At 46.4% G+C, this 247,429-nt stretch overlaps 2 protein-coding genes and 1 pseudogene across 5 annotated transcripts; 2 read left to right on the plus strand and 1 right to left on the minus strand.

Moving 5' to 3' along the window:
• Positions 1–18,634: 18,634 nt before the first annotated feature.
• Positions 18,635–201,750, minus strand: WWP2 (WW domain containing E3 ubiquitin protein ligase 2). 3 transcript variants are annotated; one of them, XM_030816471.1, is made up of 24 exons: positions 201,643–201,750; positions 172,766–172,850; positions 161,028–161,175; positions 160,562–160,683; positions 119,947–120,084; positions 118,097–118,193; positions 88,290–88,417; positions 71,744–71,831; positions 51,302–51,391; positions 42,396–42,570; positions 34,710–34,764; positions 30,691–30,772; positions 29,968–30,096; positions 28,991–29,066; positions 28,640–28,711; positions 28,330–28,418; positions 26,089–26,248; positions 24,259–24,392; positions 23,793–23,933; positions 23,005–23,125; positions 22,681–22,785; positions 21,241–21,337; positions 20,951–21,023; positions 18,635–20,524 (listed from the first exon to the last, which is right to left on the minus strand). In XM_030816471.1, the coding sequence occupies exons 2-24, from the start codon at positions 172,833–172,835 to the stop codon at positions 20,425–20,427; spliced, it is 2,490 nt and encodes an 829-aa protein (XP_030672331.1). In that variant the 5' UTR covers positions 172,836–172,850; positions 201,643–201,750; the 3' UTR covers positions 18,635–20,424.
• Positions 201,751–214,895: 13,145 nt separating this feature from the next.
• Positions 214,896–216,446, plus strand: LOC100604645 (annotated as a pseudogene). Its single transcript, XR_177873.3, has one exon. The product of XR_177873.3 is annotated as a non-POU domain-containing octamer-binding protein pseudogene (transcript).
• A 1,859-nt stretch (positions 216,447–218,305) lies between these two features.
• Positions 218,306–231,238, plus strand: NOB1 (NIN1 (RPN12) binding protein 1 homolog). The gene is made up of 9 exons (XM_003262952.4): positions 218,306–218,426; positions 218,548–218,680; positions 220,863–220,993; positions 223,671–223,742; positions 223,960–224,085; positions 224,180–224,380; positions 224,954–225,051; positions 228,136–228,280; positions 230,524–231,238. The coding sequence occupies exons 1-9, from the start codon at positions 218,364–218,366 to the stop codon at positions 230,791–230,793; spliced, it is 1,239 nt and encodes a 412-aa protein (XP_003263000.2). The 5' UTR covers positions 218,306–218,363; the 3' UTR covers positions 230,794–231,238.
• Positions 231,239–247,429: the final 16,191 nt, after the last annotated feature.

Genomic DNA, 247,429 nt, shown 5'->3' on the forward strand with positions numbered 1-247,429 from the left:
ATTACAGACGTGACCCACCGCGCCCGGCCCAATTTAATTTTTAACAATGGTTTTGTTTAGCCTCCAGCTCACAAAATTTCTGAAAATTTAACAATTGGCTTTTGCAAACCTGTGCAACCTGGCTCCAAGCCCACCCTTTCCAGTCCTATTTAAATGATCACTGCCTTCATGACTGTTATTTAATCCCCAGTTGTTTTCATTTTGTACCTGTTTCTGTTTTTCTCAAGAAAACTTACCAAGACTTGGGTTCATTTAAAGTAGCCCTCTTCACACAGTGGCAGATAGTTGTAGGTGACAAATCTTTGTCAAATGCCTGGGACTTTTCCCGAAGGGGGTGGTGCTGATTGGTTGGTTGATTGATTCGTTCTCACTTATTAGGACCTCAGCTGGCCATTCTCTGGCAGTTACTCAAAACACAGAACCAATGACAGAAGAATTCACTATGATGCTTGTTAAAAATTCAGGTTTCTGGCCAGGTGCGGTGGCTCACGCCTGTAATCCCAGCTCTTTGGGAGGCCGAGGCGGGCAGATCACTTGAGGCCAGGAGTTCAAAACCAGCCTGGCCAACACAGTGAAAGCCAATATCTACCAAAAAATACAAAATTTTGCCGGGTGTGGTGGCACACGCCTGTAGTCCCAGCTACTCGGGAGGCTGAGGCCAGGAGAATCTATTGAACCCAGGAGGCAGAGGTTGCAGTGAGCTGAGATTGTACCACTGCACTCCAGCCTGGGCGACAGAGACCCTGTCTCAAAAAATAATAAAAATTCAGGTTTCTGGGCCTAACCCCAGACCTACTGTGTTATAATCTCTGGGGATCTGTGTTTTTAAGATGGTCTCCATATGGTTCCTGCCCACATGAAAGAGAACATTTATTTTGATGTAGAACAATCTTCTCAATTGTTTTTTTTAACAGTCCAGGGGTCTGGTTTGTTTTTTGTGCTGTTTTAAAATTATTTATGTTTTTCATAAAGATGAGTCTCCCTATGTTGCCCAGGCTGGTCTTGAACTCCTGGGCTCAAGCGATCCTCCTGCTTTGGCCTCCCAAAATGCTGGGATTACAGGTGTGCGCCACCACGCTTGACCTTTTTTTTTTTTTTTTCTACACCTATGAAGCCATTAATTCAAGAGGATTGGGTTCCAGCAGCTTGGGTTCCTTTTCCCTGTTCTCACAAGTTGTGCTTCTCTGGCTGGAGCAGGCTGGTGCTTCAGTTGAACCCAGGTACTCTCTGGCTTCCTTCTCTCTCTTTTTTTTTTTTTTTTTTTGAGATGGAGTCTCCCTCCATTGCCCAGGCTGGAGTGCAGTGGTGCAATCTTGGCTCACTGCAACCTTCGCCTCCCAGGTTCTAGAGATTCTCCTGCCTTAGCCTCCCAAGTAGCTGGGACTACAGGCATGCACCACCACGCCCGGCTAAGTTTTATATTTTTAGTAGAGATGAGGTTTCACCATTTGGGCCAGGCTGGTCTCGAACTCCTGACCTCAGGTGATCTGCCTGCCTTGGCCTCCCAAAGTGCTGGGAATACAGGCGTGAGCCACTGCACCTGGCCGTTTCCTTCTCTTTTGATCATTTTCCCTTGCGTGTTTCCGAAGGCCATCCCAGCTCTTGGAGCGCTTGTATGGATGCTCCATACACACACATTAATTCTCTTGGCAAGTTTCATGCCCTTGTTTGTTCCCAACCATGCCAACAGCATGCTAGATACATGTAGTCTCTTCCTCTTTTGCCTTGGTAACATCCGTGGGGCATTCCTTTTGAACAATGCCCATTCCCTTGATGTCTGTAACATCACCTTTCTTGTAGGTTTGTGTGGATGTGGCCAGAGGAACAACTCCATGTGTTCTCAAAGGCCTGAGAATATACAGCAGGTATCTCTCCTCTTTCCCCATGTTCATCATTGTGGTGACGGCAGTTCTGGTTCAAAGGACTCTCTCGGTAGATTTTGGTGCAGACAAATCTGTTACGTTTTTGCCTTATGGCCAGTACTTTCTGGATCATATTTAAGAAGTCTTTTCCCAGCTCAAAACCTCCAATATATTCTCATCCTAGTGTCTTCCTTCTCTGCAGCTCTCGTGCTAAAGTCTGATCAGTGTTAACATCATTTGAGTCATCTTTTAATCAAAATAACCAGCTAGGATCCTTGGTTCATGTAGAGCTCCTCTCTTTTTCATTTTCTTTATTTTCATTTTTTTTTAGACCGAGTCTTGCTCTGTCACCCAGGCTGGAGTGCAGTGGTGTGATCTTGGCTCACTAAAACCTCTGCCTCCTAGGTTCCAGCGATTCTCCTGCCTCAGCCTCTCAAGTAGCTGGGATTACAGGCGCCTGCCACCACGCCCAGCTAATTTTTGTATTTTTAGTAGAGACAAGGCTTCACCATGTTGGCCAGGCTGGTCTCGAACTCCTGACCTCAAGTGATCTGCCTGCCTCGGCCTCCCAAAGTGCTGAGATTACAGGTGTGAGCCACTGTGTCTGGTCTCTTCCTCATTTTCTTTTCTTTTCTTTTTTTTTTTTTTTGAGATGGAGTCTCGCTCTGTCACCCAGGCTGGAGTGCAATGGCGTGATCTTGGAACCTCCGCCTCCCAGGTTCAAGCAATTCTCCTGCCTCAGCCTCCAGAGTAGCTGGGATTATAGGCCTGTGCCACCACACCTGGCTAATTTTTGTATTTTTAGTAGAGATGGGGTTTCACCATGTTGGTCAGGCTGGTCTCGAACTCCTGACCTCGTCATCTGCCCGCCTCGTCCTCCCAAAGTGCTGAGATTACAGGCGTGAGCTACTGCACCCAGCCTCCCTTCCTCATTTTCAATCCTGACTCCATCCCCACCTTTTACCCCTCGGCATATAAACCCTCAGCTCCCTCCCATATTACACACGCACACTTGCACTCTGCAGCCCCCGCTGTAGCCTTCCTCCATCCTTCTTTTCCCAGTTAACCTTCAGCAAATGGCTAATCTATGTCTGTTGCCTTCTCTTCCTTGTCTTCCAGGTATTTCCTTAATCATCTGCAATCTGGCTTTTGCCCCCCACCATTCCACTAAAGTAGCTCTCACTAAAGTCACAAATGGCTTCTTTGCCCATCCAGTTGGCCCTTCTGAGCCCTTATGTATTAGTCTGTTTTCACACTGCTGATAAAGACACTCCCAAGACTGGGTAATTTATAAAGAAAAAGAGGATTAATGGACTCACAGTTTAAGTGCCTGGGGAGGCCTCACAATCATGGCAGAAGGCACGTCTTACATGGCGGAAGATAGGAGAGAACTTGTGCGTGGGAACTCTTCTTTATAAAACCATCAGATCCTGTGAGACTTATTCACTATCATGAGAACAGCATGGAAAAGACCCGCCCCCATGATTCAGTTGCCTCCCACTGGGTCCCTCCAATGACATGTAGGAATTGCGGGAGCTACAATTCAAGATGAGATTTGGATGGGGACACAGCCAAACCGTATTACCTTACCTCCCTGACTTGATCCCTGGCACTTCTATCATGGTACTCTTGCCTGCTTCTTGGACCCTCCTGAGCCCCTTTGGCTACAATTTCTCTAGACTGTCATTTGACTCGACCTATATCTTATATTTTAAAGAATCCTGCATCGTTATCTGATGCCTCTGATTCCAGTACTCATATTCTTCCAGACCCTGGCTGGTCACGCCACTACATGCCACCAGAACACAGGAGCCATACTGGTCGCCCTGCTCAGCCTCAGCCTCAGCATTCAGCCACCTGGTCCTGTGGGTCCTACCACGTGGACCCTCTCTGACACCTGCCCCTCTGCATTCCTGCTGCCCCTGCCTATGTGCAAACATTCATCTCTTTTCTGTTTTATTGCTACAGTTGCCCAACAGCTCTTTCGCCTACTTTCTCACCTTCCCCCTTCTCCTTATTCTACTCGTGCCAGAGTTACATGGCTGGAGGAAGAACCTCAAATGTAGAGAGTGGCATGAATCTCACTCCTCAGTTCATGACTGCCATCATCATCATCACCATCATCATCAAACATGTCCTTTCTTTGATTTTTTTTACCTGATTTCCTCTATCATTCTAACCACCCATCCTTCCCACACACATAAGCTATAGCCACTTCAATGTGTTTAATAAATATCCTTAGATATGGATGGATCCGCGAAGAACATACAGCATAATGTCCTTGAACTCCTGACCTCAGGTGATCCACCCACCTTGGCCTCCCAAAGTGCTGGGATTACAGGCGTGAGCCACCACACCCAGCCCATGCAGCGTAATGTTCTATGTGCATGTGTTTTAATTTCTATAAGTTTCCCTTTAATCTCATTCTTTCCTTTTTTTAAAACTCAAAACTGTTTTAAAGACATGTCTTCATGGCTGTATGTATAGATTCATTCAGTTCATAGCTTGTAACTGCTGGTGGCAGCAACAATACTATGTGTTCCGAAATCCTGTTCCACATTCCTCTTCCCTAGACATACTGCAGACTACACTTGCCACCCCTTTGCTCCAGAGAAGGCCACGAGATGAGTCCTGGACAATGAAAAAATATAAGCAGGCCGGGTACAGTGCCTCACACCTGTAATCCCAGCACTCTGGGAGGCAAGGGTGGGTGGATCACAAGATCAGGAGATCGAGACCATCCAGGCCAACATGGTGAAACCCCGTCTCTACTAAAAATACAAAAATTAGCTGGGAGTGGTGGCACATGCCTGGAATCCCAGCTACTTGGGAGGCTGGGGCAGGAGAATTGCTTGAACCAGAGAGTCAGAGGTTGCAGTGAGCCGAGATCGTGCCACTGCACTCCAGCCTGATGAGAGAGTGAGACTGAGACAGTGAAAAGCCTCTCCTGTCTCTGTCGCTCCCTGCCTGGGCGATAGAGGAGGGACATGTTGAGATGGCAAGTCACACAGGGTGCAGCCTGACTGCTGAGTCCCTTTACAGAGAAGAGGTGTCCTAGAGAAACACTTGCCTTGCATTCGATTTGATGTTAGCTGGAATAAAACTTGGGTTCAGCCATTGAGATTTCAGGGCTGTTTGTCCTCACGACGTAACTTTGCCTACCCTGCTAGTCCACTAAGGTGGGGATCCATTGTAATCATCCGCCATGGTTTACTTACCTACCTCCTAGTGATGGACACTTGGGTTACTTCCAGCTCTCCACCACCACAAACAAAGCTACCACATGTCCTCATAAGGACCCAAGCAAGTTTCTATGGAGTCCATGTCCAGGAGTTTGCAGGAACATAGAATATAGGCATAGTTCATGGCTCTAAGTACAGCCAGATTGCACGCTAGAGTGGCTGCAGTCCTTTATGCTCCTGCTCACAGTTCATGAGGTTACCATTTCTGAAACCACCGTATATTTTAGCAGCTTAAAGCATGGACTCAAGTCAGATTGCTTGACTTGGAATCCAAGATGTATAAACTACTAGCTGTTAAGGCTACTTGGCCGGACACAGTGGCTCACACCTGTAATCCCAGCACTTGGGGAGGCCGAGGCGGGGGGATCACCTGAGGTTAGGAGTTCGAGACCAGACTGGCCAACATGGTGAAACCCCATCTCTATTAAAAATACAAAAAATTAGCCAGGATGCATGCTTGTAATCCCAGCTACTTGGAAGGCTGAGGCAAGAGAATCGCTTGAACCCAGGAGGCAGAGGTTGCAGTGAGCTGATATCGCACTATAGCACACCAGCCTGGGCGACAGAGCGAAAAAGACAAATCTCTATCTCCATTTTCTCATCTGCAAAATGGGAATAATAAAACTACCTGCGTCATAGATGTGTCAGGAAAATTACACAAAATATTACATATAAGGGGCTTGGAGCAGAGCCTGAGCACATTATATCCTGTGTAAGTATGATTCTGATGGTCCTTATAACATGCTTGCTAACCTAACACTGCGTATTACCCAACATCCGAATTTTTATAGATCTTAGGGGTGGAATAGTATTCTGAAGTTATTTTGATAGAGCTTTCTTCCCATGGCCATGTTGATTGTCCCTTCTGTGAATTGCTACTTCTATCTTTTACTCATCTTTTTTTCTACTGAGGTTCTTTTCTTTTTCTTGTTGATTTGCAGACATCCCTTGAATATTCAGGAAACAACTCCTGTTTCGGTTTTGTGTGGCAACTCTCTTCAGTCCGTCCCATCTGTCTGTTACTTTATCGTTGGGGAGCTTCATGGAACAGAAATCCTCTATTTTGATGTAGACGAATCTATCAATTCTCCCCTATGATTAGTGCTTTGTGAATCATATTTAAGAAGTCCTTCCCCAGCTTAAAGTCCCAAATCTATTCTCATACTTACACATCATTAGCTTTATATTTTCACCTTTCGTATTAGATCTTTTCATCCACTTCAAGTTTCTTTTTTATTTTTATTTGAGAGACAGGGTCTCACACTGTCACCCAGGCTGAGGGTGCAGTGGTACAATCATAGGTCCCTGCAGCTTGACCTCCCAGGCTCAAGCGATCCTCCCACCTCAGCCTCTCAAGTAGATGGAACTACAGACATGTGCCACCACGCCTGGCTAATTTTTTGTAGAGACAAGTGTCTTGCTATGTTGCCCAGGCTGGTCTCCCCACCTTAGACTCCCAAGTGCTAGGATTACAGGTGTGAGCCACCACACAGCCTCCACTTCAAGTTTCAAGACTTCTATCTATCTGCCGATTTTCAGCTCTGCACCTCCCTAGCCTTCTGTTGTCCCTCAAGTCCCCAAGCCTTGGGCCTGAATACACTTCTGGTCTGCAGCAGTCGGAGAATGGGCAGCAGCTGAGTTGCATGGGGTCTGGGAGGGGAGGTGGGTGTCCAACTCCTCTGTATACGGTTGCTTAACTACTCCACTTGTTTTTGTTTGTTTTGAGATGGCGTCTCACTCTGTTGCCGAGGCTGGAGTACAGTGGCACCATCTCTGCTCATTGCAACCTCCCCCTCCCAGGTTCAAGTGATTCTCCTGCCTCAGCCTCCTGAGTGGCTTGGACTACAGGTGCACACCACCATGCCCGGCTAATTATTTTTAGTAGAGATGGGGTTTCACCGTGTTGGCCAGGCTGGTCTCAAACTCCTGACTTCATGATCTGCCCACCTCAGCCTCCAAAAGTGTTAGGATTACAGGTGTGAGCCACTGCGCCCAGCCTACTCCACCTGCTTTTAGACCCTAGTATTGCCCTTGCCTTCTTGCTGCCCCCAAACCCTGAGTCTCTCAAGTGGTCTGCTAGACAGAGTGGCTCATTTCTCATCGGCCTCCCCTGCAGTGCAGCTTCCTGCTCTGCTCGATCCATTACAATCCTCCACCTGCTGTCTGCCTTGTAAAACTATGTTGGCCATCCTCGTCTGCCACTGAGTCCTCTTATGTTCTCTTTGCCCTTGTAGGTTAAGACCTTTATAAAACTTTCACCTTGTTTGCGGTAAGAGATAGGAATTCACCTTTGTTTCCTCCAGAGAGTATTCGTCTCCAGCCCCTGCAGCTCCCGTGCTCCAGTCTTTTGCATCAGATTAAATGGTACCATCCCCTTCCCAGTTTCTCAAGCCAAAAATGAAGACGTCATCCTTGACTTTGCTCTGTCTCACGCACCATTTCCAATCCACTGGCAAAATCATGTCAATTGTACCCCAAAGACAGCACGAGTCTTTCCATTTTCCACTGCATATGAAGTCAACACCTAACCCAAAGCCATTGCCTCTCCTGGATGACCACGGTGCCTCCTAACCACCCTCCCTGCATCTCCTCCAGCTCCACGGGACCCACGCTCCATGCTGCCTTTGGGGTGATCTTTCTTAGGTGTACCTCGGGTCACACCTCTTCTGTGCCTGAGCCTCCAGGGGCTTCCCACTGCTCTTAGAATGAAAACCCAAGCTCTTCATCAGGGCTCACGGGTCCCTGCATGACCTGGACCTGCACCAACCTATGGATCTCCTCTCATGCTGCCCCTGCTCAGCCACCCCAGCCTCAACCCACTCTCAGAACAGGCCAGCCTCCTTCCCACTCAGATGGCTGCACCGGATGCTTCTAACCCTGGACATTCCTCTTCCAGCTCTTTACTTGGCTGGCTGATTCTTTCTTTCTTTCTTTCTTTCTTTCTTTCTTTCTTTCTTTCTTTCTTTCTTTCTTCTTTCTTTCCTTTCTTTCCTTCTTCTTTCTTCTCTTTCTCCTCCTTCTCCTTCTTCTTTCTTCTTCTTCTCCTTCTCCTTCTTCCCCCTTTCTTCTTCCTCCTTTCTCCTTCTTTTTTTTTTTTTTTGAGACCCTGTCGCCCAGGCTAGAGTGCAGTGGTGCAATCTCGGCTCACTGCAACCTCCACCTCCCAGGTTCAAGTGATTCTCCTGCCTCAGCCTCCCGAGTAGCTGGGATTACAGGCACCCACCACCACACCTGGCTAATTTTTGTATTTTTAGTAGAGACGGAGTTTCACCATGTTGGCCAGGCTGGTCTCAAACTCCTGACCTCAGGTGATCCACCCGCCTCAGCCTCCCAAAGTGCTGGGATGATAGGCATGAGCCACTGCACCCGGCCTTCTGGCTCCTTCTTACCTTTCAGGTCATTAGGCTGAAACACCTCTTTTGAGTTGCTTTCCCTAAAATCCTATCCAAAGTAGATCCTTTCTCCTGCATTCTTCTCTGCCATATAATACTCATCAAGAGGTGTCCTGTGCCCCTCGGCAGAAAGCTGATGCTTCGGGGTGAGTACCACGTATGGAGTGCAGGGACAGGGTAACAGTCAACACTTACCATTCAGGCTACTTCTCATGTACCCCACACACAGACATTCCAGATTTTAACCAGTGTGGACCAATTACAGAGAGTTGGCAGACCTTGACTATAAAATCCAAATGTTCAGATCAGGCACAGTGGCTCACACCTGTAATCCCAGCATTTTGGAAGGCCAAGGCGGGAGGATCCCTTGAGGCCAGGAGTTTGAGACCAACCTGGGCAACATAGTGAGACCCTGTCTCTACAAAAAAAAAATTTTTTTTTAATTAGCCATGTACACTACAGCCTGAGTGACAAAGTGAGACCCTATCTCAAAAAGTAAACAAGACAAAATTCTCCAGGCATGGTGGCATGTGCCTATAGTCCCAGCTACTCAAGAGGCTGAGGTGGGAGGATCGCTTGAGCCCAGGAGTTTGAGGCTGCAGTGAGCCTAGATCGCACCACTGCACTCCAGCCTGGGCAACAGAGCAAGACCCTGTCTCAAAAATAAATAACACAAAATAAAATCCAAAGGTTTGGGGGTGAAATGGATACCCTCCCAGAAGAAACAATGCTTCTGCACCCACAGCCCACCAGGCCCCAGATACTCATGGCGAAGCCGTCACAGAGGCGAGAGCTGTGCCCTAAGCCAGCCTCCGTGGAAGTCCTAAAGCTGCAGAGGCCGCCCTTCAGGCTAATTTGCTGCTGTAATAGCACCATCTACCCTACTGCTCACCCTATAATTACACAGGAAACGGCCCCAAAATTGTCCTTGAGAGACTGGACATGACTCTTGCCAACTATGTTTGGCTGAAGGCCCAGACAAGAACTAATGACATCTCAAGGCAGAGAGCCGCAGTCGCAGACTGGGCCAGACCTGAGGGCCCGGGACCACTGGCGCTGCCGGGCAAATGATGTCAGGCTGGAAACTGGGGTCTTGGGGAGGGATTAAAATTACTCCCACTTCCCAGTATTCTCTTTCCCCGAGAAGAGGAAGAAGGGCAATCGGCCTGTGTTCCTGGTTAGTATGATTTTATTGATCTACAGATAATCTCCCTGCCATGGCTCTTTCATGTATGAAAAATCATGGCCACATTCAGGAACCAGGGAATGGAAGGGATGCTAATCTGAGGACATTTAATTTGACCTAGCATGGTGTGCTGGTTACCTATGGCTGCCTAGAAAATTACCATAACAGTTAGCTGCTTACAACAAGCATTTGTTATCTCACAGTTTCCTTGGCTCAGGGGTCCAGGCACGGCTCATCTGGGTCTCTGCTTTGAGTTGCTCACCAGCTGCAGGTGGGGTGTCCGCTGGGCTGTAGTCACCCCCAGCTCAGCAACAGAAGGATCTGGCTCCAAGCTCACATGGCTGTTGGCAGGATTCAGTTCCTCATGGGCTGTGGGCCTAAGGGCCTCAGTTCCTTGCTAGCTATTGACATAAGGCTGCCTTCAGTCCCTTGCCACGTGGGCCTAACACAGCAGCTTGCTCCATCAGAGCACACATGCCAGCAGGCAAGGGGGACAGTCAGTGAGACAGACTGCAACTGAATCACAGAAGTGACATCCCATCACCTGGGCCATGTGCCACTGGGTAGAAGCAAGTCACTAGGGCAGCTCACTCTCAAGGGGAGGGGTTTACACCATGAAGGTGGGAACACCAGGAGGGGAGCACTGGAGGCCACCTAAAAAGTCCACCTACCAGGCCAGGCGCGGTGGCTCGCAGCTGTAATCCCAGCACTTTGGGAGGCCGAGGCAGGTGGATCACCAGAGGTCAGGAGTTCGAGACCAGCCTGGCCAACATGGTGAGACCCTGTCTCTACTAAAAATACAAAAATCAGCTGGGCATGGTGGCGGGTGCCTGTAATCCCAGCTACTTGGGAGGCTCACGCAGGAGAACCACTTGAACCCAGGAGGTGGAGGTTGCAGTGAGCCAAGATCATGCCACTGCACTCTAGCTTGGGCAACAAGAGCAAAACTCTGTCTCAAAAAAAAAAAAAGTCCACCTACTGTCAGAGGCATGCGAACCAGAGTGACTCCATCTTGAACAGGGGCTGGATAAAAATAGGATGAGATCTGCTGAGCTGCATTCCCAGGAGGTTAGGCATTCTCAGTCACAGGACAGAGGTTGGCAAGACTGGTATCACAAAATACAGGTCATAAAGACCCTGCTGATAAAACAGGTTGTGGTAAAGAAGCCAGCCAAAGCCCACAAAAACCAAGATGGCGACCAAAGCAACCTCTGATCATCCACACTGCTCATTACACGCCAATTGTTTACATTCACATACTAAAAGACACTTCTACCAGCATGTGACAGCTTACAAAGGCCATAACAATGTCCAGAAGTGACCTTACATGATAGAAAAGAAGGGAAATCCCCACCCCTTTCCTGGAAAACTCATGAATAATCCACCCCATATTTAGCATTTAATCAAGAAATAACCCTAAAAATAGCCAACCAGCAGCGCTCAGTGCTGCTCTGTCTATGGAATAGCCATTCTTTTGTTTCTTTACTTCTCTCATAAACCTGCTTTCACTTTACTCTGTGGACTCACCCTGAATTCTTTCTCGCATGAGATTCGAGAACCCTCTCTTGGAGTCTGGATCAGAACACCCTTTCCGGTAAACGCTAACACAGATAGGAACAAGAACTCACTAGAGTAATCAAGAATAGGATGCAGTGGGGTTTTCTTTCTTAATTTGGTGCCTAATTAATGTCTTAGAATGAGAATAGTGTTAGTGGAAAATGCAGAAGTAAAATATCTCTCTTGTTTGTTTTTTTTGACAGGATCTCACTCTGCCACCCAGGCTGGAGTGCAGTGGTGCAATCTTGGCTCACTGCAACCTCTGCCTCCTAGGTAGCTGGGACTACAGGTGCCCGCCACCATGCCTAGCTATTTTTTATATTTTTAGTAGAGACGGGGTTTCACCATGTTGGCCAGGCTGGTCTCAAACTCCTGACCTCAGGTGATCCACCTGCCTCTGCCTCCCAAAGTGCTGGGATTACAGGCATGAGCCACCATGCCTGGCCACCCTCTTGTTTATAAACAGAACTACCTATTGCCACCATTGGCTTTGGAGATAAGAAAGCAAAGCTAACCCATCCCACCTATTCCCCTTCCACCGCCCCACTCCATCCACCTACCCCCATCCCATGCCCCTCACCCTCCACCCTCTCCCAGCATTAGGAAGCCAGTCAGTGCTCTTAGGGAAGTGGGCGCAATGAGGTTCATCTTGGCTAATGAGCTGGGTGCGGTGGCTCACACCTGTAATCCCAGCACTTTGGGAGGCCAAGGCAGGCTGATCACCTGAGGTCAGGAGTTCAAGACCAGCCTGGCCACAATAGTGAAACCCCATCTTTACTAAAAATACAAAAATTAGCCGGGCATGGTGGCCTGCGCCTGTAGTCACTTCCACTCGGCTGAGGCAGGAGGATCGCTTGAACCCAGGAGGCGGAGGTTGCAGTGAGCTGAGATTGCACCACTGCACTCCAGCCTGGGCAACAGAGTGAGACCTTATCTCAAAAAAACAAAAACAAGAACATCTTAGCTAATGAGCAAGAACTCCATTCTGAAATGTGTTTCTATCTTCTTCCTCCCAAGACTCCATCAGAATGGCAGTGAAGGAATATTAAAATTTTTCCATTTTGCTCTACCCAGTTGGCCCAATCTGAAGGGTAGCACTGAGAGGTGGACCAGAGAGTTCATCACATTTCTAGGAGGTGTCAGGCAGGTGGAGTGGCCAGGCAGAGGGAGCCCTGGCCAAGAATTCAGGCAGAAAGAGCTTAGCCAAGGAGGGCTCTGGTGAGCCCTGCAGAACCCAGAAAGGCTCAGAACTGAGAAAGGCAGAGGCAGCAGCAGTCAGGTTAGTTGAAAGTCAGTATAATAAAAACAGACAAGCCCCTTCAGGGCCTCTATGCACAGGCTGCTATCTGCAGGCTGTCCCTCTTCTGCCCCCAGGTGCATCTATCAAAGGAGAGGAAGTTAACAGAGAGCAGATCAACCATCTCTTCTTACTAGAGCCCCAAAATTATTTATTTATTTATTTTTGAGACAGAGTCTTGCTCTGTCACCCAGGCTGGAGTGCAGTGGCATAATCTTGCCTCACTGCAACCTCCACCTCCTGAGTTCAAGCAATTCTCCTGCCTCAGCCTCCTGAGTAGCTGGGATTATAGGCACCTGCCACCACGCCCAGCTATTTTTTGTATTTTTAGTAGAGACACGGTTTCACCATGTTGGCCAAGCTGGTCTCGAACTCCTGACCTCGTGATCCGCCTGCCTCAGCCTCCCAAAGTGCTGGGATTACAGGCATGAGCCACTGCACCCAGCCCAAAATTATTTTTAAAAAAACAACCAAACAGGCCAGGCGCGGTGGCTCATGCCTGCAATCCCAGTACTTTGGGAGGCTGAGGCAGGAAGATCACTTGAGACCAGGAGTTTGAGAGCAGCCTGGGCAACATAGTGAGACCCCGTCTCTACAAAAAAATACAAAAAATAGCCAGGCATGGCACGGTGGGGTGTGCCTGTGGTCCCACCTACTCAGGAGGCTGAGGCAGGAAGGTCGCTTGAGCCCAGGAGGTCAAGGCTGCGGTGAGCTGTGATGGCACCACCACTGCACTCAGCCTGGGCAAATGAGGGAGACCCTGTCTCAAAGAAAGGTGTGGTGTGGTGTCTCGCACCTGTAATACCAGAACTTTGGGAGGCCAACTCAGGAGCATCGCTTGAGCTCAGGAGTTTGAGACCAGCCTGGGGAACATGGCAAAAACCCATCTCTACAAAAAAATATTAACTGGGTAATCCCAGCCACTCGGTAGGTTGAGATGGGAGGATCACCTGAGCCTGGAATGTCGAGGCTGCAGAGAGCCATGATCGTGCCACTGCACTCCAGCCTGGATGACAGAGTGATACCCTGTCTCAAAAAAAAAAAAAAAAAAAAAAAAAAAAAAAAAAAAAAAACGAAAGAAAGAAAGAAATGAGCCCCACAGAGCTCACAGGAGACTGAGTACTTGGGGACAGCAGGAAGCAGGAGTGAGGCAGAGAGCTGAAAACTGGGTTAGCTACAAGTTTCTCTACAGAAGGGTGGGACACCCAGGTCCTCTCCAAGCCCCACACAGCCTGGCTACCTGCCCGCTCCCAGCTGCAGGAGATGTGAGATGGAGTCAAGCTGCAGGACTGAGGACCTGAGTCAAAGCTGCAGGCTGGGAGAAGGAACAGGGCAGGAAAGCAGGAGAATAGGTAAGGCTGGGGGCCTGGGCTCTGAAAGCTCGGTTCCTTCCTGCTGTCTGTTCCCAGGAAATCTACATGCAGGCTTACCCTGGCTCAGGCACATCCTCCTCCCCTGGCAGGAGACTGGAGGGGTCATCTCTAGAGAAACCAGCCACCCTGGAATAGACAGCCCCAAACAGTAACATCTGGGGCCTCAGTGAAGAGGCTCACTTGCCACCCGATCCCTTTACAGCAAAGGCCAGCAGGTGAGAGACCCACCCCTGTGGTGTCCTCCATGGAAATAGGAGGAGGCAAAGACGTTGCCTAACGAGCTGCTCTTTCACCGGCTCTCCTGTGCTCCTGTGCTCTTTGCTGCCTAATGCTTCTGCAGCTACCCGCTCCTGTCCACCTGAGCATCCACACTCCTAGGGTCTGATCTTCGAATGGCAGTTTGGGACCCTGGCCTGGGTGACTTAGGAAGATCACACAGGCCCTGTTCAGAACCCATGAAGTGGGTTTGGCTTGGTGAGTTTCCATCTCCTTAGTCGTTTGTTCTGAAAGCCATAGCCCAGGTGCACAGCAGCGGCAGTTTGCCTTTGTCTCTGTTTGCCGGTTTGCATGAAACGGGAGGAGGCAGCGAGCTGGTCCTGTCCCCTCTATGCTGGAGTTTATTCAGACCCCTTCAGCCCACAGCAGCTGAACTCTCAGCCCCATTGCCAGGCCCCACAAGCAACAAGCCCACAGCTTCATTCTCGTCCCACGTTTTGCGCTTTTGCTCTGTTCCTGGCGTGTGGAATTCTTTATCTTGTTTTTGAACCAGTTATTTTGTTTTTTTCTCTTTTTGTAGTTTCTTTCTTTATTTGGAGCAAAGACGTGATCAATTCATGAATTCACTGTGCTATTTTGACAGAACCCCATGTTTTGAATTCAAATCATTTTTTTACACCAAAAGAACAAACGCAGCTAGTAGAGTAGTTAATTCTATGTTTTGGGCAAGAGAACTAAAGTTGGGAATAGAGTATCTTGTAAGCCAGTGGTCCCCAACCTTTTTGGCACCAGGGACCGGTTGGTTTCATGGAAGACAATTTTTCTGCAGACTGGGATGGGGTATGGTTTCAGGATGAAACTGTTCCACCTCAGATCATCAGGCATTACATTCTTATAAGGGGTGTGCAACCTAGATCCCACGCACGCGCAATTCACAATTAGGTCCATGCTCCCGTATGAGAATCGAACGAGGCTGCTAATCTGACAGGAGGCGGAGCTCAGGTGGTAATGTGAGGAACGGGGAGCAGCTGTAAACACAGATGGAGTTTTGCTCACTCAACTGCTGCTCACCTCCTGCTGTGCAGGCCAGTTCCTAACAGGCCACGGACCCACACTGGTCTGTGGCTCAGGGGTTGGGGACCCCTGTGGTAGACCATCAAATATACTGAGGAAGATAGCACCAGAGTCCAACTAAAGAGACCAAACTTATAGCAAGCATCAAAAAGAAAACCATGATCGCAAAGGACTTGAATAGACAATTCTCCAAAGAAGATAAACATTTGACCAATGAGTACATGGAAAGATGCCCAACGTCGCTAGACAAATGCAAGTCAAAACTATAATGAGATATCATCTCACACCCATTAGGAGAGCTCCTATTAAAAATAAAAACAAGAAGAGAGCAAATGTTGGTGAGGATGTGGAGAAATTGAAATCCTTGTGCATTGTTGGTGAGAATATAAAATGGTACCGCTACTGTAGAAAACACTATGGAAGTTCCTCAAAAAATGACAAATAGAATGACGCTGGGTGTGGTGGCTCACACCTGTAATCCCAACACTTTGAGAGGCTGAGGCAGGAGGATCGCCTGAAGCCAGGAGTTCGAGACCAGTCTAGGCAACATAGCAAGAACCCATCTCTACAAAAAATAGAAAGTCAGGCATGGTAGCATCACATCTGTAGTCCCAGCTACTCAGGAGGCTGAGGCAGGAGGATCACTTGAGCCCAGGAGTTCAAGGCTGCAGTGACTTATGATCATGCCACTGCACTCCAGCCTGAGTGACAGTGTGAAACTGTTTCTAAAAAATAAACATAAAAAATAGAATTATCAGCCGGGCCTGGTGGCTCACGCCTGTAATCCCAGCACTTCGGGAGGCTGAGGTGGGTGGATCACAAGGTCAAGAGATCGAGACCATCTGGGCCAACATGGTGAAACCCCATCTGTACTAAAAATACAAAAATTAGCTGGGTGTGGTGGTGTGCACCTATAGTCCCAGCAATCGGGAGGCTGAGGCAGGAGAATTGCTTGAACCCAGGAGGCAGAGGTTGCAGTGAGCCAATATTGCGCCACCGCAGTCCAGCCTGGTGACAGTGAGACTCCATCTAAAAAAAAAAAAAAAAAATAGAATAACCATATGATCCAGAAATTTTTTTTTTTTTTTGAGACAGAGTTTCACTCTTGTTGCTCAGGCTGGAGTGCATTGGCATGATCTTAGCTCCTCTGCCTTCCGGGTTCAAAGTGATTCTCCTGCCTCAGCCTCCTGAGTAGCTGGGATTACAAACATCTGCCATCACACCCGGCTAATTTTTGTATGTTTAGTAGAGATGGGGTTTCGCCATGTTGGCCAGGCTGGCCTCAGGTATCCACCCGCCTCGGCCTCCTAAAGTGGTGGGATTAGAGGCGTGAGCCAATGCACCCAGCCCAGAAATTTCACTTCTGAGCATATCCCCAAAGAGCCAATGCACCCAGCCCAGAAATTTCACTTCTGAGCATATCCCCAAAAGAACTGAAAGCAAGGTCTCAGGGGTATTTGTCCATCTGTGTTCACAGCAGCACTATCCACAATGGCTCAAACATGGAAGTAACACAAGTGTCCACTGAGGGATGAATGGAGAAGAAAAAAAAGATACAATGGAATATTTTTCAGCCTTAAAAAGGAAATTCTGACCCATGGATGAACCTTGAGGACATTACGTTAAGTGAAATAAGCCAGTCACGAAAAGACAAGTACTATATGATTCCACTCGTAAGGAGGTAGTTAAGAGGAGTCACAATCAAAGGGACAGAAAGGAGAATGATGGTTGCCAGGGGCTGCAGGGAAGAGGAATGGGGGGGGAAGAGGAATGGGGGGCCAGAGTTTCCATTTTGCAAGATGAAAAGAGTTCTGGAGATGGATGGTGGTGATGGATACACAACATTATGAATGTATTTAACGCCACTGAATTGTGCACTTAAAAATGATTAAGATAGTAATTGGTGTATTATGTGTATTTTACCACAATAAAAAACAAAACAAAAACAGCCAGGTGCGCGGTGGCTCATGCCTGTAATCCCAGCACTTTGGGAAGCCGAGGTGGGAGGATCACCTGAGGTCAGTAGTTTGAGACCAGCCTGGCCAACATGGCAAAACCCTATGTCTACTAAAAATCCCCAAAGTGCTGGGATTACAGATGTGAGCCACCATACCTGGCCCCGCTGGGATTTTTAAAGTATATCTGGAAAGATCCAAAAGAAGCCAGCAGCGATGGTTGCCTCCAGAAAGGCATCAGGGTGGCCGAGGAACAGAAGAGTAAGGGAGGCCCTAAAGCAGCTCCTTTGCATCTTTCAACTGAACCTTCACCAAATTTTTAAGTAAAAATAAAGGTGCATGATCAACAATCAACCTTCTAGGACCGTCCCCTAGTGGAAGAGCAGCAGCAGCAACAGCAGCACAGACCTGCCCAAGGGCATTTCTGGAAGCTCCGCAGCCACCAGCAAACTGTGGGACACAACTGCCACCCCCTTTAGGAAGGAGATGAGCACATTACAGAACTGCAGTCATACAGAATGTCACACAGTGGCTAAAGAATTACGCAGTGTCTACTTCGACGAACATGGAAAGGGGTCCACAACATCTCGTTTAATGAAAAAAGTGAGTTGCGCAGTGTGTACAATATTCCATTTTTGGTATATTTAAAAATCGTTATGTGTAAACGATTTGCCCACCCACACAGAAGCGTCTGGAAATACCACCGCCAACTGTGAACAGTAGCTCCCTCTGGGGACAAGGGTTGGGGGAACGATTTCCACTGGGGCATGTCTTATTGAATTTATCATGAGACATCTGGACCTTTTCCAGTAATTTTGTCCAAGTACAGCCTTGGTCTGTTGCCTGAAAATAAGGTTTTGGAGCTGGAGGCAGTGAGTCCAGCTGACAAGCCCAGGAGGGAGCTCGCTCTGAACACCTCTGCCCCGCTGAGCATCGGAGGCACAGTCGGGGCCCTGCTTGGTCCGTGACAAAGTCACTTCCTTGTCAAATGCATCAAGACCCCTCAGCATGGTGATCTGTCAAAAACAAAAAAAAGTGGGTGGCAAGCCCTTACGTGACCCTGAGGTCAAGATCACAGAGTTCCTCGACCATTGTGAAACCTGAGTATTTCCCAAATGAATGACTGCCTAGAACAATCTCCCTGCAAGCCAGTTGCAGAAGCCCACCCAACCTGTAGCTGTTATTGTTCTGCACCCCACAGCAACTGCTCGGAGACCGCCGGGTCCAGCAGGCGGAGGCAGAGGGTGCCGAAAGGGTACAGTGAGGCAGCCGACCAAGGGCTGATGCCAGTGATCCCTGGGCCAGGACTCAGCTGCCCAGCCCAGAAGTGGGGGGCTGCCTCAGTCCATGACACACATGCTTCTCAAAACCAGCGAGGTCAGGGAATTTCCACCCCTATCCAGGCCTGGAGGGTCTGTGAGGCCTGGAGTCCTCTTGACTGGAGGACTGTAGGTTTGTAAGCATCCACACCAACAGCACCCACAGCTGCTGATTGTTTATTGCACAAGAAACTGGCAATATCAAGGCAAGGGGCGGGCATTACAAAACAATCTGGTGAGCAGCCCGTGGCTAGCAAAGGGCATTCCGTACAGACACTTCAGTTATATACACGTACGCACACACACGCACGAACACACATGAACACCCGTGAGCCTGAGGCTTCCAAACCTCACCAGCAGCCTGCACCCTGACCCACCCTGGAGCGGCTTCCGTGGTAACGTGCCGCAGGAAGTACAGCAAACGACTGAAAGGGATAGAAGAGGTTGCACTGTGGCAAGCTGAGCCACGCAAATCAGCACACACACACGACAGAGGCAGACGCAGGCTGCACCTCCCAGGCCGGGGGAAGGTCGAGAATCTGGGAGCGTGGAGACTGTGCTTGGAAGGCACCCGGGACCAGTCCAAGGGGCTGCCTGGGGTCCTAGAATCCTGGGGGCCCGGGCCGGGAGTCTGCCACGACTACTGCCCCAGCATCCCGGTGGGGCATGGTCACCTTGAAGATTTCAATATGACCTATGAAGATTCCAATTATGGCAGAGTCCCCGTGTTGGAGGCTGGTGGGGACTGCAGAAATCAGATTGGGCCATGCAGCAGCTCAGGGCCTTTCTGCTGGTTTTCATGTCCTGTGTGCAGATAAAGCCTCACGCCTATGCAGAATGAACACTTTCCGCTGGCTGGGCTGCACTCCATTCTGATCAGGGGACCAACAGGCCCGCCTGGAGCTCCAGGGGCTGGCAGGGGAGCTCCACAGCCGGACCCCTGTGTCCCACCACTGGGACTGCCTGGGGGACCCTATCTAGCAAAGGGATTTCTTCTCTACTGAAGGCGGCAAGTCGCGACCTCAACCCCTCCCACTCTGCCGGGCTTGGGGACAAGGTCCCTGCCAGGCTGCGCCGCCAGGTCAGGCCCGCCTGAGCTCACAGAACTGCCAGGCGGGTTCCTGAGAGGCGTGGCTGTTTGGGAAACTCTTGGACCCAAAGGCCTGGGTCCCTCAAGGTCTCAGAACACCTGGGGTGCCAGCTCCTGGGCAGAAAGTGACAGCAGCGTAACAAAACTGCAATCCTACAACACAACCGCTTCAAGTTTATAAATGGACAAAGAAAGTCTGAGGGAGTTTGCTGTTTTTGTCCCATGGATACCCAGGCAGCTTAGACAAACCTTCATTTGCTGAGAATGAATTAACTGGCCGGCATGTGTCCTGCGACTCAGCCTCCACTGCTGGCGCCTGCTAGGGAGGCAGGCAGAGATGGCCTCGCCCCAGGGCCCTCTCCCTCAGACCTTCACTTCATCTCGATCATCAGAGAGGCTCAATTACAGGCAGAACCTCCTTTGCTGGCAAAGACCCTTGGCTCTCTCAGTCCAGAACAGCCACCCCCAGTGGCCAGTCTCCTCACCGAACTAGTCCGGGAGGTCTCCAGCCTCTGCGGCAGCCCCTGGGGATGCAACACCTTCCCTTGCACACTCACACACACCCAGGGTGGGGTCTAGGGGACAGGGGAGAGTTTTGCAGAGAGGGTCAGCCCTCTGGAACTTTGCAAAGGTGGGGCCAAAGGCAACCAGGGGGCTTTATTCCAGACTGCCATCCGCGGGTGGGGGGAACTGCAGGGCCTGCTGGGATCAGGCTCTTCTGCCAGCAGCGAGATGACAGTGTGGTCCCACACAGGGCCACATCCACAAGGGCCTCCCAAGGGCTGCGGGGCCAGTGGCCTCTCAGGCAGGGAGGACTCAGGACTACGTGTGCGCTGAGGGGCGTGGGAGGGGCGGCCTCGGTTACTCCTGTCCAAAGCCCTCGGTCTCCTCAATGGCATACAGCAGCTTCTCTCTCAGCTGTTCGTAGCTCTTGTAGGGTGGAAGATCCAGACGGTTGAAGCTATTGAGAGCGGGGAAGCATGACAGTCAGCCCCAGGAGGCTAGGGCTCTGATAGCCCCACCATGCCTGCCTGCAGCGGGGCCACAGGGCTTTCACCACACTGGCTAGGGCTCAGGGGCTGCCAGTCAGGCCTTCACATTGCAGGTGCCTGGACCATGGGGTGTTAAGGGAGGGGCCAGGACAGCTGGAAATTGGTTGGGGGGGACACTTAGGGCAATAGCTCTTGGACTACTGGAACAGAAGTGCTTCATATGTAAAACCCAATAGATCAGATGCCCATCACAGCCCCATCTCTCCAACCCAACACCCCAGGGCCAGGCAAAAGCTGCCAGACTCGAGGCTATGAAGCTGCTACACCCACTGGGCTGTCCCAGGAGCTCTTCGGGTCTGAGGCCCCCGACCTCTCATTAAAACCAGCAAGCTCACCAGGTGTGGCTTCTGGGCAGCCAGGTTTCCTTGCCAACTTTGTCAATGCAAAACTTCTGTGGTCCGTTGCTACCTGTGATCCAAGGTAAAACACACTGATGTCAACAGAGACGTCCCTTCCCAAAGCAGGACCCTCCGGCTCCACCCACAGATGGGCTCGGCCCCAGGACGCAGAGGCCACAGCTTTTCTCCATCCCACTGACGTGCTTCCACGAAGAGACTAGGTTTCCCCCTCCCTCTGAGCTGTCCTCACTGCCAGCCAGGATGCCAGAGGGCGAGAGAAAACGTACCGATGAGTTCGGCAAATCCCCCGACGGGCAGGCGGCAGGTACCAGTGACAAACTGCAGCAGCCGGATCCTCTTCTCGTTGTCCATCTCCTTCACCACCTGGAAGTCCGCAAGTCAAGGCACAGTCAGGCAACCCACGGGGCCCAGTACTTTGCCCGAACATGGAGCTCTCCAGCTCAGCGGGGCCCCTCTTTGGGGCTGAGAACACAAAGCCAGGTTGGCCAGGGGATGACAGCCTCCAACCTGAGAAACCCCGGAAGTGCTTTCGCTAAGAGGCTGTGTTTGTATAAGATTCCCACCAGTCCATGGGACATCTCTGGGTCTCAGGGACACCTCGGGCTGGGTATTCTCTTCCCATCCACGTTCTGCTTTTAGAGATGACTAAATACGGGAGTGACTGCTTAATGGGTATAAGGTTTTTGGGGAGATGAAACGTTCCAGAATTAGATAGTGGTGCCAGGTGCACAACACTGTGAATGTACTGGAAGCCACTGCTCTGTCGCCCAGGCTGGAGTGCAGCGGCACGGTCTCGGCTCACTGCAGTCTCCACCTCCCAGGTTCAAGTGATTCTCATGCATCAGCTTCCCGAGTAGCTGGGATTACAGGTGTCTGCCACCACGCCTGGCTAATTTTTTATATTTTTAGTAGAAAGAGGGTTTCACTATGTTGGCCAGGCTGGTCTTGAACTCCCGACCTCAAGTGATCCACCCACCTCGGCCTGGGTAGGAAGCCAAGGAACCCAAAGTGGAAAGCCATTGAATTGTGTATCTTAAAAAACTTAAATGGGTTGGTCACAGTGGCTCATGCCTGTAATCCCAGCACTTTGGGAGGGTGAGATGGAAGGACTGCTTGAGCCCAGGAGTTCAAGACCAGGCTGGGCACCATAGCAAGACCCTGTTTCTATTGGAAAAAAAAAAAAACAAAAACATTTAATAGTTAATTGTACGTTATACAAATTTCACCTCCACAAAAAATTTGTATACATACATATGCACACAGATATGTACTAAGAATGTCTGTAATCATTATTTTTTTTGGATACTATACTTCATAATGACAACAACAAAATCCATACATATAAAAGAATCAACACATTAATTATACATAGGATGACAGCTCTTTCTGTTTTCTGGAGCCAAGCCCTTGCCTTCCTGTCCCATCTGGCTGGCAGGGGACCTCTCAACCAGTGGCAGCTGCTGTCTGCCTGCAGGTCTGTCCCTGCACACCAGCTGGGCCCAAGGCTGACCACTGACGACCTCCTGTCACATCCACTGGCCACCACTCAGCTGGAACTGTCCCTGTTCATCCCAAGGCTGGTCTATCGTCTCCTTTTGCAAGTTGTGGGAGGCAAGGACAGGGTCAAAGCTGAAGGTCCTTGCATGTGAGGTCTCCTCAGGACCCCTTTCCTTTGGTTGATGCCAAGGCCTGGGCCCGGGACCCACCTGCCAGAACCACTGGATCTGCTTGCTGTTCTTGGTGTAGTGCCGGTAGATGGTGCTCTTCTGCCAGTCGCTCATGTCTATCTCCTGCATGCCACACAGCATCAGCTGGGGAGAGGCAGCAGTCAGCATCCCCGGCAGGCCCCTCCCCGCGCATCGTCCACTTGCTAGCACTTGACATTGCCCCAAACATGTTCAACTAGCTATTTTTGGGGTCAGCGTTAGGAGTTGTATTGCTGAGTGTCTGTGGGTACACAGTGAGCATGTCACAGAGCGGGATCGCCCCAGAGGCAGGGGCTCAGGGTCCCAGCAACCTCAGACACTCACCTCCAGCTCTTTCTCGTCAAAGTAGCGCAGCCACTCCAGCGGAGCCACCTCATTGAAGCCATCCAGGAAGGCTTTGGTCTGCTCTTCCACGCCTCGGGTGAAACGCCAGTCGGTCAGCAGCCTGAGACCAAAGACCAGCCATGGGTGGAGCCTGAGACCCACTGCTCAGGGGCGGCTCCCGGCCAGGCCGCGTGGCCATTACCACGCAGGACCACCAGATCAGCAGAGCCCACTTCGCACACCCAGACCCAGCCTGCTGGAGGACCTAGAGTGCGGCCCTGAAAACCTCACAGTGACCTGCAGACACTGGAGTCTTTGAAACCATCCTCACCACCACCTCCTCCTGCTCCTGCCCCCAGTGCCGACTGAACCTCAGAAGTATGGAAGCGTGGAGATAAAAAGACTAAACCAAGAGGCCTGAGGAACAGGCACGGAGAACGGGCACACGTGAGATGGTGGGTCTAGGCACACAGGCCACAGAGATCCTTTCGGCCCAGAGAAAGATGCAGATGTCTAAGCTTGATGCCACTTCAAAGAAATTCCACGCTGCAGGCTTGAAGTCTCCCACATGGCGAAAAAGTGCAGCTGGGAGTTGGTAACTAAGGACCTCGACTCTGGTTCCCCCAGCTCGCGCCATCACATGACCGCCCACCAGCAGCCACCATCAAGGCAGATGCAAATGGCATCCACAGTGACCCATGGGCCACAGGTGGGGACCCATCTTTCTCTGCAACCCACTAGATCTCCACGCCACCCCTGGAGCGGAGCCCCTGGCGCCTGAGACTCACATGATGTACTCTTCCTTGTTCTCCTCCGTGACCCGGATGCTCTCGCCGCCCTCCTTCAGCTCGTGGGTTGTCACCTTGCCCAGGATCTCCATGTCCTGGATGAAGTACAGCTCCAGGCCACATTCTTCCAGGTTGTTCTCTCTGGGGGCACAGGAGACCAAGTGGGGAGATGTCTACCGTGGCAGGGTCTTTCCTGGATCCTGCTCTGTTGCCCGTGGGACACTAAGGGCCCACAGGTAGCCTAGAATCCTGAACAGTGACAGAGCACAGCTCCTTGACTCAAGGAGAAGGTTCTAGAACTGTCCCCAGGGGACCCAGAGGACATTCCTCTCCACAAGCTCTTGTAGAGGCTGGACAAGAGCTCAGGGGCCACACTGGCAGACAAAATAAAGGCCATCAGTACCTGCTCCATGCCCAGAGACGTCCCTCCTATCAGCGAGGTGGGGCGAGGTGGGAGGGAACTCACTTGATCCAGACAATGGAGTTGTAGAACTCGGGGTCAATGGACTCCAGGTCTTTCAGGGTTGGTCTCTTGTTGAGCATCCGCTTGTAGAAAGGCAGGGTGAAGCCCGTGTCGATGAACTTTCCGTGGTACAGCGCCTGGGAAGGAAGAGGCACAGCACAGAGGTTTGGCCTTCCCTGGGCACTGCCAAGACCAGCTCTCGGATGCTCGGTATCAAACTCTGCTACCGCTACCCGCCTTCCTGCCCTGACAGAACTGCAGCAGCAGCTGCCTCGGATGCAGCGGGAGGGCCTCGGGAGTAAACAACGCCTTTGTCCTGACTTGTACCTACAGAGGGACTCCCATCCTGCCCTGCAGACTGCAGGGACTGGGCAGAGCCAGCCAGTGCGGGAACCCACGTCTGGGCCCGCATCTGCCCCGCACACTGGCCGGCTGGCTCCTGGCCTAGCAAAGGTCTGCCCCGCGCTCACAGAAAAGGCTTGCTCAGAACAGCTCCAGGTGGCAGCCCTGACTCACTGGCGCTCAGGGTGGGTGGCAAAGGCAGCCAAAAATAATGCAGACACCGCTGACAGCGAGAGCTGGCGGCCAATGGTGAGTAATAGTCTAGGGTTTTACCGGTCTGTCCTGTTGGCTGCTGGGCCAGGCGGGTCTCTAGACCTGGGAAGAATGTGCCTATTTCCAGAGCCCAGCACCTTGGCCAAGAACTCCCCGACGACGGGAAGGGCCATATTTAGTCACAGGCTCCTGGGGCGCTTGGGTCCTCCTAAGAGGGGAGCTGGGTGGGACACTCAGGAAGGCAGGGGAAGAAGCGAAGGAAAGTGACGACTGAAACATCTCCAGCTATGAATGTGGCTCCTGCGCTGTGCCTCCCACGGGCTCCACTTCCCATTCCGAGTTCTCCACGCTCCCAGGACCCTCAACAGGGTGGGAGGACCTCCCTTTCCGTATTCACACTGTGTCCCTCTTTCCGGTTAAATACAGACGCTGGGACGCCCCTCCCCAGAACTGGCTCCCTTTCTGACAGATGTCCCTACACCCTGCACCAGCCAGTCTACTGTTCACCAGGAGGCAGCGTGGCATGAACAGCAGCCCCCGTGGACTGGCTCACCCTCTCTGGGCTCTACCCTTCGCCCCCATAAAGCTCGTAACCTAAAAATGCAAAAAACTAGAGATAGTTCTGGAGAAACCAGAGCTTTCTCAGTGGCTGCCCTGTAGGTAATGAAGAGTTTCCATGTTGCTTTGTATAGGACTTGTCAAGAGGGAGCCCAGGGTCTCTGGGCCACAGACTTTAGGGTTTTGTTCTAAGCTAGTGTTGACTCCAAATGCCCTTCCAGAAGGCTTAGTGTCTCAGTGGGACATTCCCAAATGCTATGACAGTGTCACCTCCCAGAGACAGGCAGCAGGTGGGCAGCTATGGTTTCACCTGGCCCTGTCATCCCAAGGCCCTCAACAGAGCACATATTTAATGTTCAGTAAAGTCTGTGGCCCAGAGACCCTGGGCTCCCTCTTGACAAGTCCTATACAAAGCAACGTGGAAACTCTCCACTACTTACAGGGCAGCCACTGAGAAAGCTCTGGTTTCTCCAGAACTCTCTCTAGCTTTATGCATTTTTAGGTTATGAGCTCTATGGGGGCGAAGGGTGCAGCCCCGAGAGGGTGAGCCAGTCCACGGGGGCTGCTGGTGAACAGGCCCAGGGCCTCCTCCAATGCTGCCCCTTCCCGGAGGTCTCAGAGAAAGAGCAGATTCCCCTGGTGCCCCTGGCACACTTCACCAGGAGAGGGAAGAGGAGGGAGAGGAGGAGGGAACTAGGCAGACCCCTGGGGCCCCCTTACCATGGCGATGAATCTGCCTATAAAGCGAAAGTAGGTGAGGTGGTCCGGGTTGATGGAGGAGGCGGGGTTGATCTGCAGGCAGTAATTGTTCTTTCCGGCATATTCAAATAAACAATACATAGGGTTGAGCACCTCGTGAGACAGGAGGAAAAACCACTCTCTGTGAGGGAAGAGAAAGAAAAGACAAGAATAACGGGTCCCTTCGTGCACATCTGCACAGGAGCTGTCACTCTTCACCACTGTGTCTCAGGTTAGTATGGGGACACGTGTCCCAGGGAGTCGAGCCCCATGGCAAGCACCCGGGCTAACCTATATGAACAGCTGGTCAGTGAACAGGGCAGGCTCAGACCTACAGTGAACCAGGGCGGCAACTGCACTTGAGGATGATATTTGGGAAAACGTGTGATTGTCGGCTCCCAGGTGATGCGTTCCAAGACTTTACATCACAATATCCAGAGCTTCTAATGGTAAAGGGGGTCCTTGGACCCTGGGTCACCATGCTCAGTTGCATAGGCTGTGTACTGCACAAGGGCACGATGCATGTTTATTACAATAATTCTTCTGCAAAGGTTCTGTTTGAATAGCAACTACCCTGTTTCCACTCTACCTGGGTGGGCAACATAACGTAAATACATAGCAACACATTTCCAACCCCGATCCATGAAAATGTAATCCACGCTGCCTTCAGATTAGAAACCTCACGCCCACCAGCTATGCCACACTCTTGCACTTTGCCCTCCCTTCGTCCCCAGACCCCAACACCATCCCCATTCCCACACTTCCACGCATTCATCTGAACCAACACCCGTGCCCTGGGTGCGAGCCTCAGGCATGAATTCAGAGTCCTTTTGGGCTTGAGCTAAACCAGCAAGGGGATGTCCCAAGGGGGCCAGTCCCCAGCTGCTGGGCTGTTTGTGGCTGGGCAGACGAGGAGTCCTTCAACGCAGAGGGTGCCCCGGTATCCTGTCCGTGGTTCTACCCTGTGGTAGAACAGCATGACGTAACCTACCATAGGGTAAAACCACTGGCAGGACACAGAGAGAGACACACACAGGGCGCGGCCACACCAGAAGCCCACCAAGCAGAGCCTGGAGAGGAGGTCACCACGGAAAAAAGGAACATCCATCCACGGGGCCAGCGCAGAAGGCAACGCCACCACCGAACAGAGGACCAGAAGCAAGTTAACCCAACACCAAGCGGGAAGACATGCCCACACCGGGAGAGGTCTCAAGCGGAGAGGTCGCTGCGGGCCACGGCGCTCCCTGTCTCTGCCGGGGCCCTTCTGCCCTGCTGTCCAAGGCAGCATTTCCCAGAGGGCCTGTTAACTTTTATGGGTGGACCAGGGTGAAGGCAAGACAATGCTTTGGACTCTTTTTAGGGTGACATAAGCCATTACAGTTTTACTGACCCCAGGCACGTGACATGCAGCTGAGCCCTGCTCAAGGCCCTGTGGATCGTGACACAGCTTATCCACACGGGGACACCTGACTTCACCTGCCCTGGCTGCCTTAAGAGGAGGGGACCCCAGGGTCGACTCTAATGGATGGCCACACGGCTCCTATATTCAACTGCCCAGATGCTGCTGGCCTGGTTGTTAAAGTACAGAAACATGACACATTGGTAGATAACAGAGCCATCGTACTGAGCTCTCACCCCTCCCAGGAGTCCTCTGTCGCCTCATGACCCAGTAACTAAAGGCTTAACACCCAGCCCAGCGGGGCACCCCAGGCCCCTGTTCCAGGCCCAATGGACTGGCCACATGGGTTCACGTATTTTGGTTTTTTTGTTTGTTTTGTTTTTGAGACGGAGTTTCGCTCTTGTTGCCCAGGATGGAGCGCAATGGCACGATCTCGGCTTACTGCAACCTCCTGCCTCCCAGATTCAAGCGATTCTCCCGCCTCAGCCTCCCCTGGGAGCTGGGATTACAGGCATGCACCACCATGCCCAGCTAATTGTGTATTTTTAGTAGAGACGGGGTTTCTCCATGTTGGTCAGGCTGGTCTCGAACTCCCAACCTCAGGTGATCCGCGTGCCTTGGCCTCCCAAAGTGCTGGGATTACAGGCGTGAGCCACCGCGCCTGGCAGATTCATGTATTTTGAATGCCACACTGTGCCCACTCCTGAAGATGCATGAGAGCTTTGGGAGGGAATGTGAGCAGGGGGCAGGCAGCTTTCTGGCCATGGATGCTATAGCCTGGGGAAGCGGGGTACAGGGCAGCCTTCTGGGGCACTCAAGCTCACCTGGCAATGCCCCCATAGTCCAGGCCCTCCTCGCCACGCATGATGATGTAGAGCCGGCGGCGCAGGTCATAGGGTTTCATGTTCATGATCTGGGAAGACAGAGCATCGGGCCGGCCTGCCACTCTCCCTTCCATAGCAGGCAGGGGCGGGAGGGACAGGGGACTCTAAGGCCTACTATCCAGCAGACACAGTCACCAAGACCCATGCCCTGGAAAGTCTGCAGTGTGGGTTTGACAGGCCACGCGATAGGAGATGGGGTGCTGGGAGGAGCGCGTCGGCCTGCCACTGGTTTCGGGCACCATGATCTAACCTGTTGGAAGGAATCTTCGAAAAGCGTCTGCCTGGAAACGCTGATCTTCACGTGGCTCGGTAGGGCATTTGACTGAAAAAAAAAAGAAAATAACTGTAAATTGAGCCTCAAGTGGTCATCTGTTCTCCTGTCTGTATGAACAGGTATTCCCCGGCCTGCTGGGCCAGAAGGCAACAGCATGTCCCCTAGGAATGAAAACTCGCTTCCTAGAGACAGCCAGCTCCGGGTTAGACAAGTGTCTGGCCCCCACCTAAGACACAAACATCCCGATACCTGCTGCTGTGCCGGGAACTCACACTGAAATTACTCAATAACCCCAACTGCCACGGGAGCCCCAGTAGCAGAACTCACATGGCAGAGGAAACGGAACTGGTGATACTTCCACCGAAAACTGCGGTCATAAGCACCAGGGGAACCTTGCTTCGTCCTGGGAAGAGCAAAGATGTTCAGGGGTTCATTTGATTTCTCGGAAAATGAACAACTTGTCTTTGTCAGCCCTAAGAAAAGCTGGTGCTATGTTAATTTAAAGATGAGTAATGTAAGGTGAGGAAGTGACTGTCATTAAGATCCTTGAAGAATAAAAAAGAAAATCTAGAAATAAAGCCAGACTTCTTGCTTTTAGAGAAATAACTCTAGTGCCACTCAGAATAAACAGGATAGTCCCTTCCTCCCCATCCTATCTTATTTATTTGTTTGTTCATTTTCTAGAGACAGGGTCTTGCTCTGTCACCCAGGCTGCAGTGCAGTGGTGTGATCATGGCTCACTGCAGCCTCGAATTCCTGATCTTAAGCGATCCTCCCGCCTCAGCCTTCCAAGTAGCTAGGACTACAGGAGTGTGCTACCACACCGAGCTAATTTTAAATGTATTATTATTTTTTAGAAACAGGGTCTCACTCTGTCACCTGAGCTGGAGTGCAGTGGTGCCATCATAGCTCACTGCAAGCCTCAAACTCCTGAGCTCAAGGGATCCTCCCACCTCAGCCTCCCACGTAGCTGGGACTACAGGCATGCACCACCACATCCAACTAATTTTAAAATTTTTTTTGCAGAGATGGGGTCTTGCCATCTTTCTCAGCCTGGTTAATCTTTTTTACTCTTGTGGAGACAGGGTCTTGCTATGTTGTCCAGGCTGGTCTCAAACTCCTGGGCTCAAGCTATCCTCCCATCCCCTTTAATATGACATCAACGTATTAAACTGCCACTAGAGGGCAGTAAGGGCAGTAGAATGCACCCACAGGGGCCACCGAAAGTGGGCCTCCCAGAGCCAGAACAAGGACAGCCTGGGCCTCGGCTCCTGACGCTGCTGCTACCTGCACAAAGTCCTTACCCCGACTCAAACCCCGGGCGAGGATCCTTAAAGGTGGTGGTGCGGGTATTGTGGTCCACAAAGTATCGCACCCCCTCGCTGGTGTATTTCATCTCCCATCCTGGGGGCAGAGCTGGTTCCTGGATCATCCTGGAAACACGGGAAGAAAAGGGTGAAGGGCTGGCCCCACCTTCTGGACCTTGGTGGTTGGAGGCTGGGTCCTCAAAGTGTGGCTTTGTCTCTGCAGAGCCCATGAGGGACCTTGAGGACATGCACCCAAGAAGCATGACCCAAGTCGTGAGGACAGTTCTGCAGCACAGAGAGGTCATTTATTATCTCATGGCTAAAATCCCAGCCCTGCATGGATGGCATTGGACTGAGCGGCCACCAGCAATCCTGAGGCACCCCACGCCCCAGCACAGCTTCACTTGGGGGTGTTGGGAGACCAGGATGCCCTCAACCTTTTTGCAATCCAATTATCAGCAGCCTGCACAATCAGTATGGAGACCAGCAACACCTGCCAGCCGGGCCACCCTCCATCCACCAGGAACTTAAGAAACCCCTTTTAAACTCTCATCAGGCCAACAGTGTATCTGTACCGTGAGAGTCTCAAGACACTTGTGTGTGGCTAAAGGTCCCTGACATCAGCTCTCTGGGACGATGCAGTCCAAAGCCACCTGCCCAATGCTGGAGCTGCACAGAGACCCAGCCCAGCCCGGCGCCCCTCTCAGCCCAAGTCCTTACCCTTGGGTCCGGGGATCCTCCCACTGGGTCGTGCGAGTGTTATGGTTCACGTAATACACCCGTCCATTGTCCTGTCTCTTCTCTGCCACATGAGAAGAAAGAAAGAACCATCAGATTCAAACACGGAGAGCCGGTGTCCTTTCCCTGAGGTTCCCACCTCCTGGGTGCTGGGTCTGAGTTTATCTCCCTGTTGTCAGCCTGTTAGAGAAGAACCAGCCAAAGCCAAGCTCACTCACACTTGTCACTGGGAAAGGGACAAAGAGGGTCCTTCCTTGTTGGTGGTGGTGGGGGGTGACACACTTCCAACTCGAGATGAAGCACTTCTTTGGTTGGTTGGTCGGAGGGAGGGGGTGGTGTGGCCTCCCGGAGGGAGCAGCACAGCTCAAACCAGAGGCATAATTGCTCCCAGCTGTGTGCAGCACGGAAGCCAGGCAGTCCCCAACCCGCCAGGCCCCCAATCCAAGTCCCTCACAGCTGATCCCTCGTCCTGGGACCCTCTGCACTGCATGCAGCTGACCTGGGCGCCTCTGTCCCACAGGGCACGGTCCTTATGGGGTGGCTGCATTGCCCTCGCACCTCTCTGATCAGTGCTCTGCACCCTGCGGCCCTGTACCCTCCAAGTTCTCCCTCTTCTCCCACTTACAGGCTAAGTCTTGTTCTAAAACTCTCATACCCTGGCACACCTCTTTCTTGCTTATGAGCAAATAAATGATATCTGGGCTGAGGACACTTACACTGCCCAGCCTCTTCTTAGACATGTATCTTTATTTTTATATATAAAGACAGGGTCTCGCTATGTTGTCCTGGCTGGTCTCGAACTCCTGGCCTCAAGTGATCCTCCTGCCTCAGCCTCCCAAAGTACTGGGATTACAGGCAATAAGCCACCGTGCCTGGCCTGCCTATCAAGTATGTGCTTTGAGACAGGGGAATGTTCATGGAGTGGGGCTGGGGAACAAATATACTTTTCCTCTGCTCTGAACAATCTCTGTTCTCTTGCCCTTTACTGATATACTGATAAGGGCTCTGGGGTCCCCAAGGGAGGACTCTGGGCTCCCGGGGCAGACCCAACCCTAGCTGGTGATTCTGGACCTTGAGAGGGACCGGAAGGGGTAACCTCTCAGCTCCAGGTAGACAGGAGAAAAAAAAAAAAAAAAAAAAAACAACTAGGGGGTAAAGCTCTTGGCTCAGAAGAGGTCACCTTTCCCAGGAGGTTCCTGAGCCTTCAGATCTCCTGAAAACAAATGATGCTAATGGCTCTCCTTTTATAAGACAGGGCAACATTAAAGAAACAAAAACAATCAGTTCCAGAAGCTACAGGGAACCAGAAAGCTGAAAAAGGAGCAGAACAGGGAAGTGCAACAACCCCCTCCTGACTCCCTACCAAGACTCAAGCTGCAGTGCTCCCAACACCAGCCCAAGGCCTCAGTCTCCCTCCCACTCTCTGCCTTACCTGGTATCTATGACTCGACTGAAATTTTACAGAAAGACATTATTTGTCAATCATACCTCAATAAAGCTGGAAAAACAAATAAACTAAAATAAAAATAAAGACAGGCTGGGCACAGTGGATAACACCTGGAATCCCAGGCTGAGGCAGGAGGATCGCTTGAGCCCAGGAGTTCGAGACCAGCCTGGGCAACATGGCGAGACTTCATCTCTATTTTATAAATAAAAAATAAATAAAAGAAAGCCAAAGGAAAGAAAGAACAGGAGGTGCCCAGAGCTGTTACAGAGCTACCACCACCTCAGAACACACAGAAGGAAGGCTTCCCAAGAGGTTTCCAGGGGAAGGGGCTGCTCCCAGCCCCGAAGCTACTGCTTTGAACTAGATCCTCCACGTCTGCCCTGTTAAGAGCCAAAGCCAAGGCTAACCACGGGGCCAGGGGGATCTGTCCAGCGGGCCTGAGGCCTGTGTCGTCATTTCTGGCACTGCTGCTGTGTGGAGGCCTCCCAAGGCCGGCTGGCTGCCTTGCAGCATTCAGTTTCAGTTGGGGGCTGGGAAAGACCCCAGGAACACCTGGCTCGACCTCACTTTAGGAGCAAATGGACTCAGACGTATTCAGCCATAGGCCCAGGGTCAGGGCTGCCGAGGGCAGATGTGGATCTGAACCTGAGGTGTCCTGAGTCCCACAGCAGTGTGTGGGGAAGATGCGGGGTCTCTCCTGGGGCAGCAGAGAGGGACACCAGCAGGCTTGGTTAGCAAGCTGCCGATCAGTCTCACTTGGTCTGGCTGTTCTTTCTGTTCATTCTCGGTGAACCCTGGGGAGACGGCCCCAGCCACAGCCCTGGGGCAGCCAACACAGATCCCCAAGGATCTGAGATTCAGAAGGAGCCGTGGCCTTTAGCCTGAATGTTCTTCCTCTTAATTCTGGACTATGACAGTTTTGTGGGTTTTTTTCTGATCGTTCATTAACAGCATCGACTCTGACCACGGCTCCTCCATTTCTATCTCAAATATTTCCACACTTAGCATTCGAGAGCTGTTTTCAAGTCTCCATCAGCTGTGCTTACCTGGTGACCATCACTCAGCAGAACTGGCATGAAAACCCACTTGACTGGGCTATACCACCTGCCTCTACAGAGCCTGAAACACATAGAAGTCCCCGGCTTCTATGCCACTGGCTACTAAACAGCAGTATGGATTCTTGTTTAATCTGACGCATTTTCCCCTGCCTACTGACGACGCAGGGTCTTCAGAGTTTTACTCTCTCACATTGGAGTTGCTGCCAATCTCTGAGATACTAATGACCTTTCTTTGGTCCAGGGAGCCATGTGGGGCAGCTATCTGCGTAAGGGATCCCCGAGCTGAAAGTCAACAAATGTGTGGAAGCTTCACTAAATGATCTCTCCAATCAGAAGGACCAGAAGGCCCTTCTGGCACACTGGACTGCAGTGCTCACTGACTAAGTGGCACCCTGCAGGTATAACAGGGTTGACACAACCTCTTAAATGACTACCGGAGAGCAGAAGTGTCTGCACCGAGAAGATCCAGCTCCAAAGCTGCACGTTTCCAGGCATCAGATGCCCATCCTATCATTGCCAACTTCCCAGGATGCACCTCTCCATCTTTGTTGTCGAGCACACCACCTCCCAGTTTCACACCATCTGTCAACACCACCAAACCAACGTTTACCGTCTTCTGCTGGCCTAACCAATAAATGAAACCCAACACATGCTGCTTCCCGCAAAAACTGCCTTCTTCTGCTCCCAGTGACTCTCACAAGATTAAATAAAACTCTGCCCCAGCTCTATCAAATGCGCTAAGTCTCATCATCTCTAATGATCCTTTTTGCATGGCTACTCCTTCCTAGAATAGCCATGAAGCCTATAATCATTCCTAAGTCATGGATGTCCATCCCTTAACTCACTGTTAGCAAATCACATCAAGGACTTGGGATAGGTAAGAGGCGGCTACCAAGGGCGAGGAGAAATCTACACGGCGATAATAACTAGCAGCGATGCATTTCCAGAGTCACCACCTGGCATTCAACTCTCGTATCTGCTTCCCTCTGGTCTCTTTCACAGCTATGTCAGAAATAAAAAGGTGGCTTCTATTAGTCAAAATTAGACCAAAGTCCTCCAACATCTCAGCTGCAAAGAAAGATTTGTTAAGGTGGATCATTCCAAACATATGGTCGCAGATCTGAAACAAATCCATTTGGGAGTTAGGCAGTGTCAAAATATCTTAGTGGTAGCATGGACTCTTGAGTAGACACCTTGAAACTCAAGACCAAAACCCAGTAACCCCCCAGATGCTCAGGGACATCTTTCTTAGGGTCACACTCCTTTAGCAATGGTGGGTGGATGCTACAGTGGTTCGGTGGAGCTTGGTTACTTTCCCAGCCGCCCAGCTCCATCACCTGTAATTCCTCTGGTAGGGCACGCCCAGGGAGTGTGCTGGAGAGGGGAGAGATGGAAAACAGGGGGACAGGAACAGGGAAGGAAGACACGCGGGAGGAGAGGACAGAGCACCGTGGCTGATGGAAGGCCGAGGGCCGGGAAGAGAACTCAGTACTTACCCCAGCCAGGAGGGAGGGGGCCCAGGGGATCATGGTCAGTCGAAGCACTCGAAGACTAAACACAAGAAACACAGCGAACACAGAGGTTACAAAAAGCCACTGGTGAAAAAATAAATCAATCGATAAAAAATAAAAATGCCAATGACTCGCTTCCACATTTGAGCGCTTTGCAGGGAATGCAGTAGGACTTTGGGTGGCATCTGCTCCTCTCAAAAGTCTCTGTTTTTTGTTTTGATTTTTACAGAAAAACCAAAAAAGAACCCTGCACATGGAGGGCCCAAGTGAGTTTTGGAAAAGGTAGAGCGACGGGGAGGAGGAGGTACGCGGGTGAAGGTGTGCCAGGGTGGCGGAGGCAGGGAGCAGCCCTGGCGGGGTAGGAAGGCCCGGGAAGCAGGCTCGGCCCAGTGCCTCCGCTCGGCTCTGGCTCGAGGCGGCCAAGGCGACTGAAATCACCACCACCTCCAACTTTCTCCAAGAACCACACGCAGGAGGGGAAAAAATATCGCAGGCCTTTCCAATGAAATCATTCCCACAAGCCCTGCCCACGCCCAGAGCTTCCTGGCTGGGGCCCGGCCCTCCTCCCTCCACCTCGGCATCCCCCACAACCTCCCATCTGGGTGTGCAGCGTCCACCCAGACTGAGGGCACATTCATGCCCCAAGCCCTCACCTCCCCCAGGAATGTTTTCCTTCCCCTTCACAAAGCACCTTTATTCCTCCCCTGCCTGAACCTGAAGTTGCTCAGTGTTCTGTGTTTGTCTGGGGGGGGGGGTTGGGGCTGGGGGCGGGGCAGCAAGACAGAAGGGGAGACAGGGGAAAGAAGGGGGAACCGGCTCCAGGACTTCAGGGTCACTGTTTACATTAGAATCCCCCCCACACCCCCTCCAGCCAAATTCTGCTTCGAGGTCCCTGGGGATGGACTGCAGTGGACCAGGCATTCTCATATCCTGCGGGGAAGGGGGGTGCTGTCAAAAAGTTCTGGTCGTTAAATAAAACAAGTATTGTTCCGCTCTTTCTTCCTTTCTTTTTTTTCTTTCTGAAGCATTTTTATTTTACTTACTAAAATTTAATCGTTGTAAGAGGGGATCAAGTTCTAAATGTGGACTTCAGGCTGCTGGGCTGGCCCCGTCTGGGGGTGCCAGAGCCACACACGGGCAGGAGGATGAATGGGGCTCAGTCTCGGCTTGAGAAAACATTGGTGGAACTCAACTGCCAGCAAGCCCCCTTCCACAGCCCTCCCTCCACCCCCAGCTGAAAGGACAGAGAAACTTTCTTTCCAAGGTGGCAACACAGGCCCCTCTTCCAAGCAAGTTCCAACAAAGACGTTTAAGTCTTGAAACCATAGGCTCCTTGATAGGACGGAGCCCCCTTTCAGGGCAGCGCCTCCTGCCCACACAGAATGCAAGTGCACGGAGGTGGGGGAAGCTCACCTTGATTTAGGGCCCCTTATCATTGATCTCGAGCTGTGCCTAAAATTCTCCATCGCAAATCACGTTGAATCACTACTGAAAAAAAATCTCCCGAATTCCAAGTCATGTGGGCATGTGTCTGTGTGTTGGGGGATTAGGGGAGATAGGGTACAGCATCTCATAAAATCCAAGTTCCTCCAACTCTGTTTTGTAGTTAACACATTAAAAACATTCGGCAACAGAGGCAAAGGAACAGATGCGAAAACACGTATTCTACATCACGGAGCCAGAGGCACTTGGTAAGTGCTGAGCTACAGCAATGACCTTGCAAAAGGGAAGGACTATAGAAAAGGTTATTTTAAGACATTAAAAGAAGACGCATTTGGTGTAAAAGTGTTTGCTGCTTCAGGTCTTGTTTTGGAGTCAGTAGATCATCCGTAAAGGGCTCTCATGGGAAATCGGCTACCAGCTGGTACCAACCCAGCTTCCACGGGGGCATGGTCATCTTTTGCTTAACTCTACAAATCAACAGACCAAAAAGGTCTTTACTGACAGTCTCCCTGACCAGTACTGAACTAGGATCAGAAAATACTGATCAGCCCCTTTCTGAATCCTTGCCTTTTAAAAAAAATCTCAGCCTTCGTGCAATGTTGGCTCTCTTTCATTAAGGTGTTTTTTTAAAAATTTCCTTGGTATCCTCTGATTGTTATTCTATCAGAATGCCCCTGCCCCCCAACCCCCCCAACACACACACCTATAAGAAGCGAGGAGAAAAGGAGGCAGATAGGAAAGGGAGAAACATCAGAGACTGATAAACACAAACAACGTGTATTAGGTTGGTGAAAAAGTAATTGTGGAGTCATGGCGGCCAAGTGCCGTGGCTCAGGCCGGTGATCCCAGCACTTTGGGAGTCTGAGGCGGATGGATCACTTGAGGTCAGGAGTTCGAGACCAGCCTGGCCAACATGGGGAAACCCTGTCTCTACTGAAAATACAAAAATTAGGCAGGTGTAATGGCGGGCACCTATAATCCCAGCTACTCAGGAGGCTGAGGCAGGATAATCGCTTGAACCCAGGAGGCAGAGACTGCAGTGAGCTGAGACTGTGCCACTGCACTCTAACCTGGACGACAGAGAGAGCCTCCATCTCAAAAAAAAAAGAGTCGTGGCAAAAACCACAATTACTTTTGCACCAACCTAATAAAATCAGAATCAATGGGAGCTGATCCTCACAACAATTTTACTTTTTATTGTTAAATAGAAGCACTTGACGATTTTGGATACTTCTTCCCTAAGGTACACAGTACAACTTGAAAAATAAAGAAAGCCAGAAGGAAGGAACAGGAAGAAATGAAAAATAAAAACTATGCATCATGGCCAGAAAACCAAAAGCCAAAAACCCCACATCTCCAATGAGCCAACCGGCTGCCCCTCCTCTTCTACCACATTCCCCTAAAATGAGAGATGTCAAGGTGTTAAGTGGAGCACAAAAGGATGTAGATGGGGGAAAGCAGGACTCTGCAGCCAGAAGGGAGATCCTGGATGTTCTCTATCACTAGGAACAGAAAAGAACACTGTGGAATCCTCCTCCCGGGTAATGGTCCTTGGGTTGGGAGATCTGGGGTACAGGCCATGAGCCAGAGAGCTCATGAGAGTTCAAGTCCCTTGGGAACTAAGCACAAAGTTCCAGTAATATTTTAAGATACAAACTCAGAAATAAAGAATGTCTAGCAAATACAGCTGAGGGTAAGAAAGGTCTGGGAAGGGCATAAAGGTTGCAGCGTGGAAGGCAGGCATTTTTTTTTTTTTTTTTTTTTTTTTTTTTTTTAAGGATGCACCAGACGGATACAGAACAAAATCCAGGTACTTGAGAATTCAATGCAAGGGGCTCACTGCAGAGTAAGAAACAAGTTGTCTGTTTCTCGATAATGCAATTTGGAGTCCACACCCTAAGAGCCACAAAATAATCTGTTTCTTTTACCTTTTTTTTTCTGAGATGGAGTCTCACTCTGTCGCTCTGGCTGGAGTGCAGTGGCATGATCTCAGCTCACCACAACCAACCTCTGCCTCCCGGGTTCAAGCGATTCTCCTGCCTCAGCCTCCCAAGTAGCTGGGACTACAGGTGCCCGCCACCACGCCCAGCTAATTTTAGTAGAGACAGGGTTTCACCATGTTGGCCAGGATGGTCTCGAACTCCAGACCTCAAGTGATCCACCTGCCTCAGCCTCCAAAGTGCTGGGATTACAGGCATGAGCCACCGCGCCCAGTCAAAATAATCTGTTTCAATACTGCAGACAGAGATGCCCGGGAAATTACCGGCAGTGTGATAGTCCCATCACAACAGCACAATGTGCAAGGTTGTGCCGGGCATCTTCAGTGGGTCCCAGCAGGAACACGACACAAGAGGGCAAAAAGAAACTGCAAGGGTGAAACAAGCAAACGAAAAGATACACGATGATCATAGGCAACATTAGCACATTGGGGAGTTGGGAAAGGGAAATATGGCAGAAAAACTAAGAACCAGAATTTAGAGGAACTGGAAAAGGTGTGTGTTGAGGCAGACAGAGGAAAGAATTACAGGAGACTGCAATCTGGGATTCCCTTGATTTCCATTTTGAACTATATTTCATGTTTTCTGCAGTGCAGCAAAGAAGAACAAGGTCTCAGTTGAAGCCCAGCAAGAAGAGGAGGGGAGGCCGCTAGCTAGCCTAGTATTGGGTCTTAAGTCTTCCGAGTCAAACTCTGGGCCTAAGCCAAACCCCAAAATAACTATATGAAAGCAACCCTTCTTACTTGTAACCAGGACATGGCACCATAGCAAACAAGAGGAGAAAACCAATGCCAGAGGGGGAGGAAAATCAACAGAGAGACATTGAAAGCAGACCAAAGAAAGATTCCTGCCACATTTTTCAATATGAGTCTTGTTTCATGGAGAAAAGGTAACCATCACCTCCATGCAGAACCCTCCCACATCCCCAGCGAGGCTGAGAAAACCATTTTAGAGTACTCAGAAAAAACAATTTTTTAGTGTTTAATTTTTACTTCTAGGGAACCCTCCAAGTCAAAGTTCTACCTCTATAAACCCAGAATAATGTTGCTAAGAGAGGCAGGCAAAAGGAAGGAAGACTCCAAAAAGCTCAGGCAGATGCGAGCTCCAGAATCTGGGAATCTTCCCTTTCACACACCAACATCTTGGTCAACCCACAGAACCTAACTAGTGGGGCTTTTAAGGGAAAAAAATTGCTTTAATGCATTTTATTTTATTTATTTATTTATTTATTGAGACAGGATCTTACTGTCATCCAGACTGGAGTGCAGTGGCACGATCATAGGTCACTGCAGCCTCAAACTCCTGGGCTCAAGCGATCCTCCCACCCGCCAGTCTTCCGAGTTGCTGGAATTACAGGTGTGCACCACAACACACGGTTCCATTTTTTTTTTTAAATGAGAAAAGTTGGATAATCAGGGAGACAAAAACCATGTGAAACTCCTAAAATATGTCCTTGTCTCTAAGTCAAAGGACAGATAGGTCAAAGAAGAAAGACGCCCCAGACCTTCCCAGTTTTGCAGCCACAACCACCCAAGAAAATGGCAGGCAAAATCTTTGGGGCCCAGCTCAAAAGGAGCAATCTCTGAAATGTGGTGAAAGACCAGATTCCACCCAATTCTGAAACATGCCAGAATTGGATGTCAGGCATGTGTGGCGGGCATGGGTGGGAAGCCTGGCCCGAGAAAGTGTGCAGAGCTGCACTGGGCTAGACAGCAGCGGGGCCCTGGCTAGAGACGGGAATGACCGTTGACCCTGGAGCAACTTACTAAGACAAACACCACACTTTCTGACCACCTCTGCTAAGGAAACTGAGGTCCTCCACGGTTTCCTCCCTGTACGATGGGCAATCCATCCCCACAGACAGAACTAACCAAGGGAGATGCTACAGTGACTTATGGCTGATGATTAAAAGTCGGGGGTCCAACAGCTGGGTGCGGTGACTCACACTTGTAATCCCAGCACTTTGGGAGGCCAAGGCAGGTGGATCGCTTGAGCCCAGGAGTTCAAGAGCAGCCTGGGCAACATGGCAAAACCCCATCTCTACTAAAAATACAAAAAATTAGCCAGGTGTGGTTGTGCATGCCTGTAGTCCCAGCTACTTGAGGGGGCTGAGGTGGGAGGATCACTTCAGCCCAGGAGGTCAAGGCTGCAATAAGCCATGATCGTGCCACTGCACTCCAGCCTGGGTGACACAGAATGAGACCTTGTCTCAAAAAAAAAAAAAAAAAAAAGTCAGGGGCCCAGCTCAAAACATTTCCAGCCTGCAATGCACCATCATATCCTGTGTTAGTTCTGCTGTAGATCCCAACCTTCACATCTAAAGTGCTCTGAGAAAATACAATCAGCCAACTTGGGAGTCCCATGTCTCCCTACCAAAGAGGCTGTGCAGTTGCGCTTCCCCAGCTCCAGGTCATTGTGGACCCTCCAATGGGATGGAGACTCCAGCAGGTGGAACCGGGAGGATTCCCAAAGGGACACGGTATGGGAGACTGTTTAGGCAGTTAGTTTGAAACCAGAGCACCCAGAATTCTGGACTAGAAAATTGAAATGTGGGCCAGACATGGTGGTTCACACCTGTAATCCCAGCACTTTGGGAGGCCAAGGTGGGTGGACTACCTGCGGTCAGGAGTTCGAGACCAGCCTGACCAACATTGTGAAACCCCATCTCTACTAACAATACAAAAAATTAGCCAGGCATGGTGGCGCGTGCCTGTAATCCCTGCTACTTGGGAGGCTGAGGCAGGAGAATTGCTTGAACCCAGGAGGCGGAGGTTGCAGTGAGCTGAGATCATGCCATTGCACTCCAGTTTGGGCAACAAGAGTGAAACTCCATCTTAAAAAAAAGAAAAAAGAAAAGAAAAGAAAATTTAAATGTGGTCAGGGATGGAGCCAAGATCATGCCATTGCACTCCAGCTTGGGCAACAAGAGCAAAACTCCATCTTAAGAAAAAGAAATAAGAAAAGAAAAGAAAAGAAAATTTAAATGTAGTCGGGGATGGTGGCTCATGCTTGTAATCCCAGCACTTTGGGAGGCCAAGGAGGGCAGGTCACTTGAGGTCAGGAGTTCAAGACCACCCTGGCCAACATGGTAAAACCCCATCTCTACTAAAAATACAAAAATTAGCCGGGTGTGGTGGCAGGTACTTGTAATCCCAGCTACTTGGGAGGCTGGGGCAGGAGAATTGCTTGAACCTAGGAGACACAGGTTGCAGTGAGCCGAGACCGTGCCACTGCACTCCAGCATGGGCAACAGAGCAAGACTCCACCTCAAAAAAAAAGAAAAGAAAAAAGAAAATTTAAATGTTACTCTTTAGGTAATGACCACAAAAGGTTTTGAGCCAGTAAATGGATGCAATGACAGTAACATTTGAAGACTGCTCTGAGGGGAATAGGCCAGATGGATTGGAATAGAGAGGAGGCCAATGGAGAGAACAATTTAGAGGCTGCTCTAGCAATTCAGATGGGAAAGGGCAGAAGATGATCAAGCAGCAGAAAGAAGGAGGCTCAGCTAGACCAAAGATAACAAACTTTTTCTGCAAAGGGTCAGACAGTAGGCTTAGGCTACTTTAGGATTTCTGAGCTGTACAGTCTTTATTGTGATACTTAACTCTACCATTGTGCCATGAAAGCCGCCACCACTAATATGTAAACTGCTGGGTGTTCTTATGTTTCAGTGAAACTTTATTAACAAAATGAAGTGGCAGGCCAACTTGGCCCATGGACTATTATTTGCCAATCCCTGATCTAGATGAGCCCAAGGATCCTTCATCCCTGAGAATCTGTCAGATAATAAAGATCTAACAAAAAACAGCAGCAGTTTTTTTTTTTCTTTTTTAGAGACGGGGTCTCACTATGTTGCCTGGTGATTGCTTTGATCTGGAAAGCTAAGGGATGGGAGAAGTCAAAGCTGACCTTCAGGGAGCAAGTCAGGGAAAATGGACTTGAATGAAGGGGGCAGAAATGAAAGCCGATCTTAGAAGAAAGATGGGGAATTCAGTTTTAGACATGTTCATTCCTTAAACACAGAGGCTAGACATGGAGCTGCTGAGTGAGGAACGCTGGAATTTGAGGAATTTCACTGTGATGAGTAAAATCTCCAGGGGCAGAGCACTGAGGTTGCCAGATGCTGTTTTCCCTGCTCACTAAGCAGGTCAACAGAGAACACGTGAGGCTGCACATTCACAAGCGCAGGGAGGCGCCCCCACCTCGGGCCAAGCGCCTGCCCTCTCACCTGGTAGAGGAATCTTTGGCTGAAGTGCTGCATGGCCCCCTGGAGCTGATTCCGCTGCGACTGCCACTGCTCGTAGTTGCGCACGTACTCCGCGGTCGGACGCTGCCAGGTGGTGGTCCGAGTATTGTGATCCACATAGTAAAACCTGCCTCGGGGATCTGTGCGTTTTTCCCAGCTGGAAATAGGAACCTCAGAATGAATATAATGACCACCCCACTCTCATCCCCCAATTCTAGAAAAGTCTCAGGATGCCTTGTACAGCCAGGCAGGCCCCATCACAGAGGCTACTGGGGCTTAGCTGATTATAGCAGACATCTGTGGTTGTCTCTGCAGCACCCAATCCCTCCTTGCCATTAGCTCTCAATTTCTAATTTGGGGATCCACGTGGTTCTGGGGAAGCTGACCCTGTTCCCAACCTCAGAGTTGCATGGTTGCCCGGACCAGAAGTGCACATGTGATGTATGCTGAGCCAGCCACAGCCAATCTCAGGACTTCTGCTAGCAAATCTAGGAAAAATAATAGTCGCTCATCCTTTCTGAATATGACTGAGGAAGCATGCGGTCCTGGGGGCCACTGGCTATTATTCTGGACCCGAAGACAATAGGAAGTTGACCCAGTGGATGGGGGAGCAGAAAAATGGGAGAAAAGCCAATTCCTTGGTGATATTGTTGAGTAGCCCAAGCTTCGCTTGGAATCAGGATTCATATCTAGAATTTTCAGTTACATGAGTCAATACATTCCCTTCCTTATTAATGTTGATAACTTTGGTTACTTGCAACTGAAACTCTCCTGATATAAGGTGCCAATGAAAACATGTTGCATGGTCTTTGGTTCTGTTTTGAGACAGAGTCTCACTGTTTATATTTTTAGTAGAAATGGAGTTTCGCCATGTTGCCCAGACTGGTCTCGAACTCCTAGACTCAAACGATCCTCCCACCTCGGCCTCCCAAAGTGCTGAGATTACAGGCGTGAGCCACTGCACCCGGCCTCAATGATTTTTTTTTAAACTCAAGGCCTCCCTAAAAATGGTTTCCCCTCAAGTGGTTCCTAGGACCCACAGTCAGTTCCCAGATTTTGTCTGGATTCTGCCCACTAGAGTGCCTCACCTTCATGTCACCCTTCATTCAACTGAAAGCCACAGCTTTCTCCCCACACCCAGGCCTTTCCTCAGTTTCCTCATGTCAGTTCTCCTCCCAGGGAAGAAACCAGGCCAACATCATTCCCGCTGCTATCAGTCAATCATTCAGCCTGACTGTTGCTTTTTCACTGTCTCCCTGCCCCTGACTTTCCATTTTCCATTCCTATGTCCAGATCTGTATCACCTCACCCCTGGACTACTGCTCCTACTCCAGAATTAACCTCCCCACTCCATCCAGCCTACAAACAGCCATCAGAGTAACCCACTAGACTGAGCCCTTCGGTCACACTCCTGCTCAAAAAACTTCAATTGACCAGCCTAAGCAACAGAGGGAGACCCCCATCTACAAAAATATTTTTTAAAAATTAGCTGGGGGTGGTGGAGTGTGCACCCTTGGTGCCAGCTACTTGGGCGGCTGAAGTGGGAGGACTGCTTGTGCCTGGGAGGTCAAGGCTGCAGTGAACTATGATTATGCTGCTACACTCCAGCCTGGGCAACAGAGTGAGATCCTGTCTCAAACAACAACAACAACACTTCAATTGACTCCCCACTACCCTTGAGTCAAAACCCTGTAGTAAGTACACAAGGCTCACAAAAATCTGGAACCTTCCTAGCTTTCTCATAATTTGTCTAAACTAGTAATTTTTATTTATTTTTGTTACCAAATATATATATATATATATTTTTTTTGACAGGGTCTCACTCTGTTAGTCCAGGCTGGAGTAGAGTAGCAGGATCATGGCTCACTGTAGCCCCACCTCCCAGGCTCAAGTGATCCTTCCACCTTAGCCTCCTGAATAGCTGGGACCACAGGAATGCACCATCACATTCAACTATTTTTTTTAAAAAAAATTTTGTAGACATGGAAGCCTCCCCGTGTTACTCAGGCTAGTCTCAAACTCCTGGGCTCAAGCAATCCTCTCACCTCAGCCTCCCAAAGTGCTAGGATTACTGGTGTGAGCCCCTGCACCCGGCCCGAAGTCATATGTATATAGTTTTGAAACATAAACAGGACTGCAGGGAATACAATGAAAAACGATTGTCTCTTGCCCCATTGCGGACTCCTGTTCCCCGAAGGCAACCACTTTCAACCCTCAATTGCTTCTACTAGTGTATGTGTACATCTGTGTCTCTGAATAACATGTCTATTTCACTGCTTTTTGTCTTTTCTTTAATACAGAGACAGGGTCTCACTATGTTGCCCAAACTGGATTTGAACTGCTGGGCTCAAGCTATCCTCCAGCCTCAGCCTCCTGAGTAGCTGAGTAGTCTCAGGTGTGCACCACCAAGCCTGGCTCATTATTTCTTGATTTTTGCCATATTTGCTATCGCTTATGGACTTTCCACTACCAAAGATGAGGGATGAGGATGTCGGTGTTGTATTCCATCCCTCAACTATCTCCTCCCCTCGTCCTCTCAATATGGAAAATAACCACTAAATTAATATTCAGAGTTTGGATTATGACGATGTAGAATACTGTAAGCACATTTCCTTACTTGTAACAACTTTTTTTCTTTTTTCTGGAGGTAAGAACTTCCTTGTTGCCTTCTGTGTGGTTTTCAAGAACCTATCACTGATGCATCCCCAGATTCTCAGACGGGACAGATGGCCTGGCAGTGGCCTTCCTCTCTCAACCACATCTCTCCCTCATCTGACGTGGACAGTTGTGTGTTTACCTCACACCTGCTCTGTGTCCTTGACCTGACTTGCCTTCCCTTCTCCTCCTCCTGGGAGATTCCACGGCCTCGGGGTTAAGTTCCCTGTGTCTGGCATCCCATTCATTCTTCTTTCTTGGCTTCCTGGTGGGATTTGGTGGGATAAATCATGGAGGAGCTTCCGAGACAGGATGTATCAAGGTAAATTTTTTGAAGTCCAGAATGTCTGAAGATGCCTTTACTTCTACTCTCACATTCAAATGTTAAAATAATTCAAAGTTGATTTCTAGACAGGAAATCATTTTCTTTTTTGTTTGTTTGAGACAGGGTCTTGCTCTGTTGCCCAGGCTGGAGTGCACTGGCATGATCATGGCTCACTGCAGCCTCGACCTCCCAGCTCAAGTGATCCTCCCACCTCAGCCTCCCAAGTAGCTAGCACTACAGGCACGCACCACCACGCTGGGCCAATTTTTTTGTTTTTCGAAGAGACAGTGTCTCACTATGTTGCCCAGGCTGGTCTTGAACTCCCGGATTCAAACGATCCTCCTGCCTTGGCCTCCCAAAGTGCTGGGATTAGACATTTGAGCCACTGTGCCCGGCAGGAAATCATTTTCCGTCAGAATTGCGAAGGTCCTGCTCTACAGCTGTTGAGAAGAAGGATGGCACTCTTGGTTCCTGACCTTTTCTAGGTAGTCTGTTTTTTCCCTCTGGAAGTTTCTGAGGTTGTCTCTTGGCACTCGGAAATTCAATCAGATGAGCCTTGGGGTGAGTCTTTTTTTATCCTCTGGGCTAGGCACGTGGTGTTCTGGCAATTTTCGTTTCTAATGATTTCCTATTGCCTGTTTCTCTGTTCTTTCCTGCTATTCTGCAAGTTCTTGCTAAAGAACTATTCTTCAGATATTGAATGTCTTGGTCACATCTTCTCATCTTATCTCCAAATTTATCACTTTCTTTTTTTTTTTTTTTTGAGACAGAGTCTTGCTCTGTCTCCTAGGCTGGAGTGCAATGGTGTGATCTCGGCTCACTGCAACCTCCACCTCCCAGGTTCAAGTGATTCTCCTGCCTCAGCCTTGTGAGTAGCTGGGATTACAGGCGTGCACCACCATGCCTGGCTAATTTTTTATATTTTTAGTAGAGACGGGGTTTTACCATGTTGGCCAGGCTGGTCTCGAACTTCTGACCTCAGGTGATCCACCTGCCTTGCCCTCCCAAAGTGCTGGGATTACAGGTGTGAGCCACTGTGCCCGGCCCAAATTTATCTTTTAACCATTCTACTGAATCTTTCATTTCTGTTGTCATATATATTAATTTCTAAAAGCTCTTGTTTTCTGCCTGGTCCATTTCATGGCCTCCTGTTCTTGTTGCACAGATGCCATTATTTTCTCCCAAATCTTTGAGGATATCAGTTATAATTTGGTTTTCCTTTCCAAAGTTGTTTTTCACCTTCCTATATTGTTTTTACCAAGTCTCTTTTTTCTGTCTGCTAATCTTTGGCTGTTTGTTCACATTTATTTTTATTTATTATTATCATTTTTTGAGACACGATCTTGCTCTGTCACCCAGGCTGGAGTGCAGTGGCACAATCATGGCTCACTGCAGCCTCAACCTTCCAGGCCCAAGTGATTCTCCCACCTCAGCCTCCCGAGTAGCTGGGAACACAGGCATGCACCACCACATTCAGCTAATATAAAAAAAAATTTTTTTTGGCCAAGCGTGGTGGCTCACGCCTGTAATCCCAGCACTTTGGGAGGCCGAGGCAGGTGGCTCACCTGATGTCAGGAGTTCGAAACCAGCCTGGCCAACATGGTGAAACCCCATCTCTACTTAAAAAAAAAAAAATTACAAAAATTAGCTGGGCACGGTGGTATGTGCCTGTAACCCCAACTACTTAGGAGGCTGAGGCAGGAGAATCGCTTGAACTTGGGAGGTGGAGGTTGCAGTGAGCCAAGATTGCACCACTGCACTCCAGCCTGGGCAACGAGAGCGAAAATTCTGTCTCTAAAAAAAAATATGTATATATATATATATATATACATATTTTTTTTTTTTGTAGAGACTGGTTCTCCATATGTTGCCCAGGCTAGTCTCGAACTCCTGGACTCGAGTGATCCTCCCGCCTTAGCTTCTGGAAGTTCTACTTCCAGATCCTCCCGCCTTGGCCTCTGGAAGTTCTATTACAGGTGTGAGCCACCGTGCCCAGCTGTGTTCATTCGCATTTAACAGTGAGCCACTAAAACACTGACTAAGTTCTGTATCCTCAGATGGGGGCTGCAGACTGTAGAGTGACCAGGAAGGGTCTCAGCTATTTCACTAGAAGGTTCCCAAATATCACAATCTATGTTTCTTTCTCTTAGACTATCACTTTCCCCAGCAAAAACAAACAAACAAAACTACCCTCCAATTTTCAGCCTGGGGAATGGAGATAGCATCCGCATTTAATCTCTTGTTTCTGAGTTCATCCTGGCCTTCAGCTATAGTTTGTGTCCCCAGACCTGGTCCTCCCACTCTCTCTGCAGCTTCTCAATGCCAGAGGGAGTCATGAGGCGTGTGTGTGTGTGTGTGTATGTGTGTGTGTGTGTGTGTGTGTGTGTGTGAATCTAACTCCCTGCACAAACTTCCAACTCATCTTCCAACTGATCTAAAACCAATGAGGTTTTTTTTTTTTTTTTTTTTTTTTTTTTTGAGACGGAGTCTCCCTCTGTCGTCCAGGCTAGAGTGCAGTGGCGCAATCTCAGCTCACTGTAACCTCCGCCGCTCGGGTTCAAACAATTCTCCTGCCTCAGCCTCCCAAGCAGCTAGGACTACAGGTGTGTGCCACCATGCCTGGCTAATTTTTTGTATTTTTAGTAGAGATGGGGTTTCACTGTGTTAGCCAGGATGGTCTCAATCTCCTGACTTCAAGATCCACCTACCTCAGCCTCCCAAAATGCTGGGATTACAGGCATGAGCCACCGAGCCCAGCCAAGGTTTTAATCTCATTCCACACCTATCCTTGGTGCCTCTAATCATTGGGCTTTCCAGAGCCCCATGGTGCTAATCAGCCGGCTTTCTGGTGGATTCCTCATCCTGCAGGTGTGGGTTTCCGTTCTCTCGGCTCTGCCATTTATCTATCAGAAACTAACCTTTGATTAACATCTCCCATACGCTGTTTCTCCTCTTCCATCCCTTTATTGTTGAAGGTTTATGCCTTTTTAATCCCTTTATTACTATTTTGGTGGGTTTTCAGGAAGAACAGAAATAAACACACGTTCAAGCCACATGTTTAATTAGAAGTGCTCTGCTATGGTGAACTTCCACTTCAAGAAGCACGATTGCACTCTTTACTTCGGTTGAATTCTTGCACAGAACAGTGACTGGAGGCCCAGTCAGCCCTTCCACCCTCTTTGGATCCAGTGGGCATCTCCCCCAAACCTGAGAGCCCCGCCGGGCACACTTGGAGCCATCTTTACTTCATACAACCCTTCCACTCCAGCATAACTGCCCCATGTATCCTTCCCCAAACACATCCTTTCCATTCCCATATGCAGGCAGCCACCTCCACTGTCCCCCCAACCTGGATCATCTTCCTGCAAGAGTTGGAGCTGCTTCCCTCTGTGAGGCCTCCTCAATCCTCCTGTTTCACAGTGATCACTCTTTGCTTGCCTCTGGTCTGAACATTGCTTAAGAGTGACTGATGAGCAAATGGATGCATTCACCCTGAGCTACTAGGTCCAATACTTACTGCTCCTGGATAAAAGGACCCATTCTCACACAAGTTTCCTGTGGGTTTCCTATACAGGGATGGCCATGATTAAGTGAACCATTGGTTCAATCTTGCTCCCCAGGGACTAGGTCTGTTGAGATCATGGCTCCATCTGTAGTTTCGAAATTGTTTTCACCATGGTTAATACTTCCCTGGAGGCAGGACTTCTGCCATTAATGAGAAATGAAAGCTTAAGCATTCATTCTGTTCTCTCTGGATCCCCTGTGATTACAGAGCAGAAATGAGAGCTAGAGGCTCAAAGTTCTTGACCTAAAACTCAGGAAGAACTAATAAGCTATGCAGGGTGTACAGGTGAGCCATCTCCCAGGAAAACATGAAAACTACCCTGGAAATAAGACAGCTTGATTAGTAGTGTCCCACCTCAGCACCTGGAGGAGAGCAAGTCCCCAGCCATCCTTAGAAGGTACCACTGAATATCTTTACTTAAATTCCATGCAAATGCTCATTGGGTCAAGGCCTACGTCCCTCCTAGACAAGAGAGGTTAAGAAGAAGCCACAGTAGGCTGGGCGCGGTGGCTCACACCTGTAATCCCAGCACTTTGGGAGCCCAAGGCAGGCAAATCACAAGGTCAGGAGTTCGAGACCAGCCTGGCCAAAACGGTGAAACCCTGTCTCTACTAAAAATAGAAAAAATTAGTTGGGCATAGTGGTGGGCGCCTGTAATCCCAGCTACTTAGGAGGCTGAGACAGGAGAATCGCTTGAACCCAGGAGGTGGAGGTTGCAGTGAGCCGGAGATCGCACCACTGCACTCCAGCCTAGGCAACACAGCGAGACTCCGTCTAAAAAAAAAAAAAAGCCACAGTACACAGAGCTCCTGCTGTTTTAAAGTGCACATGTTATAAAGTACGCAAAGTACACGTGTGTACTACATACTGTTAAAGTCAAGGTTTAATTTGTGACACAATTATAGAAAGTCAAATATTGACTGGGTATTTGATAATATAAACAAAATACTGTTAATGATATTGGAGTTTCATTTTTAATAAAAGAATATGTTTTAGAAATACATACTGAAATATGGATAAATGATGTGACGTTTGGGATTTGCTTCAAAATTACCTAGATCAGGGTGTGGGGGATAGGTTGGGGGTTACAGATCAGGAATTAGCAAATTTTTTCTACAAAGGGCTACACAAAGTAATTATTTTAGGTTTTGCAAGCCATAGAGTCTGCTGCAATTACTCAACTCTGCCAATGAAGTACAAAAGCAGCCAAAAACAATAAGTCAACAAATACGTGTGGCTGTGTTCCAATAAAACCTTATTTACAGAAACAGTCAGAGGGCCAGATTCTGCCCACAGGCCATCATAGTGTGTTGACTAGTTTGTACAGATGAAACAAAACCCGCCACGAGTTGATAATTTTTGAAGCTAAATGTTGAGTATGTGGGGGTTTGTAACACTATTCTCTCTATATCTATTTGAAATTTTCCATAATAATAAGAACGTTTTCATAATTTTCATAACAAAACGCTTAACCTGTTTTTTTTTTGTTTGTTTGTTTCTAATTTGAGAAGTCCATGTTTAACTTTGGTAACTTCATTTGACTTCAAGTCAAAGTGGAAAACAGAGTGAGCACTGATGATGACAGGTTATGAGTTTCATCCTCCAGGAGGTACGGAAAAAAGGAAAACTCAAGCATTCTACTGGAAAACTGGAGCTAAAAGCAGCCCATCCATGGAGAATTATGGGACCAGAAGATGAGGTAGGATGTGTGTGGCACACTGAACCAAACAAGGCACATGGGCTCTCCTGAGAGTCCCCACTTCCGAAAGCCTTTCCCTCCACAAACTCAGGGCAGGGGAAGTGTGCATATTTTATACAGGAGCCCTTCATGGCTACTTTACTGGGAGGTGATTCTTTCTTGGAGCAGAATACATTCCCTTTTGAAAGCTCTCGGGACCAGGAGACACATGTGGAAAGAACTTTCTGTCCCTGGCAGACAGGGAACCAAACCCCTTCTCCTTGAACTTGGACAGTCTTCCCTCTCTTGGAAGCCTCTCTCATCCTTTGGTTTTGGATAACTTGGCAACATTCTCACAAAGCCCTGCCAAATGAGAAGCACTCTGCCTTTAGGGACAGGCTGGGCATAGGGTACGGCGAAACGCATCAACACTCTATCTTGGCCTCCCATGCGCCTTTTGTTTCCCAGAGATCCTCTAATAATTCCAATATGTCCTAAGACATGGGAGCAACATTAAGGTAAGTGGATAGGAAAAGCAATCAAGTGACCCGGAATAAACGTCACTGTGCTATGCTACCTCTGCAGAAAGGGACTGTTTCAAGAAGCCATTGGGTGACCCATGGTGTCAGTTCCAGAGTCTCAGGTCTTCTCAGTTGATGACTTACCCTGGAGGAAGGGGCCGCTCCCAGGTGGTGGTCTTGGTATTGTGGTCAACATAATAGACACGTCCGTTGGGGAGCTCTCGCTGTTCCCATCTGAAAAATAAAGTCAAGGGTAGCATGAGACACACAGTGGAAAGGCATAGGCCCCTGTTAGAAAGGAAGACCTTCACCACTCACGTGGCTAATTTACAGGAAGCATCAAAGATGACACGCGAGGCCGACCCAATGGCGAAGCCAGTTCCTGCTGTGGCTGAGGGTGCCAGGCAGGAGTGCTTCTTGAAGAAACTATAATAGCTCCCCTGTATGGAATCAACAGACCAGGATCCACTATAGATCACTCTAAATTTCCCTAAATGACCCATAGGAATATATATTCCATGGATTTGTTTAAAAATTCAGCATTTCTCCACCATTTCACAAAGGTCCCTTTAGGAACATGATGAAAGCTGAGGACCCTTTCCCTTAGAAACGCACTTATGACAAAAATTTGTATTGCAATTTCTGGGTTTCACAGACCCCTCCAAAAGATCATCTATAGGCCCTCCAGCCTTTTTCGTCTACCCAACCTGTTAAAGTCACAGATTCTTTATTATTATTTTTTTTTTTAAAGACAGGGTCTCACTCTGTTGCCCAGGCTGAAGTGCAGTGACGCAATCTCAGCTCACTGCAGCCTCCACCTCCCAGGCTCAAGCAATCCTCCCACCTCAACCTCCTGAGTAGCTGGGACTACAGGCACACATTACCATGCCCAGCTATTTTTGTTTTTTAATTTTTGGTAGAGACGGGTTTCACCATGTTGCCCAGGCTGGTCTGGAACTCCTGAGCTCAAGCAATCCGCCCACCTTGGCCTCCCAAAGTGCTGGGATTACAGGCGTGAGCCACCGCATCTGGCTTAAAGTCACAGGTTCTATGACTACCCCTGCTCTCCGAGCATCATATATATTCATGCTCACATTTATTTTTGTAATATAGGATTCATTTACAGAGTATCTTAAACGAGATCTGGGTGAATACAGAAACGCAAAATATTGTTATTTTATACTGCTCTACCTATGAAGTCAAATCTGTTTGTAATAGATCTAATATAAGATCAAGGTGCTGAGGGTGGCTTATCTGCACTACTGAAAGAATGCCAAAGTTGCAGGTGATTCAGAGATAATACACAAGCCCGATCAGTACAAAATACAGCCAAGGACCACTTATCCCCACACTCCTGTTATTTGCATGCAGTCTGACAATAACTCTACTTACCCAGAATATAGTAACCTATATATAAAGGATGCAAAAATGTATTTATATAACGCTTACCACTTTCTCAAGGATATTAGTGGTGCTGTGGGCCTTTATGTTTTACACCGAATTTATTTACTTCTACTTTTGGGTACTGTCTAGGAGAAGTTGACCTTTTCTGGGAAGCTACTACAGTCAGTTCTGCTGTAATGCTTGCTTTGAAAATGCAAATTTGTTCCAATGCTATTGATATAGAAGCGGATGATGTCAGCATAACGGGAATTCTGTTTGCTTATGCATGATTTTGTCTGTGAGAAACACTAGATGAACACAGAAAACTTCCCCCAGCTAAACCTAGTTACACAAGAATACACAAAACCCACAGGCATCTAGCAGCCTCTTCGGTTTACAGTGTATTAATAGGCTACACCATCAACATCTGGAGTTACAACTCCCATCTGATTTCAGATAGCCCTCCATGCACCAGTTCACAGTAATACTCACAAGCTCCAACTTCTGACACCTGCTTCCACAAGCAAACTTCAGGTATTCTCAAGAGAAAATACCATTTTCTCTACATTTACTGTAGTGTTATCTACTTCGTAATCATTTAACATGTGTAAAACTGCTATCATTATTAGGTTCCTATTTTTTTTAATGTGTCATTGGACAAATACTTTCAGTATTACGTTCCTACTCATTTTTCCTCACAAGCCCTGTGGTTTTTATCCTTTTAACATATTTTTCTTTTTATTTTTTTAAAGACAGAGTCTTGCTCTGTTGCCCAAGATGGAGTGTGGTGGTGTGATCATAGCTCACTACAGTCTCTGATTCCTTGGTTCAAGTGATACCCCTGCCTCAGCCTCCCAAGTAGCTAGGAAAACCAGTGCGTGCCACCAGGCCCAGCTAATCTTTTTATTTTGTAGAGATGGGATCTTGCTTTGCCCAGGCTGGTCTTGAACTCTTGGGCTCAAATAATCCTCCCACTTCAGCCTCTCAAAGTGCTGGTATCACAAACCAATGTGCCTAGCCCATATGGTTTTTAACTGCATAATTTTGCATCACGTGCTGACTTCTAGGAGCACATATGTTATAGCAGAGCTAACTGTATATGAAAAAAAAAAAGTCCTAACTTCTACTTTTAAGCCTGATGTGTCTAAACTGATAGATATTACCTGTACTCAATGCCATTTCTTATTTAAACTGGGATGTCTGGTTAGTGGACTGCACTGATCAGCCCCTCAGAAGCTAGTCCAGAAACAGATACACAAGGCCGGGCGCGGTGGCTCACGCCTGTAATCCCAGCACTTTGGGAGGCCGAGGCGGGCGGATCACAAGGTCAGGACATTGAGACCATACTGGCTAACACAGTGAAACTCCATCTCTACTAAAAATATAAAAAATTAGCTGGGCATGGTGGTGGGCGCCTGTAGTCCCAGCTACTTGGGAGGCTGAGGCAGGAGAATGGCATGAACCTGGGAGGTGGAGCTTGCAGTGAGCTGAGATTGTGCCACTGCACTCCAGCCTGGGCGACGGAGAAAGACTCCGTCTCAAAAAAAAAAAAAAAAGAAAGAAACAGATACGTAAGGTTTTCAAGGGGTAAGGAAGAAGCAGAGGAGACACCATCACCCACTGAGAATCTACCATGAGCTACAGGTTAACACCATGTATGCAATCCTTGCCTCCATCCTTTAAGGTGCAATCACCATCACCACTGAGGAAACTGAGGCTCAGAGAAACTATGTAACTCTTCAATGGGATTCAAGCTCAGCTCTGGCCCCCAAGCCCGTGAGTTTCACCATGCTTTGCTGAAAGGAAGAATGGGAAGAAAAGGAAGATGAACTGAAATTTATAAGGACTCTACTACATGGCCATGTGCCAGATGCCTTCCCAATCCTGATCTCAAAGTGAGCAGCCTTCCCTAGCACTGGCATCGAGGTAGGATCAAGATGACTAAGGAGGAATTATACAGGTTGAGTAGCCCCTTCTCTAGATGCTTGGGACCAGAAGTGTTTCAGATTTTGGGTTTTTTTTTTTGTTTCAGATTTTGGAATATCTGCAGAATACATACCAGCTGAACATCCCTAATCTGAAAACCTGAAATCCTAAATTCTCCAGTGAGTATTTCCTTTAAGCATCATGTCAGAACTCAAAAAGTTCTGGATTTGGGGGCATTTCAGAACAGGAACGCTCAACCTGTAATGGGTCCACAGACATTTCTAGGCTCCATTTTAATCACAATCTTCTGCTCAGATCTGATCTCCTGGAAGAAGGTACACATTTTGCACCACTAGGAGGGCTGAACCCAAGAACAGTGAGATCTGGAGGTTCTACACAGCCCCCAAAGTGGACAACTCTTGGTTGAGGACCAGAGTGCTACTGTTTAAAGACAAACATTAGACAAAATAAATTTAACCAAGTTTATTTAAGAATGATCCAGGAACTGGGCAGCACTCAGAACCAGGAGAGGCTCAGACAGTGCTGCCAAGCAGTGTGAGCAGCAAGTCTTTAGAAGCTGAACATGGAAGCAAGGTAGAGAAATCATCTAAACAGCTACAGCTGGGCGTCTGCCTTATTTGGGCATGGTCTGATCAGCCATCTGCCTGTGACTGGCTGAAACCTAGCTATTTGTTACAAAAAACATATACTCCTAATTTGGGTTTTGGTTGGTTTACATACTAAGTTAGGTTGTAGTTTGCTACGTAAGAACTTGAAGTACGGAGATAGCTTCAGGCTAATGGCCGCTTGCTTACTTATTTAACATGACAAACACCATTAAATAGCATGTACGGATGTTTTCTCTCCTGGGCATTCTTGCTCAAGGCTATGACTGATGAGACTCCTGGGCATTTGACCCAAATGCCCTAGTTCCTCCCACTGCAAAAGGCAGATCTTCATATTTCATTTAGTATTTTACCAAAAGGGCAGGATCTGACAAATGTGGCCAGATGAAAATGCACACTAGGGCCAGGTACAGTGGTTCATGCCTGCAGTACCAGAACTTTGGGAGGCTGAGGCAGGAGGATCACTTGAAGCCAGGAGTTTGACGCCAGCTTGGGCAACATAGCAAGATCCCATCTCTATAAAAAAAATTTTACAAATAGTCATATGTGCTGGCACATACCTGTAATCGTACCTACTCAGGAGACTGAGGCAGGAGGATCACTTGAGCCTAGGAGTTGGAGGCTGCAGTGAGCCGTGATCACACCTCTGCACTCCAGCCTAGGCAATAGACCTCAACCCCCCACCCCGAAAAAAAAAAAAAGAAAATGCGCACTGGGTATAGTTAAAGATCTTCTCCCTCTGAATGCCCTTCTGATTTAAAGACAAAGGAATAACAATATTGCCAGCTCAAGAGGCTGGTGTTCCATCTGTGAGGATTTGGCAGGGCCTTCTAGCACAGAAGGCAGCCGACATACTGCAGCTTCACAGGAATTCTCCAAATACCTTCTGTCTGCTCGGTAACAGAGGAGCAAATCTGATACCCTCTTTATTCATCTGAATTTGGAAATGAAGAAAGTCCTGAGAAAGATACTTGGCTTAAGGATAAGTATTAAAAAATGAAAGCGCTGAGCGCCAATGGCAGCAAGCCTCTCTTTTATAACATCTGCTCCTAATGCAATTTAAGTAGCTGAGAACTCTCCAGCACTCCCTAAGAATTTAGCTGCATCCTTCCCTTCCTTGAAAACAGTTCTTTGGGCAGTTTTGTGGCACAAAAGCTCTAATACTAGTACGCTCATTTTTCAGTCACTATTTGGAAAACTCTAATATTTGGGTGGGCTGCCCCTTTTATAAAGACAAAATATCTGTTGTAGCAATTGGAGCGTAAAAACAAAACTTAAACACATTTTTCTTTTTTCTTTTCTTTTCTTTTCTTTTTTTTTTTTTTTGAGATGGATTCTTGCTCTGTCGCCAGGCTGGAGTGCAGTGGCGCAATCTCGGCTCACTGCAACCTCCACCTCCTGGGTTCAAGCGATTCCCGTGTCTCAGCCTCCTGAGTAGCTGGGACTACAGGTATGCGCCACCACACCTGGTTAATTTTTTTGTATTTTAGTAGAGATGGGATTTCACCATGTTGGCCAGGATGGTCTCGATCTTCTGACCTTGTGATCCACCCTCCTTGGCCTCCCAAAGTGCTGGGATTGCAGGTGTGAGCCACTGCACCCGGCCGTTTTTCTTTTATTCCAAAAATTCTTTTAACTTTCATCTTATCAGCGGTCTCCACTTTTGACATCTTTTATGTTCTTTTGAGACAAGGAGAGAAACATTGATTTTATTACACTTTGGCTAATGTTTTAATATGAAGGTAGGCTAATGCTTCAAATTCCATGAAATAAATGTCTGTAATTGACACAGTGGTATTCCCACATACTGCCAGAAATGAAATCAGTGCTGAGTCCTCTTCCCTTATATTCAACAGTTTCAGCAGGTCTTCAGAGGACACAGGCCCAGATAAGGCCCACCCTTCCATCTTTGATCACGGTTGATGCTGGAAACGAAAGTCTCTCTTTCAGGGACTATTATCGTCCCGCAAAGCTGAATGTCCTTCTATGAACCCCCTCAACTGGCTTAGCGAGAAGAATAGTTACCAGAGGAACAAGACCTTTCTTCCATCACCTTTTTTTGGATATCTACATTTTTTCCTTTTGCAATTGGACCCCTGCTCAGATTAAATGTCCCTGTGGGTCCTGCCTGATCCATGACCTGGCCTACCTCCCTTTCTCACAGAACCTCACTCCTCCCTCACCTTATGGCTATTCATAATTCACACAAATCTCTCCCCTTCATTCACGCAGCACAGTCGGTGGATTCTATCACCAACCAGACGAGCCTCCTGATTCCCGTTCCTCCTCAGTGACCACTGACCCACACAGATGGAGCCTCCGACTGTCTTGGTTTGGTCCCCCCCACGCCAAGAAAGTGACACTGGTATCAATTTTTCATCAGCACATCCCTGTCAGAGGTTACATTTCTGTCACTTATCAGCAACTCCTTCACACTGAGATTAAAAGGCTTTTCAGTCAAACTACCCATGGGTCTCAACACTGCATCTTGGTCACGTGGGTCATCTCCTGTCCCCCTCGATAGCTTCCGTTGATGCTCTCAGGAACAGTGTTCAAAGCACCAAGCTTGTTTTAAGTCCCTACCCAACACATTGCTCCTTGGCCTTCAATGACTAACATTTGGTTGGATCATGGACTATACGAGGTCTTTGTACTTCAAAGTACTTTAAAAGCAGTCTCCATCCGACTGCAATTAATCTTATGTACTTTTTCTTTTCCCTCAGTTACCTTTGCTCCGATGGATTGTAGCTGCCCTTGGTTCCGTTGTATATGAACCATGTTCCACCCCTACGTCCCAATCCACTCACAATTGCCATCTTCACAGGTAAAGGCTAAACATCTCCATCTCATTATTAGAACGACATCAACATCTCTCCCGTGTTATCGGAAAGGAAATCATCTGGTCTCCTGAACCACGTTTTCTTGTCAAAGGTTTCCCAAAGGTCTTCAGGAAATTAATGCTCAACTACCCATTGTTATAGTGTGTGTTCAACCATTCAGATCACCATATTTCTTGGTCAGATTCACCTGTTTGAACCAAATCACCATTTCACCAAGAATAGGATTAAGCTAAAAGAGATTAAAGCTAGGCAAAGAGTTCAAGTGAATATTAGATAAATTCTCTATTTATATATTTATTTGTTTAGAGACGAAGTTTCATTCTGTCAGGCTGGAGTGCAGTGGTGCAATCTCGACTCACTGTAACCTCCATCTCCCAGGTTCAAGTGATTCTCCTGCCTCAGCCTCCCGAGTAGCTGGGATTACAGGGACTCACCACCACGCCTGGCTAATAGAAATTCTTTTCAAATGGCCCTTATAAATTGATATACCAAAATGCTCAAAATTTCAGTCTTGGTAAGAGCATTATCAGCTTGTATTATTCATTAACTTGCTTACTTTTCATTGACACAGGCACTGGGTATTATTAGTAAAGCTAACTCAATCAAAACCCACTCTCTCCATTAGAAAATAAGACCGCGTGAAACCCCGTCTCTATTCAAAATACAAAAAAATTAGCCGGGTGTGGTGGCACATGCCTGTAATCCCAGCTACTCCAGAGGCTGAAGCAGGAGAATGCCATGAACTGGGGAGGCAGAGCTTGCAATGAGCCGAGATCACGCCACTGCACTCCAGACTGGGCGACAGAGCGAGACTCCATCTCAAAGAAAAGAAATTAGACCACACCTGAACACTTTCACATCCTAAAGAAAAGATGTCTTGCTGGTTACTTAGACAAAAATTAAACTTAGGAAGAATACACTGGAAGTACTCAAGTATTCTTAAAGCTGCCTCTTCAGAAGTTGAATGCCCCACAGGCAAAAGCTACATAAAATCACATTTTCTTACTCTAAGCTCTTAAAATAAATGTTTCTGAGCCAAGTCCTATTCTTCCTCCAAGCTTTGGCCACTTCCGGGAAGAACCATAAGATTTATTTCTTCTGTAGGGATGTTTTCAGGCTGTTTTATGAGTCAGAAATCTGTCTGCAGTGGAACATACCTCCTGTGCACTGTGTTTAGTGCTTCAGTAGGTCCTTTGTAAACTGGGTAGGAAATGTGTTAAACTCGGTCCTTCCCCGAAGGACCCTTCCTGAAGTAAGGAACTAGCCTTTAAATCTAAGCACACTAACCTTTTAATAACTCAACAACCAGCACTTTATGCCTCCAAACACAGGATGGCATGGGAGCAGCTACCAAAGCTCCTGAATTAAGTCTTTCTTCTTATCTTTTTTACCTTTGCCAAAGCTCCTCAATAAAGGGTGGCAACACTGGCCAGGCACGGTGACTCACGCCTGTAATTCCAGCACTTTGGGAGGCCAAGGCAGGCAGATCACCTGAGGTCAAGAGTTCGAGACCACCCTGGCCAACATGGTGAAACCCTGTCTCTACTAAAAATACAAAAAATTAGCCAGACATGGTGGCACGCACCTGTAGTCCCAGCTACTCAGGAGGCTGAGGCAGGAGAATCGCTTGAGTTCAGGAGGTGGAGGTTGCAGTGAGCTGAGATCGCATCACTGCATTCCAGCCTGGGTGACAGAGCAAGACTCCATCTCAAAGAAAAAAAAAAAAGTTGGCAACATTAAAATATATGCATCTATAAACAATTCTTTTAATTATCTTTTTTAAAAATAGAGACAGAGTCTCACCATATTACCCAGGGTGGTTCTGAACTGGGCTCAAGCAATCTTCCTGCTTTGGCCTCCTAAAAGTGCTAGGATTACAGCTGTGAGCCACTGCACCCGGCCTCTAAAAAATTCTTTTTAACATTTTTGCAGATAAAAGGTTGGCAGTATAGGGATAGTCACTATCAAGAATGATCAATGGGAGCAAAAATGGGTACACTCTTTCCAAAGGGCAATTTGGCCAAAAAACCTTTACTATGTGAATACTGTTTAATTATTTTTCTTGTGAATGGCCCTTAACTCAGCAACTTTACTTCTAGGACATATCCCAAGGAAATACTTAGGTGTCAAAAATTTAGCTGTAAGTGCATCTGTTACAGCACATTACAGCAATTACAGAAAAACTGGAAGCAACCTAAACACCCCCAAATGGAGAGTTAATCAAATAAATCATGTTATTCCTATAATGGGTATTCATTCCTTGAAAATAACATTGTAGATAAATATCGACTTGTTCAGGTATTTACAATATGTTGGGTAGAAAAGGCAAGTTTAAAGTAATATGCCTAAGACAATCAAAATTTCGTTTAGAAATTATATATTGTTTTTCATCAAATCTAAAATGCCATCGATTGTAAGATTATTAAACATAACACTAAGAAAAAAACATTGCCAATTAAATTATGCCACCCCCGTGCCTATAAATCACATCTTGATTTTTTTTTTTTTTTTTTTTTTGAGACGGAGTCTCACTCTGTCACCCAGGCTGGAGTGCAGTGGTGCGATCTTGGCTCTGCAACCTCCGCCTCCCGGGTTCAAGCAATTCCCTGCCTCAGCCTCCTGAGTAGCTGAGATTACAGGCATGCACCAACACACCTGGCTAATTTTTGTATTTTTAGTAGAGATAGGGTTTCACCATCTTGGCTAGGCTGGTCTTGAACTCTTGACCTCAGGTGATCCACCTGCCTCGGCCTCCCAAAGTGCTGGGATTATAGGCATGAGCCATCGCGCCCAGCCCACATCTTGATTTTTTAAAGAAGTTAAAATGTGAAATAACATGCATATCAGAATTAATAAAATGTGGAATGTGTATAAAATTTGTATTGTTGTTGTTGTTGTTGAGATGGGGATCTCACTATGCTGTCCAGGCTGGTCTTGAACTCCTGGGCTCAAGCAATCTGCCTGCCTAAGCCTCCCAAAGTGCTGAAGTTACAGGCATGAACCACCAAGTGTGGCCTGTAACATTTTTATGTAACTTAGAAGTAGGGAAGAATTTTAGACAAAACACAAAAGACACATGAGAAAGATTACAGATTTGGCTATTTAAGATTATTAACTCTTGTACAATAAAAGGTACCATAAACAAAGTGAAAAGACAAGCCACAAACTGGGAGCAAATATTTGCAATGCATATAATTGAGAAGCAATTTGTACCTATCATTATTAAGAATCCTGCAGATTGGCTGGGTGTGGTGGCTCATGCCTGTAATCTCAGCACTTCGGGAGGCCAAGGCAGGTGGATCACCTGAGGTCAGGAGTTCAAGACCAGCCTGACCAACATGGTGAATTCGCATCTCTACTAAATACAGAAAAATTATCTGGGAGTGGTGGCACATGCCTGTAATCCCAGCTACTCGGGAGGCTGAGGCAAGAGAATTGCTTGAACCTGGGAGGCAGAGGTTGCAGTGAGCCAAGATTGCGCCATTGCACTCCAGCATGGGCAACAAGAGTGAAACTCTGTCTCAAAAAAAAAAAAAAACAAAAACAACAAGAAAAAAGAATCCTGCGGATTAAAAATATATATAAAGACAAATAAAAAATGGACAAAAATAAATAGGAAATTTACAAAAGAAGAAACCAAAGAACCTAATAAAAACATGTAAAAAGAGGTTCAATCTCAACAGTAATCAGGGAACTTCAAACTGAATCCTCAGAGAGGTACCATTCATGCCCATTAGACTGGCCCACATGAAACGAATCTGACAACACTAAGTTTTAGCAGGAATGCTTACGCATGTTCACAGGAGTACGAATTGGTTAGGTGACTCAGGCAATTTGATAATATCTACTAAAGTTGAAAATCTTCATTTCCTACAATGCAGAAATTCCAGTTGCTGTACAAACCTTTAAGAAATAACTGGCTGGGCGTGGTGGCTCACACCTATACTCCCAGCACTTTGGGAGGCCGAGGTGGGCAGATCACCTGAGGTTGGGAGTTTGAGACCATCCTGGCTAACATGGCGAAACCCTGTCTCTACTAAAAAAACAAAAACTAGCCAAGCATGGTGGCAGATGCCTGTAATCCCAGCTACTTGGGAGGCTGAGGCAGGAGAATCACTTGAACTCGGGAGGCGGAGGTTGCAGTGAGCCGATATTGTGCCACTGCACACTCCAGCCTGGGCAACAGAGCAAGACTCCGTCTCAAAAAAAAAAAAAAGAAAAAGAAAAAACCATGTACACAAAAAGGCATGCATAGGAAAACTTTACTGCAGCCATTGTTTCATTGTGTTTTGTTTTGTTTTGTTTTGTTTTGCTTTTTTGTTTTGAGATGGAGTCTCACTGTCGCCCAGGCTAGAGTGCAGTGGCACAATCTCTGCTCACTGTAACCTCCGCCTCCCTGGTTCAAGCCATTCTTCTGCCTCAGCCTCCTGAGTAGCTGGGACTACAGGCATGCGCCACCACACCCGGCTAATTTTTGTATTTTTTGTAGTGATGGGGTTTCACCATATTGGCCAGGCTGGTCTCAAACTCCTGACCTTGTGATCCACCCACCTCGGCCTCCCAAAGTGCTGGGATTATAGGCATGAGCCACTGCGCCTGGCCTACTGCAGCCATTGTTTATAGCTGTCAAGAAACAAGTAAATGGATAAATTTTTATCTGTTCATGTAACAGAATACCGTATAGCAGTTTAAATGCGTGTCCGAAGTTCCATGTATCACTGCATACAGGGAATGAGATCAGAGAGTTCATGGAACCTTCAGCTGTACTGGTAACATCTTATACATCAAAGGGTTAAAAAGAGGTGGTTAAAAAAAAGACCTCCTCAGGTACTGGGCATAGTGACTCACACGTGTAACCCCAGCACTTTGGGAGGTTTAGAGGAGCAGATCGCTTGAGCCCAGGAGTTCAAGACCAGCCTGAGAAACACGGCAAAACCCCATCTCTACAAAAAATATAAAAATCAGCCTGGCATGGTAGGATGTGCCTGTGGTCTCAGGTACTCGAGAGGCTGAAGCTAGAGGATCACCTGAGCCTGGGAGGTCAAGGCTGCAGTGAGGTGAGACCAAGCCACTGCACTCCAGCCTGGGTGACACAGATTCTGTCTCAAAAACAAAACAAACAAACAAAAAGACAGGGGGAGACCTGTAGCAAATGCAGCACAGAGCTAAAGATGATGAGCCACAGGTATTTCTTACATTCTTCTCCATTTGTACCTGCATGCTTACAATATTTTACAATAAAAACAAATGAATTTTAAAAGCATATACTGGAAGATTATCAAATTTTCGTAGACGTGTGTTATATTTGTATCTGTATATGTGGTGCCAGGCAAATTGCTTAAGTTCTCCTCACTTGCAAGATGAGGATAAAAGTAGCTCTCTCACAGAGGGAAGACTGCATGAAATCATCCATTTAGGAAACTGGGCAGTCCCCAGCACCTTAGAAACACTTAGAATACACGGTAGCTGTAGTTAGTGTTTAAAAAAAAAAAATACACACAAGCTGCAGAAGAAATACCAGTAGTCAGATCTGGGTGGGTGTTTGTTAACTGCTGTTATTATGTACTGTTCTTCTCCCACCTCCTATTTTTTTCTAATTTTCCATCAATGGGCTTTTATAATAAGACCATAAAGAAACTTTAAAAAATTTTAAGGGCCACTGAGAATGTGATATCATTTTCCCACTCATGTAACACATCACTCCCTCTCTTTGGAAGCCAAGTTGTATGTTGGTACAGGGAACACAAAGATGGACACAATATTCCTTGCTCTTGAGGAGCTCTCAAGAAATTGCAGTAAGGATGGGCACGGTGGTTCACACCTACAACCCCAGCACTTTGGTAGGCCAAGATAGGAGGATTGCTTGAGCCTCCAGGAGTTCGAGACCAGCCTGGGTAACATAGCAAGACCTTGTCTCTACAAAAAGTACAAAAATTAGCTGGGCATGGTGGCTCATGGTAGTCCCAGCTACTTGGGAGGCTGAGGCAGGAGGACTGCTTGAGCTAAGGAAGTTGAGACTGCAGTGAGCTATGATCATGCCACTATACTCCAGCCTGGGTGACAAAATGAGAGCCTGTCTCCAAAAAAAGGAAAGAAAGTGCAGTAGAAATGAAAATGAATAATTATGCATGAATACATACACATAAGATGAAAACATCTCATGGTCCAGCCTCCGACAACAGTAGAATCTCTGGAAATAAGAGTTTAAGTTCTGAGATGGTGATGAGGAAGCCAGAAACATGCACTATTCCATGTGACCTAAGCATGTAATAATCCCTGCAGAGTCACAGACTAAACCATATTAAGCAAAGAAACAAACTGGAGGAAAGACACAGACGCTCACAGTGTAATCCTTTAATCTGATGCTACTCAAAGAATGGTCCACAGCCCAAACCGTTACTGTTCTGCGACCAGAAAAGTACTGAAGTTTCTAAGCACTTAGAAACTTTTTTTTTCTTTTAACTGAGACAGGGTCTCACTCAGTCATCCAGGCTGAAGGGCAGTGGCTTGAACACAGCTCACTACAGCCTTGACTTCCGGGACTTATGCGATCCTCCTGCCTCAGCTTCCAGAATAGCTAGGATCACAGGTGCACACAGCTGATGTCTTTGTTTGTATTTTTTGTAGAGACGAAGTCTTGCTATGTTGCCCAGGCTGGTCTCGAACTCCTGGACTCAACGAATCCTCCTGACTCGGCCTCCCAAAGTGCTGAGATTACAGGCATGAGCCACCACGCCTGGCCCACTTTAGGAACTTTCGTACCAATCTGACATTGCTGTAATATCCACATATGTGCTCAAAAGATTCATCTCATTAAACAGAGTATAGAATAAAAGGATTCACAATAGACAGAATATTTTAAAATAAATTAAAACAAAACAACAACCAAAAAGGACTGTTTTCTCACAAATAGTTTTGAGAAGCGCAGTGTTAAAACTCCTTGGGTAAGACTCTTTGGCTAGTGTTGAAGTTGAGTTTGGAATGAAATTCAATGGCAGCGCCTGGTTTATAACTTAGCAGAGAAGCTCCAAATCCCAACATCTCTCAGAACGTCCCCACAAACAAACATCCCAGAACTCTTACAAGGCTGTCGTCCTTGATAGTGTCTTAAGGGCCATCTCAAGAGAGTGACTCTGGATATCCATAATTGGGCAGGGGGGTAGAGGAGATGGCAAATCCGAAAGATCCAGAAAACATCCCTCCTCAATTAATTCCACTCAGAGGCAGGAAACAGATGGGGCAGCCAATGGCTGCGGGAGAAAAAGCATGGTGTGAAATGGCAGAGCTTAGGTAAGTCGGCAGTCCAAACACAACGCCCTCCGTTATGTAAGAAACCACAGTGGCGTGCTGGCTGCCAGGGCAAAATAATGTGCCTCTGTGTGTGTGGGACCAAGGGAGCTGCAAAGACTGTAAGAGACACGCTTGGAGTTTATCTAAGCCATGTACACACAGTTGGCTCATTGATAATGAGCATTGGGTCCCCAAAATGGGCTGGGTGCTGAGAAAAAACAGATACAGGGCCCGCAGACCAAAGCAGCCTCGCTTCCCATTGCCCACGGCCTGAACCACTACCTCACCAGCACCCTAAACCTTCCTGGCACCCCTTCTTTCATAGACATTTGCAACCTGAAAACTTCACACCCCTCCAGTTAGCTTCTTTCATGCTAGTTAATTTAAAAGCTATGGAAAGCAGGAGGGTTTACAGATGGGGACAGAGAAAAGGCATGGGGAGTGCTGTATTTGGACCTCTGCAGCCCAGGTTTCAGCAGCCTTCAGTTCTTAAAACGTGCAGACATATGTAACCACATATGGCCAAGTCTCATCTGCTGCATATTTCAAAAAGACAATGCAGCCAGGCGCAGTGGCTCATGCCTGGAATTCCAGCACTTTGGGAGGCCAAGGTGGGAAGATCGCTTGAGCCTAGGAGTTTGAGATCCGCATGGGCAACAGAGCGAGACCCTCATCTCTACTAAAAAAAAAAAAAAAAATAGCTGGGTATAGTGACATGTGCCTGTAGTCCCAGCTACTCAGGAGGCCGAGGCAGGAGGATTACTTGAGGCTTGGAATTTGAGGCTGCCATGAGCCATGATCATGCCACTGCACTCCAGCCTGGGTGAGTCCTCTGGAGGGCCCAGAAAGCAATCAAGCTTAGCTCAAATGCCTCAGTGAAGAGGAGCCGTGCTGCACAGTATCTGCCAGTGTGGGAAGAGTGATCCTTTATGAACAGGGAAGAGCATTCTGAGGGCTGGGTGCGGTGGCTCACTCCTGTAATCTCAGTATTTTGGGAGGCCGAGGCAGGTGGATCACTTGAGGTCAGGAGTTCGAGCACAGCCTGGCCAACATGGTGAAACCCTGGCTCTACTAAAAAATACAAAAAATTAGCTGGGCGTGGTGGTGCATGCCTGTACTCCCAGCTACTCGGGAGGCTGAGGCAGGAGAATTGTTTGAACCTGGGAGACGGAGCCTGGACCAACAGAGTGACATTCCATCTCAAAAAAAAAAAAACAAAAACAAACAAAAAAAAAAAACGGCATTCTGAACTACGAGAGATGCATATTTGAACCCAAAGCCAGTCAAGCCAGTGAATGACAGCATTAGGCTCAACTTTCTTGCCCTTGGGAAGAAAATGCAATATTGCTGTCACAGCTGTTCTTTCTTTGAGGCATCAAAGAGGCAAAAAACATTCATCTAGGTGAAGGAAAGAAAAAAAAAGACTGCATTTAAAAGTACTCATCCATTCATTGCAAAAATGTCTTGGGGGCCTACTCTGTGCCAGGCTCCCAGCCACCTTGGCGTGCAGAGCCAAGAATAGCAGAGAGGCAGAAAACAAGCAATGACAGGTGTGGGAAGAGTGACAGAGGAAGGACACGCTTCTTCTTGTCCACCAGGGATCAGGGAGGGAGTCCCAGAGGATTTACTGATTAAGTTGACACTTGAAGATGTATAGGAATTAATGGACAAGACGGCAAGGAAGGTTTCAGAAAGAGTGACCAGCATGGGGGAGGATCCTAAGTCCGGAGAGAGGGTGATACATTTGTCAAATTAAAGTTATTGTGGCTTAGACAGAGATGTGGGGTGGATCCCACCGAAGGCTTGAAGGGTAGGTGGGGTCATATTACACAGGCCTTTTTAGGCCTTATTAAGGATTTGGGAATGTATCCCCAAAGACAATATGAAGCCACTGAAGCATTCTAAGTGGTGAAAGGTCATGCTCAGAGTTTTATTTTTAAAAGTTAAAACAGGGCCAGGCACGGTGGCTCATGCCTATAATCCCAGCACTTTGGAAGGCCAAGGCAGGAGGATTGCTTGATCCTAGGTGTTTGAGACCAGCTTTGGAAACATAGGGAGACCCTGTCTCTGTGAAAATAAACAAAATTAGCTGGGTGTGGTGGCAGGTGCCTGTAGTCCCAGCTACTCAGGAGGCTGAGGTGGGAGGATCACTTGAGTCCATGGGGCTGAGGCTGCAGTGAGCCAAGATTGCACAACTGCACTCCAGCCTGGGTGACAGAGTGAGACCATGTCTCAAAAAAAGAAAAGTTAAAATAGATTGGGAAAGGGTAAGAACAGTCACTCGAGTGACAGGTCGTGGTAATTTGGTCTGGAATATTGCAAAAGTATATAGCCAAGTGGGCAGATTTGAGAGTTGTTTAAGAGAATCATTGTTTCGATGAGAACACATGGACACAGGGAGAGGAACATCACACACCGGGGCCTGTCGGCGGGGTGGGGGGCTAGGGGAGGGATAGCATTAGGAGAAATACCTAATGTAGATGACAGGTTGATGGGCACAGCAAACCACCATGGCACGTGTATACCTATGTAACAAAACTGCACATTCTGCACATATACCCCACATATGTGCACATATACCTCAGAAGTATAATTAAAAGAAAAATCATAAAATAAAATTTTAAATTAAAAAAAGAGAGAATCATTGTTTCATTTATTTCCTGGAGTCCCACTATGTGCCAGGCTAGGTACATATGTGCTAGGTGCTGGGCATGCAGGGGCAAATAAGAAAGACACGATCCCTGCCCGTACGGCACCTAGAGTATGGTGGAGGAGACGGTCACTCAATAAATCGTATGCAAATTACACCTGTGATAAATGCAAAGCGGGATCAGTATGGGAAGCTGAGACAGCACAGTCTGGAGGCCCAGAGGCAGGGCTTGATGACTGAATGGATGTCAGGGGCAGGGGAAAGATGTATGACTTGAAGGTCACCTGGGCAGATGGTGGCACCATTCCCAGGAGGGGGACCAGGTTCTAGCCCGGAAGGGATGGGTAAGATGATGAGTTCTGTTGGGTTGAGACAGCTACGTGGAACTGTCCAGGCAGTGAGTCAGGAGAGGACTGGGCTCAAGAGGCAGATATGGGACTTAGCATCAGATCCCAGAGGCAGCCAAGGGAATGGCTGAGTCGAGCCAGGGGGAGAACTGAGTGATCAGAGCATGTGTCGTGAAACAGTCCGGTAGCAAGAACCATTTCTTGTTTGGCACTGCATCTGCCATACCCAGCACCTGACCTGCTGTCTCTTAAATAGTAACAGATATTTTGTCTAATGAAAGAATAAACAGTGTAAAACCTCGAATATAGAACTTGGGCACTGGTAGATACTCAAATGAGCTGCTGCATTTATATATCCTCATAAAAGATAAAGGCATTCTGCAAACTCAAGAAGATACAGCTCCTATGAGATAGCACTCCAGTCCCTCTGCCACAGCACACCCTTTGTTGGTACTGGAATTAGAAATGACAGATTTCCTTCTCTCGTTGGTCCCCTGACTCTGGAACACCAGGGGTAAATTAATAACCCGCCTTGCCTGGATCTCCTAAACTTTTAAGTAAGCTGGGGTGGGGCTGGCAGGCCTATGAACTGGAAGGATCGCTGGCAGAAATCGTACTCTCTCCAGCTTCCATCAGCCAACCAAAAGCCTGCCATGCTCCCTCTTAGAAACTCAGCAGCACTAGTCGGTCTCCAGGTAGGTGGCCCACAAAGCCCTCCTGGTCATCTTAGAAAAGAGCACGTGGAAGCCGTCTGGGTTGGAAAATTGGGTCTCCGACACCCTTCTCTGGACCATCGGACATGTTCAAGCGGGGAGCAGCCTCCCCAGGCCCACATGTGGGCCTCATCACATTCTAAATGCCCCAAGGAAAAGATGCTGTTCAGGCTCTACCTCAGAAACGGGTTTCAGCCTCTGGCAGGATGAGGGAGGGGAATCGGCTTCCCTGGGCTGCTCCATCTGCCAGACTTAGAATAAAGAGCGTTTTCAGAGCCTGGAGTTTTCCAGCTGCCTGGAAACAGGAAGTGCCCAATCCCCGAGAACAGTAACCCTCACACACGCCCTACATAAAGACATGTTGAGCCATTAGCCCTAATTGCCTGTGACTGACACAGGAGTGAGGCTGGCCTTCCAGGCATTTGCTCAGCGGAAAGAAAACAAACAGCTCACTGGGGACACAGGCAGCCATTTTCTCTCCTTTCTGCCAACATGATTCTGCTCTGTTCCCCCCAAATTATAACATACAGGCTTGAAATTATAAACCAAACAAAGGTCTTTCGAGTATTCCTTACCACATACAAAAGAGAAATATCTCTGTAGGGAGTAGCTGGACACAAAGCAATTGATTAGTGAGCTTTTCACTTTAACCTTCACTAAAATCAAAAACCTCACAAAAAAACATCCCAGAGCTGCCTCTCAATCCTGCCAATTCTCTCCAGGTTTGAGGTACAAAGGTATGTGGAACGGGACTTTCTGAAGAGACGGGAGTTAGGTAGCGTGGCTCATGCTAGGAAAACAATATGTACGTGGTAAAGGTCACATATGCCTTCAGATAAAGGATTTTTGTTTTGACAATTGGGTTTTTGAAAGTGGCTTAAGCCAGCCTGGGCAACATGGTGAAACCCTGTCTCTACAAAAAAAAAAAAAAAAAAAAAAAAAATTATCCAGGTGTGGTGGTGCACGCCTGTAGTCTCAGCTACTTGGGAGGCTGTGGTGGAAGAATCGCTCAAGCCTAGGAAGTCAAGGCTGCAGTGAGCCAAGATTGTACTACTGCACTCCAGCCTGGGCAGCAGAGTGAGACCCTGTCTCAAACAACAACAACAACGAAAGTGGCTTAATAATAGAATAAGGAGATGGGATAAGGGAGTGAAAAAAAGAATAATACAGCACCTTGTAGTCAACTAAGAGGCCTTACACCCTTCCTTTTTCCTTTATGAATTACAAGGATTCACAGGAGACACACCACCAAGTCATCGTCAACCAGATCACCAGCAACTAGAGTGATACAGGTGTGGGTTTCCTCCACACCAAACTGATAACCAGGAGAGGCAGTGAAAACTGGCCCCAACCATGATCAGAGCTGCTGAGAAAGGACTTCACCTCCTGGTTCAGAAGCATTCCCCTCCTTTAGCAACCCTTCACACTTACCAGGTGTAACACCCACCAATCAGTGAGGGCTTCATGTTCACCATGTTATTTGAGTCCCTTAACTTCCTGGGGAGATATGTATGATGATTATCTCCACCTTACCAACAGGCTAAGTCATTCAGCCAAGATCACATGGTGGGGGGGATTCAAATCCAGAGCTATTTGATTACCGGGTCCACGCGTGTAATCTCCGCTCACCATATAACCAAACTTGAACTTCCCTTTGGCTTACAGGGGCTGTCTTCTTATCATCCAAGGTCTTTGCTGTCAGATTTAATTTTTATTTTTGAGACAGGGGTCTCGCTTCGTAGTCCAGGCTGGGGTACAGTGGTGTGATCATAGCTCACTGCTGCCTCTAACTCCTGGCTCAAGCAATCCTCCCACCTAAGCCTCCCCAGTAGCTACAACTACAGGCACAGGTCACTGTGCCCACATTTGTGTGTGTGTGTGTGTGTGTGTGTGTGCGTGTGTGTGTGTGTGTAGGCAGGATATCACTATATTGCCCAGGCTGGTCTCAAACTCCTGGCCTCAAGTGATCCTCCCATCCCAGCCTCCCAAAGCACTGGAATTGATTGGCGTGTGAGCCACCACGCCATCTGACTGAACTAAAGGATGGCAAGAGGGCCAGGTGTGGTGGCTCCTGCCTGTAATTCCAGCACTTTGGGAGGCCAAGGCAGGTGGATAACGTGAGGTCAGGAGTTCGAGACCAGCCTGGCCAACATGGCAAAACCCTATCTCTACTAAAAATACAAAAAAATTAGCCAGCATGGTGGTGTGCGCCTGTAGCCCCAGCTACTTGGGAGGCTGAGGCAGGAGAATCACTTGAACCTGGGAGGCAGAGGTTGCAGTGAGCCAAAATCGTGCCATTGCACTCCAGCCTGGGTGACAGATTAAGACTCCATCTCTAAAAAAAGAAAAAAGAATGGCAAGAAAACTTGTAGCTTATGTTAACTTAAGTCCCAGTTATGAGAATAACATACAGCAATATTCACAGCCTAAAACCCAATTCCTCCGTGGGCTGATAAGATAAAATTCAAGAGAGAAAAGCTGTTTTCTAGGCAGGATCTAGGCGAACACCCTCCAATGATTCAGGAAAGCAAAATGAGCTCCTTGTTCCGTAAAAGCCACACTCTTTGAGTCAAGCTGTTCATTTCAAGTCACGGTACAAGGTAGCATTGATTCTGCCCCAGGCGACTGAGATTCTTTTTAAGATTTATGTAGAACAAGCAGTTCTTCCACACCTCCCTTGCTTCAGTGCACAGCAGCCTCCCCAGAGGCTACTAGCCACTAGGTAATAAATAGCCACGTTGTCTCTGCCCCCGTAAAGGAGGCTCAGTCTTTGAGGAGGAGAGATCTGTTATGGGACAGAAGACTACTCACCCGGCAGGCAGAGCGTCGGGGGCCTGGGCAGCCGCTGGGAGCTGCTGTGTACCCGAAGTGCTGGGTTCCTCTCCTTCTGCCGGTGTGGCTGGGGCAGGGAGAGAAGTCGTGTTGGGATTCGGGGTCACACTCAAGGGTGCTGCAGGTGGGGACGTCACACCAACAATGGAAGGTTCTTCAGGATCAGTGGCTGTCGTGGGTTCGTCATTCACTGAAGATGCACAAATCATACTTTAAAGGTCAACTAAGAATGAGAATTTTATTTATACTTGCTAAGTTTTTCACTTAATAGGCTAACATGGCATCTACAATGTTACAATACATGTATTGGGTGACAGCAAAAAGTTTTACAAAACATGACTTTGGAAAGTACAGCAAGTCATTAATGCCTGTCCAAAAGAAATCAGGATGAATCTGAAATAAATATATTAACACTACCTTTTTTATATAACTTTATCAAGTTTTTCTAACATACTATGGCTACATTTACATTTATTGCAACAAAAGAGTAGCAGGAAAGATGAACATAACAGGAATGTGTTGGGGCCAGGCGCAGTGGCTCACACCTGTAATCCCAGCCTTTGGGAGGCTGAGGCGGGTGGATCACTTGAGGTCAGGAGTTCGAGACCCACCTGGCCAACATGGCAAAACCCCGTCTCTGCTAAAAATACAAAAATTAGCTGGGCATGGTGGTGCATGCCTATAATCCCAGGTACTTGGGAGGCTGAAGCAGGAGAATCGCTTGAACCCGGGAGGCAGAGGTTGCAGTCAGCCAAGACTATGCCATTGCACTCCAGCCTGGCAAAAAATCTGCCTGACAGCAAAATTCTGTCTCAAAAAAAAAAAAAAAGTGTTGGGGCTAAACGCAGCAAGTCCAAGTTTATAGGGTCACATCCTTTTCTTTAAATTTGTCATTTGTTTGCTAGACATGACTAGCACCTTCTTTCAAAAAGCTCCTACACACTATAGAGGCAGAAACTTCCAATAATATGTTCATTCTTTTAAAGGCTCACGCTCAAAGTAGGAAGCAAGAAGGGTTCACAGCTAAAGGTCTTCTCTCTGAGATAATAGACAATGAGACAGAAGGGAAACACACTAGTCCCCAAGTCTCCCTTTTTCACCATCTCTTCACTTCTTTGATGATCACTTACGTTCACAAGGACCCCAAGGGTGCATTGCAATATCCTCTAACTCAGAAAAGGATCAAATAAGGTTTCAAAGAACTGTGGTTCTTTGGAAGTGATAAGCTATATGCAGAGAATTTTCCATATATGTGATTGCATATGTGTATATGTATACTAGAATTTCATAGGAAAACACCTTAGTCATCATTTAGCCCCATCTTCCTAATGCAGAAATTCTTTTTGTTGTATCCCTAACAAGTGGCTATCCAGATTCTTCCTCAACATTTCTTACAGGGAGCTCACTACAGAATCATCCCATGGTTGAACAGATGTACTTGCCAGAAAGTCGGTGGGGGTTGTTTTGTTTTGAGACACAGTCTCGCTCTGTCACCCAAGCTGGAGTGGGATGGCACCATCTTGGCTCACTGCAACCTCTGCCTCCCGGGTTCAAGCAATTCTCATACCTCAGTCTCCCAAGTAGCTAGGATTACAGGTGTGTGCCACCACACCCAGCTAATTTTTGTATTTTTAGTAGAAACGGGGTTTCGCCATGTTGGCCAGCTGGTCTCAAACTCCTGGCCTAAAGTGATATGCCCACTTCAACCTCCCAAAGTGCTGGGATTACGGGCATGAGCCAGGGCACCCGGCCTAGAAAGTTGTTTGTTGGTTTTTCTTCATGTGAGGCTGATTCTATTACCTGGTCTGAGTCTCCCCATCTCTATCTCCAAAGCAATTCAAAGTATCTAGGCCAGATACCTAGATACTTTGCCTCTAATTCCAGCACTTTGGGAGCCTGAAGCAGGAGGCTTGCTTGAGCCCAGGAGTTCCAGACCAGCCTAGGCAACCTAGCGAGGACTCATCTCTACAAATAATTTAAAAGAGTAGTTGGGCATGGTGGTGCCCACCTGTGGTCCCAGCTACTCAGGAGGCTGAGGGAGAACCACTGGAGCTGAGAAGGTGGAGTCTGAAGTGAGCCATGACTGCACCACTGCAACCCAGCCTAGGTGACAGGGTGAGACCCATCAATCAATCAACAAATCAATGGCCACTGTTTCATGTTAGTATTCTCTTTTCTAGTAAAGAGGCCTACCATTTCTTCAGTGTTTCTAGGCGACCCCCCTTTCCTGATCATCTGGCTGCCCTCTTCTAGATATCGTCTACTGCCTCTTCTAGATAATCATATCAGGAACTGAACATAATAAATCAGACACCATGAGGCCAGCAGAGTCAGATTACCAACTTAAATACCAGGTAACATTTCCAGAACACCAGCATGTGCAGGAAAGGTACAAAGCACTTTGGATTATCTCCTTTAGGCCTCACACGCAACCCCACAAGTTAGTTACAATTGATATCCCCACTTATCACTTAAGGAAACTATGGCTCAAAGAGGCTACAACACCTCTCAAGGTCATATAGCACCTAATTCACACCCTGCTGTCTGCCTCCAGAGCCTAAACCACTTGTCACTACGCTCCACTTCTCCCTCTCTGCACATCCTCTAATTCAACTGAAGATTATAATGACTCATAGCAACCATGTAAAAATTGGCACACATGGGACTGGTGGTCAGCTGAAAGTCAAATTTCCTCATATGATGTGATGGATGCCAAGCTACATCTTAACAAACAGGTAAGAGCCCGATGTTAGAAATTGGCTACAATTTATTTACTTGTTTTCTCTGAAGTATATAAAATATTGCCTGGCACACAGGCTAAATTAGTTGTCTGATAAGTGACTAAATCTTGTGCAATTAATGTTTCCCTAACAGAAATGCAAGGCTTGATATTTATATTCCTATTCTATCTCAGGCAAGCCAATAAAGCACAACAGAGGGCAATTCACTTTATGCACATCTATATATTTTACTCAATTTTTAAAAAAATACTATGACTTTTTTCAGAGCTAGATGAATTTATTCTAAAATTTATTAGGAAAACTAAATACACAAGAATAGCCATGAACATTCTAAAGAATAAGAATGGTGTGTGTGTGTGTGTGTGTGTATGTATAGGAGGAGTTTGTAAAAGAGTGGTGTGTGTGTGTAGGGGGAGTTTCTAAAGTATTAAAACATACTACAAAGCTACAGCAATTAAAACAATGTGGTACTGATATATGAATAGGCAAGTGTCAATTAATAAGAAAGTTCAGAAATAGGCTTAAATAATTAAATAATTCACTGAAGGCTGCAAAATAGTAATATTCTAATTCTACCACACCTTCTTCATTTATTAGCTACAATACTTCTATAAAGAGAAACCTCCCCTTATCAACTATTTGGCTACCTGGAGGTTCAGTTTGTAAAGAAAAGGCAGGAGAAATGCTTGCTTCTTTCCCTTTGTTTACCAGTTTTCAGAATGAGTTGATTTCCTTGCATCCTCTAAAAATGAACAATGAGGTTTCATTTTCTTTAAGAATCTTTATGAGGCACTGGATTCAAATATGTTTTAAAATATTTCAATCCATTGTTTTTTGTTTTGTTTTTAAGATAGGGTCTTGCTGTGTCACCCAGGCTGGAGTGCAGTGGCACAATTATGGCTCACTGCAGCCTTGACCTCCCAGGCTCAAGCAATCCCCTTGCCTCAGCCTCTCAAGCAGCTGGGACTACAGGCTCACGCTACCATGCCTGGCTAATTTTTATTTTTATTTTTTGTAGAGATAGGGTCTCACTATGTTGCCCAGGCTGGTCTCAAACTCCTGAGCTCAAGTGATCCTCCCACCTCAGCCTCCCGAAATGCTGGGATCACAGGCATGAGCCACTGCACCCAGCCTAATATTCTTTTTGATCCTAAAATTGTCCCCATCCTCGGCTGGACTTAGTGGGGAAAGGGGAGGTGAACGAAGCTCTTCAAGTTAGCTTCACGTACCATGGGAACATTCTAAGATAATTACTAAATGAAAAAGTGCAGAACAATGTATAATTGTGCTATCATTTGTGAGTTTGTGTGCATACACATGTGTGTGTGTTTTCAAGGAATATATATACATACACTTGTATATTCCAAGAATATCTTTGAAAGAACTGCAAGAAACACAACAGTGGGCCTTGGGGGAGGAAACTGAAGGTGAGCAGAATAGGAAAAGGACATTCTTTATACTGTTTAAGCTTTTATTTTTTAGAGTTTTAGTAACATATATGTACTACTATTAAAAATAATTATTATGAAATAGCTGACCACGAAAAGAACAAAAGCAGAGCCCCCATGGCATGCCAGGGGAGAAGACCCTCCGATCAACACTACTTGGATCTGACTGTTCATGCAGCTGCAAATCTAGTTAGAAAGAAGTTTCCTTCCAGGGCTGTACCTGTCCATAGGCCTAACCAAGAGCCTCTGAGTCAACCTGGTTCACCCATAGCAGCTCCTCTGTTTAACAGTTTGTGCGGGGTGGGGTGCGGGGAGGGAAAGCATCAGAAAGAATGACTAACCAACGCTGGGCTTAATACCTAGGTGATGGGTTGATCTGTGCAGTAAACCACCATGGCGCATGTTTAACCGATGTAACAAACCTACACATCCTGTACACGTACCCTGGAACTTAAAGTTGAAAAAAAAAAAAAAGTTTGTGCTATACCTTGAGTTCAGATTTGGAAACAGAAAAATATGAAGGCTAGATATCCTAGCATGGACAAGCCTTCTGTGCCCATGAATACTCACGAGTACCCCACTTCTGCTCTCAAAAAGTATGAGTGAGTGAGTGTGTGTGTGTGTGTGTGCACATTCTTAGAACATGAAAGCTTGAAAGAACCTCATGAGTCAATCCACCCCAACACAACTCATAGTCAGCAGAAATTACGTTCTAACAATACATTACTGGCCCACAGTCACCCTGGTCAACCAGGGACAGGGCACCATACTCACGTCTAATGAGGCTTCAAATAGAAAAACCAGATTGTCAAAGACAAGGAATTACAAGTCCATCATGCCTTACAGAATTGCTGTATTAATTTTTTTTTTTTTTTTGAGATGGAGTCTCACCCTGTCACCCAAACTGGAGTGCAGTGACATGATCTCGGCTCACTGCAAACTCCACCTCCTGGGTTCAAGCAATCCTCCTGCTTCAGCCTCCCAAGTAGCTGGGATTACAAGCATGTGCCACCACGCCTGGCTAATTTTTGTATTTTTAGTAGAGATGGGGTTTTACTATGTTGGCCAGGCTGGTCTTGAACTCCTGACCTCAAGTGATCTGCCTGCCTCAGCCTCCCAAAGTTCTGGGAGTACAGGCATGAGCCACCGCACCCAGTCTGCCGTATTAACTTTTAACTCTATTCAATATAGCCAATGTTCTCTAACTTTTAATCCTAATTATTTGATGTACACCCGTATCTCCCCAAAAGGACTGCACCCATCTTGAGAGCAAGGGCAGATTTGTTTCCCGCATTTTTCACTACTTCCACTCTCTGGCCCTTGTGTTCTTGCTGCATCTCTTTGCCCACATCAGCCTTCTTCCCTGGATGCCCTCCCCACCCCTGGGGCCCAGGGAAAGCACTCCACACTGTGAAGCCCACAGTACCCGTGGTCTCAGCTACTCAGCCGCACAGCCCCTGTGACATGTGCTGTTTTGACTTTGCTGACGTGTGGTTTCAACTTCTTTTCTGGAACAAGGTCATAGGGCAGGGGCCTTATCTTATATGCTTTACATTGTCCGTAGTGCTTAACATTTGATAAATATTTGTTCAAGAAATACTTATTCAATAAGCCCAATAATCTAGCAAAAGAAAGATATTTGATTGAATAGGAGAGTTTTAAAGGGAAAAGAAAAGAAACAAAAAAAATTAAAAACTAAAAAATAAAAGAAAGATATTTGAAATAAAACCACCTGACATTTGTATAACAACATCATTTACAAAACAGGTTCTTTAGGCTGGGTGCAGTGGTTCACACTTATAATCCCAGCACTTTGGGAGGCTGAGGCAGGCGAATCACCTGAGGTCAGGAGTTCAAGACCAGTGTGGTCAACATAGTGAAACCCCGTCTCTACTAAAAATACAAAACTTAGGCTGGGTGCGGTGGCTCATACCTGTAATCCCAGTACTTTCAGAGGCCAAAGCAGGTGGATCATTTGAAGCCAGGAGTTCGAGATCAGCTTGGTCAACATGGCAAAACCCCATCTCTACAAAAATTAGGCCAGGCGCAGTGGCTCACCCCTATAATCCCAGCACTTTAGGAGGCCAAGGGAGGTGGATCACTTGAGGTCAGGAGTTCAAGACCAGCCTGGCCAACATGGCAAAACTCTGTCTCTACTAAAAATAGAAAAAATTAGCTGGGTGTGGTGGCGTGTGCCTGTAGTTCCAGCTATTCAGGAGGCTAAGACAGGAGAATCGCTTGAGCCCAGGAAGGGGAGGTTGCAGTGAGCTGAGAGCACGCCATTGCACTCCAGCCTGGGCGACAGAGCGAGACTTCGTCTCAAAAAAAAGTAAAAAAAATTTAAAACCACAGGTTCTTTTTATTTTGGAATAATTCTGGATATTATTTTCAGAAAATCTGAAAAGATAGTATGGTCTTCACCCAGTTTCCCTTAATAATACTATCTTATATAATCATGGCACATTTGCCAATGCTAAAATAATAGTTAGTATACTACTATTAACTAAATTCCAGACTTTATTTGGATTTCACCAACTTTTGCACTAATGTTTTATTTCTGTTCCAAGATCCAACCCAGGATCCTGCATTGCCTTTAGGAAGTTTACTTTTATTAGCTCATTGATCCTCCCAATGCCCTTATGAGGAAGATATTATTATTCCCATTTCACTGCAGACAAAGCTGAGGCTCACAGAGGGACCACTCAGAGAGGTGTTGTGCAGTCAGCAAGTAGCAGAACCAGTACTCAAACCAGAACACCATGAAGTAAAAACAGTGGGCGTGGGGAGCGAAGACGGCTTTGATGTTTCCCAAATGGGAGGGAATGTAGGGTACCAAGGACCAGGAAAGTGGGGTACCAAGGACCGGGAAAGTGGGGGTACCAAATGGTAAGCAGTAAGATGGCAGTTGCATGGCCTCTGCTTTCTGTAACCTTGGGTATTTCACAAGGTTCCCTCTGTGATGTTGGTGAAACATTCTAACTTTATGAATCACATATTCATTCAGGACTGAGACACACTCTAGTCACAGTTAGCCAAAAAAAAGATCAGGAATTGGAAATTCTTTTGCTTAATCCTAGAGACACTGCCAGCCCACTGTGTGTTCCAAGATGCTTAGGTGCATGTGGTGTATCACAGGCTCGTGGTGGACACTCAGGACTTTTCGGCCCTGCACTCAGGCACATAGAAAGCCAGCACCAATAACAACAGAAGCTCTTTCTACTGAAGATCAGCTCATAACATGTGGGCCACAGTAAAGCAGTTGGTGTCTTTCACCCGTGAAACACAAGCAACTGCACTGCCAAGGCAGCTGATGAGTCAGCTCTTCACGAGAGCAACCAAAACTGGACAAAGATTTCATAATTAGCACGGCATGGGATGAGTGAAGGTCATATAAAAAAAAACAGTTATATTACGTGGGGAAAAAAGGAGCAAAACTTAAAATTGGACAAAGCCATACTGTGTTACCTGATTGATGGGAAGGTAAAATCCTTCCCCGGTTTATATACAGATGAACACGGTTCCTACTTATATCCTACTGTACTTCAAAGAATTCAAAGTCTGAAATTTGTTTTGAAAATGTATGAACGATCAAAGAATATCATGGAGGAAAAAAAAGGCAAAACTAGCTCTTCCAGACATTAAAGAAAATACGATAACACATCAGTAATAAAAATCATATGGGACTTACTCAAAACAAGAAACAAATTCTCACTGTATATAAGAATGTTAAAAGTGATCAACACTAAAAAAAAAAAAATCACAGTAAAAAATGACACTGTTTACTTAATGTCTTTGTGATAATAGGATTCCAGCATAGAAAATAATTTAGACCCAGTCCTCATTTTATATACGTACATGTCTATATAATATATATTATGTATAAATACATATTTATAGTTATATATTATAGTGACACATATATCCACTACAAATTCCAGTGGGATATTTATTTTGATAACATAACATCATGAAGAAAGCAAGCGAAAACAGAAAAAAGTATTTATCTCTGCAGATCCAATGTGGCCATAAAGAAAAAAAAAAGTACCTCATTTTATACACAAGAACTTTTACATTAGTGACACAAAAACTGAAATTATACACATTTTTTAAATGCGCAGGCCTAATTATTTTTAAAATTCTTAAATCCTTTTCTGCAATACTCACAGAAGTAAGATAAAATGCAAAATAGTGATATGGGAAAACTTATAAATATAACAGATAAAATTTGCAGCTACACATGTCATGCCCATGCTAATGGGCATGACAAAATACAGAATTACCACAGTAATTCCACTCCTAGGTATACAACCAAAAGAACTGAAAGCTTGGGCTCAGATACTTGTACAGCCAAGTTCTCAGCTGCGTTATTCCAACAGCCAAAAGGTGGAGACAACCCAAATGTTCATCTACAGATGAATGGAGAAACAAAATGTGGTATGCATATACAATGGAATATTATTCAGCCTTACAAAGGAAGGAAATTCTGATACACGCTACAGCATGGATGAATCCTGAAAACGCCCCGCTAGGTGAAATAAGCCAGACACAAAAGGACACGTTAGTCCACTTATATGAGGTATCTAGAATAAGAAAATGAAGAAACAGGAAAATGGGGTCACCATGGGCTGCGGGCGGGGGGCGGGCAGGTTGGGGGGAAATGTTATTGTTTAATGGATACAGAGAATCCCTTTGGGATGATGAAAAAGTTCTGGAAATGGACACTGGTGGTGATAGTTACCCAACATTGTGATTGCACTTAATGCCACTGAATTACACACCTAAAAATGGTTTAAATGGTAAATTTCATGTGATGTGTTTTTTACTACAATTTTTTAAAATTGTACCTAGAATATATTAAGAGCTTATATAAGCCTCTAAAATAAACTTCTAAATCTCTGAAGGACAAATGATCAAATACTACGAAAAGAGACACAAGAAAAAAGAAATAGTTAAGCAACTAGTAAATGAGGAAATGCAACAAGGTTAAACTTTTTAACCAATGAGGTGGCACTTAATACTATTAGCAAAAAATTATAAACCAATATTTACAAGGTTGCAGAAAAAATAAAACTCATATACCACTTTATGAACATTTTATACTACTTTGGATATATGATCGATCCTCTTAGAAAGACAGTCTGATAATATACACTAGAGCTCATTTTTAAAATTCACATCCATTGTCTTAAGAATTTCACTCAAGAAGAAACAAAGCTATATGCAGGTATTTACAGCAGAATTTTGTAACAGGGAAATACACAAGAATTAAGGAATGGTTAGATGAATTACGGAATATTAACTGCAAAATAGTATAAGGTCACTTTTAAAAAGCAAAGAAGAAGAGCACATAGATACATGAAACCATGTATAAAAATAGGCTGGGCGCAGTGGCTCACGTCTGCAATCCCAACGCTTTGGAAGGCCGAGACAAGAGGATCGATTCAAGCCAGGAGTTTGAGACCAGCCTGGGCAACAAAGTGAGACCCCCATTCTATAAGAAAATTTTAAAAAAGAAAAATGAAGTGAAAAATATATATATATTCATGCTGCATAATTAAAACTCCATGAAATTATTCATAAAGATAAAAGCTCTGTGCCAGCACCCTGCCAAACACTCTGCATGTTTTATACACAGGCATACCTTGTTTTGTTGAGTTGCACTATGTGATTTTTTACAAACTGAAGGCTTGTGGCAACCTGACATCCAACAAGTCTATTTCTCAACATCATTTTTCCAACAGCATGAACTCACTTCATGTCTCTGTGTCACATTTTGGTAATTCTCAGAATATGTCAAATTTCTCCAACTTAAAATTTTTCGTTATTGTTATTTATATCCATCATGGAGATCCGTGACCAGTGATCTTTCATATATTAATATTGCCATTGTTTTGCAGTGCCACAAACCCCATCCATATAAAATAGCAAATTTGGGCTAGGCGTGGGGGCTCACACCTGTAATCCCCACACTTTGGGATGCTGAAGCGGATGGATCACCTGAGGTCAGGAGTTTGAGATCAGCCTGGCCAACATGGTAAAACCCCAGCTCTACTAAAAATACAAAAATTAGCTGGGCACAGTGGCACGTACCTATAATCCCAGCTACTGGGGGTGCTGAGGCAGGAGAATCGCTTGAACCCGGGAGGCGGAGGTTGCAGTGAGCCGAGATCATGCCATTGCACTCTAGCCTGAGCAACAGCATGAGACTCCATCTCAATCAATCAATCAATCAATAGCTAGCAAATTTAATAATAAATATCGTGTGTGTTCTGACTTCACTTGGACTTTTCTGTTGTGTTTGAGGCATCTTTCCTTAAACCTCATGAACCAATCTTTGCTATCTTCCAATTTTTCTTCTGCAACTTCCTCACCTCTCTCAGCATTCATAGAATTGAAGAGAGTTAGGGTCTTGCTCCAGATTAGGCTTTGGCTTGAGACAATGTCGAGGCTGGTTTGATCTTCTTTTCAGACTACTCAAACTTCCTCCCTATCGCTTTTCTTGGTAAGGCTGTTCTAATAATAAATATTGTGTGGCTCCACCGACTGGCTGTTCTCTCTCTCTCTCTCTCTCTCTCTCTCCTTACACCCTACAATGGCCTCCAAGTGTTCAAGTGAAAGGAAGAGTCACATGTCTCTCACTTTACATCAAAGACTAGAAATTATTAAGTTTAGTGATAAGGAAGGTGGGTTGAAAGCCAAGACAGGCCAAAGCTGGGGCTCTTGTGCCAGTTAGCCAAGCTGTGAATGCAAAGGAGAAGTTCTTGAAGGAAATTAAAAGTGCTACTCTGATGAACACCTGAGTGATAAGAAAGTAAAACAGCCTTACCAAGAAAAGCGATAGGGAGGAAGTTTGAGCAGTCTGAAAAGATCAAACCAGCCTCGACATTCTCTCAAGCCAAAGCCTAATCCGGAGCAAGACCCTAACTCTCTTCAATTCTATGAATGCTGAGAGAGGTGAGGAAGTTGCAGAAGAAAAGTTGGAGGATAGCAAAGATTGGTTCATGAGGTTTAAGGAAAGATGCCTCAAACACAACATAAAAGTCCAAGTGAAGAAAATGCTGATGAAGAAGCTGCTGCAAGTTATCCAGAAGATCTAGCTAAGATCATTGACGGGGTTGGCTACACTAAACAACAGCTTTTCAATGTTGACGAAAGAGCCTTCTATTGCAAGAAGATGCCATCTTGGGCATTCATAGATAAAGAGAAGTTAATGCCTTCAAAGCTTCAAAGGACAGGCTGTCTCTCTTCTTAGCAGCTAATGTTGCTGGTGATTTTAAGTTGAAGCCAATGTTCACTTAACATTCTGAAAATCCTAGGGCCCTTATAAATTATGCTAAATCTACTCTGCTTGTGTTTTATAAATGAAGCAACAAAGCCTGGATCACAGCACATCTGTCTGCAGCATGGTTTACTGAATATTTTAAGCCCACTGTTGAGACCTACTGCTCAGGAAAAAAGATTCCTTTCAACATATTACTGCTCATGGATAATGCACCTGATTACCCAAGAGCTCTGATGGAGATTTACAAGGAGATTAATGTTGTTTTCATGCCCGCTAACACAACATCTGTTCTGTAGCCCAGGGATCAAGGAGTCATCTTGCCTTTCAAGTCTTATTATTTAAGAAATACATTTTATGGCTGGGCAGAGTGGCTCACACCTATAATCTCAGCACTTTGGGAGGCCGAGGTAAGTGGATCACTTGAGGTCAGGAGTTTGAGACCAGCCTGCCCAACATGATGATACCCTGTCTCTACTAAAATACAAAAATTAGCCAGATGTGGTGGCAGATGCCTATAATCCCAGCTACTTTGGAGGCTGAGACACAAGAATCACTTGAATCCGGAAGGTGTAGATTATAGTGAGCCAAGATCATGCCACGGCATTCCAGCCTAGGCAACAGAGTGAGACTCCATCTCAAAAACAAAAAATGAAAAAAAAAATGCCCAAAAAAAACCAAATACATTTTATAAGGCTATAACTGCCTTAGATCATGACTCCTCTGATGGATGTGGCCAAAACCCATTAAAAACCTTCTAAAGGCTTAGGCCTACAATCCCAGCACTTTGGGAGGCCAAGGCGGGCAGATCACCTGAGGTCAGGAGGTCAAGACCAGCCTGGCCCACATGATGAAACCCCATCTCTACTGAAAATACAAAAATTAGCTGGGTGTGGTGGTGCATGCCTATAACCCCAGCTACTCCTGGCACTGAGGTAGGAGAATCACTTTAACCCAGGAGGCGGAGGTTGCAGCAGTGAGCTAAGATCATGCCACTGCATGACAGCCTGGGCAACAAGAGCAAAACTCCATCTCAAAAAAATAAAAACATTAAAAAAAATTAAAACTAAAAAGGACTCACCATTCTAGATGCCATTAAGAACATTTGTGATTCATGGGAGGAGGTCAACATATCAACACAACAGGAGTTTGGAAGAAGCTCAAACCCTGATGGATGGCTTTGAGGGGTTCAAGATTTCAGTGGAGGAAGGAAATGCAGGTGTGGTGGAAATAGCAAGAGAGCTAGAATAAGAAGTAGGCCTGAAGACGTGACTAAACTGCTTCAATCTCATTAGAAGACTGGAATGGATTAGGAGTTGTGTCTTATGGATGAGCAAAGAAAGCAGTTTCTTTAGATGGAATCTACTTCTAGTGAAAACACTGTGAACACTGTTGAAATAACAACAAGGATTTAGAATATTCCATATACTTAGTTGATAAAGCAGTGGCAAAGTTTGAGAGAATTGACTCCAAATTTGAAAGATTTTCTACTGTTGCTAAAATGCTATCAAACAGCATCGCATGCTACAGAGACATCTTTGATGAAACGGAGAGTCAGCTGATGCAGCAAACTTCATGTTGTCTTATTAGAAATTGCCACAGGCACCCTGACCTTCAACAACCACCACCCTGATCAGTCAGCAGCCATCAATGTTAAGGCAAGACCTTCCACCAGTGAAGAGATTTCCACTGGCTAAAGGCTCAGGTAATTGTTAGCATTTTTAGCAATAAAGTATTTTTTAATTAAGGGATATACATTCTTCAGACATAATGCTGTTGTACCCTTTATGGACTACAGTATAGTGTAAACATAACTTTTATATGCACTGGGAAACCAAAAAATTCATGTGACTTGCTTTTTTGTGATACTCGCTTTATTGTGGTAGTATGGAAACAAACCCATAATATCTTGAAGGTGTGCCTGTAATTTATGCCTTATAACAACTTATGAGATATATACTTTTGCTGGAATTTTTTTTTTTTTTTTTGAGACAGGGTCTCACTCTGCTGCCCAGGCTGGAGTGTAGTGGTGCCATCTCGGCTCACTGCAACATCTGCCTCCTAGGCTCAAACAATCCTTCTGGCTCAGCCTCCTGAGTAGCAGGGACTACAGATGCATGTCACCACGCCCAACTTTTGCCCTAATTTCATAAATGAGAAAACTAAGACCTAGCAAGTCATGGGGACTTAACACATTAAAGATGAAGAATCGGAATCTGACCACAGCTGATGTAACTTCTGACTGATATGTATGGAAATTACATTTAGGGAAGAAGTAAAATATGTAAATTTTGGGGGTAAAGTCTTCAATAAAGAATTAGCAAGTAAATCATCCCATACAAGTCTCAATGAAGGGCCATGCCATTAGTCTATTTCTTGATTCCACCACTTCTAAAACTTAGAAATATAATATTTATAGAGACAGGCTGCCAGTCACTCTTGTTTTATAAAAATGGATACTTTATGGTTGTGACAACATAAAAAAATCACCTGGAACCCAGCTCCGGTTTGGCCTCATATTTCTTTTTCATGCATAACTGCAGTGAGCAGCCAAAAAAGGCTGCTAAATAAATCTCGCAAGTCTGTGGAAACTCCTCCAGGAGGCAGAGCTCCCCCCCACCACCATCTTGGAACTGGTCCTCAGAGTTCTCACAGCAGCAGACTGAGGGATGAAGACGTCCTCATTCACACCCTCAACACCCCTCTGGTCCTGCGCTGCTGAAGAGGGGAGCTTCTGCCTGCTCCCCACGGCAAAGGTGACATTGTTCTGTACCCTTGGGGCAGATGTTATATAAAGTACAGGCTGCCTGTGAGGTAAAGGTGAACCACCATCACAGCAGAAAGGGGAGAGATGAACATCAAGGCCTCAGCACTGGAGTGGGCAGAAATCCCTAAAATACAACTGCCCTTCAGAGACGGATCTTAGGAACAGGTTTGGGCATTGAGAGACACCACCATGAAACACTTCCAAGGCAGTCCGAGGTTAGAGAAACTTGGCTTTTGAAGACACGGCTGGCACCTGCCTTGTCTGCTAGAACATAATATTCCTAGAGATAAGGACGATAAGTAATAGTACCTAAAAATAAATGCGGGGGAAATGCAGCTCTATTGAAATGTCAAAGAGTGACTCCAGGACCATCACCAAAGAAAGTCAATTCACCAATAGTTTTTATAGGAAAAGTAGAGGTAGCTGCAGGAAACCATGACCTCAACAACACAGGCCCCTGGCAGAACAAAGCCACTAGTAGCTCCACCATGGCACCTGGGAATCAGCTGGTTCCTAAAAGCCAGTCCCCCGTCCCCATTTGTAAACACTGCCCTCCTCCACAAGCCACTGAGTTTTCTAAGAGAAAAATGCTCGCAGAGCTGCCTATGGTTCTCTATACCATGGCTCACGGCCATCACTTTGCTGTCTCCTTCACACAGACAGGAAGGCCAGGCTCAGCTACCACCGGATGTTCCAGCACAAGGATACAGTGGGTGGCACAGGTGCGCCAGGCAGCTGAGACGGCAGCCCTGGGACTCCCCACCTGCAGCTCCTCCTCTTCCCCAAGGCTCAGGGTGGGCTAGTCAGTTCACTCAAGTCCTTCAGGCAGGTCCTAAACTTCAGGGAGGAGGTCAGGCCACTGCACTCACAGTGCGTTTTGTAGGACACAGACCACTCCATCTTGTGGTCCACTGAAGACGACTGGGTACCCAGGCAACAGCAGCAGCCACAGGGACTCTGAAGCCCCCATATGGTGCTGCCACAGAACTGAAGGGTATTGCAAAGGAACCCATATCAATTTCTTCCACTCAGTAAGTTTGTCACAGAGGTCACTTAACGATGCCACAACAACACTTCCGTGAAAAGCCACGCTGCTCTGGGTCTCCTGGCCTTTATGCCACACCTCTGCTGTCACGAGCATTAGAAAACCATCTCAGCATCACTTACCAAATTTCAACGCCTGCATTCCTCTACCTACAATTCATCCAAGCGAAACATCTACATCCCAGCCCAACTGCCCCAAATGAAGACAAACTACCAAATGACCAGTAGTCTCTAAAGATTTGACAATCTTTGAGAAGTTTAGAGAAATGAGTGGGTTTGTTTTTTCTTTTTCCTTTTTGACTCTGTCCTGATGAGAGAGAGGGAGAGCAGGATGGAAAATGAGTTGTTTTGAAATAGGTCCTTCCCGTCTCACTTACGGGGAAGCAGAGCCAAGTGTGGGGAAGTTCTGTGGGCACGTGGACGGGACTGTCTCCTCTCAAATGGGGCCCCCGTCAGGATGGCCCCAGCACACCCCCAAGTAGTTACCTGGCTTTGCCCCAGTCAGCATCTCAACCCATTCACCGGTGGTGCCATCATCTGACTCAGCTCTTAGCAACAATACTTAGTCCTATATTTCCTTAGTCTGATAATTCCCTTACGTGAAGGAAATCAAAAATATGCTATGTATAAATGAGATATCCTCCCCAACATGAAATCCAGTGCTGATAAGAAATGAATAGAAAGGCTAGGCACGGTGGCTCACGCCTGTAATCCCAGAACTTTGGGAGGCCGAGGTGGGCGATTACAAGGTCAGGAGATCGAGACCATCCTGGCTAACACAGTGAAACCCCGTCTCTACTAAAAATACAAAAAATTAGCCGGGCGTGGCGGTGGGCGCCTGTAGTCCCAGCTACTCGGGAGGCTGAGGCAGGAGAATGGCATGAACCCAGGAGGCGGAGCTTGCAGTGAGCCGAGATCACGCCACTGTACTCCAGCCTGGGAGACAGGGTGAGACTCTGTCTCAAAAAAAAAAAAAGAAATGAACAGAAAGACTTTTTATTTCTGTGCAAATGAGTATTTTAGAAGAGCGCAGTCATATGGAGAATAACCTTGGCTGTACAGAATATGCCAAAGAGAGAAGAAGATGGGTCAGTAGAAAGACTGATGGATTCAAACCCAGTTTAGTCCTAGAGCCTTCTGACGCCCACCCTCTATTCTGACACAGTGGGCAGGATCCCGTGTCCACGTTAGAACGGGTGAGAGCCCACAGCTTCAGTGCAGGCTGGCGTGTGGTGCTATCACTCACCTGTGCCATTGGCCAAGCCACTGTGGCCTGAGTTCTTGACGGGCTGGCGGTGCCGGCTCCGAGCACCAGGGCTTTGCTCGCCGGTTGCTGGGGCTGTTCTGGCTGAAGCACCTGAATGTCTGTGCGTCCTGGGGGTTCAAAGTAGAAAGCAGACAGACATAAGTCACTGTGAAAAGGACAGAAGCGTTTCCTACCTAAGTCATCATATTCCCTTCTCCTGCCATTTATTGGAAACAAGACCTTTAATAGCCCCTCTAGTTTTGGACTCAACAGAAGCTAGTTCCAAGCAGAGAGACCCAGGGAAGTTTCCTCTTTGGTAAAAGCTCAGAAGGTAACTTTGTGTAAACTTTTCCACTTCAAGTAAACAAATCCAGAGTGAATTGCCCCTACATCTGAAATAATTGGCAAAATATCCTGTGACCATCACATTATTTTTATTGGGCTCAAATATTATAAATAAACAAGAATCACTGGACAGGCTCAGATGAAATATTTCCCCCATTAGGCAAGAAGAGCTCAAAACTTATCCAAAGCAATTTTCTCTATAGCTAGAAAGATGATTCCCTTGGCAATAAAAGTCAAGGGGCATTAAACAACTTTTAGTCAACGCATATAGAGAGCACCTCACTCAAGGTCCTCTCTCAAGAACTGAGGCCTCCTGAAGGCAGGCCAGCCATGACCAGGACCCACACTCCCCAAAGCGGTTCTGACACAGATGAGGTCCCCAGGACAGAGCTGCTCACTGATGCTTGGCATTTAAGCTTTGATGGTCACAGCCCTGTGACCACTGTTGTTGTCGTTCACTCGTTAGTTTGTTTAGAGACAGGTTCACACTCTGCTGCCCAGGCTGGAGTGGCACGATCATAGCTCACTGCAGCCTCAAACTCCTGGGCTCCAGTGATCCTCCCACCTCGGCCTCCCCAGCAGCTGGACTATAGGTGCACAGCACCACACCTGGCTCATTTTTTTTTTATTTTTGGGGGGATGGGGTCTTGCTATGTTGCCAAGGCTGCTCTCGAACTCCTGAGCTCAAACGATCCTCCCGCCTCAGCCTCCCAAAGTGCTGGGATTACAAGTATGAGCCACTATGCCTGGCCTAGACATGTTTTATCTAGAAAAGATGACTCAACAATCTACCCAAGTAAATGAGAAGCAATGCAGAAATGGACCCAAATCACAAAGAAAAGTGTGGGATTTAGCAGCAGAAAACCTATCAGGCATCTTCAGAGAACACAAGGCAACAGGCAGCATGTGCTCTCAAGTTCTTTTTGCAGCTTGACTTTGCCCACTCAGTGAAAATGTGTAAGCCTCCCTGTCCTTCGGTTCATCTGTTTCACCAAACGAGGCTCTTTTACTACTTAGTAAGCATCTACTACTTTGCAACTGTGAGATGGTTCAAATACCATCCAGTGAAGAAAAGATCACCCCTCTCAAGGCAGAGAAACAGAGACCCAGAGACAATTCGTACCATGCAACATGGGGCGATAAAACTACTCTCAACAATAAAGGTGGCTGGGCACAGTGGCTCACACCTGTTATCCTAACACTTTGGGAGGCCAAGGCGGGAGGATCACACTTTGGGAGGCCAAGGCAGGAGTTTGAGACCAGCCTGGGCAACATAATGAGACCCTGCCCTCTACAAAAAATAAAATTAGCTGCACTACTGGTGCATGCCTGTAGTCCCAGCTGCTCAGGAGGCTAAAGTAGGAAGATCATTTGAGCCCAGAAGGTAGAGGTTTCAGGGAGCCAAGATCACGTCACTGCACTCCAGCCTGGGTGACAGAGTGAGTGAGAGTGTCTCCAAAAAAAAAAAAAAAGCCAATAAATAAATAAAGGTAAACAAAGGTAACAATAATGGCTACAGAAGTACATAATATTCACTGAACTCTAACATTATGTTCCAGGCACTGTGTGTGCTATGCACGTTACATATATTTTCTCATTTAACATAGGAACCCTAAAGGTAGATTACTATTATTATCCCCACTTTACAGATAAGCAAACGGACACAGAGAAGCTCTACAGAAAGTAAGCCAAATGATGCAAAGATTCATATACAGGCAGTTTAATGTCAAGAGTCTAGGCTCTCAGGTCAGAAGATGGGACAGGAAGCCTGAACTCAAGCTTAATTCCTCTTGGGCTATTTTTTTGCTGGTCATTTGGACAATGGTGAAATTAAGAGCTATAATAGAAAGTTCCCCACTGGGAGGATCCACCCCCGGCAGAACAACCCTGCTGGGAGTCTTTGGTCCAGTGTGTTGGGGGCGGTCAACAGGAGGCTCCTTGAGGGATATGAACCACCCTCACCAGCTACCTTCTCTAAAGTAAGAAACAGAATTTGACAAGATGAACATAAACCAAAATCTTAACGGTCATTATCTTTGGATATTGGGAATACAGAAGCCCTTTTGTGCTCTTCTAGATTTTTCCAGCTTCCTTCACTGAGCTTGTATATTTTTGAGTAAGGAAAGAAACATGAATTTTTGGCTGGGTACAGTGGCTCACACCTGTAATCCTAATGCTTTAGGAGGCTGAGATGGGATGGCACTTGAGCCCAGGAGTTTGAGACCAGCCTGGGCAACACAGGGAGACCCCATCTCTAGCAAAAAATTTTAAAAACTAGCCAGGTGTGGTGGCATGCCCCTGTGGTCCCAGGTTCTTGGGAGGCCAAGGCAGGAGGATCGCTTCAGCCTAAGAGCGTGGCAAAAGAGTGAGACCTTGTTTAAAAAAAAAAGTTTAAGTTTTTCTTGCCCCCAATCCCCAACAAAAAAAAAAGGAGAAAAAGGGAGAAACCTAACAAACTCTGGAGTCCCTCATACCTAAACACTGCATGGCAATGGAGACAGGGTACGACTGAGCTGTGGAAATAAAGACTCAATGTGGACTCTCTTTTTCCATCTTAACTTTTTCCCTGAGCTAATTTCATAAATCAAAAGCTGTTGGCCGGGCGCGGTGGCTCATGCCTGTAATCACAGCACTTTGGGAGGCTGAGGCAGGTGGATCACCTGAGGTCAGGAGTTCGATACCAGCCAGGCCAACATGGCCAAACCCCATCTCTACTAAAAATACAAAATTAGCCAGGCGTGGTGGTGCACGCCTATAATCCCAGCTACTCCAGAGGCTGAGGCAGGAGAATCACTTAGAATCCGGGAGGTGGAGGTTGCAGTGAGCCAAGATTGTGCCACTGCACTCCAGCCTGGGCAACACAGAGAGAGACTCTGTCTCAACAACAACAACAAAAAGCTGTCAACCACACCTCAGTCAGATGAGTATTTCAAAGTTCCCACTTCATGGGAAGAAATGTTCACCTTAAGCATTTTACCACAGCTCCTCCTCAAAAGTGGAATGAGCACAAATGAGTTCCAAAGGGAAAGGCAGGCAGCCCTCAGCAAGCTGATGTGTGTGTGTGCATGTGTGTGCATGTGTGTGCATGTGTGTGTGTATGTGTGTATATCTGTGTGTGTGTGCATGTGTGTGCGTGTGTGTGCGCATGTGTATTGTGTTGAGGGCAGAGAGCCTGACAGAGAAAATTGGTTAATAGAAGGTTTGTGTCAGCCAAGGATCCCTTTACTAGGACAAAAAGCCTCTCTGATTTGGAACTTGCAGCCCCCAGGAGCAAGCTGGACCCCTCAGGGAGCTGCAGGACCTGCAAAACGTGCACTGTCAACCCCTCAGACAGACCTGCCCATGATCAACTCCAGCCCCAGGTTCCTTGTCCTTCTGCAGAGCAGCTGGGCATGACAATAGGGTGGGTCCCATTACTCCCTGGCCCCGCCCTCCCTTCCCAGAAAGGGCATGTGGTCAGCGTGGAGAGAGAATACTTTCAGAAATACTTAACCACTAATGATAGCGGCTTACCCTGAATGATGGGCTGGGCAGGGCGGGATCAGCCCTAAGCTAGGGGCAGCTGGGACCACTTTGCATGAACTGCCGCCTCCCTGCCCGCAGCCAGCCACCACCCCCCAACACACACACACACACCATATCCCCTCTCCCCAGATTCTCCCCTTGCCCTAAATCTGGAGTTTCCAGTTTTTGGCTCTTGTGTTACCTTTAAAATAAGACACTTAAAGGAAGAGAAGGCCTCAACATCTGAGGCAACTCCTCTCTTTGGCAGTTTCCTCTCTTGGAGAAGTCACTCAACCCATAAAAGATGGGATCATATTGTGATGAAAAGCTGGCCCAGATGCTGAAACCACACATCGTAGGCCAAAATAGCACCCAGACAAATGCGGGGTGATGGCTGAGACAGCCGGGCTCAGCTCTGCCCATGACTTCAACCTTGGCCCAAGCCCCCTCACCATTTAGGGGGAGGGGATGAGTTATATAGCCCCCAGGGCAGGCAGAAAGCAGTTAGAATGGCAGTGCCAGTCCAGCCAAACTCCACATATGGTTTTAAGTCAGCTCATTACAGATATTCAGCTCTCTTTGTAGCACACTCTTCTCAGGATGCAGTGTGTCCTCACCCAAGGTCCTCTCTCAAAAACTGAGGCCTCCTGAAGGAAGGTCAGCCACGACCAGGACCCACGTTCCCCAAAGCGGTTCTGACGCAGATGAGGTCCTCTGGACAGAGCTGCTCACTGACGCTTGGCATTTAAGCTTTGATGGTCACAGCCCTGGCCTCCATCCTCAGCTACACCCTGACAGCCAGAGCCTTGGGTGTCATGGGACATCTGGCCTCACCCTTCATGAGGGCCACTGAAATGTATTCAATCATCCTTTTCTGAGTGTTAGGCCCCATTCTAGAGACAAAACAGAGTCCCTGACCTCAAGGAGCTTCCACCTTAGTGGAAATGCTGTGATTTGTAATTTTGCCCAGACACAAATTTCCATCACAGCACACAATGCTGCTTTGGGGAAGCTACCTGCTGGTGAGTGAGCCTGGCTGACCACGTGACAGCGTCACCTCAGTGCAGCCTTGTTGACCATTGTCACCTTTGCAACGGTTCATGTGGAATAATTAAACAAAACAAGATTTTGTTTATTTGGTTAAATAAAAAAAAAAAAAGCCTTGGCCAGGTGCAGTGACTCATGCCTATAATCCCAGCACTTCAGGAGGCTGAGGCGGGTGGACCACCTGAGGTCAGGAATTCGAGACCAGCCTGGCCAACATGGCAAAACCCCATCTCTACTAAAAACAGAAAAATTAGCTGGGCATGGTGGTGCATGTCTGTAATCCCAGCTACTCAGGAGGCCGAGGCAGAAGAATCACTTGAATCCAGGAGGCGGAGGTTGCAGTGAGCCAAGATGGCACCACTGCATTCCAGCCTGGGTGACAGAGCGAGACTCCGTCTCTAAATAAATAAATAAACAAATAAATAAGGAACTGAAAGCAAGACCTCAGGAGAGATATTTGCACACACAGGTAGATAACAGCATTATTCACAATAGCCAAGAGGTAGAAGCAACCCACCCTCGACAAATGGATAAAATATGGTATATGCACACATATGAGTATTACTCAACCTTAAAAAGGAAGGAAATTTTGACACAGGCTACCACATGGATGAACCTCGAGGACATTATGCTAAGTGAAAGAAGCCAGTGGCAAAAAGACAAATGCTGTGTAGTTCCATTTAAATGGTACCTGGAGTAGTCAAACTAATTGAGTGAAAAAGCAAGATGACGGTTGCAAGGAGCTAGGGAGAGGGGGAAATAGGGAAGAAATTTGTAGAAAGCAAAAATATCTAATAAGATGAGGCTAGGTGCAGTGGCTCATGCCTGTAATACCAGCACTTTGGGAGGCTGAAGCAGGAGGATCAGTTGAGACTGGCCCAGGCAACGTAGGAAGACTCCGTCTCCATAAATAAATAAAATGTGAAACATTTTTTCAAAAAGCATTTTGTGGCTTCATCAAAATTTTTAAACTCCTGCTCTTCTAAAGACACTGTCCAAAAAAATGAAAAGACAGTCCATAATACTGAGGAATAATAATAAAATCCTAAGCCCCTCAACCAACTGAATGGACCCCTCCGCTTGGCCAAGAGGACCCCAGAGAAACCTTAAAAACCTTAATTCTCAGCCATGATGAGATGCGAGGTCAGAGACACCTCGTTACACCCCCTCCTTCCCTAGCCACCATGAGTCTTTCTTTCCTCAGTGTTGAACAAAAATCAACCCTCTCAAAAGACTTGTTCACTGCTGATTTCAACCAACGGCCTCAAGCTGCCTTCCCTTTCGTGGTTTCCACACAGCAACTGACCAGCATTCCTTCCTGATAAGAGGCCACTGACTATGGTGTGGTTCTGGCCAGGCCACGGAGGCTGTGCACTCAGTATCTTTCTGTCCTCTGCTTCACCTTCTGATGGACAGGGTCTAACTGTAATACATTTAAATATTAAATGTCCATCCCAAAGGGCAACAAGGGACACATGTAACAAACGTGTTAGTTTATGACACACGCATCTGTGTCCCCTTCATAAATATTTATAGCTTCTCCTATAACCTGATAAATATGTAAACTTAGCCAACCAGTTTAGCGCAAATTACTGTCTCATCCTTCCCTCCCTTGAAGTGCCTGCTTTTTGGTTTCAGGTAGAGGCTCCACTTCCTGCCTGCAGGTTATGGTACCCCTCTTTAGAAATGAAGCTCTCTGTTCTAAATTTATAGAGTTTGTGACTTTTATGGTTGACGATATATATCTGATAAAGGAATTTTATCTAGAATTGATAAAGAACTCTTCAAATTCAGCAATCAGAAAACAACCCCAATATTTTTTAAATAATCAAAAGATTTGAGGCTGGGTGTGGTGGCTCATGCTTGTAATTCCAGCACTTTGGGAGGCTGAGGCAGGCGGATCACCTGAGGTCGGGAGTTCGAGACCAGCCTGGGCAACATGGCGAAACCCTGTCTCTACAAAAATACAAAAATTTGCTAGGTATGGTGGCAAGCGCCTGTAGTCCCAGCTACTTGGAAGGCTGAGGCAGGAGGAAGGCTTGAGCTTGGGAGGTGGAGGTTACAGTGAGCCGAGATCACGCCACTGCACTCCAGCCTACGCGACAGAACCAAACCCTGACTAAAAAAAAGATTTGAACAGACACATCACCCAAGAAGATCTATAGAGGGAAAATAAGCACAAAAAAAGATGCTCAACATCATAAGTTCTTCGGGAAGTGCAAATTAAAACTACAATGAGATATCATTACATATCTATTAGGATGGACAAAGTTTTAGGCTGGATGCGGTGGCTCACACCTGTAATCCCAACACTTTGGGAGGCCGAGGCAGGTGGATTGCTTCAAGTCAGGAGTTTGAGACCAGCCTGGCCAACATGGTGAAACCCCTTCTCTATTAAAAATCGAGCCATTGCACTCCAGCCTGTGTGACAGAGCCAGACTCTGTCTCAAAAAAAAAAAAAAAAATTGCAAAAATTAGTCAGGCATAGTGGCTGGCACCTGTAATCCCAGCTACTCTGGAGGCTGAGGCAGGAGATAGCTTGAACCCAGGAGGCCAAGGTGGCAGTAAGCCAAGATTGTGCCACTAGAATGGACAGAGTTTTTATACAACTTATGGTAATAAGTCCGGATTAGGATGCAAAGTAATTGGAACTCTCACACATTGATGGCGGGAACACAGCCACTTTGTAAACTGTTTGGCAGTTTCTTATAAAGTTAAATATATATTTAGCATGCAAACTGACAATCCTACTCCTAGGTATTTTTTTTTTTTTTTTTTTTTTTTTTTTTTTTTTTTTTTTTTTTTTTTTTTTTTTTTTTTTTTTTTTTTTTTTTTTTTTTTTTTTTTTTTTTTTATTTTTTTTAAATTATTATTTTCAGACAGGGTCTCGCTCTGTCACCCAGGCTGGAGTGCAGTGGCGTGATCATGGCTCACTGCAGCCTCCTGGGCTCCTGCAATCCTCCCACCCTAACCTCCCAAGTAGCTGGGATCACAGGTGCACACCACCATGCCCAGCTAATTTTTGCATTTTTGGTAGAGAAGGGGTTTCACCATGTTGCCCAGGCTGATATAGAACTCCTGAGATCAAGCAATCTACCCTCCTTGGCCTCCCAAAGTGCTGGGATTATATGCGTGAGCCACCGCACCTGGCCTCTCCTAGGTATTTTCCCATGAGAAATGAAAACATGTTTGCACAAAAGCCAGTATGCAAATGTTCATAGAGGCTTTGTTTGTAATCGCCAAATACTGTAAGCAACTCCAAATCCTTCAACTGGTGAATGAATAGACCAACTGTGGTACATACACATAGTGGAATAAACTCAATGCATAAAAGGAATGAAGTGCTGGTACATGCAGCAACAGAGGTGAATCACAACTGCATTATGCTAAGTAAAAGACACCAAAGGCTACACAGTGTACATTTCCATTTTTAAGATATTCAAGAAGAGGTCAAACTTAGAGAAAGAATACAGATCCATGCTTGCCAGCAGCGACAGGTACAAGGAGGAGCTGGCTACAAAGGGGCACTGGGGAACTTTCTGGGATGATGAAACTTTCTGTATCTTTTGTTTGTTTGTTATTGAGATGGAGTTTCACTCTTTTCACCCAGGCTGGAGTGAAGTGGCGTAATCTCGGCTCACTACAACCTCTGCCCCGCCAGGTTCAAGCAATTCTCCTGCCTCAGCCTCCCTTGTAGCTGGGATTACAGGCGCCTGCCACCACGCCTACCTAATTTTTGTGTTTTTAGTAGAGACGGGGTTTCACCATGTTGGCCAGGCTGGTCTTGAAGTCCTGACCTCAGGACTTCACCCGCCTCAGCCTCTCAAAGTGCAAGGACTACAGGCATGAGCCATCACACCCAGTCTTTCTGTATCTTGATTATGATAGTGGCTACCTGGCTGTATGCTTTTGTCAAAACTTACAGAACTATACACTAGTAAGGGTAGATTTTACTGTTTGTAAATTATACCTTAGTAAACTTAATAATTTTAAAAAGCCATTTGTGGAGAAAATATAAAAGTGAGCAAAAGTTATAGAAGGCAGGTATGGCGTGAGGGTATGCTCAAAAAAGCAGATGGGAATGGATTCAGGCAAAATTCAAGACCCTACAAACATTTCTGAATTAATACATGTAGGGATTCTATAAAGACTAGGGACATATCTCTCCCAAATATCGAGAATTCATGGCTAGGCCGGGGGTGGCGGCTCCCAGCACTTCAGGAGGCCAAGGGCAGAGGACTGCTTGAGCCCAAGAGTGCAAACCCAGCCTGGCAGCATAGGGAGACCTCATCTCCATAAAAAATTGTTTTAAATTAGCCAGGTTTAGTGGCAAGTGCCTGTGATCCCAGCTATGTGGGAGGCTGAGGTGGGAGGATCATTTGAGCCCAGGAGGTCGAGGCCATAGTAAGCTGTGATCGCACTCACACCACTGCACTCTATCCTGGGCAATAGAGCAAGAGACCCTGTTACCAAAAAAAAAAAAAAAGGAATTCATGGCTGGCTGGATACCAGGTTCCAAGCACACTTTTCTATCTCGGTAAAAGAGGCCCAGAATATGAAAGGGAGGTTCACTGACCCCAGATTCAGGCCCACTGGTATTCAAGTTCAGCAAAAGAGAAGTTTCAAGGTATAAAAACTCATTATTGGCCAGGCACGGTGGCTCATGCCTGTAATCCCAGCACTTTTGAAGGCCGAGATCGGTGGATCACCTGAGGTCAGGAGATCGAGACCAGCCTGGGGAATGGAGGTTGCAGTGAGCTGAGAGAGATCCTGCTGCTGCACTCCAGCCTAGGTGACACAGCAAAATTCTGTCTCAAAAAAACAAAACAAGGGCCAGGCACGGTGGCTCATGCCTGTAATCCCAGCACTTTGGGAGGCCAAGGTGAGTGGATCACCTGAGGTCGGGAGTTCAAGACCAGCCTGACCAACATGGAGAAACCCCATCTCTACTAAAAATACAAAATTAGCCAGGCAGGGTGGCGAATGCCTGTAATCTCAGCTACTCAGGAGGCTGAGGCAGGAGAATCACTTGAACCCTGGAGGCTGAGGTTGCAGTGAGCCGAGATCGCACCATTGCACTCCAGCCTGAGCAACAGGAGCAAAACTCTGTCTCGAAACAAACAGACAAAACAAAACAACCTGATTATTGATTTTCCTCCTATAAAACAGGCACAAAAAGTAAAATTGCCTAATAAAACTCCTCACATTCCAATCCGGGTAAGCGGTATTTGCCTAGGATTACTAGAACCAAGAGGGCTCCCCACCTCAAGTCTGTCCTTCCTCTGAGCACACTCTTAACTGGTCATTGTCTTTTAATAGCTGCATGGAAAAAAAAATTCAGTGGAGCTGGGCCAGTTTCCAGCGAGACAGAACCAGAAAGAAACAGGCACTTAAAATAGAAGCATGAAAAAATAAAAAAGGAAGCCGTAATGGGAAAAGAAACAGTGTCCACCACCCAGAGAAGCACCAATAAATAAACCTACTCCCACCTGCACCCCCCTCAATTCTTCCTCCCCACTCAAATGTGGATTAGAAAAAAAAAAAAAATGGAGAGGGCGGTAAAAGGAGAAGTGAACCAGGAAAGGCACAATTAGAGTTAAAATGGGCCCCTTCTGGTCATTGCAAGGGCAATTTACGGCTCCATTCCACACCCTACCTCTGGACTGCCAGCCTCACAAATGACAGGGAAAGTAAAAATAAAACCGCTGCCAAGTCCATTCTAAATTACAAAAAGACTTCCGGAAGACAAACGATTTCCTTTTGCTCACCCTAGAGTACAGAGCAACCTTCTCAAAGGTGGCAATTTTATTAGACTAAAAAACTCACCTTGAGAGAGAAGCTATAGTAAATGGTGACTTGTCCAATCTACTTCCAGGCTGTATGTTGGGCTTAGCTGGGAAGAATGCTCAAACGCCCTCCCAAACTTGAAAGAGAGCTAGAGAGTTCAGAGGGGAAGTGTTTACCTGCTCAACGCGGCCATTGATGGCTTGAGGTACCCTGAACAGAGACAGCAGCCTATGATTTGTCCTATGACCTGAGATCCCCTGACCCTGAATTATGAGTGCATAGGACACTGTCGCCGCTTAGGAGATGAGCATCCCATCCCATCAACCTCCACTGAGCACAGGAGGAATCTCCATGGGGCTGGCCCCCAAGGAATGCAGAGCACAACCTGTACAGGTGCACCAGAAAAGCCTCTTCACTTTCTCGCTACTGGCATCATTCCCTGTTTGAATCTGGCCCACTCACTGCCTCCTTTTACTATAGCTCCAGACCAGAAAGGACTACACAGGACCTTGAATGAATGGGGGACTACAGTATATTAGAGTGTTCTTTCTTTCCTTTTTTTTTTTAATAGAGATCGAGTCTTACTATGTTGTCCTGGCTGGCCTCAGACTCCCGGCCTCAAGCAATCCTCCAGCCTCGGCCTCCCAAAGTGTTGGGATTAGAGGCATGAGCTGGGTAGAGCATTATTTCTAAGTGTTCTGACATGACAAATCACAAGGCAGGAATTCAGCAGGAGGGAGGCGTGCTCCAAAAAGAGTATGTTCAATGGACATTCCTCAAAATACCTCTCTAGACCCCTACCAAGGGACAGTCAGACCCTTTGCTCATCTACTTGCCCAGCATACTCTTCCTGGACTTTCCACCCAGGTGGCCAAATTCCTAGGCCAAATCTCAGTCTAAACGTCCCCCATCTCCCAGGCTACAGTAAATTTCCTTTCATTCTCTCATAACATCCTAACTGTTCCCTTTATGGCACTGCTGTGTGTCATTACATATTCATGAGGGCAGGGACCATGTCTTGTTTTGTGAACCTCTGGAGACTCAGCAGCTAGTGTGTGCCTGGCCCACAGTAGGATTCAGGAAATATCTGTTGAATGAAGGAAAGATGCAAGCTGTCAGGTTCAAAATCACTCTTGGGCCTGTAATCTCCAGTACTTTGCATATTCTTTCCAACCCAGTCACTCATCACCTCCCCGACTCCTTTAAAGAATGGAATCGGACCACCACACCTGGCTAGTTTTTTTATTTTTTTTTTATAGTGATGGGGGTCTTGAACTCCTGAGGTGAAGTGATCCTCCCACCTTGGCCTCCCAAAGTGCTGGGATTACAGGTCTGAGCCGCCGTGGCTGGCCCATTAGAGAGAGTCTTTCTACTGTAGGGAGAATTTCTAAAATGACATCCCTCTCACTCTAGCTCCCTTTCAATGCCTAAAACCTGTGAATATGACAAGGTGCCACACCCTTGAGTATGTCATTGTGTACCACAGCAGACCTTAAGAAAGGGAATCATCCGGAGGAGGTCACCCAGTCTAATTAGCATCATTTCACCTCCTGGAAGCAGAGTGCCTTCTCCAGCAAGTGGCAGGAGAGAAAATCAGAGAGATTCAAATCACAGGGAGATCCGACACTCCTTTCCTGGCTTGAAGGTGGAGTGGGTACCGTGAGAGGGAATGCAGGGGTCGGGACAGGGGGGAAGCTTAAGGAGTTGAGAGAGACCCCCGCTGATGGTCAGCAAGTAAGGGGCACCTCAGTCCTACAACCGCAAGTAACTAAATTCAGCTAAGGACCTGAATGACTTTTTTCTTCTTTTTTTTTTTTTTTTTGAGACAGGGTCTCCCTCTGTTGCCCAGGCTGGAGTGCAGTGGTGCAATCACAGCTCACTGCATCCTCGACCTCCCTGGGCTCAAGCAATCCTCCTGTCTCAGCCTCCTGAGTAGCTGGGATGACAGGCATGCGCCACCATGCCTAGCTAATTTCTGCATTTTTTGTTGAGATGGGGTTTGGCTATGTTGCTCAGGCTGGTCTCAAACTCCTGGACTCAAGCCATCTGCCCACCTCAGCCTGCCAAAGTGCTGGAATTACAGGCGTGAGCCACTGTGCCCGGCCCTGAATGACCTTTGATGCGAATTCTTCCCCAGTGTATGCAGATAAGAATGCTGTCCTGCCAGAGCCTTGATTTTGGCCTTGTGAGACCCTGAAGGGAAAAGTCAGCCGTGTGATCCTGGACTTATGACCTACAGAACTGTGAGCTAACAAATGGTGTTGTTTTAAGCCCTGAGTTTGTAGTGATGTGTCACACATAGAAAATGAATGCAAATAAATGACAATTCCATTTCCACGGCAGAAGATGGAACTCTCAAATACATGTATGACTAGGAAACAGCCTTGACCCAGTTCTTGCTGGTCTAGTTCAGAAGCCCTCCTATAGTTATGGCATCACTCTGTGGGATCCAGTGCCCATCTCGAAGAAGCAGTATTCCAGTGATACTAATGTCCTCAAGGAGACACTCAATCCTAAGATTCAATAATCACTTGGGAATTTGAACACCTAGATATAAATGAGATATTACCTATTCTTAGAGGGTAAGTAACATTCTTTTCTGGCAGAGTTGAAGTACACGGACTTCACGCCTTCTTTTCCCAAACAAGACTTATTTATGTATCGATTCTTTTCTGACTCCAGTATTAACCTTAAAAGCTGCAAGGACTTGAAAAGAACAGTCTGTGAAAAGCATTCAACACAGAAATAACAATCACGAAGAAAAAAACAGACGAAGCCACAGAGACAGTGCAGGCAGTGGGACCCCAGCACACTCTTGGTGGTTCACCTTGCAAGCACAAGGCGGCTGTGACAAAGGGCGCCCCCTCTTCTCTGTGGTCCTCAAATTATCGCATCTCAGGAGTCAAGGCGCCAGGGAACGTAAACCAGCAGCATGACCCACCCAGAAGTTTTGGCGAATGAAGAGCAGGAACACGAGACTCTTTCAGCTCAGCAAATATTTATTGAGCTGCTACTACGTGCAGTGAGGCACTATTCTAGGTCCTGCTGGGGACACAAAGATGAATGAGGCACACAGAGCCGTGGCCCGGTGTTTGGGTGAAAGCTTCAGCACCACTTCCCCCAAGCCCCCTCCTCCCCAAAGAAACAACAAACCGGGTGGAAGAAATAACTCCTCAGAAGCCTCCAATTCATCATTCTGTTTCTAAGTGTAAAGAAAAATGTATAACTTTATTTAAAAGAAAACTTTTTTTTTACAGGTTCTAAATGTAAAATTTCAAAGAAAAGCAACAAAACCAACCGGGCCCTAATTCCCCATTCTCCACTACAAAATAATGAGCATCTGCACCACATCCTACTCTAGGTTTTCACTAATTTCATTAAATTTTCTTTGTGTCATTTTGTCATTACAGGGTTGTACTGTTAGACCGGATGTGGTAGCTTATGCCTATAATCCTAACACTTTGGGAGGCTGAGGAAAGAGGATCCAAGACCAGCCAGGCAACACAGGAAGACTCTGTCACTACAAAAAAAAATTTAAAAATTAGCCAGGCATGGTGGCGCACACCTGTAGTCTCAGCTACCTGGGAGACTGAGGTGGGAGGATCACTTGGGCCTGGGAGGTCAAGGCTGCAGTGAGCTGTGATTGTGCCACTGCACTCCAGCCTGGGTGACACAGTGAAACCCTGTCTCAAAAAAAAAAGAGTTGACCTTCGAAGGCCATTTGAAAACACAAAACACACAAAGTAGACCCAACATATAGACATGCTGTATATAAAACTCAGCATAAGGCCAAACAGAAAATCTTCAGGCCAGGAGCGAGTCAATAAGCTCTTGTTCTCTTCACACCACTGGATGCAGAATTTCACACTCCATTATCAAATAATCAGGGAGCCAAAGATACCTTCAACCCATCAAGACTTTTCTTGAAAAGGCAGACCAAACATAGTGGAAAGTTACGCCAGGCGCGGTGGCTCACGCCTGTAATCCCAGCACTTTGGGAGGCCGAGGCAGGTGGATTACCTGAGGTCAGGGGTTCGAGACCAGCCTGACCAACATGGAAAAACCCTGTCTCTACTAAAAATACAAAATTAGCCAGGCATGGTGGCGCGTGCCTGTAATCCCAGCTATTCGGGAGGCTGAGGCAGGAGAATCGCTTGAACCTGGGAGGCCGAGGTTGCAGTGAGCCGAGATTGCGCCATTGCACTCCAGCCTGGGCAACAAGAGCGAGACTCCGTCTCAAAAAAAAAAAAAAAAAAAAAAAAAACATATGGTTTTTTTAAAACTCCAGTTAAATGCTGTTACAAAAAACACTACCTAAAGTATAAGTACCAAATAGGTTAAAATGACATGAATAGGGAAAAAAATATGCCAAGTGGATACAAAACAAAAGGAAGCTGGGATAGTTAGGTTAATGTCACACCAAATGGGTTTTGTTGTTGTTGTTTTTGAGATGGAGTCTCTCTCTGTCGCCCAGGCTGGAGTGCAGTGGCGCGATCTCAGCTCACTGCAACCTCCACCTCCCAAGTTCAAGCAATCCTCCTGCCTTAGCCTCCTGAGTAGCTGAGACTACAGGCACATGCCACCACGCCCAGCTAATTTTTGTATTTTTAGTGAGACGGGGTTTCACTGTGTTAGCCAGGATGGTCTCGATCTCCTGACCTTGTAATCCACCCACCTCAGCCTCCCAAAGTGCTGGGATTACAGGCGTGAGCCACCGCGCCTGGCCACCAAATGGGTTTTTTAATGATTTTTAAAATTAAGGTATAATTTACATAGAGTAAAATTTTCCCTTTCTAAGGGTACAGTTTGGCAAGTTTTACCAAATGTTTATAGTGGTGTTACCATCACCGTAATTGAGACATAGAACATTCCCATTGTTCCCAAAATTTCCTTGTGCCCCTTTGCAGTCAATCCCTCCTCCAATGCCCCCACATCTTCGGACTGGATTTCTGTCCCTAGAATTTTGCCTTTTCCAGGATGTTATATAAATGGAATCATACAGAACGTAAGCTTCTATGTCTGGCTTCTTAAGCTTAGCCTCATACTTTTAAGAGTCATTCACGTTGTTAAGTTACTTTTTATTTGTCAGACCAAATAAATATACATCTTTTTTAGAGATGGGAGTCTTGTTATGCTGCCCAGGCTGGACTCGAACTCCTGGACTCAAGCAATCCTCCCAGCTCAGCCTCCCCAGTGGCTGGGACTATAGGCACATACCACTATGTCTGGCTTCAGACCAAATAAATTTTAAGAGAAAAAGCACTAAAAAAAAAAACCAATAACATGATAAGGACAAAAAGTTCTATTCATCCATAACGTATATGTCAAATTGTACTCTAGATCCAATGAAATAACCTTGAAATACATGAAGCAGAAATTCATCAGAATGATCTGGCGCTACCCTTTACCACTGTCATCTCTTCCTATGACTCCACTTCCCCTTCCTCTCCAGTGGGACTGGCCTCTCCACTGTTCCTTCAACTCCAAAGGCACATTCCTAACTTAAGGCCTTTCCAACAGCCATTCTTCTGCCCAAACACTCTTTCCCCAGATATCCTCATGGTTACATTCCTTGCCTCCTTCAAATCTTTGCTTAAAAGTCACCTTCTCAACAATACCTCTCTTGACTGCCCTATTTAATACTGCAACCAGCTCTTATATGATACATTTATATATATTTTTCGCACAAATCAAACTCATTTTTTTAAGTAATAAAAATCAATAAAACCAAGGGAAAAAAGGAACACTCTGGGATTCTGCATTATTATAGAAACCAAGGCATAAAATGTTTCTAGAGAGGACTAGTCCATGATGTTAAACTGGCAGACAGGTCAGGGGGGCTTTGGTGACTGTCACTGCAGCAGAATAATAGAGGCAGAGGGCAGACTGAAGTGAACTAAAAAATACTTAAGAAATAAGGATGGCAGTCCCCAAGAATATTGAGACAAATACCTCCACTATATTTTCAATAAGTTAAGGGTGAAGAAAAACTTCCTGAAACCCAGTACATGTGAAGCAGAATATAAATTCTAGATTTTAGTTCTGTTACTATATTTATCTAAAACAAAATAAAAAGCCGGCTGGGCTCAGCGGCTCATGCCTATAATCCCAGCACTTTGGAAGGCCAAGGCTGGTGGATCGCTTGAGCTCAGAGTTCAAGACCAGCCTGGACAACATGGGGAGACCTTATCTCTACAAAAAATTTTAAAAATTAGCCTACTGTGGTGATGCACACCTGTAGTCCCAGTTATTTGGGAGGCTGAGGCAGGAGGATCACTTGAGCCTTGGAGGTTGAGGCTACAGTGGGCCATGAGTGCACCACTGCACTCTAGCCTGGATGACAGAACAAGACCCTGTCTCAAAATTTTAAAAAAGAAAAAAGAGGCCAGGTGTGGTGGCCCACACTTGTAATCCCAGCACTTTGGGAGGCCAAGGCGGGTGGATCACCTGAGGTCAGGAGTTTGAGACCAGCATGACCAACTTGGCGAAACCTTGCCTCTACTAAAAATACAAAAATTATCCAGGCGTGGTGGAAGGTGCCTGTAGTCACAGCTACTCAGGAGGCTGAGGCACAAGAATCGCTTGAACCCAGAAGGCAGAGGTTGCAGTGAGCCAAGATCGTGTCACTGCACTCCAGCCTGGGTGACAGAGCAAGATTCCATCTCAAAAATAAATAAACTTAAAAAAAAACAAAAAAGAAAAGCCTACATACAGAATTGATTCAATGTTTGAAAGGAGTCATTCTATTTAGGCTATTTAAATGCCATCAGAAAGGCAGTCACTAAACCAAACCCCAAATCACCACCTCCACAGACCTTGGCACTTTAAAAGGAGCCATCCAGTTCCAACAGAATCCGAAAAGAAAAGTTGAACCTCATCTCACCAAACCACAGCCACAAACACCATGGCTGAAGCACCCCTCTTTCCTTGCCATCCGCATCTGTCTAAAGCATTTGCAGCCAGTTCTGTTCCGGTCTTCCATCAGCACGTGGTCAAGCTGCCAAGCTCTCAAGATTAGAAAGTCATTTCTCCAAGACCCATACTCTTTTTATGGGCTTCTCTCTAAACTTGTCCCCTTTCAATCACAATTTTCTAGGACCAGGAAGTCGTAGAATCCAGATACAGATCTGGTTCAAGTAGAACTAGCACTCACATGCCCTGAATTGTGGCGACCCTTATTGTGGCCCTGTGCTTCACTGTCGGGAATACGATGTTTCTCTCTGTGTCTCTTCAGTTGGGTTCTCATTCCTCCTCCTATGGGTGCACCTTCAGAGAAATGACTCTGCCCCAGAGCCAGGCAGTACCAATGTTCCATAAACCCTGCTGAACACCAAAGCCGACCATCATGGGGATGTGGTTTTAAGGTGACATCTTCATTAGCTCCCCGCCTCTTGCGTCTCTTGTCTCCATGAATGACAGCACAGTAGAGGAATCTGGGAGTACCCCCCTCCCTCCTCACCCTTCACCTTGTCTCATTAGCCAGCCATGCAGTCCTGTTTAATTACACCTCCTAGGTATTTCTCTTGTCTCCACTCTATTTGCTACTGCCCAAGGCTAGTCATCAATTGCAACCTCACCAGTTCCTGCAAGAGTCCTCTTCATCAATCCCTGAGTCTGGTCTCAGCCCCACTGTGTCAGACATTCCCAACCTCTTCTATCCCATATGCCTGCCCTGACTCACTGCAGGGCCTAGAAGCCTTCCAGACCCTCCTGCAGATAGGCTCTGGGTGTGATTTAGGTCGCACCAATGAGAAGTTCTTGCAGGAGAGTTGGAAAGCAGAAGGAAGGCAGAAGCCATTTGTCCTATGGTGGTAGTGACTGGCAGGGGCTCCAGCAGACTCCATGCCTCATCGCCTGGACACCCACTTCATACATACAAAGCGGTCACCAGGGTGCAGTAGTTTCTTGGCATGTGAACTGGAGCTGCAAGCCTGTGAGCCTGAAACCAAAGACCTCAGGGAGACCCCTCACTCCTATTGCATCAGCCCATCCAGTGACTTTTACAAGCATCTAATTCCCCATATTAAATCCTTCTCTGCTCAAAATACCTAGAGTGTTTTCTGTTTCCTGCAATGAACCCCAACTGATATAGCTCCAAATTCATCCATTAGACTACTTTCCTAAATAATTTACCACAGAAATAGCCTTACCATTCCCTTGCTCGAAATCCACTGTTCCCTGTCTCCAAAGAATAAAATCTACAGTCCTCAGTAAAACACAAAAGGCCCTTTGTGAATTGCTCTTGCCTTCAAACCATCTCCTACAGCAGGGACTGGCAAACTTTCTGCAAAGAGCCAAATCGTAAATGTTTTAGGTTTTGCTGACCATATGATCTCTGTTCTAACTACTTAACATACCATCGTAGCATGAAAGTAGCCACAGACAATATGAAAATAAATGAGTATGGCCATATAAAAATAAAACTGTATTTCCAAAAACAGGTGGTAAGGAGAATGAGAAGACAAGCCGCAGACTGGGAGAAAATATTGGCAAAACATACATCTGATAAAGAACTGCTATCCAAAATATACAAAAAATGCTTAAAACTCAACAATAAGAACATGAACAACCAGATTCTTAAAATGGGCAAAGGACCTGAACAGACACCCTGCCAAAGAAGATATGCAGATAGAATATAAGCATGTGAAAAGACTCTCCATATCATAGCCTGGGCAAGGCCGCTCACCTTGAGGAGGCCGAGGTGGGTGGATCACCTGAGGTCAGGAGTTCGAGACCAACCTGGCCAACATGGTGAAATCCAGTTTCTACTGGGCGTGGTGGCAGGTGCCACTCAGCTACTCAGGAGGCTGAGGCAGAGGAATCACTTGAACCCGGGAGGTGGAGGGTGCAGTAAGCCAAGATCGCACCATCGCACTCCAGCCTGGACAACAGAGTGAGGCTTTTTCTCAAAAAAAAAAAAAAAAAAAAAAAGACTCTCCACATCATATATCATCCAGGAAATGCAAATTAAAGTGAGATATCACTAGATACCCATTAGAATAGCCAAAATCCAGAAAATGGACCACATCAAACCTGGTGAAGATGTGGAGCAACAGGAACTCTCACTCACTGCTGTTGGCAATGCAAACTGGTGCAGCCGTTTTGGAAAACAGTTTAGCAGTTTCTTACAAAACTAAGCATACTCTTACCATACGACCCAGCAATCATGTTCCTTTGTATTTACCCAAGTGAGTTAAAAACCTTGTTTTGTTTTGTTTTGTTTTAGCTGGGTCTCACTGCTCTGTCTCCAGGCTGGAGTGCAGTGGCGTGATCTCAGCTCACTGCAAACTCCACCTCCCAGATTCAAGCTATTCTCCTGCCTCAGCCTCCCGAGTAGCTGGGACTACAGGAGCACACTACCACGCCCAGCTCATTTTTTTTTGTATTTTTACTAGAGATGGGGTTTCACTACGTTGGCCAGGATGGTCTGGATCTCTTGACCTTGCAATACGCCCGCCTCAGCCTCCCAAAGTGCTAGGATTACAGACATGAGCCACCGTGCCTGACCGAGTTGAAAACTTTTATCTGCACAAAAACCTGAAAACTAATGTTTATGGCAGCTTTATTATTCATCATTGCCAAAATTTGGAAGCAACCAAGATGTCCTTCAGTAAATGAATGAATAAACTGTGGAGGAGGAATGTAAAAGTGAATGGATAAACTGTGGTACATGCAGACGATGAAATATTATTCAGTACTCAAACAATCAAGCCATGAGAAGACGAGAAAGAAACGTAAATCCCAGTTACTAAGTGAAAGAAGCCAATCTGACAAGGCTATATACTCTATGATCCAAACATATGACATTCTGGAAATGGCAAAACTATGCAGACAATAAAATATCAGTGGTTACAAGGGGCTGGAGACAGGAGGGAGAGATGAATAGACGAAGCATAGGGCAGTGAAACTACTTTGTATGACACAGTAATGGTGGATACATGACAGGGCCAAGGCACGCGGATCGCTTGAGTCCAGGAGTTCGAGCCTGGCCAACATGGCGAAACCCCATCTCTACTAAAAATACAAAAAAAATCAGCTGGGCATGGTGGTGCATTCTTGTAATCCCAGCTACTCAGGAGGCTGAGGCATGAGACTCACTTGAACCTGGGAGGCAGAAGTTGCAGTAAGTTGAGATTGCGCCACTGCACTCTAGCCAGTGGAATGACAGAGCAAGACTCTGTCCAAAAAAAAAAAAAAAAAAGTAAAGAGTGAACCCTAACATAAATTACGGACTTTGAGTGACAATGATGTGTCAATGTACGCTCATCATTCTAACAAATGTACCACTCTGGTGGGGGATGTTGATAGTGGGGAAGAGAGTATACACGTTTGGGGGAACCTACAAGTGCTCTAAAAAAAACACGGCAGATTTCACCCAGCAAAAACAAACAAACAAACAAGAACAACAAAAAAGCAGGTGGCAGGCTGGATTTGGCCTGCAAACCCTAGTTTGCTACACTATCATCCCTAATATCTTACATGTCAACATTACTGAATGACTTTTATTTCCTCAAATATGTCAAGTTCTCTTACTCCTCCTTGCCTTCGCTCATGCTGTACCCTCTGCCTGCAGTGACATCCCTGACCCCCACTTCGTTGGTCTGGCAATCTCCTTCAAAATACAGCTCAAATGTGGGAGGTCTTCCCCAAATCCCCCGGCCAGATCTAGGTAATGTCCCACTACATTCCTCTTGCATGTGTACATACCATCACCATGGATCCATCACACTAGACTCTAAGTGTCATCCATGCATCTGTCTCCTACTAGAGACACTCCCTGACGTCAGGGACCCTGACTTTTCATCTTTTTTTTTTTTTTTTGAGATGGAGTCTCACTCTGTTGCCCAGGCTGGAGTGCAGTGGCATGATCTTGACTCACTGCAAGCTCCGCCTCCTGGGTTCATGCCATTCTCCTGCCTCAGCCTCCCAAGTAGCTGGGACTACAGGCGCCCACCACCACGCCCGACTAATTTTTTGTATTTTTAGTAGAGACAGGGTTTCACCGTGTTAGCCAGGATGGTCTCGATCTCCTGACCTCATGAACCGCCCGCCTCGGCCTCCCAAAGTGCTGAGATTACATGCATGAGCCACTGCGCCCAGCTGACTTTTCATCTTTTAATCACCATGACCTAGCTCAGAGCCTGGCATTCATGTATATCAAGTGAATATTGCCTTCAATGGCAGAGATTTGCCTTCCTTCCTCCTAGTTTATAACCAGTTTTCTGGCTCATGCCACATCTGGCGTTATAAACACCTCTCTAGGCTCATACAGAATAAATGCCAAATAAATACCTATGCAACACATAAATGTATAATAAGGTACCATGTATCATTTTAATTGATGCAAAATTAATAAACCAATGTATAAATGAGTGTGTAATTAATCTCCATGATTTTTTTTTAAGAGACAGGGTCTGCCTATGTTGCCCAGGCTGGAGTGCAGTGGCATGATCATAACTCATTGTAGCCTCAAACTCCTGGCCTCAAGCGATCCTCCTGCCTCAGCCTCCCAGATAGCTGGAACTCAGGTATACAGCCACCATACCCAGCCATGATTACTTTTCAATGTCTGGCTTGGAGAATGCAGTGGGACCCTTGAACACTGTCTCAATCCTATTCCATATTTAACAACTGCTCAGAAGAAAGGCCTGCCTACAAGCAGGGACTTTGAGCAGCGACTATGTCTTAATTATAACTGAATGAATAAATGAATGAATGAAGGAATGAATGAATGAATGAATGAATAACACTTATTCCATTGTCTTCCCCAGCAACAGAAATGAGGCAATAGCCAGATTTTAAGCATAAGCTATTGCATGAGAGGACTTTCCTGCTGACAGGGCAACATCTCTAAATAACTGCAGTTCCCAATCAAGCAGCCTTTAGTCACCTCAGTGGAAGGAGGGGTGGCAACCGCCAGCCGACAATGACTGTGAGAATGGCCTAGTGTCCAAGGCTCAGCTCCCGTCCACCCTCCACCCTCCTCCCTGCTAGCTCTGCTTCCCAATTCTCCCCTGGCCCTCCCAGGACTTCCTGAAGTGTTCGCAGTGGACTCACACCCGCCTGAGTTTATTTTTCTTTCCTTTCTGGGATAGGCTGTCTGCAGACACAGTTGATGATCTATTTAGAGCTCACCAGAGACGGTTAGGCTTTATAAGTCTCCGAGATTACAGATCTTTTAAATCTTCAGAGGCCGTTAATGCCAAGGCAAGGGAGCCAATAAATCTGATATGTTTTCATCAAAGCAGGACAAAAAAGGAGAGTAAAGGAGTGAGAAAGAAAACTATCTAAGAGGCTCTGAAACTTTTCCATGTAAAAAAATCACTGGGAAGGACATGTTAAAATGCAGATTGTGACCAACACTGGCCACTACTGACAGCTGATGAGGGCCACAGGCAAATTCAAGGTCCCCAGCCCTACACACACACACACACACACACACACAAACGCACGCATACACACTCTCTCACGCACGTTCACATGCATTCTTAAACAAAATAGCTTAAATATATATACACATAAAAGGAAAATAAATTGTTGAAGCCTCTATATATAGCTTCCTTTTTTTTTTTTTTTTTTTTTTTTTTTTTTTTAGCAACAGCATCTAGCTCTGTTGCCCAGGCTGGATTGCAGGGTCTCCATCTTGGCTCACTATAGCCTCAAACTCCTGGGCTCAAGCAATCCTCCCAACTCAGCCTCCTAAAGTGCTGTGATTACAGGCATGAGCCATTGCACCTAGCTATAGACACTTCGCTTCTTGCTTTTTATTTTTTTTTATTTTTGAGATGGAGTTTCGCTCTTGTTGCCCAGGCTGGAGTGCAATGGCGCGATCTGGGCTCACCACAAACTCCACCTCCCAGATTCAAGTGATTCTCCTGCCTCAGCCCCCCAAGTAGCTGGGATTACAGGCATGTGCCACCACGTCTGGCTAATTTTGTATGTTTAGAAGAGATAGGGTTTCTCCATGTTGGTCAGGCTGGTCTCGAACTTGCGACCTCAGGTGATCCACCCGCCTCAGCCTCCCAAAGTGCTGGGATTACACCCAGCCCACACGCCGAGCCACTGTGCCCAGCTGACAGCTTCTTAACTAAGATCCCTTATATTAATCCCTATTAATGAAAAATTTTATGAACCAAAAAGCAAATTAAATGCATTCTTCTCGTTTTGTTGTTGTTGTTCCATTTCCCTGTATGACTATGGAAATTTTACTGAGATTCTAGACAGAGGAGCCAGCTATTCAAGCCAGAGGAAGTTGTGAGGTGCTAGGAGGAGCAGCTCCACTCACAGACAGTCCTGGGGGCTTCATTCCAACTTGACTCCCTGCTATGGTTTGGATGCACTTTGTCCCCACCAAAATTCATGTTGAAATTTGATTCCCAATGTGGCAGAGTTGGGAGGTGAGACCTAGTGGGAGGTGTTTTGGTCATGGGGGTGGATCCCTCATGAATAAATTAATGTCCTCTCATGGGGGTGAGTGAGCTGTCTCTGTTGGGAAGCCGCAAGAATGGGTTATTAAAAAGAGCCTGGCCAGGCGGGGTGGCTCACAGCTGTAATCCCAGCACTTTAGGAGGCCAAGGTGGGCAGATCACCTGAGGTCGGGAGTTCGAGACCAGCCTGACCAACATGGAGAAACTCCATCTCTACTAAAAATACAAAATTAGCCAGGCGTGGTGGTGCATGCCTATAATCCCAGCTACTCAGGAGGCTGAGGCAGGAGAATAGCTTGAACCTGGGAGGGAGAAGTTGCAGTGAGCTGAGATTGCGCCATTGCACATCACCCTGGGCAACAAGAGTGAAACTCCATCTCAAAAAAATAAAAAAAAAAATAAGAAAAATAAATAAAAAGGCCAGGCATGGTGGCTCACGCCTGCAATCCCAGCACTTTGGGAGGCCAAGGTGCATGGATCGCCTGAGGTAAGGAGTTCGAGACCAGCCAGACCAATATGGTGAAACCCCATCTCTACTAAAAATGCAAAAATTAGCCAGGCATGGTGGCATGTGCCTGTAGTCCCAGCTACTCGGGAGGCTGAGACAGGAGAATTGCTTGAACCTGGGAGGCAGAGTTTATAGTGAGCCGAGATCGTGCCACCGCACTCCAGCCTGGGCGACAGAGCAAGACTCCATCTCAAATTTAATAATAAGTAAATAAATAATAAAAAGAGCCTGGCAGCAGGTATAGGGCCTGGCACACACCTGTAGTCCCAGCTACTTGGGAGGCTAAAGCAAGAGGATCCCTGGAGCCCAGGATTTTGAGGCTGCAGTCAGCTGTGGGTGTGCCACTGCACTCTAGCCAGGGTGACAGAGCAAGACTCTAAATACATATTTTGTTTAAAGAAGAATAAAATAATGAACACTTGGGACCCACCACCGAGGCAAAGAAACAACATGACCAGTACCTTAGAAACTTTCTCTGTACTCTTTTCTCATTACACCTGTCTCCCTCCTCCCAAGATAACCACCCTCCTGAATTCAGGGTTCATTATTCCTATTCCCTTTTTTTTTTTTCTTGAGACAGAGTCTCACTCCATCACTCAGGCTGGAGTGCAGTGGCACAATCTCGGCTCACTGCAACCTCCACCTCACGGGTTCAAGTGATTCTCCTACCTCAGCCTCCCGAATAGCTGGGATTACAGGTGCACGCCACCATGACAAGCTAATTTTTATATTTTTAGTAGAGAAGAAGTTTCGCCATGTTGGCCAGGCTGGTCTTGAACTCCTGACCTCAAGTGATCTACCGCCTCGGCCTCCCAAAAATGCTGGGATTACAGGCATGAGCCACCACACTCAGCCCTACCCATTTTTTATAGTTTTACTGCCTCTGAAGGTATCCATACAACATGTATTGTTTGGCTTTGCATTTTTCAACTTTCTACATATGACATCATACTACGTACTGTTTTCTATGACCTGCTTCTCTTGTTCAACATCATGTTTCTAAGATTCCACCATATGGATATAAACATTTTTCACCCATTTTTACTGTGAGACAGTATTCCATTATAGGAGTGTATGACAATTTATGATATAAACTCTTTCTTTACATAATCAGACCTCTGATTCCATATTAACACAGTCTGTGGGCAAACAAATTTATGCCACATGAATTGCTGGTGGCAGTCCCATGCTGGCTTCCTTGTGCCAGACCAGATAATTATTCTTTTTCTTTTTTTTTTTTTTTTTTTTGAGATGGAGTCTGGCTCTGTCACCCAGGCTGAAGTGCAGTGGCACGATCTCGGCTTACTGCAACCTCCACCTCCCAGGTTCAGGCAATTCTCCTGCCTCAGCCTCCCGAGTAGCTGGGATCACAGGCACGCACCACCATGACTGGCTAATTTTTGTACTTTTAGTAGAGACAGGGTTTCAACATGTTGGCCAGCCTGGTCTCAAACTCCTGACCTCAAGTGATCTGCCCACCTCAGCCTCCCAAAGTGCTGGAATTACAGGCATGAGCCACCACGCCCAGGCTTCATCTGATTATTCTTGAAGAGGAGGCAAGATCCCACTAAGAAGTGGAGCTGTGAGACGTTGCTTAGCAAGCAAGTGGCGCTCTGCGGGATGAGCTTGGATGAATGAACCCCTCAGATAAAACCCTTCCAGTTCTACAGCTTTACCAAGCAGGGAAAAGAAGGAGAGGAAAGGGTTGCTTTGACATCGCAGTCTTCACCTTCATGGGCACGTCAGAGCACCTTTGTTTGATCACAGTGAATAGCACCCAAGTCCAAGAAAAACCTACCCTTCAGACAGCAAAAGCTAAATATTTAGTCTGGGACGCAGCAGGCAGAAGCCCATCATTCTCTCTGCCCCCAGAAAGCAACGACAGCAAAGGACTGCTCTGGATCCCAAAGGTCTGATTCATCACCTCCCAACTACAGTCCTTGATGTAAATGCACCAGTAACGCCTCACTTTCCAGGCTTAGTGGGGAAGGGGGGTAGGTGTGCACAAATGACAGTCTCCAGATACAAAGAAAACCCACTGCCACTTCCACCGAGTGCTCCCATTGTGTAAGGCCCTCTGACTGACACGCTTCATCTCAGTTCATTCCCACAATAACCCTGTGAGACAGGTGATATCCCCACTTTACACCTGAAAAAAACTGGGGATCCGAGAGGTTTTGTGACTTATCCAAAATCATATAGCAAGTAAATGACAGGCCAGGATTCAATCTGCATCTCCTGATTCCAAAGCCCTACACCCTTAACCAATAGACTCCTTGGCCACCGCCTACAGTCATAAGCACGTGTGCACAGTGATCTTCATACCTGCAACAGCAAAGTGGAAAGGGGGCTTTTAAGGAGGCAAAGAGACAGCCTTTGGATAATATTTGCAAAAGTATTTCCTGCTGAATGGCAACAGGTTCCATGTGAGTGCAGAATGAATACTTACTTAGCTGGCAGAGGCCAGGGAAAACTCAGATGCCACACGTAGTAAAAGCCTGCAGCAGCTAACAGACTGCAGAGGACTCCGATAAGGCTCACACTATCTGGAAGGTACCTTGCTCACCAGTAACTAACTAGCACTGAATGTCTACCACGTGTGATGGGCCAAAATGCATCCAATTTCCTGTTGCAGCCTGGCTGCTGCAACACTGATGACCTGGTGTCATTCTCAACACCAATGACAACAAACAAGGTTTAACAGGATCTCTGAATTTCAAGGTCGATCAACCAGAGGAATTCAGAGACCAGTAAACAGGTCAAGAATTTAGATCCAAACTTGTTAATAGCTGAATCTGACTTTGAGCTCCAAATTAAGTTATATGGGCGTGTTTGAGACAAACTTTCCAACTCAGCTAAAAGACTAAGATGCAGTTACTAGCATCAAAGCTGAGAAGGCATCACTCTCTAAAGAGTGAAATACTCAAGTATTCCTCCCTCTCTAAAAGAGTGAAATGCTCAAGTATTCCTCGCCCACCGCCATTCTAGCTTAAGAAATTGTTTCCTCCAGTTCCAGGTGCTCATCATGGCTTTGTTGACACAAGATTTGACAATTACACTGTCATTCATCACCCCGTGAGACCCAACTATTGTAAGTCACCTACCGAGACATGGAAAACATGACTGGTCTTCGGGAGTGAGGCAACGCCTTTACAGTGACTTGGAGAAAAGAGAATGGGGAAATGGCATCTCTGCTTCTAATAAAGGTACAGAAAAAAGATCCGAACGTCCATCTTGTCTTGCTCCCGCCACTTGCCAGTCACCACAACCTCATAAGCCCACAAAATAACCAAATCTGGAGAAGCTGACAGCTGTCCTCAGAGGGATCTTTTAAGATGCTGCGGGTGTTGGCTAAAATCATATTCCATTTTTCAAAGCATTATTCCCCCTCCCTCCCTGGGGTCTGTTTGGGAGGTTTTTGTTCTTTTTTTTTTTTTTTTTTTTTTTTTTTACAGACATAGTCTCACTCTGTTACCCAGTGCCTCGTTGCTAGCTCAGTGCAGCCTCAAACTTTTGGGCTCAAGCAATCCTCCCACCTCAGCCTCCCAAGTAGCTGGGACTACAAGCACACACTACCATGCCTAGCTCATTTTTCTATCTTTTGTAGAGACAGAGTCTCCCTATGTTGCCCAGGCTGGTCTTGGAACTCCTGGCCTCAAGTGATCCTCCCACTTTGATCTTCCAAAAGAGCTGGAATTACAGGCATAAGCCACTGTGCCTGGCCTCGTTTGGGAAGATTTTACTGCCAGTTACTCACCTACTTTCTGCAAGTAATAAAGATTTACAAACTACATTCGTAGTTTGTACATCTAAGATTATTTTCCTTAAAATGTCCTTTAAATATCTGGGGATTTTGCACACTGTAATAAACAACAAACAAAGGTGCCAACCCTCTCCCCTCATCTCTCTATACTTAGAACTATTTTCTTGCCTAGACGTTCAGTTGCCATGGAAATGAGTTTGCACCACTAACACAGGTATAAAATGGGAATTTCAGTAAATAAAATTACGTCATTTGTAATACGTATAACAAGTATAATATTTGGACTCTAAGTGTAGGAGGTCTTAACCAACACTACAAGGGAACCATGGGCCACCCCCAAAGCAGAATGCATGACAGAAAATTGCACAAAGAACTATCGCTCTAAGCATTTCTATGTGTGTCCTGGAAGAATAACTGTGGCTGCAGCCCCAGACATACAAAAAAGCAGTCAAGTTTCCTGTTCGACAGTTCCTTTTATCCAATAACCTACTTAGCCAGTCCCAATCTTCATCGAGGAGCCTCTGACCCTTCTGAGAATCCTGAATTCTTACACAACCATAAAAAGGAATAAAAAATAAGTCAGGTACAGTGGCTTAGAGCTGTAATCCCAACGGTTTGGGAGGCCAGGACAGGAGAATCGGTTGAGTCCAGTAGTTCGAGACCAGCCTGGGCAACATGGTAAAACCCTATCTCTACAAAAATAAAAAAATTTGCCAGGCATGGTGGCGCATGCCTGTTGTCTCAGCTACTTAGGATGCTGAGGTGGGTGGACTGCTTGAGCCCAGGAAGTCAAGGCTGCCATGAGCTGTGATGGTGCCACAGCACTCCAGCGTAGGCAACAGAGCAAGACCCCATATCAAAAAACAAAACAAAAGAATGAAATCATGCCCTTTGCAGAGACATGAATATAGCCGGAGGCCGGAGGCCATTATCCTAAGCAAATCAATGCAGAAACAGAAAACCAAATACCACATGTTCTCATTTATAAGTGGGAGCTAAACATTGGGTACACATGAACACAAAGATAGAAATAACAAACACTGGGGACTCCAAAAACAAGGAGGGAGAGGAGCAAGAATTGAAAAGCTACCAATCAGGTACTATGTTCACTATCTGGGCAATAGGATCATTAGAAGCCCAAACCTCAACATCATGCAATAAACACAGGTAACAAACCTGTACATGTACCCCCTGAATCTAAAATAAAAACAAAAATTAAGAATCTAAATTCAATTAAAAAAAAAAAAAAATAAGGATCCTGAGCTCTGGACTCCTCTATTAGCCTCCTTAACTACTGAGTCAGTTACAAGATCTCTGGAAATTTCCAACAGTTTCTACCATAAAATGTTCCCCGCCATGTCCCAACATGTTTTCAATAGCTCTAAGCATCTTCTTAGTTCTTTGTCCTCACCAAGGGGGGACTTACCGGGATCTGCCACCAAAGCAGTTTGTGCTGGGGGGCTGGTGCCGGTTCTCTGGAGCTACCGCTGTTCCACTGGAGTCTCTCGAAGGCAGCTGTGATCCTAGAAAGGAATCAATCACAAGAAAAGACAGAACCATTGAGGAGCTCAACTCGTGTTTGAGATTTGACGGCCAGGAACAGAACTCCGTCTGTGTGTTAGAGTTGCCCACCACCACGGGATGCGGACATCCGGCAAGCTGCAGCCACCAGCAGGAGAGTAACAGGGATGATCATACCGATCTGATCCGTGCCATGGAGCAGTGGGGCTCAAACCTTGCAAACAGCTTCTCTTCTCCAAGACATTCAAGAACATCCAAGGCACTTACAAGCACATTGCCTTATCCATTAAATGAATCTCACCCTGTTCTATCTCAGAGAACAAACACTAACTGTGCAAAGTAGGGTCCATTTCTCCATAATACACCCAGAGAGCTGTTACAAAGCCAAATCAGATCATCACAGTCTTCTGCTAGAAACCCTTCAACGGCTTTCTGTTTCTCAAGATGAGGTTCAAAATCCCTACCAAATGTTTCAAGCCTGCGTGATCTGAGTTGACCTGTTTCTCTGATCTCACCTCCTCCATTCTCTCTCCCTCTTGCTCCTAATAATCCAACCACGCTGACTGCCTCTGTTTCCACCACAGGCCAAGCCACCCCTTTACCCCACACCCCCACCTTGGCCTGTCTGAACTCCTTGTCCTCCAGGTCTCAGTTTCCTCAGAGAAACCTTCCCTGACCCCGCAACTTAGATGAGATCTCCCCCAACAAAGTAGAGGAATCTCATAGCACCCTGTGGTTTTCACTGATAGCTTTTGTTACAATCACAGCTATGTAATTATCTGTGTGTTAACTCATTTGATGTCTAACTTCCCCTGCCCTCATCAAGTAGACTGTAAACATGAAGCAGTGGAGACCATGTGAATTTGGCCCACTGCCATCTGGCTAGCACCTGGTCTAAGACCAGGGATACAATTATGTATATATGTGTTGAATGAGTGAATGACACATGTTTGTCTCCAAGCACCAAAGCACCCCAAGCACCGATCAGTCCAGTTAAGGGATTTTTCTCCATAGTCCAGGCCCATCCGGCCACGGAGATTCCAACCAACTGCCCTTGAATTGCAATTCAAATTGCACCCCTTTGAAGCTACAGAAATCCTGCTTGGTGCCTGGAAAGTGCCATGGTTACATCACATCTAACAAAACATTTCATGAGAAAAATTATGGAGAAACCCAACCCATTTCAGACCTCAGACTTCATGAAATAATTTCCTGCTAGATTCAAAGGTGACTAATTTCAGACTAGATCAAAAGAAACAAACTACCAACATTCGGGACAGAGCAGGGGACACTCTCCAAATTCCCTGTTCTGTCTGCATTTTGCTAGTGTGTATCTCTAAAAGAACAGAGTCCCCTTCCCAACCAATGCCTCTCATAAAAACACCTTCAACCTCCCCAAAAAGTATAACTGTATTGGGAAGGAAAATAATGGGCCAAAGTCACATTTGATAAAGAGATTTCATTTTCCAAAGTCCATATGGGATGAAAGATGTTTTTCTCTGCTATCAAACCAAACAATTACACATTTACAAAGACTGGACATTTACTGTGGCCCTTGATCAGAAAGCAGCCCTTGAAAATTCATGTCGTGATATTGATCCAGGGTGCTAAGAAGAATCAGGGCTAGCTATGGGCCAGGCTGAGTGGGAATCAAACCAAGATGCCTAGTAGAAGAACCAAGCTCTCAGCACCTCCTGGCCCCTGCCCAGCCCCACCCTGTCCCGGCACAGTCCTGAGGAGCAGGGCGGCACTCACCATCTGTCACGGCACTGCCATTAGGCACATTTCCCAGATCAACAGTCGGCCCGTCCAGGAAAATTGTCAGCTCTCCGCCTGAGACAACGCTGCCTTTGTTCTCCGTCTGCAGGTTCAGGGTCAGCTGCGTGTTCTCCACTGTGGGGTACAAAAGGCAACATGGACGGGCTAAAGCAAATGCACCCCAAGTTAAGATTCTCTAAATTAGAAGCTCTCATTTCACCTTTGCTGGCTTCTCTGGGAATGCTTTCTCCGCATCTTCAAATTTTGCCTCGTGGCATGGAAAAAAGAGTGGGAAGGAGTATGCCTAATGAAATCACTGTCGTATCAGGCTGGAGGGGAAGCTGCACTCTTTCTAAACATTTCATATCACTGGGTCAGCACCATAATTTCCACATTACTGATGTATTAGTTTGTTTATACTTGCAGGACTGTGAGAAAAGCATAGGGATATTGATGGTATACACACGAAGAAATTAGTTGCAAGCAATATCCCCCTGCCCATAGAAACCGAGGAGACCCTAAGGAACTGTCAACAGGAGGCATCTCCATCTAGATGAGGCGTTGCAGGGGCTTATTCTTTTCTTATTTGTGTTAAAACATGTTGTTGTTTTTTTAAATTTCAATCCTGAAAATGTATTGCCTTGAAATAAGGAAAAAAAAAGTTAAAACAATGAAACTTCAATACAGGCTGATTTAATCAGCCCCATCAGTGACTTAAGGAGAGTGAAGTGAGAAGTGGCCCAGAGCACCCCACCCCCAAGGATACCAGGCAGATTCAGTACTGTGGGTGGCTGTAGTAGAAAAACAGAACAAACTGACTGGAGGCAGAAGCACCAAGCCCTAGGCAGGCTAGAAACTGCTGCACACACACCCTCCACCCTGCTACTGAACTTGGCTGTGCTGAATAGCTTCTGTCTAGTTAAGTGTTTAGTCCACACTGAATATTTCAGTTCCCTTCAGTTCAGTCCGGCCAGGAGCTATGGCCTTCAGTTCAGGGCTGTTTAATAATTACCAAGAGGGAATCAGCCTTTATGAGGATTTCCATGGGGTCCATCCACACCACACCTTACAAAACCAGACCAGGCAAGTGCCACGTATCTGAACCTCCCTCCCCACCCGCCCCACCCAGTCCAACACTTTGTTTTATTTCTTAGTTGCTACTGCATGATTATAAGCTATCTTACCTGTTTTCTAGAACAAGGTAGAGTACGTATAAATGTCTCCATAAGCACACTAAGGTAAATTTCAGCACTTTCTAGAGATAACACCCCCTTCCCCCACCCCCCCCAAAAAAGACTGCTCTAAATCCCTCTACAGATACAACCCTTTAAGAACTTAGCAGAAAATTCTGGATCAATTCAAGGATCTATTATAATAAGATAGAAACCAGTTACCCTTCGGGTTTTCAAGCTCTCCTAAGCGCTCTACCTTCCCTTAATCTCTCTTCCCTGCCATGGATCTCTCCAACTCTTTTCTGAGTGAGTCTGCTGCTATTTTCAGCCAGTTCCACTGAGGGCCTTGGTGAGTACTAAATGTTTCTATAAAATAACACTTGTAGTTTCCAAAGGAAACGAGTTCCTTCAAAAGCAAAGGAGTATGGGATGGAACTGAGGCCTTTCAACCCCCAGCCACCTCTTGCCATCCCTGGGAGTGGCCACTTGGGAAGCACCTGCTCTAGCCCCAGCAGAGCCTAACCCTACAGCTTAGTCCACATCCTGAATGCAGCCTTGGGAGAGATCCCTGCCCAGGCTGCCCAGCTAAGCTGCTGCCAAATCTGGCCCCCTGAAACTATGCAATCATAAGTGTTGATTATTGCAGGCTTTTTTTTTTTTTTTTAAGTCAAGGAGGGTCTCCCTCCTCCATTATGCCAAGATCCAGTGCCTAACTCTCTGGCAATAGGGTTTTTAAGCACGTGGGTTAAGAGGGGGTGTGGTCAGGCACTCTGAGTTTAATTCACAGTTCTAGTCCCTGAGAGCTGTGCAGTGTGAAGCAAAGGACCTAACCTGAGCATCAGTCTCCCTACCTGCAAAACAGGGGTAATCACGGCACCTTTTTCAGAGGGCTCTTGCAAAGAAGTAAATGGCACCTACCGAGTTCCTAATAAGCTGTCACTTTTATCATCTCCCTGTTGACTTTCCTGTTTTTAGGAAGAGTCCTAATTCCTCTTGGTCTAACGTCTCATTCACTGTATTTGTTTTTTGTTTTGCTTTTTAATTTTTTTTATAGAGACGTGGTTCACTATGTTGCCCAGGCTGGTCTCGAACTCCTGGCCTCAAGCAATCCTCCCACCTTGGCCTCCCAAAGTGCTGGGATTACAGGAGTGAGCCACCGCACCCTAGCCTTCATTCATTTTATAGTTATTCTTCTCTTGATCCTTCTGTTCCTTCTGAGACTTTTTTGGGCTGTGGCCACAGAATCTTCCAAGGTAAGCCACAGACCCATCACGCAGACAAACCGTCTTTTCATCTTGTTTCCAGGTCATCTCCTAAAGGCGCCCAGCCTTCTTGGCTCCAGGACACACACCGCTGTTGGAAGCGTGCTGAGGGATGAGCATTCCGGAAGGCTCCTTGAGTCCTGTCCTGATACCTCAAAGGTCATCGTTTCATAAATGAAGTGTGGGCACTTTTTTTTCCTCCTTCCTGGAGGACTGATAATGTTCAACAGGAGAGTGGAGGAACCCAAGGCCTCTTGCTGCTCATTTCTACCCCCACGGCAGTCACACTGCCATGGGCCTTGGACAGAAGCCAGAGAGATAGCCTGAATTTTCCTCTCCATGGTCTCGTCTCAGGGATCCAAGTTAGCTCTTCTATCTAGTTTATCTACTCATTGTCTCCAGTGGAATCATTATATATTTGAAGGCTCAGAAGCCACCATACAACACATTGAGACATATTTTGCCTTCAAAAAGAGCCAATGGGCTGGGTGCAGTGGCTCATGCCTGTAATCCCAGCACTTTGGGAGGCCAAGGAGGGTAGATTGCTTGAGTCCAGGAGTTCAAGACCAGCCTGGGCAACATGATAAAACCCCATCTCTAATCAAAATACCAAAAATTAGCTGGATATGGTAGTAGGCAACTGTAGTCCCAGATACTGAGGACGCTGAGGTGGGAGAATTACCTGAGCCCGGGAGGTCAAGGCTGCAGTGAGCCAAGACCACGCCACTGCACTCCAACCTAAGCAACCAGAATGAGACTCTGTCTCAAAAAAATAAAATAGGACTGGGCATGGTGGCTCAGGCCTGTAATCCCGGCACTTTGGGAGGCTGAGATGGGCTGCGATGGGTGGGTGTCTTGAGCTCAGGAGTTGGAGACCATCCTGAGCAACATGGTGAGACCCTGTCTCTATTAAAAATACAAAAAATTAGCCAGGCCTGGCGGGGTGCACCTGCAGTCCCCACTACCTGGGATGCTGAGGTGGGAGGATTGCTTGAGCCTGGGATGGGGGCAGACATTGCAGTGAGCCAAGATTGCGCCACTGCACTCCAGCCTGGGTGACAGAGCGAGATCCTGTCTCAAAAAAATAAATTAATTTAATTTAAATTTAAATAGCCAATGAGGAGACGGAGGGCCTTTTTTCTTTAAACTCAACTTTTGAGAACATAACCCTCCTCTGTTCTATTTGAGACCTCTGGCTGTCACCATGATAACCAAGTGATCTAATTTACTGTCACCGAGAGCAAGGCAACCTGATGCCACATGCTTCACATGAAAGAGGGGGATAGAGAAACATTAAATGATACCATGAGGAAGCAATCAGATGCCAGAATGTGAGGCATCCATACAATAACTGTCCTGAACTCCTGAAAAAGTCAATATCATTAAATTCATTTAAAGAAAAAAAAAAGGAGGCAGGATGGAGACTCTTCTAGATCTAAAGAAAACCAACAAATGCCATGCATGAATTTTGACTAAACCTTGGTTTGAAAAAAATACATTCTTAGGATAAATGGAGAAATTTGCATACAAACTGAATATTAGATGATGTTTGAAATTATCGTTAACGTTTTTAGGTTCAATAGCAGTACTATGGTTTTATGGACAGGCACGGTGGCTCACGTCTATAATTCCAGCACTTTGGGAGGCCGAGGTGGGTGGATCACCTGAGCTTAGGAGTTCGAGATCAGCCTGGCCAACATGGTGAAACCCTATCTCTACTAAAAATACAAAAATTAGCCAGGCATGGTGGCACACGCCTGTAATCCCAACTACTTGGGAGGCTAAGGCAGGAGAATCACTTAAACCCAGCAGGCGGAGATTGCAGTGAGCCAGGATCGTGGCACCACATTCCAGCCTGGAAACAGAGCAAGACTCTGTCTCAAAAAAAAAAAAAAAATTTACTTTGGTTTTATATGAGAATGTCTTATTCTTGGGAGATGCAAGAGTAGATGAGAATGATACATGCATTTATTTTCAAGTGATTTTTTAGAAGAATAGGGTGAGGTTTTGGGGAGTAAAGTGTCACGATATCTGCAATTTACCTTCAAACGGCTCAGGAAAAAAAAATACACCCAGCCATATACTATAATAATATATAGATAGAATGAATTTGGCAAAAAAATGTTAACAAGTGCCAGAAATAGGTGGATGGCATTTGGGTGTTCATCGTATCACTCTTTCAATTCTTCTGTATGTTTGCAAATTTCATAATTAAACATTGGGGAAAGGTTTTTTTAAATTGGCAAGGTTATTAAAAAAATTAAGCTTCAGAGAACAGAACACCTCATTATTCGCTTTTTAAAAAAATTGAGCCAGAGGAACCCTATAATACATAATGGGACTAAAGAAACCATTAGCTAATAGAGTGACGGATTCGAGCATACAGGGGAGGCTGAAAGGCATAAGTGTGGCTGGAAAACATATACTAGAACCTTAGTTATAAATAGCAGTCTTAGCCACCTCACCTCTGGGGCCCTCTGTTTTCACTACAGCCGTGCAGACGGCTCTACAGAGGCCCTTTCTCTTCCAGTATGTCTTCCTGCTGCCTTTGGAGGCATTGCTCAAAATCAAGAAACCCATGAAAAAGTAGGTTTAGTGAGTCTATTTCCATAACTGGAATCTGAATTAGCATATAGGAAGCTCACCAGCTCCCCTCAAGCTCATCAGGCCCTGCTCTATCCGCATTCGTGCTGTTCACATCCGTGCCTTGAGCACCTACTATTCTAGTGACTCAACAGGAACAAGGCGGGCAAAAATCTGTGCTCCTAGAGCATTTAAATTCTATTTGGGAGAAACAGACAATAAGCAATTTCTTTTTTCCCTTAAAAAAAAAAAAGCAAATTGCATAATCTGTTAGAAGGTGGCAAGTGCAGGCTGGGTGCCATGGCTCACGTCTGTAATCCCAGCACTTTGGGAGGCCAAGGCAGGCAGATCATTTGAGGTCAGGAGTTTGAGACCAGCCTGGCCAACATGGTGAAACCCCGTCTCTACTAAAAATACAAAACATGAGCTGGGTGTGGTGGCGGGCACCTGTAATCCCAACTACTCGGGAGGCTGAGGCAGGAGAATCACTTGAACCTGAGAAACAGAGGTTGCAGTGAGCCGAGATTGCACCATGGTACACAGCCTGGGCAACAAGAGCGAAACTCCGTCTCAAAAAAAAAAAAACTAAAAAAAATTTTTTTAATGAAATAAAAAATTTTTAAAAAGAAGGTGGCAAGTGCAATAGGAAAAAATAAAAGAAGGGGGATGAAGAATGCTAAGCTGGGAGAGGATGTGGGATAGAGAAGAAAAACCTCCCTGGGAAGGTGACAATTGAGCAAAGACTAAAGGATGGGGGAAGTCACGTGGGTATCTGGAGGAAGAATATTCTAGGCAGAGGAAAAAGCAAGCCCAGAGGTGCTAGGTGAGAGAGCAAGCCTAGCATGTCTGGGGAATGGCAGGGAGGCCAGGGCAGCTGGAGTGGAGCGAGGGAAGAGAGGAGCAGACGAGGGCAGGAGGTAACCAGAGCCTCCAAGTCAGGCCTTGGGACAAGGTCCTTGGCAATTGTTCAACATGGGATGGGGCTCCATTACAGGGTTTTGAGCAAGGAAGTGACCTGATTCCTGCTGTAGCACAACCAGTCTGGCTACAGGAGAAGCGCTGAGGTACACAAGACCAGGTAGGAGGTCACTGTGGTAATCCAGGCAAGAGCAGATGGTGGTTTGGGCAAAGGTGATGGCAGTGTCTTTAAGAAACACAGTGTCTAAGAAGATTCTACCCTGGCCTCCTCCCTAGCATGAGTTAGAAAGCCCCAGGACTCCCCACCGAGCACATCAGCCAGGCCCCACAGGCCCGCTGATCTCTTGGAATCAAAGCTTTGGGCAAGTCATAGGCAGGGGCTGCAAACAGTGCCAATTTAGAGCATAGCTAGAGGAAGTCTGATTCAATTAGAACTAAATGGAACATATATAATGAAAATATTCAGCTGGCAAGAGGCTTAGGTTTCACCGAGAAAGCCAAAGGCCTGAGCTCATGCTAACTTCAGTAATCAGCAAACATACTTCTTCAGCTATACGACTGCACCCTTCTGTTCCAAGTAATAAGGGGTTACCAATACCTTCTAATGCTACTTTATGGAGGTTGACAGACAGCAGTAAGGCTGAATATGAGAATCTAGGGAAAAAGACTCTGGGAAGTCCCCAGGGACTGTGCCCTTTGAAAGACAGCCCTTTAAAAGCCAGCATACCAAGAGAGACAACCAGACACCAGGTGCCTCCTGATGGAAATACATATCACCACACAGAGAAAAAAAAGAACCAAGGTCAGTCTCAGCCTCTAGATCTGCCCATGAGGGACAGAGAAACACGTGGAACCACACTTTAGGGAGACACACAGCAAAATCCAAAGTGTGGGAAACTGTAAAGGACACGCTGTCCAGTTTCTTCAACAACACACTGCAAGGAGTAAAAAGAGGGAGGACAACCTCTAAGTTAAGAGAGACTGAAGAGATATATCAATCTTGTTTGGTTCCTGACTCAGACAAAACGATGGCTTAAAAAGGCTGAGCACAGTGGCTCACGCCTGTAATCCCAGCACTTTGGGAGGCCAAGGCAGGGGGCTTGCTTGAGTCCAAGAGTTTGAGACCAGCCTGGGCAACAAAGTGAGACACCATCTCTATAAAAAAATAAAATAAAATAATTAGTTGGACGTGATGGCGTGCACCTGCGGTCTCACCTTCATGGGAGGCTAGGCAGGAGGATCACTTGAGCCCAGAAGGTCAAGGCTGCAGTGAGCCATGTTTGCATCACTGCACTACAGCCTAGACAACAGAGCAAGATCCCATCCCAAAAAATAAAAAGGTTGGGCCAGGCACGGTGGTTCACACCTGTAATCCCAGCACTTTGGGAGGCCAAGGCAGGCAGATCACTTGAGTTCAGGAGTTTGAGACCAGCCTGGCCAACATGGCAAAACCCTATCTCTACTAAAAATACAAAAATTAGCCAGGTGTGGTGGCACATATCTGTAATCCCAGCTAACTTGGGAGGCTGAGGCACAAGAATCACTTGAACCCAGGAGGCAGAGGTTGCCATGAGCTGAGATCCATGTCACTGCACTCCGGCCTGAGTGATGGAGTGAGACTCTGTCTCAAAAAACATTAAAAAAATTTTAAAAATAAAATGAAAGGGTTACACTACAACTGGGGACATGTAAAAACTGACTAGATAGTTCAAAATATTAAATCACTACCATTGAGTTTTCTAGGTATGAAATTGGCATCATGGGTTGGGTTTTTAAGAGTCCTTATCTTTTAGAGAAATACACTAAAATATTAATATTTGTAGTTGAAGTATGTCTGGGATTTTCATAAAATTAATCCAGCAGGGGTGGGATGGGAAGTTAGATGAGACAGGAATGGCCTGTCATAGATGGCTGCTGAACTGGGTAACGGCATGTGGGGATTCATCGACGATTTTTCCACGTCTGTGTATGTTTCACATTTCCTATAATAGTTTTTGTTCTAGTAACTGGCCACTATCAGAACAAAACAAAACAAAACAAACAAACAAAGAAGGCAGGGCGCAGTGGCTCACACCTGTAATCCTAGCACTTTGGGAGGCCGAGGCAGATGGTTTGCTTGAGCTCAGGAGGTCGAGACCCGCCTGGGCAACATGGTGAAACCCTGTCTCTATTAAAAACACAAAAATTAGCCGGGCATGGTGGTACCTGCCTATAGTCCCAACTACTTAGGGGGCTGAGGCGGAATAATAACTTGTGCCTACGAGGTCAAGGCTGCAGTGAGCTGAGATCGGGCTATTGCACTCCAGCCTGGGTGACAAAGTGACACTGTCTCAAAAAAAAAAAAAAGTTTTTGTTTTTTTCCATGCCAGCATGCCTAAGGCACTAACAGCAACTATAACAATAAAAACTTGCAAAAATTTGACAAAATATGGTTTAAAATATAAAAAGGTAGAAGACATATCAGTCAAGCTGTTTGGGGAATAACTCTTACTCTTATTTTTCCTCCCTTCAAAGCCTCAGATTTGCAAATGGCTTCAAGTTAATAATTTCCTATTGAGAAGAGTTTGTACGTGCAGCAAGGATGAGTCATATTTTTCTAAGAGTTACTTTTTCCCTTTCTTGACCTGGATTTTTAAAAATATGTTGTTTGCATGTGGTACTAATAAATATAGATAAATAGGGCATGGAAATTGCCATCCTTATTCCAACAAAAGAAAAAAAACTACATAAACTGTAACTGCCAAACCATGCTACTATAATGCAATTCCATCACAAAATCCAGAGCTCTTGCCTGGGCAGTTTCACAGCAAATGTATGAAAGAACTTTCTAGTTTGGGGTCTTTTCTCATTATTGTCCCTCCCCACCCCATACCACCGAAATGTATGTGCATGTCAAAGGAAAAATAGTTCTGTTTTCTTTTTGTTCCTAATTCAGAATACAAATGTTAGGATTTACCCGGAAATTTGAGAAACATGAAATAAGAAAGAAAGGAGGATTTTTAAAGGGAGGCCAAGGACACCAGGATTAAGAGTCTCTGAAGCCCGATGAAGACGTGACTGATTTGGCAATTAACATAAGACCTGCTTAGTGGAACAAGCCTCCTTCTTCCTGCCTCCCTCTGCCCTCAATCCCATAGGCCCATCAAAAGCGGGTGAGAGTAAGCAGCACTTCATTAACAGGCCCGTGTTCATTCTACACATAACTGCAAACACTGGTACACAGAGGAAGGGAACCGGGGGAAATTCCAGAAGGGCACAGAGTAAACAGTCTCCTTTCCATTCCCCAGTTCCCTGAAACTCAGACACACACAGGCTGGAGTCCACCCCAGGTCTAGAGAGAAGGCTCGTTCACATTTCCTTTGCAGTAAAGGAAGCCAGATGATTCCAGGATTTACTGTTACGATGGCTCTTCGGCTTCCAACCTTAGCCAGAGCCTAACAAGAGAAAGTCTCTTCTACCCAGCTAGGCCAACAGTGAACACTGGTATTCCTGTTGGGGCACAGGAATGCTGACTCTGCTCACTCCACCTCCCCGCGGCCCCCCAACACTCACACTCTGGCAGGGTCTTACCCAGAACCCAGAATGTAATGAGAACTCTGGCTTGGCCTTGCAGTCTCTTCTTTGGGCTACTACTGCTGGGAATCTACCCTTTATCATTGCTAAATTAAAGTTTTGGTCTCCTGAGGGTTGTATCAACTCTTCTAGAGAAAATAGCCTCATTTCTACAAAGCCAGTTTACAGACTTTTTCTCTGTTTCTTGTTCACTTATTCAGGAGACATTTCCTGGGCTGGGCACAGTGGCTCATCCCCGTAATCCCAACACTTTGGGAGGCCGAGGCATGAGGATGGCTTGAGACCAGTTTGGGACCAGCCTGGGCAACAGTGCTAAAGGGTTTTTTAACTGAGGTGTGACAAGATCAGCCTTGCTGGTTTAATAATCATTCTGGCTGTGGTGTGGAAAACAAGCCGGAGGAAAGGAAGGACAGAAACAGGCAGAGCAGACAGGAGGCTGCAGATGAAAATTTTGGCAGCCAAGAAAGGACTAGAGCAGGAGAAGTGGAGCTGAAGAAGTGGGCAGACTTGCAAAAGTAAAAATCAAGAGAATCTGAAAAGAGATTAGAAAATGGGGTGGGCAAGAGGGGTCGGGTATCGAAGACGGCTCCTGGGTTTCTAAAGCACTTAACTGGACAAATAGAGGCTATATACGATGAAATACAGAATACCAGAACAGGACCAAGTCTGAGGAGGAGGTGACTTGCACATGTTGAGGTGCTTCTGACAGGGAAACACCTGTCAGGGAACACCACAGGGAAACACCAAGAGAGTCGTCAGATATGTGGGAAGAGAGTTCAGAAGTGATTCAAATCTGTGACTCACCTGCACACAGTGGTTTGCATAGAGAGGAAGTTCAAATGGGGATGAGATCATGGAAGAAGAGGATGGAATAATAGGAAACTCCCATATTTAACAGTTAAATAGATGATGACCTTGCCAAGACGGGCAGATCACCTGAGGTGAGGAGTTCAAGACCAGCCTGGCTAACATGGCGAAACCCTATTTCTACTAAAAATATAAAAATTAGGCCAGGCACGGTGGCTCACGCCTGTAATCCCACCACTTTGAGAGGCCAAGGCAGGTGAATCACCTGAGGTCAGGAGTTCAAGACCAGCCTGACCAACATGGAGAAACCTGTCTCTACTAAAAATACAAAATTAGCCAGGCATGGTGGTGCATGCCTGTGATCCCAGTTACTCAGGAGGCTGAGGCAGGAGACTCGCTTGAACTCAGGAGGCAGGGGTTGTGGTGAGCTGAGATCACGCCATTGCACTCCAGCCTGGGCAACAAGAGCGAAACTATGTCTCAAAAAAAAACTAATAAAAAACTAATAATAGATGATGACCTTGCAAGGAAGACAGAGAAAAATAGCTGGAGAGACGGGAGGAAGATCAAGAAGGGTTCCTGGGAAGGCAGGAAAGGGGAGCCTCTAAGCATGGATGGGGCATCTGCCCTTAGGAGGAGGGAAAGAAAGGAAGGTGGATTCGGCACTCATGTCCTCATTTCGGTACATAACGGACTCATCAACCAGGACCACCCTTATTTCTCTTGATTCAGGGTCCCAGTGCTCTACAGGCAAGGCCCCTGCAGCTACACACATTTTCCTTTACTTACAAAAGAAAAAGTACATATGCACACACAATTCAGCATCAGTTACCCATTACAGTCACCCATGTAACAAGGCACCCCAGAAGAGGTCTCGGGAACCAGCTGTGGATCCTCTGAAAACAGGATACAAAGACCTCATCCATCTTGGTAAATCTCTCACGCTGTAGCATATTTTAATTTTTTAAAAGGGACTTGGGGAAATAAATACAGATCTGAGAAGGTTAAGTCTTTAGAACAAATTATCAGTTCACATCATTACTGCTGCCTTGTCATTAGCGCTCCTCTTCTCCAAAGGGAGGGAGAGTCCCCACCACACCATTAATCCCCTGCCCAGGCCCTGCCTAGCTCCAACAGATCACCCATGCTCTGTGCCCTCAGGAACCGCAGCGGCCACAACCACCTCTCTCAGTTGCCAGGTATCAAAGCCATGTTTATAAACACCTTCCAAAGAACAAACCTCCTTTTAAATGTTCTTTGCAGAGCAAAATGTAGAAGTCTCTTAGAAAATTATTTTTTAAGATTACAATTCTGCTTTTAAAAAAATTCCCCTTTTTATACATTGGGGTTTTTTTTACAAATTATAATTTCAGATGAGGGAGCTATTATGCCACAATTAAGATTTGGATTAGTGATTATAAAGCGTATACAACAACATGGAAAATTATTCATACCACAATGTTACGTTTTTATTTTTTTTTTGAGATGGAGTCTCTCTGTCGCCCAGGCTGGAGTGCAGTGGCACGATCTTGGCTCACCGCAACCTCTGACATTATAGAATGCGCCCTATTATTAAAACCATGTAAAAATAAGTATACAAAGGGGCAAAGAAATAAATGAACCTGGGAAAAATGATAAATTGTGTTTGAGCAGTAAGATTATGAAATAAAGATTTTCTTTGTTCAATTTCCATTAATTCCACAGTAGTTTTTTTTTTTCTTTTTTCATAATTTCCATTTCAGTTAAACATCAGACATGTATGCAGGAGTGTCGACAAGGGAAATGACACAAGGCATGAGATTTTCTTGCAAATACTTCCCCAAAAGATGGGAGCTAAAGATGAAGGACAAGTGGACGTGTGCTGGTTACCATTAAAGCTGGGTAACTGGTGCTGGATGGTCCATTATTCTCTCCACTTTTTTTTTTTTTTTTTGAGACGGAGTCTTGCTCTGTCACCCAGGCTGGAGTACAGTGGCGCGATCTCGGCTTACTGCAAGCTCCGCCTCCCGGGTTCACACCATTCTCCTGCCTCAGCCTCCCGAGGAGCTGGGACTACAGGCACCCGCCATCACGCCCGGCTAATTTTTTTTTTTTTTTTTGTATTTTTAGTAGAGACAGAGTTTCACTGTGTTGGCCAGGCTGGTCTCGTACTCCTGGCCTTGTGATCTGCCCGCCTTGACCTCCCAAAGTGCTGGGATTACAGGCATAAGCCACCACACCTGGTTTTCTTTTTTCTTTCTTTTTTTTTTTTTTTTTTTTTGAGACGGAGTTTCACTCTTGTCACCCAGGCTGGAGTGCAGTGGTGTGATCTCAGCTCACTGCAACCTCTGCCTCCCCAGTTCAAGCGATTCTCCTGCCTCAGCCTCCTGAGTAGCTGGGATTATAGGCACCCACCACCACGCCCAGCTAATTTTTGTATTTTTAGTACAGATGGGGTTTCATGATGTTGGCCAGGCTGGTCTCAAACTCCTGACCTCCGGTGATCTGCCCACCTCAGCCTCCAAAAGTGCTGGGATTACAGGCATGAGCCACCGTGCCTGGCTGCTTCTCTCTACTTTTATTTATGTTTGAAATTTTCCATAGTAAAAAGTTTAAGAAGTATTTCCCAGGCACGGTGTGGTGGCTCACGTCTGTAATCCCAACACTTGGAGAGGCCAAGGTGGGAAAATCCCTTGAGCCCAGTTTGAGAACAGCCTGGGCAACATAGGGAGATCCTGTGTCTACAAAAAATGTAAAAACTTAGCCAGGCATAGTGGCATGCACCTGTGGTCCCAGCTACTTGGGAGGCTGAGGTGGGAGGATCACTTGAGCCCAGGAGGTCAAGGCTGCAGTAAGCTGTGATCACGCCACTACACCTCAGCCTCTCAGCCTGGGCAACAGAACAAAACCCTGTATCAAAAAAAAAAAAAAAAAAAAAAAAACCACTTCTGCTATATAATATCGTCTTTACAATAAATAATATTAGCTTTCACAATAAAAAATAATGTGCTCATCAAAAAAATTCAAATACAGAAAGGTAAAATATGACACCTACTCCACAAACACACACATTACAAAGCCTTTCCCATGGTATCGCCACTTTAGTTTCTTGGTTTTTGGTCTTTTTTGTTTTGTTTGCTTTTTTTTTTGAGATGGGGTCTCGCTCTGTTGCCCTGGCTGGAGTGCAGTGGCACCATCTCAAGTCACTGCAACCTCTGCCTCCTGGGTTCAAGCGGTTCTCCTGCCTCAGCCTCCTGAGTAGCTAGGACTACAGGTGCCTGCCACCATGCCTGGCTAATTTTGTATTTTTAGTAGAGACGGGGTTTCACCATGTTGGTCAGGCTGGTCTCGAACTCCTGGCCTCAAGTGATCCACCCACCTCAGCCTCCCAAAGTGCTGGAATTACGGGTGTGAGCCACCGCACCCAGCCAGTATCGCCCACTTTGAAAAACTTTGTATGAAGTGATTGCAAACACAAGCACAAATATACATATAAAAGCTACAGATGCAAGGCCGGGTGCAGTGGCTCATGCCTGTAATTCCAGAGCCTGAAGCGGGTGGATCACCTGAGCTCAGGAGTTCGAGACCAGCCTGGCCAACAAAGTGAAACCCCAACTCTACCAAAAATACAAAAATTAGTCAGGCATGGTTGTGCATGCCTGTAATCCCAACTCCTTGGGAGGCTGAGGCAGGAGAATCACTTGAACCCGGGAGGTGGAGGTTGCGGTGAGCCGAGATCGCACCACTGTACTGCAGTCTGGGTGACAGAGTAAAACTGTCTCAAAAAAAAAAAAAAAGCCACAGATGCAAAGTTGAGGTCATCCTAGGCCCAAAGCTCTGCCCTTTGATTTTTCACTTGTAATCTATGAATCTTTTCAAATATATACAGATGCAATCTATCCACTCAAGAGGGTTTGGGGATTCCTCCTTCCAAGAGAATGAATTCATGCAATACATGTGTTATAAACATTAATTAATTGAGGGAGAGAGGAAAGGGGCAAGAGGAAGGGAAAAAGGAAGGAACAAAGCCGGAGGGGAGAGCGGGGAGGAGGGAAGGAGGGAGGGATATTATTTTCTGAGAAGTGTGTGCCTTCCTGTCCTGGAGGTAATAAACAGCACCCCCAGGCCAGGCCAGGCACTGAAGTCAGAGTCCCACTCTGTACCTAACAGTGGCATTAACTGCCCACTTATGTGACTGTGACACTCTTACTCTGATCCAGGATTACCTTCCCTTTCGACAGACCACTCTCCCACAAAGAATAAGCCTCCTACACTAAGAAAAATACTCCAAGAATCCTGGTAGTCTGAAGGAAAAGGGAAAATCAAACACTGCAACGAGATAAATGAGGTCTGATGTTAACACGGCTATTCCGGCAGCTGCAGCACCTCCCCTGGGAGAACCTGGGCGGCTGGAATGGACGGTCAGGCGGAAGCCGCCCGAATGACTGGTGCAGAGCAGAGGCCCAAACATCAGATGAAGTGTTTCAGTTTTGTTTTTGGCAAGGGGAAGGAAACAGCTCACATTCAGGCAACAATCTCATTTTCCTGTCACCAGGTCAAGGCCACCATTCCGGGCCTGCAGCAGGTGTTCATTTAGGGCCTGAACGCTACCCGGCTGATGAGAAACAGCACAGGCCCTGGAGAAGATGGCCCAACGCCCCTATGCCACAGGCTCAAGAGGAATGGAAGAAGTTTCTAGAACTGTACAAATATAATCGTACATTAATAGTAACCTGATTTCGAAGAAAAGTTTCTTCTGAAGACAAGGTGATCCAATTTTAACAAAAATTTTGGCTGGGCACAGTGGCTCAAGCCTGTAATCCCAGCACTTGGGGAGGCTGGGGCAGGTGGATCACTTGAGGTCAGGAGTTCGAGGCCAGCAGGGCCAACATGGCGAAACCCCTTCTCTACTAAACATATAAAAATTAGCTGGGCATGGTGGCACGCGCCTGTAATCCCAGCTACTTGGGAGGCTGAGGCAGGAGAATCGCTTGAACCCAGGAGCAGAGGCTGCAGTGAACGAGATCGCGCCACTGCACTCCAGCCTGGGCAAGAGAGCAAGGCTCCATCTCAAAAAAAAAAAAAAAAAAAGAAAAAAAATTTTAAATTAAAAAATTTGTAAATACAAATAAATAAATAAAAGAAGAGAAGTTTCCCAGTCTTCCTCCAGGGACTCAACCTCTAGACCTGCACTGTCCAATATGGGGGCCACAGCTACCTGCAGCCACGGAGCACTTAGAAGGTGGCTGGTATGGATTAAGATGTGCTGTGTGTCAGAAAGACACACCTGAGGCCAAAAAGTATGTAAAATATCTCATTAGTACTTTTCTTTATACTGATTACATGTTAAAATAACATTTCAGATATGTGGAAATAAGATACATTATTAAAATTAATTTCACCTGTGTTTTTGTTCTTACTTTTTCTTTTTCGGGACACAGTCTCGCTCTGTCACCCAGGCTGGAGTGCAGTGGCGCGATCTTGGCTCACTGCAATCTCTGCCTCCTGGGTTCAAGCGATTCTCCTGCCCTAGCCTCCCAAGTAGCTGAGATTATGTGCCACCGTGCCTGGCTAATTTTTGTACTTTTAGTAGAGATGGGGCTTTGCCATGTTGGCCAGGCTGGTCTTGAATTCCTGGCCTCAAATGATCCATGGGCCTCAGCCTCCCAAAGTGCTGGGATTGCAGGCGTGAGCCACAGTGCCCGGCCTATGTTTTTACTTATTTTTAATATGGCTAGTAGCAAATTCTAAATTATACACACACCTCGAATTCTGGTACAGCACTGATCTAGCACCTGCCTCCTCCCTGCCATTGGCCTCCTGTGTGACTTGACAAGAACCAGCCTGTTCCTGCCTCAAAGCTTCCCACATGCTGTTCCCTCCACCTAAAATGCTTTTCTCCTGTTCCTCTAGACAATTCCTTTTTCTCTTTCTGGTGTCCAGGTGTCACTTCCTCCAGGAAGCCTTCCTTGATAAACACACATGCATGTACGCACACACACACACACACACACACACACACACACACACACACACACACACCCAGGCCAGGCAAAGTCTCCCATGATGCATTCCCAGATCATCCTGTACTTTGCTCCATCGCATCTGTCACAACTGGAATAGTTTGCACCATTTGTTCAACTTTCTGTTTTCCTCTCTAGAGTCTAAATTCCAGGAGGACAGGGATGCCGTCTGCTGTTCACCACTTCAGCGCCAGCCTCTAGCTCGGAACTCGAAGGTGCTTACTGCACGAAAGCTGATAAATCAGCGTCAGGCCCTGCCCCTGCTACAAGCGAGCCTCATGATCCTAAGAAAATGCCCTAGAGAGAAGAAAAAAACTCTTACACAAAACTCTGACCCAACACTAAGAAACTCTTAAGTCTAAGAAGGAAAGAAAAGCAGGGGCCAGGCACGATGGCTCGTACCTGTAACTCCAGCATTATGGGAGGCTGAGGTGGAAGGATCGCTTGAGCCCACAAGTTTGAGACCAGCTCGGGCAACAAAGGGAGGCCCTGTCTCTACAAAAAATACAGAAAAGCTGGGCATAGTGGTGTGCATTTGTGGTCTTAGCTACTCGGGAGGCTGGGGTGGGAGGATCGTTTAAGGCCAGAAGTTTGAGGCTACACTGAGCTATGAAGGCAATGCACGCTAGCCAGGGTGACAGAGTAAGACCCTGTCTCTTACTTAAAAAAAAAAAAAAAAAAATAGCTGGGCATGGTGGCTCATGCCTATAATCCAAGCTCTTTGGAAGGCCGAGATGGGAGGATTGCTTGAGGCCAGGAGTTTGAGACCAGCCTGGGCAACACAGTGAGACCACATCTCTTAAAAAAAAAAAAAAAAACCAAGAAAGAAAGAAAAGAAAGGGGAGAAAAAATGTCTTGGCCACCTACTGCAGACTAAAATGCAAAGAGTCACAATATACCTGTAGAAAAGCAGTAAGAGGAAAGGCCTTGGCCAGCATTCAGCATTTGGAGCAGGATCACCCTTTGCTCAAATACGTGTTCCCACGAGGCTAACCAACTTCCAAAGCCGACACCTCACAGAACACTCTGGAGGCGGCAGCCTGGACCAGGGGAAGGGAATCCTGACAGAGAGCTTTTCTTCTGTCTTCAGGTGAGGCTCCACAAGGCAGCCTCTCAGCCAGCACTCAGTGACACAGGGGGCAGGTTTGTTGGAACATTCGTTGCAGGGCCTCCGTGTTTACTTTTTGAGACTTGTGGCTAAAAGGACCTTTTCTTTCCAACAGCTCTCGGCTGATACCAAAGCCAGGAAAAGGGCCCCGGCTATAACTTTGAGAAGTTGAGGGTGTGGGGCTGAGGGAGGGAGTTGCTTTTGGCATCTTTGGGAATTCCTTGAGGTTCTGGCCTGGGCATATCTGCCTGAGGTGCAGGATGATAGAAAGCGACACACAGGGGGCTTTTCAGAGACTGCTAAAGACAGCCTGAAATCCCAAAGCCTGGCATCTGGTGCCAATCAAAAAAACAGTAGTCGCTGATGTAACTGCAACTCGATCAGGGCAAAATGAAACAACAGCTTGCATTTGGAGGCTGGAGCTGGGCTCAGCCCATAGCCTCCCCCGAGTGGGCAGCACGCACCACACTGGTCCTGCTGTCGGCCTCCGAGGTGAGCCGGACACTGGCCACAAAGACCTAAGTCACAGGAAAAGACGTTCATCCTCAGTAATTAGAGGAGAAAGTCACTTTTAACATCGTGTGTGTGTGTGTGTGTGTATGTGTATGCATGTATTCATGGTTTTGTGTTGTAGGCACACAAAAGTGAATAAAATTCACAAAACGCCTGCCCCCATAGACCTTACATTCTATTTGTGGAGGACAATGAATGAGAAAAATAAACAAAATAAACAGTAGTATATGGGGATAACCGCTTACAAGAAAATAAAGCAGAGAAGGGAAACGGAATGTTGGGAAGGAGTAGTCACAATTAAGATAGTTTTGTCAAGGCCATAGTATACAATACGTGTGGTCCTATTTTTTTTTTTTTAAGAGACACGGGGCCAAGAGTGGTGGCTCATGCCTATAATCCCAACACTTTGGGAGGCCGAGGTGGGTGGATCACTTAAGATCAGGATTTCAAGACCAGCCTGACCAACATGGTGAAATCCCATGTCTACTAAAAATACAAAAATTAGCCAAGCACCGTGGCACACACCTGTAATCCCAGCTACTCGGGAGGCTGAGGCAGGAGAATCACTTGAATCCAGGAGGCAGAGGTTGCAGTGAGCCGAGATGTGCCACTGCACTCCAGCCTAGGTGACAGAGTGAGACTCCGTCTCAAAAAAATAATAATAACAAAAAAGAAAGAGACAGGGGTCCCACTCTGTCACCCAGGCTGGAATACAGTGGCATGATCACAGTTCACTGCATCCTCGAGCACCAAAGCTCAGGTAATCCTCCCGCCTCACTCTCCTGAGTAGCTGGGACTACAGGTGCGCACAACCACACCTGGCTAATTTTCCTGTTTTTTTGTAGAGGGTCTCGCTATGTTGCCCAGGCTAGTCTCGAACCCCATCCCTCCCCTGCCCCCGCCTCAGCCTCTTAATGCGCTGAGATCACAGGCATGAGCCACTGTGCCCGGCTGTATGATTCCATTTCTATAAAATGTCCAGGAAAGGTAAATCTACAGAGACACAAAGTAGATTCGTGGTTGCTAGGGGCTGGAGGTGGAAAGGGGAATTCACTATAAATGAGCACAAAGGATCTCACTGGAGCAATGGAAAAATTCATGGCAATGACTGCATGACTCAGTAATGTTTTTTTTAAATCACTGAATTAATGATTTTTTAAAATCATTTTAAAATCCCTGAATTACACACCTTTTTTAAAAGGCATGACCAGGTACAGTGGCTCACACCTGTAATCCCAGCATTTGGGAGGCCAAGGCAGGAAGATTGTTTGGGGCCAGGAGTTTAAGACCAGCCTAGTCAACATAGTGAGATCCCATCTCTATAAAATTAAAATAAATTAAAATGAAGACAGCATTATCAAAGAAGGCCTCACTGAGGTGATATTTCAGTGGACTGGAAGGGGTGAGTTTCAGGAGAGATTTAAGGCCAGTGCCAGGGGTCAGCGGCAGGAGAGCAGCACTGGGCTGGAGAAACAGCAGGGGGACCTGTGGCCCGAGGGGTCTGGAAAGCGGAGGAGCATGTTTCAGATGAGGTAACAAAGGAGTAACAGACACACATAAAGGCATCACAGGGGGCCGGGGGGCCCATAGGGAAGGACTTTGGTTTTTATGGAGTAGCAATACAATTTGACTTCTGGTCTGAATTATTATGGCTGCTGCATTCAGAACCATTCCATAGGAAGACAACAGCAGATGCAGGGAGACCCATTAAGAGGCCTTTGCAATAACAGTCAAGAAGTGACTTGGACATGGGTGACAGCAGCAGTCACAGTGACAGATGGTCAGATCCCAGAATATATCCTAAAGGCAATGCAGACAGGAGGTGCTGATGGGACAGAAAACGAAGTCAAGGAAGGCACGGAGGATTTTAGCCTGAGTGACACAGAATTGTCACTGCTTCAAGATGTGGAAAGCTGTGGGAAGCAGGTGACTCAGATTTCAACAGTTCACTTGAGGATGTTAATTAGACGTAAATACTGCTTTGGTTGCCAGAGCAGAGGCCCTAGCTGTGAGTTTTGGGTGTATAGGCCAAATTTAAAGCAAGGAGGCTGGATGTGCTCATGAATGAAAGGGGGGTAAATTAACAAGTTAACACAGGACAAAGCCACCATGGAGCACCCCCATGTTTGCAGACTGGGGAAGAGGAAAATGAGCAAGGGAGACTGAATGAGAGTGACCAGAGAGATGGACAGAAAACCCACAGAGTGTGGCACCCTGAAACCAAGGCAGAACATATGTCAAGCAGGAAGGATTGATTCATTGTGTCCAATCTATAAGGCCAGTGATTACAGCTTGAGAAGTGACCATTGGGTTTAGCAACACGGAGGTCACTGGCGACCCTGGGACAAGCAAATGCAGCAGAGCAGCAGAACACCTCACTGGAGGCTCCTCATGAAGAAAAGGACAGGCGCCGTGGCTCACACCTGTAATCCCAGAACTTTGAGAAGCTGAGGCAGGCAGATCACTTGAAGTCAGGTGTTTGAGACCAGCCTGGTCAACTTGGTGAAACCCCATCTCTACTAAAAATAAAAAATTAGCTGGGCGTGGTGGCGGGCACCTGTAATCCCAGCTATTTGGGAGGCTGAGGCAGGAGAATCACTTGAACTCGGGAGGCAGTGGTTGCGGTGAGCCAAGATCACACCACTGCACTCCAGTCTGGGCAACAGAGTGAGACTCCATCTCAAAAAAAATAAAATAAATAAATTAAATTAATTAAATTAAATATAAAATATAAAACAAAATAAAATAAAACAAAACAAAGAGAAATCACTTTGCCTAACAGACTAAGGTAAGTTAAAAAGACTGACAACACCCAGTGCTGTTGGAGATACAGGGAAACAGGTATGTGGCACCCTTACAGTGTGTAAATTGGTCCAGACTCTGCCATGGACACAGGCAGCAGGCATCAAAAACTTGAAACACACCCACCTTCTGACCCAGCGACTGCATGTCTAGGAATTTACTGTAGGAAAAAAAAAAGAGGAGCATAAAGGTATCTTTACAAGAATTTAGGCTGGGCACAATGGCTCACACCTGTAATCCCAGCACTTTGGGAGGCTGAGGCGGGAGGAAATGCAAAAATTAACCAAGCATGGTGGCACAAGCCTGTAATCTCAGCTACTCAGAAGGCTGAGGTGGGAGGATCACTTGAGACTGGGAGGTGAAGGCTGCAATGACCTGTGATCACATCCCTGGGTGACGGAGTGAGACTCCATCTCTTTAAAAAAAAAAAAAAAAAAAAAAAAAGAGTTTAACAAAAAGTGCTGCTAGTAATTGTAAAAAAAATAGAAAGGGCCGAGAATGAAAGACTGGTTAAACTGTGGGTACATTTATTTATACAAAACAAAAATAAAGCACCTGGCTGGGCACAGTAGCTCACACCTGTAATCCCAGCACTTTGGGCGGCCAAGGTGGGTGGATCACCTGAGGTCAGGAGTTCGAGACCAGCCTGGCCAACATGGCAAAACCCTGTCTCTACCAAAAATACAAAAATTAGCTGAGCATGGTGGTGCACATCTGTAATCCCAACTATTCAGGAGGCTAAGATGGGAGAATCGCTTGAGCCCGGGAGGTCGAGGCTGCAGTGAGCCAAGATCGCACCACTGCACTCCAGCCTGGGTGACAGAATGAGACTCTGTCTCAAAAAACAAAACAAAACAAAACACACCCATTACTGTAGCCATTAAAACTGACCTAGTTTCACTGATGTGGAAAAAACTGGGTGAAAAAATCAAGTTACAAAGAAATACGTATAATGAGTTCCCATTTGGGGAAAAAAAAAAGCATACATACAAATATGATTATATGCCCCCCAACACAGTGGCTATATTACAAAGTATTAACTGGATTAGTTCTGAATTACAGAATCCCAAGTGATTTTAACCTTATTCCTTGGAAGGCAGAATGTATAGAGGTTATGGGCAGAGGCTCTAGGAACAAAAGACCTGGGTTAAATCCTAACTCTGCGAACTCCTTATAGGACAACTTTGGACAAATTACATAGCATCTCTCCACCTCAATTTCTTCATCAAAGGGGATGGCACCACAATCTACCTTGAATGTATGGAGGAAGAATAAATGAGTTTATACATATATGTGTGTGCATGTGTGTATATATGTGTGTATGTGTGTATATGTGTATGTATGTGTATGTGTATATGTATACATGTGTGTATATGTATACATGTGTGTACATGCGCATATGTACATGTGTACATGTATACGTGTGTATATGTATATACATGTGAGGGAATTCAGAAAAATGACTGATACATACTAAGCACTCAGAATATTGTCCTTTTTAGTAATAAGCATGAAATAATAATAATCAGAAAAATACTAATAATGTTTTTAATTTTATGAGCCTGTATTGCTTTACTTTTTATTTTATTAGCTTGCTCAAGAATGATTTAGTGTATATATATATATAAAATATATATATTATATATTATATATTATATATATTATATATATTATATATTATATATATATTATATATATAATATATAATATATATAATATATAATATATAATATATAATATATATTATATATATAAAATATATATAATATATATTACATATATAATATATATAATATATATATTTTTTTTTTAATAGAGTGGTGGGTCTCGTTATGTTGCCCAGGCTGGTCTTGCACTCCTGGCTTCAAGTCATCCTCTCACCTCAGTCTCCAAAGTGCTGAAATTACAGGCAAGAGCCACTGCACTGGGCTGAGTAATTATTTTTAATTGTGGTAAAATATACATGATATGAAATTTTACACAGCTTTTACAGTCATACAAAATATTAATAAAAATGTTCAATTTTGGGAGCAAGAGAAAAACTCTCAGAATCTAGTATTATTGTAATCATTCCACAAGATTGAAATAGTGGTTTACCAGGTTGAAAAAACTAACTGGGTATGCAGGACTGGTTTAGCAGTTTCTACCATGAAGCCTGTTCAAGGCACCAGGGTCTGTAGCTGTCTTTTACTTTTGTCCCTTGCTGCCTCCTCAGCTGAAGAATGGTGAGTAATTTATCCAATTTAAGTTTAAAATTGCCAGCCTGGGCAACATAGTAAGACCCTGACTCTACAAGAAATTTAAAAATTAGCCTGGTGTGGTGGCAGACACCTGTAGTCTTAGCTACTCAGAAAGAAAATAAAGCAGAGAAAGGAAATTGGGAACATGTGTTGAGGCCATAATACACAGTATGTATGATTCCACTGCTTTTTTTTTTTTTTTTTTCGAGACGGAGTCTTGCTCTGTCACCCAGGCTGGAGTGCAATGGGGAGATTTCGGCTCACTGCAACCTCCGCCTCTTGGGTTCAAGCAATTCTCCTGCCTCAGCCTCCCGAGTAGCTGGGACTACAGGTGCGCACCACCATACCCGGCTAATTTTTGTATTTTTAGTAGAGACGGGGGTTTCACCATATTGGCCATGCTGGTCTCAAATTCCTGACCTTGTGATCCGCCCACCTCAGCCTCCCAAAGTGCTGGGATTACAGGCACTGCGCCCAGCCCCTGCCCCCCCTCCTTTTTTTTTAAAGAGACAGGATCTCACTCTGTCGCCCAGGCTAGAGTACAGTGCCATGATCATAGCTCAGTGCATGATCTATGGCCTAGGGCCAGGAGTTCAAGGTTACAGTGAGCTATGATTAAGCCACTGTACCCTAGCCTGAGTGACAGAGTAGGTCCTTGCCTCTAAAAAACTAACAATAAAAATTAGGCCGGGTGAGGTGGCTCATGCCTGTAATCCCAGCACTTTGGGAGGCCAAGATGGCTGGATCACCTTAGGTCAGGAGTCTGAGACCAGCCTGGCCAACATGGTGAAACCCTGTCCCTACTAAAAATACATAAATTAGCCAGGCATGGTGGCTCATGCCTGTAATCTCAGCTACTCAGGAGGCTGAGGCAGGAGAATTGCTTGAACCCAGGAGGCAGAGGTTGCAGTGAGCCAAGATCGTCCCACTGCACCCCAGCCTGGGTGACAGAGGAGTGAGACTCCACCTCAAAAAAATAAAAATAAATAAATAAATATTTTTTTAAAACTAATAATAAAAATAAATTTAAAGTTGTTTTTAACTGAAGAGCAACTTTTTAAAAATTTCTTCTCTTCTCCCTCTGACTCAAGTACCAAGGTTCAGTAGTTTTATTTATCTTCCAGCTGAAAAACTGGAAAAACAGTGCTGTGTTTACTTTAAAATAAATGCGTACACTGTCTGTCAGGCACAGCTGCTTAAGACCCACGGCCCATCCACCAGAACACTCCATCCTCACGGAGCAATAAGGGAGGAGGCCCACCGCTCATGACTGGCCTGTCTGTTCTTGGAATGTAAAGTGCTGCAATAACCCTCTGCTCAAAAGATTTTTAAATAGATAGGGGGTTGTTTTCTTTTTCTTTCTCTTTTTGAATCTGGTAGACACACATGAGGAAAGAGAAGAAACACACACAGAACATGGACAGCGTAAAGTACGGAGCTTTTCAAAATCAACTTCACCTTTCATGGCGGTGTGGGTACAGCAATTCTCAAATCGCCTTCTGTGCATTACAGATGTGAAGGAATTTGTAAATATATAAATAGTGTTGAGTGCCAGGGTTCTCATGAGAATGGAGGAAGGTTAGGAAGAGCCCTGTGGAGCTGAGTTGGAATTGGTGGATTGGTGGCTTCAGTACAAATTCACAGTGTTTAATATACAGGTTCAGAAGCCAGGCACAGGACCGCACGCCTGTAGTTCCAGCAACTCCGGAGGCTGAGGCAAGAGGATCGCTTGAGCCCAGGAGTTCGAGGCTACAGTGAGCTATGATCACACCACTGCACTGCAGCCTAGACGACAGAGCAAGACCTTGTCAAAAAAAACAAACAAACAAACGACCCCACGTTTGTTATGGAAGGTACCTGACTTTATTTTCCCCCGAGTGGTTAGCTTACTGGTTCTCAAACAAGTGTGTGTCCGAATCCCGAGGGCTTGTTGGCCTGAGAATTTACATGTCTGACATATTTCCTGGAGATGCCCGTGCCGCTGGCCTCAAAAACCACTGGGTTAGCTGATGATCCTAATGCCACTTGTTTGCCTTTCTCTTCTAATTTTAAATGCCATCTTTATCACATAGTAAATTTTATCTATATTGGATTATGTTGGGACAAAAATATATGATGGGGACATGTGAAAAGATACAGCAGCAAGCTTGAAGAGGCAGCCACTGGCCAAGACAGAGATCATTTTAGCATCAAATCAACACCAGAGGCCAGGAACAGTGGCTCACAGCTGTAATCCCACAGCACTTTGGCAGGCCAACGTGGGAGGATCACTAGAGCCCAGAAGTTTAAGACCAGCCTTGGGCAAGATGGTGAAACCCTGTCTCTACAAAAATACAAAAAAAAAAAAAAAAATAGCCAGCGCATACCTGTAGTCACAGCTACTCTGGAGGCTGAGGTGGGGGGATCGCTTGAACCCAGGAAGCTGAGATTGCGCTACTGCACTCCAGCCTGGGTGACAAAGCAAGACTCTATCTAAAACAAACAAACAAAAAAACCAAAAAAAAGCCAGGCACAGTGGCTCACGCCTGTAATCCCAGCACTTTGGGAGGCCGAGGCAGGTGGAACACCTGAGGTTGGGAGTTTGAGACCAGCCTGACCAACATGCAGAAACCCCGTCTCTACTAAAAATACAAAATTAGCTGGGTGTGGTGGCGCATGCCTGTAATCCCAGCTACTCGGGAAGATAAGGCAGGAGAATCGCTTGAACCCGGGAGGCGGAGGTTGCGGTGAGCAAAAATCGTGCCATTGCACTCCAGCCTAGGCAACAAGAGCAAAACTCCATCTCAAAAAAAAAAAAAAAATTACACCAGAAATAAGTTATAACCCATGGAATAAAATCTGAATCCATGAGTAGAAGCTGATAATACATACCTACACACACGCATACAGGAAAAGGGAAAGCCCTTCTTTGCAGTACTATGCCAATTAATAAATGCAGAAGGAAGGATGGAATTCAAAAATAAAAATTTATAGGCATCAGAGTAAAATCACTGGATGCAGAAACTAGCAGGTGAAGGTGTGATGAGGAATAGACATTCACATAGTCTCAAAGTATCTCCCCATAAATTATAATACCTTTTCATTCTCAAGGGGAAACAGTAATTTTGCAGTGGAAAAACCTGACACACAACACCCTAAGTGATGAAAGTTAATGTCATCAATAATAAACAAGCTGAGTCATGAGCTTCCAGATATGCTGCACTGAGAAGGACACAAAGTCACTCCTGGGTGTTCCTGCCAAGAATGCACACTCTGAATCTAACCATGAGGAAAAGCAGACAGCCCCAAGTTGAGGGGAATCTGCCAAATAATTTTTAAAAATTAGCTGGGCAGGGTGGCACACATCTGTGATCTCAATGAGAGGCTGAAGTGGGAGGATTCCTTGAGCCCAGGAGGTAGAGGCTGCAGTGAGCCATGTTCACACCATTGCACTCCAGCCTGGGCCACAGAGCAAGACTCTGTCTCAATTAAAAAAAAAGGGGGGGTTGGGGGCAGGCACGGTGGCTCATGCCTGTGATCTTAGCACTTTGGGAGGCCGAGGCAGGCAGGTTACCTGAGGTCAAGAGTTCAAGACCAGCCTGGCCAACATGATGAAACCCCATCTCTACAAAAATACAAAAATTAGCTGGGCATGATGGCGGGTGCCTGTAATCCCAGCTACTCAGGAGGCTGTGGTGGAAGAATTGCTTGAACCCAGGAGGCGGAGGTTGCAGTTAGCCAAGATCATGTCATTGCACTCCAGCCTGGGCGACAGAACGAGACTCCATCTCAAAAAAATGAGGTCTGTACTCTTCAACAATGCCAATGTCATGAAAGACATAAATACCCTAAGGAACTGATCCAGATCTGGATTTGAAGAGACAGGACAACTAAACACTGCATCTTGCATGAGGTCCTGGACTGTGACAGCTGGGAAATCTGAATTAGATTAACAACACTACAAAAACGGGAAATTTCTTAGTTTTGTTAATTGTACTGTAGTATCCTTCTCCTTTAGGAACCAGACACATCAGTATTTAGGGATAAAAGAAACATGAGGTTTGTAATTTACTCTAAAATGGCTCAGAAGAACACAGTGAAAGCAAATGTAGCAAATTTTAACAGTTGGGTGAAGGATGACATTGAGGAGTTCTTTGTTCTATTCTTGTAACATTTCCCTGAATTTGAATTTTTTATTTTTTTTGAGACTGGGTCTGGCTCTGTCATCCAGACTGTAGTGCAGTGACACAATCACAGCTCACTGCAGGCTCTAAGTCCTGTGCTCAAGTGATCCTCCCACCTCAGCCTACCAAGTGGCTGGGACTACAGTTGCATGCCACCATAGCCAGCTATTTTCTTTATTTTTATTTTTATAGAGACGGGGTCTCACTATAATACTGAGGCTGGTCTCAAACTCCTGGGCTCAAGAGGTCCTCCCGCCTCAGCCTCCCAAGTAGCTGGGACTACAGTTGCATGCCCACCATGCCTAGCTATTTTCTTTATTTTTATTTTTATAGAGACTAGGTCTCACTATAATACTGAGTCTGGTCTCAAACTCCTAAGCTCGAGAGAGCCTCCCACCTCAGCCTCCCAAAGTGCGGGGAGGTATGAGCCACCACGCCCTGCTATTTTTTATTTTTTGTAGGGATGGGGGGGTGGCGTGGGTCTCACTATGTTGCCCAAGCTGGTCTTGAACTCTCATGCTCGAGCAATCCTCCTGCCTTAGACTCCCAAAATGCTGGGATTACAGGTATGAGCCATCGTACCTAGCCTGAAATTATTTAAAAATACAAAACTTGGGCCAGGCACAGTGGCTCACGCTTGTAATCCCAGCACTCTGGGAGGCCAAGGCGGGCGGATCACAAGATCAGGAGATCGAGACCACGGTGAAACCCCCATCTCTACTAAAAATACAAAAAAAAAAAAAATAGCCGGGCGTGGTGGCGGGTGCCTGTAGTCCCAGCTACTCGGAGAGGCTGAGGCAGGAGAATGGCGTGAACCCGGGAGGCGGAGCTTGCAGTGAGCCGAGATTGCGCCACTGCACTCCAGCCTGGGCGACACAGCGAGACTCCGTCTCAAAAAAAAAAAAAAAAAACTACAAAACTTGGGGAGGGAAAAAACCTACTTCAAGCTACATTCACCTCCTTGAAAGTAGGAGATTCTGGGAAAGCCAAAGTCTGCGGTGTTCCTGGGGAGAGCTGCAGGAGCGGGGAGCTACAAGAGGAAATGGAGTATTAGACTCTACCTGCTAACAATGTAGAGAAATTAAGAGCAGCCAGTGGGTGGGGACAGATGAAACATGCTGGTAACTCTTGAAGCTGCATCATGAAAATTATGTTTGAAAATTCCAGCCAGGCGTGGTGGCTCACACCTATAATCCCAGCACTTTGGGAGGCCGAAGTGGGCAGATCACTTGAGGTCAGGAGTTCGAGACCAGCCTGGCCAACATGGTGAAACCCCATCTCTACTAAAAATAGAAAAATCAGCTGGGCGTGGTGTGCACCTGTAATCCCACCTGCTCAGGAGGCTGAGGCAGGAGAATTGCCTGAACCTGGGAGGCGGAGGTTGCAGTGAGCGGAGATTGCGCCATTGCACTCCAGTCTGGGCAACAGAGCGAGACTCCGTCTCAAAAAAAAAAAAAAGAAAATTCCTCTAGTAAAAAGATGTTAAGGCCGGGCACAGTGACTCATGCCTGTAATCCTAGAACTTTGGGAGGCTGAGGCAGGAGGATGGCAAGGTCAGGAGATTGAGACCATCTGGCTAACATAGTGAAACTTCATCTCTACTAAAAAAAAATACAAAAAATTAGCCAGGCATGGTGGTGGGCACCTGTAGTCCCAGCTACTCGGGAGGCTGAGGCAGGAGAATGGCATGAACCCGGGAGGTGGAGCTTGCAGTGAGCCGAGATCATGCCACTGCCCTCCAGCCTGGGGGACAGAGCAAGACTCCGTCTCAAAAAAAAAAAAAAAAAAAGAAAGAAAGAAAAAAGATGTTAAAAACTCAATTGGCAACATCAAAAACTGGGTTCTACCGAGAGATGACTAGAACTACCTTTAAGAGGCAAACCAGCACTTTTGGGCAAGTCTTTTTGCAGCCATGGCCAGCACAATGTCCCCACAGAGAGAGTCAGCCCAGGTTGACCATCCGCCACTGCGGGACTTGAGTGAAACCCTGCATTACAGCATCCCTCTGCCAAAAAGAGGCAGAAAACAGCCAGCTGAGTTTCCCAGCCAATGTCCAAGTCCACCCAGGGGAAACAAGGGAGCAAATGAAAGAACGAATTCTGTCCGTGGAAGAGGAAAATGCCAGTTAGGGCAACCATTGCCCATCAGGTCCTTCCCCAGGAAAAGATGTTGCGGGAAGACTGGGCCACGGTGAGAGGAGTTACCTAACGCATTGTGACCCACTTACCCTGCACAGCTGTATGCACGATTCAACACCACTCTACAAACACTGTTCCACACCAAGAGCAAGGGGCAGGCCCATGGGGCTGAAATGTCCCATGTTAAAGACAGCTTCCCCACTCTACCGCCCTCAAAGCTTCTTTCTTTTCTTTTCTTCTTTTTTCTTTCTCTCTCTCTCCCCTTCCTTCCTTCCTATTTCTCTCTCTCTGTCTCTCTCTCTCTCTCTTTCTCTTTCTGACAGAGTTTCACTCTTGTCACCCAGGCTGGCGTCCAATGGTGCAATCTTGGCTCACTGCAACCTCTGCCTCCTGGGTCCAAGTGATTCTCCTGCCTCAGCCTCCCGAGTAGCTGAGATTACAGATTTGCGCCACCATGTCTGGCTCATTTTTTGTATTTTTAGTAGAGACAGGGTTCCACCATGTTGGTCAGGCTGGTCTCGAACTCCTGACCTCAGGTGATACACCCACCTTGGCCTCCCAAAGTGCTGGGATTACAGGCGTGAGCCACCGTGCCTGGCCACCCTCAAAGCTTCTGCATTTGTCTCATCCTAGAATTCCCTCCTGAAACAACCTCAGGACTGCCTTCCCTTTAGGCAAGACGGTCTTGCATCAGGAAACAGGGTCTCTGTGGTCCATCTCCGAGATTCAAACCTCCCCATCTTTGGGAAGATTTGCAATTACCAGAAATAACCTTGCTCTAAATAGAAGACATTATGAAACATGGCCAGAATGTTAGGTACATAGGCTACGTACTCCATTGCCATCCTAGAAGATTTGTTTTTCTAAGAAAAAGCCCACTGCCCTGTTGCAATCCACATTTTCCAACAGACTCTGATCTGATTTGCCTGCTACCCAACCCAGCCACATGCACAACGTGCTACGGCTGGTGCCAGCAATAGCAGCAATAGCTACAACCAATACCACAAACAATATAACCACTGGAAAACATAAAAAACATCCACTTAAATAACTCTGGGTTTGAAGATAAAATCACAACAGTAATTACAAACGATCAGAGCACAGTAAAATTTATGGGATGGCAAATTGGTACAACACTAGAAAACTGATGGTGTCTACTAAAGGTAAGCATACATCCACCCTGTGAACCAAAGCTCCTAGATCTGTACATACGCAATAGAAATGTATGTGTGTGTCCTTCAAAATACATGTCCTAAGAGTGTTTACGTCAGCATTGTTCATGATGGCCAAAAACTGGAAACAACTCAAATGTCTACCAATAGGAGAATAGAGAAATAAATTATGGTGTATTCATAAAACAGAACACTACACCCAAATACAAAGACAGGCCATGGCCAGGCACAGTGGCTCACGCCTGTAATCCCAACACTTTGGGAGGCCGAGGCGGGCAGACCACCTGAGGTCAGGAGTTCGAGACCAGCCTGGCCAACATGGCGAAACCCCATCTCTACTGAAAATACAAAAATTAGCCAGGCATGGTGGCAGGTGCCTGTAATCCCAACTATTCAGGAGGCTGAAGCAGGAGAACTGCTTGACCCTGGGAGGTGGAGGTTGCAGTGAGCCAAGATTGCACCATCGCACCCCAGCCTGGGTGACAAAAGTGAAACTCCATCTCAAAAAAAATAAAAATAAAAATAAAAGACAGGCCAGTCATGATGGCTCATGCCTGTAATCCCAGCATTTTTGGAGGCCAAAGTGGGAGGATCGCTTGAGACCAGCCTGGGCAATATAGCAAGATCCCATCTCTACTTAAAAAAAAAAAAAAAGACAGACTGCTGACACATGCAAAAAAATGGTCATATATCTTTAATCTCAAAGATATAAAATGAAAAGCCAGGCATAAGAAAACATACTGCATGTTCTCACTATTATGAAATTCAACACTAGGCAAAGCTAAACAACAGTGATAGAAGTCAGAATAGTGGTTATTTCAGAGAGGAGAAATTAACTAGAAGGGACAATGGGAAACTTCTGGGGATGCTAGAAATATTCTATGTCTTGATGTGGGTGATGATTACACAGCTGTGGACACATGTACATATTCAAGTTGTAACACTAAGAATGTTTTTTGTTTTGTTTGTTTGTTTTTTGTTTGTTTGAGATAGGGTTTTGCTCTGTCACCCAGGCTGGAGTGCAGCATGATCACAGCTTACTGCAGCCTCAATCTCCCGGACTCAAGCAATCCTCCCACCACTGCCTCTCAAGTAGCTGGGACTACAGGTGTGCAACACCACACCTGGCTAATGTTTTTTAATTTCTTTTTTGTAGAAACAGGGTCTCACTATGTTGCCCAGACTGGTCTCAAATTCCTGAGCTCAAGCAATCCTACCACCTCAGCCTCCCAAAGTGCTAGGATTACAGACATAAGCCACTGCACCTGGCTGCCCTTTCTTTTTCTTTTTTCTTTTGTTTTTTTTTTTTTTTTTTTTGGAGAAAGGGTCTTGCTCTGTCACCCAGGCAGGAGTGGAGTATCACAATAACAACTTGCTGCAGCCTCAGCCTCCTGGGCTCAAGCAATCCTCCCGACTCAGCCTCCCGAGCAGCTGGGACCACAGGCACACTCCACCACACCTAGCTAATTTTTTAAATTTTTTGTAGAGATGAGTTTTCACTGCTACATTGAAAGAAAAAAAATTCAATATCCAGGGGGGAAAATTCAAAGACAAGTATAAAGCAAACATGTTTTCATTATTAAATAAAAATGGACAACGATAGGCCGGGCGTGGTGGCTCACGCCTGTAATCCCAGCAGTATGGGAGACTGAGGCAGGTGGATCACCTGAGGTCAGGAGTTCGAGATCAGCCTAGCCAACATGGTGAAACCCCATCTCTACTAAAAATACAAAATTAGCCGGGCATGGTGACGTGTGCCTGTAACCCCAGCTACCAGCTATTCAGGAGTCTGAGGCAGGAGAATCACTTGAACCCAGGAGGCAGAGGTTGGAGTGAGCCAAGATCATGCCATTGCATTCCAGCCTGGGCAAAAAGAGATAAACTCCATCTCAAAAAAAAAAAAAAAAAAAAGACACAGATAAATGCAGTAAGCTTTCAACCTGAAAAGCTATAAATGAATGAATGAATGAATGAATAAATAAATAAATAAATAAAACAGATCTAGGGCAAATAGTAGAAAAAGTTAATAAAGTTAAAGACAGAAATTAATATTACAAAATATGGTGTATCTGACAAATCCAAGAAGTTGTTCCATGAAAAGTAAATTTAAAAGCAAAAATTAAAAACAAAAATGTTTAAGTTAGTCAAGAAAAAAACTGGGGAAACACACAAATAGCAAAAATTTAAAGTAAAAAATACTACAGACGTTTTTAAACTGAGAATGATATTTAAAACCCTTATTCTAATAAATTTGAAAATCTCATGAACCGATTTTCTCATAAAAAATGAGTTAACAAAATTGAGTCAAGACGAAACAAAAAAGCTGAACAAACCAGTAATTATGGGGGGGTTGAAACTGAAAAAAAAAGTCATCAAAGAATTATTTCAAAGCAAGATGCCAGACCCAGTTGGTTTTATGGGTGAGCTCTTTGCTGCACTCATGGAACAGATAATTCCCATGTTATAGAGACTGTTCCCAAAGTTGGAAAGCACATCAATTTACTTTATAAAATTAGCTTGGTCTTGATTCCAAAGCTGACAAAAATAGACCAAAGCTACAGACAAATACCACTAATGAATACAGATGGAAAACCCCAATATAAAATATTAACAAACAATTCTAACAAAATTTTCAAGGAATAGTCTATCTTGAGCAACTAGGTATATTCTAGAAATTCTAAGATAATTACTATTAGGAAATTAATATATTTTTTAAAATCTTTTCTAGAGACAGGGTCTCACTCTGCTGTCCAGCCTAGAGTGCACTGGCACAATCATAGCTCACTGCAGCCTCAGGATCCTGGACTCAAGTGATCCTCCTGCCTCAGTCACCCAAGTAGGTGGGACTACAGGCATACACCATCACACCTGGCTAATTTTTTTTTTTAATTTTTAGTAGAGACAGGGTCTTGTTATGTTGCCCTGTCTGGTCTCAAACTACTGGCCTCAAGTGATCCTTCTGCTTCAGCCTCTCAAAGTGCTGAGATTACAGGTATGAGCCAGTGTGCCCAGTTGTAGAAATTAATACAGTAATTTAAAGAAGAAAAATCATATAATCATTCCAATAGTTGCTTAACAGATATTTGATAAAAAGTCAACACCCAACCCGGGCAACATAGTGAGATATCACCTCTAAAAAAAAAAAAAAAAAGAAAAAAAATTTAAATTAGTAACACACCTATAGTCCCAGCTACTCCAGAGACTGAGACGGGAGGATTGCTTGAGCCTGGGAGGTAGAGGCCACAGTGAGCAGTGATCATGCCACTGCACTCCAGCCTGGGCAACAAAGCAAGATCCTGTCTCAAAAAAAACTCAACATCCTTCCTTATTTTTTTTTAACCTGCAATGATTAATAAATCAAAAAGATTCCCAGTCAGAAAGGTGCCAAAAAATAAAATAAAATAAAAAGAATAAAGCAAAAAGGTTACTAACACCCAACCTTATACCTAGAAGTTATTTACTAGAGGGCATTTCTCTATCACCACTAAAACAGAAAGTTTTATGCAAAGCAACTAACACGAAATAGAAATATAATTATCTCTTAGGGTTAACAAAATTATCAGTGTCACAATCCACATAAAAGTCTACCAAGCAGGCTGGACGCAGTGACTCACGCCTGTAATCCCAGCACTTTGGGAGGCCAAGGCAGGCAAATCGTCTGAGGTCAAGAGTTGGAGACCAGCCTGGCCTTCATGATGAAACCCCGTCTATACCAAAAATACCAAAATTAGGCATGGTGTTGGGTGCCCGTAATCCCAGCTACTCAGGAGGCTGAGGCACGAGAATCGCTTGAACCCGGGTGGCGGAGGTTGCAGTGAGCCAAGATCATGCCACTGTACTCCAGCCTGGGTGACAGAGTGAGACTCCATCTCAAAAAAAAAAAAAAAGTCTACCAAGCAAACTCAAAAGAAACTACTGCAAACCTATCCTAAAGGACTCAGTCAGATGACAAAAGAAAATGCAGAAACAGCCATCTACCAACAATACTGAGTTAGAAGACAGAATAAGAAAAGATCCCACTGAAAATAATACCAAAGGTTTTTAAGATTTAAAGTGGAATCTATTTAAAGATAACTTCAAAATTATTTGAATTAATTTAGAAACATCCCATGTTCCTAGGTGGGGAGATTCAGTATGAAAATTCCCCATTACGTTAACTTTACATATGACAGGACTCCATAAAATCTCAAGAGATTTTTTTTGGGGGCATGGGGAGTAGGAAGAGGAGAGAATCTGATGAAACTGTTAAGGTTCATCTAGAGATGTGATGTACACAAAGAAAAGAAGCATGAAGACTTTGAAAAAAAAAAAGAGAAACTTAACTGCCAGGTATTAAAACATAATTTTACAATAGCTTAGACAGAGTGATTTGGAAAGGCTAATAAAACGATGGATTAAATGGAAAGTCCCTAAGCAGGCCCAAGTACACATATGTTTTTAATATAAGCTGAAGCAACTCAAGTCATTGGGGAAATAGATGGATTATTCAATAAGTAGTGCTAAACCAATCAGCTACATGGAAATTAGGGAAAAAAATGAATTAGATCCCTATTCGTACTGGGCACAAAAAGTAATCAAATATTTAACAATAGTCCCAAATGAATCACAACAGCTATTAGTTTGTCCTACTGAGATAGGCCAAATTCTCTGTGCCCAAGTTTTACTGAAATCACATTCTCTCTCATGGCTTCCAAGACATTTCTCATGGACACTTGAAAAGATTATCACATTTCATAAAATACAAAAAAGTAAAATTGTGGCTCATGCCTGTAATCCCAACACTTTGGGAGGCCAAGGTGGGCAGATCACTTGAGGTCAGGAGTTCGAGACCAGCCTGGCCAACATGGTGAAACTCCCGTCTCTACTAAAAATACAAAAATTAGCCGGGCATGGTGGCAGGCACCTGTCATAATCTGAGGCAGGAGAATCACTTGAACCCAGAAGACAGGGGTTGCAGTGAGCCAAGATCGCACCACTGTAGTCCAGCCTGAGCGACAGTGCGAGACCCTGTCTCAAAAAAGAAAAGAAAAGAAAAGAAAAATCTTCTGACGCATGTTACAACATGAATAAGCCTTGAGGACATTATGCTGACTGAAATAAGCCAGTCATAAAAGGACAAATACTGTATGGTTCCACTAACATAAGCTACCTGGAAAAGCCAAATTCACAGAAGCAGAAAGCAGAGTGGTAGCTGCCAGGTGCGAGGGGAGGAGGGGGAGTCATGGTTTAATGGGCACAAAATTTCAGTTTTGCAAGGTGAAAAGAGTTCTGGGGATAGATGGTGGTGATGGCTGTACAAGGTGAATGTACTTAACACCACTAAACTGTACACCTAAAAATTATTAACGTGATTAACTGTACGCCTAAAAACTATTAACGTGATTAATTTTACATCATGTGTATTTTATCACAACTAAAAATAAATATAGGCCGGGCACGGTGGCTCATGCCTGTAATCCCGGCACTTTGGGAGGCCGAGGCGGGCAGATCACGAGGTCAGGAGATCGAGACCAGCCTGGCCAACATAGTGAAACCCTGTCTCTACTAAAAATACGAAAATTAGCCGGGCATGGTGGTGGGTGCCTGTAGTCCCAGTTACTCGTGAGGCTGAGGCAGGTGAATCGCTTGAACCCAGAAGGCGAAGGTTGTGGTGAGCCAAGATCGTGCGACTGCACTCCAGCCTGGGCAACAGGGCAAGACTCCGTCTCAGAAAAAAAATAAATAAATAAAAATAAATATATACTGACACATTTTTAAAGAGAAAAAGGCATATTGCAAAATAATATGTTCATGTATAATCTCAATTTAGTTTCACTGATGTCATAAACATCAATATACGTCTACAAATATAAAAAAAAGATCAGAATAAGGATCTGAGGAGAAATAATTATTTAAAAGATAAAATTAAAAAGCTCAAAAATGTATACATCAAAATGTTAACAGTAGTCAGGTATAGTGGTGCACGCCTGTGGTTCCAGCTACTCCGGAGGCTGAGGCAGGAGATGGCTTGAGGCTGGGAGTTTGAGGCTACAGTGCGCTGTGATCGTGCCTATAAATAGTCACCACACTCCAGCCTGAGCAATATAGTGAGATCCCATCTCAATCTAAAATTTAATTAATTGGCCAGACGCAGTGGCTCACATCTGTAATCCCAGCACTTTGGAAGGCCAAGGCAGGCAGATCACTTGAGCTCAGGAGTTCCAGACCATCCTGGCAACATAGTGAGACCTACTCTCTACTAAAAATATGAAATACGGCCAGGCCATGGTGGCGTGTGCCTGTAGTCCCAGCTACTAGGGGTGGGGGCTGAGGTGGGAGGATCACTTGAGCCCAGGAGCAGAGGCTGCAGTGAGCCAAGATCGCACCACTGCACTCCACCTGAGTGACAAAGTGAGAAACCTGTCTCAAAAAAATATATAAAATATAAAAATAAATTAATTAATTAAAGTAAAATTGCTTTTTTTTTTTTTTTTAAGACTTGCTCTGTCACCCATGCTGGAGTGCAGTGGTGCAATCTCGGCTCACTGGAACCCCCACCTCCCAGGTTCAAGGGATTCTCCTGTCTCAGCATCCTGAGTAGCCAGGATTACAGGCACCCACCACCATCCCCAGGTAATTGTTGTATTTTTCTTAGTAGAAACAGGGTTTCCCCATGTTGGCCAGGCTGGTCACGAACTCCTGACCTCAGGTGATCCACCCGCCTCAGCCTCCCAAAGTACTGGGATTACAGGCGTGAGCCACCGCACCCAGCCATAAAATGGCTTTTTAAAAAACATTAAGAATAACTATCAGGCTGGGCGCGTGGCTCACGCCTGTAATCCCAACACTTTGGGAGGATGAGGCGGGCAGATCACCTGAGGTCAGGAGTTCAAGACCAGCCTGACCAACATGGTGAAACCTCATGCCTTCCTTCCTTCCTTCCTTCCTTCCTCCCTTCCTCCCTCCCTCCCTTCCTTCTTCTTCTTTCTTTTCTTCTCTTTTCTTCCTTCTGTGGCCCAGGCTGGAATCGACTCGGCTCGCTGCAGACTCCCTGCCTCCGGCTCCCGTGATTCTCCAGCCCCGGGCTGCGGGCTGCCTGGGATTGCCGGCGCGCACCACCACCGCTGCCTGCTCTCCTTTGGCTGGAGGCGCGGTTTCGCCATGTTGGCCAGGCTGGTCTCCAGCTCCTGACCCCGAGTGCTCTGCCCGCCTCGGCCTCCCGAGGTGCTGGGACTGCAGACGGAGTCTCGCTCACTCGGTGCTCGGTGTTGCCCGGGCTGGAGTGCGGTGGCGTGGTCTTGGCTCGCTGCAGCCTCCGCCTCCCAGCCGCCTGCCTTGGCCTCCCAGGGTGCTGGGATTGCAGCCTCTGCCCGGCCGCCGCCCCGTCTGGGAGGTGGGGAGCGTCTCTGCCTGGCCGCCCATCGTCTGGGATGTGAGGAGCGCCTCTGCCCGGCCGCCCCGTCTGGGAGGTGAGGAGCTCCTCTGCCCAGCCACCACCCCGTCTAGGAAGTGAGGAGCGTCACTGCCTGGCCGCCCATCGTCTGGGATGTGAGGAGCGCCTCTGCCTGGCTGCCCCGTCTGGGAAGTGAGGAGCGCTTCTGCCCGGCCGCCCCGTCTGGGAAGAAGTGAGGAGCGCCTCTGCCCGGCCGCCCCATCTGGGAAGAAGTGAGAAGCGCCTCTGCCCAGCCGCCCATCGTCTGGGATGTTAGGAGCGCCTCTGCCTGGCCGCCCATCGTCTGGGAAGTGAGGAGCGCCTCTGCCCGGCCGCCCCGTCTGGGAAGAAGTGCGGAGCGCCTCTGCCCGGCCGCCCCGTCTGGGAAGCGAGGAGCGCCTCTGCCGGGCCGCCCATTGTCTGGGATGTGAGGAGCGCCTCTGCCCGGCCGCCCATTGTCTGGGATGTGAGGAGCGCCTCTGCCCGGCCGCCCCGTCTGGGAAGTGAGGAGCGCCTCTGCCCGGCCGCCACGTCTGGGAAGGGAGGAGCGCCTCTGCCCAGCCGCCCCGTCTGGGAAGTGAGGAGAGCCTCTGCCCAGCCACCCATTGTCTGGGATGTGAGGAGCGCCTCTGCCCGGCCACCACCCCGTCTAGGAAGTGAGGAGCATCTCTGCCCAGCCGCCCCGTCTGGGAAGAGAGGAGGGCCTCTGCCCGGCCACCCATTGTCTGGGATGTGAGGAGCGCCTCTGCCCGGCCGACCCGTCTGGGAGGTCTACCACGGAGGCCAGAAGCAATGTGGGGGCTGGACGTGGTGGCTCACGCCTGTAGTCCCAGCACTCTGGGAGGCGAGGTGGGTTGATCACTTGGGGCTAGGAGTTCGAGACCAGCCTGGCCAACATGGCGAAACATATGAAAAATACAACAGACAAACAAACCAACCAACCCAGCGACAACAAAACAGGTCTACCCTGGAGTCATACTCGAATTTTTTCTATTTTCCTCCCTTTCTGATCCTTTATCCCACTTTCTTTTTCTTCCTCTTCCTTCTCCTTCTTGTCAAATAGAGGATTGAGTTATTATCATTGATGCATACAAAGTCCCCCTCTCATTTATTTTCTTTAACTCCCACTCCCCATTTCTATTCCCTGTCTTCCCATGTGCAACCTTCCCAATATGTTTGATATGCATCTTTTTGTTTGTATGTATTTTTAGAAAATGTTTATGTTTTGTATGCAAAAAAAATAAAAAATAAATAAAATAAAAAAATAATGTAAAAATAAAAAGAAACCTCATGTCTATTAAAAATACAAAAATTAGCTGGGAATGGTGGCACGCACCTGTAATCCCAGCTACTTGGGAGGCTGAGGTGGTAGGGTCGCTTGAACCTGGGAGGCGGAGGTTGCAGTGAGCCGAGACTGCGCCACTACACTCCAGCCTGGGCAACAGAGTAAGACTCCATCTCAAAAGAAAAAAAAGAAAAAACAATAACTATTACTAGGTGCTGTGCTTACGGGCAAATTTTGTTTTCCTTCTGTAATTTACAATTTCTACAAGGACTTTTGCTAACCAAAAGCAAAAGTATATTAGCTGGGCGAATGAAGAAGAAAAAAGGACCCTCATGCTGGTTGCTGCATCCTAATGTGAGGCTATCCACAAGTATATTTCCAAATATTGCAATAAATAGAATTCTCCCTGATGATCAAATTACAAAAGGCTGGCTAGGGTTTGGGAAAATAAACACCAATTCAGAAGACAAAGCAATCAGGGAGTTCTCTGCAGGATTAAAGTGGAGGCGCATCTCTGGTTTTAAACAATTCCTCGGGCCAGGGTGGGTTCAGCACATCTCTATGTGCCCAGCTGAAAAGAAAAGACCAGAGGAGGCTCAAAGAGCTTTCAAGTGGCCCATCGCTTAAAAGGACAGGCTTGGAGAGAAAAGAAAGACTCTTAAATCAATGTAACACGCTCGCTGGAACACAACGCTCCCCGCCCCCACCTCTTTCCTAAGCTACATCCACTTTCAGAAAATACTTTCTAGACATCAAGAGAAAAAGGAGCCTTTCTTTCCATGCCATTCATTCGCCACATATGGTACTGCTCTGAATAGAGGCCTTATGAAGGAGGGTCCAATACCACAGCCATGGGCCACGCCACTGACCACAAACAGCAATAAATAGATGAGGATTTATATGTCCGTGACGTAGAGGCACATTGGCTAATTCAGATGGCGTGTCCATCACGTTCCAACATCCAGTAAATGTTTACTGAGTGCCGAGTAAGCACAGGGCACTATTTGTAACACTATCCCAGACACACACGTGCACACACGCACACAGGCATGCACATACACACATATACGTATACACACGCTCCTTTGTTCTGTTTTAGGGCTGAGGCTAGAAAAGCAATGATTTAGGCTAGAGGCATTTGGCAGTTTCATTCAACATATCACACATCTCCTGCAACGGGAAGAGAAGCAGAGGCAGACAGAAAGTTTCCAGTCCCTAAGGAAGGATCAAGGGCAACACACCACTGCATCACATTACTAGAGGCCCTGGACAAAGAGGGCTAAACTCTGTAGTAGAGGCAGAGAGGAGCCCTCAGCCTTCCTAAAACTCCAAAGACAGTTATCCAAGGAGAACAGAGGTACCGCAGCCCCTAGTCCTGGGGGAAACTGCAACACCAGGTTGATCTGCCAGGTCCTCCCATCCCCACCAAGGAATCACGTCGGCGCCCCCTTCATCATACATACTTTTGCCCCCATTGTTCTTCAAGACATTGGAGAGGTTGACAGACGCAGTGCCTAGCAGTTCATTTCTCAAGGTATGGCAGCTCCAGACCTTTAAATCTAAATGACTCTGGGCCGTGACATTCCTGGAAAACAAATACCTGATTCATTACATCCAAGCAGATCATTCCTATAACTTAGAAGAAAACATTTAAACTAAACTGCTGACATCTTGGGGAGGGGTAACCAAAACAAGCAGACACCCACATATATCCTTTCCCCCCTCAAAGCTGACCCTGTAACCCTCTAGCTAATAATGAACGCTCTATGAGCTCAGTAGTGTAGGAACGACTAAAGAGAGCCACCCTGGGTACCATAGGCAGAAAAAGTCGGAGGTACCACAGGGAATCTCTACCTCCCACAACCCCCTAGGAGCACCCTCTCTCTTTCCCCATCTTGCTGCATTCAAAAAGAAGGGGCTTTCTCTTACAAAATGATGATCTCATTCCAGAGAAGCTCAGAGCTCCCAATGCGCTTCCCAGTCTTCTTGGTCTCACTGGGGAGTCCATCCACCGCCACCTCCACGTAGGAGTTAATTCGAGGTTGACGATTATGCACCTTGGGCTTTGCGGACACCACTGGGAGAGAAAGAAAGAAAAAGTCAAAGTTGAGTCCCAGGGCTCCCAGATGCCCCCCTGTGGCAGATGTTCCGGCTCTTTTTAGTTATTTCTTTAAAAAATAAATCAATACATTTTGTTTTGTCTTGATTCTAAAAACTTTTTAAAGAAATGTGAGTACACACACCAAAAAAATATGAAGTGTAAGAAAAAAAAAATCATCCCTAACCTGAAACCACTGGGATAACAGCCAGTGATCATCATTACCAATTTATCATTGGTAAATTGCCTTCCAGATTTTCATCCTTTATTAATTCAATTCTTTAAAAATTCTTCACCCCCATAAGTCACTCTTAAATGACTGCAATACAAGCCCATAATGGTATATGTTAACTATTCTTTCATTGTCGAATAGACTGCTTGCAATTGTTCGCTCTGGGGAAATTACCGTGAACATATACATCTGCATGCCTTTCTTGAGTATTCCTCCAAAGGATATGAACACTTTTTAAAGTTCTTAAAACTGCCCATTCCTTTCCAAGAAAGGTAAACCCATGTAGCCTCCCATCAGTGCTACAGGAGAATATTCATTTTACCAGACATCACAGAGTGCTAAGGGATATGCTTGTTCACTTTTTGCAAATCACGTGGGTTAAAAACGCAGTGTAAAGATAACAGCTAAGGCCAGGCGTGGTGGCTCATGCCTGGAATCCCAGCACTTTGGGAGGCCAAGGTGGGAGGACTGCTTCAGCCCAGGAGTTCAAGACCAGCCTGGGAACATAACAAAATTTATAATTTTTTTCTGAGATAGAGTTTCGCTCTTGTTGCCCAGGCTGGAGTGTAATGCTGCAATCTCGGCTCACTGCAACCTCTGCCTCCCAGGTTCAAGCGATTCTCCTGCCTCAGCCTCCTGAGTAGCTGGGATTATAGGCGCCTGCCACGATACCCGGCTAATTTTTGTATTTTTAGTAGAGACAGGGTTTCACCACGTTGGCCAGGCTGGTCTCAAACTCCTGACCTCAGATGATCTGCCTACCTTGGCCTCCCAAAGTGCTGAGATTACAGGCGTGAGCCACCGCACCTGGCCAATTTATAAATTTTAATTGAAATAAATAAAGATAATATTTAAGATTTTATGAGTAATTATTAAAGACCCTCTGCCATGTGCACACATTATCTAACTGAATCCTCACAACAAACCCATGAGGCAGGGAATATATCATCACCCCATTTTACCCAGGAGAAAACAGGCTTGAGAGGCAAGGTCACTGTCCCATTCTACATAGCCAGGGAGCTACAAGCCAGACTGTGCACCCGGCCGGCCTGATTCCACATCATGCTGCATATTATTATTGAACTTTACTTATTTGTTCTATTGCTGTTCTTCAATTACCAGCGAGGTTGAATATTTTTGCCATGTGTCATTAGTCATCTACATTTCTTCTTCCGCCCATAGCCTTCATGTGGCAACAATTCTGATGTTCGTTTGGGACCAGCAAGCCAAAGACTCATGGAGCACAAAGCTACACAAGCATCACGCCGAGGAGCTAGACAGACATCCTATTGTATATTACCCCGGTGGAAACGCCAGGTCGCTAGGGTAAAACACATCTAGATGTCTCCCATCCTGTCCCAAATCACAGATACAACTGATGCTCCCTTGCCCGTAATGGCAAGTCTATCCTAGCCTGAGCTTCCCTGTTTGAGTATAAGCAAATCCCTCCCTCCCAAGACTCTTCTGAAAGATGACAGTCCTACAATGGTGTCTACAACTTGGCAAAGGCCAAATTCACCTTCAGATTTTTTATAGCTGTAACTGTCTTCCTCAGGCCCCAAAGGAACAGAAGGGAGGAAGGCAACAGATAAAAAATCAGCTGTGGCTAAGATTCAGAAGCGACAAGGGAATAGTACTAGGAATAAAGGTTTGTGGTACTGAGGCATGGTAGAAAAATGAGGTGCAGTGATTTGCACACGGACCAAGGTTAACTGAGGCCACCTGGTGGTAAGAGCATGAATCTACATGCCTTTAAAAAAATAGGGACTACAAACGGTGCACGACTTAGGACGTTTGACTTTACAGTGGTGGGAAAGCGATATGCATTCAGTAAAGACTGTACTTTAAATTTTGAATTTTGGTCTTTTCGCAGAATAGTCATATGCGGTACTACTGGGCAGCGGCAGTGAGCCGCAACGCCACTCAGCCACGTGGTCACAGGGGCAAACAATTGATACTCTGCCGTGTACCCCTTCGCCAGATGATCTCGCCTAGCTGCAGGCTATCGAAGTGTCCTGAGCACATTTAAGGTAGGCTAGGCTAAGCTATGATGCTCGGCAGATTAGGAGTATCAGATGCATTTTCAACTTGCGATATGTTCAACTTATGATGGATTTTTCAGGACGTAACCCCACTGTAAGTTGAGGAGTATCTGCGCTGATACACATACACATTTTTTCCTGAAACTCTGAGACTAAGCTATAGATGTTGTGCCCCTTTACTCCTAAATACTTCTGGGTGTATTTCCCAACAAACACATTTTCTAACATAACCAATAGCACAATTATCAAAATCAGGACATTTAACTTTTTATAATACTAAGATTTAATTTACAGACTTTATTCATATTTTGCCAATTGTCCTATCAACGCTCAACATAGCAAAAAAAAAAAAAATAAGAAATAAAATTTGTTCTGATCCAGGCCCCAATCTAGAATCATATGTGGCATTTAGTACTCTTATTTTGAAGCAGGGCATGGTGGCTCACGCCTGTAATCCCAGCTCTTTGGGAGGCTGAGGCAGGCAGATCACTTGAGGCCAGGATTTTGAGACCAGCCCGGGCAACATGGCTAAACCCTGTCTCTACCAAAAATACAAAAACTAGCTGGGCGTGGTAGGGCACAACAGCAGTCCCAGCTACTCAGGAGGCTGAGGCATGAGAATTGTTTGAACCCAGGAGGCGGAGGTTACAGTGAGCTGAGACCGCACTCCAGCCTGGGTGATGGAGCGAGACTCTCAAAAAAAAAAAAAAAAACCTCCTATTTTGAAGTTTCCAATCTATAGAAAAATTGAAATAGAACAATAAATACTGCATACTCTTCACCAATTGTTATCATTTTGCCACATTTGCTTTCTGTTCTATGTGTCTATAGCATCACTACCCAAGAGAACTTCCATCATGACGAAAATGTTCCACATCTGTGCTGCCCAGTACATTGCCATGAGACACATGTGGCTATTGACACTTGAAATATGGCTAGTGCAAATAAGGATATGATTTTTAAATGCTATATAATTGTAATTTAAGTGTAAACAGTTCTATGTGGCTACAGTGACTATCCTATTGGACACCACAGGTTATAGATAAATGCCATCTATGTCTCTATGCATGTGTGTGTGTGTATATATCCACATTTTTTTTCCTAGGTAAAACCATTTAAAAGTAAGTTGTAGAGCAGCTGGAGTGCAGTGGCACGATCACAGCTCACTGCAGCCTCGACCTCCCCAGGTGAAGCAATCCTCCCACCTCAGCTTCCTGAGTAGCTGGGACTACCAGCGCACAACACCACGCCTGGCTAACTTTTTAATTTTTTTTGTAGAGACGAGGTTTCACCCCATTGGCCAGGCTGATCTCGAACTCCTGGGCTCAAGGAATCTGCCTGGACTCAAGCAATCCACCCGCCAGAGCTTTCCAAAACACTCGGATTACAAACATGAGCCACTGCCCAGTCCCCAAACATATTTTTAAAGACATTTTTCCCCCAATTCGGTACCTAATCAATATATACAAATTGCCTGTGGCTACTATCGCCTTAATCTTTTAAAATCTAGAACATCCTTCCCTCTTTTCCATGGCAATGATTTTTGTTTGTTTAACTTTTTGGTTTTTTTCTTTTATAATCCCAGCAGCTTTGCCAAGGCAACAATGATTTTTAAAGACTTCCACCAGCTGTTATAAAGAATGCAGCAAATTCTACATTTTTCTGATTGTGAAACTGCCTTTGCAAAATTATGACAGAGAAATCGGGACATAGTTGATTCCATCTTACTTCTGATTTCTAAGCTGTCCTTGGTCATTCCTGGGCATGGGCCAAGCTAATTTTGGGAGAAATTTAGTTTATAGTTTCTTTTTTTTTTTTTTTGAGACAGGGTCTCCCTCTGCTGCCCAGGCTGGAGTGCAGTGGTGCAATCTCATCTCACTGCAGCCTCCACCTCTGGGACTCAAGCAATCTTCCCACCTCAGCCTCTCAAGTAGCTAGGACTACAGGTGTGCGCCACCATGCCTGGCTCATATTTGTATTTTTTGTAGAGACAGCGTTTCCATGTTGCCCAGGCTGGTCTCAAACTTTAAGCCTGAGCTCAAAGCCATCCACCCGCCTCAGCCTCCCAAAGTACTGGGATTACAGGCATGAGCCACCACACCCAGCCTATAGTTTAATCTTAAAGCAAGGCTAGCTGGGCATGGTGGCTTATGCCTGTAATCCCAACACTTTGGGAGGCTAAGGGAGGCAGATCACTTGAGATCAGGAGTTTGAAACCAGCCTGGCCAACTTGGTTAAACCCCGTCTCTACTACAAATACAAAACTTAGCCGAGCGTGGTGGTGCACGCCTGTAGTCCCAGCTACTCGGTAGGCTGAGACACGAGAATCGCTTGAACCCAGGAGGCAGAAAGTGCAGTAAGCTGAGATTGCGCCAATGCACTCCAGCCTGGGTGACAGAGCAAGACCCTGTCTCAAAAAAAAAAAAAAAGGCAAGGATAATAACAGCCCTTCCCAAAACGAAGCCACCTTTGTAAAACTAATCAACAGCCACAAGGTTAGGATTATGGGAGGGGCTTGAATTCTAATAAGAGGTAGGTATAGTTTCTATAATCCCTTACTGCTCGGGAGTCATGCAGCCAGAGGTCACAAGATTTGTGACTTCCCCAATTGCTCCCATAGGTAACATCACTATTGCAGAACCTAAGGTTGGTCTTTTGAGATTTTTTCTGACTTTCTGGCAATCTACTGACCTTGCCTGGGCTTGTGACTTGACTCGTGAAACAAATTATCCTGTGGCCCCACCCAGAAGCGGACTCAGCAAAGAAGGACCATTTTCCACACCTCTATAATCTCATCCCCAACCAATAAGCGGCACCCATTCCCTAGTCCCCTGCCTGTCAAATTGTCTATAAAAACTCTAACCTCTGAGCCTCCAGGAAGACTGATCTGAGTGATAACTCTGTCTCCCATACGGCCTGTTTTGTGTCAATTAAACTCTTTCTCTAATACAATGCTACAGTCTCAGTGAATTTATTTTTTTTTTTATTTTTTTTTTTAGATGGAGTCTCGCTCTGTTGCCCAGGCTGAAGTGCAGTGGTGCAATCTCGACTCACTGCAACCTCTGCCTCCTGGGTTCAAGCAATTTTCTGCCTCAGCCTCCCGAGTAGCTGGGATTACAGGCGCCTGCCACCACACCCGGCTAATTTTTTTGTATTTTTAGTAGAGACAGGATTTCACTATCTTGGCGAGGCTGGTCTTGAACTCCTGACCTCGTGATCTACCCACCTAGGCCTCCCAAAGTGCTTGGATTACAGGCATGAGCCACCGCACCCAGCAGTGAATTTATTTTGTCTGTGCAGTGGGCAAGAAGAACCCACCGGGTGATTACAATTGTTTCCTCATGATTAGATTCGGTTTAAAGGCCAGGCACAGTGGCTCACCCTGTAAATGCAACACTTTGGGAGGCCGAGGCAGAAGGGCCACCTGAACCCAGGAGCTCGAGACAAGCCTGGGCACCACAGTAAGACCCCAAATCTACAAAAAATAAAATATTAGCCAGGTGTAGTGGCTCACACCTGTAGTTCCAGTTACTCGAGAGGCTGAGATAGGAGGATCCCTGGAGCCCAGGAGGTCGAGGCTGTAGTGAGCTGTAATTGTGCCACTGCACTCTAGCCTAGGTGACAGAGTGAGACCCTGACTCAAAAGAAAGAAGAATACTACATAAGTTATGTCGTGTACCTCTTATCACATTACATTAGGTTGTCCTGCCATTGGGGATACTAAGTTTGAACACCTGCTTAATGTGGAGTTGGCCAGGTCTCTCCACTGACACATTTGTAACCTACAGTTAATTGGCAGGGTGATATTTTGAATATTTCTTGTTCTTAAAAGACAGGCCAAAATAAAGATATGAGCAAGTTTATCTAGAAAGTCTCTTTCACGAAATGTATCTTTATACACAGAGTCGCGACTTTATGTGAGATTTAGCTTTTAAAGTCAACAAATCAGGCAAAAATCACATAATGACAAAATTATACACTGAAAAAGCTCTTAAGAAGGGACCACAATAGAGTCTGGCATCTGCTCTCTCAATAAGTTCCAAACAGCTCGTTTCTTGTTTTATACTATGCTTTTCAGAGATCAGTTTTTCAGTGTTTCTCTAGTAAAATATCAAATAAAATAGCTGGCCTACGTTTAAGGGCCCCGATGCATTTAAAAATGTACCTTAAAACACCAGCATCACACTGTGTGTGGGCAGGCACAAGGGAACTGGAAACCGCACAGTCACACCCCACAGGTTACACTATCAGCTTTCTTCATGAAATGCACGGGAAAAAGAACCACCTACACTATTTAAACGGTTATTTATCTCTTTCCCGCCACCATTTTCCTGAATGGTATTACCAAATCTGTGTAGGTTAAATATGTGTATAATGAGATACACCAGTATTATCAAGCTGGCTCTTCCCACCCTGGTAAGAAAATTCACCTTGAGGAAAGGCAACAGAAAAGCCTTTAGAAATAAGTATGTGCTGGCCAGGTGCAGAGGCTCACACCTGTAATCCCACCACTTTAAGAGGCTGAGGTGGGAGCCAGGTGCAGTGGCTCACACCTCTAATCCCAGCACTTTAAGAGGCCAAGGTGGGAGAACTGCTTGAGTCCAGGAGTTTGAAACCAGCCTGGACAGCACAGCAAGACCTATCTCTATAAAAAAAATTTAAGAATTAGCTAAGTATGGTGGTGTATGCCTAGAGTCCTAGCTACTCAGGAGGCTGAGGCAGGAGGATTGCTTGAGACCATTTTGAGGCTGCAGTGAGCTGTAATCATGCCACTACACTCCAGCCTGAGCAACAGAGAAAGACTCTGTCTCAAAAAAGAAAAGAGGCCAGGTGCAGTGGCTTATGCCTGTAATCCCAGCACTTTGGCAGGCCAAGGTGGGTGGATCACCTGAGGTCAGGAGTTTGAGACCAGCCTGACCAATATGTGAAACCCCGTCTCTACTAAAAATATGAAAATTAGCCGGGTGTGGTGGCGGGTGCCTGTAATCCCAGCTTCTTTGGAGGCTGAGGCAGGAGAATTGCTTGAACCTGAGAGGCAGAGGTTGCAGTGAGCCAGCATCACACCACTGCACTCCAGCCTGGGCAATAGAGCGAGACTCCATCTCAAAAAAGAAAAAAAAAAAGAAAGAAAAAAAGAAAAGAAATAAGTGTGTGTGGCTGAATAATATGGCCCCAAAACGGACCTCAGGATGTTACCAGGTCCAATAGGCCGACTTCTGCTTTGACCTAGATAGACTTGCTAATTATTAGCTAAGGTAATAAAGTCTGTAGTCCTCAGTTTAAAACCATATCAGTTCACTCTAACTCATCTCCCTACTCAAAAGGGCAGAAGCAGGCAAAAGACTCCAAGAAATATAATTAAAATATTTCAAGACTACAAAAAAAAATCAATAATGTAATAAGAAACAGGCAAAGAACATGAACAGGCAATCCATAGAAAAGGAAATACACCTGCCCTTAAATATATAAGATGCTAAACACTGGCCGGGTGCAGTGGTTCACACATGTAATCCCAGCACTTTCGGGGGCTGAGGCAGGCAGATCACTTGAGGTCAGAAGTTCGAGACCAGCCTGGCCAACATAGCAAAACCCCATCTTACTAAAAATGCAAAAATTAGCCAGGTGTGGTGGCACATGCCTGTAAACCCAGCTCCTTGGGAGGCTGAGGCATGAGAATCGCCTGAACCCAGGAGACAGAGGTCGCAGTGAGCCAAGATCACACCACTGCACCCCAGCCTGGGTGACAGAGTGAGACTCTGTCTCAAAAACAAACAAAAAAAAAGATGCTAAACATCATACAGTTGACCCTTAAACAAGAGAGGTTTCAACTATGAGGGTCCACTTTTACGTGGATTTTCTCCTACCTTTGCCACCCCAGAGACAGCAAAACCAATCCTTCCTCTTCCTCCTCCTCCTCAGCTACTCAACATGAAAATGATGAGGATGAAGACCTTTATGGTGATCCACTTCCACTGAATCAATAGCAAATTGTTTTTCCTCCTTATGATTTTCTTTTCTCTAGCTTATTTTATTGTAAAAATACAGTATATAATACATGTAACATACAAAATACGTGTTAATCAACTGTTTCTGTTTTTTTGTTGTTGTTGTTTTCTTTGAGACGGAATTTCGTTCTTGTTGCCCAGGCTGGAGTGCAATGGTGTGGTTTTGGCTCACAGCAACCTCGGCCTCCTGGGTTGAGGCGGTTCCCCTGCCTCAGCCTCCCAAGTAGCTGAGATTACATGCACCCGCCACCACACCTGACTAATTTTTTTGTGTATTTTTAGTAGAGGCAGGGTTTCACCATGTTGGCCAGGGTGGTCTCAAACTCCTGACCTCAGGAAATCTGTCTGCCTCAGCCTCTCAAAGTGCTGGGATTACAGGCGTGAGCCACTGTACCCAGCCAATCAACTGTTTCTGTTATTGGCAAGGCTTTCAGTCAACAGTAGGGTGTTAGTAAAGTTTTGGGGGAGTCAAAAGTTACATGTGGATTTTTTTACTGAGCAGGGAATCAGCACCCCTGACCCTCATGCTGTTCAAGGGTCAAATGCATAAGTAAAGAAGTGGGAAATAAAACTACACTGAGAACACAAGCTTGCACCAATGAAACAGGCAAAAGTTAAAAGTCTGACAACATTGTGCTGGTAAAGATGCAGGGAAACAGGCACTCTCGCACATTGCTAGGAGAGTATTCCTTCCAAGGAAGGCAATCTGGCTCTCAAAATTACAAAAATGCATCCTTTGTGGTGTATCTTGGAAGAGACGCACAAGAAACATAATACTAGTTTCTTCCAAGCAAGAGCACTGAAGGACTGCAGGAGAGAATTTTGAACTACAAGAGCCCAGGCACAGTGGCTCACACCTGTAATCCCAGCACTTTGGGAGGCCAAGGCGGGGAGATCATGAGGTCATGAGTTTGAAGCCAGCCTGCCCAATATGGTGAAATCCCATCGCTACTAAAAATACATAAAGTAGCCAGGCGTGGTGGCGCACGCCTGTAGTCCCAGCTACTCAGGAGGCTGAGGCAGAAGAATTGCTTGAATCCGGGAGGCAGAGGTTGCAGTGAGCCAAGATCGTGCCACTGCACTCCATCCTGAGCAACAGAGCAAGACTCCATCTCAAAAAAACAAACAAACAAACAAAAAAGTTAGCCACGCATGGTGGCACACAACTGTAATCCCAGCTACTTGGGAGGCTGAGACAGGAGAATGGCTTTAACCTGGGAGGAAGAAGTTGCAGTGAGCCGAGACAGCGCCACTGCACTCCAGCCTGGGTGACAGAGCGAGACTCTGTCTCAAAATATAATAATAAAAAAATTAAAAATTAAGATTTTTAAACTACATGAGTATATTACATAAATAACATTTGCATTTCAAAAATACTCAAGAAAAATATTCCCAAGAGACACAATTTTGCCTCTGGAGGACCAGGCTGAGGGGTCTGAGCTCAGATACTGAGAGCCACTCTCCCATCTGTGACGGCTGCACAGCTATGGAACCCAAAGCAACATTCTCTCGTTCAGGCACTATTTACTAAGGGCCCACTACGTGTCAGGCGCTGTTCTAGTGGCTGGGGTAGTTAACAGTGACCAAAGCAGACAAAAATCTCTTACTGTGGCTCTTACACTCTATTGAAGGAGACAGTCAACAAATGAAATAAATTAATTAAACAGGGACAACAGCTGAGAAGAAAAATATAAAGAAGGGAGGGAAATAGATGTGATGAAGTCAATGAGGAAGGTGGCTTTGGATCAGGGGCTCAGGAAGAGGGTGGCTTTTGAGAAAAGGCCTAAGGAAGTAAGGAAGCAAAAAGCATTTCACTCAGAGGGAACAGCAAGTGCAAAGGCCCAGAGGCAGAAGCCTGCCCAGTGTATTCACTGAAGAGCAAGGAGGCTGGTGCAGAGAGAATGTAGACCAGGAACAGGAGATGAGAAATGCGGGGTGGGGAAGGGTCACATCACATGGGAGCTTTGGCTTCTACTGTGAAATGGAGCACCCTTGAACGGTTTGAGCAGAGGAGTGACAAGACCCAGCTTACATTTTTTTTTTTTTTGAGACGTGGTCTCGCTCCGCTCTGTTGCCTGTGCTGGAGTGCGGTGGCACAATCACAGCTTACAGCAGCCTCGAACTCCTAGGTTCAAGTGATCCTCCTGCCTCAGCCTCTGATTTTTTTTTTTTTAGAGATGGGGGTCTTGCTCTGTTGCTCAGGCTGGTCTCAAACTCCTGAGCTCAGGTGATCCTCCTGCTTTGGCCTCCCAAAGTGCTGATATTACAGGCATGAGCCACCACTCCTGGCCCCAGTTTACATTTTAACAAGATCACTGGCTGCTGAGTGACCAACAGACTGAAGGAGGGCAAAGTGCAGAAGCAGAGAGACAGGACAGGAGGCTACTGCCTTAACTCAGGGTGGAGACAATGGTGGCCTGGACTAGGCTGGGACCTAGGGGTGGTGAGAAGTGGCTGAATTTTGAGTGACACATTTTGAAGAGTGAGTCATCAGATATGCTGATGGGTTGATACAGACAATGAGGAAGAAAAACCAGGACCTCAGCTACAGACAGGCTAAATTTGAGATGTTTACTAAATATTCAAGTGAAGGTAACAAACTGGCTACTGGTTATAAATCAGGAGTTCAGAGGAAAAGCCCAGAGGAGTGATCTTCTATTGGTGGCATTTAAAGCCAGAGGTTGGATGAAGCACCCAGGGAGTGAGTGTAGGTAGCAACGAGCCCCAGGGCATGAAGAGATCACCATTTTATTTTATTCAGTTTTCATTTTATTTTGTTTTTGGGACAGGGTCTCACCCTGTCGCCCAGGCTGAGTGCAGTGGTGCGATCACAGCTCACTGCAGCCTTGAACTCCCAGGCTCAAGCGATCCTCCCACTTCAGCCTCCTTAGTAGCTGGGACCAGCTAGCATGCACCACTATGCCTGGCTAATTATTTTATGTTCTGTAGAGACAGGGCTTCCCTATGTTTCCCAGGCTGGTCTTGAACTTCTGGGCTTAAGGGATCCTCCTGCCTCAGCCTCCCAAAGTGCTGAATTACAGGCGTAAGCCACTGTACCTGGCCTGAAATCACCATTTTAGACAATTTTAGCCAGAAGTTCCTTATGTTCCTGCTCCTTTATTTTCTTTCTTCTTCAAGAATTACAGCTACAAGACGACAATCCCATGAGAATAAATAATTAACACATGTAAACTATTTCACAAAATTTGGCTCCCCAGACGAAGGTATGGTTAGATTCCCCCTCTTCCCTGGGCATAGACAAGATAAAGATATTATACAGTGCCACTCACCTTTCAAAGTGAGCTGAGACTTCTCAAAAGGCAGGGCCACTCCTGCCCGGCTAGAGCTGGCAGATGCCATATCATCACCGTGAAGCTGTAAGACAAACAGAAAAGAGAATTTAGAGAATATCTGATAAGAAGACAGAGGAGTTGAACTCAATTTTAATATTTAAGCTTAAAGAAACAGAGGCAAGAAAACAGAAATGTCCAAGCAACTGCAACCAGGGTATAGTTTGTCTTATAATGACTTAATGAAGCTGGACAGGTCTTAGGAGAGACTAGAAAGGACCCAGGACTGTTATAGCAAAGTCTAGAGGAGGCAGAGTCTACTGAGACATCTCCGCCAGGCGTGGTGACTCACGTCTGTAATTCCAGCACTTTGGGAGGCCGAGACGACCAGATCACCTGGGGTCAGGAGTTTGAGACCAGCCTGACCAACATGACAAAACTCCGTCTCTACTAAAAAATACAAAATTATCCAGGCATGGTGGCGCATGCCTGTAATCCCAGCAACTCCAGAGGCTGAGGCAGGAGAATCACTTGAACCCAGGAGGCAGAGGTTGCAGTGAGCCAAGATCGGCCATTGCACTCCAGCCTGGGCGACAAGAGCGAAACTCCATCTCAAAAAAAAAAAAAAAAAAAAAAAAGATTGGCTGGGCGCGGTGGCTCACGCCTGTAATCCCAGCACTTTGGGAGGCGGGTGGATTACGAGGTCAGGAGTTCAAGACCAGTCTGGCCAAGATGATGAAATCCCATCTCTACTAAAAATACAAAAAAATTAGCCAAGCGTGGTGATGGGTGCCTGTAATCCCAGCTACTCAGGAGGGTGAGGCAAAGAACTGCTTGAACCCGGGAGGCGGAGGGTGCAGTGAGCCGAGATCGTGCCACTGCACTCCAGCCTGGGTGACAGAGCAAGACTCTGTCTCAAAAAAAGAAGAAAAAAAAAAAGACATCTCCAAAAAGAACATCACAGATCCACAGCAGAAAGACAGCTAATCTAGTGTGCTACCTGTGGAGCAAGTTTGCTGCAAACACCTCAAGGAGGGTCTCTGGCCAAATGAGTAGAATCTGATAGTAATCCTTGCTAAAAGTATAAGGCAAAAAAAAAAGGGGAAAGAGAAAAAGAAGACAACTAACACAATTCTTTAAATGGGTAGGCTGGGTGCAGTGGCTCATGTCTGTAATCCCAGCACTTTGGGAGGCCAAGACAGGTGGATCATCTGAGGTCAGGAGCTCGAGACCAGCCTGGCCATAATGATGAAACCCCATCCATACTAAAAAACAAAAAATCTATCAGGCATGGTAGTGGGTGCCTGTAATCCCAGCTACTCGGGAGGCTGAGGCAGGAGAATCGCTTGAACCCACAAAGCAGAGGTTGCAGTGGGCCGAGACTGTGCCATGCACTCCAGCCTGGATGACAGAGTGAGGCTCTGTCTCAAAAAAAAAAAAAGAGGGGGGCGGCGGTCACGCTGTAATCCAGACTTGGGAGGCGAGGGGGGATCAGAGGTCAGGAGATCGAGACACGGTGAAACCCGTCTCTAAAAAAAAAAAAAAATTAGCGGGCGTGGTGGGGGCGCGTAGTCCAGCTCGGGAGGTGAGGCAGGAGAATGGCGTGACCGGGAGGGGAGCTGCAGTGAGCCGAGATGCGCACCACTCCAGCCTAGGTGACAGAGAGACTCCGTCTCAAAAAAAAAAAAAAAAAAAAAAAAAAAAGATGTGCAGCATCATTCGCCATGAGGTGTCCCTGTCATTCTGTCTTGGCTAGAAGCAAGTCTATCTTGTACTTTGAATGGATCTTTTACTTGTATGTGATTTTGGAACATCATCATTTGACATTTGAAAAATATTGGTTCATTGAGTTCTGCAGATTTTCCAAATGTTGATACATTTCATTATGCAATATCCAAAAGTCACATTTGTGAATGCCACCACTGATCTCATCAGACAAGTCTTTAAGCATTGGGAAGCCATTGAGCTCTTGGTAGTAGGTAAAAGCATTCCAAAAGTCTAACTTTCACTTGAAACCTTTCACTTAAAAACTCATATCCGCTCCCCTTCCTCCCTCCTTCCATCATCTCTGCTACCTTGTCTTTTGTCTTTTTTTTTTTTTTTTTGAGACAGAGTCTCACTCCGTCACCTAAGCTGGAGTGGTACAGTAGCATGATCTCGGCTCACTGCAACCTCTACCTCCCAAGTTGAAGTGACTCTTGTGCCTCAGCCTTCTGAGTAGCTGGAATTAGAGGCACCAGCACCACCTGGCTAATTTTTGTATTTTTAGTAGAGATGGGGTTTCACCACATTGGCCAAGCTGGTCTCGAACTCCTAACCTCAAGTGATCCGCCTGCCTCAACCTCCCAAAGTGCTGGGATTACAGGTGTGAGCCACTGCACTCGACCACTCTTTCTTTAAAAAAAAAAAAACTCACATTTTATCATTGGTAACAAATACTGTGTTGTTTTCCTCGAAGTGTCGGGCTCACTTCATTCGTTTTCAAGAAAAGGCCTGCCAAACACCCAAATCTAGTAACACGTTTGTCTGTTAGATGTTTAAGTAAAAATGGTACTTCACCCAAAAAGCAATTAATTCAGCTCTCAATTCAAACAACCGTGCTTTTTCCCAACACACCATTATACTTCAACAGGCGGCAGAAGAGCTTTTGGAGTACTGCCCATTTCAGCACACAGAATATTAAAAAGACGTGCTCAGGAGTCAAGACTTCACAAAATTAATGAATTTTACCACTTTATCAAGGACATTCTCAGGCGAACCTGGCTTTTTCTTTTCTTTATACTGAGAGTATGTGTGGTGAAGGATACCATGACCACAGCAACAGCCCAATTGGTGCTAGCACCAACTGCTTTACTCACCGTTGCTTCTGGAACATTGGTGCAAATGGGATCACAGTGAAAAGGCAAATGTTAATGTCATTATGAAAATAGTTTGGCCAGGCACAGTGGCTCACGCCTGTATTCCCAGCGCTTTGGGAGGCCAAGGTGGGTGGATCACCTGAGGTCAGGAGTTCGAGACCAGCCTGACCAACATGGTGAAACCCCGTCTCTACTAAAAATACAAAAATTAGCCGGGCATGGTGGCAGGCGCCTGTAATCTCAGCTATTTGGGAGGCTGAGGCAGGAGAACTGCTGGAACCTGGGAGGCAGAGGTTGCAGTGTGCCGAGATCATGCCACTGCACTCCAGCCCGGGCGACAGCAAGACTCCGTCTCAGAAAAAAAAAAAAAAAAGAAAAAAGAAAAGAAAGAAAAAGAAAATAGTTTTAACCTTGCAAAACCCTGAAAGAGTCTGGGAGGCCTCCCAATGTCTGAGGACCACACTTGAGAACTGATGCTGTTAAATTCTTGTGCCTTTGTATCTTACATTTTTTAGAGATGGTATCTCACTCTGTCACTCATGCTAGGAGTGCAGTGGCATGAACATGCTCAGTGCAGCCTTGAACTCCTAGACTCGAGCAATCCTCTCACCTTGGCCTCCTGAATAGCTGGGACTACAGATGTGCCACCACAACTCTAGTATTTTGTTGTTGTTGTTGTTGTAGAGACGGGGTCTCACTACGTTGCCCAGGCTAGTCTCAAACTCCTGGCTTCAAGCTATCCTTCTGCCGCAGCCTCCCAAAGTGCTGGGACTACAAGCATGAGCCACCAAGCCTGGCCAAAATTCCTGTTCTACTCAACATCATTAATACCTTCTGTCACTCTATTTGTATGTGACCTCTCTCCCTGACTTCCCATTTTCTTTTTTTTCTTCAGTATTATTATTATTACTATTTAGACACAGGGTCTGGCTGTATTGCCCAGGCTAGGGTACAGTGGCTATTCACAGGCATAATCATGGCTCACAGCAGCCTTGAACTTCTGCACTCAAAGGATCTCCCTGCCTCAGCCTCCTGAGTAGCTGGAAATACAGGATCGGACCACCAAGCCCAGTGCCTGACTTATCTTGAAGAGTTGTTCAGCTTTAAAACATGGTTATTAACTCACCATATTACTCTAAGAATGAAAGCCCTTGGCCAGGCGTAGTGGCTCACGCCTGTAATCCCAGCACTTTGGGAGGCCAACGCAGGCAGATCACTTGAGGTCAGGAGTTCGAGACCAACCCAGCCAACATGATGAAACCCCATCTGTACTAAAAATACAAGAATTAGCCGGACATGGTGGCACGCGCCTGTAATCCCAGCTATCTGGAGGCTGAGGCAGGAGAATCACCTGAACCTGGGAAGCAGAGGTTGAAGTGAGCTGAGATCACGCCACTGCACTCCAGCCTGGGGGAGAGAGTGAAATTCCATCTCAAAAAAAAAAAAAAAGGACAAAAGCCCTTTATATGAGAATTAAATATAGCTACAGGAGAGGCACTGTAGCTCACATCTGTAATCCCAGCACACTGGAAGGCTGAGGCAAGAGGATCATGTGAGCCCAGGAATTCAAGACCAGCCTGAGCAACATAGTAAGACCTTGGCTCTATTTTATAATTTAAATTTAAACTTAAATAAATGTAGCTACGGCTAAGTGACAATGATTTTGACATTTTCCATAGCTAAAGTCAAACAATGTCATGCTCCAAGATTTTTAGCAAACTCGAACAGAATTTGTCTTATTTATGTGATATATCCAGTTTCCAAAAAGATTTAAAGTGGCTAGTTTTTCTAGACTAGTCTGTAATAAGCATTTCACTTCCAGTGGAAACCTCTGAAATGGTACTTAGCAAATGGAATACAATACCAAACTCTTCTTATCAAGAGCTCCAGAGAGACCTCCAGGTTACCAAATCCCATAGCGATTCTCCGTCTCCTCTTACATGACTGACCTACTGGCAGCATCTGACACAACTGATCACCCTTTCATTCTTTAACCGCTTTTTTCCCTCAGCTCACCCTCACCAGTCCTGCCTCACCCTCCTCCTGCCCCACCTGAGCCTTCTTGGTTTGCTTCTGCCCCCTCCTCAACCTCAAGCAATCAATGTTCTACCTCTTCTCAGTTACCTCATCCTGTCTCAGGCTTTGAATGCCATCCCTTTGTTTGTTTGTTTGTTTGTTTGTTTGTCTGTCTGTTTGTTTGAGATGGAGTCTCGCTCTGTCACCCAGGCTGGAGTGCAGTGGCACTATCTTGGCTCACTGCAACCTCTGCCTCCCAGATTCAAGAGATTCTCCTGCCTCAGCATCCCGAGTAGCTGGGATTACAGGCACCCGCTACCACGCCCAGCTAATTTTTGTATTTTTAGTAAAGACAGGGTTTCACCATGTTGACCAGGCTGGTCTCAAACTCCTGACCTCAGGTGATCCATCCACCTCAGCCTCCCAAAGTGCTGGGATTACAGGCATGAGCCACCATGCCCGGCTCCGGAAATTGAATCTTAACAGTATTGAGAGGTGGGGCCTTGAAGAGGCGATTGGATCATGAGGGCAGATTGATGTTACTTCAGGGCTGGAGCCATTATCTCAAGAGCAGGTTTGTTATAAAAGCAAGTTCAGCCCCTCACGTTTCTCTCTAACTCTCCTGCCTTTCCTTCCACTTGGAATGTGGAGTACAAAGGCCCTCGCCAGGATATGGGCCCTCCACCTTAGACTTCCCAGACTCAAATACAAAGAATAAATCTCTTTTCTTTATAAATTATCTAGTCTCTTTATAAATTATCCCGTTTCTATTACCCAGTTATGGAAACACAAAATGAACTAAGACACCGTCTAACTCAGAGTAAAAGCCAGCGGGCGCCTATAATCCCAGCACTTCGGAGGCTGAGGCGGGCAGATTACCCTGTGCTCAGGAGTTCAAGACCAGCCTGGGCAACATGGTCAAACTCCATCTCTCCAAAAAAAATACAAAAATTAGCTGGGTGTGATGGCACATGCCTGTGGACCCAGCTAATCAGGACCACAGAGTTGGGAGGATCACTTGAGCCCAGGAGGTCAAGGCTGCAGTGAGCCATGATTGTGCCACCGCACTCCAGCCTAGGTGACACAGTGAGACCCTGTTTGAAAACCAAACAAACAAACAAAAAAGAGTAAAAGCCAAAGACCTGCAAATGACCTTTGACGTCCTATGCAATACCTTCCCCCCATTTCCACACCCCTCTCTGACCTCACGGCCCACTTCCTGCTCCCCAGTATCCCCCCACCCTCATCATGCTGTGACTACTGCCACACAGGCCTCCTCACTGTTCAACTATCCCTTGAACGTGCAGACAGACTCCCATCTCAGTTCTTTTTTTTCCTTTTTTAAAGCCAAATTTAGCACTCAGGGGTTGTATACAAACTTTAGTGACACTAATGTTAATAAGTTCTGATAACCCACTACCATGGGACCAACCTGTTTTTTTGAGACAGGGTCTAGCTCTGTTACCCAGGATGGAGTGCGGTGACATGATCACAGCTCACTACAGTAACCTTCACCTCCTGGGTTCCAGTGATCCTTCCGCCTCAGCCTCCTGAGTAGCTGGGACTACAGGCATTTGCCACCACATTCAGCTAATTTTTTTTCCATTTTTATTTATTTATGTATTTATTTTTTGTAGAGATAGGATCTCACCATCTTGCCCAGGCCAGTCTTGAACTCCTGGCCTCAGGCAATCCTCCCAGCCCCACCTTCCAAAGTGCTGGGATTACAGGCATGAGCCATTTCACCAAGCCAAAAAGATATGTTTTGACTCCCTTAGACTAAATTTGTCTCGGCAAAGCAGTAAAAAGATCAACTCTCTTTGCTACCCATCAGATTAGAAAGAGATGAGAAGCCTGACAATTAGTGTTGGAGAGAAGTCTCACATGCCTGTGGAGGCAGCGCACATTAGATGGCAACTGACGACCTCCGGCAGAGTTAAAGACACGTAATTCTGGACGTACCAGGATTCTACTCCCAGGCATTTGCAGAGGGAGAAATTCTCCAACACACACAGAAGAGGCCATGTTCAAGGATGTTCCTCATAGCAGTATTTGTAATGGTAAAAAATTATAAACAACTTAAATACCCATCAATGAGGGAATGGATAAATTGTGATATATTTCTAAAATGGAATGCTATATAGTACCTGAAATATATGAATGTAATCCACATGTACAAATCCCAAACGATAATGCCAAGAGGGGAAAAAAAAAAAAAAGGCAAGTGGCAGCCTTAGTACGATGTCTTTGGTGTACACTTGAACTTACATAAAACAACTGTATACGTTGTTGTTGTGGACACACAAATGTTTAAAAGTATAAAAGCACGACGGGAAGGAACCACACCAAGTTCAGAACAAAAGTTCCCTCTAGGGTTGGGGAGGAGGGAGCAGAGAACTGGAGTGAGCAAAGAGACCAAAGGAACCTCAACTGTGTCTGCAACATTTTATCTTTCAAAGAAAAAAGTTCTGGAGCAAATATGGCAAAATGTTCATATTCATTAAATCCAGATGGTGGTTTTTATGACTGTTTGTTATCTTCATCTCTAACCGTTTTATATGTTTGATCTCTTTCATAATTGAACAATAATTTTAAGGGGAAGCAAAAGATCATATCTTGAATAATGCAGGAAAGATAATAAATATTATAAATTGAGCCTTGGGGCTTTTAGTTAACAGGGGTTAAAGCACTAAAAGCTGGAAATCCATTATTTACAGACTTTAAAAATAAAAGAATATTTTAGAAATCTTTACTTCTATTGGTACTCTTTCTTTCCTAAGGCAACTCAACTAATGGTAGTTTTTCAACTACCTTGTTCTCCTGAACTGTAGCAGTTTTGAGCCTTTGGTCCTGACTCTTCGAGAATGAAACTCGAAGCCCATACATGGCCTGTTCAACAGGAGAAAGACCAGACTTTTTGATCTACACTTCAGGGCCGCAAAACTAAAACAATCAGATAAATTCTAAAGAAGGCTCAGAAGGAACAAAGCCAACTGGGAAGGCAGGAGAAACAGGGTAGATAACATCACCATGTTTTCTTTCTCCAGTGTCTTTTAAAATTGCAGTCCACTGTTTATTAACGGTAATCCATGTTATTCTATAGAGCTTTGTCTGGAGTTCCAGATCTAATGAGCAAGATACCACCCTGATATTATATAATGTAGGCATTTGGAATTGTAAAACCTTTCCAGTTGACGCATAAAGAAAAATAACCGGCCGGGGCCACGCACAGTGGCTCACGCCTGTAATCCCAGCACTTTGGGAGGCTGAGGCAGGTGGATCACCTGAGGTCAGAAGTTTGAGACCAGCCTGGCCAACATGGCGAAACCCCATCTCTACTAAAAATATAACAAATTAGCCGGGCGTGGTGGCGGGCGCCTGTAATCCCAGCTATTTGGGAGGCTGAGGCAGGGGAATTGCTTGAACCCAGGAGGTGGAGGTTGCAGTGAGCCAAGATTGCACCATTGCACTCCAGCCTGGGCAACAGAGAAAGACTCCATCTCAAAAAATAAATAAATAAATAACCAGCCAGGTGTGATAGCTCACACCTGTAATCCCAGCACTTTGGGAGGCTCAGGCAGGCGGATCACTTGAGGGCAGGAGTTCGAGACCAGCCTGGCCAACATGGTGAGACCCTGTCTCTATGAAAAATATAAAAATTAGCCAGGAGTGGTGGCGCAATTATAATCGCAGCTACTCGGGAGGCTGAGGCAGGAGAATCACTTGAACCCAGGAGGCGGACATTGCAGTGAGCCGAGATCGCGCCACTGCACTCTAGCCTGGGTGACAGAGCAAGACTCTGTCTCAAGAAAAATAACTGTAACTATAGAAAAAAACAGATCCCATCCCCATCAAAGTACTTTCGACCTCTTAGCTTTGGCCTCCCATCTTAGACAAGGTTCCTAATGTGTATTAGGTCCAAATCCCCACTATCCACTACAAGAAGCTTAGGAAACCTGAGGCCCAGACTTTACACTCTGTCTCAGCAACACAAACAGATGACTCTGTACATGTACTCAAGTAATTTCTCCCCTGCTAATAGCCATGGAAAGTAATTGCATCCTAATCACTCCAAAACTCTGAGTGAGCATAAGCTTTGCTGGAAGAGGGAGAAGGGGGTCAATGTTTAAAATATAACTAAAGGTTACCAGATGAACAAAGTATTTCATTATTGAAGAAACTAATGGACTTATTGGGAGGGGGACGGGAAAGTCAAAATGTCCCCCTTTACTAAGTCTGGTAGATCTACTGAAATTTCTCAAAAAAAAAAAAAAAATATATATATATATATATATATTTATAGTGTAAGTATGTGTGTGTATGTATATATGTGTGTGTGTATATCTATGTATGTGTGTGTGTGTGTGTGTGTGTATATATATACACACACACACACATATTTCAGACAGGGTTTCACTCTGTCACCCCAAGCTAGAGTGCAGTGGCACAATCATGGCTCACTGCAGCCTCAACCTCCTGGGCTCAAGCAATCCTCTCACCTCAGCCTTCTAAAAGGCTGGGACTACAGGCACCAGCCACCAGACTCACCTAATTTTTTAAATTTTTTGTACAGATGAAGGGGGTCCCTATGTTGTTCAGGCTGATCTGGAACTCTTGAGCTCAGGCGATCCTCCCACCTCAGCCTCCCAAAGTGATGGGATTACAAGCATGAGCCACCACACTTGGTCTCAAAAATACAAATATTTATATATAATATGAATACAAACAACATATTTCCTCTGAACTTATCCTCTACATAAATCTTGACAAGCATTTTAAAAATAAAATATAAACTAATAGGATAGAAACTATAAAAGTTGTATACCAAAGTACAATAAATAAAAAGATTTTTTAAAAAGAAAATATAGGCCGAGCGCAGTGGCTCACGCCTGTAATCCCAACACTTTGGGAGGCTGAGGCAGGTGAATTGCTTGAGGTCAGGAGTTCGAGACCAGCCTGGCCAACAGGGTGAAACCCCATCTCTACTAAAAACACAAAAATTAGTTGGTCATGGTGGCAGGTGCCTGTAATCCCAGTTACTAAGGAGGCTGAGGCAGAAGAATTGCTTGAACCCAGGAGGCGGAGGTTGCAATGAGCCAAGACCGCACCACTGCACTCCAGCCTGGGTGACAGAGTGAGACTCCGTTTAAAAAAAAAGAAAATATAAAAGTATATCACACATTAAGGAAAGTATTATTTCACAAAAAGTTTTACCAAATAAATATACATGTACATATACAAAATATATGCATATATGATATATACATATGTATATTGTATATATACACATATGTATATATAAATCCATATACTGTTTTAAGATAAATATATATACATAAATATACACACACACATATACTGTTTTAAGATACAAAATGTATGTCTTACTAAAGGTTGCAGTCAAAAAAGCTTGAGACTACTGGTCTACAACAATCCCATCTAAGGTAGGGTTTTAGATTAAACAAACACTACAGAACCCAATAAGCAAACACTACACTGGGGACTAACTTCATTCAGAGAAATGTCATCAGTTTATTATCATTATTTTATTTTATTTTGAGACGGAATTTTGCTCTTGTTGCCCAGGCTGGAGTGCGATGGCACGATCTCGGCTCACCACAACCTCTGCCTCCCAGGTTCAAGCAATTCTCCTGCCTCACCCTCCAGAGTAGCTGGGATTATAGGCATGCACCACCATGCCCAGCTAATTTTTTGTATTTTTAGTAGAGATGGGGTATCTCCATGTTGAGGCTGGTCTCGAACTCCTGACCTCAGGTGATCTGCCCGCCTCAGCCTCCCAAAGTGCTGGGATTACAGGCGTGAGCCACCACGCCTGGCCTATTATCTTTATAAGTTAAGAAATTTCCCACATCTAGGTAAAACAATCTCTAGAGCTTAGATAAGAGGCATTCGTTCATTTGACAAATATTTATTGAGCATCTATTATGTACTCTGCACTGGTTTTGGTGCTAGTGATATACTGGTGAATAAAACAGAAAAAAAAAATCCTTCTTTACAAGATTCTCCTGGTAAAGAGTCAGGAAAGATCCCCTCCTAGCTCTAGTTGTGGGAAGTAACCATAGTGAAATATGCTCAGAGCAATGGCCTACTCTCCAGGGAAAAAGACTTTACCAGAGCCTTATCCTACCTGGTGGAAGAGAATTCCCCTGACTCCAGCCCTCTTTGGCCTTTCTGTTTCATCTAAGGGAAGAAAAACAGTTAAATACAAGGGACAGTCATAGCCTGGGACACAGGCCCACTAAAAGACTAGGATTTGACCATGAGGCTATAGAATGCTTCCCCTCCCCCATACTTTGCTGTCACACCAACAGGGCTCCAGTACAATAACAGGGAATTAGGGCTGAAAGGCATACACTCTATTTAAGAAGGAGTTTCTAGGGAAAACCAAAGATAACAGGGGAGACAGAAACAAGGACACTAGAGGAATTTGAAGCCTCAGATACCTACAGTTAGAGCAATCATAAAACACAGACCAACGCTTAGCCAGATTAACATGAAATGCCATACTAACAATACTAATGGCCTATTTACCTCATTTCCTATTACCTAATACATCATGTCCAGCTTTCTTTTTAAACAAGAACTAAGGAGGGGTAAGGAAGAGGAGCTGGTCAGCAGGAAGAAGGTCAATGTCTAGCTCTCAATTAAAAATTACAAAACACACTAAAAGGCAAGAAGAAACAGTGTGAAAAAGAGATAAAACAAGCATCAGAACCTAACTCAGATAGGACACATTTTAGAATAATCAAACAGGTAATGCAAAATAACTATGATTACTAGGTTCAGGGCTCTAATGGAAACAGCAGACAACACACGAGAATAGATGGGCAATGTAAGGAGAGATACAGAAACTGTAAGAGTCAACAGAAAATGCTAGAAATCATAAACACTGTAATAGAAGTGAAGAATGCCTCGATGGGCTCATCAGTAGACAGGACATGGCTGATGGGGTTTAAGATACCTTACCCCAAAACATGACACCTTGGCATTTAAGAAAGCAGGAAAAGCAGGAAGTCACTCTCAGCTTCCTCTCACCCTTCTCCCATAAAGCAGGTCATAAAGCCTATGAAAGATTTTCTGACCTTCCCCTGAAACAGGTCATATGACCCTCCTTTGAGAGATGCCCTCCTTATACCACAAGGAAAGGAATATCCTTCTCTGAAGACAAAAGGACACAGAGAAGAATCTGAACAAATAGGACTTGTTAAATTTCCCCCAGTGTATTACCAGTCAATCATACCCCTTTTGTCCAATCATATTTCTCCACGATTGTCCACTCTTCATCAAACCTAAACATAAATACACATTATATGTTTCTCCAGGTCTTAGTCATGTAAATTTATATTATATAAATTTGCATGCTTTTCACTTTTTCTTTTTTTTTTTTGAGACAGAGTCTTGCTCTGTCACCCAGGCTGGAGTGCTGTGGCATGATCTTAGCTCACTACAACCTCCACCTCCCAGATTCAAGTGATTCTCATGCCTCAGCCTCCTGAGTAGCTAGGCTTACAGGCACATGCCACCATGCCCAGCTAATTTTGGTATTTTTAGTAGAGATAGGATTTTACCAAGTTGGCCAGACTGGTCTTGAACTCCTAGGCTCAAGCCATCCTCCTGCCTTGGCCTCCCAAAGTGATGGGATTATAAACATAAGCCACAGCACCTGGCCAAAACAGAAATTAAAAAGGCACGAACAGGAAGGTCTCACTGAGAAGTTGACATTTCAGCAAAGATCTGAAGAAGCTGAAGGAAGAAACTGAGAGCATCTGCAAAACATTCAGATAGATAAAAGGGTATGATGGCCAGCTGTGGTGGCTCATGCATGTAATCCCAGCACCTTAGGAGGCCAAGTCAGGTGGATCACTTGAGTCCAGGAGTTCGAGACCAGCCTGAACAATACGGCAAAACCTCGTCTCAACAAAAACCACAAAAATTAGCCATGGTGGCACATGCATGTAGTCACAGTTACTCGGGAGGCTGAGGTGGGAGGATCGCTTGAGCCTGGGAGGTCGAGGCTGCAGTGAGCTATGATCATGCCACTGCACTCCAGCACAGGTGACAGAGCAAGACACTGTCTCAAAAAAAAAAAATGCTGTTGAGATGACAGCATGTCTGGGGAATACAAGGAAGGAAAGGGGTCAATATTGGGGGGAAACGTAAGACGGGAAGAATAACAATAAGATAACAGATATAATTGAATGTGTAGAGTTAGGTTAAATTATCCTTAATGAAGGATCAAATGCCTTGGAGCAGTGGTTCTCCATCCTTTCTAGACATCTGAATTATCTGGGGAGCATTAAAAAAAAACAACACTGACCACCAAACCCTACCCTCAGAGATTCCCACTTAATTGGTCTGGGGTGGGCCAGGGACAGCTGTGTTATTTAAAAATTCCCCAAGTGATCCTAACCTGAAGCTGGGTTGAGGACCACTGGTTTAGTGTTAACGAATTTGTTGAAACCTCAACTAATGTGACTGCACTAAAAGGAGTACTTTAGACCTCAGCTAATTTGGCTGAACTAAAAAAGATGCAAAAAATTTGCATAGAGAATTATGCAAATGAAAAACTGGGGCAGCCAGGTATAGTGGCTCATGCCTGTAATCCAAGCACTTTGGGAGGCTGATGCGGGCAGACTGCTTGAGCCCAGGAATTCGAGACCAGTCTAGGCAACATGGAGAAACCCCATTTCTACAAAAAATACAAAAAATTAGTCAGACATGGTGATGCATGCCTGTAGTCTCCGCTACTCGGGAGGCTGAGGTGGGAAATCACCAGAACCCAAGAAGTCGAGGTTGCAGTGAGCCGTAATCACTCCACTGCACTCCAGCCTGAGCAACAGAGGAAGACCCTGTTTCAAAAGAAAAAAAAAAGGAGGCTGGGCATGGTGGCTCATGCCTGTAATCCTAGCACTTTGGGAGGCCGAGGTGGGTAGACCACATGAGGTCAAGAGTTCGAGATCAGCCTGGCCAACATAGTGAAACCCAATCTCTACTAAAAATAAAAAAATTATCTGGGCATGGTAGTGGGCGCCTGTAATCTCAGCTGCTCGGGAGGCTGAGGCAGGAGAATCACTTGAACCTGGGAGGCGAAGGTTGCAGTGAGCCGAGATCGTGCCATTGCATTCCAGCCCGAGCGACAGCGTGAGACTCACCTCAAAAAAAAAAAAAAAAAAAAGGAGCAATGTGTATCGGTAGGAACAGAATACAATGAAGGAGCTCCCCGTCAGGACTGTTGCTAAGGAAACAAAGTAGTAGCGACACTAGCGACTTCCTAGAGGCCAGTTCTTCCCTTAGCCTTCCAGGAGCTCTCAATACACACAGCAGATTACACATACATTTATCTTTGTTCCCTTCTCAAACTCCATCGAAATGACAGGAAAGCAATACAAAAAGGTGAAAACCCACAGAAAGAGGGAAAAAAAACACAACAGAAATAGCAGCAAAATTTTGGAAAATGGTTCCAGTGTGTCGAAATTGAAACTTAGCTGCCCACAAGAGAGGTCAACAGAAGGCAAGCGGACTGGCAATGAAGAATTCCAGAAAGGATCAATCACTGGTGGTGAGGCAGGAGGGAGAACTCGACTCAGGACCAGACTGAAGACTGGCTGGAACAGGAAAGAGGCACCAAAAGCACCTCCCCACAAGACACACCCACCAGTGCCATGACAGTGTGCCAATGCCATGGTAATGCCCCAGAAGTTACCACTTTCCTAGAAATATCTAATCGCCCACCCTTTAATTTGCATATAATTAAAACTAGGTATAAATATGACAGCAAAACTGCCCCTGAGCTGCTACTTGGGACACACTGCCTATAGCATAGCCCTGCTCTGCAGGAGCAGTCCCGAAGCTGTAACTCTGCGGCCTCAGTAAAGCTGTTTTCTTCTACTACCAGCTTGCCCTTGAATTCTTTCCCGGGCAAAGCCAAGAACCCACCCAGACTAACCCCCAGTTTTGGGGCTCACCTGCCCTGAATCAGTGATGCCAGGTACCTCTGAAAGTAAGGGCAGAAGTGGGGCTAAAAACAGGAGGACTAGCAAAAGCCTATCTTGGGAACGATTAGAGTCCCAGAGTCCCCTCCCCACCCAGTTCAACCAAGCAGTTGCCCCTTCCTAATCCCAAGCAGTGACTTTTAGTCCAGCACTTTGGGAGGCCGAGGCAGGCGGATCACCCAAGTTTGGGAGTTCGAGACCAGCCTGACCAACATGATGAAACCCTGTCTTTACTAAAAATACAAAATTAGCCAGGCGTGGTGGTGCATGCCTATAATCCCAGCTACTTGGGATAGGCCGAGGCAGGAGAATAGCTTGAACCCAGGAGACAGGTTGTGGTGAGCTAAGATCACACCATTACACTCCAGCCTGGGCAACAAGAGCAAGACTCCGTCTCAAAAAAAAATAAAAATAAAAAAGACTAAAAAGACTTTTAGTTTCTTAATAGGTGAAACCAAACTCAAGACTTCAGGCACAGTTGACAATAGGGATAAGGCACCATATTGACCCAGCGAGACAGTGAAAGTCTACATTATAAACTGAAAAGGTCAATTTCCCCCACCCAACTCACTGTCCTGCACTTGGGTCCTACACACCTAAATGTCAACAACCATTGAGGAAGTCCTTGGCCAAAAAGCCAGATACAGAAACAAACAAAGAGAAAAAGAGAATTTTTTTTTCAACAATTGACAAGATGACCCTAAAGTAAGGAAATGCAAGGAAACCAGAATCGCCAAAACAATCTTGAAAAAGAACAAAGTTGGATGACTAACACTTTCCAATTTTAAAACTTAATACAAAGCTACAGTCCTTCAGGCTCAGTGGCTCCCAGCACTTTAGGAGGCCCAGGCGGGTGGATCACTTGAGGTCAGGATTTCGAGACCAGCCTGGCCAACATGGTGAAACCCCGTCTCTACTAAAAATACAAAAATTAGCCAGGCATGGTGGCAGGCACCTGTAAACCCAGCTCACTCAGGAGCCGAGGCAAGAGAATCGCTTGAACCCGGGAGGCAGAGGTTGCAGTGAGCTGAGATAGCACACTGCACTCCAGCCTGGGAGACACAGCGAGATTTCATCTCAAGAAGAAAAATAATAATTATTATTAAAGAACTTTTGACAGGAGAAAACAACACCACATCAGACTGAGCAAGTGGCAGCTCCTGCAATATCTGAAGCACCTGATCACTTTTATCACCCTACCTCAGCAACAACCTTTCAGACCTGTCAATCTTCTGGAGGCTAATAAGCTGAACCACTCATTTGCCTTTGAGTGATCCAGAGCAAGTTACTTACCGAGAGGATGGAGAGGAAAAAGCAAACTAAGTTTCTTCCTGCTATACTCTCACAACACAGAATACTACCTCTTTTTTTTTTTTTTTTTCTTTTTTAATATTTAGAGACAGGATTTCACTATGCTGCCCGGGTTGGTCTCAAACTCCTGGGCTCAAGCAATCCTCCTACCTCTGCCTCCCAAAGTGCTGAGATTACAGGGGTGAGCCACCGTGCCCAGCCCCACAGAATACTTCTGACACCAGATGTGTGGGAGCCCCATACACCAAGCAAGCAATCAATTCTGCAGCTGGCAGACACCAGCTGGGCGTCCTCTAATTCAGTTCCTACACTATCCACCTGGAAGTAGCATCAGATCCCACAGGTTTAGTTCCCCAAGACTGCCCCTGACTTGCGACGTCAATTGCAAGCTCCAGGTTGTTTTGCCGGTGCTTCTGACCAACCAGCTATAAATCGAGGTTCTTAGGATTGATAAATTTGCTAGAGCAGCTCACAGGACTCAAGGAAACACTGTATTTGCATTTACTGATCTATTATAAAGGATATTATGAAGGATACAAATGAAGAGACGCTAGGGCGAGGCATGTGAGAAGGGGCGCAGAGCCTCTAAGCCCTCTCTGAGGGTGCCATCCTCTAAGAACCTCCACATGTTCAGCCATCCAGAAGCTCCCCAAACCCAGTCCTTCAGGGTTTTTATGGAAGCTTCATTATGCAGGCATGATCAATTAAGTCACTGCCACTGCAGATCAAGTCAACCTTCAGTCCCTCTCCCTGTCCCAGAGGCTGGGTGTAGAACTAAAAGTGCCAACCCTCTAACCACAAAGCTGGTTTCCCTGGCCACTGGCCCCCAAATCCTGAGACTATCCAGGAGTCCCCAACCAAAGGTCAATTATTAGCACACAAAAAGACACTGACCAGGTGTGGTAGCTCACACCTGTAATCTCAGCACTTTGTGAGGCCAAGGCAGACAGATCACCTGAGCTCAGGAGTTCGAGACCAGCCTGGCCAACATGGCGAAATCCCATCTCCACTAAAAATACAAAAATGAGCTGGGTGTGGTGGCATGTGCCTGTAGCCCCAGCTACTTGGGAGGCTGAGGCACGGGAATCGCTTAGAGTCTGCAGCGAGCCGAGATTATGCCACTGCACTCTAGCCTGGGGGACACAGTGAGATTCTATCCAAAAAAAAAAAAAAAAAAAAAAGACACTGATCATTTGGCAGATTTCAATGATTTTAGGAGTTATAGGCCAGGAAATGGGAGGAAGACTAAATATATATTTCACAAAATCATACCTACCCTCTCTAAATCTCAGTTTTCTCATCTGTGAAATGAACCCAATAATAGTAATTACTTTATAAGATTATTGTACTGACTACATGAATTCAGGTAAAGCAGAGGACACACAGTAAGAGCTCTTCAAATATCAACTACAAACGAAACCACTTCTCGATACTGAAATATTTGGCTCTGGCATTACAAGCACCTCAATTCCTAAAATTCTTGACCCAGCTTTGAGTCAAGAAACCAGTGAACACTGATCTTGAGATGAGAAGACCTGTGTAGAAGGAGCCAGGGAAAAGCAGAAATTACTCACCAGTATGAAGATTTTATTTCTTGTTTTAAAAAATGTTGTTCAATATAACCCATGGGTTCACAAAGATTTTATTTCTAATTAACCAGCTGTAGAAACAGGCAGAGCTTATTTCTAACTAGAGATCAACCTTGCACCCACTTCTTCTTTTTTTGAGACGGAGTCTTGCTCTGTCACCCAGGCTGGAGTGCAGTGGCACCATCTCAGCTCACTGCCAGCTCCGCCTCCCGGGTTCACGCCATTCTCCTGCCTCAGCCTCCCGAGGAGCTGGGACTACAGGCACCCGCCACCAGGCCCGGCTAATTTTTTGTATTTTTAGTAGAGATGGGGTTTCACCGTGTTAGCCAGGATGGTCTCGATCTCTTGACCTTGTGATCCGCTCACTCGGCCTCCCAAAGTGCTAGGATTACAGGCATGAGCCACCACGCCCGGCGTTTTTAGTTTTTTTTGAGATGGAGTCTCGCTCTGTCACAATCTCGGCTCACTGCAAACCTCCACCTCCCGGGTTCAAGCAATTCTCTTGCCTCAGCCTTCCAAGTAGCTGGGATTATGTCACCACACCCGGCTAGCTTTTTGTATTTTTAGTAGAGATGGGTTTCACCACGTTAGCCAGGATGGTCTCGATCTCCTGACCTCGTGATCCACCCGCCTCGGCCTCCCAAAGTGCTGGGATTACAGGCGTGAGCCACTGTGCCGGACCTGCACCCATTTCTTGAAAGATATACAAGGAAAAGCTCTGTCCAAAAGATTCTCCTTTTCTTCACAGGCTCATGCTACTCCAACACTAATGCTTCTTTCTTGGCCTCCCTCCTCTGTCCAGCATTGAGTTACTACCTTCCATTCTCCAAAGGCCCATATTGAAAAACAATCAAACAGAATCAACTTTGCCAAATGACATCCTTACAAAGACTAAGCACGGAAAAAGAGAAACCAGGAGGGAGCAGGGAGGTACGCTAGTGGAAGCCCCGTGGAATTATAAGCTAAGAATAAAAGAGGCTGACTGGAAAGCAGATCTGAAGACAAAACAAGAAGCAAAAGGCATGGGTGCCTTGAGGAAGAGGACGGGCCCTAGGTCAGGACTGCCATGTCTTGGTACTTGTTATTTTTTATTTAATTATTTTTGAGATGGAGTTTCGCTCTTGTTGCCCAGGCTGGAGGGCAGTGACGCAATCTCGGCTCACTGCAACCTCCGCCTCCTGGGTTCAAGCGATTCTCCAAGTAGCTGGGATTACAGGTGTCTGCCACCACGCCTAGCTAATTTTTTGTATTTTTAGTAGAGACGGGGTTACACCATGTTGGCCAGGCTGGTCTTAAACTCCTGACTTCAGGTGATCCACCCACCTCGGCCTCCCAAAGTGCTGGGATTATAGGCGTGAGCCACCATGCCTGGCTGGTATTTTCTTAACAGTTATTATCAGTAGTAATGATTTAAATCACTGAATATTTGCTATAAACTGCGGTGGGGTGAAAAACAGGGAACTGCAACCTTCTAAAAAGATTTTGGTTAGAATCTAACCTGTCCCATCATCCAGGGGAAACATCTTCCCTTTTGTTCCCATCTCTCAGAAATTCCAGAGCCCTAGCCAGGTGTGGTGGCTCACACCTGTAATCCCAAACACTTTGGGAGGCTGAGGCAGGAGGATCACTTGAGCCCAGGAGTTCAAGACCAGTCTGAGTAACATAGTGGGACCCCATCTCTACAAAAAAGTTAAAAATTAGCTAGGCATGGTGGCACATGCCTATATTCTCAGCTACTTGGAAGGCTAAGATGGGAGGATCACTTGAGCTCAAAAGGTTGAGGCTGCAGTGAGCCATGATCATGCCACTGTACTTCAGCCTGGGTGACAGAATGAGACCTTGTCTCAAAAACAAAACAAATATAGAAGAAAGAAAAGAAATTTCAGAGTCCATAATGTAGAGTCCTAATAAGATAAGTAAGCAACAAAGAGGAAGGGGCCTCAGGTGGGGGAAAACCATGGACAGTTGTTCTGAGAAATGATTAATCACAAACAGCCCTCAGACGCATCGATCCCCACATAGCCCCCTCCAACACGACCCTGTAAAACTTCCCTCCATCCCCTGCCTCTTTGCAGACAGCCCTTTCTCTGCTGTGCTGCCCATTTCTTTCTTGCAACGTGTTTTCACACTTTAATAAATCTGCCTTTCTTTACCTGGTAAATTCCCTTTCTTCCTGTGACACATAATAGTCCTAAGGGACTCAAAGTCGCTCAAAAGCGACTCACTGATTTGATGCCAGTGGGAGTTTATATAGCCACTCCACCCATCTTACTAATGATAAGTGGTAGAAGGACCAGATCTGGACTCTGAAGACCAAGATTCAAATGGCCATCTCTTTCATTTCTTAGCTATCTGACCTCGTGAGGGTCACTTCACCTCAACAAGGTTAAATGTATAAAATGGTGGGATGTCTGACAAACAACATGCATTCAATACATGTTTGAAAAAACCAATACATATTTTAAACATAAAAAGCCCATTATCCATCCATCCTGGAGGCCTCTAAACTGGATGCCAACCCAGGAAGCCAGACTAATTCCAGAAATTGGCACTCAAATTGATTTCAGGGGTGCTATAAAGATGCACAGTTGGAAGAGTAGCCTCGTTAAGAAAAAAAGAAACCCATTAGCTTGTGGTTTTCAAAAAGATTAAAAAAAAAACAAAACACTATTCCAGCACTTTGGGAGGCCCAGGCAGGCAGATCACTTGAGGTCAGGATTTTGAGGCTAGCCTGGCCAACCTGGTGAAACTCCATATCTACTAAAAATACAAAAATTAGTTGGACATAGTGGCAGATGCCTGTAATCCCAGCTACTTGGGAGGCTGAGGCAGGAGAGTCACTTGAATCTGGGAGGCGAAGGTTGCAGTGAGCCAAGATCGTACCATAGTACTCCAGCCTGGGCAACAGAACAAGACTCCAAAAATAATAACATAACATAACATAACATAACATAACATAACATTATAGGATCCCTAGAAAAGCCTCTCTCTGAAGGTGACGGCTGAGTAAAGATCTGAGGAGGTGAGGGAAGGAAGGGGCCATGTGGCTGAATAGGGGCGAAGTGGTCCAGGCAGAGTTCAAAAGCCCCAAAGAAGGAGTACCACTGGCAGGTTTTGGGACCAGTCAGGAGGCCAGTGTGGCTGGAGGGGATTGAGTAAGCAGGAGTGGAGAGAGGAGGTCAGGGTGGTGGTGGGTGTGGGAGAGATCAGGTCATGGAAGGCTTGCAGGTCATTGTAGGGTATTGGTTTTCACTCTGGTTAAGCTGGGACAATTGGAGGGTTTGAGTTGGGCAGTGGAGTGGACAGGATCCACCCTGCCTATTAACAGACTTGCCCTGGGTCCCGTGTGGAGAAAGTGAAGGCCAGCCAGGGTTGAAGACGGAGACAAGTTAGGAGGCTGTTGCCATCATCCAGGGGAAAGATGCATCCAGGGTGTACTCTCCAGTACAGCCAGTAGGCTTTGTGGACAAGCTGAGTTCGATGTGGGGTGTGAGAAGAAGAGACAAGTCAAGGGTGACTCCAGGATCTTTGGCTTGAACAACTGGAGGAATGGAATTTTCATTAACTGAGATGGGCAGGGTTGGGGCTCAATTTTGTTGATGTTGATTATAAAATGCCTGATAGGAATCCACGTGAAGATATTGTGGGCAATTAAATCTAGAAGTCTGGAGACAGGCCTAGGCTAGACATACACATATGGAAGCTGTTAGCATGTGCATAGTATTTAGAGTTAAGAGACTGAGCCAGCTGCAATGGTTCATGCCTGTAATCTCAGCACTTTGGGAGGCTGAGGCAGGAGGATGGCTTGACGCCAAGTTTTCAAGACCAGCCTGGGCAAAAGTGAGACCCCCCACCAACTCCCTATCTCTCCAAAAAGCAAGATGGAGTCTCGCTTTGTCACCCAGGCTAGAGTGCAGTGGCGCAATCTTGGTTCACTGCAACCTCCATCTCCTGAGCTCAAGCAATTCTCGTGCCTCAGCCTCCCGAGTAGCTGGAATTACACGCATGTGCCACCAAGCCCAGCTAATTTTTGTATTTTGGGTAGAGATGGGGTTTCACCATGTTGGTCAGGCTGGTCTTGAAATCCTGACCTCAAGTGATCCACCCATCTCAGCCTCCAAAAGTGCTGGAATTACAGGCGTGAGCCACCACACCTGGCCAGGATCCTATTTAAACTGCAACCTACATCCCTCTTCCTTGTTTTATTACAACATAATACATATTATACTTAGTTATCAATGTGCCCTTCTCTAATAAAATTGAAGATCCACAAGGGTGGGGATCCTTGCCTTTCTTGGACTGCTATATTTCTGGCATTCAGAACAGGTTTGTCCAAGAGAAATAAGATGAGAGCCACAAGTGCAAGCCACATTTATAATTTTTTATTTTTCTAGGAAACACATTTTAAAAAGAAAAAAGTGCTGGGTTTCAAGTCAAGGTTAAGTGGGAAAAAAAAAGACAAAAAGGGGCCAGGCGCGGTGGCTCACGCTTGTAATCCCAGCACTTTGGGAGGCCGAGGCGGGCGGATCACGAGGTCAGGAGATTGAGACCACGGTGAAACCCCGTCTCTACTAAAAATACAAAAAAAAAAAAAAAATTAGCCACGCATGGTGGCGGGCGCCTGTAGTCCCAGCTACTCGGAGAGGCTGAGGCAGGAGAATGGCGTGAACCCGGGAGGCGGAGCTTGCAGTGAGCCGAGATTGCGCCACTGCACTCCAGCCTGGGCGACAGAGCGAGACTCTGTCTCAAAAAAAAAAAAAAAAAAAAGACAAAAAGGTGAAACTTTTCTTTTTCTTTTTTTTTGAGACGGGGTCTCACTCTGTCACCTAGGCTAGAGTGCAGTGAGTGGCATGATCACAACTCACTGCAGCCTCCACCTGCCGAGGCTTGGGTGATCCTCCCACCTCAGCCTCCTGAGGTGGGCGCCACTGTACCTGGCTAATTTTTGTATTTTTTGTAGAGACAGGGTTTCACCATGTTGCCCAGGCTGGTCCCAAATTCCTGGGCTCAAGCAATCTATCCACCTCGGCCTCCCAAAGTGCTGGAATTACAGGCATGAGCCACCATGTCCGACCAACTATTTATAATTATGTTGTATTTGACTCAATAAATCCAAAATGTTATCATACATGTTTATACATTATATGATCGTTTACTATAACATAAACAGTATCAATGAGACATTTTACTTTTCTTCATGCTAAGTCTTCAAAATCCAGAATGTATTTTATGCTCACAGCATAGCTCCAGTGCTCAACAGCCCCATGTGGCTAGTGTACACCATACTGGACTCTACAACAATGCCTGGCAAAGACAGAGTGGGTACTTACAAATATTCATTGAATGAAAGAATGTTTTCCCAGGAAGAGGAAGCTATGGTAGAGTACAGCGTTTTCTAAACTTCATTTACTCATATTCTACATTCACAACTTTTTCTGTGTGATCTTTTTCCTTAAAATGTCACACTTTTTATTCCTGAAAAATTATGTAAAAATAAAACTTTCAGTTGGGCATGGTGGCTTATGCCTGTAATTGCAACACTTTGAGGGGCCAAGGTGGGAGGATCGCTTGAGCCCAGGAGTTTGAAAACAGCCTGGGCAACATAGCAAAACCCCTGTCTCTACAAAAATTAGCCAGGTGAGGTGGCACCCACCTGTAGTCCCAGCTGTTTGGGAGGCAGACACGGGAGGATCACCCGAGCCCGGGCAGGTCAACGTTACAGTGAGCCGTGATCGTGCCACTGCACTCCAGCCTGGGCAACAGAGTGAGATCCTGTCTCAAAATAAAACAAAAATAAAATTTTCTGTTGTGTCAATAAATGAAAAGGAATGGATATAAGGATTAAGGGCCTGGGCTTGAGTCCCTACTCATTTACTAGCTCTGGAATCTAAAGTAAGGACTTCACTAAGCCTCAGTCTCTTCATCTGATATAGGGACAACACTGACCATCCCAATTTCACAGGGAAGGTTAAGTGAGATGTTGGTATACACTCTTTGTAAATGGGAAAGTAATCATGAAGTGAAAGAGACTGAGAAGCCAATCGAAGCTTTCTCTCGAGCCTATTTTCATATGGACCAATGACACAGATAATCACAAGCTTCTCTGACAAGAAAAAGAGTAGAAAACCTGGGTTCAAATCCCTTGTCACCACTTACGCCGGTGTGACTTTTAGAAATGCATTTATTCACCAAATATTTATCAAGTGCCCACAACATGCCAGGCACTAGGCTAGTAGCCAAACAAAATATGAAACCTGCCATTGAAGGATTTGCAATCTAGCAGGAAGAAAAGAGGCCAGCAAACAAGAAAGAGCAATAAATTGTTTTAAAAAATCAAGTCGTCTCTCTTAAGTCTGTTTGTTCCCTGTGAAATGAGAATACACCTTCCCAACCTCACTCATAGGCGCTGCTACAAAAACTAATTTTTAAATGTTTGTCAAATAACTCCAAAAAGTTGAACTCATAATAAATACATTAGGAAAGTACTTTTTCCTACTTGTAACCCAAAACGATGCTGGCTGCTGTGAATGTCCAGTTTCAACATTCGTTCCAGTTACAACGCACTCATCAAACTCCTTTCGCTTCTACAAATTTTAGTAAACATGAGAAACAGGAGGATGAACAGGCTTTAACAAAGTATTCAATCTCAAAATCATGATCCAGGTCACAGTTCTAAGGAACATAACACAGACCTCTCAGCCACCCTACCTAGTTACAGTTCGTCAAGATAAGCAGTCACAAGATAAGCTAAGGGAAACTGAATAATTTAAACGGAAGAAAAAGTCATAAAGCAGTCTAGGTAGACACTTCTCTGTCCAAGATTTCAGCAGTCACTATGTTGCTGAGGTAACGCTGGGCCAGGTCAACAGTGTCAGCTAAAAGCCATTTTTACGCGCAGAGCAAAGTGCCCACACTTCTTTTTTAAATTTATTTTCTCCTTCCTTCCTTCCTTCCTTCCTTCCTTCCTTCCTTCCTTCCTTCCTTCCTTCCTTCCTTCCTTTCTTTTCTTTCCCTCTGTGGCCCAGGCTGCTATCTGCTCAGCTCGCTGCTGCCCGCGCCACGGACTGCCTGGGACTGCCACCGCGCGCCACCGCTGCCTGCTTTTTCTTCTTTGGCTGCAGGCACGCGGTTGCCATGTTGGCCACGCTGCTCACCAGCTCCTGACGCCGAGTGCTCTGCCCGCCTCAGCCTCCCGAGCCCCTGCCCGGCCACCGCCCCATCTGGGACGTGGGGAGCACCTCTGCCTGGCTGCCCCGTCCGGGAAGAAGTGAGGAGCGCCTCTGCCCGGCCGCCCCATTCGGGAAGAAGTGAGGAGCGCCTCTGCCTGGCCGCCCCGTCTGGGAAGAGGTGAGGGCTACCTCTGCCCGGCCGCCCCGCCTGGGAAGTGAGGAGCGCCTCCGCCCGGCCGCCCCGTCCGGGAAGAAGTGAGGAGCGCCTCCGCCCCGCCGCCCCGTCCAGGAAGAAGTGAGGAGCGCCTCTGCCCGGCCGCCCCGTCCGGGAAGAAGTGAGGAGCACCTCTGCCCGGCCACGCCCCATCTGGGAGGTGAGGAGAACCTCTGCCCGGCCACCCACCGTCTGGGAAGTGAGGAGCGCCTCAGCCCGGCCGCCCCGTCTGGGAAGTGCGGAGCGCCTCTGCCCGGCCGTCCCGTCTGGGAAGTGAGGAGCGCCTCTGCCTGGCCACCCACCGTCTGGGAAGTGAGGAGCGCCTCTGCCCAGCCACCCACCGTCTTGGAAATGAGGAGCGCCTCTGCCCGGCCACCCACCGTCTGGGAAGTGAGGAGCGCCTCTGCCCGGCCACCCATCGTCTGGGAAGTGAGGAGCGCCTCTGCCCGGCCGCCCCGTCTGGGAAGTGAGGAGCGCCTCTGCCCGGCCACCCACCGTCTGGGAAGTGAGGAGCGCCTCTGCCCGGCCACCCACCGTCTGGGAAGTGAGGAGCGCCTCTGCCCGGCCACCCACCGTCTGGGAAGTGAGGAGCGCCTCTGCCCGGCCACCCACCGTCTGGGAAGTGAGGAGCGCCTCTGCCCGGCCACCCACCGTCTGGGAAGTGAGGAGCGCCTCTGCCCGGCCACCCACCGTCTGGGAAGTGAGGAGCGCCTCTGCCCGGCCACCCCGTCTGGGAAGTGAGGAGCGCCTCTGCCCGGCCACCTATCGTCTGGGAGGTGAGGAGCGCCTCTGCCCGGCCGCCCCGTCCGGGAAGAAGTGAGGAACGCCTCTGCCCGGCTGCCCCGTCCGGGAAGAAGTGAGGAGCGCCTCTGCCCGGCCGCCCCGTCCGGGAAGAAGTGAGGAGCGCCTCTGCCCGGCCGCCCCGTCAGGGAAGTGAGGAGCGCCTCTGCCCCGCCACCCACCGTCTGGGAAGTGAGGAGCGCCTCTGCCCGGCCGCCCCGTCCGGGAAGAAGTGAGGAGCGCCTCTGCCCGGCCGCCCCGTCCGGGAAGAAGTGAGGAGCGCCTCTGCCCGGCCGCCCCATCTGGGAACAGGTGAGGGGTACCTCTGCCCGGCCGCCCCGTCTGGGAAGTGAGGAGCACCTCTGCCCGGCCGCCCCGTCTGGGAAGTGAGGAGCGCCTCCGCCCGGCCGCCCCTTCCGGGAAGAAGTGAGGAGCGCCTCTGCCCGGCCGCCCCGTCCGGGAAGAAGTGAGGAGCACCTCCGCCCGGCCACGCCCCATCTGGGAGGTGAGGAGAACCTCTGCCCGGCCACCCACCGTCTGGGAAGTGAGGAGCGCCTCAGCCCGGCAGCCCCGTCTGGGAAGTGCGGAGCGCCTCTGCCCGGCCGCCCCGTCTGGGAAGTGAGGAGCGCCTCTGCCCGGCCACCCACCGTCTGGGAAGTGAGGAGCGCCTCTGCCCGGCCACCCACCGTCTGGGAAGTGAGGAGCGCCTCTGCCCGGCCACCCACCGTCTGGGAAGTGAGGAGCGCCTCTGCCCGGCCACCCACCGTCTGGGAAGTGAGGAGCGCCTCTGCCCGGCCACCCACCGTCTGGGAAGTGAGGAGCGCCTCTGCCCGGCCACCCACCGTCTGGGAAGTGAGGAGCGCCTCTGCCCGGCCACCCCGTCTGGGAAGTGAGGAGCGCCTCTGCCCGGCCACCTATCGTCTGGGAGGTGAGGAGCGCCTCTGCCCGGCCGCCCCGTCCGGGAAGAAGTGAGGAGCGCCTCTGCCCGGCCGCCCCGTCCGGGAAGAAGTGAGGAGCGCCTCTGCCCGGCCGCCCCATCCGGGAAGAAGTGAGGAGCGCCTCTGCCCGGCCGCCCCGTCTGGGAAGAAGTGAGGAGCGCCTCTGCCCCGCCACCCACCGTCTGGGAAGTGAGGAGCGCCTCTGCCCGGCCGCCCCGTCCGGGAAGAAGTGAGGAGCGCCTCTACCCGGCCGCCCCGTCCGGGAAGAAGTGAGGAGCGCCTCTGCCCGGCCGCCCCATCCGGGAAGAAGTGAGGAGCGCCTCTGCCCGGCCGCCCCGTCTGGGAAGAAGTGAGGAGCGCCTCTGCCCCGCCACCCACCGTCTGGGAAGTGAGGAGCGCCTCTGCCCGGCCGCCCCGTCCGGGAAGAAGTGAGGAGCGCCTCTGCCCGGCCGCCCCGTCTGGGAAGTGAGGAGCGCCTCGGCCCGGCCGCCCCGTCTGGGAAGTGAGGAGCGCCTCGGCCCGGCCGCCCCGTCTGGGAAGTGAGGAGCGCCTCTGCCCGGCCGCCCCGTCTGGGAAGTGAGGAGCGCCTCTGCCCGGCCACCCACCGTCTGGGAAGTGAGGAGCGCCTCTGCCCGGCCACCCATTGTCTGGGAAGTGAGGGGCGCCTCTGCCCGGCCACCTATCGTCTGGGAAGAAGTGAGGAGCGTCTCTGCCTGGCCGCCCCGTCTGGGAAGTGAGGAGCGCCTCTGCCCGGCCGCCCCGTGTCTGGGAAGAAGTGAGGAGCGCCTCTGCCCGGCCGCTCCGTCTGGGAGGTCTACCACGGAGGCCAGAAGCAATGTGGGGGATGGACGTGGTGGCTCACGCCTGTGGTCCCGGCACTCTGGGGGGCGAGGCGGGTTGATCACTTCGGGCTAGGAGTTGGAGACCAGTCTGGCCAACTTGGCGAAACATGAAAAATACAACAGACAAACAAACCAACCAACTCAGTGACAACAAAACAGGTCTACCCTGGAGTCATACTCTAATTTTTTCTATTTTCCTCCCTTTCTGATCCTTTATCCCACTTTCTTTTTCTTCCTCTTCCTTCTCCCTCTTCTTTGTCAAATAGAGGATTGAGTTATTATCACTGATCCACATAAAGTCCCTCTCTACCTTATTTTAACTCCCACCCCCCATTTCTATTCCCCGACTTCCCATGTGTAACCTTCCTAATATGTTTGATACGCATCTTTTTGTTTGTATGTATTTTTAGAAAATGTTTTTTGTTTTTGTGTGCAAAAAAAAATTAATAAAAAAAAAAAAAATATTTTCTTTTTTTGTTTTTTAAAGCCTCGATGATGGCCCGTTCAGGGAAAATCTCAAAGAAAAATGAGCTGAAGGGCTAGGCTTCCAAGAAGTGGAACCCTATCCACGCAGGACTAAGTGGGCGCAAGGGAAGCAAGACGATCAAGATTCTGTGATCCCTCCTGAAGTTTAAAATATGAATGGGACCGTCATCAAAGTCTCGGGTAACAATCATTTCCAAAGAGGAAGGAAGGGAGAGACTCTCAGACGGGGTCCTGGCAGCATCTTCTTCCCTCTGGCTCCACGCCATAAACCCATTTTCAGGCACCCCCTTCCAGCTCAGTTCCAAGTCGCCCCTTCCCCTGGTCCCGATCCCTCCACAAAGATCGCTCCTCTCCATGCCTGGGCACCTAAGCTCCTCTCCCCTTCCGGGAGGGCTCGCTCCAGCTGCACCCTTGGCGGCCGGGGCGCCCATTTCGGAGCAGCCCCCAGCGCGGGCCACGGCGCGCCCACCCCGCTCGGGCGGGAGCCGGGACACCCCTCCTCGGAGGCCGGAACTGCTGCGCCAGGCCCCTCCCACAGGAAGCCGCCGCCCCCCGGCGCCCGGGCCGCGCCGCCCCCGGCCCACCCCGCACCGCCCGCCGCCCCCGGCCCGCCCCGTGCAGGCAGCCAGCCCGCCGCGCCCCCCGCGCCAGCGCTCGCTACCTGCCGTGGCCACAGAAGCGGCGCCCAACTCCTCTCCTACTTCCGCCTTCCACCGCCCGCACTCGGGCCGGGTCACGTGACCGCGCACGGTCACGTGACCCGGAAGAGGCTGGCCACGCTCGCAGGTGCGGGCAACCTAGGCCTGGCCTGGGCACATCTGGCCTCGAGGAGGCCTTTTTATCGTCTCTGTATTTGAAAGTGGAAGGGCTTTCTGCTCACCGGATGGTCCCATGTAGGGGAGGCCTGCCCCTCCACACCTGTGGGTGCTTCTCGTTAGGTGGGACGAAAGACTTGAGAAAAGGAATAAGACACAGAGACAAAGTGTAGAGAAGGAAAAGCGGGGCCCAGGGGACCGGTGCTGTGCTTACAGAGGACCCACACCGGCACCGGCCTCTGAGTTCCCTTAGTATTTATTCATAATTATCTTTACCATCACCGGTGCTGTGCTTTGAGATGTATATGCGAACATCTCCATAAACCTTTTAGCAGTATTGCTCCAGCAAGCCCCACCTTATTCCTAAAGGTGGTTTTCTCCTTACTCAGTAAACAAAGCACATTCTGCACCACCCAAAATCCTTTTAACCTTAAGTCACCACAGCACATGTCTCTTGCAAGGACAAGGTTGGGGGTAGGGTCACAGATTAACAGCATCTCAAATACAGAACTAAATGGAGTCTCTTATGTCTACTTCCTTCTATATAGACACAGTAACAGGCTGATCTCTCTTTCTTTTCCCCACATTTCCCCCTTTTCTTTTCAACAAAACTACCATTGTCATCACGATACCGAGATTACATACTTCACAAGGTAATAGAATATCACAAAGCAAGTGGAGGCAGGATGAGTTCACAGGGCGGTGTTAAAATTGAAATTAAAATTGCCAACGAAATTTTTGGGCACGCATAGTCATTGATAACATTTTATCAGGAAATAGGGTTTGAGAGCAGACAACCTGACTGGCCAAAATTTATTAGGTGGGAATTTCCTCATCCTAATAAGCCTGGGAGCACTACAGGAGGCCGGGGCTTATTTCATCCCTTCGGCTTCAACCGTAAAAGGCGGCACGCCTCCAAGGGGGTCGTTTATAGGCCTACCCTCAGAGCGCATTCTCTTTCTCAGGGATATTCCTTGCTGATAAAAAGAATTCAGCGATATCTCTCCTATTTGTGTGCAGAAGGAGAAAAGATATGGCTCTGTTCCGTCTGGCTCACCGGCGGCCAGTTCAAGGTTACCTCCCTTGTTTCCTGAACACCGCTGTTATCTCGTTCTTTTTTCAAGATGCCCAGTTTTCGTATTGTTCAAACACACGTCCTCTACAAACAATTTGTGTAGTTAAGGCAATCATCACAGGGTCCTGAGGTGACATATATCCTCCTCAGCTTACAAAGAAGATGATGGGATTAAGAGATTAAAGTAAAGACATAAGATATTACAAAAGTATTAATTTTGGAGAACTAATAAAATGTCCATGGAATCTTCATATTTTATGCTTTTCTGCTGTGGCTTCAGCCAGTCCCTCAGTTCAAGGTCCCTGACTTCCCGCAACATTCTCCCTCCCTTTCCCTCTATATAAATGTGCCATGGCGATGAAGGCTTGTTCGTTCTCTCGATTTTGGCGCAGGATTCTTCGACTGGTCCGGCACACTAAAAACAAACCGATTAAACAGAGACACATAGTTCCAAAATTTACTGCAGTAGAGTTTCCAATAGACTTAATCCAAGTCGTGGGGTTTAATCCATAAAGATTTTTTGCCACTTGATCTAACGCCTCAGCTCCAGGCACAATATTTAAGTGACTCTGAGAGGCTTCAAAAATTTGTTCTTTTAATTTAGAAATGTCTAAAGTAGATTATTTTCTCTTCCCTGTAAATGGCGTCTTACCATGTCCCAGTGATGTCTAGACTCATTATAAACTTGGGGTGTAATACAAAAATCTGACGTATTCCAGTCACACTGTAACTGGAAACGATGTTCCAAGCTCATGAGCCTATCTCCCATCCAAATGACAGTTTGTCTAAGGTCATTAATTTGATTAGCCAATTTTTGATCGATACCAGATTGTGAATTCCACAACCTTGTGGAATTCTTTTGCCAATTGTCAACAAAGCTTACTGTCTGAACAGAAGAGTGCAATGCGACTCCTGCCACGGCGGCTGTAGCTGTGACTGCAATCAATCCCATAATCACTGCAATTAAAGTAAAAATGAATCTTTTGGATCTATTTAAAATGCCTTTTAATACTTCAGTCAAAATATGAATGGATGGCGAGGCCTCCCATGGTCGATCCATGGACACAGGGATCCACACGCCTTCTCTTGCTCTCACAAGCAGAATACGGTGCTGCCAATCAAAAGTTGAATCAATGCAAGTAAACAATCTGCAATTTTCACATGTTATAGTTTGGGAGTCTGGTTTAATAACTACATTTCCTATGACTAACATATAAGGGGGTTTTACACAACTTAGTAAAGGAACTGTTAGACTGGAATTTAGGTTGATAGAGTAAAATGTTTTATAATCTCTTCTTTCTATAGTTTGGTTCCCAGACCAAATTCTAAGGTGGTATGAAGCCACAGTAAGCCTCCATAATTCTGGATGTTCAGGACCAAAAACCGGACTTATTATTTTTGGTCTTGGAGTAGAGGTTCTCTTTTCTCCCCATTTCCAAGGGTAGAAAGACTGAAATTTCTTGTACCTATGTTTGTCTAAATTTTTTGTTAAGTCACTATCAACAGTTGGACTCACTAGTGCATTGGGACAGAATTGAGTTTGTCCTGTGCAATCGTGGTAGAATTGACCTCGAGGTGCCCAATCTATAACAGTTCCAAATGTGTTGTTTTGTAAAATCACGGCACTATCGGCTACACATTCTCCCCAAACTAAATCTTTTGTTTCTATGGAAATCTCCTTGGGGCAAGGTCTTCCTTTTGGCCTAAATTTTAATGATCTTTGATAAGAGAAGTCTTGTAAATAGTTTACCTGTGGTTTGAGTGACATATCGCTTACCATATGATAAGTAAATCTACTGGTGGGATTGAGAGTAGGTACTTCTACCAACCAATTTTGGATAGCAGGCATTAAACATCCTGGTGCTCTCCCGAGACATATAGGAGATAACGATACCCAATGGAAATATTTATCATCATTCCTTCTTCCTCCGGTTTTGCAGGGCAACGATCATCTGTGGGACCAGCTACCCACACACTATTATTAACATCTACTTCAATGGGATTATCCATCCAAGTGACTGCCCGAATTAAGGGCGGGAAAGGCACATAGGCCCAGTAGGTATAATTAGCTGCAGCTGCTCCTGCAGGCATGGGGAGACTTACCACCGTTGATACAACCATTAAAGCTGCAAACAGCATTTTTTCTGAGGTTTGTGTCACCTTTGTGCTAGCTAGGCTTTTTCTAGCTAACAGTGTCAGCTTCTTTAACTGTGCCCAGGTTGGCAGCTCCACCTTCTTGGTGCGTGGTGACTTCATCTGTTTTTCTAATATCACCACTTGTTTCATCCTGCGAGTCAATGGTGCCCGATTGTGGTGATTCCGTCTCCGTGGAGGCGCTTTTCTTTGCGTCTCTGATGGGTTCATTGTAGAACTTCAAATGTCTAGTGGGTATCCAAACAGGAAGCTGATTTTCTCCTGGTGAAACACAAGCAAAACCTCTTCCCCAGGTTATCACCTTCCCTATCTCCCATGTCCTATTTTTGTTGTCTTTCCACCAAATCAGTTTTCCTTCATGTGGACGGTTCTTTTTACACGTAAGATGTTGTTCTGCAGAAGTAGAGTCTGATTTCTATAAATGTTTAAAAAATTTAAAGTATAGAGTGCTAGATTAAGCTGCATCTGAGGAGAGGTACACTCCTTACTGTCTCCCCCTTTTTTTTGTTTAACTAACTGAGTTTTGAGTTTTCTATTAGTTCTTTCAACTATGGCCTGTCCTTGGGAATTATAAGGAATTCCTGTTTTATGTGTAATATTCCACTGATTTAAGAATTTTTGGAAAGCTTTACTACAATAACCTGGTCCATTGTCAGTTTTAATTTTTTCTGGAACTCCCATCACAGCAAAACAAGATAATAAATGTTTTTTAACATGGGAAGTACTTTCTCCTGTCTGGCATGTTGCCCATATGAAATGTGAATAAGTATCAACTGTTACATGAACATATGATAATTTTCCAAATGAAGGTACGTGGGTAACATCCATTTGCCATAATGCGTTAGGACACAGACCTCTGGGATTAACTCCTGCCTCTTGGGTGGGCAGGTGTAGTACTTGACACTGGGTACAATGTTGTACAATATGTTTTGCCTGTTTCCACGTGACATCAAATTTGTTTTTTAACCCTGCTGCATTTGCATGAGTCAAAGCATGAAGTTCTTGTGCTTTTATGAATGCAGAGGATACCAGTAAGTCAGCTTTTTTATTTGCTTCAGTTAAAGGTCCTGGTACATTAGTATGTGCTCGAATATGAGTAATATAAAATGGGAAATTCCTTTTTCTTACAGTTTGTTGTAACAAATTGAACAGCTGGTTTAACTGATCATCCATGCTATATTTAATTAGAGCTGTCTCAACATCCCTTGTAGCCTGTACTACATATGCAGAATCTGATATAATATTAACAGGTTGATTAAAATCTTCTAACACTGTAATGACTGCAATCAACTCTGCCCTCTGAGCTGATTGATATTGAGTTTTGATTACTCACTCATTTGGCCCTGTGTAAGCCGCTTTTCCATTGCTGGAACCATCAGTAAATACTGTCAGAGCATTTTTTAAAGGTTCATGTCTGGTAATTTTAGGTAAGATCCAAGTAGTCAATTTTAAAAACTGGAAGATTTTTGTTTTTGGGTAATGATTATCAATAATTCCTAAAAAATCAGCAAGGCCAATTTGCCATGCACCAGAATTGAAAAAGGCTTGTTTAACTTGTTCCTTGGTGAAAGGAACAACTATTTTGTCTGGGTCGTTACCACACAATTTTATTATTCGTAATCTTGTCTGACCAATTAATGTAGCTATTTGGTCCAAGTACAATGTAAAAGTCTTAATTGTACTGTGAGGAAGGAATGACCACTCCACAAGGTCAGTATTTTGAACAATGATGCCTGTTGGAGAATGTGCAGTGGCAAAAATTAAAAGTTGGAGTGGAGCTAAAGAATCTATTCTATTTATTTGCGCTGACTGAATTTTTTCTTCCACTAATTTAATTTCTTTTGTTGCCTCTGGGGTTAATATTCTTTTACTATTTAAGTCTGGATCTCCTCTTAGGATAGAGAACAAATTTGACATGGCATAGGTAGGAATGCCTAGAGTTGGCCGAATCCAATTAATATCGCCTAACAATTTTTGAAAATCATTTAGTGTTCTTAATGTGTCTTTTCTTATTTCTATTTTTTGTGGCTTAATTTTCCTATTTTCTATTTGCATCCCCAAATAATGAAAAGGATCAGAGGTTTGGATCTTATCAAATGCTATTGTTAGTCCTGCGTTGGCAACCTCTGCTTGCAGAAATGTGTAACAGTCAATTAATTTGTCTCTTGTTTCTGCAGCACATAAAATATCATCAATATAGTGAATGATATAACAATCTGAAAATTTGTCTCTAACTGGTTGAAGGACTTGACCTACGAAAGTTTGACAAATAGTTGGACTATTAAGCATTCCCTGAGGTAATACTTTCCACTGAAACCTGGTGGCTGGTTCTTTATTATTTATGGCTGGTATAGTAAAGGCAAATTTTTCACAATCTTGCTCTGCCAGAGGAATGGTAAAAAAGCAATCCTTAAGATCAATTATAATTAAAGGCCAGTCTTTTGGGATCATGGCCGGAGAGGGCAATCCAGGTTGGAGAGGCCCCATGGGTTGAATTACAGCGTTTATGGCTCTTAAGTCCATTAACATACGCCATTTGCCTGACTTTTTCTGAATTACAAATACAGGAGAATTCCAGGGTGAGAATGAAGGCTCAATGTGTCCCTTTTCTAATTGTTCCTTTGCTAATAAGTGTAAAGCCTCCAGTTTTTGCTTTGGTAGCGGCCACTGATTTACCCATACCAGTTTTTCTGCTTTCCAAGTTAATGGAATGGGTTTAGGAGGCTCTACAGTGGCCGCCCCTAAAAAGGATACCCTATTCCTTTTCTTTGTAGATTTTTCTTAGTCTCAATTGGGACTTTAATGCCATTTTCATTTTTTCCTAATCCCTTCCCTGGTATATATCCCATCTTAGTCATGATTTTTTGACTCATGGGGCTGTACAATGGAGCGGGCATAATGATTTCTGCACCCCATTGTTGTAACAAATCTCGACCCCATAGATTAACAGGAATTGAAGTAATCATTGGCTGAACAGTACTTTCTTGATTATCTGGCCCTAAACAATGTAAAATCATTGTACTTTCATATACTTCTGAAGCTGCGCCTACGCCGCCAAGTCTTGTTACAGCCTTTTGTTTAGGCCAATTTTTTGGCCACTGATTTAAAGCAATTACAGAGATATCTGCTCCTGTGTCTACCAACCCTTCAAACTGTTTTCCTTGAATAATGGCCTTACACACAGGTCTGCTCTCAGAGACCAGACTTGCCCAGTATGCAGCCTTTCCTGCCAGATCAGTGCTTCCGAACCCTCCTGTTCTTTTTATCTCACTGTTTCCAATTTTAATATAAGGTAGGAGTAATAATTGAGCGATCCTGTCTCCTGGACTGGCACTCCAAGGAATAGAGGAACTAATAACCAATTGAATTTCGCCTTCATAGTCTGAATTAACCACACCAGTATGAATTTGAACTCCTTTTAGATTTAAACTTGATCTTCCTAAGATTAGTCCTACAGTCCCCTCAGGCAATGGGCCGTATACCCCTGTGGGGATTATTTGTGGAGGCTCCCCTGGAAGCAGAGAGACTGCTTGTAAAGTACACAAATCTACTGCTGCACTGCCACTTGTGGCGGGGGATAATTGCTGTATTGTGATAACTGGCTTAATCCCTGAGACACTTGCGACAGTGGGGGTTGTTGTTCCTGAAAACCCTGAGGAACAAAGGGTTGAATTTGGAACGCCCCAGTTTGTTGCGGGGCCTGAGGCTGGCCCCTCCTCTCGTTTCCCAACAGTGGTTGCCCATTTTTATCAAATTTAGAATGACATTGATTACCCCAATGTTTTCCCTTTTTACATCTTGGACCTAGGCCAGGTGGCCCTTTATCTGTTGTTGTAGTAGCTTGAGTAGTTACATTTGGCTTATTTGTGACTAGGCAATTCTTTTTTAGATGACCGATTTGACCACAATTATAACATTTTCCCCCAAATGTTTTCACTTGTCCTCCTAAAGCAACTCCTGTGATTGCCTGAGCCATAAGCATAGCTTTATGCATAGCTCCTCCAATTCCATCACATGCTTTAACATACTCTGAGATTACATCTGATCCTGCGGGAACCCTTCCTTTTAATGGCTTAATGGCTGATTGACAATCCAGATTGGCGTTTTCATATGCCATCAACTCCACTATGACTTTACGGGCATTCTCATCGGTAATTGACTTTTGAGCAGCATCTTGAAGTCTTGCTACAAAATCAGGGTATGGCTCTTTAGAGCCTTGTCTTATTGTATTAAAGGAAGGGCAGGCGGTTCCTGGGTCTTGGATTTTCTCCCAGGCCCTAAGGCAGATAGCCCTGATTTGCTCAATGGCCTCATTTGGCATTATTGCTTGTTGGTCAACAGTGCTCCAATTTTGACCTATTCCTAATAGTTGATCTGCATCTATGTTAATTGGAGGATTGGCAGTCCTATTTCTTCGGACCTGTACTTGTGCCCCATCAATCCACCAAGTCTTAAATTGTAAAAATTGAGAGGGTGAGAGTGATGATTTTGCCAGAATCTCCCGATCATAAGGAATGAGTCTATGTCCATGAGCAATGGAATCTAACAATGTTCTCATGTAAGGAGAGTTGGGTCCATACTGTTTTACTCCTTCTTTCATCTCTTTTAGCATTTTTATAGAAAAGGACTGATATCTGGCTTCAGCTACGGGAGGCTCTCCCTCTTGGGCCCCTTCTCCAGGTGGTCTTGCTTCTAATATTACTGGGAATTGCCATGCCTCAATATCTCCCTGTTTTCTTGCCTCATCAATAATTTTATGTATTGCACTACCCTGTGTACTAGGCAGTGCTGTAGGATTAAGTCTCATGGTGGGCGGCTGAGGATATGGCACCCTGCCCTGTGGCACTGGAAATGCTCCTGGCTGTCCATACAGATTTTCTGGAGGCTGCCGATACTGCAGTTCAGCTGGCGGCCAGTATTGATAGGCTACTGGCGGCTGGATCTTACTTTCTACCTGCTGATATTGTGGACACTGTATTTGGATTGGCATTGCCGTGACAGAGACTCTATCTTTTTCTACTTGATCTTTTTTTGGAGTTTGTACTTGTTTAACCTGCATTTGAGGTTCTAAGGTTGCAGGCATCTGAGCTGTTGTAAGAGGAGTTGGCCCTCGTGGTTTAGACTCTGATGGCTCTGTCAATTCTGGATCTTTTTCCTCTAATTTTAACGTTTCAGGATATATTACCTCCTGTAATTCATTATTGTCAACACTTTGCGTTGGCCGAGCCATTACCGGCTCTGCTACACATTTACAGTGTGAACTTTCTTTTCTTTTCCAGGACTCTATCCCTGCCTCTTTTTCACAATTTACTGCACAGCTTTTAGGGACATCTGAAACTGGAACGCTACCTTCTTCTGTTTGCAGCGGTTCTAAAGCTACTTTAATAATGACCCAATCATTCCATACTGTAAGTGGAATGATTTTACCTTCCCTACTTGCTTGTTTTAATTCTTTGCCAATTTTTTCCCAATCTTTTAGATCTAAAGTTCTGGAAACCATGGGCAAAACTGTTCTATTGTTTGAAAGAGTGTATTTAGATTTTTGGTAGACACTTTAACTCCCCCTCTTTTTAAGAGAATTTTTCTAAAGCTGCGATAAGAGGCATATTTACTTTTAGTTTGCCCCATTGTTACCCTAGGTTCTTCCGAGCACACAAGCTTACCGCAAGGCTGACTGTAGACGTACTCGGGAGTCTCTCGTCGACTTGTCCTCAATGACCACGCTCCAGCGTACCTTCACCTTAGAGAAAAGCGCCCCACGTTGGGCGCCAGATGTAGGGGAGGCCTGCCCCTCCACACCTGTGGGTGCTTCTCGTTAGGTGGGACGAAAGACTTGAGAAAAGGAATAAGACACAGAGACAAAGTGTAGAGAAGGAAAAGCGGGGCCCAGGGGACCGGTGCTGTGCTTACAGAGGACCCACACCGGCACCGGCCTCTGAGTTCCCTTAGTATTTATTCATAATTATCTTTACCATCACCGGTGCTGTGCTTTGAGATGTATATGCGAACATCTCCATAAACCTTTTAGCAGTATTGCTCCAGCAAGCCCCACCTTATTCCTAAAGGTGGTTTTCTCCTTACTCAGTAAACAAAGCACATTCTGCACCACCTAAAATCCTTTTAACCTTAAGTCACCACAGCACATGTCTCTTGCAAGGACAAGGTTGGGGGTAGGGTCACAGATTAACAGCATCTCAAATACAGAACTAAATGGAGTCTCTTATGTCTACTTCCTTCTATATAGACACAGTAACAGGCTGATCTCTCTTTCTTTTCCCCACAGTCCCAGGCAATCAAATAAATTGAGGGCTCACTGAATGCCATTTACTCTGCCCATCAACCTTATGGAGGCAGGGACAAGTACTAGCCCCATTTTACAGGTGAAACGAGACCTTCAGTCTATTAAGTCAGGAAATACTTAATTGAGCTCCTTTAGTAGGGTTGCCAGATAAAGTACAGGACACCCACTTAAATTTGAATTTCAGATAAACAACAGTGTAATATGTATGTCCCAAATACAGAATGGGACATATTTATACTAAAAAGTATTTGTTGATTATCTGAAGATCAAATTGAATTGAGTATCTGTATTTCTATTTCCTGGCAACCTTACGCCTATTATGTGCCAGGCACTTTTCTAAGATCCAGGACCACAAACCTCTCAACTTTTGTGGGGCATCTGTCCTTGTGACATGAAGCAAAAGTACAAAAGCTTAAAAACTCCTGCTTGGCTCCATAAAACGCCCCTACACACTAATCTAATCGCATTCCCTTAATCTACAACTACAGGGCACAGAGAACTTAATGAATTATACTCCAGGTAGGTAGGTAGGCAGATAGATAGATGATAATTTTTTTTTTTTTTTTTTTTTTTTTTGAGATGGAGCCTCGCTCTGTCGCCCAGGCTGGAGTGCAGTGGTGCGATCTCAGCTGACTGCAACCTCCGCCTCCCCAGTTCATGCGATTCTCCTGCCTCAGCCTCCCGAGTAGCTGGGATTACCAGCGTGCACCACCACGCCTGGCTAATTTTTGCATTTTTAGTAGAGACAGAGTTTCCCCATGTTGACCAGTCTGGTCTCGAACACCTCACTTCAAATGATCCGCCCACCTTGGCCTCCCAAAGTGGTGGGATTACAGGCATGAACCACTGCACCCAGCAGAGAAATATTTTTTTTAAGAGATGGGTCTAGATAGGTTGCTTTGGCTGGGCTCGAACTCCCAGCTTCAAGCAATCCTCTTGCTTCAGCCTCCCAAGTAGCTGAGACTACAGGCGAATGCCACTGTGCCTGCCCAATAACTTCATTTATTTATTTATTTGTTTGCTTGAGACACAGTTTCACTCTTCTAGCCCAGGCAGGAGTGCAGTGGCTCAATCTTGGCTCACTGCAACCTCTGCCTCCCAGGTTCAAGCAATTCTCCTTCCTCAGCCTCCCGAGTAGCTGGGACTACAGGCACCCACCACCATGCCTGGCTAATTTTTGTATTTTTAATAGAGATGGGGTTTCACCATGTTGGCCAGGCTGGTCTCAAACTCCTAACCTCAGGTGATCCACCTGCCTTGGCCTCCCAAAGTGCTCAGATTACAGGTGTGACCCAATGCGCCCAGCCTCCAAGAACATTTTAAATCGACATTCTTGACTGATGTTCTGGAGAAGTTGAATGAAGGCTCAGTTTAATCACCATTGATTAAAATTAATACTAATGCCGTAATTAGCCTCAAAGACTTTTACTAATTATTCTGTTATTTTTGGGTCTTCGAATTTGGATGGATTCTATCATGCATACAAATTAAGTTGGTTGGTGGGGCACGGAGGCTCACGCCTGTAATCCCAGCACTTTGGGAGGCAGAGGCAGGTGGATTACCTGAGGTCGGGAGTTCGAAACCCGCTTGGCCAACCTGGTGAAACCCCATCTCGACTAAAACTACAAAAAAAAAAAAAAATTCGCTGGGCGTGGTCCGGGGGCAGGTAATCCCAGGTACTCCAGAACACAAGGCAGGAGAATCTCTTGAACCCGGGAGGCAGAGGTGGCAGTGAGCCATGATAGTGCCTCTGCACTCCAGCCTGGGCGACAGAGTGAGACTCTGTATCAAAATAAATAAATAGGTTGAACACTTAGTCTCTACTTTTTCTAGTACCACTCCAAATCCAAGAGATTAACTTTCAAGGAGATACAGTCCTGTCTTTGTACAATAAACCCTATATTAGTCTCATTTATAAAACTACTGTAACTAAAACTTCTCCAGCTCCATTGATGGCAGTTTTACTAATTCTGTTCTAGATAAATTAGAGACTATTTCCTTGACTTACTAGCATTTGTTGGTTTTGGTTTGTTTTCTTCTTTCATATTTCATCTTTTATCTTTTGTTGCTTTTTTTTTAACAACCCTGCAGAAAAGATTTAGTGGCATCTGAGTAAGTGTTCACCAAACAGGAGAAGGGACAGGCAAAGAGCACACACTGCACATTAAAAGAATAAAATCTGACAGGGTGCGGTGGCTGGCACCTGTAATCCCAGCACTTTGGGAGGCCAAGGCGGGCAGATCAGACTGTCAGGGGCTCGAGATCAGACTGGGCAACATGCTGAAAACCCATCTCTACAAAAAATACAAATATTAGCCAGGCATGGTGGCGCACGCCCGTAGTCCCAGCTAATCAGGAGCCTGAGGCTTGAGAATCGCTTGAACCTGGGAGGCGGAGGTTGCAGTGAGCCAAGATTGTGCACTAGACTCCAGCGTGGATGACAGGGTGAGACTCTGTCTCAAAAAAAAATTGATATGATAAACTAGAAAATGAGAAATAGCCTCCAGCCATACTCTGTTAGGGCAGGTAGCACAGGCACGTTCTGGATAATGAAAAGACTGAGTGGTGAGAAAGGTTGAGCCAGGTGCAGTGGCTCACTCCTGTAATTCTAGCACTTTGGGAGGCTAAGGCAGGTGGATCACCGGACATCAGGAGTTCAAGACCATCTGGCCAATATGGTGAAAGCCCATCTCTACTAAAAATACAAAAATTAGCCAGGCATGGTGGCAGGCACCCATAATCTCAGCTACACAGGAGGCTGAGGCAGGAGAATTGTTGAACCTGGGAGGCAGAGGTGGCAGTGAGCTGAGATCGCACCACTGTGCTCCAGCCTGGGCGACGAGAGCAAAACTCAGTCCCCTCCCCGCCACCCCAAAAAAAGAGAAAGACCGAGTTTGGGTAATTGCTGAAAGGCGACCTTCAGAAGCACTGAAGGATTTTTGGGGTAGGACAGATCAATGACAATTGAGGAATACAATTGGAGTGAAGACTTAATGAGGAAAGTTTGGATGAAGACCCAAGTCAACATTCAGCAAAATTCACCGGATCTTATAATCATAAAATTTCAGATTTGCAAGGAAACCTAGAAGTCACTAAATACACCTTCTGTTCAATTCATCAAGGAATTATTTGCTACCAAATTATGTGTGTTGCTTAGGGAGGTGGGGTGAGACTATTAAGACAAATTAGAGAGACTCTGGCCCCACGTTGCTCAAAATGAAGTTAAGGCATATAAGCAGCAGTCAGTATAACAGAATGGATAATTAGGTGGCTCAGGAACAGCACCATGGCTCACGCCTATAATCCCAGCACTTTGGGAGGCCAAGGCTAAAGGATTGCTTGAACCCGGGAGTTTCAGACCAGCCTGGGCAATATGATGAGACCCTCATCTCTACAAAAGTAAAAATGAAAAAATTAGCTGGGCATGGTGGTGTGGGCCTGTGGTCCCAGCTACTCGAGAGGCTGAGGTAGGAGGCTCACTTGAGCCTGGGAGTTCAAGGTTACAGTGAACTATGATCATGCCACTGCCCTCCAGCCTGGGCGACAGAGTAAGACTCCATCTCAAAAAAAAAAGCTTTTCTCGGGACGGGAGAGGACGTGTAGCGTCGCTGTTACTCCAGAGACCAATCGGTAGAGGAGAAGTCGAGGTTAGAGGGAACTGGGAGGTACTTTGCTGTCTTCAATCGAAGTTGAGGGTGCAAAAATGCAGAGTAATAAAACTTTTAACTTGGAGAAGCAAAACCATACTCCAAGAAAGCAGCATCAACATCACCACCAGCAGCAGCACCACCAGCAGCAACAGCCGCAGCTGCCACCACCTCCAATACCTGCAAATGGGCAACAGGCCAGCAGCCAAAGTGAAGGCTTGACTATTGACCTGAAGAATTCTAGAAAACCAGGAGAGAAGACCTTCACCCAGCGAAGCCATCTTTTTGCGGGAAATCTTCCTCCCGACATCACTGAGGAAGAAATGAGCAAACTATCTGAGAAATATGGAAAGGCAGGCGAAGTCTTCATTCGTAAGGATAAAGGATTTGGCTTTATCCGCTTGGAAACACGAACCCTAGCGGAGATTGCGAAAGTGGAGCTGGACAATATGCCACCCTGTGGAAAGCAGCTGCGTGTGCGCTCTTCCTGCCATAGTGCATCCCTTACAGTTCGAAACCTTCCTCAGTATGTGTCCAACGAACTGCTGGAAGATGCCTTTTCTGTGTTTGGCCAGGTAGAGAGGGCTGTAGTCATTGTGGATGATCGAGGAAGGCCCTCAGGAAAAGGCATTGTTGAGTTCTCAGGGCAGCCAGCTGCTCAGAAAACGCTGCACAGATGCAGTAAAAGCTCCTTCTGGCTAACCACATTTCCTCGTCCTGTGACTATGGAGCCCATAGACCAGTTAGATGATGAAGAGGGACTTCCAGAGAAGGGGGTTATAAAAAACCAGCAATTTCACAAAGAACGAGAGCAACCACCCAGATTTGCATAGCCTGGCTCCTTTGAGTATGAATATGCCATGCGCTGGAAGGCACTCATTGAGATGGAGAAGCAGCAGCAGGACCAACTGGACCACAACATCAAGGAGGCTCGTGAGAAGCCTGAGATGGAGATGGAGGCTGCACACCATGAGCGCCAGGTCATGCTAATGAGACAGGATTTGATGAGGCGCCAAGAAGAACTTCGGAGGATGGAAGAGCTGCACAACCAAGAGGTGCAAAAACTAAAGCAACTGGAGCTCAGGCAGGAGGAAGAGCACAGGAACCACAAAGAAGAGATGCGGCGGCAGCAAGAAGAAAATGATGCGGCGGCAGCAGAAAGGATTCAAGGGAACCTTCCCTGATGTGAGAGAGCAGGAGATTCGGATGAGTCAGATGGCTATGGGAGGTGCTATGGGCATAAACAGCAGAGGTGCCTTGCCCCCTGCTCCTGTGCCAGCTGGTACCCCAGCTTCTCCACGACCTGCCACTATGATGCCAGATGGAACTTTGGGGTTGAACCTATCAACAACTGAACGTTTTGGTCAGGCTGCTACAATGGAAGGAATTGGGTCAATTGGTGGAACTCCTCCTGCATTCAACCATGCAGCTCCTGGAGCTGAATTTGCTCCAAACAAACGTCGCCGATACTAATAAGTTGCAGTGTCTAGTTTCTCAAAACCCTTAAAAGAAGGACCTTTTTTGGACTAGCCAGAATTCTACCCTGGAAAAGTGTTAGGGATTCCTTCCAATAGTTAGATCTACCCTGCCTGTACTACTCTAGGGAGTATGCTGGAGGCAGAGGACAAGGGAGGGGTGGTATTAAAGAAGTCAATTCTATGTGGTATATGGTTTAATCAGTTCTGTGTGGTGCATTCCTGAAGTCTCAGATGTGATTGTTGAGGGCCTGGGGAAACCATGGCAAAGTAGATCCAGTTAGAGCCCATTAATCTTGATCATTCCGTGTTTTTTTTGTTGTTTTTTTTTTTTGTCCATCTTGTTTCATTTGCTTGCCCCACCCCCGAGATGGAGTCTTACTCTGTCGCCCAAGCTGGAGTGTAGTGGCACGATCTCAGCTCACTGCAGTCTCTGCCTCCCAGGTTCAAGCTTGTCCAGGCTGATCTTGGACTCCTGACCTTGTGATCCCCCGCCTCGGCCTCCCAAAATGCTGGGATTACAGGGGTGAGCCACCGTGCCCAATCTCACTTGCTTTCTTATCCTTACACTCCCCCAGTCCCAGAGAAACTGCCACATACATCACAAAAACCAAACATCCCGGCCGGGCGCGGTGGCTCACGCTTGTAATCCCAGCACTTTGGGAGGCCGAGGCAGGTGGATCCCTAGGTCAGGAGATCGAGACCACGGTGAAACCCCGTCTCTACTAAAAAAATACAAAAAATTAGCCGGGCGTGGTGGCGGGCGCCTGTAGTCCCAGCTCCTCGGGAGGCTGAGGCAGGAGAATGGCGTGAACCCGGGAGGCGGAGCTTGCAGTGAGCCGAGATCGCGCCACTGCACTCCAGCCTGGGTGAGAGAGCGAGACTCCGTCTCAAAAAAAAAAAAAAAAAAAAAAAAAAAACCAAACATCCCCCAATGACCTTAGCCCCACTGCTCCATTCACTCCCAGGTGAGAATTCAGGCAAACGTCCACAGAGGTCACAAACAACATACATATGGTTCTTTTATATCCCATATATTACCCCTTCATGTCCTAAAGAAGACATTTTCTCTTAGAGATTTTCATTTTAGTATATCTTTAAAAAAAAAATGTTGTGTTAACTTGCCTCCATCTTTTTCTTGGGTGAGGACACCCAGGAATGACCCTTTTGTGTCTATGATGTTGCTGTTCACAGCTTTTCTTGATAGGCCTAGTACAATCTTGGGAACCGGGTTACTGTATACTGAAGGTCTGACAGTAGCTCTTAGACTCGCCTATCTTAGGTAGTCACGCTGTGCCTTTTTTTCATTGGTGTACTGTTATTTTATTTGTCTCTGATATATTTGGAGTTTTTCTGAAAACTGGAGCAGTAATGCAGCATCGACCTATTAAAATACATTTTAAGCCTTTAAAAAAAAACTACCTATCTCATAGGGGTGCTGTGATAACGAAATTAGGTAATCTGTATTGATTGACTTTTAACCATAAGAATATATACAGGTTTTACATTTATTTATTTATTGAAGAGATGGGGGTCTCGCTATGTGGCCCAGGCTGGTTTCACATTCCAGGACTCAGGCAATCCTTTCGCCTCAGCCTCATTAATAGCTGGGACTCTAGGCGCGCACCACTACACCTGGCAGGTTTTATCTTCAAAGGTAAAGAAGGCGCTAAGGTCTAGAAGCTGAAGCCGATTTCCCAGGTGTCCCCCAAGGTTTGACCCCGCCCACATTTCTCTGGCTATGCGGGCGGTGTCGCTGCGCGTGCGCGCGGGTAGAGCCGGGAGGTGCTGGCGCGGCCGCCAGGAGGCGCAGCCAAGTCGCGGCTGCTCTTCCTGGTTCCCAGAGGCCCAGACTTGGACATAGGAGCCGGCGCAAACTCCGTGCGCATGCGCGCTCCCCGCTCACACAGCCAACATGGCTCCAGTGGAGCACGTTGTGGCGGATGCTGGGGCTTTCCTGCGGGATGCGGCTCTGCAGGTACGGGGAGCTCCCTCTGGGACGAGAGAAATCTAGGCTGGCCGCCCCTCCGGGAGTGCGTGGAGTCGGGCGGAGCGTTGCTTGGTGCGGGCGGGTCTGAGCAGGGGCGTTCTGTCCGCAGGACATCGGGAAGAACATTTACACCATCCGGGAGGTGGTCACTGAGATTCGGGACAAGGCCACACGCAGGCGGCTCGCTGTCCTGCCCTACGAGCTGCGGTTCAAGGAGCCCTTACCGGAATACGTGCGGCTGGGTGAGTGCCTCTGCCCTAGTGTTGACGGGAAGCTGGGGTCCAGGGCGCAGGTGGCACGCAGTTGGGTGCGAGTTGGGGTCTAGCTGCCTTATCAGAGCAGTAGATTTAGAGCCAGCACTTTCTAGGAGATCGTGGTGGGGGAGAGGCTTCCTGGGTCTGGAGTCAGCCAGTAACTAGCTGTATGCCCTCGGGCATAGCATTCAAGTTTGGGCCTCGTTTACCTCATCTGCAAAATGGGAATAAAAATGGTATCTGTCTCCAAGGTTGCAGTGAGCATGAACTGAGGAATATGGCAGTCAGCACAGTGTCAAGCACTTTGCAGACACGCAATAAATTTATTTGGATTTAAAATAAGAGCTTGGATCTCTTGCTATTACTCTCGTCCATTTCTTTTCAGTAGGTTAGGCTGATGACTGGATATAAAGATCTGCACCTGGCAGAGCTTTAAAAAGGGAATGCTTTTAAGGCATTGTATTAATGTGAACGAAAATTAAGCTGGGCGCAGTGGCTTACGGCCTGTAATCCCAGCACTGGGAGGCCGAGGCGGGCGCATCACCTGAGGTCAGGAGTTCGAGACCAGCCTGGCCAACATGGTGAAACCCTGCCTCTACTAAAAATACAAAATTAGCTGGGCGTGGTGGTGTGCTCCTGTAATCCCAGCTACTTGGGAGGCTGAGGCAGGAGAATTGCTTGAACCTGGAGGTGGAGGTTGCAGTGAGCCGAGATCACACCACTGCACTCCAGCCTGGGCGACAGAGTGAGATTCCGTCTCAAAAAAAATAAAAAGAAAATTTAAAAATTGCCTCTTGGCTTAGGAGTCAGCGTTGTTCTCTTGTTGGGAATCAAGGTGATACCCAGGAAAGGCCCCTCAGTGGTTGGAAGTGTTTTAGAGGTTAGAGGCTGATAGTGGAGATGATGTTACCTCCTCTGTTTGTGATTTCTACAATTTTCTCCACCAACTTAGTAGCTCTGTGATCTTTGCCAACTTACTAAATCTTTCTGAGGAAATACTAATAGTACTTCTGAAGATTGGCAAAGGATGAAATGAATTAACACATAAAGCTTTTAATGCAGTGCCTAGTACACAGTAAGTGCACAGTAAATTTTCGTTGCTGCTAATGTCTGTTTTTTAGGAAATAAGAGCAGTATACCTAGTGTTCCTTGTACCAGGGTAGCAGGAGACATCTTTCTGTTAATTTCAGGAAATTTTAAGTGTTTATTATGGACGACTCTGGAGAATAACAGCAGTCTGACATTTATTATGCATTAAGCACATGCTTTTTGTTTCCTCATAGACTACTACAATTACAAGTTGAGCATACTGGATCTGAAATCCAGAATGCTCCTAAATCTGAAACTTTTTTTTTTTTTTTTTTTGAGGTGGGAGTCTGGCTGTGTTGCCTAGCCTGGAGTGCGGTGGCACGATCTTGGCTCACTGCAGCCTCCACCTCCCGGGTTCCAGTGATTCTTCTGCCTCAGCCTCCCGAGTAGCTGGGACTACAGGCACATGCCATCACACCTGGCTAACTTTTGTATTTTTAGGAGACAAGGGGTTTCACCATGTTGGCCAGGCTGGTCTCGAACTCCTGACCTCAAGTGATCTACCCACCTCAGCCTCCTGTAGTGAGGCGTGAGCCACCACACTCCAACTTTCTTTCTTTTTGAAAAGGAGTCTCACTCTGTCACCCAAGCTGGAGTGCAGTGGCACAATCTTGACTCACTGCAACCTCCGCCTCCCAGGTTCAAACGATTCTCCTGCCTCAGCCTCCCGACTAGCTGGGATTACAGGCCCCCACTACCACACCTGGATAATTTTTGTATATTTATTAGAGACAGGTTTCACCACGATAGCCAGGCTGGTCTCCTGACCTCAAGTGATCTGCCCACCTCGGCCTCCCAAAGTGTTGGGATTACAGGCGTAAGCCACCACGCCTGGCCCCAGCCAACTTTCTGCTCCTTCCTCTGCATTTGATAAGGGTGTTACAGTAAATCTAACTGGCATGAATCTTGGTGGTGGAGAATACAAATTTCTCAACTGCGAGTAGGAAAAGGTCAGAAAATGGATGAAAGTGTTAATTCATGACATAGTGATCCGTTCTAAATTGTTTTGATACTTCCATTGGTTATCCAAGGTCATATGGCTTTTTACCTCTAACTGAAGATGTAAATCTGTTGTTTACAGTGACTGAGTTTTCAAAGAAAACAGGAGACTACCCCAGCCTCTCTGCCACAGACATCCAAGTGCTTGCGCTCACATACCAGTTGGAAGCAGAGTTTGTTGGGGTGTCTCACCTAAAACAAGAACCACAGAAGGTAAATCAAGGGGATGGGTTTTTAAAAGCTTTGTATTATGGGAACTGTCAGGTATACAAAAGTAGAAGGACTAATGTAATGGACCCAGGGTCCCCATCATCCCCCCTCCAATTATCTCATAGCTAGTCTGTATTCATCTACACTGATCCACAGCCCTGAGTACTTTTTTTTTTTTTTTTTTGAGATGGAGTCTCGCTCTGTCACCCAGGCTAGAGTGCAACGGCGTGATCTCAGCTCACTGCAGCCTCTGCCTCCCGGGTTCAAGCAATTCTCTTGCCTCAGCCTCACGAGTAGTTGGTGGAATTACAGGTGCCCACCACCACACCCGGCTAATTTTTGTATTTTTAGTAGAGACGGGGTTTCGCCATGTTGGTCAGGCTGGTCTTGAACTCCTGACCTCAGGTGATGCACCCGCCTCAGCCTCCCAAAGTGCTGGGATTATAGGTGTGAGCCATTGTGCCCGGCCTCAGCCCTGAGTATTTTAAACTCAGACATCGTATACTATTTCACTGATTGATATTTCTTGGTATGTCTCTAAAGATCAAGACTCTTAAAAACTTTAAAGCCATCATTACACCTACACAAAATTAATAGTAATGCCTGTTATCAAATACCCAGTCAACGTTCACATTCCCCAGTTATTTTGTAAATGTTAAAGAGTTTGTTTGTTTGGATCAGGATCCCAATGAGGTTCATACATTGCAATTGGCAAATGTGTCTCAGTCCCTTTTTTTTTTCCCTCCTTGATCCAGGGTCTAGCTGTGTTGCCCAGGCTGGTCTCAGAACTCCTGGGCTCAAGTGATCCTCCCACCTCAGCCTCCTGATTAGTCTCGTTGGATCTGTAGGTTTTTGGGAAAGGTTGTTTAAATTTGGAAAATGCAAAAAGAATAAAAATCTATATATCTGTATATAATAATTTTTTAAAAAAACAGAATTCTTTCTGGCCAGGTGCTGTGGCTTATGCCTGTAATCCCAGGGCTTTGGGAGGCCAAGGCAGGAGCATCACTTGAGCCTAGGCATTTGAGACCAGCCTGGGCAACCCCATCTCTACAAAAAAAACAAAACAAAAAAAAGCTAGCCGGGCATGGTGGTGTGCACCTTTAGTCCCAGCTACTTGAGAGGCTGAGTCAGGAGGATGACTTCGGCCCAGGAGATTGAGGCTGCAGTGAGTTGTGATCATACCACCGCACTCTAGACTGGGTGACAGTAAGACCCTGTCTCAAAAAAAGAGAGCCTTCTGCAGGTAAAAAAGAAGGAACACTAAGTACTTGTGTTTTTTCAAACCTTGCTTCCTTCAAAACTTTGACTTCCTATTGTGCTTTTAGGGTCTTACCCACTGTGGCTAGGTTGAAGAGACTGATAAATCTGTGCCTGCGCCCATTGTCTATTTCTAAGCCAGAGGATTTTAGCAGTTAAAAATTTTAACCTAATAATAATTCATTTTCAGTAGTGTTGACAAATAGTTGCTTAATCTTCTATGCCTAAAGTCATCAAAACTATGGTGGACTCATATTTTTGCACTAGTTGAAACTACCCTCAAATTTTTTTAAGAGAGATGGGGTCTCACTGTGCTGCCCAGACTGGTCTCAAACTCCTGGGCTCAAGCCATCCTCCCACCTTGGCCTCCCAGAATGCTGAGATTACAGGCATGAACTACCACACTTGTTTTTTGTTTGTTTGTTTGTTTTTTAATGAGACAGGATCCTGTCATCACCTGGGCTGGAGTACAGTGGCGCTGATCACAGCTCACTACAGCATCAAACTCCTGAGCACAAGCAGTCCTCCTACCTCAGCCTCCCGAGTAGCTGGGACTATAGGTGTACACCACCATGCCTGGCTAATTTTAAAATTATTTTATAGAGACAGGGTGTCACTTTTGTCCAGGCTGGTCTTAAAATCCTGGCCCAAAACAATCCTCCTACCTCAGCCTTCCTAAGCCACTGCACCCAGCTATTTTTTTATTTTTATTCTCTGATTTTTTTAAACATTGGATGTCAGCCAGGTGCAGTGGCTCCTGTGTGTAATCCCAGCGCTTTGGGAGGCTGAGATGGGCAGATCACTTGAGGCTGGGAGTTTGAGACCAGCCTGGACAACATGGCGAAACCCCATCTCTACTAAAAAGTATGAAAATCAGTGGGGCATGGTGGCACACACCTGTAATCCCAGCTACTTGGGAGGTTGAAGCATGAGAATCGCTTGAACCTGGGAGTCGGAGGTTAGGTTGCAGTGAGCCAAGATTGTGCCACTCCCCTCCAGCCTGGGTGACAGAGCAAGACCCTATCTCAAAAAAAAAAAAAATTTGGACATCCGTTTTTTTTGTTTTTTTGAGACAGAGTCTCGCTCTTGTCGCCCAGGCTGGAATGCAGTGGCATGATCTCAGCTCGCTGCAACCTTCGCCTCCCGGGTTCAAGCGATTCTCCTGCTTCAGCCTCCTGAGTAGCTGGGATTACAGGTGCCTGCCACCACGCCCGGCTAATTTTTGTATTTTTAGTAGAGACAGGGTTTCGCCACGTTGGCCAGGCTGGTCTCCAATTCCTGACCTTGGGTGATCTGCCCGCCTCGGCCTCTCGAAGTGCTGGGATTACAGGCGTGCGCCATCGTGCCCGGCCAAAAAAAAAAAAACTGGATATCTTTAATTTTGATAAAGAGGTAAAATATGTTTTTTGTTTTTTTAAAGGTTAAAGTGAGCTCATCGATTCAGCACCCAGAAACACCTCTGCACATTTCTGGTTTCCATCTGCCCTCCAAGGTAATTTCTTAGGCAAGCCAGGCTCTAAATGCTCTTTTCTGAAACATGTCACATCTCTCTAAGTTATCTGTTCACAGTGAACTAAATTTACATGGACCAATAACATAGTTTGTCCAGCCCTGTCTGATCTGACTTATATGACATATGTGATTTCATCTGTAACCTGAGAGGCTACAGATGAATTTTCAGGTTTTAAAATTGTTTCTTTTAATTTCAGCCTAAACCCCTACAAGGAACAGAAAAAGGACACCCAGCTTGTGAGCCTGAGAACTTGGAATTTAGTTCCTTCATGTTCTGGAGAAACCCTCTGCCCAACATCGATCATGAACTGCAGGAGCTGCTGGTGAGGCCTTGACTTTTGGTCTTCTGACGACAGCTCAACTTCTCCCACGCTGCTGCTGTGGGCTGGGGGTTTGAAAGGTCTGTTGATGTTTCAGATTGACAGAGGTGAGGACGTTCCAAGTGAGGAGGAGGAGGAGGAAGAAAACGGGTTTGAAGACAGAAAAGATGACAGCGATGACGACGGGGGTGGCTGGATAACCCCCAGTAACATCAAGCAGATCCAGCAGGAGCTGGAGCAGTGCGACGTCCCCAAGGACGTGCGGGTTGGCTGCGTGACCACAGACTTCGCCATGCAGGTGGGTAGGGTGGGCCTGGGCCGTGTGTCACACATGTCATCAGCAGTGGTCCTACCAAAATGTACAGATGTACACGGAGCTGATGCTGTGCAGCGCTGCTTTTCTTGGTTCTGGAAACCACCTGTGCCATTTGGTGATTCTTGGTCTTGCTTAGAGGCTAGACAATCGTGATATAATGACAACATTTGTATAGTACATTAAATGTTTAAAGTTTACTATTTATGATTTTTTTTTTTCAGTATATATAATGCCATGTGGTCAGTCAGGTTCTTAACACAGGGAGAGAGGGTTTTCAGCCCAGCAATGAGTATATTTGGCCCTGACAAAATGTCTGTTGAGAGAGCTTGCTAATGACAGGTCATGGAAAATGACGAACACAGTCTCCAGGATGGTGTTAGAAAGACACCTGGGTCTTTGTCCTCGTTTACACATCTTGAGAGGCCTCCCCAGGCTGAGTTTCCTTCTCAAAGGCCAAGGAATATGGGCAATGCAGGGTTTGTGAAGTTCCTTTAACTGTAATTACAAAATTAATGTGAAAAGAAAACTGAGTTCTTCTTTAACTTGTGGTTGTAGAATGTTCTGCTGCAGATGGGGCTGCACGTGCTGGCGGTGAACGGCATGCTGATTCGTGAGGCCCGGAGCTACATCTTGCGCTGCCACGGCTGTTTCAAGTATGTGGCTGGTGACCTGGCCCTGTTGCCCTCTGTGGAACACTCTTCCTGTTTCTTTTTTTTGTTTGGAGACACAGTCTCACTCTGTCACCCAGGCTGGAGTCCAGTGGTGCAGTCTCAGCTCACTGCAACCTCTGCCTCCTGGGTTCAAGCAATTCTGCCTCAGCCTCCCAAGTAGCTGGGACTAGAGGCACATTCCACTGCACCCGACTAATTTAATTTCTGTATGTCTCTAGTAGAGGCGGGGTTTCACCATGTTGGTCAGGCTGGTCTTGAACTCCTGACTCCAAATGATCCATCCACCTCAGCCTCCCAAAGAGCTGGGATTATAGGTGTGAGCCACCACGCCCGGCCCACTCTTCCTGTTTCTTCTACAGACTTGTTTAAAGGGAGCCCTACGTTATGTGTGTTTCTTCCACCTCGTCATTCCTCTGGGGCCTGGGTTCTGTCTCCACCTGGGCACTGAGAACTTGGGGACAGAGGTTGCCAGTGACCTCCCACCGTATCTCAGTGGCATGGGGTTAGGGACATGGGTTGTGGAACAGTGAGCCTCATTCTTTAGCGGTACATACTGAAATGTTTGTCCTTGGAATGTCTGGGATTTGCTTTGACATAATCCACAAGTAGAAGGAGTGGGTGGGGGTGGAGATGAAAAAGATTGGCCGTGAATTGATAGTTTTTGAAGCTGGGGGGTGACGGATACATGGAGGTTTGTTGTGTTTTGTTTGCTTTTACTTGAGAGATGTTCTATTTACAAAAAGAAGAGTACATGGGTTCAAATCCAGCTGCCGGTGTGATTTTGCAAAAGCTGATTCACTTCTTTGTGCTTCAGATTCTTTTCTTTGAGACGAGGTCTCACTATGTTGCCCAGGCTGGTCTTTAACTCCTGGCCTCAAGCAATCCTCTTATCTTGTCCTCCTCAAGTGGTGGGATTACAGGTGTGAGCCATCCACCTATCAGATTCTTTTTTTCTGTTGTTTTTTTTTTTTTTGGAGACAGAGTTTCTCTCTTGTTGCCCAGGCTGGAGTGCAGTGGCGCGATCTCTACTCACTGCAACCTTTGCCTCCCGGATGCAAGTGATTCTCCTGCCTCAGCCTCCGAGTAGCTGGGACTACAGGTGCCCGCCACCACGCCTGGCTAATTTTTTGTATTTTTAGTAGAGACGGGGTTTCACCATGTTAGCCAGGATGGTCTTGATCTCCTGACCTCTGATCCGCCGAACTTAGCCTCCCAAAGTGCTGAGATTACAGGCATGAGCCACTGTGCCCGACCCAGATTCTTGCTTTTGGTTTTTTGGGTTTTTTGTTTTTTTTTGCTGAGACAGAGTCTGTCTGTTGCCTGGAGTGCAGTGGCACAGTCTAGGCTCACTGCAATCTCTGCCTCCCAGGTTCAAGTGATTCTCCTGCCCCAGCCTCCTGAGTAGCTGGGACGACAGGCACCCGCTACCACATCTGGCTAACTTTTTGTATTTTTAGTAGTGACAGGGTTTCACTGTGTAAGATTGAGAAGGCGGTTGTGAGGAACTAGGAAGACAGTCGTGTCAAGGACTCTGTGGTATCTGATACATACGCAGCGTGCCTGTCGGGTGAACTGGTAGTTTCTTGACCACTGACCTCTCGTTGCTTTTCTGACTCTTGAGTTGGTTCCTGTGGTGAGGGCTGGTGTTCTGTAGAGAGGCCTCTGGGACCCTGGAGACCGCCTGGTAGGCGTGGAAGAGCCTCTGCCGCAGCCCTGCTGGTGGAGTGTGGCCTGGGGACCTATTTTAGGGTGGCATCTGCCATTCTGCAGGCTCAGGCTGGGTCTGGGGGCATCACATAGATCATCTGGTGGTGCCCCTTGTTGTAGAGGCCCATGAGGAACTTTCTGAATCATCAGAGTTGCCTCTCTGGGTCCCCAGCTCTTCCACCGGGTGGGGAGTTGCCTGTGTGAAGCCTCATTCCCTGAAGGCCTGAGCATAACCCAGCACTCAGGCTTGGGGCCCCATCCCGCCAGCCACCCTGGCTCTGCTAGTGGCCGCCAGCCACTCAGAGCGGCCCGTACCTTCCTCTGAAGCTTCACGTCCCTTTGCTGTTTCAGGCTCATGACAGTAAAGCTCCTGGCTTTATAAAATTCCATTTTCTCCAACGTCCTTTGTTATAGAAGCACTAAATTCACCAGATTAACACTCAATTCTTAGAAACACTTGGAATGTTCTTCATTCTTGTCAGATTAGCCCCGTGAGTGCACAGTTTGATGTACAAAATAATTAGGTCCCAACACTTGTTACGAGGTGCTTAGTTCACTCACAAGAGACTTCAGATGAGGCATTTGGCTTCTCCAGCCGTTCCACACAGCTCTTGTGTCTTGACCATTGGGAATTGATGGAGAACTCCAGAAGGACAGGGACCAGGGCCACTGCTTTGCCGTTGACAGCAGCAGCTTTCTCCTGTCGAGGGTCCACTGTCGGGGCTTGAGTGCATAGGCGGGGGAAGCCTTGGTTCTGCCCTCAGTGCCCAGGCTTAGTTCAGCCACAGCAGCGTGTTTCCTGTCTCACTCATTAATATGCTCTGCCGCCTCCAGAGCTGCTCCAGAGTTAACAACCAGGCTGACATTTGGAGAGAAGGTAGCTCGTGGTGTGACGAGGTGCCCCTCGAGAAAGTGCCGTGATGTGAAGGGCATTGATTCTGGAGCCAGACTGCCTGGGTTTATCTGCCATGGACCAGCTGGGTGACCTTGAGCAAGCTGCCTTAACTTGCCTCAGTTTCCCCATCTGTAAAATGGAGATGGTGCCATCCTCCCAGGACTAGTGATGTGAACCCTACAAAACAGGGCCTGGCGGTGTGTAGGAAGGGTTCGGGATTCACCTAACTGCATCCTGCTCGCTTGCACACTTCCTTACCCGCCCCTCCTGTGGTTTATCTGTCCCTCAGAGGGACGCGGTGGCCCTCTGCTGACAGCTTCAGTGGCCTCCGTTTTTGTGATGTGTGTGGTGCGGTTCAGCCCTTCCCTGTTTCTTCTCCTGAGGCCCGAGACCCACCTTGTGCTCTGGGGAGGCGTTTGCTGCCTGTGGCTTTGGTACAGACCATCTCCTTTTGTGTCTCCCAGGACAACGTCTGACATGAGCCGAGTGTTCTGTTCACACTGTGGGAACAAGACCCTGAAGAAAGTGTCCGTGACCATCAGCGACGACGGCACCCTGCACATGCACTTCTCCCGCAACCCCAAGGTGCTGAACCCCCGTGGCCTCCGGGTGAGTGGCACCTCTCCCAGTCCCCTCCCAACACCAGAGTCAAAAAGAACAGAAAGGACAAAAGAAAACCTAGTCTAGTCGTTTCTGCAAGATCGAGGATTGAAAGCCTGTGACGTAGGTACCAAGACGGAGCGGGGAGAGTGTGTGACAGATGCCATCTCATGAGAAGCGACCTGTCATTCGGGCAGTAGCTGTGAAAGGCTACGGTAGCGGCTCACGAAGGGGGAGCTCATTTGGAGTAAGGCGGAGGTTAGATTTGTGCAGGAGTTGAAGGATGGGCAGGGTCTCGGGAAGCCCATGATGCAGAGAGGAACGGGCGTGGAAAGCACAGCACAGAAGAGAGGGCCAGACGGGCTAGATGCGCAGCAGCTGCCGACGCAGAGAATCGGGAGGGAAGGATTGGAGGACGAATGAGTGACACTGGCCTCTCCCAGCAGTAAAACAGCCACATGTGCATGAGAAGAACCTTTACTTTCAATTTTGAAATAATTTTCAACTTACAGAAAAGTTGTAAAAACAGTACAAACAATTCCTGGGGTTTTTCTGTTGTTTGAGAAAGGGTCTCACTCTCACCCAGGCTGGAATGCAGTGGCGCAATCTTGGCTCACTGAAACTCCACCTCCTGGGTTCAAGCGATTCTCCTGCCTCAGCCTCCCAAGTAGCTGGGACTACAGGCACACGCCACCATGCTTGGCTAATTTATCTTTAGTAGAGATGGGGTTTTGCCATGTTGGCCAGGATGTTCTCAAACTCCTGACCTCAGGTGATTTGCCCACCTCAGCCTCCCAAAGTGCTGGGATTACAGGCGCGAGCCACCGTGCCCGGCTAATAATTCCTGTTTACCCGTCACCCGGATTTCCAAGGTTTAATCATGTACCACATCTGCCTTCTCTTGATACATGTACATATTTTTTTCCTGAACCACCTGAGAGTAAATTGTACACATAATGCCCTTTTGCCTTGAAACAAGGACTTTATCTTATGTAACCACAGTATAATTATCAAAATCAAGAAATCAGCATTGCCGTGATACCAATGTGTAATCTGCAGACCCAAATCCAGATTTTGCCAGTTGTTCCACAAATTTCCTTTCTGACAAAAGAAGGGGATCTTTTGGGACCAGAATCCAGTCTAGGATGAAACGTTGCATTTAGTCATCTCGTCTTTTTTCTACTGGGGTCCTTTCTCAGTCTTTTGTCTTAGATGACCTTGACAGTTTTGAAGAGTATGAGCCCGTTCCTTTGTAGAACGTCCCTCTCCTTGGGTGTGTCTGATATTTCCTCAGGATTGGATTAGATGGGGGCTATGCAGTTTTGGCAGGAACACCCCTGATGTGTGCTTCTCAGGACTTCGTTTCAGTGGGTAAATGATAATTGTCTAATTTACTGGTGATACTAACTTTGATCACTTGGTTCAGTGACTTCTGCTACCTTCATCCCCTGTAAAGTTATTTATAATACTTAATTTGTAGAAAGAGACTATGTATATATTATTTCTCTGTTTCAGTTGCCTGAAACAGTTATTATAGTGATTATTGCCAAATGGTGATTTTCTGTCATTCCTTCCGTGTTTATGACCTGGTATTCTAAAGAGCAACTTTCCTTTTAGTCCCATTTATTGATTTCTATGAGTGTGGTCTTGTGGATTTTTGTTATAGTCTACAGGTTGTGATCTGTCCCTGTCATTTTGAGCCTCTCGTTGTGCCATGTGTGGCCAGTGGAAGCCTGTGTTCTTTTGACAGATCCCAGGTACTCTTTGAACACTTTATGGCACAACAAGAAGTTCCCAGACACTCAGCCGTCTCCTGCCTGTGCCCCAGAATCTGCCATTTCTCTCAGGAGCTCTGGTTTTTGATGCAGGATGGTTTTTAGAAGTAAAGATCTGGGGACTGGGTGTGTCTATTGCCCTGTGGTGTCATTGCATCTTGGCTACAATGGACAGAGCTAGGAAATACATACATGTGTGTGTAAATACACACTGGAATGTTTTGTATTTCTATTTCTGTATTGTCTTTAGCTGAACGTATGTAGTCCAAATACCGTGTTGGGTTTTTCATGTGTGAATTGAGGTGGGAATCAGGTGGGAGGCGGCGGCATGTCACATGTGGCACATGGTAGGCAGTCAGTTACCACCCGCTGTCATCTGCCTGCACCAGGATCTGCAAGGTTGGCTGCACCTTACCAGCCGTGGCCTTGTGTGACTGTGGCTCCCCTTCTAATGGCCCTTCCTTGTCTCATTTCCAGTACTCGCTTCCCACTCCCAAAGGGGGCAAATACGCCATCAACCCCCATCTCACCGAGGATCAGCGCTTCCCTCAGCTGCGACTCTCCCGAAAGGCCAGGCAGAAAACCAACGTATTCGCCCCTGACTACATCGCCGGGGTGTCGCCCTTTGTCGAGAACGACATCTCCAGCCGCTCAGCTACCCTGCAGGTCCGGGACAGCACCTTGGGAGCTGGGCGGAGACGCTTAAATCCCAACGCTTCCAGAAAGAAGTTTGTGAAGAAAAGGTGAAGAGCAAGTTCCCGCAGGCAAATTGGATGGGCGTCTGGCCGCTGTGGCGTTCCGGTGACCCATTTCCCGAGTCGTCTCCAGGACCACCCGATGGAAATAACAGGCGGACTTCATGGTGCGGCTCTGCCCGCCCACGCCCTGCTGGGTCTGCAGGGAACTGGACTGTCCCATGGCCTGTGAGCATTGGAGCGCCTGGCTGCCTGCCAAGGAAGGGGAATTGGATAAAAACAAAAAGAACAATGCCTGGAGCCAATCTTCAAGAAAGGAATTTCCGAAGGATAATATTTTTCTAATAAATGCGGCTGCGAGCTCCTGTGCATTTTATTAAATAGGCCAAATTTTTGCTGCTTAGGTCATCTCAAGGCTGACACTTGAGCTGTGTGCCCAGTTTAGATTTATCTTTTTGCCAGAAAATGCAAGGTTATAATAAAACTAAGAACTACCATTTCTTTCTTTTAACCTCTTCTTTTTTTGAAAATAGTTTCCATTCGTCTGGAAAGTGCAATGTGGTGAGCTCCCTGATGGCCTTTCACCTGGATTCCCCACGGTTCTGCCTCATCTTTTTCTGCTCACACGGTCACAAAGTATGAGTCGTCTAGGAAAGGGATATTCTTTTACATAACCACGGTAGAGTTAGTTAGCAAATTCAATAAATACCACATTGGTCCATTACCATTATGTAACATGACAGCACTGGAACTCACCCTGTATCAGTTCGTTCTTCAGCTGCCTAATGTTCCACTGCGAAGAGCTATGAAACAAACTCTGTTAAGTTCTTACTCTACATTAGCCCATTTAATCCATAGAACGTTAATACAGGGTATGGCTGCTGTTATTTCAAGCAGTCCTGAGCTACAAGAGGTAAGTGACACAGCATGTGAGTGGCTGGGCCAAGATTTCAGCTTTTTTTTTTTGAGACAGTCTCGCTCTGTCGCCCAGGCTGGAGTGCAGTGGCACGATCTCGGCTCACTGCAAGCTCCACCTCCTGGGTTCACGCCATTCTCCTGCGCCAGCTTCCTGAGTAGCTTGGATTACAGGTGCCAGCCACCACGCCCGGCTAATTTTTTGTATTTTTAGTAGAGACAGGGTTTCACCATGTTAGCCAGGATGGTCTCGATCTCCTGACCTCGTGATCCACCTGTCTCGGCCTCCCAAAGTGCTGGGATTACAGGCGTGAGCCACCGCACCCGGCCTCCATCTGTGCTTTTAAGCAACAAATGTACCAGTGGAGATGGTAGGAAGGAGGGTGAACACTGCCCGCTTTCTGTCCCCATCTTTGTGAAACTCCCGCTCTTGGGAGGATTGACGGATTGACACCCACCTGGAGCACAGGGTACCGGAGGAGAGGTGAGTAGGGGTTAGAGCCTGGGTGACTCCAACGTGCCCTTTCCATTTCTTCCCATACTCTTCTGTCAGACATAAGAGAAAGTTAGGCCAAGCACGGTGACTCATGCCTATAACTCCAGCATTTTGGGAAGCCGAGGCAGGACCACTTGAGCCCAGGACATGGAGAACAGCCTAGGTCAAAAGAATGTCTACAGAGAACACAAGAGGGTAAGGCTTTTAGTTTAATTGCACCCCTGCTTCTCATCTTGGAATTCCTTCCCTTTCTCCTCAGTCCCACCCATTTCATTCTGTATTTAGTAGCCGTAAGACTACTAAATAAGACTAGTCAGGATTTGGCTAACAGTCTATATGTAATTTTTTTTTCTTTTTGAGACTGTCACTCAGGCTGGAGTGCAGTGGGGCAATCTCAGCTCACTGCAGCCTCCGCCTCTCAGGTTCAAGTGATTCTCCTGCCTCAGCCTCTGGAGTATCTTGGACTATAGGTGTGCACCACCACGCCCATCAAATTTTATTTGGTAGAGATGGGGTTTTGCCATGTTGGCCAGACTGTTCTCAAATACCTGACCTTAGGTGATCTGCCTGCCTTGGCCTCACAAAGTGATGGGATTACAGGCATGAGCTACCACGCCGGGCCTCACATGTAATTTTAAAAAGTCTTGGACCAGGGCCAGGCACGGTGGCTCACTTCTGTAATCCCAGCACTTTGGGAGGCCGAGGCAGGCGGATCACCTGAGGTCAGGAGTTCGAGATTAACCTGAGCAACATGAAGAAACCCTGTCTCTGCTAAAAATACAAAATTAGCCTGGTGTGGTGGCGGGTGCCTGTAATCCCAGCTACTTGGGAGGCTGAGGCAGACAAATCACTTGAACCTGGGAGGCGGAGATTGCGGTGAGCCAAGATCGTGCCATTGCACTCCAGCCTGGGTAACAAGAGCGAGACTCCGTCTCAAAAAAAAAAAAAGTGATGGGCCAGTTGCTGTGGTTCACGCCTATAATCCCAACAGTTTGGGAGGCCAAAGTGGGAGGATTGCTCGAGTCCAGGAACTTGAGACCAGCTTGGGCATCATAGACCCCATCTCTATAAAATATGCAAAAATTAACATGTATGGCGATACACACCTACAGTCCCAGCTACTTGGGAGGCTGGGGTGGGAGGATTGCTTAAGCCCGAGAGGGTGAGGTTGCAATGAGTTGAGATCATGCCACTGCACTCCAGCCTGGGTGACGGAGAGAGACTGTCTCAAAAGAAGAAAAACTTACTGCCTGGACGCAGTGATTCAGACCAATAATCTCAACGTTTTGAGAGGCTGAGGCAGGCAGATCACTTTAGCTCAGGAGTCCAATACCAGCCTGGCCAACATAGCAAAACCCTGCAAACAAACAAAAATTAGTGAAACAAATCAGTTGCACATGGTGCCGCCTGTAGTCCCAGCTACTTGGGAGGCTGAGGTAGGAGGATCACTTGGGCTCGGGAGGAGGAGGGGGTTGCAGCTGAGATCCTGCCACCAAACTCGAGCCTGGGTGACAGAGCAAGACCCTGCCTGTCTCAAAAAAAAAAAAAAAAAAGCATGGCACAGTGGCTTACACCTGTAATCCTAGCACTTTGGGAGGCCAAGGTGGGCGGATCACTTGAGGTCAGGAGTTTGAGACCAGCCTGGCCAACATGGTGAAACCCATCTCTACTAAAAGAAATGCCAGGCATGGTGGCACACGCCTGTAGTCCTAGCTACATGGTTGGCCAACATGGTGAAACCCTGTCTCTACTAAAAATACGAAAATTGGCTGGGCGTGGTGGTGGGCACCTGTAATCCCAGCTACTCACGAGGCTGAGGCAGGAGAATCGCTTGAACCCGGGAGGCAGAGGTTGCAGTGAGCCGAGATGGTGCCACTGCACTCTAGCCTGGGCGACAGAGCGAGACTGTGTCATACATATATACGTACATAGAGATAAAAATAAGAATAACCAAATAACCAGGCTGGGCATGGTGGCTCACACCTGTAATCTCAGCACTTTAGGAGGCCAAGGCCAGTGGGTCACTTGAGGTCAGGAGTTTGAAACCACCCTGGCCAACATGCTGAAATCCCATATGTACTAAAAATACAAAAATTAGCTGGGCCTGGTGGTGTGTGCCTGTAATCCCAGCTACTCAGGAGGCTGAGACAGGAGAATCGCTTGAACCTGGGAGGCAGAGGTTGCAGTGAGCCAAGATGGTGCTACTGCACTCCAACCTGGGCAAAACAGCAAGACTCTGTCTCAAATAAATAAAAACAAAAAAATTATATTAAAGAATGACCAGCTGGGCATGGTGGCTCCCACCTGTATTGTGAGCTACTTGGGAAGCTGAAGTGAAAGGATGGCGTGAGCCCTGGAGTTCGAGGCTACAGTGAGCTATGATGGCACCACTGCACTTCAGTCTGGGTGATAGGGCAAGACCCTATCTCTCAAATATAAATAAGTAAATAACCTTTAATCTCAAAAACCCAAGATTCTAGCACACGATTATTTTAATTAAATGTGACATAATAATATTTGGCTGTAATGAAATCTTTGATTTGGGGTTCAATAGTAGAAAGATACAAACTAATCAGGTTCTGAATAGATTTCAAAAACAACTACAGGCCAGGCTCAGTGGCTCATGCCTGTAATCCCAACACTTTGGGAGGCCTGGGCAAGCAGAAGCTTGAGCTCAGGAGTTCGAGACCAGCCTGGGCAACATGGTGAAACCCCATCTCTACAAAAATACAAAAAGTAAGCTGGTTGTGATGGCATGTCCCTATAGTCCTAGCTACTCAGGAGGCTGAAGCAGAAAGATTGCTTGAGCCCAGGAGGTCAAGACTGCAGTGAGCCAAGATCACACGACTGCACTCCAGCCTGGGCGACAGAGCAAATCTCCATCAAAAAAAAAAAAAAACAACAACAACAACAACAACAAAAAACACGACTCAATTTGCTACCTTGAAACAAGTCTCTTCAGAACAAATGAATGTCCTTTTTGAGAGAAATTAGGGTTTTGTTGTTTTTGTTTTTTTTTTTTTGAAATGGAGTCTTGCTCTGTCACCCAGGCTAGAGTACAGTGGCACAATCTTGGCTCACTGCAACCTCCGTCTCCCAGGTTCAAGCGATTCTCCTACCTCAGCCTCCCGAGTAGCTGGGGCTACAGGTGTACACCACCACAAATGGCTAACTTTTGTATTTTTAGTAAAGATGGGGTTTTACCATGTTGGCCAGGCTGGTCTTAAACTCCTCACCTCAGGTGATCCACCTGCTTTGGCCTCCCAAAGTGCTGGGATTATAGGAGTGAGTCACTGTGCCTGGCAGAAATTTAAGTTTAATCAGAGTGTTCTCAGCCCAGTAAAGGATGGCCTAATTCAGGCAATACATAAATTAGAGCAGGATACACCAAAACACAGGAAGCCCAACACAATGGTGTGAGTGCTGTGTAATAGTGATAGTGGTGGTGGGTAGGAGGACAGGAAGGGATGGATGGAGTTTCTAGTAGAAGAATCTCTTCTACCCTAATACCAAGAATCTTCTCCCCCCAGGAATGCTTGGCTGGTATCCACAGGAACCACTGAGGACAAAAGATACCCAGGTCCCCAGACAGGCTCAACAATGGCTCTGAGCTAATGTACAAAGTCCATCATCCACAGCACAGAGAAAAGGAAGGGGGCTTTGGAGACTTCTCCTTGTGCAGAAAAGCAGCCACCCAGGTGGACACCATGCATTAGCAGGTGGCTCATGAGGATGTTTGTGTTCTTTCATCAGAAGGAGAGAGGGCTCCTGAGAATTCTCCAACTCCCGGCTTTTAATTTCTAGATAATGAAGACAACAAAGCTTCCTACAGCTCTGAGGTCCTGGCCTGCTCCCTGGGGACACAGGGGACCCTGAGGACACTGTTGATACATAATGCCTGGTACATACTCCTGGGATAGAGGCCTGCTTCAGAAAAGACCAGGGGAAATGTACAGTCTTGGTACTGAGAGCAAATTAAAGCTGGAAGAAACCATGCATTAGCAGCTGACTGCGAATGAAACTCAAGAATTCTTACTCTAACTCTGAGAACAAGTTAAGGGCTGGCAGCCAACTGTGGAGCCCAGTGGCCTGGGTACAAATTCTGGACTACATCACTGACTAGCTGTGTAACCACAGACAAGTCACATAACCAATTGGTGTCTCAGTTTCCTTATCTGTAAAATGGGGATGTTATTCCCTACCTCACACCACACACAGAGATTCACTCAAAGGGGATAATACACCTAAATAAAAGAGTAAAAACTATAGAACTCTTATACAAACACATACATATAAATTTTCATCACCTTGAGTTAGGCAATGGTTTCTTAAATATGACACCAAAAGCACAACTGATAAAAGAAGGTTGGCCGGGTGCAGTGGCTCACGCCTGTAATTCCAGCACTTTGGGAGGCCGAGGCAGGCAGATTGCCTGAGGTCAGGAGTTTGAGACCAGCCTGGCCAATATGGTGAAACCCCGTCTCTACTAAAAACACAGAAAAAAATTAGCCGGGCCTGGTGGCACATGCCTGTAATTCCAGCTACTCATGAGGCTGAGGCAAGAGAATTACTTGAACCTGGGAGGCGGAGGTTACAGTGAGCCAAGATCATGCCACTGCACTCCAGCCTGGGTGATAGAGCAAGATTCTGTCTCAAAAAAAAAAAAAAAAAGTTGAGGCCAGGCACAGTGGCTCACACTTGTAATCCCAGCACTTTAAGAGGCTGAGGTGAGCAGATCACCTGCGGTCAAGAGTTCAAGACCAGCCTGACCAACATGGTGAAACCCTGCCTCTACTAAAAATACAAAAATTAGCCAGCATGGTGGTGGGCACTTGTAATCCCAGCTTCTTGGGAAGCAGAGGTGGGAGGATTGCTTGAGCTGGGGAGGTCTCAAAGCTGCAATGAGCCGAGATCTCGCCACTGCACTCCAACATGGGCGACAGAGTGAGACTCTGTCTTAAAAAAAAAAAAAAAAAAAAAAAAAAAAAAAAAAAAAAAAAAAAAAAAAAAAAACGGGGCAGGGAGCGGGCGCAGTGGCTCATGCTTGTCATCCCAGTAGTTTGGGAGGCTGAGGCAGACGGATCACTTGAGGTCAGGAATTCCAGACCAGCCTGGCCAACAGGATAAAACCCCATCTGAACTAAAAATACAAAAAATCAGCTGGGCATGGTGGCACATGCCTGTAATCCCAGCTACTTGGGAGGCTGAGGGAGGAGAATCACTTGAACCCAGGAGGCAGACGCTGCAGTGAGCTGAGATCGCACCACTGTACTCCAGCCTTAACAACAGAAAGAGACTCCATCTCAAAAAAAAAAAAAAAAGGAGAAGATTGATAAGCTAGAACAGACAGAATACAAAGACCTCCGGTGCTTACGGAGAGAAAAAGCAGATCACATCCAAATGGTCAGGAAGCAAGTGATAAGAAATTCTCCCTGAAAACTGGAGAACATAGATCAATGCCTTCAAAATTCCAAGAGGCAACAATTTTCAACCTAGAATTCTACACACAGCCAAACAGATATAGGACGTATCAGAAAACTTATTTCCATTTATCCTTTTTTTTTTTTTCTCTTTTGAGACAGTCTTGCTCTGTCACCCAGGCTGGAGTGCAGTGGTGCGATCTCGGCTCACTGCAAACCCTCCTCCTGGGTTCAAGCGATTCTCCTGCCTCAGCCTTCCGAATAGCTGGGATTACAGGCATGTACCACTACACCCAGATAATTTCTGTAGTTTTAGTAGAGACAGGGTTTCACCATGTTGGCCAGGCTGGTTTCAAACTCCTGACCTCAAGTGATCCACCCGCTTTGGCCTCCCAAAGTGCTGGGATTACAGATGTGAGCCACTGCACCTGGCCTCACTTATCCTTTCTTAGGAACTACTGGAGAATATAATCCAGAAAAAAAAAAAAAAAGAGAGAAAAGAAAACAAAAAGTGGGGGAGGAGTAAACCAAAGAGGAAATATGAGATCCAATATAAAAGAAAGGCAAAAAGAACCCCAGAAAGACAGCAGTGCGGCAAACCTAGAGAATGATGAGCCCACACTGGGAGAGAAGGCTTCCAGAAAGACTTTTTCTAGAAGAATAAAACTGATGAGAAACCTGATGAGTTTGGCCAAATGAAAAGTAGGCCAGGCACAGTGGTGCATACCTGTAATCCCAGCACGTGGGGAGGCTGAGGTGGGCAGATTGTTTGAGCTCAGTAGCTCAAGACCAGCCTGAGCAACACAGGGAGATAACTTCTCTACAAAAAAAAAAAATTAAAAAATCAGGCTGGGGCTGGGCACCATGGCTCACACTTGTAATCCCAGCACTTTGGGAGGCCAAGGTGGGTGGATCACCTGAGGTCGGGAGTTTGAGACCAGCCTGACCAACATGGAGAAACCCCATCTCTACTAAAAATACAAAATTAGCTGGTTGTGGTAGCACCTATAATCCCAGCTACTCGGGAGGCTGAGGCAGGAGAATCGCTTGAACCCGGGAGGCAAAGGTTGCAGTGAGCTGAGATCATGCCACTGCACTCCAGCCTAGGCAACAAGAGCAAAACTCTGTCTCAAAAAAAAAAAAAAAAAAAAAAAAAAACCAGGCTGGGTGTGGTGGCTCACATCTGTAATCCCAGCACTTTGGGAGGCCAAGGCAGGCCGATCACCTGAGGTCAGGAGTTCCAGACCAGCCTGGCCAACATGGTAAAACCCCGTCTCTACTAAAAATACAAAAAAATTAGCCAGGCATGGTGGTATGTGCCTGTAATCACAGCTACTCGGGAGGCTGAGGCAAGAGAATCACTTGAACCCGGGAGTCATAGGTTGCAGTGAGCTGAGATAGTACCACTGCACTCCAGCCTGGGCGGCAGGGTGGGATTCTGTCCCCTCCCCACCAAAAAAAAAAAAAAAAAAAATTTAAAAATCAGTCAGGCATGGTGGTGAGCGCCTGTAGTCCCAGCTACTCAGGAGGCTAACGTGACAGTATTACTTGAGTGTGGGAGTTCCAGGCTGCAGTGAGCTATGATCACATCACTGCACTCCAGCTTGGGGGACACGGTGTGCTTATTTGTTTTTTACAATTTAGATGGTTTGGGAACAATTAGTGCTGGTGGCATAGAAAACTAAAGGGAAGGCCGGGCGCAATGGCTCACGCCTGTAATCTCAGAACTTTGGGAGGCCAAGGTGGGCAGATTATGAGGTCAGGAGTTCGAGACCCGCCCAGACAACATGGTGAAACCCTGTCTCTACTAAAAATACAAAAATTAGCTCGGTGTGGTGGCATGCACCTGTAATCCCAGCTACTCTGGAGACTGAGGCAGGAGAAATGCTTGAGCCCAGGAGGCAGAAGTTGCAATGAGCTAAGAGAGCATAACTGCACTCCAGCCTGGTGACACAGCGAGACTCCATCTCAAAAGAAAAAGAAAAAAAGAAGCAATTATTAACCCTAGGAAAACAAAAGGTTGTAGAAGGAAATGTAATTATAATTCACTGCATGGCTCATTGTTACAACAGCATAAATAAAACCTAAATATTGATTTAGCCAAAAATTTGGATATTGCCATATTGGGAAGAAAAGGAGAAAAGGTGAAGGCGAGGGGGAGTGTTGAAGTGCTTATTCTCATCTTTCACAGTAGATATGAATCAATAATGTCTAAAAATGAGAAATAAAAACCAGCATATTACTTAGAAATGTGGAGGTAAATACCACAAGGCACCACTAAAGAGAGTGTTGGGGCTGGGCGTGGTGGTTCACCCCTGTAATCCCAGCACTTTGGGAGGCCAAGGTGGGCAGATCACTTGAGGTCAGGAGTTTGAGACCATCCAAGTCAACATGGTGAAACCCCATCTCTACTAAAAGTACAAAAATTAGCTGGGCATGGTGACGGGCACCTGTAATCCCAGCTTCTTGGGAGGCTGAGGCAGGAGAATCACTTGAACCTGAGATCGCACCACTGCACTCCAGCCTGGGTGACAGAGTGAGACTCTATCTCCAAAAAAAAAAAAAAAAAAGTGTTGGGAAGGAGACAATTCAGGAAGGTTGGAGTGGGGGATGCTGTTTATCATAAGCCTCAGGAAATTATGGACTCTTTTTTTTTTTTTTTTTTTTTTTTGAGAGGGAGTCTTGCTCTGTTGCCGAGGCTGGAGTGCAGTGTTGCGATCTCGGCTCACTGCAAGCTCCGCCTCCCAGGTTGACGCCATTCTCCTGCCTCAGCCTCCCGAGTAGCTGGGACTACAGGCGCCCGCCACCACGCCTAGCTAATTTTTTTGTATTTTTAGTACGGACGGGGTTTCACCGTGTTAGGATGGTCTTGATCTCATGACCTCGTGATCTGCCCGCCTCGGCCTCCCAAAGTGCTAGGATTACAGGTGTGAGCCACCATGCCCAGCCTGGAAATTATGTGACTCTTAAAATTTTGTACAAGCTTTAGATTAAATTAATATAATTCTTTTTTTTTTTTAGACGGAGTTTCACTCTTGTTGCCCAAGCTGGAGTGCAATGGCACGATCTCAGTTCACTGCAATCTCCACCTCCCAGGTTCAAGCGATTCTCCTGCCTCAGCCTCCCGAGTAGCTGGGACTATAGGCGTGGTGCCACCACGCCCAGCTAATTTTTGTATTTTTAGTAGAGACGGGGTTTCACCATCTTGGCCAGGCTGGTCTCGAACTCCTGACCTCATGATCCACCCACCTCGGCCTCCTGAAGTGCTGGGATTACAGGCGTGAGCCACTGCACCTGGCCAAAAATATTTTTTAAAAGATAATTTAGGCCGGGCGTGGTGGCTCACACTTGTAATCCCAGCACTTTGGGAGGCTGAGGCGGGCGGATCACGAGGTCAGGAGATCGAGACCAGCCTAGCCAAGATGGTGAAACCCCGTCTCTACTAAAAATACAAAAAAATTAGCCGGGTGTGGTGGCGGGCGCCTGTAGTCCCAGCTACTCGGAGACGCTGAGGCAGGAGAATGGCGTGAACCCGGGAGGCGGAGCTTGCAGCGAGCCGAGATCGCGCCACTGCACTCCAGCCTGGGCGACAGAGCAAGACTCCATCTCAAAAAAAAAAAAAAAAAAAAAAAAAAAAAAAAAAAGATAATTTATCTGTGTATTACTTCAACAACTAAAAAAGTAAAAACAAAACTAATAGTCTCAATTCTCCTTCTACAGATGTGAGAATCAGGACTCAGTGAGCCTAAAATATTTAGTTTATTTCATAGTTTTGACAAACGTACCACATTTCACATTTATGTAAATATTATATAAAATGTAAGCACTGCAATTTTCCTGTAAATTTTGAACTACTCAAAAATAAAATGTTTATTTAAAAACTTCAAACACACAGCCTAGTTTCTTTTTCTTTGTGTTAAATGTTTTGTTGTTGTTTTTAAGAGACAGTGTCTCACTATGTTGCCCAGGCTGGCCTCAAACTCTTGGGCTAAAGAGATCTCTCACTTCACCCTCCCAAGTAGTTGGGAATACAAAAGCACACCACCACTATAAAATCTTTTTATACTGGAAAAATTTAAATATACATGCAATTAAGAATAAAATAATGAATCCCCATGTACCATACATTTTATTTCAATACTCAGAAACATTTTGCCAATCTGTTGTTTTTGAAATATTTTAAGGCACAGACATGACATAATTTCATTTTACCTCTAGACACTTCAATATGCATGTTTGATACCTGATTTCAAAAAAAACCCCATTATGTCTAACTAAATATCATCTAATATCTATTCTCTAATTTTCTCAAATTTTTTTTTTGAGACAGAATCTTGTTCTGTCGCCCAGGCTGGAGCACAGCGGCACAATCTCGGCTCACTACAACCTCCACCTCCCAGGTTCAAGGGATTCTCCTGTCTCAGCCTGAGTAGCTGGGATTACAGGTGTGCACCACCACGCCTGGCTAATTTTTGTACTTTTAGTAGAGACGGGGTTTTACCATGTTTTCTAGGCTGGTGTTGAACTCCTGACCTCAGGTGATCTGCCTATCTCTGCCTCACAAAGTGCTAGGATGACAGGTGTGAGCCACTGCACCCGTCCAAAGATGTCTTTTTATAGTTGTTTGTTTGCATCAAGATCCAAACAATGTCTGCATATGACATTTGCTTGTTTTATCTTGTTAAATCTCTTATATTCTTGAACACAATTAACTGATGATTAACTTTACATGTCAGCTTGACTGGGCAAGGAATGCTCAGATAGCTGGTGGAATACTGTGTCTAGGTGTGTCTGGGAGGGCGTTTCTGGGAGAGATGAGCATTTGGATCGGCAGGCTGCATAAGGAAGATCGCCCTCACCAAGGTGGGCAGGCATCACCCACGCCACCGAGGGCCCGAGTACAATAGAGAGGAGGAGGCCGGGTAAATTTGCTCGCTCTCTTCTTAAGGTGGGACATCATCTTCTCTTGCTCTTGGGCATTGCTGTTCCTGGTTCTTGGGCCTTTGGACTGGGAGTGGCACTTGCAACGCTGGCTCCCCTGGTTCTCACTCGAGTTTGGACCGAAACCACACCACCAGCTTTTCCCTGGCCTCCTGCTTACAGACAGCAGATTGTGTGACTTCCCAGCCTCCAGAATCAAATGAGCCAATCCCTCATAAAATATAGCTTTTTGTTGTTGTTGTTGAGATGGAGTCTCCCTCTGTTGCCCAGGCTGGAGTGCAGTGGTGTGATCTCAGCTTGCTGCAACCTCTGTCTCCAGGGTTCAAGCAATTCTCCTGCTGCCTCAGCCTCCCGAGTAGCTGGGCCTATAGGCATGTACTATCACGCCTGGCTAATTTTTGTATTTTTAATAGAGACGGGGTTTCACCCTGTTGGCCAGGCTGGTCTCGAACTCCTGACCTCGTGATCTGCCTGCCTTGGCCTCCCAAAGTGCTGAGATTACAGGCACATGCCATCACGCCCAGCTAATTTTCGTATTTTTAGTAGAGATGGGTTTTCGCCATGTTGGCCAGGCTGGTCTCAAACTCCTGACCTCAAGTGATCTGCCCGCCCCGGCCTCCCAAAGTGTTGGGATTACAGGTGTGAGCCACCACACCTGTTTTTTTTTTGTTGGTTTTTTTTGGGGGGCAGGCTCTCGCTCTGCCACCCAAACTGGGGTGCAATGGTGAGATCTTTGGCTCACTGCAGCCTTTACTGTCTGGGCTCAAGCAATCCTCCCACCTCAGCCTCCCAAGTGAGGGGGACTACAGACACACACCTGCCTAATTTTATTTAAAATTATGTTTTGTAGAGATGGGGTCTTGCTATGTTGCCCAGGCTGTTCTCTAATTTCTGGCCTCAAGGGATCTGCCTGCCTTGCCCTCCCAAAGTGCTGGGATTACAGGTGTGTATTAGTCAGGTTTCTGTAGAGGGACAGAACTAATAAGATAGGCATATGTAGTATTAACTCACAGAATCACAAGGTCCCACAATTGGCCATCTGCAAGCTGAGGAGCAAGGAAGCCAGTCCGAGTCCCAGAACTGAAGAACTTGGAGTCTGATGTTGGAGGGCAGGAAGCAGGAAGCATCCAGCACAGGAGAAAGATGCAGACTGGGAGGCTAGGCCAGTCTAGCCCCCACCTTTTTTTTTTTTTTTTTTTTTTTGGTGAGGTGAGTCTCTGTCACCCAGGTTGGAGTACAGTGGTGTGATCTCGGCTCACTGCAACCTCTGCTTCCTGGATTCAAGCTATTCTCCTGCCTCAGCCTCCTGAGTAGCTGGCATTATAGGCATGCACCACAACACCCAGCTAAATTTTTTTGTACTTTTAGCAGAGATGGGTTTTGCCATATTGGCCAGGCTGGTCTTGAACTCCTGACTTCAAGTGATCCACCCATCTCGGCCTCCCAAAGTGCTGGGATTACAGGCGTGAGCCACGGCGCCAGGCCTAGTCTAGTCTTTTCACATTTTTCTGCCTGCTTTATATTCTGGCCGCACTGGCAGCTGATTAGATGGTGCCCACCCAGATTGAGGATGGGTCTGCCCTTCCCAGTCCCACTGACTCAAATGTTAACCTCCTTTGGTAACGCCCTCACAGACACACCCAGGATCAATACTTTGCATCCTTCGATCCAATCAAGTTGACGTCAGTATTAACCATCACCAGGTGTGAGCCCTGCACCCAGCAATATATTGCTTTTTATAGATTTATAGAAATTCAATTGGTTCTGTTTCTCTGGAAAATCTTGATCAATATACACTCCTTCATTTTTCTTATGGCACTGAATTATGGGATAAACCAGGTTGGTTGTCCTATAGAATGTCCCACACTGTGATTTGACTGATGGTTCCCCATGATTTTAACTTCTATCTCCTGTGTTTCCCAATCAACCCACTTGGGTTTTCGTTTTTAGTTTTTGCTTTTAGGGGATTTCTTTTTTTTTTTTTTTTTTTTTTGAGGCAGAGTCTCGCTGTCGCCCAGGCTGGAGTGCAGTGGCGCGATCTCGGCTCACTGCAGGCTCCGCCCCCCGGGGTTCACGCCATTCTCCTGCCTCAGCCTCCCGAGTAGCTGGGACTACAGGCGCCCGCCACCTCGCCCGGCTAATTTTTTGTATTTTTAGTAGAGACGGGGTTTCACTGTGTTAGCCAGCATGGTCCCGATCTCCTGACCTCATGATCCGCCCGCCTCGGCCTCTCAAAGTGCTGGGATTACAGGCGTGAGCCACCGCGCCCGGCCTGTTTTTGCTTTTAGATAGGGTGTCACTCTGCTGCCCAGGTTGGAGTGCAGACGTACAATCACAGCTCACTATAGCGTCGACTTCCCGGGCTCAGATGATCCACCCATCTTAGCCTCCTGGGTAGCTGGAACCACAGGTGCACACCACCACACCTGGCTAATTTTTAATCTTTTTAGAGATGGCAGGGGGTGGGGGCGGGGGGGGGTCTCACTATGTTGCCCAGGCTGGTCTTGAACTCATGGGCTCAAGCGATCCCCCTGCCTTGGCCTCCCAAAGTGCTGGGATTACAGGTATGAGCCACCGAACCCAGCCCCAAACAACCCACTTTTTTTTTTTATTTTCTCAGTTCTTGCCCTTATTTAATCCCCCTCTCTTACTTCAGCCTCATTAGGAACTCAAGTCTCTGGACCCCTCTACTTTTTCTCTGCCAATAAGCCCTTTCATAATGTTCATCATCACTCCAACCACTCTCCTTTTTAAAAATGGACTTTGTTGAGGAATAACATGCATACAATAAAATGCTTGTATTTAAAATGCACTTTTCAGCGGATTTTAATAAATACATACACCTGTGTAACTACCGCCACCATCAAGTCACTCTCTTCTTCACAGCCCCCACTCTGTCTCCTCTCATCATGCTTTCCCAGCCTACATCAATCCCTCAGACTCCCCGTCTCCTGGCACGCCTGGCTGCAGACCTGCAGGAGAGAACACATACGCCGACCTGCTGGAAACCTGTATGTCAGTACTGCCCTCCCGAGGACCCTCAGTCTTTGTCCAGGCAGCAGAGCTCGCCCATGCTCCACGGCAGCTTTTTCTTTTTCTTTTTTTCTTGAGATGGAGTCTCACTCTTGTTGCCCAGGCTGGAGTGCAGTGGCAAAATCTCAGCTCACTGCAACCTCTGCCTCCTGAATTCAAGCGATTCTCATGCCTCAGCCTCCCAAGTAGCTGGGACTACAGGCGCCCACCACCACACCCAGCTAAGGTTTTTTTATTTTTAGTAGAGACGGGGTTTCACCATGTTGGCCAGGCTGGTCTCCAATTCCTGAGCTCAAGTGATCCACCCGCTTCAGTCTCCCAAAGTGCTGGGATTACAGACCTGAACCACTGTGCTCGGCCAGTAAGTTTCTTTTTTTCTTTTGAGACAGGATCTCCCTCTGTTGCCCAGGCTGGAGTGCAGTGGCATGATCTTGGCTCACTGAGACCTCAAATGTCTGTCTTTACCACTGTGTAGTAACAAATTTGGCCAGGAGTGGTGGCACATACCTTTAACTCCAACACTTTGGGAGATCAAAGCAGGAGGATCACATGAGCCCAGGAGTTTGAGACCAGCCTGGGCAACATAGTGAGACCCTGTCTCTACCAAAAAAAAATAAAAATTAGCCAGGCATGGTGGCATGCACCTGTCATCTCAGCTACTCAGAAGGCTGGGGCAGGAGGATTGCTTGACTCCAGAAGGTTGAGGCTGCAGTGAACTACCATCACGCCCCTGAGCCTCTGAATCTCAAATGATAGGAGTGTCCATCTTATTCACTGTGGGCCCCTCAGACCACTCCTGATGGTTTATGCTAATGAGATGACTTGGGGTGGGCCAGTATATAGTCCATGTTAACAAGATGACTGAGGATGGGAGCTGGCCATGCTGGAAACCAATGACCGAACACGACACTCGAGCTTTGGGGCTTTGAGCCCCACCTCTGGATGGGTCAGGGAGACTGGAGATTGAGAAAACAATCTCACTAGAAGAGTGAGAGATAGAATAGCCAGCACACTGCGGCCTCGATCTGAACCATCTCAGGTCTTTCCAGACACTAGTGACATGTGGCTATTTAATTTAAATTAATTAAGGCCAGGCGCAGTGGCACATGCCTGTAATCCTAGCACTTTGGGAGGCCGAGGTGGGCGGATCACCTGAGGTCAGGAGTTTGAGACCAGCCTGGCTAACATGGTGAAGCCCATCTCTACGAATAATACAAAAAGTGTCTGAGTGTGGTGGCGCATGCCCGTAGTCCTAGCTACTCAGGAAGCTGAGGCACAAGAATTGCTTAAACCCAGGAGATGGAGATTGCAGTGAGCCAAGATCCTGCCACTGCACTCCAGCCTGCGTGACACAGTGAAACCCTGCCTCAAAAAATAAATTTTTAAAAAATTAATTTAACTACAATTAAAACTTCACTTCCTCAGTCCACTGGCCACTTTTTTTTTTTTTCCATTTTTTTTCTTTTATTGAGTCCACCACTGTGGCCTTGAACTCCTGGGCTCAAGCGATCTTTTCGCCTCAGATCCTGAGTAGCTGGGACACAGGCGCCTGCCACCACGCCTGGCTGCTGGCCACATTGTCAGTGCTCAATAGCTACTTGAAGCTTGTGGCTACCTTACTTGGGCAGCACAGATAGGGAAAGTTCTATTGGACAGGGCTGCCTACCTAGCCCTTTTTTAAAAGGTCCTTTTATACTGTTTTGTCAGATGGGGTCTCACTTTGTTGCTCAGGCTTTTCTCAAACTCTTGGGCTCAAGTGATCCTCCTGCCTCAGCCTCCCAAAGTAATTCGTAAATACGTGTAAATAATATAGTCCTCTCTTGTTGCATCAAAATGAAAGCAAAAATGTCACGATGGGGTCGGGCGCGGTGGCTCATGCCTGT

This window comes from Nomascus leucogenys, chromosome 2, assembly GCF_006542625.1.
Source record: "Nomascus leucogenys isolate Asia chromosome 2, Asia_NLE_v1, whole genome shotgun sequence".
NCBI lineage: Eukaryota > Metazoa > Chordata > Mammalia > Primates > Hylobatidae > Nomascus > Nomascus leucogenys.

What these genes read in the sequence shown, in the direction of transcription:
- WWP2 (XM_030816469.1), bottom strand. Translation starts at nt 172,835, where the DNA reads ATGGCATCTGCCAGCTCTAGCCGGGCAGGAGTGGCCCTGCCTTTTGAG. An exon ending in GTCTCAGCTCACTTTGAAAG is followed by an intron (nt 161,176 to 172,765) that starts GTGAGTGGCACT and finishes TTTCTCTCCCAG; the next exon opens with TGGTGTCCGCAAAGCCCAAG. An exon ending in CGCCCGGGGTTTGAGTCGGG is followed by an intron (nt 29,067 to 29,967) that starts GTAAGGACTTTG and finishes TGCTCTTCCCAG; the next exon opens with GACGAAGCAAGGTTCCCCTG.
- NOB1 (XM_003262952.4), top strand. Translation starts at nt 218,364, where the DNA reads ATGGCTCCAGTGGAGCACGTTGTGGCGGATGCTGGGGCTTTCCTGCGG. An exon ending in CCACAGACTTCGCCATGCAG is followed by an intron (nt 224,381 to 224,953) that starts GTGGGTAGGGTG and finishes TTGTGGTTGTAG; the next exon opens with AATGTTCTGCTGCAGATGGG. An exon ending in CGCTGCCACGGCTGTTTCAA is followed by an intron (nt 225,052 to 228,135) that starts GTATGTGGCTGG and finishes TGTGTCTCCCAG; the next exon opens with GACAACGTCTGACATGAGCC.